A 288,358-nucleotide genomic window follows, 5' to 3' on the forward strand; every position below is an offset into this window, starting at 1 on the left:
CAGGGCACTAGCCTTGCTTGTGACCAACCAGGTTTGGTCCTTGCATCCCATTCATCAGCCAAGCACTGCCAGGTGTCCTGACAGATGAGCCAGGAGAGAAAAGTTGAGGAGTAAGCCCTTAGCACCACTGAGTGTTCCCTTCCCCCCAAAATGTCATAGATATTTTTATAATATTGTATTGAATCTTTACAGTTTTTTGGATAGGTTTCTATTAATTTGTCCAACCTATGAACAAGATATGTTTCCATTTCCTGTGTCTTTTTTGTTTTAGCGGAAACAACACATTTTTTATGTATTCTTTTGCCTCTTTTGTTAAGCTGAAGCCCAGGTACTTGATTTTTTGTTGGTTTGTTTGTTTTTGTTTTTCTGCCATACCTGGTGACGATCAGGGGTTATTCCTGGCTATGTACTCAGAAATTGCTCCTGGCTTGGACACCTGGGGATTGAACTGAGGTCCTTCCTAGGCAGACAGACACAATACCACTTGAGTCACTGCTCTAGCCCCTAGGTTTTTTGGAGAGGAAATTGTGAATGGGATTGTTCCTTTTTTTTCTTACCTATTAAATTTTTTGTATATAGGAATACTGTTGATTTTTTAGCCTGCTCTTATAGTGTACAAATTATTGGTTTTAAATATATTCCATTTGTACATGGAATCTATCATACTGAGTGAAATAAGTCAGAGGGAGAGAGAGAGATGCAGAATAGTCTCACTCATCTATGGGTTTTAGAAAAAAATAAAGGTCATTTTTGTAACAATCCTCAGAGACGTTGAGAGGAGGGCTGGAACATCAGCTCACTCCATGAAGCTCACCACAAAGAGTGAGAAACTACACAGAGAACTACCATAATCAAGTGAATGAATGAGGGAACTGGAAAGCCTGTCTGGAGTATAGGTGGGGGTGGGGTGGGATGGAGGGAGATTGGGGACATTGGTGGTGGGAATGCTGCACTGGTGAAGGGGGTGTTCTTTACATGACTTAAACCTAATCACAATCATTTATATAATCAAGATGTTCAAATAAAGAAGAAAAAAAATTCCATTAAGTTTTAAAGATTTGGGGCTCCAGAGAGATAGTAAATCAGGTATGGTGTTTTACTTATACATGGCCAATTCATTTTGATCCTCAGCACCTCATATGGTGCCCTGAATGAGCCAGGAGTAATTCCTGAGCAGAGTGAGGAGTAAACATTGAGCATCACCATTGTGATCCAAAGCATAATAAAAATAATCTTTAAAACTTTATAATGTAGTATTAGATATTCTGCTATAGTGATAGTTTAACTTTAGCTATCAGATAATAATCTTGACATCAAGCAATATCACAACCAGGAAGGGACCTTACTTCCATCCCTGGCACCCGTGTGGTTTTCTTAGCCTACCACGAGTAATTTATTTGTGCAAAGTCAAGAGCACCCTCAGTTCATTCAAATGTTGCCCAAAACCCAAATATATATATATATAATGTAATTTTTATTCAACATGGGTGGAATTAGAGGGCTCTTGTGCTCAATTAGCTAAGAAAGAAGAATGACAACTATGAGTGATCTCACTTGTATGTTGTATATAAAATATCTAAGTAAGGAAGCAGACAATGCCAAGTCAACAAACCATTAGGTTTTGAGGTTATATAGTAAAGATAATAGTGAAAACTATGGGTCTAATTACACTTTGGTGGTTAGTATGTCATATTTAGAATAAAATCTTAAAGGTTACAAGCATATATATATATATATATATATATATATCTTTTAAGCTAAACTTAACTCAATAAATTAATATCATAAACTATTACTTGCTTTTTATTCACAAATTTTCACTGAAAATTTAATTAATTAACTATAAAAATTAAAATGATCGTTATTTATTACATTTAAAATTATATTATAATTTGTTTTCTATATAGATATTATATTGCAATATAATCAATAGTACATTTTACTTAATAAAAATATCATACACAGTTATGATCAGCATAAGCATCCTATGCAGAGGTTTTTGCATTATTTTTTATTGATAAAGCTATATTTTAAGTACTGGTAATTTCAAATAGTAAGTACTTTAATTTTTAGTACTTTAGAATTATTTTCAATATTTACCTGTCAGGAGAGATACTGTGATCAAGAATTATTTTCAAATCAAGTCATAAAATTTATTTATATATGAATGGGTACCGAGGGTATTATGCTGAGTGAAATAAGTCACAGGGAGAAGGATAAACATAAAGTAACCTTACTCATTTGTGAGATATAAAAAGTAGTATGGTAATAATAGCCAGAGATAATAGAGATGAAGGCCAAGAGGACCAGTCCATTGTAGGAAGCTTGCCACAAATAGTGGAGTAATGCAGTTAGGGTAGAGAAAGAACTCCTATGACAATAACAGTTCGAAGTGATTATTCTATTCTGGACAAGAACTGGGAGCTAAAAGGAGATAAAGTGGTATGCATGATAAGTCTTTAATAACAATGGTTTAAGCCAAAGTGTCTAAAAGAGAGGGAGGGAGGAGAGAGAGAGAGAGAGAGAGAGAGAGAGAGAGAGAGAGAGAGAGAGAGAGAGAGAGAGAGAGAGAGAGAGAGAGAGAGAGAGAGAGAGAGTCAGAGAGAGAGAGAGAGAGAGAGAGAGAGAGAGAGAGAGAGAGAGAGAGAGAGAGTCAGAGAGAGTCAGAGATGGGGAGGGGAGTAAAATGTTTTCTCCAGAGCCAGACTGGGGGAGGATGGAAGAGAAACTGGGATAGTGTTGGTGAAAATGTTCATGGGTAAAGGGTAGTGTACATCTTAAAACTGAAACTCAATCATAAACAACTTTGAAACCATGGAGTTTAAAAAAAAAAAAAAGGGAAATCTGGCCTGAGTAGTGGTGCTGAGCAGTGGCACTGAGCAGTAAGGCTTCTGCCTTGCCTGCGCTAGCCCAGGACGGACCTTGGTTCTATCCCCCACTGTCCCATATGGTCCCCTAAGCCAAGAGAGACTAACCTCTGAGCATCACTATATGTGACCCCAAAAAACAACAACAAAAAAGGAATCATTTTATTTTTTAAAAAAAAATTAGTATATTTAAGCACCTTGATTACAAACATGATTGTTGTTGGGTTTCATCATGTAAAATCACCCCCCTTCACCAGTGCTACATTCCCATCACCAATGTCCCAAATCTACCTCCTCCCTACCCCACCTGTACTCTAGACAGGATTTCTACTTCCCTCATTCATTCGCATTGTTATGATAGTTCTCAATGTAGTTATTTCTCTAACAGCACTCATTACTCTTTGTGGTGAGCTTCATGTCGTGAGCTGAACCTTCCAGCTCTCCTCTCTTTTGTCTCTGTGAATTATTGCAAAAAATGTCTTGTATTGCAAAAAAATACATTTTCATTTTCAAGAATATATGTGTTTTTTATTGTCTGCATGTTTTATCATCTATCAACTTATGTTAAATAGCACACTATATTCTGATGAGAAGCACAAAACTTATTGATCTTAACCAGTGCCCATCTAAGCCTGATATTCAAACAATATGCAAAATAAATACATGAAATCCCCCATATAAATGTAAATTTCCAGATTATGAATCATAGATCTACCAATTTGAGTCTCTGGCAAAAAGTCTCTGGTCTGATAACTCATAGGTTATTTTGTTGTTGTTATTGTTGTTGTTGTTGTTTTTGGGTCACACCCTGCGCTCAGGGGTTACTCCTGGCTCTGCACTCAGAAGTTGCTACTGGCAGGCTCAAGGGTCTATATGAGATGTAGAATTTGAACCACATTCCATCCTGTGTTGGCCTTATGCAAGGTAAATGACTTACCACTATACAATTGCTCTGGCCCCTGATAACTCACAGTTTTTATAATATATTATCCAAATGGTTTTACAACAGCAGTTACCAAAAATCATAAAATAAATAATACTCAAATATTAGTAAATTAATTTGGAAAATTTAATTTCCCTCCAAAGATAAACTCTTTATTTTTTTGGCCACACCTGGTGACACTCAGGGGTTACTCCTGGTTATGCACCACTCAGAAATCACTCCTGGCTTAGGGGACCAGGACACTGGGGGATCTTACCACAGTCCATCTTAGGCTAAACAGGCAAGGCAGATGCCTTACTGCTTGTGCCACTGCTCTTCCCCCAAAGATGAACTCTTATACAAGAATACAGCAAAGAACCTTTGAAGAAAATATAAGAGTAATTAGAGTAAAAAAATAATGCTGAACAATTTATTTGCCAAGATTTAGAATTAACATGTATTAAGCCGTATAAATCAAGAAGAACAGAAATGGAAAGTGTTTTTATTTAGTATAAATAAATTACAAGACACATCAGAACAAATAAAAATATTCTTAGACTTGTGTGTGAGCAGGCTTAATTATATTCTTTCAACCACTCTTGGCATATGATGCCACAGTTTAATTTTAATAGATCAGTCTCAACGGTAAATTTATCTAACGAATAAAAAGCAAAAAAATAGATCTCATACTTCGTTTTAGGTTAAATGAATAATGGCATATTGAGGAACTAGAATTTCGTTAAAGGTCATTTAAAGCAAAGTACTACAATTATTCACTTTTAAAAAATACTAATTATATTTTCACATCTCAGTATTTGAAAATGAAAATGCTCTTAATGTTGATGCCAAAACATCTCTACAAAAGTTGTTACAGATTATTTCTAATACCTTTTGCTCAGCCATTTGGCATCATTATTATTCAGGCAACAATGTTCATATGGTAATAGTTAAATTTGTTTTTCACAAGGGCCTTCTCATCCAATTTTTTATTCCTAGTCTGTACACGCTAGTCTGGAAAGTGTTTTAATTATTTTATTTAATAAGTATTTCTAAATTAATTTATATGAGATAAATTGCCCTTTGTTTCACTGCTTAAAGAATGGATCTTCCTTTACAATTTTCAGATTCTGACTATTCATGAAGAATTGAGATGGAATTCCAACTCTGTCTTTTTATAGTTGCATGACATTAGAAAAGTACAAACTCTTTGAAACTTACTTCATCTTTATAAAATGAAACACTGAAGTGTTGACAAAATAGAAGTCGTACATTCCACAAGTACTAGATAATAGAGATAATGTAGTATTTGACACATACTTAAGCTGTTCTTACTGCCTAAAATTTATTCCTACTCTAAAGGACCAAATATTTTCCTTTACTCCTCATTATATGTTAGAAATTTGATCAAGAATTATTTGAGTAATTTTTATAAAGGTCTCTGATATGATTGCACTCAGTTGTTGGCCAGACTTGTGTTCTCTGAAAGTCTCAGTGGGATAGACTCAAAGATAGTTTAAAAGACTAATTATGACTATTGGTGTTGACTGAGTACAGTCAGGTTAACTAATCTGAGTTTTTACTTGTGTTTACTCCATCATAGATATATAGGATAATCAAATTTATTATATATTTCTCTGTAATCTCTAATAGCAAAGTTCCTAAGAAAACAAAGTTGAGGCTTCTGTTCTTTTCCAAGTTTAAAAGTTACTTAGTCTATTTTTACTATATTCTGTTCTTAGGAATTAATCACTAAAGCCAGTCAAGATTTAAAATGAATAAAAAGTTAGGTCCAAAACTCTGATAGGAAGTAATTCAGACAATGTTTTTTCAGAATTTATCACAAATTCTCCAAGTCTGAGATATGATGGTGCATGTAATTTACTTTTATTGTATCTCAAGTGTTCATGTTTTATAGCAAGAGTATATATTATGTGCTTGATATGATTTATAAATTTTCCAAAATCTATATTTATTTATGTATATGGAGAATAAATACCTACATATGTCAAGTATAAAAATACATTGTTAAAAGATTGGTGTTTTTCCAAATCACTTTTTAACCTAGGTGTTTAATTACAAAATACTTATAAGTTAAGCTCTATCTAGAAATATTTAAAATCAAACTAAAATTCTATGAATCTAAATTTAAAAAAGCAAAACAATAAACTTCAGATCACTCTTCAAATATTGAGAAAAAATAAAAATCTAATTCTTCTTGCTCTCTCTATCACTTGCTTCTTGCTTTTTAATTAATCAAAAATGAATTCCCTCCATAGAAGCATTGTCTTAGAATTAACCTTCAAAGAATATCTAAGACAAATTACTACTAAGGAACTTAAGAACATAAATAAAATAACTTCTGAAATATTAAGGTGTTAACATCAAGGCATTTTATTTCTTTATATGGACCAACAGAAAACCACCTTATTTGGTAAGAAGTTATCCAATTAAATTATATTTGAAATTGTCATAAAGCTGCTTTATAGAAGCATCTGTTTCTCATAATATCTGATTCTAAGCCTGACAATTATATCTACATGTACTTCTAAAAAATTCAGCAGATAATGTAGTCAAGTCTAGAAGAAATTTAACCTGAAGTCCTTGTACTTTATTGTGATGCATTCAAAGACAATGCTTGGCTGATTTGTAAACACATGGAAGTCCTCATGTATTGACAGGTAGACACAGATGCATATCTTTTCTAATAACAAAATCTTCTTCATTCACTGCTAAACATCTCTCAATAAAAATTGCGAATCTGATTTCTTAAAACATAGAAAACAGTATGAGTTGAGTTTCACAAATATTGCTTCCAATTTCCTCTGCTTGCTTGCTGCTTTTCATAAAGCATTCTTTGATATACATTTGTTTTCGTATTATCTAGAAAAAAGTAAACTTAAAATTCAACATTGTCATATTGGACTCATTGTTCAAACTATATAATGCAAATTTTATAATTAATAAAGCTTAATTCTGGGATTTAAGACATCATGAAATTAGCATGCCTGAAAATTAACCCAGATATCTTTAAAACTTGAAATATTTTCTTTTAAAATGATATAGATTTTATTCTCCTATCAAGCTAATTTTTATACATTTTCTAATTGGATAGTAGAGATAATTATATAATGTTAATAATTAGATAATTATATACAGGCAATAATAATTTATCTTTGTCTTCAAAGATAAAAATGTCTAATTATAGTAGTCATAACTATATTAGTTAATAATTTGTCTTCAAAGATATATCATTTGAAAATTAATCTATTCTTAAATAAGCTAAAGCTTAATGATTAATAATGGTTATATTGAAGATTGTTATAATAAGCATTTACTGAGGAATTTCTATTTTTTAGCATAGAAACACAGTATATATTGCTTCATTAAATTCTAAAAATACTATATCAGGTGGACTGTGTAGATATTATCTTGGCTTGTGGCTATAATTACACACACAGAAAGAGAAAGAGAGTGAGAGAGAGAGAGAGAGAGAGAGAGAGAGAGATTTTAAAGTTCCACAATAATTCCCAACATGTAAATCTCAAAGCAGCAATGAAATTTATTTAAAAAAAAGAGGGAAAATTGCTTTATGTTTTTTATGAATATAGAGTAGTATACAGTGTATTTTAATTAGGAATTAGAAGATTAAATGATAACAATTTTTGCTTTCAAATTAATTTCAGTTCATATTAAGTTTCTGCTGACATTTCTTTTTTTTGTTTTGTTTTGTTTTTTGTTTGTTTTTGTTTTTTGGGCCACACCCGGTGATGCTCGGGGGTTACTCCTGGCTATGCGTTCAGAAGTCGCTCCTGGCTTGGGGGACCATGTGGGAAGCCGGGGGATCGAACCGCGGTCAGTCCTAGCTAGCACTGGCAAGGCAGACACCGCGCCGGCCCCTTCTGCTGACATTTCTAAAGACATTTTGAAACTGAGAATGAAAAAAAATGTCTTAATGTGAGTCGTGGCATTGAACAATTGAAAAGACCTTTAAATACAGTTTTTTAATTATGAAAATACAGTAGGGCTTCATGTATTTGCTATGAGATTTCATGCCCAATTGTTGTATCAAGAGCATCTGTTCTTAAGCTTTACTAAACATGTCTGCCATCATATTACCAAATGCTAAAAATATACAAAACTTAGTCTTGTATATTACAAATGTCTATTGCTCTGCAATGTGGTCACATCTCTCAGCTTAGATATTGTTTCCCACTTCTCACACTGCCCTTATGTTAGATGAAAGTGCCCTCGGGTTCCTTAAATTTACTTAGTAAAGGGGATTTCTGAAGCCTCTACAGAATCCTTGGGACTTTTTACAATCAACCTTTCCAGCTGTTCCCTTTCCACCTGGCAGGGTTCCGAGGAGATGAAGCAAGCCTGTGAAATGGGACTGTGTTTGGGATTCAGCTGCCAAAAAGGTCACAGAAACTTCCACATAAACAAACAGTCACAACTCTACTGGCTCTGGGATAACGGAGTCAGAGATTGTTGTTCAGAAGGGAATGAACAAACAGAATTTAATATGTTCTGTTTCACATATGCTTTGAAGTCCTTTCCTTAACTTTGGGTGTGACTTTAATACTGACTCATTTTTGTTGATGGATATTCCATGTTTTGTTACAGACTGCTTCACCCAGTGATAGATTTTTATAGCATTGACTTGAGAACAAAAACTTTACACCCTGATTACTAAATTCAATCAATACCCTTTTGGTATCTTCAATCACCATTGCCTTTTCTTTCATTTGGTTGAAGTTTGGATATATTTAACGTTCATCTAATGCTAAAATTTCATATCTGAAATTAATTTGTCTTCTAAATCAGGGCACTTGCACTTATTCTATGACCTCATAAAGCTGATTTGTTTAGTTGGTAATATAGTTCTCAAATAGAAGTTATGGTATTCCATGGGTATAGTTTGGAAAGGCCTTCAAAGAGAATTTGGACACATTTGACACTGGAAAGGATTTAATTTATGGTTATGTAAAATTTCTCCTGTTCCTCAAACATTATTGCCATTTCCATTTTGTGATAATCAGTTATATGTTTTTTTTTCCACCAAAGAAAAGGCTGAATCCAGTTTTAACCAATTCTTAATATGTAATTTTTTTTATTTTATTTTTTTTTTGGTTTTTGGGTCACACCCGGCAGTGCTCAGGGGTTACTCCTGGCTCTATGCTCAGAAATCGCTCTTGGCAGGCTCGGGAGACCCTATGGGATGCCGGGATTCGAACCACCAACCTTCTGCATGCAAGGCAAATGCGTTACCTCCATGCTATCTCTCTGGCCCCTAAAATAATTTATTTAAGCACCATGGTTACAAGAATGCAAGAATGCAAGACTGTTCGTAGTTGGGTTTCAATCATGAAACATACACGCCCCCCTCCCCCCCTTCACCAGTGCAACTTTCCCACCACCTTATGGTGAACATTTTGGCTGGATAATATGGATGATGAGTTGTAAAGTTACATTGCCAAGGGAGTATTCTCAGACTACAGGAAATTATGGTCACACTACCACCCAAGAAATTGTGACATTCATGAAACAGTCCATCATCATCTTAGTCAAAGCAAAATTCAGAGTAAGGGTAGGTAAGAATAAAGAATTATTAAACAATAGAAGGCAATCTTAGTCCCTATATAATTGTTTGTGCAAGTAAAATACTGAAGTATAGTCTTAATTCATAACTTGATTTACTTTTAAGAAATATTCCACATTGACAAGAAACTATCAATTATTCATTATTAATTTTATCTGAGCTCAATATCTTAAGACCAGAAGAATAAGTATAAAACCTGAAACTAGAGAAAATGTTGCTCATTTCCCAGCTCTGCCACTTCGAGTTGTATGGACATGGTCAATTTAGTCGTTTTACACATTATTGGGAGATGTTTTGTAGTTGAATAGGTAAAATAAAATCTTCTTAACAATATTGCTACAAAATTTAATTCTGTGATATTATATAAGTAGGTTATTTAACACTATATACAATACCACACACACACACACACACACACAGTTTGAGGCCACACGTGGCAGTCAGTTCTCAAGGTTAACTCCTGATTCTATACTCTGGGATCATTCCTGGCAGGATTCAGGAACTATATAAGGCACTGGAGATTTAATTCAAGTTGGCCGCATGTAACATAAATGCCCTGTCTGCTGTATTATCTCTCTAGTACAAATGTTAAATATTTTAATTAAAAATAGAAATTGGTGTTTAAAAATAACTCAGAAGCAAATAAATATACAATCTTAAGTGCTCTGTAATAAACTCTGTGTTTCCTAGTATAATTTCCCACTCAGTAAATGTAGAACAAGCATCCAGAAAAAGCAATAGATTCTCTCAAGACCTAATGTGTTCCAGTCTCCAGTCTCTGCAGCCTCTTCTCTTAGGCATCAGTTTTTTCTAGAATGCATTAATCCAAACTGCCCTTATTTCTGGAATCGCACTGCCATAGCATATTTTGTTATTTTTGCATGAATAATTCCATGGACCTAGAAAATATTTTTGATCTTAATATTTTAAAGGATCTAAGACACCTATATATATACAGATATATGCATACATGAGTACATGTGTGTAATGCAAAAATCAAATTTTATTTGCTCTCATTTAATGGGTTTGGCCCTCCTATGTAATTTTATAGATAAGTTTCTGCAAATAACAATTTTAGGATTATGCGCAAAATATTATTAATATAGCTTAACTTTTTCCCATTTTCACTAAACATAGGATTTGTAACTTAGATCACATGCTCATAAAATGTGAAGATCTCGTCTATATAAAATTAATCTAAGAGCTTAGATTACCAGTCTAAGTTACCAGTCTAAGTGCAAATCCCATTGTAACATAATGTTGTCAATAGGACTTAGGTTTTCCTAATTTCTGTTTTTTCAGTCTCTAATGTGAACTTAATGTTCAAAAGGTAGTTAATAGATGACTAATTGTATAGTTATGATCAGAATATATTATTCTCAGACCAGGAAATTATGGTCGCATTACCACTAAAAAATGTGACATTCATTCATTCAAAGAAAAATTTTTTTAAAAAAGTAAATGAATAAATGTGACATTCATGAAACAGAAATTCATCTTTTATCAGCTGCCATAAAATAAAGCTTGCTGGGTGAAGTTTATTATTAGCTAATAATAAGTGCTTTTCTACATGTAAAATTAATTACAGCATAGTAAAATTCAATAGCATTTGTTCTTAATTCTTCTCTCATCTGCATTCTGTTGTTTATTCTCATTTGTTCTGATAAGGTCCATTGTCTCTAATGTTGCTTCATAAAGGGTAAGAAATAAATCAATAGTATTTAGCTTTTCTAACCATCTGGTCTGGCAAACATCCCAAAATTAATGTTTAAATCTGGGTGCAGTTCATGTATTTTGTCTTGTCTTATGGAACATCTCTAGAGAGAGGAAATGAGGGCTAGAAATTACTCTTTAATCTTAGTGAGAAATTTGATCTTTTTTCATATTACTCTATAAATATAGATTTTTATTATAAATTTTCATTACAGTATGAAGTTCAGTGATGAAGCAAAAATATAACCAGGTAGGTAAAAAACTTCCACTCAGGACACTTTTTGTTGTTGTTCTTTGAATGTAGATGTGGGCAAACTTTTTTCCAGGAGACAAAGAATTTAACTATTATACTGGCTTTTCAGACAATACAATTTCTGTTGCAACATATTCATCTGTTTTGTTGACATTTAGAACACCCCTAGACCAAATTAAAAAAATGAACCTAGCTGTATTCTAATAAAGAGTATTCACACAATTAGATTCTCTTTGACACAGATTCTTTCATTTACGTCAGAAAAGACCAGGTAGTTTTTTCTGGTTCTTAGAAGATACTCCCACTGAGGAATCCCAGGATAAAAACCCAGAAACTCCTGCTTAATTAAAAGTAATACTCTCTAAGGGCTGGAGTGATAGCGCAGTGGTAGGGCTTTTGCCTTGCATGTGGCTGACCCAGGACCAAACTTGGTTTAATCTCCAAGGTCCTATATGGTCTCCCAAGCCAGGAGCAATTTCTGAGAGCATAGCCAGGAGTAACCCCTGAGCTTCACAGGGTATGACTCCAAAATCAAAATAATAATTATTTTAATAATAACATTATCTAATTGAGTATTTAGAACCTCCATATTCTGAATGTGAACTGATTTTCCTATCTTGCCTTGCTCCATCCCCTCTTCTTGTGTTGTCAGCTCTTACATTAAGCAATTGTGACAATGACACCTGTGAGGATGGGAAGAGTGTGACAGCTGCTATTGGTGAGTGTGCTATTTGGGATATTTGCAATAATGAGTCAATATATTATACAGAAATTTTTCTAGAATTTCAAAGCTGTATGAGTAGATAGGAAACATTATAAAGAAGGAATTGCTTGAAAGAAAATATGTCTATTTAGGAGAAAATTATTAAACTTACAAAACTCCCCTGTAAAGACTCCCAGCTCCCTTTCTCATTATACTTTGACAAAACTATCATTTGATTCACTCCATTTCTCTAATTGCTCATCTGCTGAACATAACTAGACAAGCGCACAACTTTAAATGCATCTTCCCCCTAAATGAGACATTTCATTTTGTTCAGACATCATGTTTTTTACGCTGTTTGTTTGTTTGTTTGTTTTATGGGGGGTTGGTTTTGGGGCCACACCTGATGATGCTCAAGGGTTACTCCTGACTCTGTGCTCAGAAATCACTACTGGCTCAGGGAACCATATGGGACGTTGGGGGGGGAGTCGAATGGCAGGGTGTTGAACTGCTGTCTGTCCTGGGTCAGCCACATGCAAGGCAAACGTCCTACCGCTGTACCATTGCTCTAGCCCCCATCTTTATTACTCTTATCCACTCACTGTCTACCTTTTAAAGGATAATTTCCAACATCCTCCCTTCTAAAATATCCAACACTTCCTTTCTCATCAGCAGTTGATCTTGCTTCCTAATTAACAGAAAAATAGACAATGAAAAACAACCCTTACAAATGTATAGCACCACATTTAACTAACTGCCTCTCTTCTCTAGAGCCTTCGTGTTCTTTCAAGCTTGATTAGTGTTATCTTGTTATTTGATATCAATCGTGTTCCTACTTAAGGTTCTTAGTACATCGGATTACATAACCAATTGCCTACACAAGCCAAAGCTCCCGCATCTCTTTTCCTTCCTTTGCAGTAACAATTTCTCTATCAGTTTCTGAGACTTTTTAAGCTTTTAATAGACTATCATAATAAAAATATGTAATCCTTTTCTTAAGCTCACAGATTTCAAATTACAAATCTACTCTGGTGTTCTCTTTAGAAATACCTTATATTAGTTAATTTTAATGTTCTTCCTTATTTGTGTCATTGATTTACATGTCTTGAAATGACTTGTGAAGTGTCCCCAGTGACCTACACATTACTGTAAATTGTTAGTTTTTAATCCTCATTTCACATATCTCTTCTTGATGTTTGTAACTATAAAACTTGTTCAACAGAATGCCATGTTATTATAATGTCCTTTAATGGCCATTTCTTGTTCTGGCATTGTTATAAGTTTCTCCTTGGCTGCCCAATTTTTACACATTGTAGTGTTGTGAGTCAGAGTAAAGTTTTCTTTCCTCCTATTTTCTCATTGGACATACTACTTAAGTGAATCATCTTCTTTTGTGACTTTAAATGCCATTTGGATTATGACTTCTCCCTTTTTTAAGAGTGATTTAGTATGTGTTCCTAAATCACTGGACACATATACATAGCCTACTATATAATTTATATATCCATTTTGATATCAGATTGGAACACTGAGCTTATTGTATCCAAAAGTTGATATCCTCCACAAGCTTCCCAATTTACATTCTAATCTTCCCAAACTTAGTTTGGGAAAATGTGAAATTTCATAGTTTTCACTTTCACACTTTCCCAAACTCAGCATTTTATCAAAGCCTAATCTTCCATGTGTAGAGAATTCTATGATCTTATCACAGCATGGTACCATGATCTTTCTTCTTTATGCATTTTTATCCTTCTCCTCCACGAATATGATTTTCCTCATGACTATTTCAGCTTTGCTGCTCTCTATCTAAAGAGTCTGCTCTCTGTTTCCTATACACAGAAGATTTGTTTTGCTGGGAGATTTCTCACTTCCTCTGGCTTTCGTTACAATACCACAGGCATGCACTGTTTAACAGGGACATGTTCAGAGAAATGAGTCATTAGGTGAATCCTTAGTTTGGGGGACATCACAAAGTATATTGTTTTAGCCGACTAGTGCTACATTTTAGTGCCAAAAGAATCAGGACATATTTTAGAAGGCGACCTGAATCATATTACTGTTCTACAGTACACTTGGCTGTGTATGCTTATAATTATTCTTGAAGCTTTTGGAGTTCTCACTGCTTCAGATAACAAAGGCTTTATAATTTTTATCCATCAATATTGTCCCCAATATGTAGTCCTCGAATCATGGAATTTAAGATATCAAGATATCAAGGATATCTTACATTGATTTAGCCTCCTTATTAGAATAACTTTTCTCAGGATTTTTTTGCAGAACAGAGAGGTTTTAACTATAGTAAATACTTCAATTGACAAGTAACTTTCCACTGTAATCTTATCTGTCTTTTCAAACATTTAGCTACCTCTTCATTAGCACTCACCAGCTCACTTCCACATTTGTAATGAGTAACAATTCTTGAATTCAAACCTAGCCACTACCCAAAGCTAAAAGTAATCATCATACTTAGTTCCAGCCTTATCTTTTTAATTTTCAAATATATATATTTTTTGCTTTGACTGTGATCTTTGTAGTGTTCCAAAGCAATACTTGTGTGTGATCTTCAGTCCAGCACATATCTAATACAGGTCTTTCTGAAATTTCTGTTAGTACATTTTGATTTCAGGGATGCAGAATTTTTAAAGTTTCCAACATATTTTTATCTTTGGAATTGTAGCTATGGTGAAATGTGGCAAAACAGAGCCTTCATTGATTTTCCACTTTTTGAAATTACTGTAGTGGGGTTTGCATACATTGGTGTCATAGTAAAAAAAAAAAAACACCATAACATTAAAACAAACTAAAAGAAAAAATATGCTCTCAAGAGCTATAATAAAAAAGAGACATATGAGGTGTTGTTAACCAAAAATTACAACACGTCATTGGTAGACATAACATTTTAGAATCACTGTGATATATGCAGTTCATTGTTGATCAAAATATTTACATTAATACATTAGCATTGAAAGTATCTTTAAAATGTGTGACCTTTACTTTTCCACACCCTGTCACCAAGCTTTCATGTTTTAATTTTCTCTGGAAGGTGCAGCTTTAGTGACCTTCATTTTTGCCTCATTCTACTCCATATATGCCTATATAACTCAGTAGTTTTAAAAAGATTTTTTCATCAAGAATACCTCAAAAGACTCAATGGGGAAGTCTATATTTCCTTTATGTGTTTAATACCTCTATAATAATACCTCCTATTCTGTTTATTCCCAAAAGTAAGTCAGCCTCATAAACAGCAATTTTTCTTTAATGCCTTTTTAAAATGTATTTTTATTTATTTCATCTACTATATATCTATATTACTAGATATAGATATATTTTTCTCTCTTCTTTCTTTCTCTCTCCAACCTCACCTGTTTTGGTTCTGTTTGGTATGAAAACCTACATGGAAAGTATTGCTTGGATAAAAGCTCAGGTCAAAACTAGGGCACAGAGATTTTGCAAATTATCATTCTTACCTCCAAATCCACCAGCAACATAATATGTCGGTTTTCCATACCCTTTTGCATATACCTTTTGCATATGCACTCTAAATAAAGGGAAATATTATGCACAAAACAAGCTTTTATCTATTAGGAATAAGAATCCATATTTTTTAAATTAATATCTTTATATAAACACCTTGATTACAAACGTGATTGTGTTGGTTTCAGTCATGTAAAGAACAGCCCCCTTCACCAGTGCAACATTCCTATCACCAATGTCTCAAATCTCCCTCCTCCCCACCCCACCCCTGCCTGTACTCTAAAAATGGCTTTCTACTTCCCTAATTCATTCACATTGTTAGGATAGTTCTCAATGTAGTTATTTCTCTAACTGCACTCATCACTCATTGTGGTAAGCTTCATGTAGTGAGCTGGAACTTCCAGCCCTCCTTTCTTTTGTCTCTGAAAATGATTGCAAGTATGTCTTTCATTTTTCTTAAAACTCATAGATGAGTGAGTCTATTCTGCATCTATCTTTCTCCCTCTGACTTATTTAACTCAGCATAATAGATTCTTTGTATATCCATGTATAGAAAAATTTCATGACTTCATCTCTCCTGACAGCTGCATAATATTCCTTTGTGTATATGTACCATAGTTTCTTTAGCCATTCATCTGTTGAATGGCATCTTGGCTGTTTTCAGAATCTGGCTATGGTATATAGTGCTACAATGAATATAGGTGTAAGGAAGGAATTTTTGTATTGTATTTTTGTGTTCCTCGAGTATATCCATAAGAGTGCTATAGCTGGATTTTATGGGAGCTCAATTTCCAGAATCTCCATATTGCTTTCCGGAAAGGTTGGACTAGATGGCATTCCCACCAGCAGTGGATAAGAGTTCCTTTCTCTCCACATCCCCACCAACCTGCTTGTTCTCATTATTTGTGATGTGTGCCAATCTCTGTGGTGTGAGATGGTACCTCATAGTTGTTTTGATTTGCATCTCCCTGATGATTAGTGCTGTGGAGCATTTTTTCATGTACCTTTTGGACATTTGAATTTCTTTTTTTTCAAATTATCCATTTCTTCTCCCCATTTTCATGGGATTAAATGTTTTTTTTTCTTGTAAAGTTCTTTCAGTGCCTTGTATATTTTGGATATTAGCCCCTTATCTGATGGGTATTGGGTGAATAGTTTTTCCCACTCGGTGGCTCTTGTATCCTGGGTACTATGTCTTTTGAGGTGCAGAAGCTTCTCAGCTTAATATATTCTCATCTGTTAATCTCTGCTTTCACTTGTTTGGAGAGTACCATTTCCTTATTGAAGATACCTTTAACCTCAATGTCAAGGAGTGTTTTACCTACATGTTGTTTTATATACCTTTTTGGTATCAGGCCTGATATCAAGCTCTTCAATCCATTTGGATTTTACCTTCACACATGATGTTAACTAGGTGTTTAAGTTCAATTTTTTGCAAGTGGCTAACTAGTTTTGCCAACACCACTTGTTGAAGAGGCTTTCCTTGCTCCATTTAGGATTTATTGCTCCTTTATCAAAAATTAGGTGGTTGTATGTCTGGGGAACATTCTCTGAGTACTCAATCCTATTTCACTGATATGAGGGTCTGTCTTTATTCCAATACTATGACGTTTTGATAACTATTGCTTTGTAATACTGTTTAAAATTGTGGAAAGTAATTTCTCCCATATTCCTTTTTCCCAAGGATTGCTTTAGCTAATCATGGGTGTTTATTAGAAACAATATTTTTTTTTTGGTTTTTGGGTCACACCTGGCAGTGCTCAGGGGTTATTCCTGGCTCCAGGCTCAGAAATTGCTCCTGGCAGGCACAGGGGACCATATGGGGCGCCGGGATTCGAACCGATGACCTCCTGCATGAAAGGCAAACGCCTTACCTCCATGCTATCTCTCCGGCCCCAGAAACAATATTTTTTAAAAACTGCAGGGTCACCTCCCACCATAAGAATATGTCATGTAGACCCAACATAGACTCCACGTGATTGAACAATGACTGTCCTATCCAGAACCCCAGATCCCAGACGTGGAACCTATACATCCCAGATGTGGAACCTATACAGGTTGCAATGAACCATACTTCTCCGGGGGAAACTGAATGCCATCCTGGCTCCAACTTGCACCAGTTTTAACATGACATCCTGGCATGAGGAAATGGCAACAACTTGAACTAAGAGAGGGCTACCCCATCTCATCACCTAATGGTAAGATGCAACCAGGAGACATGACATCCTAAGCAAAACCAAAATCATATCTATAGAAAATTCACTTTGACAAACATGGTATGGACATAACCTATCAAGGGATTAATGAGAAAGTTCCTAGTCTAGGCCTCGGCCTAGGATCTGTACAAAACCAAGATCTCTAATTCCAGAGGTCCTAACTTTGACAACTGCAACTGAGCATAACTTTTGGAAATATGTTGTAAGACTATACCCTTGGCTCTGTCCTAGGCTCTGAACAAAACCAAGCCTACTAATTACAGAAGACTAATTTCAACAACAATGATAGAACAGAACTCCTAGAACCATAAAGAAAAACTCTCTCCTACTCTTCACCCTATGACCTATGCAAATAACAAGATCTCCAGCTACCAGCTACAGAGGCTGGATGTCATCATCCACATTTGAGTGGAAAGTTTCTGCACCATAAAAGGACCTTGGGGTGTGAGTGAGCATAAAATCTGTAGTTGTTCCCATGGCAGTATGCTTCAAGGGTGGAGAATTCCCGCTGTAATTTCCCCAATACTTACTGTGCCTATAAAAGAAGAGGAGGAGGAGGAGGAGGAGGAGGAGGAGGAGGAAGAGGAGGAGGAGGAGGAGGAGGAGGAGGGAGGAGGAGGAAGAGGAACAAAATCCTTTTTTTTTTTAAGTTGCTGGTCTGGTTTTTTTTTTTTCTTTTTTTTCTCTCTCTCTCTCTCTCTTTTTTTCTGTAGCTGATGGTTTTTAGTTTTTGGTTTATTCTTTGTTTATTCTTTTTGTAATTTTGTTGTTATTCCCTCATTTTTTTTGGTTTTGTTTTGTTTTGTTTTGCTACTTTTTCTTCTTTTTTGCCCTTCCTGCTTCTAAGTGGATATTTATAACACCTAGTAATACTCTTCCTAGTTTTTCTCTTTTTTGTTTGCCTTTTTGTTTTTGTCCTCCCTCCACCAAGCCCCACCCAATGGTACCAAGAATGTACGTTTGGTGGAAATAAAAACTGATCAGACATGAATACCAAAACCAAAGTCAATGACAACAGAATCGATACCCAATCTACAACAAGCTGTAAAAAGGGAAACAGTTGTACTAGCATTATGGGGGTAAAGGAGGGAGATGTGGAATGCATGCTGGAAACAGGGGTGGAGGGAGGACAACACTGGTGGTGTGAATGCCTCTCATTCATTGTCACTATGTGCCTCAAATATTAGTGTGAAAGAATTGTAATTCACTTCGATCACAATTAAAATAAATTAAAATAAAATCTTTTCACACTGCAACATACTACCAGTTTCTACAATCATGGTTATAATGAAAAGTGGCCTAAGAGATAATTATACTCCATTACATGCCAAATGGCATATTTTAGGCAAGTTTATCTATTTTTTGACCATTTAAAACTCTCTTGCCTTTTTAGAAATTAATATAAAAACAGAATTAAGACATATAACTATTTTTATTTGCTTAACATTTTCATGCAGCCCATTAACTTTCTGTTGATTGTTTACTTAGAGTGTTTTTAAATTTTATACCATTATACAGTTTTTTAGTAAACAATTGAGAATACATTTGACATTAGTTTTTTCTGTTCTAATGGGATACTTTGTTATGCTTCTGACAAAGTGATCTTTTTTATAATGAAATTAAACATTGTATTCCTAGTAGTATGGTTAATTAAAGTCTGTTAGAATGTCTTAAATTTTAACTCCTATGTTAACAACTTAGTATAACCAACAAATACAAAAATATTTCCTCAATATGCACATTTGTATATTTACATGTTTTCAGAAATCAAGTGAAATACATAATATTTGGGAATCAGTATAAAAACCATTTTACAAGTTACAGATGTCCTGATAACTCATAAGTGGTGGAACTATATAAGGTCATCTCTAATGAGTGAAAACATTTTTTTTCACACTTCCTACATCTTGTACTGTTTACAGGAATACTTAAGATGTTTTAAGATTTTTTAAAATGTTTAAATGGTTGCATTTTTTATTCCCAATAATATATATTTTCTTTTACAGTTTAATTTTGACAAATTTTCCTTTTAATAAAAAGGAACTTTGAAATATTTACAAGTTAATAATGCCAGAAAAATTTTCATAACTCAAAGCAATATCATAATTTTTTTTCTAATCACTGAAAATAAATTAATTTTATCTGTTTCCAATTGTCAGGTTTCTTTATAGGTTTAAAGATAAAAGTGAGGTCAGAAGGAAGAAATTTTGTTTATCTTTTAAGTCATGTTGAAAACAGTGTTCACTTTTCAAAAGCTTTTTCACAATTTGTAATGCAATCATTGAAAAATATAAATCTAACCTTATGACTCTTACATTATTTAGGTGCACATCTAATCATATAATCTTGCCTTCTTTATAATATTGACATTGAAAGCTGGATTCAAAGTAACTGATATTTTTAAATGGGTATAATATAGAACCAGTGACTGGGGTCTGACATATTATAATACCATATTAACAACCATAGTCACCACTTAAGGTTTATATATACAACCCCAGCATCCACCAGGATGCTTAATGTAGAGGCTTCCAGAAATTTTCTCATTTATGTAGGGCAGCATTTCCAAATGGGTAATACCACTACCTAAAGGTCTCTAGAACATTTATCAAGCTATGGTAAATTCAGATGCCTTTATATGGGTTTGGAGAATTATTTTTATTTCTTTGCTAAAAGAAGGAAATTTTACAGAGGGGCACTAACTTTTTCCTGAAAAGAGGTGGTAGGCCAAATAAATTTGGGAACTTCTGCTGTAGGAAAACTGAGTGGAAATGATATGAATGCAAGTCTACTTAAAACCATCTTATCTGCCACATAAGTAATGTCTATCTGGAGCATAAAATAATGTGTCCCAACAAAGATAAGTGTGTAATAATAGAAATGTACATATGTCATGTATGCATGTGTCTATATATAGTGTGCTTGTTTTTTGATACTGCAATATTCTTCACAAAGATCTCTAAAATACTAATAATTTCCCGAATCATACAAGGACCTAACACTGAACTTCTAAATTCCAAAAATTCTCTAATGATGAAACTATCTTTGTTTATATGAGTGATAATCTATGTGATCTCCTATAGTGATGAATGGTTCACAGAAAAGGAAGCCACAATTAGAAACATGAACCACACCAGTTGTCTGTCCACAACTCCAGTCAGGAAGAAAGACTAAAAATTTAGATAAAGTAGTAAAGAAAGGGGGCTGGTGCGGGTGGTGCAAGAGGTAGGGCATTAACCTTGCACACCCAAACCTAGGACCAGACCACAGTTCATCTCCCTGGCATCCCATAATGGTCCCTCAAGCCAGGAGCACTTTCTGAGCGCATAGTCAGGAGTAACCCCTGAGCGTCACCCGGGTGTGGCCCCCAGACCAAAAATCAAATACAGTAAGTAAGTAAATAAACAAATAAATAACATTTCATCATACCCACATGAGGGAACATCCATAAAATTCTTTAAGGCACAGAATCTGATTGGGCATACATCCACTGAGAAGGATGGTAGAGTCTGATTTTGATAGGTGAGAAGCTTCTGTAGTTGGGACACCAATGGGCTTTACATTACATCTGGCTGTTCATCCTGTAGCATTTAACACATACTTTATTCTACTTATAAGCCAGTCACTGTAAAAAAATGTTTCCCCTGAGCCCCATGAATAGTTCTAGCAAATTATCAAGCCCAAGGAGGCAGTTATAGAAATCCTGATTTGTAGTTAGTTGTAAATACAGGTGACAACCTGGGACTTGTGAATGGCATATGAAATGGAGGTAACCTTATGGGACTAAGCCCTGAACATTTGAGATCTGCTTCTAATTCCAGATAGAGAGCATAAGAACTAAATTGAACTGTAGTACATCCAGCTGGTGTTAGAAAATCATTCAGTGTGGGAATAAGCCCACACATCTGTTGTCAGAACTGTATATTCAGTAGAATGGCAATAAGGAAACACTGTGCAAGACAGCCAAGAGAGCAAAAAAAAGAAGCTTAGGTTTTGCTGTTTGGATCTTGGCACTATTGTACTGAAGTAAAAGAAGTCTTGAATGAATAGTTATAGGGCTATCACGTTTATTTCTTATAATAGATATATCTATCAAATTTCAACTAAAAGTAACCTGAAACACAAGAAAAATAGTGAATTTATGAGTTGATATTTGAATATAAAGTCCCATAACTATAATGGGAAGAAATGATTACCTCTTTATAACCAGGTATACTAAGAAAGGACATAATTGTACTCAACAGAAAAGATGAATAATGAGTTTCAAAAAAAATTATTTATGTCTGTTGAGAAGAGGCACTCAGTCCTTACAGAGTAACTTGCTCTTCTTTTAGTTCTTTACTCATTTGAATTTGTACATGAGTATAGCATTGTGATATAATTTTGTGATGTTTTCACATCTGTAAATGACATCTTTTCCTATATAAAGAGAATGAGGCCACTAATGAAAGGCAAATATATTTACAAAGTTATAATGTGGCTATGATTTTCTGAGGATGATGATGTTTCTCTCAGACAGTATTTGAGAATCAATTATAGGGAAAAACAAAAGGTAGATTGTGTAAGTTACAGGAAGATTCAATAAAAAGAATTATGTTGTAACATTCCTAATCATTAAACATGTTCAAATAAAGTTTTTCAGAAAAATTTAGTTTTGAATGACCTCTCTTATTTTAAATATCAACTTTTAATATTATGTCTTCTAAGATCTATACATAACATGCAAATTAATTAGAAGATAGAAATATGGATATTCAGCATTTTCCACTCTGAAATATTTTTTATAGAATATGGGGCAGGAGTGGTGGAGTGGAGTGTAAGGCGTCTGTCTTGCTGGCTCTAGCCTAGGATAGACCGCTGTTCTACCCCCCGCCGTCCCATAAGGTCCCTCAAGCCAGGAGTGATTTTTGACTGTATAGCCAGTAGTAACCCCTGAACGTCACTGGGTGTGTCCCCCCAAAAGAAAACTATATAGACCATTACTTAGCAATAGAAATAATTAACATAATTCAAGTCAATAGTTTATTGCTTTACTTGTGAAGACACCACATCTGATATTTAAGATGGGTGCTCCTATAAAAATAATAGATTTCCAAACAAAAAAAACTTACAATAGATTTTCTTTTGAAGGAAAGTTTTACTTGCCATAGAAAAGAATGTCAGCATGTTGTAAATAAATTATGTTTCAGAGAATCTATTTTCCCAAAAATCACTTTAAGTTTTATTATTTAACCTGTCATTTGACTCTTATTCAAGTCATTGATTTTAACTTTATTATGAAAGCAAAACTTATAGTCATTAAAATAGAAATGACTCATCTGTTTCCTGTTTAGCAAAAAACAGAGGGAAAATGGACACTGTCAACTGTCAATCTAAGCATACTGCATCAATGTGCCTTAGCACTGAACCCATAAGGCTCAAGTAAGCACTCCAAAAAGAAAAATAAAGAATCATATTATATGCTATTCTTAAATTTAAACACCACCACTTCCCTGTCAAAGACTGTTCTAAAACTAAAATTAGGGAGACATTTTCAACTTTTTCTCATAGAGCCTATTCCTCATAATGATCACCAATTTGTTCCTTGAATGAGTTTTTTGGGTTTTTTTTGTTTTGCTTTTTGGTTTTTGGTTTTGTAGTGGGGCCACACCAGGTGGTATTCAGGGCATACTCCTGTCTCTGAACTCAGGAATTACTAATGGTTGGCTTGGGTACTATATAGGATGCCTAGTGTTGAGCCTGGATCAGTCATGTACAAAGCAAACACCCTGTTCTCTGTACTATTACTTACAATTGCTTTGGCCCCTTGAATAATTTTTTTTAATTTCTAAAATATGGATTCTGTTAATTGTCAAAGAAAGTGCCTATTCCAGTGAAATATATTTTTTCAAGCACAGATAAAATCTTGGCTTTGAGATTAGTAGTGTTTAAAAGGAAGAGACTAGAGATTTTATACACAAGGGGAGAGGAGGGCATGCAGCTCTCCTACTGCCATCACTCTGCTCACAGTGAGAATTGAGCCATTCTAATCCCCTTGGATTTTTATCCACCAAAACAGATTGGGCCCATCAGCAAATTGCAGTGGCATATGGTCCAGGTTTACGAGTAATCTGCCACATGATTAAGGCAAGGGGGATGTCATCCTTCAGCAAATTCTGAAAATATTGTAGGAGATTTGGTAAGGTTTCAAAAAGTCAAACTCGCAAAATTTTAGCAATTGAAAATGTCCCCTCAATTTATTTATTAGATAGAATGAAATTTTATTTAAATATATCAAACTAACCTGGATGGGAAAAATCCAGAGCTCTAAGTGTTAAGAATAGTAGTTCTGTTTCCCTGCTATACAATCAGTAGCTAGTATTGCTGAGCAAGCATTGGTATCCAAGGAAGTTAAATACTAGACTTGGGTTTCTATGAGAACATTCTCACATCTCTAAAGTCAGTCTGCCATGGTTCAATCTGAAACTCTAATGGGGAAGTAAGCAAAAGAGGGGTGTGTAAATAGAATAATTAAACATTAAAAATTAATTTTTAATTAAACATTAAAAACTTATTAATGTTGGAAAAAGGTGTGATTATAAATACAGTCATAATGAAGTCTATTCAAGGAGAGGTATAATGGAAATACAGTTATAATCTCTCTCAATTCTCTTAAATAAGAGTAAATATCTAGCTGTAATAACAGTTTTTACCCTGGTTATACACTATATTCCTATGAAGAAAAATTTAAAATGTTATGGTTAACTATAGATTTTAAATATTAACATTTGTTTGGCCTTCATCAAAGGCAAGGCATTGCCATTTTATTTATTTATTTATTTATTGTTTGTCTTGTTTTGTTTTAGAGCCACCCCCGACTTTCTCAGGGGTTAATTCCTGGTTTTTCACTTAGGAATCACACCTGGTGGACTCTTGGGAACGTATGGATGCTGAGGATCAAGCCTGTATCAGCCTCTTAACATTGGCTCAACAAATTGAAGTCCCCTTTGCTCTATATTTCACATTTTCTCTTCTTGTACCCGAGTCAAACCCTTGACTCTCCTTGAGGTTTTCTGTCTCTTTCTCTATCAAATGGCACATACTGGGACATTGGCACAATTATCTTAACTACACTTATACTAGCCTGAATAAAATTCGTGAGGAGATCTTATGGAGCATAATTAGAAATTCCAAACAAATCATCTAAGTTACAGTGTAGGAGAGGGATCCCCAGGGTGACAGTTTGACCATAGTTTATCCACAGTCTGGGTTAAAATCCAAAAATAGTCCACAAACAAATGGAAGCAAATGGAGGTGTTCATTTCAGTTAGTCATCTCATGGTCACCATCATCAGCAGGAGCATCAGGACAATCTGCATTCTGTCCTGGTTGTTGGAGCTGAGTCAGTCAAATCAGCAGAGGGGTCCTCATTTGGGTTGCAACTCGCCACAGAGCTCCTGTGTCTTTTTTAATCCTGTAATTCAAACAGCTGTTGGAGTTGAGAGAATAATATAGGGTCCTAGAATCCAATTGCCTGGAGAGATGGGCTGGAGGTAGTTACCTTTTCTGCACTGGTTCAGAAAAATATGCCTTCCACATTGCTGCTAATTCTTTTACCCTTAACATTACCAGGGGAAGTCACAATCTTTGCTCCTTCTTTCCTTTCACCAGTCAGCCTCTTTAAATGTTAGTGTCCAGTTATTATTTCTACTTGCCCCAACTCTGGGGTAAATAGGCATAGTGTCATTAGCAAATGCTGTCAATAGCCTTAGCTAGTTGAGTTCCCAAGACCCCTCTTGTCCTTATTCCCTTGGAAGCTTTCATTCTGACATTCCTGTTTTACATTTTTTTTCTAGAGATTTTAACACCTTAGAAGTCATTGAAGAAGGTGTAGGAAAAGGTCAATCTTCTGTAACTTCTTCAAGCTAGCAAAGGACTGTATAATATACTTATAAGAAGGGGTGAACTATCATTCTACTTTAGCTCTTAATGAGGGTCTAGTAGGCTATTGACTGGTTAGGGTTTAAAGTTATCAACATCTGAAAAAGATCAGATCAAGTAGACAGAGGCATCAGGATCTTGAGCAGTAAATGGTACTCTCTTGGAAGGACAGAACAGTAGAAGATGCTCTCCGTCAGATGGTGACACAGAAGTTCAGCAACAGAAATCAAAGCATCATAGCACTATATCTGTTCCATGAGCATTTAGTCAAATTGCTAGTCTTTTTAGAAAAAGCTCTCTAATTTGATACAGGTGTTTTCTGGAAAGGAGGCCCTGGACTCCCACTAAGTTAACTAATATCACATAAGCATGGCTCTGAGTTACTTCTCCTACTGTCCTGTTCAGCCTACATTATCCCTGGTAAAGTTCTGACCTCCACTATCTTAGTCAGACTAACAATAGCATGCACAGCTTTTAGTTCCTTCATGACCAGTCTATTACAAGTATTGTATTAAGTATATTACATATATATAAAGTACACTTTAATATATGTTATCCAAGAAGAGTGGGCTTTAAAGTAAGTCTAGTCTACATTTAATTTAGTCAGCTATTTAGGTCAGAGCAGGTATTTTATTAAAAAGTCATAATTACTTTACAAGTCATATCAGGATTACTAGACTTGGCTGATTATTTATTTATTTAATTCTACTATAATTTTATTAATTTTATACAGTCTACTGGCTTTGGCTTTATTTGCTATTTATTTGTTACTTAAGTTATGATGTTAAAATATTTGAACAATTCTTTCCAGCCTATTTCTATGAGTGTTATTATTAATGCTACTTTTCTTGTTTCACAAAAGTTCTGATAACTCAGGTGTTTTTAAAAGTGTGTTTAGGAATGATTTTCTTCTTTGATTTCTTTATTGACCTAATATTCTTTCAATAGACTTGGTCAATATAAAGATGTGAAATTCAGGTCAGCATTAACTAGAGATGGCTCTGGGTCTCATCCTCTCAAGGACTGTCCTGGTAAGAGTGAAATCTATCCCAACCCTCTCCAGGGTTGGGGGAGATTCTGATAACTGATAAAAAAAAGACTCTATAACTTTTTTGATGCTGAAAGCAGGGTTCAGGCTGTAGCCAGTCAATACAGATCCAGACATTCCTAGTTGACTTCTGATTTCCCTAGGCAAGTTTGCTTCTAGCAGAGTGCTTGTAACAGTACCAATTATTACTGGACCTGTTCCTGTAATTTAATCTCAAACCCTTCAAGTTTGGTTCCTTGGAAGAGGGCTTTGGGGTTCTCTAGCTAACATAAGATTTCTTGTCTGCATGAGGAATAATCCACACTACAGAGAGGAAAACTTCCTGCTTGTACTTATGAAAACAAACATAATGCCATGAAGCATCCAAAAATACCAAAGGTGTCAAGAGAAGATAAAATAAATGTTTCCCAATTTACAGAACACACAGTACAACAGTTATACATATGATTTCAAATTCCTTTTGGAAAACCTTGATTTTCTGCAATTTGTAAAGGTCCAATTTTCTAAGAGCAGAGTAACATGAGTCTAGAGCATCCGAGTTTTTTCCCATAGAATTCTTTATACAAAATATTAGATCATTTCTAATTTAGAGACATACTAATAACAGTCCAGTGTGACCATATAGTTTATTTCCTTATTATATGTTCTCAAACTTTCTGCACATTTCTTTATATCAATTCTGTAACTTCCCTTCTTTCCAATTTGCAACCACTGGTTATAATTTCACAGAATTCTCTTCCTTTTCCACCATTCATAGCTCCATCCTATATCTTTCTTACATAAAACAAACAGCTATACTCTTTTATCTAACTTTCTTTTCTCTCTTCATCTTACACCCATCTTGGAGCACTGGATAGGGCCATTCTTGTCTCTGTGCTTTTGGCTTCTTTACATGTCATTTCTGTGTCCTTCTCCTAAACCAGCACTGCAGCTCTAGGAGGAAATCTTGAAATTGCCCTCTTTCAATTTGTAAACAAATTTCTAGATAGCTTACACATAACAGGACCAAATTGTTCTCTATGATACTAATTAAAGACCTTTAAATAAATTCTATAGATTTCTCATCTTTTGTATATTGACAATTAAGTACCATTATATTTAGATAGCATTTACTAAGATTATCATGAACCATAGATATTTTCACACTTTATATGTTTGGTACCTGGTGACAAAATTAGCATGAAATTGGGGGTACTTTAACAATATCATGAATTTCTATGGATTGGGCAGGCTAATCATCAGTACAGTCAGAAAAAGCCAATCATAGTAATTTGCAAAATTTTCTACCCAATTCTACATTCTTAGAAACCACTAAAGTTGGGCCATTCCTCTTCACTTGAAAGTTAAAACACCATGAAAGAGGGAAAACTACCAAAATTTAAAGCTGTTCTATGTAGCCTGTTTGACTTGAGTTTTAAAATAGCCTTTTTCTTTTTTCCTCTCTAATAGTCAGTTATTTACAGACTCCTTAACAAAGACTAAATAAATGTCCAAATTGAGGAATTCCTATGGGGCTGGTGATAAAAAAAAAAGAGAGCTAAACCTTGAGCACTCTCTTTTATTAAAGAAAAGCCTCCCAGGGGTCTCAAACTCAATTTACCTGGGGGCCGCAGGAGGCAAAGTCCGGGTGAACTTTGAATGTAAAGTCAGTAGTAAGCCTTGAACATTGGGGTGTGTGACCCAAACAACTAAAACAAAACAAAACAAAAAAGATTCCCCTAGGGCAGGACCACAAAATGTTGTACGGAGGGCCGCAGCCAGCGGGCCGCGAGTTTGAGACCCCTGATAGAGGACCTTAATTTCTTCAGGTCTGATTTCCAAAGTCTTCCAATGTCCTATGTCTTTATAGTTTCTCTTTACCAGCCAGAGCTCCTCTTGCTAGTCTCATCAGCATCTAAATTCTCTCTTCCTTTTCTCCAGCTAATTCTCACCATTGGAAGAAGGTAGTCTGGAGCCCCTACCCTCTGCCCTTGTGTGTCTGTCACCCACCCATCCAGCCTGGACTGTCTGGCTTCAACCATGGCCTCCAGCTGCTGGCGTTCCCAGGGACAGACACACAGACATGCAGCATGCATCCTTGGGGGCGGGGATCTTGCTGAGAGTCAGAATTTCTCCTGATCTTCTTCAGACAATTCCCACCATTGGAAGAGGAGCAGAGACTGGTGACTAGCACAGAAACAAACTCACAAAAGAAGAAGCAAGACAGACACATTTTCTAGTGCTAATGCATCTTGCAGAGGTTTAAGGAACTCTTTACACTTCATCCTGTACCTCTTTAAACTTCAAACTAAACCACACAGACTGACAGATGGATTGACAATGAATAAAGGGGATGGCCACATGCTGTAAGCAGCCTCTGTCTTACAGCGCCAGTGCGATTTCGGTGAATCCACTTCAGGGAGAGTGGGTTGCCCGAACGGGCCTATGGAGAAATATGAAATATGAAATAAATGAAACCACACAGAGTATGTGGGGTCAACACATCTTCTGGCAGAGTGCGACAAGTTTAATTTTTTGAGCAAGGGAATTTATAGGGGTAAGATTAGCCAGAGGTAAAGAATAATTATAATCACAAAGCATAGTACAACAGTAACAATACCTAAGCTATGGATGTGACTGTAAAAATTTTAGGTTACAAAAGAGAAGGTTATAACTCAAGGTAACTCTTTTGCAAGCTTACTTTAAATGCAAAATTAGGATTAGGAGGGAGTAGAAAATATCTAGGAACTTGATCTTTACTAGAGGTTAAGTAAAGGGAGGAGCCAAATCCCCCAAAATGAGTTTTCCTATTTCTAAAGGGGGATCAATAGTCGAGATCTTCATTCTGGTTACGCCCCTGATTACCAGAAACTGCAGCTGGAAGGACATATTTGAAGAAGAGAGAAAAATTGTCTTTGCTTTTAGGGCTGGCTATATCCAGAAAAAGGGGTTCTCAATTAAACTTTTGTGCTGGAATTTCTAAGCCAAATTATTTGATAGAGGCCATTATTTTGCCTGATATATACAAAGGAGAGATAGTCAAATACTGGCTAAAAATATAATGCCAAGCATCTCTTTGAAAATTCCTCAACCATCCACACAGGGGAAAAAGGCGTCCATAACGGGGCCTTTTGAGGAACCCCATGGGGCTTAAATTAGTTCTACCCACTAGGAAAATCTGAGGATACATCTGGTAGGCTGAGCCCCCCTAAAAGCTTAGGTATGCCCTGATAGCCACACATACCTATACATATGCAGATGATATTCCTCTGTCCCTGAGGCAGCTGAGGTTGAAAGAGGAATGACTCCATAGCAAATTGAACCTTTGTCAGCTGATTGAGACTATCATGTGTCTCCTGACTTTACTCAGCTCCTGTGCTGTTTGCTAACAAGGCTAAGTTTCCATTTAAGGGCAAAGGTTCTATCCCAACAATAATGATGCAGGCCCAAGGCCCTATAAATCACAATATATCGCCTTAGACATCTAACCATAAAAGGACATGATGAAACACTCTAGACAACAGCCTTAAAAGTCAAGTCTTCCTAATTCTAGTCCTATATAATCTAGCTTGTGACATGCCGCTGGGATCACCTTAAAAAAGTTTCTGTATGACCAAAGAAATACAGGCCAAAAGTATAAGACAGCTAAATGAATGGGAAAAAATTGCGCTCACATCAGATAAAGGTTTCATATCTAAGATATACAAAATACTCACAAATGCTGGGGGATCAAACAGAGGTTTATCCTAGGCTAGCACCAGCAAGGCAAATGTCTTACTGCTCTGTACCACTGCTCCAGACCCCCAGTATCCCACTTTTGGCTATTTATCCACAGGACAGAAAAACATTTATCCAAAAGAATGTATGCACACCACTATTCATTGCAACACTCAGTACAATAGCTAATAACATCTTGGAATCAACCTAGATGTGGAAAAATGAATGAGTGGATCATTAGATGTAGTACATATAGACAATGGAATACTGAAAAGAATGATGTAAAGCTGTAAAGAATGGTACAGTCATGCATTTTGCTATAACATGAGTGGAACTGGAAGATATTGTGTTAAATGGAGTAAGCCAGAAGAAAAAGGATAAATACAGAATAATATCACTTATCTGTGGTATATAAAATAACTGAAGACACGCAATGGTCCAAATGAGAGTTGTATCGAACACCCTTGGTCCCAGAGTAGAGAGAGGAAAAGGATAGAAACTGAATGAAGTAGGAGAAACAGAAATATAAAAGAATTGTGTTAAGGGCCCCTGATTCATTTTATATCTAAAATCCATTTTATGAAACACTTTGTAAATCACAATAATTTCAATAAAATAAAAAAATAAAAAAATATATGTAACATAAGAGTTGAGTCATTAGATGACAATGGGCTGATTACCAGTTTTAGATGGACACTCTTTTATTATTTTAGAGTAAGAGTCTGAAAGATACTTTCAAAAAGAGCCATTTTAAATATACTTTATACAAAAATAATAGTAAAGATGGCTATTTCCATTAGTCTTTAAAAAATCATAAAGTAAGAAAATCAAACCTCCTCTATTATGTTGGGTTATTGAAATTTCTTTTTAGATAGCAAACCTTTATATGCAAAATATCTTCCCAAACTGATTATGTTTTAGAACAATTTCTTGAGAACAAATTTCTATAGCTTTCAGTGGTCCTCAAACTTTTAAAACAGGAGGGTAGTTCACCATCTCTCAGACCGTTGGAGGGCTGGATAATGCCTATGCACACTGCATATATCTTATTTTGAAGTGAAGAAACAAAATACAATATGTATTTTATATCTAAAATCTAGTTATAAAACACTTTGTAAATCACAATGGTTTCAATAAAATAAAAAATATATGTAACATATACAAATAAAATTTGTGGCCCAAGGGCTGTAGTTTGAGGACCACTGAAATAATGGAGCACATGCGAAGCATGTATAAGAGATGATTCTTATCTCTTATATCATATGACTCCTGAGTAACACTAGATATAGCTCTGGAATTCCCAAGTCTCACTTCTGTGGTCCTCTTACCCCCATCCCACCCTCCCTCTAGGCATGAAGGGATGGGACTAGCATCACTCAGAGGGTCAGAGCACCAAACTGTCAGGCTTAATCTTATAGGGAAGCAATAACAAGGAGTTCCCCTTGGTGCCAGTACTGCTGGATGCATTTCCAGATAAAGGAGAAAAAAGATTCAAGGAATAGAAGATAAAGTAAATTCTGCTTCTTTATTATCTATCATCTATCTATCTATCTATCTATCTATCTATCTATCTATCTATCTATCTATCTATCTATCTATCTATCTATCTATCTATCTATCTATCTATCTATCTATCTATCTATCATCTTTCTCTCTCTATCTATCATATATCTATCATCTATCTATGGTTTGGAGGCCATTTCTGATGAAGATCAGGGGTTATTCCTGGCTCTACACTTAAGAATTCTTTCTGGCTGTGCTGTGTGTGTGTGTGTGTGTGTGTGTGTGTGTGTGTGTGTGTGTGTGTGTGTGTGTGTATAGAGATCAAATGAGATGCTGAGTACCAATCAGGCTGATTGTTGCCTCTTTAAATCTCACCACTGCCTCTAATGCATTAGCAATCATTAAAGATTAAAGAAAGAATTTAAGGAAGACTTAAGGAAGTATGTTTTCAAACTTACCTGCTCATTTTTAATTACAAGGTTGTGAGGTTTTTATAACAATTTATATTGATGCAGGCTTCATAAACCTGGTGCAATGGACTGAGTTCCAGAGTTGTATGCGTTGATGGTACCTTCTACTAACAACATTAATAACTCACACATGAGCAAGAAGCAGTTCAAGATTTTTCTGTCTCGTGCTCTTGTTAGAAAGGACACCTTTACAGAAAACCTTAATGTTTGCTTCACTTTATCCTCAGAGGCCTTTATTCTCTCCTTCTATAGGTTTTAAGCTCTAATCTATTATGTTTTTGTTAGGCTATATTGAAGTTTACAAAAAAAAAAAAGTATACAGGGAGCCGGAGCAGTGCACAAATGGTAGGCATTTGCCTTGCATGTGCTAACCTAGGATGGACTATGGTTCCATTCCCCAGTCTTCCATATGGTCTCCCAAGCCTAGAGTGATTTCTGAGCTCATAGCCAGGAAAGACCCCTGAGCTGTAGCTGGGTGTGGCCCAAAAAAGCAAAAAAAAATGTATACAGGGGTATATATTTTAATGTCATAATTTCTTTTTTAATGGCTTAAATCAGTATGCATTTATTTTTTTTAATTTTTTATTTTTAATTATGAGAACAAAGATGCAAAGAAAGAGGACAAGGTAGTTACAGTGGAAGGACAATCACCCATAAACAGAATTCTCAGAAATCCCCTTGCTGATATCTGAACTTTGAACTTTCAGCCAAAGAACGTTAAGAAAAATAAAACAGAACCCATATACAATTACTTTGTCCCACAAGTCCCCAGATGGTAATACATAATATTTCTTAGCAGCAATATAAAGCCATAAAACTTATGTAACTCCTTAAACATTGAAGACAAAGTACTTTTTTACATTTTCATGCAAATGCATATTAGTTTAAGTTAATCTCAAAAGTTTAAGTAGGTTGTTTTCCTTTTTTTTTTTTTTAATTTTTATTGTGACCAAAGTGCATTACAAGTCTTTCACTGCATCGTTTATGGTACATAGTGACAATGAATGAGGGGCATTCCCACCACCTGTGCTGTCCTCCCTCCACCCCTGTTCCCAGTATGCATCCCATATCCCTCTCCTCTACCTCCCAGAATGCTAGTGCAACTGGTCTCCACTTTACAGCTTGTTGTAGATTGAGCATCTATTCCACTGTCATTGGAGATAAAAAAAGGATAAGAAAAAAGGAAGAAAAAAATTGGTGACAACTACCAAATAAAGAAAGAAGAGAGAGGGAAAAAAAAAAGAAAAATGGAAGAAAAAAGAAAAAATTGGACCCGGCAAATAAAAATAAAAATAAATTTCTAAATAATAACCACAAGAGTGAGAAAGAAAGAAAAGTGGAAGAAAAAAGAGAAGGAAAATGAAGTAAAAAACTAACAAATCAAAACTAAACAAGAAAAAGTATGGGTACTAGAGTGGTAGGGTTTGGTGTTCCCCCCACTTTTTTTTTTTTTAGTATAGGCACAGTAAGCATTTGGAAAGAAAGGGAATTCCCGTGGCCTAAGTGATTCAGGGTTTCTCTATCCTTGAAGCATACCATCATGGGATCAACCCCTGGCTCCATATATACTCATAACGTGGGTTGTTTTTCTTAAGGATTAGAGTCAAAGGAGCACTGTAAAAACGGTGTTAGAGTGGCAATTATTGTTTGCATAGGTCCACCAAAATATGAGGAACATGGGAAGGAAAAGCCTTGGCCCAATACAAGGAGACCCTACCCCTGAAGATTCCTGGCATAAGACCAACTCTAGACTCCAGGCAAACTAGTTTGCCCAATCCAAGACATTGTTTGTAGTGCCATTAGAATGCCATGATTTCTAAATATGGATATAAAATTAAAAGGGCATTATAAAGGTATGTGTATATGGAAATAGATTTTCATGTCTAAATTCACTTAAGTTTAAGATAAATATTTATAGTGATTTTTAAATCTTTTTTCTTGTAATATATCTCTGTAATTGATTTTTAAATGAGTAAAATTTTCCTTAAGGAAATTCTAAATACAAAAATATAATCCCAGCCAACACATCTGTTTTTAAAATGTTCCAGGGCAAGATAGGTTATTCATCAGACCACCAACATTTTATGTGGAAACAAGGAGTACTATGACTAATATACAGGATATTATGTTATTTGACACTATATTACATTAGAGAACAAAAATAAGTTTAACATAAATGAATTGAAATAAGTCATACCTTGCTTTTTCTTTCTTGAATATAAAGCAAAGACATTGTTTAATGCTCATATTTAAAAATAACTAGGAATGGGCCAGGAGAGATAGAACAGCGCCATTTGCCTTGCAAGCAGCCGATCCAGGACCAAAGGTGGTTGGTTTGAATCCCGGTGTCCCATATGGTCCCCCGTGCCTGCCAGGAGCTATTTCTGAGCAGACAGCCAGGAGTAACCCCTGAGCACTGCCGGGTGTGGTCCAAAAACCAAAACCCAAAAAACAAAAAAACAAAAAACAAAATAAAACAAAACCTAGGAACTGGAGAGATAATACATCAGGAAAAGTTCTTCTCTTTCATATTAATCCACCAGAGTTTGATCCCCAGCACTGCATATAGTCTACCCCCACTACCACAAACATCGCACCCTCTGCTAGAATGATTCTCTGAGCAAGAGCCAGGAGTAACTCTGAGCACAGTTGGGCATGGCACCAAAATCAATACATAAATAAAATAAAGTAAAATACACAAGTAAAATATAAGCAAATGCATTACATGGCCCTCTGAAGTTTGGCTTTTGCTTGTCTTTCATTACTCATTTTTGATGTGGTGGTGGTTATTGTATGCTTCCTAAAACACTATTCTTTTATTCTCCTATATAAAATGAAAAAATATAGCACACAAAAATCACTTCATTTTCTTGAAATGAGTATGTTATTTTATTAGGAAGATGCAAAAGTATTCAGAATTTATTTTTACCAGTACAAAGCATTATTCTTCTGGAAATGTTGCTTTCATTCATGATTCTATGTATAATGATAATTGTAGAAAATCATTTATGCAGAAACCCCAAAATTCTAATTTCATTTCTGCCACTTACTGGCTGCATTTAAAACTCTATATCTCTGAGCTTCATCTGATTGATAAAGCTCATTTCTGTATTACAATTCTATGATGGATAGAGAGCCAGATTGCTGAAAGATTTGTTCACTGCTTATTGAGTCATATTTAAACCATCTGAACCTGGACTACATTTGGCTTGCTATAAAACTAAAATAAAACTGTGGATAATAATGACAAAGAAATGTCGAATGGTAAAGTTTAAAATACTCAAACTAATCCCAAAGCAAGGACCTACATTTGTTTTTTAAAAATGCAATGTATTATATAGAAAAACCATGGTATCAATGATACATTTAAAGCATAAATCGTTTACAAACCTCCAAACCAGAAAACATGTAGAGGAGGAAAACTTTCATGATATTAGAGATCTTTGATTTTTTAAAATGTTTTGTGCTACTTCTTCCTATTCATATACCTACTCATATAGTACTTTATATTTAGGAGTGTTGTCTTCGTGTTAAAATTAGACTCTGCAGAATCTTGTTTTCTATGTAAATAATAACACTTATCTTGTATACACAAAATATAAATTATTATGCTAAAGAACCCTCTAAAAGGTAGTTCAACACATAGTTGACATATTTTTCCTCACTCAGGTTATTCATAAAACTAAAATCAAACTACTTCAATGTTGAAATATCAGTATCTGTCTAGGAATATTCTAATATTAATTTTCAAAGCTAAAAGGGGGGGGCGGCAAGGTAGTACTAGAGGTAAGGTGTCTGCCTTGCAAGCGCCAGCCAAGGAATGACCATGGTTCGATCTCCTGGCGTCCCATATGGTCCCCCCAAGCCAGGGGCAATTTCTGAGTGCTTAGCCAGGAGTAACCCCTGATCACCAAATGGGTGTGGCCCCAAAAACCAAAAAAAAAAGCTAAAAGGAAGGTATGAAACTATGATGGGCATTTTGAGATTTTTATATTGAAGTTTGTTTTTTTTTCCCCAGAGAGGACTTAAAGGCAAAAAAGGCAACTGCTTAAAGCATTTATATATAAATTCCCACAATATCAAGAAAATTGAATTTTTCTGTCTTCAAAAGAAAATCCAATTAGAATATACAAACATGAATTAAAATATTGCCAGGAAGCCACTTTCTTTCTAATGCCTCTGACAGGGGTCCTCAAACTTTTTAAACAGGGGGCCAGTTCACTGTCCTTCAGACTGTTGGAGGGCCAGATTATAGTAAAAACAAAAATTATTAACAAATTTCTATGCACACTGCATATATATTATTTAGAAGTGAAGAAACAAAATGGGAATAAACACAATATGTGGCCCACGGGCCGTAGTTTGAGGACCATTAGAAAGTAAAGATTTTGCTTTCTGTTTTGCTTTAAGAACCACATCTGGCAGTCTTCAGGTCTTACTCCTGGCTTTATGCTGAGAAATTATTCCTGACATTTCTGGGAGGGTGGCATGAAACCATATGCAGTGCAGGGAATCAAACTGAAGTTGGATGAATGCAAGTCATGTGTCTTCTGTTCTGTACTATTTCACTGGCTCCAAATTTTAATTCACTGCTTCTTATGTGTAAGAGTTAGATGTAAAGATTCTCTTCTAACCTCAGACTTGAGTGTCTGACCACTCTTTATTAAGTGTTTGGATGTTTCGGAGTCATCGCTCCTGGCTTGGCAGACCATATGGGATTCTGGGGATCAAACCAAGGTTTGTCCTGGATCAGCAGCGTGCAAGGCAAATGCTCTACTGCTGTGCCACAGCTCAGGTCACAAGAATCTAGTGCATTTTTTTTTATCAATTCAGAAAACAAAAGGAGAAACCCTCTTTCCTCAAAATTCAAATTCAAACAACAATCTAATCGTGCCACTGTGCTATTTACACATCTCTTAACTGCTCACTTTTCTCTACCCAGTAATCTCTGTATTCATATTATGAAAATCTCAAAGGTAACACAATAGCTTTCTGGATGACCTTCGGGTGTATTTTCTCTCATATAAACAGTTACACTCTTTAAAGCTAAAGTTATCTTAGTTTAAAAAAAGCAAATTGGGGTTTAAAAAAAGGAGTATTAGAGTATCAAAATGAAAGCTCTTATTCATATATTACATGATTCTACTGAGTTCTTCATTTTTCTGCATCTCTCTCTCTGACACTTTTATAAAATTTTATTCACTATAATTGGTTTTGCTTATATTAGAACTCTATAGAAATACACTCATGTGGTCTGTACTCTTGTGATAATTCTTTCTGCTCAATATAACATATTTGTGATATATATGGTATTAATTTGACCTGTATCTTTAATCCTGTGTGTTTTTTCAAGAAATGAATATAATGCAAATTGTCTTTATTTTTGTTGATAAATAAGTGATTGTTCCAGCATCTGGTTGTTATGAATAAAGCTGCACCCACATGTATATGTTTATAAAGGACACATTTTCACATTTATTAGGTAGATATAAACCCATGGAATAACTGTCTAATTAGAAAGGTATATCTTTAACTTTATCAGGCACTAATAAATAATTATATACTTTTGTAGCTTCACCTGAACAATGAGGTCGGCTTTTTCTATATCACCACCCACATTTAGTATTGCCAGTCATTTTTTGTTTAATCATTTTTAGTAAGTGCTGTTAATCTTTCTTTGTTTTTCAGTTGCGTTTCTTGGTGACTAATGCCATAAACTTTTCCTATAATTATAAAGACTTATTTGTTCATTTACTTTTATCTTTATTAGTTTTTATGTATCCTTGAGTATTTTAATGGTTGCTTTACTATTTTTTTATTTTTTTATTTGGTTTTTGGGCCACACCTGGTGTCACTCAGGGATTACTCCTGGCTATGCACTCAGAAATCACTCCTGGCTTGGAGGACCATATGGGACCTTTACATTTATCTATGTTTCTGAAGTGATTTCCCTTCAAATACAATATCCACAAATTCTCATAACTAAGGTAGTAATAATGTTATGAGTTCACTTATTTAGTAAAACTGCTACATATTACTTAAACTACCCTGGATCTATTCCTTATTTACAGAAAAAATAAAGAGAAAGAGAAAGCAAGCAACTTGACTAGAAATACAGTCTAAAAAAAGTGAAAATTTTTAACTGACAACTTAATTAGAGATATGATATTAACTAGCTTGCTATGCTAGTTGTCATCTTCTACTTTACCCTTTTTTCTTTAGCTTTGTATTTTGTATGTAATATCTATTTTAATCCCTGTAATTCATTTTAAAATTTAAAGGCAGCATTTAAAATCTTATTTTGATTGTAGCTTATTTTGGGGGAGAGCCAGAACCAAATTCAGGGTCTTATACATAAAAAGTAGGTAGTTCCTTACAAAGCTACATTCCTAACATCTTTTACATATTAATAATTATATGAGGGGTTGCTTTTTTCTGTTTGTTTTGTTTTGGTTTGGTTTTTGGGCCACACTCCACGGTGACGCTCAGGGGTCACTCCTTGCTATGTACTCAGAAATCACTCTGGCCTTGGGGGACTGTATGGCACACCAGAGGATCAAACCACAGTTCATCCTAGGTTAGCTTGTAGCAAGGTAAACGCCCTAGGTTTGTGCCACCGCTCTGGCCTCTACTGATGATGTTTTTTAAGCACCCCAAATACTAATGATCAGAAAGTTGAATAACTTACACAAACTTGTACAACTAGAAAGTACTGATAGTGCTTTGAAACTTTTCTGTTTTCATATCCATGCATCTTTCTATCTAAAAGATAAACATCAAAAACAAAATTTATTGGAAGCCTATTTGAATTATAAGCTAGTTCTCCATAAATTGAAATTTGGGGCATCTGAGAAAATTATTTGGAAAGATAGTTTGGAATAACTACTCTTTAAAGCTAGTATATAGTAGCTCCTTGTTTCCCTTTCTAAAGGGTGGTATACACTCATGAAGTCTGAGAATAGTGTTTACAACTGCTTTATCCTGTAGACATCGGTCATTGTTATTCGAACTTAATATTTTACATTGAATTGTCTGGTAACCTTACAAAGTTACCACTCAGTCTATTTGAAATTTGTCTAATTTATTTATTTCCTGGCCAGATCTAATAAAGTGACTCATTGTCTTCAATGTAAACAGTCTTCAGAAAGTTACAGAGAATAGATGTTAATGTATTTTGGGAATCCATTTGTTTACTTAGCTAACTCTAAAATAACATTAATTATTAGACATAATAGAAGGAATCCAGAAGTGAGTTGGAGGCTAAAAGACAATCAGACAATGTGATAAAGTTAAACCTGTGACATTTACATATATTGTAAACATTGTTAAAACAAATCTTGAGACATTACTCTTGTAATCAATACGTTTCTGTCTACTTTAGCCTTAAAGTCGAGACAATGTTGATTTTTATGATGTTTTCCTATAATAAAACTTTATCTTTTTTTGTTATTGTTTGTTTGTTTTTTGGGTCACACATGGCAGCCATCAGGGGCTCCATGCTCAGAAATTGCCCCTTGCAGGCTCAGGGGACCATATGGGATACAGGGATTCCAACTACTGTCCTTCTGTATGCAAGGCAAACACCCTACTGCTGTGCTATCTCTCCGGCCCCATAAAACACAATCTTTATCACTCTATATAAGCACACGTTTTTGAACTTTAATAATATATACAAATGTAATTACTATAGACTTGTTCTCCATTTATTCACTTTTTAAAATTTTACATATTTTTCTGAGAATCAATGAAGAATCAGGCTTTATTTTTCCCTCAAGTACAGCCAAGATCACAGTCCAAGTCTTCAAAGAGATCTATTCCTACAACGGAAGAAAACTAGGCAGAAGCTTCAAATTGTCATCGGCAAATTTCCCAAAGATGGCTAATCATAACTGTTCTTTCTTTTCATTCCACAATGTATAAATGGACTTCAGAGGCCAACAATCACATGCTTCTCTACCTTTTGTGTAACATCCTCGGGAACAGGAAGTTTTCTCTTCATTGGAAACATAAGTGAATAATACAGGAGACAACCGGTAGCTAGTTTCTACTCCCTGCTGTCCTTCCAAAGCTTCATAGCCCAAAATAAAGGTGCTGCGGAGGTGGAGAACCCGCTTTCCATTCTAAGTTTCACACAGTGGGTTTCAGTCAATTAAAATTTCTGTTCCTAAGATACAGTTGCTTATGGAGAAAAGTAGCACCCACATTTTTTTTTGCAAACAATGATTTTGGTTTTGAGGAACTTTATCTCCAAAATCCTCTGAGACTTAAGTCAAGCAATGCTGTTTAGTTGTTGCAGGGTGTCATGAAGTTGATTCTATTTCCTCCTTTCCAGGCATCAACTTCTTCGATCACTTGAGTTTTGATTCCTTTAAGAGACATGACAAACATCTTGGGGGCAGGGGGACAACATGTTTGTCATTCTTTTTATCCTCACTAATGCATTGGAACTAGGCCATCTGGCTGTCTATTGGGTAAATCCATTTAATAACAAGATTGTGTGTGTATGTGATTCAGTAATTAAACCCTTTTGGATACAGTTCAAGATGGACCTGCCTTATGCTGAATTTTGCTTTATAGCAAACTGTTAGTCACAGGTGCCAGTGAATTTATAAATCAGCATGAGAAATTTCTTACAAAATTGGGAAAAATAATGTTCTCCCTATATTTCCTTTGACCTTATGTCCACTCTTCTTCACAGATGAGCAAGTGAGAATGTGCTTAGAATTTCTTCTGTCTACCCTTGCTCAGATTGCTATTAGTCATCTTTATTCTAAAATCTAACTCTCAGAATAAAAATGCAATTATGAAAAGCGAGTTTTAATGTTGTTACTTATTGGTGAATTAAGGGATGCCATAATTGACTTACCTATTCACACATTTAATAATATGTGCGAGATGCAACCTGGGGCTCCAGAAGTAATAAAACTTGTGAACTAAGCCTTACTATATGATATTTCATTAGAGATCCAACGCCGATTTCTTCTATCATTGTTGTATGAGGGTTGTAAAGATTAAAACGTGGTTTGTTATGATCTGACCTTTGTAATATTTTTTGAGAAACCATTTTTTTGAGCAAATTACCTCCCTAATCTCTTAAACTGAAAACAGAAGTTAAAAACAGAAGTTAAAAGTCAAATATCCAGTTTTATTTTTCTTGATACCTTGCAGGAAAAACTTAAGCATTGGCTACTGTGCTCCCATTTATTTTTGTCATGAGTCATGGAGGTTAATATTCAGTTTGAGAACTTTCTCCTGGACACTGAAAGTGATTCCTTGGAAAACATCAACAGTTTGATTAACCTCTAAATTTTGCCTTTTTTCTTGCTCACCTTTGTACCATTTTCTGATTAGCAGAAAGGAATCATCTCTCCACATACTTCTGCTCTTGCTTAGCTACGATCTAGTTATAATGCAATTCATCTCGGTAACATGAGGGAAAGTAACCCCCTATATTAATTGGATAACAATTCACTTTTAAATCCTACTAAAGGATCTTTTAAATAGATAAATGAGCTTGGTGCTTCTCTTCATGCATACGAATAGCTTGCTTTGGAAGAAGTACCCTATTTATTTGAGTTCTGGCATTTTCCCTGCTTAGGCATAGATTTTCTTTCTTTTTTTTGAACTCCTATAAATTATTGTTGTGATCTAGACTCTTCAAGTAGAGGCCAAATATTTCAGAATTCCTGGAAATTCACCAGATGTTGTTAGACTTAAATAGACAAGTGCCAACTTTAGTCTCCTTCAGGCTTTTGTTCGACTGACATAAACAATAGCTTCAGGAAGGACCAGCTAGTGTCTATACTAAAGAGCAGGCTGAGTTACATCTTGATTGTACAAAAATAAAGGAATAACTTAATGAATTTGGAGGCATAAGACCCATGACTAGAATTATATTTGGGAGAAATTTTCATTTTGATGTTACTGAGATTTAACAATCAAACAAGTAAAATTCACATTAAAATTTCCTGTAAATAAATTTCATTGTAAGATTTTTAAAGGTACTTTTAGTTGTGGTCGGTTATCACTTTAAGAAAAAATTAGCTAAATTGAAGACAAGACAAGCTGCCAAAGAGACAAATTACCACCAGTAGAAAAGCCTCTGGAGGGTTGCTGAATTGAAGGGAGTCAGGGCAAACACTCAAAAAGCTACTTTGTGTATAGGAAATCCAAGATTTGATTTCTGATACTGCATGGTTCTCTAAGTACCATTGTTGGCCATTATGAACACTATGTTGGAAGTAGATACTGAGCATTGCTGAGTATATCCCCAGAAAGGTAAAGTTTCTCTAGGTTTAGATAAAAATAAAGTTAGTCTTATAATATTATGAAAATATTTTGTATAAAAAAGAAAATAAAAATAGAAAAAGAAAATATTTTGGGGCCAGGAAGGTGGCGCTACAGGTTAGGTGTCTGCCTTACAAGCGGATGGACCGCGGTTTGATCCCCCGGTGTCCCATATGGTCCTCCCAAGCCAGGGGTGATTTCTGAGCACATAGCCAGGAGTAACCCCTGAGCGTCAAACGGGTGTGGCCCAAAAACCAAAAAAAAAAAAAAAAAAAAAAAGAAAATATTTTGTAATGTATTTTGAATACTATAAAGAGATTATTTTGAAGAATTACCAAACATTTGATATGTACAAGGTGCCTTTCTATTTTATTTTTTTTCTGATTATCACTTGACTACAGTATTAGAGAACTTTAGATTTACATCTGTTTGTGCACAATTTCACTGTTCTCACCACTGAATTTTCAATAACATCCTATCACCAAAAATGTCCCTCTGTACATTTCTTCTATGTCCTCCCTCCCTTCCCCTCTTATAACCACTATTTCAAGCACTGTTTTCGCAGTATTGTGGAGATTTATTTTTCCAAATGTTTTCCAGTTTTTTATCCAGTAACTTTGTTTTACTTTCTTTACTTTCATTTAAAATAATCACCTCCAGATCCATTCATTTTGTTCCCCCAAACCTGATTTTTTCTTTTTATTTTCAGTTTTGTGCCAAACCCGACAGTGCTCAAGAGTTACTTCTGCCTTTGTGCTAAATGGTCATTTCTAGAGGTTCTAGGGGACTATATTGGGATGTCAGGGATCAAATTCAGCTTGCAAAGCAAATGCTCTATGTTCTAGCCTCTCATATTATTTTTATGGCAAAGTAGCATTTTATTCAAACAATTGTTGGTGGATATTTAAGTCATTTCCATTTTTGTTTGTATTTGGACCATACTTGGCAGTATTCTGTGCTTATTCTTGGTTTACTTCCAGTTATATACCCAAATAACTAAAAAAAGCTAATTCAAAAATGTATATGTATACTGACCTATGTTCATTGCAGTGCTTTTTATAATAGTCAAAATTGGGAAACAACTTAAGTGCCCAACAAAAATTTGGTGCATTAAAAAGATGTGGTACATGACTGAAACATAATCACAATCATATTTGTAATCAAGATGTTTAAATAAAGAAAAAAAAGATGTGGTACGCACACATGCGCAAAGCAATATTATATAGTGATATGAAAAGGTGAAACCTTGGTTTTTGCTATAGCTATATGGAACTATGAGGTGGCATGTTAAGCAAAATAAGTCACAAGAAAAATGAAAATTTAACATCACAGGGAGTATGTAAATTAAGCAACAAAATTAGCATGGACCAGTGAAAATAAACACACAGACTCTTACAATAAAACTTACCACAAAATCTTGACACATAGGGCAAGGAGGGAAGAAATTTATGTATTCTGAGACACAGTGGTACTTTGGTGGTGATATAGTATGTTAGCATTTTAATCTTAAAACACATGAACATTTATATCCTTGTAAGCTACTTTTTTTTTTTGGGGGGGGGCACATCTGGTGACACTAGGGGTTACTTCTGGCTATGTGCTCAGAAATCTCTTCTGGCTTGGGAAACCATATGGATGCCATATGGATACCATGATCGAATCATGGTACTTCCTAGGTTAGCCGCATGCAAGGTAAACACCTTACTGCTTGTGCCACCGCTCCAGCCCCATTGTAAGCTACTTCTGCCTGAAATTAATTTGAAAAATATGAAGTCATGTTGTGTAGGAGGTAAGACACTTGCCTTGCATGAAGCTTGCCCAGGTTCAATTTCCTATACCATATATATATTTCCTAAACCACCACCAGGAATGATCCCTGAAGACAATGCCAGGAATAGGTCCTGTTCAAAGTTGGGTATGCACCCCTCAATAAAACTCTGAATTCAGCCATAATATATATATTCTTAAATTCTAAAAAATAAGAAACTTACATTGTCTTAAATATTTTCTTCAATTTGTTAAAAAAATTTTATTTTATTATTATTTTTTTTTAATTTTAAATGCCTGTAAATTGGAAGCTGGCCTACTGGATTGATCCTTTTTTCTGGTATTTCTCATAATTGTCTTTAATTGTACTTTTTCTAATCAATCCCTCACTTCTATTTATAGTCTCTATTGAATTTGCCTTCTAAAATTACTTTTTTTTTTTTGGTTTTTAGGTCACACCTGACAGCGCTCAGGGGTTACTCCTGGCTCTATGCTCTGAAATCGCTCCTGGGAGGCTCAAGGGACCATATGGGATGTTGGGATTCAACTTTCTGTAGGCAAAGCAAATGTCTTACCTCCATGCTATATCTCTGGCCCCCTAAGATTACTTTTAAACAAAATTTAAAATACTTTATAAAAGACTGAGAAATATAGAATTATCATTCTTCTGAGTATTAAAAAAACATTAGTTTTCTATAATATTGACAGCCTTTATAATAGTCCTAGTTTAAATGTGTTTTAGAAACACAAGTGTTAGAAAGAAAGAAGCATATGTCTCAGTGACTAGGTAGCTGTGCAAAAACAGAACTCAAAAATGCAGTTCTGCATTTCTGAAATACTGCAATACTGCACATGTTTAGCTTTATTTTTTAAAATGACTTCATTTAAGCACAGTGGTTACAGAAATGTTCCTGTCAGTAACTAGCCACAACTAATATAGGCAAATATCAAAATTTTAAGAATTATTTTAAAGGTAGTTCTGAGAAATAATACAGAGATTCAGACACTTGCCTTACAGATAGTTATTTGGCTAAATTATTTCTGTAGATATCTGTCTATGAAGGTGCTTTTAAGTAGATAAGCAGTTGAATACGTGTTGTAGGTGAAGTAGATTGTCTACCTCAATGGGCATTGAGGATCTGACTAGAATAACAATCAAAGAAAGCAAAGAGGTTTTTTGTTTTTTTATTCTGCTGATTTTTTTGGAGCTGGAACATTGATGTTCTGCTCATTGACTCATACTCATTGCTCTCATGATTCTTAGACTTGGTTCTCACTTTGAACTGGAACTACATCATCATATTTTCTAAATTTCCAGATTGTGGGTGCAATACTGTCACAGATTCTATAATCATGTAAATGAAATCTTGGTTAAAATTCACTCTGTTTCTATTCCTATATATGTTTTATTATTTCTATTTCTGCAACATATCTATTTATCTGTATCTATCTATCTATATCTATATATAAATCTATCATCTGTCTACCTTTTGTTTTTCTAGAGAAACCTTGGCCAATTATCAATATTTATATTAAATAGGCATTTTTAAAGAGTGTTTATGATATATGCTATATAAAGGAAATGGATTGGGTGCAGTGAGAATTTTGTACCATATCAGGAGATTCTCAGGGTTTATTGCTGGTTTTCTGGTTTTAGGCTCAGGGGGTCACTCTTAGTGGTGGCCAGGGAACAGATGCGATGCTGGAAATCAAATCCAAGCAGACTATATGCTCTCGTCAGCTCCATGTTTTTTTTTTCTATTATTAAAACTAACCTATATTTAAAGGAATAAGCAAGTGTGGAAGGTAGAGGTAGAGGAGGACTGATGGTTAAAGAAGAATGTCATGTTTGACTTAAATTTTATACACAAAAGAGAAAGAAAATGGAAAGAAAGAAGTCAGAGAATGTGTTATAAAAGAAAATAAATGACAACTTCTATATGGGCAATGTGAATAGGATAGGATTTGGTTTCAGGAGGAAAGAAAAAAATACCTCTTTTAAATAAATGTAAGGGCGAAATAAGCAGGAAATTGTGTAGGTGGTTTGAGCGTGAAGTTGAAGTTTATGCTTAATTGTCTATTTTCTCTAAAATATGAGGCCATGTATTAAGATTTTGGGGAGATGAACTCATTAACAGTAGATTGCAAAGATTATTCTGAGTGATGAGACACTGATTTTGAATACACTCGAAGATTTTCAGGCATTAAGGTCAACTGGACAGCACTAAGTTACAGTTTTATGATCTAATTTCATTTTAGGTATGATATTGTAGAATTGACATGATTGAAACTTCGGTAGACAGTTTGTAGAAAGCAAAGAAATGAGAAACAATAGAATGATTCAATTGCTATTTTAAGGGATGGAAGATATATAGCAGGCAGGGCATATTTGCCTTGCATACAGCAGACCAGGCTTTAATCCCTGAAACCCCACATGGTACCTTAAGCACTGCCCTGAAAACCACCAGGACTTTTTACACTCTTCACTACTGAGTACTAATAACTTCTAGTAACTACTACTAGTCACTACTAACTTCTAACTTCTCACGGTACACATCTTAGGCATAGTCATCAGAAAATCAATATGTATATTACTAAATGGTGATATCTGACTTAACACTGACAGTATTTTTTTAAATATGTTTCCTTGTTTTGTGTATGCAGTAGGTAAAACCGTTTGGAAGCACAAGTGTCGAAATACAATAAATACATAGACAGTTAATTATTCCAAGGCAAAACATCAAAATGTGTCTAATTCCATATTCCATTGTGAAGGCTCATTTCACTACATGATCTTTAAAAATTAAACTAAAACTCTGAATTAATTATCCTATCACTGCTTTCAACATTCTATTCAACTTATTCTATTTAATTTATTCACCTCTGAAATTCCATTAAAGGAATGGCCTCTAACATAAAATACTTTTGGCTTTGTAAACAATTTTCTACATAAACAGCCCTATTTCTTAGGAATTATGTCAACTTTCTTAACCTCATCATCTTTATGGTATTTTGTTTTGCATTGTTTTGTTTATCCCTAGGGAATATAAAATTTTTATGTGGCTCAACTCATCAGTGAGTAGACCAAAGTAATGTTTTGCAACAAATAGAATGATTTAAAAGTATTTTACTTTCACAGGAAGGCTGCTAATATACACAGAAAATTACATGGCAACAAAATGAGATACTCTCAGCAGTACATAATGTAGCTAGGCTTGCTCATATAAAATAGGCCTCATTTAGCATTAAATCTCATTTTATGTGCTCACAGCCTATTTTTAAATGGACTACTTGGGATTCATGGTCTAAGACTTTTAAAAAATTTGTCATCATGAGGTTATCATTTCCATACATACCCTTAGTAGACCAACCACAATATTAAGCTAAATTTGCTTAGATTTAGGTTACATTAGCCATCCATATAACTGTACAGACAATATAAAAATGGTACATATTTATTAGATTAAAAACATTAAATACCACATTTGAAAGAATGTGAGGAGATTAAAAAAATAAAATGTAGGGCTTGGGAGATAGTACAGCAGGTAAGGCTCTTGCCTTGGGCATAAACAACCCAGTCTTGATCGCTGACATTCACATCATCTCTGATGTGATGAATCAAGCCAGGAATAATCCCTGAACCAAGCCAGGAGTAATCCCTGAGTTCAGAGCCAGGAGTAAACCTGGAACACCACTATTGTGGACCTCAAAACCAAAAATATAATAAAGATAATATGAAAATATTATTAATGTGGTCATGTTTTCTAACATGGTTTTCTAAAGAATGTTAGTCATAAATTTTCTAAATGAAAAATAATGCTCCACAATCAGGAATATTTTTATGACTGTGAAGCATAAATGTTCATATTATGAGTCATTAATGGCCCTTTCTCCCATGGAAATTTTATAAAATGTGCACTTTTATAAAGAGAGAAAAAATTGATAATAACATTATTCCTACTGCAGGCATAGAATTTATTACTTCTTTCTTAAATTCAAAAACTAATCGAGTAGTAATATAAGCTTTTCCCCTCAATTGATAATAGTTTTTAAAATATTTCTTCTTTATTTAAATAAAATGCAACATATAGTTGACACATTTGTTTTCAAATAAGTGAGAACAAAGTTATTTAAAAATAAAAGAAAAAGAAAAACTAAAAAAGGAAAAAAAAAAGAAAATTTAAAAATATTACACTTCCTTTTGAATTGATAGTTATAGCCTTTAGACGGATTCCTTCCAGCTTTCTTTTTTCTTCCTTTTCTCTTTCTCTCTCTCTCTTTTTTTTGGGGGGGGTCACAGGGTTACTTCTGGATCTGTGCTCAGAAATCGCTCGTGGCAGGCAATGGGGACCATATGGGATGCCTGGATTTGAACCACCATCCGTCCTGGGTCATTGCATGCAAAGGCAAACGCCCTACCGCTGTGCTATCTTACCGGCCCCTTCATTCTTTTCTTTTTCCAAAGAATCACAGGACTTGAATCAGCTTTTTCTCCCTCATAAATTGAGGGGGAAAAAATGGATGGTACCAGGAGCAACCAGTCGTAGGAACATTGAGTGGAAATAAAAAATGATCACATTTAAACACCAAAACCAAAGTCAACAACACCAGAATAGATACCCAATCTACAACAAACTACACACAAAGAAAACCTGTTACACTACCAGTCCATGGAGTAAAGGGAAGAGGTATTGTAATCATGCTGAGAACAGGGATGGAGAGAGAACAACACTGGTGGTGGGAATGGCCCTAATTCATTGTCACTACGTACCTTAAATATTACTGTGAAAGACTTGTAATTCACTTAAAAACTTTATAAAAAAAAACACATGACAGTAATTTTTTAAATTTTTTAATGAGGTCATTAGGAAATACATTTGTTTTCATATAAATGAGAGCAAAATTATTAAAAATAGAAAAAAGAAAAATGTTAAAAGTATAAAAGTACAGGGCAATCAAATTTGTGAAATTATTATAGCTCCCTCCAAAGAAGTCATTAAGATAATGGCAGAGGTTTAGTAATCTCTTATTATTACTAGCTGTCCATTTTGTTATTTTGCTTCTGAACATTAAATAATCTCAGGTAATACATTGGCATCTAAATTGGTGTGTTCCTAAAGGGAGGACAGCATCAAGTAAATGAAGTTGTCCAGAAAATCAAAGCTCTATTGCTGATACTGTGACTTTTGGGGGGCATATACTCAGCTCTAAGGCCTTCAGAAGAAGGAAGATGCAGGGGCAGGGTTCCCATACTTACTGCAAAAAGTCTCTGGTGATATCAGCCCAACTATCGCATACCTGAAGTTTGATCTTATTGGTATCTCCAAAGAGACACTGTAGAGGAGCAGTGAGGCAGAGTTACAGGCAAGGTGGTGATTCTGGGTGATGGATGAAGCATGTGTATATTTGGCAGGATGGAGTTTGGCCAGCTCTATTCTCCCCAAGATTGCCAGCTTTCAGTGCCATAGCCATTGTCGCCATAATTTTTCACATCTCTTTTGAGAAAAGAGTAAGTCTATGGAGCTGGCCAGGTGATAACATGGCCTCTGCATTTGTGGGTTTGGTTACAGTGCTCAATTGATAAGTTTTAAAGGCAAGACTTTTAGGAGAAGCAATATCTACCACTGACTTGAAAATATTTAGGAATCCTCAACCTTCCTATATATTCTTACAAAAGATTTATGAATGATACAGATGGCATCCAAAATACATATGTATGTTTCAAAGTCAGTTTTTATAAACTATTATGTTGAATGGTGGGTTGTGTGTTCCATAATCCCCAGAGAGGGGGAGGGATTCCAATGTCTCCTGTCTGGGTAGGACAAGAGATGCAGGTCCAGTAGCAATTCTGATGCAGGAAATATTCCATACACAGTTGGGAAGGTACAGCAGGCCAGAAACTCACACCACAATCTGTTCATCCAGAAGCCAGTTGCTCCATCACCTGAAACCAGGAGTCTAGATGGCAGCCCCTCCTTCAGGCCTCCTGAGTAGCATTTATTAGGATAAACAAAGCCAACCCCAAGGAAGGAGAAAAAAGCCAGATGAAGAGGCAACAAGGAAACATCTTTTTAACAGAAAACCAAAAAAAAAAAAAAAAAAAAACCCCAACAAATATAGAGACATTTAATTAGAAGGCAATATGAGGACCAATCCAAAGGCCTCTGCTAATACTATTATAAGCATGTAATAATGGCAGTGGGTTAGTTTTATTGGGAAAATTTTGAAGAGTTATTGGGAACAAAGTAGTATTTTGCATTTTATTCATGACTAAATAATTTGGGAATACTATTTTTACTACTGTAATTCATCATAATTTTGAAATAAATTGATTATTTTGACTGATATTGATTTGAAGGAAAGAAACACATTTTCAATGATATAATCGGTGACAGTATTTCAGAGATTCTGAAAAGCCATCAATGTCTTCATAGTTTGTTGATTTGTTTTGAATGTTAAGCCATGCAACTTTGATCATGTAAGTATTTTTTAAAATGAGAAAAAATACGCTTGACTATTCCAGGTCACAGTGTAGTCTTTTTTTTTTTCATTAATTTTTATTTTTAATTATGAGAACAAGGGTGCAAAGAAAGAGGACAAGGTAAAGTTACAGTGGAAGCACAGTGTAGTCTTAATGTAATTTTTAAAATGATTTAAAATCCTTTCTAACTTTCTGTCATATTCAGCTTTTCTCTATAAAAACCTGAAGATGTTAATTACAGAAATCCTGGAACTTTCTCCCATTTTTGAAACATTAAGAATTTGTTGAAGAGTTTTTACACTTGAACATATTGTTTAAAGAACAATTTTTCTTCTCCTGTGACAGTTTCACACGAAGTATTTAAAGAAGATGAAGGTCTGTCATTGCTCTGTTTAATTAACAGAGACATTTAGAATTAGAGACTGTTAAAAAAAGAACTCAAAAGAAAACTTTAGAGTGATGATAATAGTCTCATTTTACATCAGAATTTCAACTAGCAAAAATTCTATTTACAGGTATCATCTACTAGCACTAATCAATCTTACTTTATATTGAATTTTTCTTTACCCAGTTACTTATGCAAATCAGGTGCTGAACTACTAGAGCATGCCTCCAGATTTTGATTTGCTTCTAATTTCAAAATGATGTAGTAATTTCTTTTGTTATATAGTCAATGACTCTGGAAACCCAGTTTCTTTATTAAAAAAATCTTACCTTTTAGTTCTTAAAGGCAATACATATCTTGATAGTTTATGTGCTTTATTAACTCAATGTTCCCAATTAAACTAAATCTTAAATGTACATTTTGATAACTTTCACAATATACCTTGAGTTATCTATTAATACTATTTTTACAGATATGTCATCTAAAATACATATAACTTTATAGCAGTTGTGATCTTTATAAATTGTTACTTTTATCATTTTGATAATTGCAAATTTGTGAAATATTAGTAATTCTAAAATACAACATATTATAAGCTGAAGTAAAATTATTCAGTAAAATGTTCTCTACAGAATACTTGCTTGAGAAACAATGGCAGAGTTGTTGATTAATTTTTTTCCAATTGTGACAAAGTTTAATAAATAAAATTTCTGTGGAGTATATATATTTTACCATTGAAATTGATGGTATAAGGACTAGAGAGATAGCACAGCTGGTAGAGTGCTTGCTTTGCATGTGGCCAAACTGAGTTCAATCTCTGATATACCATGTGATTTTCCCAAACACCTCCAGGAATGATTCCCAAGAGCAGAGCCAGGAATAACCCTTGAGCATCACCAAATACCAAAACAAATCAAACTAAAATAACAAAACAACTAATAATTGGTGGCATAAATACCCTAATAATTTCTGCACATATTTATATATGCCTTTGAAACACTTGCAAAACTATAAAATCAGAGTAAAACATTTTGATATATTTTCAATGTTTATCTTTCTGAGAGATTCCATCAGTTATAAACTTTACTATTAGCTCTACCTATTTGATAAATTATAGCTATCAGAAATTAACCCATAAGTTATTATATTATTAATACTATCAAATTATGAACCATGGTTAAATGTATTTTTGTAGCTAAGGGCAGCTACAGAGTTAATAGTGCCATGCTATAAAATTGTAATTACAAATATAATACTTGTAGTTACATTAAATTCCCAAGATGACTAGATTCAAAAATGTTCCTTCTTTCTAACAGAAATAGAAATATCTTGGGTAGCTCACTTTAATCTTCCCATTGTGATTGCTCAGTTTTTAATAGCAGCAAGTTATTGATGAAGACTATCAGCCAGAACCTCCTGACTTCTCATCAAAATAATTTGTAACACATAACATTGAGTCTCTATGTACATGCACACACATACACACATTAGCATAGTTTTTACAAAGCAATCTGAACAAGCTCATTTTAATATAAATATGTATGTTAAACTGTATACGTTCTTATCAGTGTTTTCTTTTGGCAGAGGGCCTTAAAGATAAGTACGTTTTTCATAAATAACACAGGGTTGCTACATTTTAAGTTTAAAACTTTTTTACTTCCTTTATCAAACTGAAGCACATCCTCTTAAATACAGAAAACAGTAATTAACTGTTCGTAGAAATTCACTGCCCAAAATATTTATCTATGTCCAGAGAGACAATGTAGGTCTACATCATTTCTACCTAGAAATAGACAATATTCTCCTGTTTTACCTGCTTGCTTCTTTCCTTAAATATAAAACAGATGTCCCAGAGTTTTTCTATAATTTTAGGATACATTTTTATTTTTATAAGGAATATATATATATATATTTCTCTACTGTGCACAAATATATATCCATGTTTTCCGGCAGCTATAACACACTAATAAAGGTAGTAGAGATATATAAAATTAGTACAAGGCTTTGCAATGGAGTAAGAACCTTAACAATACTTGTTTGATCAAATTATCTTCCTCTTTTTAAAAAATATGTAAGGTGGTCAATCAAGTCACATGCTAGACATCTTGTTGGTAATAATATAGATTGTGTTTTAATTTTATTAATAAAGTAGTAAATTGCCTCTGAGCAACAAACAATGGTTAGCGGTATTTAAATAATAAAGTTCATGGAGACACCCAGATTTTATATACAGTAAATATTTATTAGAAAACAAATATTAAATAACATTTTAATGATTAGAATAAAATTCAAATAAAATTGCTATCTCTAACAATTTGAAATATAGGAAGATTCAAATTCAATCATATATTTTTGTCAATAATAATCATCCACAGATGACAGATGCTGATTCCTTCTTAATGAAGGCCCTCAAATTTGACTCTGCATCTCATTGGGAAGGAAATATAAATTTTTTTAAAATAGAATTAACTTGGGGAAAGGCATCAGTGCTGCAACTCTTAGCACCAAATGTTTTTTCTTGGAGCACCAAATGCTTTAAGGAAAACATTCCAAGTATCAAAGTTTTCAGATAGATAAATATTTATGGATCAAATCCATAAAGAACAGACATTGTTATGAAATATATATATAGATGCCTTCAAAACTTTCTTTCTAAGCAGAGTAGACACATAAGTTAGGAGTCATTTCCACTTAATTGTTTTTGCAACCTTATGCAACACAAATGGATTGTGGATAAAGACTTACTCATTTACACAGAGAACGTAGATCTTGACTAACATGTCCTGACAATTAAATAAGAATTGCTTTTCTATATAATACAGAGTTTAAACAAATTTATTTTAAGCTTCTTTGGTTTTGTTTGAAAAGTAGGGGTTTTTAATTTAGTCTTTCAATAAGAAAGCTGTACACGTTAGAGAAAATTCTTATTTATTGGTTAGTAAAATTGAAGAAAATAAATATGATAGAAAACAAATGCAAAATAGATACTGAAGAAATAAACTCAACTGTTATAGTTTCTTGATGCTATTAAATACTGTTGATGAGGGTATTTGGTAAGAATGAATTGGTAATTTAAGAAATTAGCCACAGGAATAGTCTTACAAGCAAGTAGCAAGTAGGTCCCTAGAAGATTATAAAACACATGTATAATGACTGTTAATGGTGAAGCATAAGGGATATTTTGGAAGTGAATATCCGTGTGCTTTCAAAATTAAGTCAGGACAATTATATAATCAACAACCAAGGCTTGAATTTAAGAACCATAAAGAAAGGGGTAGCAGAGACACAGGTACATTTTTATTCATGAATATGTAGACACATGACATGTACTCAAATTCTATCTAAACTTTATACATGATACTTTTTTTAGCTTATGTATAAATCATTGCCTCTTCTGAGAACTCTCAAGTGGTATGAGAAGTAGAAACCATTTGATTATAAGAAACAGAAAGATCTGGTTTAAGGGCTGTGGTCTATTTATATTATTGGTGTGGCAAAATACAAGTGCTAAATACATGTGCTATGATAAAAAACAAATGCAAAATAGATACTGAAGAAATAAACTCAACTGTTGTAGTTTCTTGATGCTATTAAATACTGTTGATGAGTGTATTTGGTAAGAGTGAAGTGGTAATTTAAGAAATTAGCCACAGGAACAGTCTTACAAGCAAGTAGCAAATAAAAACGCATTGGGTCCCTAGAAGATTACAAAACACATGTATAATGACTGTTAATGGTGAAGCATGAGGGATATTTTGGAAATGAATATCCGTGTGCTTTCAAAATTAAGTCAGGACAATTATATAATCAACAACCAAGGCTTGAATTTAAGAACCATAAAGAAAGGGGTAGCAGAGACACAGGTACATTTTTATTCATGAATATGTAGACACATGACTTTGGATCCAGCCAGCCAGTGACATAAATAAACTTGAGTAAAGCATTCAAGGTAGAGTGTATGTTTATACATATGTATAACTATATACAGATATATTTATATTTGTGTGTAAGACTTCCTGGGGAGATATCACACATTTGGACACCAACCAACAGTATCACCCCAGTTCTCTGAACATTTCCATTAAGAGCACAATGGGAGTAATTCTACCAGGAGGCTCCAAATCGCTCTCTCCATCTTGTACTTTCACTGGCCCGTCAAACATGAAATGCTCTCCTTCTCCCTTCCCATGTGATGGTTGTTGAACTTATTTTCAGTGTCATTTGATAAGCCTTTGTGCTCGCGGAGAGACATGCCACTGACCCAGCCACTGGTCATTGTCTATACCAGTTCACATCAAAGCAGGCACGCTTTGTCAGGTCTCCAGTCGAATATCCATTTCGCATCTGAAGTACAGTATCGAAAGTGACTGGATCATTTGAGCCTTTTTCTTCAGCTGCTGCCTTGTTCCTCCCCCACCGTGTTTCTACTCAAGCTAACATAATTTGGCATCGTCGACGTGACACAATGGCGGTTTTGCTCAAAACTGTAATACATACATTTCATAGATGGTTCGTGGTGGCCAGCTCTCTTGAAAATTCAATTTACAAACTGATGAATGTACGTGTTTTTCCCCCGACTGAATCATAACCAAGGCGGCGTCCCCCTCAAAAGCCAAGTAACGTGCATACAGTAATAGGTCATTCAATGTCAAAAAGCATAAAAAAGATGAGCAAAATCTTCACAGGCTGCTGCTTGCTGTTGCCTTTAATTATATTAATTAAACTTTGAAATTTTCATGCAAAGAGAGTTGCTGGCTTGTGACGCTGAAGAGCCCGTGGAGACTTGAAGGAATAAAATACCCTGAGCGGAAGTTTTATGAATGCAGCTTCCTTTAAATTAAATGCAAAAAAAAATCCTTATTGTCATATTTATTAATGCTTAGAATGCTACTAAAACCTAAAGATAGAACACGGAGTAAATCTCCCAACCACAAGTAGATCCTAACCAATTGTTTCATCTACCCTCAAGAGTTCAAGTTAGTGGCTGTCTTCTTTAGACTAATGCTCTATTCATTTTCTTCTTGTCCCCAGCGCGTAATAAAAGAAAGGTGCCTTCCAAAACTAAACAATGAAAAATATAAATTGTTAATAATTTATTTGAGCACCTCAGTTACAAAAATGTTCGTAGTTGAGTTTCAGTCATTGAACTGCAACTTTCCCACCACCAATGTCCTCCAATCCCTCTCCCCAACTTCTCTCTCTACTATTCTCACGGTAGTTTTCAGGGCAGTAATTTCTCAAACTGCGCTCACCACTCTTTGTTCTAAACTTTATATCATGGCCTGGTCCTTCAGGTTCTCATTTCTGTTGTCTGGGTATTATAACCATGGGGTTTTTTGTTTTTTTTTAATCCCACAGATGAGACTGTTGTGTGTTTATCTCTCTCTCTCTCTCTCTGACTTATTTCACTTAGCATAATCGTTTCCATGTTCATACATGTATAGGCAAATTTCATAACTTCGTTTTTTTCTCAGAGATGCATTGTATTTCACTTGTAAATGTGCCTACCACAATTTCTTTAGCCTCTTATCTATTGTCAGGAACCAGGTTTCCAGGTTCTTGGTATTGTAAATAGCACTGCAATGAATATAGAAGTGCAGAGGGAATTTTTGCATTGTGCTTTTTCTTCCTAGGTTATATCCCTAGGGGTAGTATTGATGGATCATAGGGGAGCTCAATTTCCAGTTTTTTGAGGAATATCTATATTATTTTCAAAAAAGGTTGGACTAGATGGCATTCCCACCAACAGTGAACAAGAGTTCCTTTCTTCCCACATATACATTAACACTTGTTCTTATTCTTTGTGATATACGCCCGTCTCCTTGGCATGAGATACTTCATTGTTGTTTTGATTTGCATCTTCCTGATTAGAGATATGAAGCATTTTTTCATGTGCCTTTTGGCCATCTATGTTTCTTCTTTGAGGAAATGTCTATTCATTTCTTCTCCCATTTTTTGATGGGGTTAGCTGTTTTTTCTTAAGTTCTGCCAGTACCTTGTATGTCTTATTAGCCCTTTATCTGATGAGTAGTGGGTGAATAGTTTCTCTCATTCCATGGGTGACCTTTGTATTCTCTTCTCTGTTTCCTTTAAGTGCAGAGGCTTCTTAATTTAATGTAGTCCTATGTGTTTATATCTGCTTTCACTTCTTTGGACAGTGGTGCTTCCTCCTTAAAGATGCCTAAAGTCTCAATGTCATAGGTATTTTGACTATGTTTTATTCTATATACCTTATGGTTTGGGGTCTGATATCAATATTTAATCCATTTTGATTTAACTTTTGCACATGCTGTTAGAGGTCTGAGCTCACTTTTCTTTTTTTTTTTTTGCATATGGCTAACAAGTTTTCCCAACACCACTTGTGAAGAGGCTTTCCTTGTTCTATTTTGCATTACTTGCCTCTTTATCAAAGATTAACTGATAGCATGTCAGGGGTTCATTCTCTGAATACTCAACTCTAGTACATTGATCTGAAGGTCTGTCTTTATTCCAATACCATGTTTTTTTTTATGACTATTGCTTTGTAGTACAATTTAAAGTTGGGGAAAGTCATGCCTCCCATCTTCTTTATCCTAAGTGTAGTTTCAACAATTCATGGGCTAAACAATAAAAACTTTGAGGTACCCTGTCTATGTTTTGTCATGCATATGCACTTTTCAGTGTTGAAATGACAAGATTTTCCCATTAAATGCTTCCCAAATGGCACATTTGGAAGGATTTTATAAACTGACAAAACTATAGTATAAGGCAATGAAATTAAGTATGTGCTTAGCCTGGTGAGAAGACTCATACTCTCAAGGTAGCAATCTTGCTGATTTACATTGAAATAGGTACCACCTGTCCATTGAAAACATTCCTCCTCCCAATTGTCTGGTTCTGGTTTTTGTTTGTTTTGTTTTTTGGGCCATACTCATTGACACTCTGGGTTTACTCCTAGCTATGCACTCAGAAATCGCTCCTGGCTTGGGGGACCATATAGGACACCAGGGGATTGAACTTCAGTCTGTCCTAGAGCGCATGCAAGGCAGATGCCTTACCTTTAGCACCACCGCTCCAGCCTCATGTTTGTCGTGTTTTAATCTCGCCTTTGCACTGTTATTTTTACTCTTTTATTTACTTTCAAATGAACTTTCTCAGGTAAACCATTACATGTAGATTAATATTACCCTTCCTTTTGAATATCCTCAATGATATTATTTCAGGTTTCATTAACTACAGAGATCGTAAAACAAGTGTTTAAAAGTGCTCGGTGCAAGAAAGGCATAAAGCAAAGAAAACATGTTTTGACTGGAAGGAAGAAAGCTGCTTTTCTCCAATCTTCCGAAGTGCACTTTTTTGTTCATTTGGCTGGAAATCAGCAGTGTGAAGGAAGATATGTCATCTTCATACCTTCTTAGTCTTCCTGCTTTCCTTTCTTCTTACTGAGATGAAACTCGAGAAAAGGATATGCATCGGCCCTAGAAAAGAACAAAAAAAAAATACCCTTATTAATATATTAGATTTGGGGCTTGAGTAATAGCACAGTGAAATGTTTGCAGTGCATACAGCTGACTTGAGTTTGATTCCTGGTATCCCATATGGCCCTCAAGACTGCCAGGAGTAATTTCTGAGTGTAGAACCGAATATAACATCTGAGCACTACCAGGTGTGGCCCCAAAACAAAACAAAACATTATACTTACAGTCAAATACTAATAAATTGCGCATTTTGAAATGATGATAGTTCGGATATTGACTAATGTAATTTCTTTCTCAATAGATTAGTCATATAATTACAGTGTTATTAATCATGTTTATGAATTTAAATTTTTGTGGCATATTAGAATAAAACTCATTTATGTACTGGATGACAATATTTCATTTGCCCAGCACACACATTTCAAAGGAACAAAAAAGCCTCATTTTAAGCTATACTATCTTTATGCAACCATATTCTTAATATGTGAATTTAGTGAACTTCCACAATAAGAAAATAACTCGTATTCATATTTAAATTGGTGCATCTTTATGAAATTAATTTAATTTAATTCCAAATTATTAACTATATGTTGTCATTATTTGAACTTTTGAGCTAGTGACTTACAAAGCATGATACCAAATTCAAATTGATTGTATTGATTATATATATGGCCAGCATATTATTGAAAGTACCATAATACTATTGCTAATATAAGCATAAATTAGCAAAATATGCAAAATAAACATCATATATAATGATAGGCTTTAAATGCTTTTATTCCTTGAATTACTAATTGCATGCTAGCAAATTAAGCTCCATAAATGTACTGAGACAGATTATTTTATATATTTGCCAAAAGATATTTATTGAAGTATTATTTATATCCAACATTTAAAGAATAAAAATACACTAGTATAAATAATGTGTGCCATTAAATTGAACTATTTTAAAAATATAAATATGTGAAAAAATTGCCAAATTTAATATATAAAATTTTGTAATTGTACAATATAACTTTAAACGGTGAAAACAAAACACACAATAAGCCAACATTCTCTGAGGTGTTTCAATAAATTTCTTACATGCAATTTTATGCCTTTTGTATATTCTGTATATTTATTTGGAAGTTAGTTTCCAAAAAAGCAAAATAAGTAGCATAAATACCCTTTTTTTAAACATATATAAGTATATATTATTACTATTATACTATTTTTTGGTTTGGAGGTCCCACTCATTTGTGCTCAGGAGCTACCACTGGCCCTGTTCTCTCAAGAAACTGGCAATGATTGTGGGGGTAGGGAGCTATCTAAGGAGTTTGGGACTTTTACTGGGGTTGGCCACATGGCAGGCAAGAATATTACTTCATATACTATCTTCCAGCTCATGAAGTTATATCTTTTCAAAAGTTAGCTCGGGAACCTAACTACTTTCTTAGAAATAACAAACTTCCACATATACCAAAACTTTGTAGTGCCCAGTATTTGCAATGGGTCAATTTGTTCACTTAGTTTATTTTGTGGTTAATATATCCTTAAACCTATTTGACTACAATTTTATTCAGGAACACATGAGTATGGCCGGTATTGCAAATTTAAAAATTGTATTGACCATACTCAGCATTTAAATTTTTTACTACCATTTCTGAAAGTTTCCACATAATTCATATCCAAGTCAAACAAGCCATATTTAGACGAGATTTAGTTATTTGATTTTTAAAATGCATGTGTGTTTTAAAAAGAGATAGTACAATAGTTAAGGTGTTTGCTTTGCATGTGGAAAAAACAGCTTTAATCCTTGGCACCAAATGTGATCCCCCGAGCACTGCCAGGATTGATCTTTGAACGTAGAGCTAGGAGTAAGCCCTTAGCACAATTGGGTGTGGCTCAATACAACAACCAAAACAGTGAAATCCATCTTTCAGGGAAGAATTCTTTTATTTTTGTTTTGTTTATGGTTTCTCGGCCACACCCCGTGACGCTCAGGAGTTACTCCTGGCTATGCCCTCAGAAATCACTCAGGGCTCTGGTGTCCATATGGGACACTGGGGGATGGAACCATGGTCCATCTTAAGCTAGCACTTGCAAGGCAGATGCTTTACCGCTTGCGCCACAGCTCCAGACCCATTCAGGGAAGAGTTCTAGTAAAAAAATCTAATGCTACTCTAGTATTTAGTTTGCCTCAACATAAGAAAAACAGAATGCAGCAAGAATAAATGACAAACAAATTTTGGTCATAATTAATGTTAAATTCACAATTAAATTTGTCAGCATTAATCTTATTTAAGTCATTCTTAGGCAATAATAAACGTCTATTTTAAAAAGATGTTCACTGATATTTTTGTAAATAAGGTTTGTCGATAATGCCTCCTCAAGGGTCTCATTATATATAGGAATGAAAAGTTGATAATGAAAACAAAACCGATCATTGCTGTGCTACTTCTCTTCAATTAACTAAGAGATTAAATAAGATAATAATAGAACAAATGAATTTATGCTGATTAAGAATAAAAACCCAAACTCTGCTGCTGTGTTTGAAAAATAATTTCAGCCATTCTCTTTCACAGTAGCCAGAAAAAGTAATCATAATCAGAGCAAGAATTTTTTTTTTATCTCTTGAGCATTAAAATTCTGCTAGCATTTTAACATTTGTGAGCTCCTTTACTAGCTATCTGCACAGGATATATTTCACTGCTATAATGCTTATAGTATTATGCTCACCTCATAAATATCCATTGACAAGTTGAAGCATACAAATGCATTTTAGTTTAGACATTTCAAATACAGATAGGTGATTTATTTATATCTTCATTTTTAAACAGTGTACTAAAACCACCATGCTTTGTACAAGTGATTCACATTTCAAATTGTATTCAAAGCTCAGCAACACAGAGTGTAGAAAGAAGACAATTCAAGAGGTCCAAAAAAATATCAAAAAATAATGCTGACTTGAGGACACAGTAGGTTTCTTGAGTGTAACTTTAAAAAAATAGTAATAAGGGCTGGAAGAAAAGATGTTATAAATGATCCTACTCTCACCTTTTTTGCCAGAGGTTACTTTATAGATATGTAGGTATCAATCAATGTATCAAGAGATAAAAAGATAAGTCTATGCTACCCCCTGAACAAAATAAGTCTACAAGATTTTGAGTTGAGGGGCTGGAGAGATAGCATGGAGGTAAGGCGTTTGCCTTTCATGCAAAAATCCCAGCATCCCATATGGTCCCCCGTGCCTGCCAGGAGCAATTTCTGAGCATGGAGCCAGGAGTAACCCCTGAGCACTGCCGGGTGTGACCCAAAAACCACAAAAAAAAAAAGATTTTGAGTTGAAATATCACTTCCACTTATTCTTTTTGAATGGCATTTCAACTGATAAATGTCCCATTTTATAGTAGAGACCATCTGATTTGAATGCTCATGGGTGATAAGGATGGGGAAACTTGAAGACTATATAACAAATTTGCCAGCAGGTATTTTTTCCTCTTCATTCTGCTATGGCACCTACAAAAGTTTAGTGACTTTATACAGTTAATAATAACTTATTTTGCAAATATCCAGTTTTTCTTGGGATTACATATAATTGGTATAAGCCATATTTAACCCATATTTCATAATCATACCGGTAAAATGGATCCCCTAAGTGGCTACTTACAAGATATATACATATATATGACATGATATATTTGTATTTATATACATATAAACACATGGTTTTCCACAAATCACTTCTGGCAATGTCTTCTCTTTGACCTTAGGATAATTCATAATTGAAAGTAGCTAAGTTTGTAAAATGAAAATATAACAATTTGGTAGGTTTAAATTTATTGGACATAAAAAGGTACATTTATTGAGGGTTTTTAAATGCTAATCATAATTTGAGTGATTGTCTACTAAGTATTAATCTAGTAAAATAAAACTATTTAAAAGCTCAATTTAGAATCTGGTGAGATCCTAAGATTAGGTAATGTGACTCTCTTGTACAAGACCAAACTGGGTTCAATTAATGGCACCTACCCCAGATAGTATCTCAAGCATTGCCAACTCTGAGCAAGTCTTGGTGTGGCCCCAAAGAAAAGCACAAACAAAATAAATATACTACGTACAAAAAAATAAAACTTAAAACATTTTGAACATATACATTGTAGCATTAATAGTATTAAAAGGATGGAAAAGGCTGTTGGCTTTGCGTATTTCTCTTCTCTGATCTCCTGAAGTGCTCCTCAGAGGGCTCGGAAGGCCCAAAAAATCTCTCCTAGAGCCACTCAGGCCAAAAGGCCAAGAAAGACCAGGTGAGTGAAAACCGGCTATTAGGGATACCAGCCAGAGAATTGACTCCTTTGTCTGTGGAGGAGTCTGCCCTGCTGTGAGATTGGAGACTGGAAGAAGCTGAAGGGACCTATTGGCTTTGGGTGTTTCTCTTCTCTGACCTCCTGAGCTCTCCTCAGAGGGCTAAGCAGGGCCCCCAAAAAACTGTCTCCTGGAGGCCCCAGAAGAGCACAGCCACTCCGCTTCACTTCACAGCTGCATGATCTTTCTAACTAATGAAGCCCACTACAACACATAGAAAAAAATCACACAACAAGTGTGACAATGGGGAAAACCTTGCAGGCAAACACCATGCACAGAGAATGAAGATGATAGCTCTGATGACACAAAAAGTACCAACCATAAGGAGTTTAGAATAGAAATATGGAAGATCCTCATGGAAATCAAAGAAAACATAGTTCTAGCAGAAGAGAACACAAAGATAAAATCAGAAATTTCCAAACTGAAATTACAGATCTGAAAAACACAATAGCTCAACTGAAAAACTCAATTGACAGCCACTTCAACAGGGTAACAGCAGCTGAGGACAGAATAAGTGAACTGAAAGATCAAATGGATTAAACACTTCTGAAATTCATTCGGAACAATAAACACCCTTGAATATCCAAAGTAATCCTTGGGAAAAGGAATATGGGAGGCATTACTTTCCCCAGCTTTAAACTGTATTACAAAGCAATAGTTATCAAAACAGCATGATATTGAAATAAAGACAGACTCTCAGATCAGTGGAATAGGCTTGAGTACTCAGAGAATGTTCCCCAGACATACAATCACCTACTTTTTGATAAAGGAGCAAGAAATCCTAAATGGAACAAGGAAAGCCTCTTCAACAAGTGGTGTTGGCACAACTGGTTAGACACTTGCAAAAAAGCAAACTCAGACCCCCAGATAACATCATGTACGAAGGTAAAATCCAAATGGATTAAAGACTGTGATAGCAGACCTGATACCATAAGGTATTTTGAACAACATGTAGGTAAAACACTCCATGACATTGAGACTAAAGGTATCTTTAAGGAGGAAATTCCACTCTCCAAATAAGTGGAAGCAGAGATAAACAGATGGGAATATATTAAGCGGAGAAGCTTCTGCACCTCAAAGGAAACGGTGCCCAGGATACAAGAGTCATCCATGAGTGAGAGAAACTATTCACCCAATACCCATAATATCCAAAATAGACAAGGCACTGACAGAACTTTACAAGAAAAAAAAAAAAAACATTTAATCCCATTACAAAATGGGAAGAAGAAATGGAAAGAAACTTTGACAAAAAAGAAATACAAATGGCCAAAAGGCACATGAAAAAAATGTTCCACATCATTAATCATATGGGAGATGCAAATCAAAACAAATATGAGGTACTATCTCACACCACAGAAATTGGCACATATCACAAAGAATGAGAACAAGCAGTGCTGGCAGGGATGTGGAGAGGAAGGAACTCTTATCCACTGCTGGTGGGAATGCCTTCTAGTCCAAGCTTTATGGAAAGCAATATGGAGATTCCTCCGAAAAAAATAAAAATTGAATTCTCATACGATCCAGCTATACCACTCCTAGGCTATACCACTCCTAGGGATATACCTGAGGAACAAAAAATACAAAACAAAAATCTCTTCCTTACACCTATATTCATTGCACCACTATTTACCATAGCAAGATTATGGAAACAACCAAGATGCCCTTCAACAGATGAATGGCTAAAGAAACTGTGGTACATATACACAATGGAATATTATGCAGTCGTCAGGAGCAATGAAGTCATGAAATTTTCCTATACATGGATGTACACGGAATCTATTATGCTGAGTGAAATAAGTCAGAGGGAGAGAGGTAGATGCAGAATAATCTCACTCATGTATGGGTTTTAAGAAAAATAAAAGACATTCTTGCAATAATTTTCAGAGACAAAAGAGACGAGGGCTAGAAGTTCCAGTTCATCACATGAAGCTCACCATAATGAGTGATGAGTGCAGTTAGAGAAATAACTACTTTGAGAACTATCATAACAATGTGAATGAATGAGGGACATAGAAAGCCTGTCTGGAGTACAGGCGGGGGTGGGGTGGGGAAGAGGGGGATTTGGGATATTGAAGATGGGAGTGTTGTACTGGTGAAGGTGGGTGTTCTTTACATGACTGAAACCCAACCACAATCATTTTTGTAATCAAGATGTTTAAATAAATATATTTAAAAAAGATGGAAAAGAAGTTAAATAGTAGTCATAAGAAACACATAAGTTTCATAAGAAACACATACATCACATAAGAAACACAAAAATATAATAAATATACAATGCAGAAAGAATGAGGAAGACCTCTATTATTTTTGAATGATATTCTGGATTTGTTAAAGGAAAAGATGAGTTTTATTACATAACAATGCTTTATGAAATTAATAAGAAAATAAACTAAAATTAGTAATACTTAAAATTTTTTTTTTTGTTTTTGGGCCACACCTGTTTGATGCTCATGGTTTACTCCTGGCTATGAGCTTAGAAGTTGCTCCTGGCTTGGGAGGACCATATGGGACGCCGGGGGATCGAACCACGGTCCATCCTACGCTAGCACTTGCAAGGCAAACACCTTACCTCTAGTGCCACCTTCCTGGCTCCGTAAACTTTTAAAAAGGCAATGTTTGGCTTGAAGCATTATTTATTATTGATAGATCAAGGAATGGTGTAAATTGAGTGGATAAAAATTTAAATAAAACATTTTTGATAGATTTTGTTAAATGCTATTAGAAGTAAACTGTTAAAAGGTAACTGTTGTACAATTGAGAAAATAAGTTATATAATAAAAAGACTTCTCTACAAAAACAAAACAAACAGACAAAACAACCCGCTAACATTTAAGTACATGACCAGTAAGCTGAGTAAAATTCCTGTATGTAGTACATGATGTTTTCCTTGATGGCAACAAAATAGTAAACTGAAAACAAGAAGAAAATCAGGGGGATAGAAAAATAGATATTTCTCTAAGGGCATAAACATTTCTCAAAACAAAAGAAACAGCCCACTAAAAATGTATTAAGTGGCAGAAAATGATAAAATAATTCCTTAAAAATCCAGGGCCTACTTGAAATAAAGGAGCAGCCAGCTGAAATCAGAAATCAGTTATTTTCTCAGAGTGCAATACTCTGGCCCTTAACTATAGGCAGAGAACCAATATGTAAAGAGTCTTATTAATAAACAGAGACAGGGGATGGCATAATTGATGGTAGAGTATAGAGTGAACTCCTCGTATCTGGAGAGCAAAGATAATCACAAAACCCAATATTCATAGGTGAGCTATAAAGCAGAAAGCTGTGCTGAAGTAAAATCCATTATCTGGCTCAAGAATTCTAAACTGGGGCTAAAGTGATAGCACAGCAGGTAAATTGTTTGCCTTGCATGAGACCTGCTAATCCCTAAAGTCCCCTGAGCCTGAAAGATGTAACTTCTGAGAGCAGAGCAGGAGTAATTCCTGCACATCACTGGGTGTAGCCCATAAAAAAACAAATTTTTAATTGAAAAATTCCAATACTATAATAAAGTCAGACCCAGCTGATATAGAGTAGCATGAGAGGGTATTATATAGTACCCTAGAAACAAATATAGCCTAGGTTATTATGATTTATGTAAAAGCATAAAGTAAGATAACAGAAAGCTAAAATATAATCTATAGTCAATAAAAACCACTTCCAATAAAAGAAAATATACAGTTAATAGATTAAGACTTTAGAATAACTATAATTAAACTAATAAAGTGTCTAGTACAAAAAGAACATACATAAATATGATGGATATTAGAAGAGATATGAGCTAAGTAAAGAATATGAAGAAAAAATGAATATATAAAATAAACAATGTTTTCTTTATGCAAAAGTAGAATGGACTTAGGAGAAAAACAAATCTAAATCGCAAAAAGTACTAAAGAAAATCTGAAATCAATAGAACAAAATCTAAGATCTATCTAATGAATAATTGGTATCCTTAAACAAGACCAGACATACTAAAACAGAAAAATAATGGAAAAAATAATGGAAAGTTTTTAGAACTGTTTAAAGCATTAATTTATAAGTCAAAGAAATTTAGTACACTTCAAGCCAGTAAATTTAATTTCATAGAAATTTCATAGAAAGTATGGTAGAAATTGGGGCTGGAGTTAGAGCACAGTGGTAGGGCATTTACCTTGCATGCAGCTGACCAAGGATGGACCTCAGTTCAACCCCAGGCATTCCATATGGTCCCCCAAGGCAGGAGTGATTTCTGAGCACCTAGCCAGGAATAACCCCTGAACATCACCAGGTGTGGCCCCCAAACACAAAAAAAAGAAAGAAAGAATTTCTTGCAGAAATATAAAATAAAACTTACATAAATTAATTCATGATGAAAAATATTATTTTTGCCACTTTATCTTTGACCAAAGATACTTTTATACTGAGAAAGCGTGAATAAGCATGACAGCCAACTTTTTCTCTGAAACAGTGGGAGATGAAAGATAATGGAATCCACTAAAAATGTTAAATAGAGAGAGACTGCTAAATTTCCTGATACAGAAAAGAAACTTCAAAAATAGGAAGTGAGAGTGACTTTGAGAAGCCTGTTTTTAAAAAGAAAAGTTAGAATTTTAACTAAATTAAAATCTGGATCCCTTCTCAGCAATAGATTGACCTAAGGTGCTAAGTAATTTACTTTTGATTTATTTTAATTTACTCTTTTTCCTTTTAAATGTTTCTTAAAAATATTTCTTCATCATTTCTTATATAAGCAATCCACTTTTTCAATATGTTGCAAAAGTTATCAGTAAGGTGAAGGGTCTTTAAGAGGTCGTGTGTTATATTAAGTATCTATATATATTTACATATACATAGTAGCTTTAAAATTTTCTTCTGTTTGTTCTTTTTCTTTTATGTATGTGCTTGGTTATGTTTTTATTTCAGAACAGTGATTATTGAGTGGCTGCTGTCTATATTTAAATTCTAGAAAGTCAAATAAATATACCTATGCTATATACTTACTATGTATATATCCAATAAATGCTTGGTTATTCTTGAAAAATAAAAGTATCTGATCAAATTAGAAAAAAAAAAATAAGAGGGAGAGTATTGGGATCTCCTAACTACCTGGGAATAGATATCTAGGTAGGCAAACCCCTCCATATATAAACACATAAAAAAGTTATGTTTAATGAAAATGTAAAGAAGACTAATATTTAGCTAAATATATATAATGCATGCATACAATTTGAATTGCATATATATTTTAAATCAAATACAAAATACAGATATAGCTATAAAATGCACACATGTAGTCCATTTTGTTTCTTAGAGAAACAAATTATGATACACACACACACACACACACATATATATATATGCTCAGAAATCGCTCCTGGCATACTCAAGGGACCATATGAGATTCTGGGACTCGAACCACCATCCTTAAGCATGTAAGGCAAATGCCCTACCTCCATGCTATCTCTTTGGCCCAAATTCTGATATTTTAATCCAAAATAATTTTAAAACCAAAAGCAATGCTTAAAATATAATTATATTTATAGGAAACAGCAAATATATTCAACATTATAACAATTCTTTAATTTTTTTGTTTGTTTTGGGCCATACTTAGCAGTTCTCAGAGATTACTCCTGCTCTGTGCTCAGAAATCATTCCTGGTGGGCTTGGGGACCATACAGGATGCCGGGGATTGAATCCGGCTCAACTGTGTGAAAGGCAAACATCCAACCCACTGTACTATCACTCTAGCCCCTCTTTAATTCTTTTAAATAAGTAAATCTAAGTATTTGTTTGAAATTTTTCTTTTTTTTCGACTGAACTTTCTAAGCAAGACATTTTTTCACCATTATTTTGCAAATGCCTGATAAGGTGTTCACCCTGCAGTTTAAGTATTTAAAAATACTTGTTGACTCAATGATTCAAGCTATTATATTTAAAATATTAAACTTGGTTTACAGCTATTATCTCAGAAATGCATAATTGATTTTGATATTTATGTGAATATTGAGATAGTTCAATCTAACAAAGCAATTTAGCAAGCTATAAAATATAATTCAATTTATCTAAACATAACACAAACTATAAAATTGCATTACAGTTTTTCCTAACTGACTTTTTCTTAAATAATAGTGACAATTATTCCATAGGCAGAAGTGTTTGTGTTTTATTTGGTTAAATGAATATTCAAGCAATCCTGAAAGTTCTGTTTTCTATATGTTGGCCCAGTGGTGAGGCATAATAGAGAAATCACTCTAATTGCAGGCTAGAAGTGTTCTAAGCTGGGAAATGAGAAGACATCAGGGAGGAACTAAACTTGATGTCGATTTTAAATAGAGAGCAGATGGTAGGACTTGAAACCACTAACAGAGAAGTTGGAGATGAAAGTATATATCATAAGTCCATTATGATTCTTAGATCTAAAAACAGCACAAGCTTTGACAAGATGAGAGCAGCCACTATAAGTAATCTAGCTATATGTGTACATATCATGATATAATCAAATATTAAATAAATGCTCAGCTAATTTATTTCATAAGCATTCATTTTCTTTACATCTTATTATTTTCTGTCAAAGACAGCAAAATGATGCTTCTTCAAACAAAGTGGCACACTATACCACTGAATTAATGGCTTTATTTGTGTCAAACTCAGTGACCAAATTTTTATGCAGGAGGAATTATTCTACATTTACTAAATATTAACACCATCACATTAGTCATTTATATAACATAATTTATGGAGAATTCTCAAAACACATATGTTAAAATATTTTAAAAATTTGTGGTAATTTTTAAAAAATGTGAAAATTACAGGTTTACTAGATGCTGGATTTTTATCACAAGATATAGATTCTTATTTTTTAAGTGGGGAGAGGTCATACTTTGTGGTACTTAGAGGTCATGTAGTTCTGGGGAACAAACTTGGGATTCAAGTATCCCAGCAAGTACTTTGAAGATTTACACTTTTCAAAGAATGGAAGTCATTCTTTTAGAAAATGGAACATACCTTCATAAATCAACTTTAATGACTACACATTATTAAAAATTAACGAGAAGGCATTGTTGGAGTTATTCTTTGCCTAGAGGGAGATTATTTTTTAAAATTATGAATTCTATGGCAGAACTGGAGCACAGACTATGAAAGACAAAGTCAGGAAATTGCCTTTGACAATTGAAGAAACTGAATTTTAGTTTGATTTTCTTTAAATTTACTATCTGATACACTTTTAAAATGTGAGAATAAAAATTGAACTTTAAAAACCTATCTACTTAAAAATACCTCTATGACATAGACAAAACAGGTGCACCTAGGAATGCAAAGTACAAGGCTATCATGTGCACCTAGGAATGTATAGTACAAGGCTATCATAAAAGACATGCATTGATGTACTGCCCTAACTTAGACTAGCACCACAGATCAAAAGGCTGTAAGGAATAACAGAATACACTATTTGAATAGCATCCTTCTGCAAAATTAACTGTGGTAGTACTGTTCTTAGATATGCGAAAGCTTGATCATATACAAATATATATTGTTATTTACTTCATCAAATTCAACACCTGTCTTTGGAACACAGGAAAAACAGAATAAGTAAGTAATTCTATTGAAAAAAACCTAAATATGAACAATTATATTAGAATTTGTATTCAGTTTCTTCAGTCATCAATGTACCTTGTAAAAAAGAAATAAAAAAGCACCAGATGTTCATTCTATTTGATGCTATTAAAAAATCTGTTTTATAGACTGAACTTACATTTGCTATTTTTTTCCAATTGATGATGGCATTGAAACCTTTGATAATGAAGAAAACATATTTTATGTTTTTTTCATACTTCTAAGTTTAAATATACAACTTAACATATGTTTAAAACAGAGCATATGGAAATGAGAAAAAGTGAATCTGAACTCCAGTAACAAATATTGGTTCAAATGCTACTTCACAGTATTTTAAAATCAGACAGTTTACTGAGATTCAGGATTACTAGGAACATAATGTTTTTCTGTTGTTATATTGATCTTCAGGATTTAAACTTTCAACACTTCATATCTTATGTTCATTTCACAAAATTTAGTCCTTTATTTTAGAGTGATTCTATCAAAATATGATTAATATGATATCAAATATATGATATCAAATTAATTTGATGATATCAAAGATATGATTAATATGATGATATAAAATATATCAAAAGATATTATTAATATGATGATATCAAAAATATGATTCTATCATTTTTGCTATTTGATAATTTTCTTAATAAGCAATATTAAATAACATCTTTGCAAATCAATCAACAAATAGATTTTTAGCAGCCAGTGTTTATTATGCATATAATAGCATCTACCTATCCACTTAACTCTATTATCACAGAGGTCATGTCCATGAACAAGTAAATAATGAGCAAACAAAAATTCCACATCATTCACGTCTTTTCTAGACAAGCAGACTTCGTTAAAGCATATTTTCCTTTGTAGCTTTCACTTTTAGGAGACAAGTAACGCCTAATAAAATAACAGTAAAAAATATCTATCTTCAATCAATATGTTCTAAACTAACTCTAATACCTATATACCTTACCTTATAAGAACTATATAATAAAGATTTAACATGATAGATCTGGAAACATCAAGATTTCTAAGGGTCTGCAGAATTAATATTGATTAAATCTACATTGATTAGATAAACCAATATTTGTGAGAGCTCAAGCCTAATTTTTCTAACAAGTAATAATTGACATGAAATCCATATGGTCTTTTGCTTTTTTGGGGGGAGAACTTAGTTAACCAGAAATATTAACATTATAATGTAGCAATCCCAATCCTGATTTATAAGAAAGTTATCAATGATTAAGGAAGTGGGTCTTAATGCTAGAACGGTCTATTTCCAGCCTTATCATGTTATAAACCAAGTGTGAACTTTCCATGTAGAAAACTGTGCTAATTTAGGTAAGTGGAAAAAAGGAGAGAGATGGTTACAACACTGAAACAAATAAAAATTTTCAGTTTACAGAAAAAATTCATGAAAATCTGTAACATCTATGTATTAAAAATTAGTTTATTTTAAAAAATATATAAATTTAAAATATGAAGAAAACTGAATATAACATGTTTTTTGTAAATAAACTGAGGTCAGCTATGTTTCTTATAGTATAAAATTGTTTAGAGGTAACTGCCTTTATCATAATGCCTAACTAGAAATATATACGGTTTGAAAGTTAGGGGAGAAATGAGATAACTAAAAAACAAAAAATAATATTGACATTAAATTTAACATCTATTAAAATATTTCTTTTCCAAAAGGTAGATTTATTAACAGAAAATAGTAAAATACAAAAAATCAAAATAATGGCTATCAGAGATTAGGGGAAAGGGAAGGTGCAATTATTGTTTTACAAGTACAGAGTTTAATTCTCATTGAATAAAAATTTTTTAAAGATGAACAGTGGTAACTATTAAATAACAAATTCAGTGTATTAATGGTATGGCATTATATACTTAAAATAATTAAAACAGAAAACATTCTTACATATGTTTTACCACAATCAAAATCACTACTTATTAAAATTTTAAAACCAACTGAAATATTATAATAAATTTTGGAATTAAGTGACAAAGAAAGTGCACGATAGATAGAGATTGTAGAGGGTAAGGCGCTTCCTTTGCATGCAACTGACCCAGGTTTTTTCCCTGGTACCCTATATGATTTCTGGAGCTCTTGCCAGAAATGATCCAAAAGTGCAAAGGCAGAATTAACCCCTGAACACAGCTGGGTGAACTCCTCCCCTCAGACTCCCCTTAAAGCAAAAGTTCCATTATTATTATTATCAGTAAAATAATTGCCATATTAATAATTCAGCTATGATTGTTATAAAATCTATTTTAAATTAAAACATACATTTTTAATAATTAATAAATGTTATTTCCTCTCTACATATGAGTATTTTATGTAGAATACTAGTTTATTTACTTTGATGGCATATAAAGGAGAAATAATCATTGCCTATTAATGTCTTCAAGACATAATAGCCAAAAATACATAGCAAATATAAAGTCAAAATTCTAATTTAGATTCAAAATTATCTTGATTCAAAAGAACAGTCCCTGAGTCAAACAAAATCTTAACTATCTATAGTTAGACAAAAGGATTCTGAATTCTCACTAGAAAGATGTTGCTGCTGGTTTTCCCTCAGTCTTTCATTGGAGTTGAGCTGAGCAGGTATCTTCCCTCCCACTGCAGACCATCTGGAAAATGTAGGTCACCACTGCTAGGCTGTCTAACTTGGTCATCAAAGAGAAAACAGTGAAGATCCTAACTGTTGTCACTGAGACTCAAGTTTTTATACACTGTTCTTAATATTCCTGGCACCACTAGATTTTCCTGACAGTCCATCAGTGGGTAGGATAAGGGCAAATATGATGGCATTTCTTTGCAGGAATAAATGCAATGCTTCTGGCATCTGAAAACCACTTGCAAACTTAGCTAGAGCGAAACATACATAAAAGAGTAAAGAACAGAGCTTTTCCTGGGCAGCTTTTCTAATAGAAAATTTGCACCATAACCACTAGTATTCCACAGGCATGTAAGCAAGTTTCCTCATCATAATGTCAATAATAACAATGATAGACCATTTAAAAATTTTATTTTCAGACAGCTTTTTTTTTTTCCCTTTGAGTTTTGGGCCACACCCGGTGACACTCAGGGGTTATTCCTGGCTATGCACTCAGAAATCTTTCCTGGCTTGGGGGACCCTATGGAACGTTGGGGGGATTGAACCGAGGTCAGTCCTAGGTCAGCTGTGTGCAAGGCAAACACCCTTACCGATGCGCCACTGCTCCAGCCCCAGTTCAGACACCTTTCTAAGTACTGGAATTATTTACTCATCACTATGTCCTATGGGGCTTCTGTTACCTCAAAAATAGCTGTGTATTTATTACATGGAGCCCTAAATGTTTATCGATTGGACACTTTGCAACAATGCATTCAAATAGACAGCTTCCTAAATTGAGTTTCCACACATGTTGTCATACTGAGGACAAAGTTATATAATGAGGAATATTGACTTTTTAACAGGCAGAAGGGAGTCCAAAAACATTCTCAAGACAGTCTGAGGAAAAGACCTCCACTACAGTGTTTGCCAGACCTCGACTCAAATGATGTCAAACGCCCGCCCCCGTGGTTTGCCTAGGATCTGCTTATCAGTTCATTTATTCCATTCCTTGCAATATTTACATTGCTACTGTGTTGTAGCCATCTTTCAAAATTTAGTGCATTGCTTCTAATTTTCCTTATCTATGTATCCCCACTAAGTCAAGATAATTAAGCCCCTAAAAGTAGGTATAGCATGTAAAAGTATAAATTAAGTGGAATTTTTTGACATTTATTTTTACTAATCTGTTACCTATATTTCCATTTAAAACTCTAAATTAATAGGAGTTACTGCTTCTGCAATGCTATATAATTTAAAATAATATGATCACATAAAGAATCCTCAGATTACATTCACCCTGATAATATGTCATAGTCATATTTTCTACTACATATGACTGTAATTTATTTAAGACATTTCAACACATTTACTAAAATAGAGACCAACTCTAGCAGACTACAAATCTAATCAACAAAACCAAACCCATCTTATGTATATTCACTGTCATATAAGAAGTACACGCATACTTAAATTGTACATAATTTTTCACAGCTAGATAATTTTGCAAATGTGCTTTGTTGTATTTCCTTATTTTAATGCTTAATTTTAAGTTATTTGCATATTACAGGCTACATGTAAATAGCTATTATATATTCACTTGTTCATATACATATGTATAATAAATAAATCATATATTCAAAAAGCAAATGGACAAAGTTGGCTTTGCAAAGATTCAAGTCACCACCATCAAATATTTTATCCTTACAACCTACTAGTTAAGCAGTAAATTCCATTTACTAAATTCCACTTGAGCAGAGTAAAATAAATAAATGTTCTAGGATCTCTCTGTCCCCTTCATTCCATCCTTCTTCCTCCTCCTCCTCCTCCTTCTTCTTTCCCCTTCTCTCTCTCTCTCTCTCTCTCTCTCTCTCTCTCTCTCTCTCTCCAGATAAATGCCAGTCATTTGGCCAGGGCTAACTCACAGAAGGTACAGCAGGCACAGATGGTACTAATGCATAAATGTAATCTAGCAAAAGAATGCCAACGCCAACCCAGAAAAGGTTCCAAATAACTGCAGTGCACTTACAGGAAGTCTGTGATTGGCAAGGTTAAAGCTGCAACTGTGAAAGCTCACTGTTTGTTCCCAGATCAACAATAGAAATTCTTGATCAAATGAGCATATTTTATTTGCTTTATTTGCCACAGATGTATTAATTTAGATGATATTTAGATAAATGATATAGCCCTAGAAATAATATTAAATGAGAATCATTTCACTTGTGCAACTGTCGGTATATTTATGTGTCTAAGTATCTGCATACTTTTGTCCCACCCATTTTCTACTGCCTTACCTCACTGGTATCTCTTTATAGATTCACCTGTCTGAAAGTACTGTATTTACCTACTGATATACAAAACGTACCTCTTCAAATTACTATGATTCCTTTCATTCATCATAGGATCTCATTTTTAAAAGTTATTTAGAATATTTGCTTTCTGCCTCCTGGGTTATCAGTAAATTGCATAAGAAGAATGAACTAATTTCATTTACTGATGTCTCTTGGTACCAATAAAGAATCCATTAATTGAGTATTAAATAAAAGTGAATTAATATGTGGCATATGTTTACACAGGAAACATGTTGACATGTTAACAGAAATCTGATATATAAATTGACTATAAACTACTGATAGTAAATATCTATCTGTTTTACCATTAATTAGAAAACTCTAAATAAATTTGAAATGTCCACCAAATCTTCATTACATAAAAATTTGATATAGTCGGTATTAGTTATATTTACATAAACTAAAAATACAAGGAGAACATCAATATAATTAACATTGCTTAGTAATCCTACCTATTTATACTATCCACCTTTCATCATTAAATTTATTTTGTAAAGAAACAGACTTAAATAAACCTTTATAGTAGGAGGGGAAAAAAAAACCTTACCTAAATTCTAAATGAAAGACTGTATTTTCATCTGTCATGAAGGCACATACTATGTAGTATATAGCTCTTGGAGAGAGCTCATGCTTCAGGAGAATAGCCCAAGTCTTCCTATCAAGAAATATCTTCACAGTACTGATCAATACAAAGAATAGGTGTAATAACACATGCTGAAAATTACATGTGCCTTCCATTAAAGTGTAGCCTTCACAGTCAGATGAACTAATTTTTTTAGGGCTCTATGTCAGCCAGTTAGAACCAGTATTCTTCAAACCTAGCTGTCTCAAATTGGAAAGTACAAATTGGGAAGCACAACATTGAATTTCATTGTCCTGTAATCCCCATTTCTCTCTTTATTAGGCAGGAAATTATATACTTAATTTCAGAGAAATTGCTTGGAGTTTCTAGAGGGGTGGGTGGTAAAGTGGGGGCTTATGTTATAATACTCACTTTGAATATAGAAAGAAGTAATGTTTTGTAGGTAAAACTGGTAAGAATATGAATTTGGATGCATTTAGGGTTTCCTATTTGTTTAAACAATACATTATTTTTCTATATAAAAACAGAAATTGCTCCAGAAAAAAATAATATTTCTGTTTCTAGATGTAACATCATGAATTGTAACTCTGAAAATGAAGCAGTGAATGTTGGGTGTAGATTGTCTAATACTAATCAAAAGTAAAAATTATATTTCCTATTTGTTTATCTCAGTTCTCTTCCAATTTTAGTCAAAAAATTAGCAAGTGAATATTTTAGTTAGATAATGAATCATTTGAGAATGCTTTTTATTTTAGTCTATATGAAAAGGAAAAACAATATTGATACTTTTATTTGCTCTTTAGAAATTAATAAGTTAATGAGGTCTATTTTATGCAGTTTAAAAATACCCATAGACTTAATTAAACTTTTAATTCAGTTATAAAAAGTTAAAATCAATCACTAGAATCTCAACAGGAGCATTAAGAAAACAAGGTACCCCATTACTTTCTCTTAATGAGCCAATTGTCAGTAATGGGAAAGCCTCAGAAGCTCCAGATTTGGCCCAATTAAATTTATTGAAAACGAATTTCACATAACCATCTAATCAGCACAAAACAAGGCAGAAGAAGAAATTCTCTGAAATTGTTTGAAATTCCCATACAAGTTTAGACAATGGCAGCAAGTTTCTGATTATTTGCATTTTGGAATTTGAATGCACTTGCTGAAATTTTTACTGTACTAAGCTCAAAACTAGAAAATTACCTAAAAATGATTTTTTCAGCCACTTATATTAGCTACCTTTTCTTCAATCAAATTTGCTATATGTACATATATATGCTGACATTATATACATATATAGGTAAATTTTATGTAGATTGTGTCATCCCCAATAGATTTTTGTTTCATTATCTGAATGAGATGAATTATTCAATACTGTATGTTACAACAAGACACATCGATCAGTTATGTATCTATTAAGCTAAAATTTGCTTGATCATAAACATGTTCTTAGCACTGCATTAGACTTTTTTAAATCTATAAAATATAAAAACTCATTGCTTTTCAGTAAAATTAAGAAATAATATTTTAATATCTTATCACTAATTTATTCTAATTTCTAACTCATTAATATTTGCCTTTATCATTCCCCATTTTTAGAAATTTGCTGTTTCAACTGTTCTAAAAAGCTTTCACAAGATCAACTAAAACGTTACTCTTGGTCATTTAGGCAGAAATAATCAGAAGGGAAGAAGATTGAAGTGGTTCTATTGCTAAGTGTGAAGGCAAGTTTTGTTCACTTCTGAGTTTAAAACAAGCTAGTTAAAACCTGGCAGAGGGAATGTTGCACTGGTGAAGGCGGGTGTTCTTTACATGACTAAAACCTAATCACAATCATATTTGTAATCAAGATGTTTAAATAAAGATATTATAAATTTAAGAAAAAGAAAAAAAACCTGGCAGAGACTTTGCAAAGTCTAATCTGCTTCTTACACAAACAAAAATATATTACTCTACAAGTAATTTATTAGCCATAGAACTGATCTAGAAAAAACATCAAAGAAATAGGACATAGAAGACCTCTAGAATATAAGTACATTAAATACATATAAAATGTTTCTGCATTCCCTTGCCAAATACTTCATCAATAATTCAATCCTTACAAAAAATTAAATGAGCTGAAAATGTAGTACATTGTTTCAAGTAGTGCTTTTGTTATCTATATTGTTTAACATATTGTATTATATATAGAAATAATTACTGTGTTATACTCATTAAAAGCCACTAAATCTCTGGACCATTTTAAGCTGCTTCAATAGCAGGAAGAAAAAAAAAAAGCTTTTATTTTTACAATATCTTCACTAAAAATGATGTATGGGGGAGTGAACAGAAAAGATTTCTTAAACCTAAGTATATAGTTTTAATTTGTAAAAAATTAATGTTTTTTGTTTTGTTTATTTGTTGTTTTTTTTTTAAATCTTTTTGGGTCACGCTCGGCAGTGCTCAGGGGCCACTCCTGGCTCCACGATCAGAAATCGCCCCTGGCAGGCTCAGGGGACTCTGGGATGCGAACCACCGTCCTTCCGCATGAATGGCAAACGTCTTATCTTCATGCTATCTCTCCGGCCCCTTGCTCATTTATTTTCTGTTTTGGGGTCACACCGGTAATTCTCAGGGATTACTACTGGCTTTGTGCTCAGGTTTTACTCTGGCGGGCTCAGGGAACCATATAGAATGCCAAGGATCGAACCTGGGTTGGCTGCAAGCAAGCATCCTACTTGCTATGCTATCGCTGGAGCCCCCAAATGAAGGTATTCTTTTTAGTTACATAGAAAGAAAAAATAAAAGGAGAAGGGGATGGAGAAAATTTACTTTATATCATAATTTTGGGTAAACCTAGCCCATATAGTTGTTGGTTTTGAGTTTGGTATATGCTTTTTGTTGAAAATTTTAATTTCCATGGCTTATTAATCTTTAAATACATTATGCATGAACATCACTACTGGTAGATTCTCTTGTCCTTTGATTCTCCTCTTTTTTTTTTTTTTTGACCTCCCTTTTTTTCCCCTAGAGCTGGAGGTCTCAACACAGACTTTCATAGGAAAGTTCCAAGCCACACCAGCTCTGTACTTGAGAATAACAACTGGCAAAGCTTTGAGGAAGACCATTAGGATACAAGGGGTCAAATAGAGCTAATCACATAGAAAGCAAGCACTTTGCCTATTCCAATATATCTCTCAGACGCCTATGCTAAATATGGATAAACCTTAATAATTTCATTCTACAAAGTTCCATTACCATTTTCCAGACTATAGTGCCTGACTTCCAAGTGTTCTTCATGATTAACATGTTTGCTAATATGTAATAAGAATTTCATTCTGGCAATGCTCTGCTTCACATATAGCCATTATCAAAGATAATGAGCATTTGTTTATTATTTCTGTGTTAGGGTCACACTCTAGTTCAAAAATCACTCCTATTTCAGTGCTCAGGGGTCGTGTCTAGCAGTGCTGAGGGAACCAAACATGTGGTTCCATGAAAATCATACAAAGCATTGCTAAGCTATTTTTCTGGTCTGATGTATGACATTTAATGGCAAAAACCATAAAACAAAGCAGTTATTACCTTTTCTGACTTAAAATATCTACTGTGGACTATTTGAGAGTTGAAACTAAATATTTGTGGTTTTTTTAGATATCGCTGAAACAGCCATTCCAATTCACACTGTGATGTTAACTCGCCACTAACCCCCTCAGATTCAGCCTTCCCAACTCCAATATTATGAAACTATAGACAAATAAAAGACTTGCCCAATGCAGTCAAAAATGCCTGAAATGCACCAGTCATTAAACCTAAACTAAATGTATTTTGATCATTACAAATAGGCCCTTCATTAATATATTGATACTCATATATAAAATATATATTCTATTTACTCACCATATACTGAAAGTATATAAGTATTTTTAACATTATTTTAATTGATTGAGGTACTGTAATTTTACAATGTAATTAATGATGTTTTCCCAACACTACAACCTCACTAGTGTACCCACCTTTTAACTGATTGAGGTATACTCTGATTTTACCACCCAGTGTATTCACCTTTTAATTGGTTGTGGTCCTGTGATTTACTATATTAATGATAGTTTCCCTACATGATACACCTCAAGTGTACCCAACTTATTCCCCAACGTTCCAAATGTCCCTCCCCTTCCAAATCCCCCCATACTAAGTTTTATGTTATCAGGTTTCTTGTTTTAGTCGGGCCTTTGTTACTCTCTTGCTGCATATTTATAAGTGCCACTATAACAGATAATTCTGTACTAACCCGTTCCTTGTAACCGACTTCACTCAGCATTATATATACTCTATTTCCATCCAAAACCTGAAAGTAGAGAAAGTAAGTTCTTCCAAAATGTAAATTGATAAGCTGTAAAATTATGTGAAATTGAATTAAAAGAGGATTCTAATTTAGGGAATAGTATAATAAATAAAATAGATGCTAAATATGCATTAAGGATGTTCTGAGTTTATTTCATAGGACTAACTGCTTACAATCTCATTTAATCTTCAAACGGTCTGTAAGTACTATTATTAACCAATTTCTACTTAAATATCATAACAAAAAAGATTTTCTGTTGTGTTCTTCTTTGTGTGTTTATCTTTTACTTTTGAGACATACCCTGTGATGCTCATAGATTACTCCTGACTCTGCACTAAGAAATTACTCCTGGCAGTGCTTGGGGAAATACAATGGGACTATAGGGATCAAACCATGGTCAGCAACATGTAAGGCAAGCACTTTACCCAATGTACTATAGCTTCAAACCAAGAAAATAAGTGTTGGACAGCCTAGAAGCATTATTTAAGGGCAGACAGTAATAAGTGGTTCAGTTGGGAATGGAATCCATGATTGTGGAGACATCAATGAGTTAATGAGCTAGGTCTAGTCCTCCTATAAACTATTCAATGGTGAGGTATATATTGTGGGTATGAAGTTGATTTAGGTGTGCCTTCAAGAACACCACCTGTTTTCTCTGAAGGGAGTAGGATTGGGCAATATATGAACTGCATTGTGCTACAGTTTGATAAGAGGCCTCATCTACTACAAGGGAAATCTGAATTGGAAGGATTCTGAATTGAGATCAAAGACCAACCCATTGCAATTTCCAGCAGTCACGAAATGCGGCTTCCCTTCTCTGATGGTTATAGAACCATCGAGAGGAAACAATTTTAGTTCACATAACTGCCCAACTTAAAAAAATATGTTAGGTAATGAACCACAAACATTCTCTTCATTTTTTTAAACGAAACATTTAGAGTTTTAGGATGGTAATTGCTAATTGGTATTTATCCAGCTATATTTACCAGATTTTTATATTCTAGAAGTTAAAGTCTTATTGTCTTGCAGGCTGCTGACCTGGGACGAACCTGGGTTTGATCTTCTGGCATCCCATATAGTTCCCAAAGACTGCCAGGAGTGAATTCTGAGCCCAGAGCCAGGAGTAATCCCTGAGCTCCTCTGGGTGTGGCCCAAAAGAAAACAAAACAAAAATAAAATTTCTCAAGTAAAAGCGGGTTTCTTTTTCATGACTGAAACCCAACTACAAACATGTCTGTAATAATGGTACTTAAAGTTTTTATAAAAAATAAAGTCTTATTTTTAAAATCTCAAGGTATAGACACTATACCAAATGAAATGGACACAGTGATATATCTCTTTCCTTGCTAAGATAAAGGTTTATATGCCTACATTGCATTCCAAATTGCCATGGTGTGTTCTATGGGTAAAATTTGCTTATTTTCAAAAGCAAATAAGAACTCTGCCAGGACAATTGAATTCAAATCCCTATTTTGCAACCCACAATGGGGCTTTTTTAAGAGAACTGAGAACAGCTCTGCAGATCTACAGCTCTTACTACCAGAATTGTTTTCCTTTCTTCAAATTCCAGGCTATGTTGACCATTCCATTTTATCTTATTTTAAACTAGCTTCTGTGAACAGAAAAGAATGTTCTCAAAAGTAAAACACAAAATTGGATAAAAAAAATAATTATGCAGTTCTGCACTGCTAACTTCTCTATACAAAAATCTTTTACATATTGTTTCAATTAGGTAAATTTGATTGGGTAGCAAGGCCTTATTTACAATAAAAAATAGGGTTAGCAAAATTGCTATTTGCGTTTGAAGTGCTACTGAGTCTAAACAGCAAGACAAGCTTGCAGTACAAACATCATAAAATGCTTATTATTCTGCACCAACTGAACATTTTCTAATCTACAGCAACCATCACCCTATACTGTGGGTGATGTCAAAAACACTTATTGCATAAGCAGAGATCTGTGTTTCCTTTGCCACAGACAATAAATCTTCAGTGTCTTCTGATACGCATCATTCCACTTGTTCTCAAGAGGCACTGTATGTCTCTTTTATCCTCCCCTCACCTAACAAGGTCACTTTTGAGTGATGATACAAGTTACAGAAAAACATCTAGGCATACACAATAATTATAATCTATAATTGACTATATTGTCACCATATACTTAAAAGCAAAAAATAAGTTTTTCCACCACAAGGTTATAACGTTAATATCCCAAATGAAGATTAAAACAAGTGTCATAAAAAAGAATCAGAGATGTTTCTTCTATTCATAGCTGCTAATATATCATGCTTTTTTCAGAAGATACGTTTGGTCATATTCATTTCTAACTTAGAAAACACAGAATTTCTTATCTCTTAGTGGTAAGAATATGTAGTAAATTATTATTATTACTATTATTGTTGTTGTTATTTTATTATTATGTTTGGTGGGGAAATAATTGGCAGTATTCAGGACTTACTGCTACTTAGATCTCTGGTATGCTCAAGGTGAACCATATGGAATACAAGGGATCAAACTTTTGTGCAAGGTTACCTTGCCAGCCCTAATAAAGTAAATATTTTAAAATCCTCATTAGTCTTTATTAACTATTAACGAGGCTTCCATGAATATACCAATGTCTAACAGAAAGCTATATCTATTGCATGAGATAACTAACAACTTATCTAAGCTTTATGCTACTTAAATATGACATACTTGTACGGGGAATCCCTTAAAACTCTCTTCTCTATAATATGATTATTATATAGTTCAGAATAAGTTAAAAAAATTCCTTCAAAAAAGTTAAAAGGTTCAATAACTTACTGAAGGCCAGTCAACTGGTAAATTAAAGATCTTATATTTGAACTTGGACTTAAGACAAAAAGAGTTAGGACAAATCACATCATAAATACAAGGCAAGTGTTTCCAAATTTCAAACATGATTTACTTTGTTTTATTAAAGTGTCAAATTAAGAAACACAGAAATTCAGAAACACATTTTAGATTAACTCTTCTAAATAAAATAACCATAACAGATGCCTATGAGTAAAATTTTAAGTAATTTGTTTTTACAATTGTAATGCAAGAATAAAAAATTCACAATTTCCAAAGTCTGGGACAAAGAAATTCCAAAGCCTATTTAACAAATTGTAATCAACTATGATACTTAAAAATTGTGATAGCAATACTTCCTATTGAAATATTGAAAAGACTTCCCTTAGTTTCCTTCAAACTAAATGTGATGGAAGATAGAAAAGAAACAAGGAAGGGAGTAAGAAAAGGAAGAAGGAAAAAAGAAGGTAGGAAAAATGGAGGGAGGGAGGAAAGAAGGAAGAAGATTCTGGATGGGAGAAAGAGAGGAAGGGCAGTGAGGGAGGGAGAAAGGGAAGGAAAGAGAAAGATTGTTTGGGGAGTAATTCAGATCTTTAAAGCATAGAAGTGTTGTATAGAAGGAGAGAAGGTTAGCACTCTTCTTGACAAGGATGAAAGAGGCTTTGGTCTGCAACACACATATGGTTAAGGTACTGCCACCTACTTTGAGGCATCTAATCAATGCTTGTGCTTGCTTTAGGAGAACATATACTAAAGTTGGAAAACTACAGAGATTAGCATGGCCCCTGTGCAAGAATAAAATGCAAATTTGTGAAGCATTCCATTTTTTTCTATCACTTAGTTTTTATTTATCTGGAAACAAATGCATAATGGTCGGTCAGCTATGTGATACACTTTTTAAATAAATAAAAAATCAAAATTTTAAATATAGGTATATTAATTGATAGCTATTAATTGCTATTAATTGATAGCATTTGGGTTTAGTCATCATCTGTTCCCTAAGTCAGCACCATCTTTTTCTGATTTCTATTTTAGGTGTCAAGTTCTATTTCCTAACACAAACAGACTATAAATTCACTGGTCTTGTTTTATGTTCAGACAACATTATCTCTTCTTGAATGTCTGGTATTACTTAAAAGCTCTGAAGATAAATTCTTGCAAGATGAGTGACAGAATGAAACAGTTAAGTGTAAGTATAAATGAGAAAAAAAAAAAAGGAAAGACAGGACACAAACACCAAACACGAGTTGAAAATCTAGGAGTTAATACAGGTTAGGTATTTTATTGCATTAAACATGTTAGGATGACTAAGAGCTAAATGGAGAATGACAGGTACTAATCCATCTAATGTAATACACTGCACACTAAACAAGCATGGCTGAGATAAAGTATCAAATGCAGGTCATGCCAAGGGCTAGATACAGCTGCAGCAGCTGTCATTGGTCTCAGGTGGGTGACCAGATTTCTTTAAGCCTTCTCTAAGCCTTCTCTTTAAGGATATCTTCCTAAGAAAGTACAGATCAATGCAGCAGGGTAGAGAGGTGTTTGGAGTTTCTAAACTTTATACCATTGTGATTCTTCATGTAGTATTATGTGTATATATGGATTGAAGTGCCATGTTCTCTAGGAAATTCGTTACAGTTTGATTCCCACCGAGCTCCCAGACAGGAAAGGCAGTTCCCATTCCCCTGTCCGATTAGGTTAGGGGGAACAGTTCCAGTTGTAGAGATCCGCAGAAAATAATTAACACAGTGAAAAGGTACAAGAATGGGTCCAGGAAATCCAGTGCTCAAGCAAGGAATTCAAAGCACAAAAGCTTTTTGCTCCTAAGATGGAGTGCAGCTCAGTGGAAGAAGACCAAAGAATAAGCCCCAGCCTTCCTCAGATCCTTGCTTTTATTGACAAGAATCAGGTACCACCCTAAGGTGGGAGCAGAACACCAAGTAAGAAATAATCCAAAACAAAACCAAAACAAAACAAACAAAAACAAACAAAAACAAGGGGCCAGCGCTAGAGGTAAGGTCTGCCTTGCAAGTGCTAGCCAAGGAAGGACCAAGGTTCGATCTCCCTGAGTCCCATATGGTCCCCCCAAGCCGGGGGCAATTCCTGAGCGCTTAGCCAAGAGTAACTCCTGAGCATCAAACGGGTGTGGCCAAAACAAACAAACAAACAAACAAAAAAGAAATAATCCAATATACTATCACCAGGTCACGCTCTGGGTTGGAGTACAATTATTGATTAGGGTAGGATGAGTAACCCAACATGGTATATATTCTAAATACCTCAGATAAAGGCTATTATTCTGTATCTATCTTTCTTCTCTGACTTACTTCATTTAACTTAATATTTTCTACATCTATCCATGTTGTTTCAAAATCCATGATTATATCGTTTCTAATTGCTATGTAATATTCCATTGTGTATAAGTACCACATCTTCATGATCCCCTCATCTGTTGTTGGACAATGAGGTTGATTCCAAATTTTGGCTATTGTGCTGAGTGCTGCGATAAATAGTGAAGTGCATACATACTTTGGAATGAATGGCCTTTTGTCTTGGGGATAGGTACCCTGGAGTGCAATTGCTGGGTCATATAGCAGCTCAATTCTTAGTTTACTGAGCACCCTCCAGAATCAGGACCAGAATTATAGGCCAAGAGTAGGGATTTTACCCTACAGCCACACACTTGGCTTTTCTGGGTTCCATCCAGACCCCATATGGACTCCTAAGCCTACCAGGATTAATCCCTAAACATAATACCAGGAGTCAGCTCAGCACAACCAGGTGTTCCCCCCGCAAACAAAACAAAACAAATTATTCACTATGAGTTACAAAAATCATAGTTTCAGGTTTTCAGTGTTTCAGCTCCAAAACTGCCACCAGTGTTAATGGCCCTGCACCAATGGGATAAAAACCCATACATTTTATAATACAGGGGCACTTCCCACCCAGAACACGTGTTATAAGGACCCAACCTAGATTCTGTTATCGGTCAGCAACCATCCAACTCCGAACCCTAGATCCCAGACATAGAACCGACACAGTTCCCTGCAACAGCTCCAGGAACCAAACTCCCCCTTGGGAAATTCCTAATACTGCTCTGGCACCAACTTGCACCAGTTTTGATATGACAACCGGACAAGGAGGAAACGGCAACAACTTGATCTAAGAGAGGACTGCCCTATCTCAAAACCTAATGGTAAGATGAAATCAGAAGACACGTCGTCCTTTGCTCTGTGCAAACACCAATATCACTAACTACAGAAGACTGATTTTGACAGCCATGACTAGGCAGAACTTATCCTGGGACCAATAAGAAAGACCCTAGCCTAGGCATCGGCCTAGGATTTGTACAAAACCAAGATCTCTAATTCCAGAGGTCTGACTTTGACAACTGCAACTGAGTAAAACTTTTGGAAACATAATGAAAGACTCCATCCTAAGCTTTGGACTAGGATCTGAGCAAAAATCAAGATCACTAATTACTGAAAGTCTTCAGTAATTACAACAACAGTGATGGAACTGAACTTCCAGACCTTAAAAGAAAAAAGACTATATTAGACATCGTCCTATGACCAGTGCAAATACCAAGATCTCTAGCTACAGAGGCCTGATATTATCCATAACTGAGCGAAAAGTTTACTGGCACCATAAAAAGACCTTTGGGTGTGAAAATGAACGTGTACTGAGCCTGTAGTTGGTCCCATGGCAGCATGCCTCAAGGGCAGAGAAACCCTGTATCTCTTAGGTGAAGGAAATCCCCTTTCTAATTTCCCCAATACTTACTGTGCCTATGCAAAACAAAACAAAACAAAACAAAACAAAAACAAAAACAAAACAGCACAAAACCTTGCCACACCAGCCCTCCTTCGTTTTTTGTTTTTGTTTTTTCTTTTTCTTTTTTTTACTTATGTTTTTCTTTTTCTTTCCCTACATACAATTTAGAAGTTGCTTTAAAAAATACTTGAGCTGAGGTGAAGATAGAACTCAAGGGCTGTAACATACAGGGCTGCCTGTATGTGCAGAGCTTAAGGTTCATTCCCTGGCAGACCATACATTTCAGATCACCACAAAGTATATGATTTCTTTGTGTTTAAATGGCATTTTCATTATTTTTTGTTTGTTTATTTTGGGGGAATGAGGGACACACCCAGGAATGCTTGAGATAGTTTCCAGGCTGAATCAAACTAGGTGCTCTTCACGCAAAGTATGTGCCTAAGCTTTTTGAGATAACTTCCTGGCCCTTAATTTTACTGTCAACTTTATTCATCTTACTTCCTATTCCAAAGTGTCCTTTCTTGATCATTCAAATATCAATTAAAGTCTAGACCCTCCATTTGAAAGTTAACTAGGTAAAACATTCTACATCTCTTCTGTTACAGCCTTGAACTGGTATTTAAATATTTGGTTATTTTATTTTCTATATGTCTATGTCTATAAATATGTCTATATGTCTATTCTTTGTCTTTTAAGTAGGTTCTAAATTTATTGAGAAATATGTTATAAATGTTTTAAGGGTTTCAAGGATTACTTAAAATACTTTAAATATTAAGTACTTAAGTTTTCAAGAAGAAACAATTTAAAGATTTTTGTAGCTTTCATAGCCTAATTATTGCTCATTTCACTAAACACAATTGTCTGACACATAATTCTAAGGATTAGCTCATAGAAAAAAAATATTTTCATATACTTTTTATTGAATAACACATTTCATAGATAACCTGTAATAGTTCTTCACATACCTTATAAAATATCAATAAAAATAATTTATAGCTGCAAATGACAGTATTCATAAACAGCATGACTACCATAGATTTTAAACTCATAGAATGGTAGAAAATTGAAGATGGAATAAGAATTCATCTTGACAGGCAATCAGATTCTTTTGTTTTAATTTTAATTAAGTTTAATGGCTATGCTTAGAAATATCATTTTAGAATTTTTACTTTATTCCCTGCTTTAGTGAAATAATAAATTCATAGCAAGTAGAAACAGTTCAGTCATCATTATATGTTTAATTTATTATTCGTTAACTAAATCTATTAACAAAATTAGTTTACTTTCCTCTACTTTCACTTAAAAATTAAAAAAATAGAAAAAATAAAAGTCAAAAATTATTTGAAATGTTTATAAATGCTCGAGAAAATGACTGACTATACAAAGAGTAGCAAGCTTTTATAAAGAACTTATGTGAACATTGTTTTTATGCTTCAGAAAAATTCTTATAATTATTAGTAATGTAATTAGAATTTTGTATGAAAATACACAAGATGAAACCCTAGGATTATGAGAGAAACATATCTTCTAATTTGCTAAAGATATTTTCCAGCAAAACAGAAAAGAAAAATAATAGTATGCTGTGACATGAAAAGTTGTTATTAAGATTTCTCATTAAAATAAAGAGTCAAATTATTTCTTTTTTCTTAAACACTTTCCTGTCCCCAGGCCAGGAAATTTTATTGTCCTCCTTTAAGACTGTATATATTTTAATTGTTTAATCTGATTTCTTTTTTATATTTTTACAATTTGAAACCCAGTAAACTATTTCCTAGGGCTCAATAACTCGAAGCCTAATATTTCACTCTCTTACTTATAAAGGTTCACACACTTTGCAAGCAGAAGTAGCTATAGAAGCAAGAACTTCACTCCTGTACTTTAAGATTTAAGGTAGATAGGGACCTGAGCAACAACAGAGCGGTTAGGCATTTACATTGCACATGGCAGAATCACTTTCTAGTAGTCCCCTGAGCCTAGTTCTAGTAGACCCTGGTTGTCCCGAGCTGACCAGAAGTGATTTCTGAGCACAGAGCCAGAAGTGACCACTGAACACTGCTGGTTGTGGCCCACAAACAAACAAATAAAGATGTAAGGTGGTAAAATCTTTGAGTAGGAGTGCTGCAGACAGATAGGCAGGAAGGCTAATAAAATATGTTTTGAGAAATACTAAAACCAAGAAGAAATTATCTAACCCGGATTAGCTTAAAGGCATGAAGTACCATCCAGAGAAGGTTAGATAAATAATAAATTATTATTATTATTTAGAAAAGGAGACTCCTCTGTGATAAAAAAAAAAACAGGAAAGGATCCTTAAGAGTTCAACATCACAACATCCAGATTAATTTTCCTTTCCTCCCTCCCTCCTTTCCTTCTTTCCTTGCTTCCTCCCTCCCTTCCTCTTCCCTCCCTCCTTCCCTTCCTTCCCTCCCTCCCTCCCTTCCTTCCTTTCCTCCCTCCCCACCCCTCTGCTTCTCTCCTTCCTCTTCCTTCCTCCTTCCCTCCCTCCTTCCTTCCTTTCCTCCCTCCTCCCCATCCCTCCCTCCCTTCCATCCTTTCCTCTTCCTTCCTTCCTTTTTCCTTCCTTCCTTCCTCTCCTTCCTTCCTTCCTTCCTTCCTTCCTTCCTTCCTCCTCCCTTCCTTCTCCTCCCTCCCTCTCCTTCCTCCTCCTTCCTCCCTCTCTCTTCCTCCCTTCCTCCCTCCCTTCCTCTCCTCCTCCTCTCCCTCCCTCCTCTCCTCCCTCCTCCTCCTTCTTCCTTCCTTCCTTCCTTCCTTCCTTCCTTCCTTCCTTCCTTCCTTCCTTCCTTCTTTTTTTGCCACACCCGACCTCAAGCTTCCACCTGGCTCTGTACGCAGGAAGCACTTACCTTGAAGTAGCTAACCTGTGTTTATTCCTATGAACTATTTCTCCAGCCCAGATTACTTTTTCTATATGCAGAGAACTCCAGGTATCTTGGAATAAGCCCTACTGTGAAGCCAACATTGTGAAGGCCTTGTGGGGTTCATTATTCACCCTGGACATTGGCCTTTAAGGTTGTATTCCCTTTTTCCCTCTGAAGAAGCCTGTATTTTATTCTGAACACTTATCTTTGTCTTTCTTTCTCTCACATTTTCATAACCGTATTATTTTATCTTTCATTAAACTATTTGCTTCACTAAAATAAATAGAAGAAATTAAAGGACAAGGAGCCAGATACTTAGTATAGGGATTAAGGTGCTTTTTTGTATAGGACCAATGCTGATTTGATCCACAGCACCACATTTGGACAAGTTTCCCCTTCAGCACTCTACCAGCAGCACAACCAGGAGTGATACCTGAGCAAAGAGCCAGGAGTAAGCTCTGAGCACAGCCGGGTATAAACTCCAGCCCCACAGGTGGCTTAAATTCTAGGAAACTCTGAGCTCTTGCATGAAATGTAAGAGATGTAATGTAGCCTCATACAATATAGACCACAGTGTTGTGGTCTTTAATCTGTGGCAGATAAAAAAGATTCATATGTTTAATTCCCTCCTCAGAACATACTAAGGATTTGTCTTAAAAGTAATAGTTGGTAGTTCATTTGTCTCCATTTCACTCATACCTAAAATGACACAAAAAATTTTTTTTCAGCTTGTGTGTTTTTAGAATAATTTTGGGCATGCTATTTTTAACTAGATGAAGGGATGAATTTGACAAGTGGGATGAATTTTCCCATATATCAAAATGAGAGCTCAAGCATGAGAGAATGATTGGGGGAAATAAACAGTAAATTCAATATAAATTTAACTGAAGTCTAAAACGGTGATGAAATATTCTGAAGAGTATATTTAAGATTATGAACAATAAATTACATGACAGTGCCAAGAGTATCCTAAACTGAAAATTATGACTGTTCTGTATTGAAGAGGAGTTTTGATATGAAACACATTTTAAAATATATTTTGTGATTATATAATAATCTTACTACCCAAATAAAACTCTTTTGTTTTAGCTTAAATAGCAATGGATTCATTAATATTAGAAAAACAGTCTTATCCCAGTTCACTGGACACACCCTTATTTCAATGTCTCCACTCTTTCTTCTTCTGATTTAGAAAAATTTTAGTCCTGATTGGTTTTTGTTTTTGTTTTTGTTTTTGTTTTATTCTTGGCCACACCTGCTGACACTCAGAGGTTACTTCTGGCTATGCACTCAGAAATCGGTCCTGGCTTGAGAGACCATAAGAGATGCTGGGGATCAAACTATGGTCCATCCTAGATTGGTCGTGTGCAAGGCAAAAGCCCTACTGCTATACTATAGCTCTGGCCACCCGATTGTTTAGTTTTTATTGTATTTAACAATTTAATTTTGGGTTTTCTATGACATCTACCAAGAGAGAAGCCATGAAAACAAGAGAGATAAAACCGATGACTTTAAGAGTTTATTTTCTATGTATTATAGTTCTTTCTTATAGGAAAATATGTTTCATAATTGTTCTGAAATCTTGACCCATGCACAAAATCAAGGGAAAAATGTCATGATAATTTTTATATGGACACACTGAATCTATATAGTTTTTTGGTAGAATGGCCATTTTAATAATATATCCTTCTAATGCATGAATTGGGAGTTTACATTTTCTTGTATTTTCTTCTATTTCTTATAATAGTGACTTAGAGTACTTTTAGTATAAATCCTTGCCTTATTTTGTTAAATTGATTCCCAGGTACTAGATTTTGGGGCCACTACTATGAATTACATTGTTAAAAATTTCTCTCTTTTGGGGCCGGAGCCTTTAGTGTAGTGGTAGGGCATTTGTCTTTTATGCAGCTGACCCAGGATAGATGTCGGTTCGATCCTCAGCATCCCATATGGTCCCTGAAGCCAGGAACAATTTCTGAGAGCAAGGCCAGGAGTAACCACTGAGCATCACTGGATGTGGCCCAAAAACCAAGAAGACAGAGCACAAAAACAAATGAAATCACAACAAATTAATAAGCTTTTGTACTGCAAAAGAAACAAAGGAGTATGGTACAAAGATACTCTACTGACTGGAAGAAAATATTTGCTCACTATATTCTTGGCTAGTAGACTGAGTGGACTGAAGATACTGCCAAAGTCAATATTCTGTAGAGTTCTAACTAAATTTTGAAAAACACTCAACATATATAGGAAAGTGACATCTATGAGCAAACATAAAAATAGCCATAGATTTCTGTATATGGATTTTGTATGAAGTAGAATAGAGAATTATTTTATGGTTCCTCAAGCACTGCCAGGAGTGATTCATAAATATGGCCAGGTATGGCCCCAGAAACAAACACAAAACTTAAATACAATTAAAATAATGTGCTGACTCTATCTAAGACTTAGTGTATATTCAAGATTCTTTTCTAAATTTGAGTTCTAAATTTTTTTATGAAAGGAAACGTTTCCCCTTCCTGAAATTGAGTGCCTTCAATAAGTACAAAACCCTGTCAAGCAAATTATATGTGAATATATTTACAATATTTATGCATGAATATATTTACATGAAAACACATTGACCACCAACATCTGTATTTATCTAAATATTTTTTATAAATAGAAAATGACCCACAACAAATAATATCTGAGCCACAAATGCTTGATTTTAAAAAAATGAATTTTAGGGCCCGGAGAGATAGCACAGTGGCGTTTGCCTTGCAAGCAGCCGATTCAGGAACAAAGGTGGGTGGTTCGAATCCCGGTGTCCCATTTGGTCTCCCGTGCCTGCCAGGAGCTATTTCTGAGCAGACAGCCAGGAGTAACCCCTGAGCAATGCCAAGTATGGCCCCCCCCAAAAAAAAAAAACAAAACAAAAAAAGAATTTTACTAATAAACTTAAATTGTTGTCAAGATAATAAAATTTACAAAAGCATTTTAGCTGGTAAAGCTCTTGCCTTACATGTAAACTGAGCTCAGTTCAATTCCTGGCACTGCATATGGTCCTTGAGCAACACTGGAAGTGATTTCTAAGCACAGAGCTAGTATAAAGTATGCACTGTGCACTGTTAGTTGTGATCCAAACTACCTACATTTTCTCTGACAAAATAGGTATTTCCAAAAGAGCAGGAGTTGGGCACCTGCCTTACAGGTTTGAAGGCCAGAGTTCATTTTCTAGCAACATTTTCCCACTCTAATGCCAAGTGTAATCCTGATAGCAAGGCCCTTTGGAATGCCTGAAGCGGTTATGAAAGTGTACAATTTCAAGCAAGACACAGCCAAGCATAAACTTCCTACCATGAAAGAGTAACAAAAGAGAAATGAAATAAAATATAAAATTTAACAATAATTAATTTAATTTTGATAAATTGTATTTTCATTAAATTATAGATTATCAGGACTGCTATATCATTTTTTATGTTACTCTAAAGATGATTTGTAGGGAAAGATTGTATATAAAGGTTCAAATAGCAATAATAATTAAGTTATATATAGAGTCATACTCCTGCATGAAATTCATGTAATAGATTTCAAAGAATCTAATTCTAATTCTGTTTGGTATTTGTGGGGTGGAGTGGGCAGAAGGGTTAAGAGTTAAACCCTTACATATACATTAAACCCACTACCACTGAGTTATCTGCACAGCTCTTGGTACATTTGATCATGTTACTGTTTAGCCACAAATATTACTGGCTTTTCATTGGCTATAAGTTAAAATTTATATTCTTTTTTCTTTATTTATTTAGGCACACAAAACTCTATTTCTGTAGTCAGGAACCACTCTAGGCTGTGCTCTGCACGGGATAGAGGATCAAACCAGGGTTGGTCTTATGTGAGGCAAACAACCTACCCACTAATTTATCTCTCTGCCCCCTAAAGTTTATATCCTTGATAACATGTTGATTTTTGAAAAATGATTTAAATAGTTTTTATGAAAAAAAAATACTTTGATGGATAAATAAAAACCTAAAATAAAAATTTAGTTTTCCATTTTAATACTTAAAGCCAATCTTAAAAGGAAGAAAATACTACTGTAAATAAAAAGGAATCATAAACCAAATATGTAATTTTTAAACAATGTTCAAGCTAGTTACTATAGCTTACTACTGAAATGCAATTTAATCACCAGGTAAATATATATAAATATAAACTGTTTTAGTGTTTTGGATCTTTTCATTACAGGCATTCTCCTTTTACTTATTGAACTTGTTCAACTTGCTATAACTTGTCATGGAGTATATCAGCTATAATCCTGAAATTCTATTTCTGAAGTTTGAAGTTTTGAGTTTTATTTACTTTTCTAAAGGTTTTTCCTTGAGTAATTTAAAGCTATTTCTATAGCCAAAATACTCATAATTAAGACAGTTGGTTGAAATTTCACATTGGAAAGTATCATAGAGTATAATAGTGTTTTAATAATGAAGGGAGATTAACTAGGCAGATGTTGAGTGGAACAATCACAGGGAGAGAAAAAGGGAAGTTTTTGAAAAATATTTCTCAACCATGTGAAGACCCAACTTAATTCCAGAAGAGCAGAGATGTAACTTTGGAATACATGCAGAGGAAACATACCTCTGTAGCCTATTATTTTGTCTCACTACAAATGAATTCTCTGCAAGTTTTTTCAAGGAACAATTAATCTCTCTTTCACATTGTTCTCTTCTTTTCTCCTCTTGTTCACTTCTTTTCACATTTCTAATTTCTATTCCTTCATTCTTTATCACACCATAATTAGACAATTCCTTGTCAGTGAAGTGTTTTGTATTCTGGAAAAATGAAAGTAGTATCATTCAGATTTACAGCTATATATATACTATAAATTTTATTTGAATTTAATGTTACTTAACTATAATTTATAACTGCCCAGTGATAACTGTCAATGAGTAAAGGTTTAAATAGTAATCTGGGAAAATGCTTTTAAACTTAAGATGAAATATTTATGTAATACACACATATATAGGCACACAGAGAAACATACAAACACACAGTACACACTAACACACACATATGTCTCTCCCCTAAATCTTCATCTCATAAAAGAACATCTGATGTAAAAGCATGAGCAGAGCATTAAGAGCTTAACTTTGGCATTAATAATTCCAATTTAAGACTTTAGGCAAGTAATTAAGATTAATGACAGAAGTCATCCTCTTTTCCCAATATAGCACTTCTTCCCATCTCTTCAATTCCCACTCCACCTACCTTTCCATGCTCATTTCAGGCTATAAAAGCTGAGGTCTTGAACCCTTAATCCTGTTATCTGCTGCCTTTTGTATCTGAGATTAACCAAGTAGACATTACCAAATTTACAACCAACAGCTCTGGCAGCTGCCCTACTTTAAGCAGTAAATGGGAAAGGAACTAATCTGGTTACGAGCACAGAACTAGTTCATTAATCTGGATTCAGAGGGCAGATAAAGCCATCACCCCTCTTCTGGAGAGCAGAGGCTGAATTCAATTGTCAGTACTCTTCTCGCTGCCTGAAAAAGCGAACACCTCTGTAAACTGGATTAATGAGTCGCTTAGAGCATAGCACAAGCCTGCATAGAGATTGACATTTTAATGCATGATTTCATTGGGGGCAAATAGAGATCTCACTAAGATTCTAATCACTAAAAAGTATTCTTGGATCAGAAATAAAAAAGAGTAAACCTATTGTGATTTGTGAACAAAATGAGACACACCAAAAAAAATTCTTATAAAGGGATAAATAAAAATTATAAGCATTCATCTATTCAGAATTCAACCTAGAGAAAATTGATTGTGTCATGCTTTTATAATTTAGAAAATGCTTAATAGATTTAATTAAAAATTAAAAATTAATTATCATCTAAGAATGATAAATATTGGCTCCATATAAGTAATAGTATTATATATTAACATCCTTAGCTATATCTTTATGAGTAATAATTCAAATTTGTCAAATTTTAGAATTGTTCTGACGACTTAATCTTCTTAGTAACTCAGCTTCAGGAATGAGTCACAAAGTAAATCCATAAATCATGATAACACAAAACTTTCAAAGTGCACAAAATCAAAATGATGCATCTCCTAAGAATCACTAGTCTAATAATCTATTCATCAATAATTTCTTCTTTTTAATCAATTATAATAAGCTACAAGAGACATTAATACAAATAACCCCCATTCATTTAACAACTATGCAAATTATTGAGAATTATTTTTTGGCAAAGGGAATCATAACCAGACTTAGTCTTGATTCTGCTCACTCAGTTTGGGGAACCTTAAGGTCTACTGACTAGACCACAGCCTAGATACATCAGATAGCAAGTACAAAGAGAAGCTGTATAACTAAAACTTAAAAATAATCCATGGAGGGATTGGTATAAAGCCAATTAAGAGAGATGCTAGGTTTTTTAGCAAGCTATTTAAGAGGAAAAGTCATATAAGCTCTTAGAGACAGACATATTAACAAAATGTTGGTGGGACACCAGAACTGTCTAAAAGTGATGCACCTAATGAGGATAGTAACACAGAAAGTCTACACTCTGTCAAGAAAAAAAAATGTTAGAAGTAAGTAAAACATAATATTAAAGGATAAACCTTAGGAATGTACAATATGTAGGGTATTTGCCTTGTACAAAGATTACTTGGGTTTGATCCCTGGCACTATATATTGTCCTCTGAGCACTGCCAGGTGTGATCCATGGGGACAGCCAGGAGTAAGCCCTGAACATTACTGGAAGCCTAAACCTCCTTTACCCCCAACCAACAAAACCAAAATAAGGTAAACTTATAAAGTAACCAATATAATAAGCCAAAAGAAGGAAGAAAGTGTTAGAGAAAGATAATTTGAAAAGTAATTATCGGGCCCGGAGAGATAGCACAGCGGCATTTGCCTTGCAAGCAGCCGATCCAGGATCAAAGGTGGTTGGTTCGAATCCCGGTGTCTCATGTGGACCCCCGTGCCTGCCAGGAGCTATTTCTGAGCAGACAGCCAGGAGTAATCCCTGAGCATTGCTGGGTGTGGCCCAAAAACCAAAAAAAAAAAAAAAAGTAATTATCATTCTAATTTTTATCTGTACACTATGCATAAATGTATTATTTGTATTTTTACTGAAATACTTTTCACAAATTTACTTTCAGAAAAATAAGATATGACTGATATAATATATATGGCATGCAAATAACTGCAAATCCATATAATCTTTGTGTGTAGCAACTTTCTACTATGATATACTTTAGTGCTATTAGAATAAAATAAATATTCTAAACGCTGTAGCAGAAAAATGAATTGTGTGAAAAAATAGTGTTTGATTTTTACTAAGACTCTAGAGATCTCTAATTCTGATTTTAAATTAATATGTGCTTCGTACTAAAAAATTATGAAAAAACTATATAACATTTTCAGTACGTAGACATGTTTGTTAACCATTTTTGGAATTTAAGAAATCAAAAGTAACTTTTTTCACATTTTAAGTAATTTTTCTAAAGAGAACAATGAAGTATATGAGAGAATAAGATACTTTTAGAAAAATAATTCGTAAATCCTACTTCAATTTCATTAGTTAAAAAAGCATAAAGGCGGCGGGAGAATTTTCTTGTAATCCTCTCAAAGTGATGGATCTTTAATTGAAATCAAATAAATAAAATGACGAAAAAAACTATAGTGTTCTTACCCATAATCTATCACAAAGTTTTAAAAATAAATAATCTAGGGGCCAGAGAGAGAGAATGTTGAAGAAGGGAAGTGTTGGTAGGTAAAGTCCATGTGCTAGGTGCCTTTAAAGGGAGCAAGGGAGGAAAAAAAGAAGACAACTATACAAAGAACATAAGTTCTTAATGCAATTAACTTAGCTTCACTGAAATTCTTTAAGCACCAATGCAGTTTATTGAATGATGAAGTTTTCTAGTTGTAAGAAAGGCCTGTGTTGGCATTTGCTTTTACATGACAAAGGTACAGCTACTTCTATAGATGAGGAAGCCAAAAATTTTATCAATGAAGAAAACTTCAAAACCATAGAATCTTTATTTGACCAGCCTTTGAAATGTAGCCAACGCCACTTTCTCACCTATTATGTTATAGGCTCTTGAATGCACACAATAATTTTCTGGCATTATTTTCAATGAAAACTACACAAATGACTGTGTTACTGTGTTAGTTTTCAACTGATGGTAGAGAGGGAAGTCTTTTCAAAACAAACAAAAATTCCTTTCATGTGTAATACTTATTTTTGACTTATAATTTTATTTTAATATTAATTTATGAGTATAAGATGTTTATAAATGGAAGGGGGAATGTTGTTTTCTAAATTTTGTATTTTCTTTGACTAGAAAGTTTAATTCATCTCAAAAGAATAAAATCTGGTTGCATCCCATCACCAGGAAATAAGCGGCTTTATAATACACATTTCAAAACAGCCTCCCCCCAAATGTGACAAAAATACAAAGTGAATGTATTTTCAGGGGTATAACCACAACTATGCCAGTCTATGAATTGATATCTGCAACTGGGGACTGAGGTACAACGGTCTGAAGGTTAACATAACCTCAATTATAGCCAAGAAACTCCTTGGAGATTTAATTGGTTTATGGAACAACTCCAAAAGTAGTACTGAGCTTTCTTTTTTCTTTGCTTTTCTGCTTCCCTACCTCTCTCTATTTAGCTCAAAAAAAAAAAAAAAAGGCGAATGTATGGTAATGCATCATTTATAAATTACCTTGTTATTGCAAAAAAAAAAAACCCAAAACACTAGCTTTGAAAACCAAACAGACTCCTGCTGCGGTCTCCAGCATGTTTGATGGAGGTCCTTCAAAAGAGTTCAGGGGCTTCATGGTGGCTGTTTACGTGGAGATTTCGATCTGGACCTGCTGTCCCCTGTCACTCCCTGGAAACTTAGAGGCAGATGTTACAGCACCAAGTTGTCTCTGAAGTGGCTTTCTGTCCTGTCTCCCCACCGCAGTGGAGTCAAACTGCATTAGATCTCTTCATTTGTGCCTAAGGCAAGTTTAGGAGTGCAGCTGTGTCCAACCCCGCTCCTACCTTTGGTGTTTCAGGCCTCCAGGCTGCGAGTGTGAGACCAAAACCATTCTGCTGTTCTCAACTACCTACTCTGACAATTCTGCTGCTCGCTGTGAGCTTTCTCAGTCAAGGCCACTGCTGCAAACAGATGTCAGAGACTACCTGCTAGCAAACACCTGGATGCACGACCCTAACCTCATACTGGCGCTGAAACATTCATGACTCAGAGGAGTTGCAGCCACCATCAAAGGCCCAGCGAGGCCAGCATGCAACCCCGCAGATCCTGACATCTCTGCAGGAGCTGGCGGCTGGGTAAGGTAGAGGGGCTAGAGGGACAGAGCAAGAGAGACTTTCTCCAGCCTCTTTGATACTTTATGCCAGAACTTCAGCTACTTGATCAAGTACTTCAATTCAACAGTGAAGTCTTCTGCAAATGAGCCCTGTGCGGCCTCCTAATCATAAAAGGAGACCATTTGGCTTGAAATTCAGCGTGACGGAACTTGTTGAGTAAATGTGCGTGACTTGGGTTTATTTCCCCGTGCCTTGATTTGTTTATTAAACTAAACTCTCCTATGGCAGAATCCGAAATAAACTATTTATAAATTAATAGCAAGACTGTTTCCAAGGTAGAAAACATGCTGATGAGGAGGCAGAGATTCTATTATTTTGTAGTCATCAGTCATAGAACGAAAACAAATTGTGTTTTATTGTCTTCGAAGAAGTGTAACAAAGTTCTCCCAGCCTTTTATTTTTTGCTTCCCCCTCTTTTAGAGAGAAAAAAAGACCATTTAGAAATAAAAACAAATTCTCATTTATGTCTTAACAGTATAAACGCTACTGCATCTATTTTCAAGGACTAGAAAATTTTTCTGTCTTTCTAGACAATTATAAGCACATAGAAACAAAATATGCATTTGTTATGTCACTATACAAATAGTTTATACAAAACATATCCAATAATAAACACACAAAGCCTATCTGACTTGCAGGAAAATAAAATTGTTTGCAGAATATATTCACTAATTATGAAGGATGTTTCTTTGCAAAAGACTCACCTTAAAAAGCTAATCACATTTGCCTGAATAAATTATTTTAACCTTTTTGTTATGCTTGTGTGTGTGTGTGTGTGTGTGTGTGTGTGTTTTGGGTCACACCCGGCAGTGCTCAGGGGATACTCCTGGCTCCATGCTCAGAAATTGCTCCTGGCAGGCATGGGGGACCATATGGGACGCCGGGATTCGAACTGATGACCTTCTGCATGAAAGGCAAACGCCTTACCTCCATGCTATCTCTTTGGCCCCTTATTTAAACCTTTTTAGGGATCATCATTGTATCTATCGTAAACTGAGATGACTATTTGAAATTTTCCTAATCTTTAAGCAGTTTCAAAAGACGATGGCCATTTCTACTATATATATATTGTATGTATATTCTAATGGAGAGAATATGCATGTATAAAGTATAGCTGAATATAGGATTATATATACTATATATTAGTACCACTCCTAAGGATATACCCCAGGAACACAGAAACACAATACGTAATTGCCCTCTATACCCCTATGTTTATCACAGCACTGTTTAAAACAGCCAGAATATGAAAACAATCCAGTTGCCCAATAATAGATGAGTGGCTAAAGAAACCATGTTACATTTACACAATGGAATACTATGCAGCTATTAGGAAAAACGAAGTAATATAATTTGCCTACACATGGATGGACATAGATATTACTATGCTAAGTGTAATGAGACAGAAGGAGAGGGATAGATATAGAATAGTCTCACTCATCTACAGGACATAGAAGAATAAAAGACAGTATGGTAATAATATTCATAAACAATAGATGAAGCTTGCTACAAAGAGCAATGAGTGCAGTTGCAGGACTAACTACAATGAGAGCTACCATTAACAATGATAGTGTAGGAAAGAGGCAGAATGCCTCTCTGGGTGACAGGCAGGGGTTGGGGTTGGGAGAGAAGAGGGGGGACAATGGTGGTGGGAAGATCGCATTGATGAAGGGTCGTGTATATTCTATGACTGAAATCTCAGTATGAAAAATTTTGTAAACACAGTGATTTAATAAATTTTTAGAACATCAGTATAATTTAGAAAAATGTAATAATTGTCCTAAAAATGAGATGGCAGAAATTGTAAGATTTGATGGTTCCTAGCTTTATCATACTAATGTCAGTTAACTGTTGCATTTCATACCATGAGAGAAAGGTTTCGTGAATGCCACACTGAGGTTTTAACAGTGGCTTGAAATAAGTGGAAGAGTGCACAATGTATATAATAAAGTATATATACATATATATACTGTTGTTATATAATATATGCAATATACTATATATAGCTATATAGTCTATATAGATATATAGAGAATCATGTAGTGGAAGAGTGCACAATGTATATAATAAAGTATATATATATATATACTGTTGTTATATAATATATGCAATATACTATATATAGCTATATAGTCTATATAAATATATAAAGAATCATGTAGTGGAAACTTAAACTACTAGTAAACTTAAATTGATGCTTCTAATCTTAAATTCAAAGGAAAAAAACCACATACATAGATACAGATGAAATAAGCTAGAGCTTTAAGCTTATCAAGCACAATAAACGTCCATAATTATTTTATCTAGATATTTTAAATACAAAATACCTGAAGACTGAAAGCTTTGTACTAAGTTTATCACCAAAATTACTTTGGCAGCAAAACCTGGCCTGAAATAACTTTACACTATTTATAATTATTTATAATGTATATTTATTCACCCACTTATAATTAATATTTCTGCAGCAGAATGCCTCAATAATGTTATCAAGAGATGTTACTTTGAAGTCAGAAAAACCAATCAGGAGTTAAGGCACTTGCCTTAAAACTGACTCTGGTTTAATTTCCAGCATAGCATTTCATCCCTTGAACACTACCAGTGGTTAATATTGAGCAGAGAACTAGGAATAGCCTCTGAGCACTGGATGTAATTTAACGATTCACACACAAAAGAAAGGAAAATAAAATGGTGTTGCTTTACCTAATATCTGATTTAGTTACTATATTATACTCCTAGATTCTAAAACAATTCTGATTTTTGAAGAAATGTTATTCAAGTATTAAATTAAAAGTCAATGGTCAGTCAAAATGAAACAGACCAATATTAAATAATCTCTCTCATATGTGGTATGTAAAGAAAGATAGTAAAGGAGCAATAAATGATCAATGGCAATATAACTGAAGAGTTCGTTTACAGAACCGAGCTGATATGGCTAGATACTGTGTGTGTGGGGGGGTAAGATTATCTAATTAAATCAAAATTACTAGAAGGGGCTAATTCAGGATGGACCGGGTTCAATCCCCTGCATCCCATATGGTTCCCCAAGCCAGGAGCGATTCCTTAGCTCATAGCCAGGAGTAACCCAAACATCACTGGGTATAGCCCAAAAACCAAAATAATAATAATAATAATAATAAAAATAATAATAATAATAACAACAACAACAACAAAATATTACTAGGGACAATGAAAGACTAAAAGTTGAATTTAATCAAGAAGTCAAAAAAATCATAAAGCCTGGAAAAGAATTCTAGATCCATTATTTTTTTTTTTGACTATTACCCTTTTGGTACCAGAACAATCTAAGTGGAACCTTAAAACAATGAAAATATCTAACTAGGGAGGAAAGAAATCTAAAATGATAATCGAAAACCTTTTTTAAACACATAAAGTGAAAGTCAAAAGTGTTGAAAAATAACTAGAGACATTTTTAATATTATTTAGAAGCAGAACTATAGATACATGAATTTAAACAAAAGCACAGAAATTTCATTAAATATGATCCTTTTATTAATTGGCATTGCTGGTAATGAAAGGCCGCTTCATGAACCACCTGCTTCTCTCCATATTGTGTACTAACAAATGATCTGCTGGGAATATCAAGAATATTAATTTTAAATTGATTTGCTAAATGTTTGAACTCACATGCTTTTAAAATTATACCCATTTCATAAAAGTAAAACCTTAAGTTGGTTTTGTTTTTCTATTTTTGTATGTCAGTAAACTGGATTTGGGGTTTGTTGTTACTATGAACAGTAATGTCTCTCTGAAACAGAATTGCCCTTTGTTACATATAAAGAGTTTTTAATTATTTTTTCTTGTATCAATACAACAGCAAATAATGCTAAGGTGTTAAAGAAATTATAAAACTAGAGCAATTGTGTAAAATTGCTAAAAATAAAATTTTCAATCAAAGTTGGATTCCAATTTTGGAAAAATGTAAGGAAAACAGAAATACACACAAGCATAATTGTGTGCATTATTACTGTTGTTATTTTCCTTTAAAGTGAACACAATGCAGTGTTTAGGAGTTCCTTCTCATTATACATTCAGGAATATTCTTGCTTGCTCAGGGAGATCATATGGGATGTCTGGAATCAAACCCAGATCAGACACATGCAAGGTAAGCACCCTCAAATCTGTGCTATTTCTCTGGCCTTGTGTTTGTGTGTGTTTTATACAGAGAGAGGTATGTAAATTACAGTAGAAGATAACTATAAGGTTTATCATTTTTATTTTTGTTATGAAGAGAGAAAATTGCATATTCAAGAGAGAACATAGGTTATTTCGAGATGAGAGCCAATGTTTATAAATGTAAAGACATGTTAACTTATCCAAGAAGTAAAGATATCCACTTACCTAAAAATTATATTACATCAGCTGTTAGAAAAGAAAATATTTATTTCTACCAAATAAAAAGAAAGTTATGCATGGCATAAAAAAGTATTTTTTTTTTTTTGGGTTTTTGGGCCACACCCGTTTGACGCTCAGGGGTTACTCCTGGCTATGTGCTCAGAAATCGCCCCTGGCTTGGGGGGACCATATGGGACGCCGGGGGATCGAACCGCGGTCCGTTCCTTCGTAGCGCTTACAAGGCAGACACCTTATCTCCAGCGCCACCTTCCCGGCCCCCATAAAAAAGTATTAAGGTACCTCAAAATTAAAAATTGAAGTACGATATGATCCAACTATTCCATTTCCGGGTCAAATGGCTGAAGAATATGAAATCAATAATTTGCAGAAATATCTATACCCCAGGTTCACTGTAATTATTATCTACACTAGTAAAAACTGTAAATAATCAGTGTTCATCAATAGATGTGTGAATAAGATTTGGTATGTGCAAATTTATAAATAGGGTATACGTAATAGCAATAGAATACTAGTTGGCTCTGAGGAAAAATAAAATTCTGCTGTTAGTTACAATGTGGATGGAACTAAAGAATAATTAGGGCATTATGTCTAGTGAAATAAGTCAGATGGACAAAAACATCCAAATTACAATTTCCCACATATGTATAAGATAAATTAAATAAAAGCTAAATCAAACTCTTAGACTATTGGAACCAAACACTAGTTAGAAGATAAAAAGGGCAATGTGTGGATAAATTAAAGTGGGGTCCACTGCATAATAGTGCTAGATAAAAACTAGGTTTGGATGATGAAACATATATGTATATAATACAAATACATATGTATCTTCACATGCATATATCTCTATATATGATATACATGTATATATGTGTATATATGTATATAACACATATATAATACACATATAATATAGTATAAAATACAATTGTATATAAAAGTGTTTATAAGACTATCCCCTAAAACGTATACACTATTAGAAACCAATGTTACTTCAATAAATAATTCTTCAAAAAATAAAAGGTTTAGAGTATGTTTGAGGTATGTTAGGTCTTATTTATGCTGAATGCTAAAGAAAAGCTAGATGGATATTGATTCTACATTTTTCCTTCGGGTAAAACCTCTGATTATGATTCCTTTTAAAACAAACTAAAGCAATGAGGGATCTTATTAAAGAATGTACACAAAGTTATTTTGCGGGCCCGGAGAGATAGCACAGCGGCGTTTGCCTTGCAAGCAGCTGATCCAGGACCAAAGGTGGTTGGTTCGAATCCCGGTGTCCCATATGCCCCCCCCCCCCCCCGGTGCCTACCAGGAGCTATTTCTGAGCAGACAGCCAGGAGTAACCCCTGAGCACCGCAGGGTGTGGCCCCCAAAAAAAACAAAAAACAACAACAAAAGTTATTTTGCTTGTTTTGGGGCCACACTTGTCATGTTAAGGGGTATCTGTGCTCAGGGATCACTCTTGGTGGACTTGGAGGACCATATTGATGCAGAGAATTAGATCCCTGTAACTAACATGACAGAAAAGCACTTTACCCATTGTATTGTTGTTCCAGCTCCTGAAATACAACAATTTTTATGTATTTCCTGAAAAGAGATGTGTTAAATTGTAGCTTAAAAATACATATAACAACAGATTGTATATGCACCCCAAGTTATAAGGAATTTACATATTAATACATTTCACAGATCTTTACATTTTTCCTGTTATTATTATTTCACCACCTTCACTATGCTGATCTAAGCCATCAGCTCTTTGCCAACACATTTTTATATACAAACCTCATCTCCTTTCTGAGGTCTCATCAAGGAAACACGATCGTACTGTTGCCTCAATAAAGCCCAAAGTGCATCAAGACGTCCCTAAAAAAATACAATTTGTTAATTTTCAAAGCAAGACACTCAACTTTTATTTGTTAAATAAATATTTGCTCAAAGAATGGAGGCATAGACTTAACCCTTACTCTCATTTCTTTTATAAATTGTAAACTAATAGATAAATCACTAAATATGGTTATGGCTGCCAAGAAGCATCCTTCAGTCACTCAAACACAAATTCACTGTCCTTTGATACACCCCAGACCCCTTGAAGGGGGAGCAGGACACATACACACACAAACACACACACACACACACACACACACACATACACACACACACACACGTCAGTTTCTTTAGGAAAGTTCAAATAAATTACACAATATTTAAAACATTACCTTAATTGGTGTATACCACTTTGTCTGAGGAGGCTGGTGCATGGGTCTGGGTCGTGGGGGTCTGGGCCTGATTGGTTCCTCTGCTTCTTCAGGAATTGTCACAACAGCATTTTTGGCTTTCTCCAACCTTGCACCCTCCTCAGTTGATCCTTTATCACCCCAACGAACCTTTAAAATAACAGGAAAATATTTGTCTTAGATATATTGTTAAATAAGCTAGAGGTGCAAACTCTTGTTTAGGCAATGATCCTTTGGTTCACATCTTGAAAGAAAGTGAATACATGTACTAACACCAAAGTTCATTTCTTCTGATATTTCATAGGTTTCTCATCACTCCTTAAGTATTTACTACGTGTGTGTGTGTGTGTGTGTGTGTGTGTGTGTGTGTGTGTGAGTGAGTGAATGAGAGAGCATGCACGCACGCACTTGGGTATATTGAGCACAGCAGCAAACACAGACTATAAAACATGAGGAATCAATTACATTTGAAGCACTCATTTTTCTTCATAGATTCAAATAATGAGTAAGTATGTTATTTATCAAAAAAAAAATGTAGCTAAAGGGCCAGATTGATAGCATAGTGGTAGGGCGTTTGCCTTGCAAGCCGGCTGATCTAGGATGAACCTTAGTTAGATCCCTTGGCATCCCATATGGTTACCTGAGCCAGGAGCGATTTTTGAGAGCATAGCCAGGAGGAGTAACCCCTGAGCGTCACAGGGTGTAGCCCAAAAAGCAAAAACAAAGTATATACATATAATATATATTTTTTTATAATTCTGAGTATAATTCTATTTTTTAGTTGAGTCTCTTTGGGGCTGGAGAAATGGTACAATGGGTAGGGTGTCTGCTCTGCACTGCCAGGAGTAATTCTTCAGTTCAGAACAAGAAGAGAAATAAATCTCTGATCATTTCTGGGTATGATCCCCTAACCAGAATAAATTTTTAAATAGTTATATAGGGCAATGTTCTGTTCTAACTAAACTCATTCTCATATTACTATTGTGGTAATTACATTAGTGGTAGAGATTATAATGATCATAAAAACATTTAATGAATGATAACATTGTGCCAATCTAAATTTAACCCAAAGATATATTAAGATAGATGCTACTTTTTTCTTTCTAAATTAAAAAGATGAGCACAGATAGGTTAAATGAGGTGCCTATGCAACATAGCTACTAAGTCTCAGGATATGGCTTTCAAATAAATAGCCCAAAATGAATAAATTAATTTCAAGAAGCCTTAGATTTTATGCAATGGAGGTAAATGTCCTTTCCAAAGTTTTCATTGTTTCACTAGGGCATTAATTATGATTAAAACATTAATCCTTTGAAGTAAAACATAACATATATGATTTTTCTTTCATTTGTAAAGTAGCTCCCATATTTGTCTGAGAATGGTTATTTAGCATATCAATTTTTCATCAAGGAAGGCAAATCTGATACAGCTTTGCTTTGAAGAGAAAAAATTCTGGGACACCCAGGGTTTCCATTCTCTGTGAACTCTGGATACTGAAAACCACAGTGTTAAAGGACAGTTTTCATTATTTTTCAGGGAACAAAGAGCTAAATCTAAGTCAAACTTTTTCACATCAGAGTAGGATGAGATCGTTAAAGAAAGGGCTTATCAAACCACAGACAATGTGGCATTCACAAAAGCTAAAGACATTGCCAACAAGAGCAAAACTAAGGCAAGAGAAGCTTGAAAAGGTTGTCCAGGACTCAAATTTTCCAGAGCACACTGTGATTCACCAAAGCTGAATGATTAGTAAAAGAAAAAAAATTAAATATTCTTTTGTTGGAGTAAGCGGTTCTAATTTTATTTAAGATAATTTTATTTCTTGCATGTGCTTGTCCCACCTGGGCTGGAAGTACCTCTGAATTGACCCCCTACCCTACCTGTTTCTCACTCATGGGATGTTACTACTCTTCCTAAAGACCTTGGCTTAGAAAAACTTCGGCTTTCACTCCCATCGGTAGACTGCCTGCCTGCCTGCAGATAGCTTGTGGTGGAAGTTCCTAAACTTGTTTTATCTTCCTAACCTGTGCGGATTATTTTCTGTTTTGGCATTACATTCTGGCCGTGTTCCCCAACTCCCTTGGGACTGGGGTTAGAGGCTTCCACTAAAGCCTCTAAAGTTTTTAATGACATGAGTTATTGGGAAAGGATATAGATATGATTACCATTTATAGTAAGAGCTATTTATGGCTTTTTGAGAAGGCTTACTTAGATGTTTTCGCCTCTTTTTACTACAATTTTAGAACAGACTTTCAAATTAAAGTGTGCCCTGTTGAGTCATTAAAATGTATCTGAGTCTCTCAATGTGATCAGTGGTACTAGGATGTACTTTATGAGGTTATTAAAACTGTTTTAACACCATTAAACCTTTAGAGCTAGATAGTTGGCTTTCTTTCTGAGAAATGACCTTCTCTTTCAAATCCCTATCTCCATTCAGACCAATTAAAATTTATACAATCTTTAGATATAAATATTGAACTAAACCTCTAAAACCAGCATATATTTCCTTGAAGTTCTAAAGTCTCAATTTTAAGTAGAGAAAAAAATAAAAAAAAAATCAAATTAATCCTGCAGTTAAGGACATGAATGTCAAACTCAAAGACTTAATTCAGACAGAAGTATAAGTAGATTTAATTTAGGCACATTTGAAAATTATAAATCTTAACATAGATCTGCTTTTTGTCCCTGTTGTTATTGTTGTTGGGTTTTGGGTCACATCTGGCAACACTCAGGAGTTACACCTGGGTCTGAGCTCAGAAATCACTTTGGGCAGGCACAGGGGACCATATTCGATGTTGGGATTCAAACCACTGTCCCTCCTGGGTTGGCTGCATGCAAGGCAAAGCCCTACCACTGCTGGCTCTCTGGTCCATCATAGATATGCTTTATATGTATACAAACATTCTGATCTTTTCAGAATGTACCATAGATTCCATAGAGGTGAAGGTACTTGTATTCCTTCTCTAAGTATCACCAGTAATATTTTAAAATAAAAAGCATGAAGCTAGGTTCTGTGACATTTCTAGGAACTCCACTATTAAAGAATAATGCTTATAAAATATAACTGCTAAAGTCCTAAGAAAATGCATTAAATCAATTGCATTATTTTAAAGTTACTGTTTTATGATCATTATCATCACCACAAACACTACGATGTTTTTTAAATCAATCCCCAAACCTACAACCTGAAAACACTTGTGGAGTTTTCCTAAAATTTAAAAACCATTAAATACACTATACAAATTTTAGTGTTTAATTTGACTACGCGATATAAACAAAAGGTAAAAAAAAAAAAAAAGTACATAATCTGGTATAGATTCCTAAAGGAAGTGATGGCAAAATTAAGATTTAATATTTTTGACCTTTTAACTGGGAGGAGGGAAATCAATACCTACTTACCAGTTATATTCTTCCTACTGTATTTGTCTCTCATGGTAAACAATAAAATTACATAATTTTCAAAGCCTATTTGGATTACTAGGAGGGTGTGTATCATAAAGGAACAATTTCAGAAATGAAAAAAAGAAACAAAAACATTTTCATTCTGGATTGGCAAAAACACACATCTGAAGTCATTAGGTATTGTGGATCTGTTGTGCTAACAGCTGTTATTAACATCAGCTCCATTCCAGCTTTCTGCAAATTGCCATTATCATAATGTTTAAATATTTAATTTGAAGGAAGAGTAAGAAAAAAATCTAGGTAAAACCCTCATGCTGGCTTAAAAATAACATTAGTCATGAAGATTTGTTCTATAATTCAAATGTACTTAAGATTTCCATGATTTTTTCACTTTTTTTGTTAGTTAATTTTTAAAAGAAAATATTTTCTAAGTTTGAACAACCATGATTTTATAACAGTGTTTTCTATTTTCCTTCTCCAAGATTATATAAGTTTATGTCTGAGAAAATTTAATGAAATTTTATTTTGTTTCATTTTTATTATAAAATTTTATGTAGAATGATTTGACTCTGAAATACCTACATATTTACTTTCTTATTTTTTTCTTACTTTTTTCCCCCATTTTTATATCATTGATAAAATACTCCATACAACATAGCTAAAATTATCCAAGGCTAAAATAGATCATGATATATTCAAAGTGGTATGTTCTTTTTATAAACTGTATTCAATTAAAAGAATAGGAAAAGTGCTTTAAACTATATATTTATTTTATTTTAAATATATATTTTATAACTTTAGTTAATAATTCTTGAAAATTAAACCGTGAGATATTAAAAAATGCACTCAAGATTTTGGGTGTGGGGCCGGAGAGATAGCATGGAGGTAAGGCATTTACCTTTCATGCAGAAGGTCATCGGTTGGAATCCCGGCATCCCATATGGTCCCCCGTGCATGCCAGGAGCAATTTCTGAGCACGGAGCCAGGAAAAACCCCTGAGCACTGCTGGGTGTGACCCAAAAACCACAAAAAAAAAAAAAAAAAAAAAAAAAAAAAGATTTTGGGTGTATTTAATATGAACAAGTCGTATTCCTTTTAACTTAGAATTCATTTTGATACTTGTTCATGTTTTCTTATTCTTAGAATGAGAATTCAATCTTTAAAAAATTGGAATATTGAACTGACAACAAAACACATCATGCTGTCTAGTGTTTTTTAGCGAGAACATTTACTTATATAAAGTTAACATTCTAAAATATTCTTATCTTGTTGTCATATGATATTTTATATGTGTAGAATTCAAAAAGGAATTTGATTTGCTAGATATGAAGTACTACCTGTTTATTGTCAAGTTAGGAAAAGATAAGGAAATACATAAGATATTGAAAATCACTTCAGAGAAAGCTCCTAACACATTTCTGAAATACTGTGAAATCTTTATTTCTCCTTTCATACAACATTTTACATTACATACTTTGGAATGAGGCTAAATAAAGTAAAAAATGTCATATGTCATATTTAGATATCCATATGTAACAATTTAATTTACAATATTTTATATATATAAAAACATCTAACCTACTTTCCTATCTTTTCAAATTCAAAATGGCACAACACATGTAAGCCGAATTAACATGACCTTCCTTCCATTTTAGAGCTAACTTGTCATACTTTTGTGTGCTGTATGATATTCCCAACAACCTGTATGAAGATATATATATAACTGCTAAAGTCCTAAGAAAATTCATTAAATCAATTTCATTATTTTAAAGTTACTCTTTCATTATCATTATCATCACCACAAACACTACAATATTTTTTAATCAATCCCAAAACCTACAACCTGAAATCACTTGTGGAGTTTTCCTAAAATTTAAAAACCATTAAATACACTATACAAATTTTAGTGTTTAATTTGACTACACGATATAAACAAAAGGTAAAGAAAAAAAAAGTACATATCTGGTATAGATTACTAAAGGAAGTGTTGGCAGTATTAAGATTTAAGATTTTTGACCTTTTAACTGGGAGGAGGGAAATCAATACCTACTAGCAAGTTATATTCTTCCTACTCTATTTTTCTCTCATGGTAAACAATAAAATTACATAATTTTCAATGCCTATTTGGATGACTAGGAGGGTGTATCATAAAGGAACAATTTCAGAAATGAGAAAAAGAAACAAAAACATTTTCATTCTGGATTGGCAATGTAACAATTTAATTATATATATATATATATATATATATATATATATATATATATATATATATATATATATATATCTTTGGAAGCTTTGGAAGAGGCTGGTGCTAGAGCACACTTCCAAAGCTTGTAAGTAATTAGGTGCTTCCTTGTCTCAAAGGATATGTCAGCAATAAATAGCCAAGCTTCTAGGAAATATATGCATTATTTAAGGTCCAGAATAATCAGGAATGTGAGAATTAGTATCAGATGACTTAAATAACTATTTATGAGGTCACTGTGTGAAGTAGGTCTAGGCTAACTGTAAAGATCACTGAAATTAATTTGGAAAAGGGAAGACTTTCCTTGAGAATATGAATTTCGATGAACTATGTAAAAACCAGAAAAATCTAACAGTTGTGTGGTTTGCTAATTAGCTTATTGATTTTTGCTGGCACTAGTGGGACAAAGAAAATATGACAGTAGGAGGCATATGCAATGATTGCAAAACACATAAAAACTCCTTGTCAAGAAGAAAAATTAAAGGATCACTAATTAGAAAAGAAAAGTCAAGATCTGAATTTAATAATAAAATGAGTTTAGAGTGAGAAAATCCTCCCATTACTTCTTATGAGGAGGAATGTTGGCCTGTCTATGCCATTGTTGAGGGCAATAAATTAATACAGCAGTATGAAAAATGTTCTGTGGTGGAAAGGAGACCTAGTTTGATTCTAAATATAATACTAAATTTCAATTTTAATATATACTTGGAGGCAGTCTGAAACTAAAAATTCTATAAGGTATTTTTAATATTAATAATGATTACTCATAAGTGGCAACTAAAAGCCTTTTTTATGTTTCTGGAAGACCCGTTCAGTTGCGGTTGTCTCAGTCAGACCTCTGGAATTGGAGATCTTGTTTGTTGAACAGATTGTAGACTAAAAGCTAGGTTAGAGCCTTTTGTTATTGTTGTTGGTCCCGGGATGCGTACTGTCTAGTCCTGGTTGTAACAACCAGTCATCTGTATATAGCAATCTTGGTTTTTGCACAGATCAAAGGGTGACATGTCTTCTGATTTTGTCTTATCGTTGGCTGGTGAGGATAGATAATTTGCTCTTAGATCTAGTTGTTCCCATTTCCTCGTTATCAGGTTATCAAATTAGAACTGGCCATAATGTTGGCATCAGAGCAGCATTATGAATGCCCTGGAGGGGATTTGGTTCCTGGAGCTGTTGTGGAGAACTCTACCGTTTCTATGTCTGGGATCCAGGAGTCAAGGCTGGACGGAGATAACCGTAACTGAATGGGTTTCCAGAAACATAACGAAAGACTATCCCAGGCTCCATCCTAGGAGCAACATAATGACCAAGAACAACAACTACAGAAGATGAATTAAAACGACACTGAAGAAGCAGAACTGCTAGAACCACAAAGAAAGCCTTCATCATTAGCTCCATTCCTGAGCTGCACAGACACCAAGATCTCTAGATACAGAGGACTGATTTTACCATCCATGACGAAGCAGAAGTCTTCCATACACCACAAAAGCACCGAGGGGAGAGTAAATGATCATGCAAGGAGTCTATAGTTAATCCCATGACAGTACACTTCAGTGATGGAGAAACCCTGTATCTCCTAGGCCAAGGGAATTCCCTCTATACTATCCCCAATAGTTACTGTGCCTATGCAGGGGGGAAAAGAAAAAAAAGGGGAAAAAAAGCACAAAATAATCATTTTTCCACATATATATTTATTGCTTGATTGATTGTTTTTTTTTTTTTGACGTCCTTACTTTGGTGTAGATATTGAAGTTGATGTCTCCTTTTTTATTTTATATTATTTTATCTTATCTTTCTCTTTCTTTTTGCACTCTGGCATGATTAGAATTCAGAAGAGACTATTGTGTGGTGCTTCTCTTTATTGCTGTAGGGCTCACTGGATATTAATTTGACATTTATTTTTGCATTGTTATGGTGTTTCAATTACCTTTTTCAAGTCCTCTCTCAAACTATGTCTGATAGCCACCAGAAGGACTCCGCCCATTTTCAGCATATTTTTATTATTTTTTTAAAATTATTTTTGCTTAATCTTTACCCCATTCTATTGCTTTTCTTTCCCTCAAACAAAAACACATAACTCGACTTATCTAGCTTAGCCTTTCAAATAGAGGGAGAAACAAGGGAGGGCACCAGGACCAAACAGATGTATGATCACTGATAGTAAGCTAGAAAAAGAGGGGACCACCTACTCTAGCAGCCCTGGGGGGAGATGGTGGGGGATATGGATTGCAAAAAGGGAATGGGGACGGGGGGAGGACAAATTTGGTGGTGGGTATTCCCCTGATTCAATGTTCATATGTTCCTAAAATACTAATGTGAAAGATATGTAAGCCACAATGATCAAACTAAAAATTGAAAAAAAAAAGCCTTTTCAGATAGAATGAATGCCTTAAATGTGTTTTCTGGTGGGGGGTGGGGGGGGGAAAGGGAGACAATTGGTGATAATGATGGTAAGGGTGCATTGGTGAAGCATGGTTTACATTGCATGACTTCAACCCAGCAATTACAATTTTGTATCCATGGTGCTGAGGTAAAGCAATTAAAAATAAAAATAAATAAAGCAAATAAAAATAATAAATGTGTATTTACAATATTGAATATTTTACATTTTTTGTTTATAGTATAGCTTTATTTCCAAGAGACAAGTATTGTTGCAACTTGAAGTGGCTGATTTCTTCAAATATCATGTTTCCTGCCATCATTTTTTCCAATATATTACACAAAGATCTAATTTTGTTTTGCCTTTTAAAATTAGATGTTTTCTCCATACAGTTCGTTTACTGATAAAGTCTGTTCTTCAACAGTTTTATGATTGTTAGAAATAATCTACAGGGTAAGAATGAACAATGTTTGACTCTGAAAAGTAGTTTCTATGATTAAAAGTTCTAGAAGTAAATGCTTTAGAATAGTAGTTTCGATTTAAAAAAATATATATATACCAACCTCCATTCTTTTAATTCCTCCAACCCCTCGTCCACCATAATAGGAAGCATCTACAGTTGGCCATTTCTTGTTGGGCAGATGTTCTTCTTCCTCCTAATAGAGAAATTGATTTAAAATGAGTATAATTCAATTATTAAATATTTTTAGCCAAAATTAACTCAACTTCAAGTGTTTTTATTGCTAGTACATTTATACAGAAGAAATCCATTGAAAAATGCATAAGGAAATCTGAGTGCCTACATACAAATATTTTAGTGAAATTCTAAAAAATATGAGGAACTTCTTATTTCCAAAATTTTAGAAATCTCTCTGATGTCACTAGGTTAGCAGAAGTTTATCATAATGTAATCATTCTTTGTTTTTTTTTTTCCAAATCTTCATTTTGGTTTTCGGTTCTCATCCTGCTGTGCTCAGGGCTATTCCTGGCTCTGCACTCAGTGCTTACTCTTGGTGGTGATCAGAGCACCATAAGCAATATTGAGGAATATTGAGCAGCATATAAGACAAGCATGCTACCCATTGTATGGTCTCTCTATCCTCTCATTTTATAGTTAAAATAATAGGACATATTTCAATGATTACATAAAGCTTCAATGTGTGTATCTATGTATATATTTATGTATATGTATAAAAAATGTTTTTGGGTTCACAACTGGAGGCATTCAGGGGTTACTCCTGGCTCTGCACTCAGAAATTGCTCCTGAAAGGTTAGGGGGACCATATGGTATGCCCGGATTTGAAGCATTGTCCGTTCCGGATAGGCCACATGCAAGGCAAATGTCCTACCGCTGTGCTATCTCTCCAACCCCTTCACTGTGTATATTAATTTGAATTTATTTGAACTAATTCTGCAGAATATTTACTAAAAATAAATTAAGAGGAATTAAAATACACGCATCAGTATATTCCACATTTATGTTGCTAACATAATTTTGGATAACAATAAAATAGAAGTAATGACAATTTGGGAGAAAGATCTTTAAACTTTAACATCTTTAAACAGTTAATTTTATCTCCTAGATTTTGTACATAATATAGTGACATAAGAACAACAAAAATGTTGCTTAAAAGGCAAATTAAATCTGTAGTCTCTGTTTATTACTCTGCATGTGAATAATTTGTCTAGCACATTAAAGAGATAAAAAATAACCATATCTTCAAGAGATAATATATGGACAAATAGTTTTCTAGAAGAAATGTATTTGATCAAATTTAGTGATACAACATAAATACAGAACAAAGACCACATAAACTGTTAGGCATTCATTTACCTCTTTTGGTGCAGGTGGTGGCGGTGGCGGAGGATCCTTAATAACCTGTGCAAAGAAAAAAAATCAAATATAAAATAATATTGACATTGAGAGCAAAAAGTAAAAATGTGAACCCAGATGAAATGTGCAAGGCAAATACCCTACATGAGGTATCTCTCTAGCCTTAAGTTCTAACTTTAAAGCCATTTACTAATACTAATGTATCTGGAAATTCACCACCTTTTTAGAACATCTTTGTCAAAGTACAACTTGCTTATGGTAACTCAGGTACACTTTCAAATTTCTATACTAATAAGAGAAATGATTAAAAATAGAATGGCTTTACTTCACATCTAATGTCAAATATTGTTAAGTATTTTAATTACATTTTCAAAAGTTTAAGAACAAAGTCTAACACTTGGAAATTTGAAAAATATATAATTAAAGCATTATTGTTATTACTATTACTGATGATTTTTAAAAAATGCTATCTTTGGGGCTGGAGCAGTGACGCAAGCGTTAAGGCATCTGCCTTGCGCATGCTGGCCTAGGACAGACCACGGTTCAATCCCCAGGCGTCCCATATGATCCCCCAAGCCAGGAATGATTTCTGAGCGCATAGCCTGGAGTATTCGCTGAGCGTCACCAGGTGTGGCCCAAAAACAAACAAATAAACAAACAAAATGCTATCTTTGGAGTCGGAGTGGTGGTGCAAGCAGTAAGGTGCCTGCCTTGCACATGCTAGCTTAGAACAGACCCGGGTTTGATCCCCCATTGTCCCACATGGTTTCCCAAGCCAGGAGCCATTTCTGAGCATGTAGCCAGGAGTAACCCCTTAGCAGAGTCACCGGTTGTGGCCAAAATAACAAAATAAACAAATTAATTAAGAAATGCTATCTTTAAAAATGAATATTGAGATACTCCTGTTATATGATTTTTATATTTTCATCAATATATTTGGGAATTCAGAAGTAGACAGAATTGCAGAGGAACTAAGATTAATTATAATTGAGAAAAATAAAACTTGAAGTATTTAGATTTTATACTTTCTCTTTGTATTTATCTAAGTATACTATAATGTGTTCAATGTAAGGTCATTTATAATTTGTGAAGTACTAATTTATAATTAGTTTTATGTATAAGTTTTTCATCATTCAAAACTTTTATGTAGTTCTTGTAAAAATACGAACATAATTATAATCACATAGATATAATTAGGGAATTTAGTTAGAATGGCAACCTACCACATTCTTATAAATTTAAACTTTGGTAAACTATATAAAAAGCAGATTTTTATATTTAACCTTATTTTAAACTAAGTTTTTTAAATCAAACACTTAATATTTAAGATCCTTGTTTATAATTTGGACGAATAAAAAGATGAAATGTTATAGTTAACTCCAAAATTAAACAAATGAAAATCAGTATTATAAGATAGTACAGTAGTAGACTAAATAAACTAAAGATTACTAGGCTAGAGCTCCCTTTCCTGAAAAGAATTTAAGTACTTCATATGAATATTACCTGACAGTTCAAAATCAAGTGAAAAGAAAAACTATTGGAAGCAATATTACCACACTCAATGGTATTACCATACTCAAACAAATATTTAGAGTAAACTCCTTCTCCTATCTTACATTTTTCTCCATAGCAAAAATTATTCTAGTTACAACCTCAAAGTTTTTTACAATCTGTCATTTTTTCCTTATTTCTAAATGAAATTTTCCTCCCATCTCAATGATCTTTCCTTTTCTCTTCCTTTCTCTCCTCTCTATTCACCACTTTGTCCCTCTTCAATTCTCTCTCCATATTTCTTCCCTCCTTCATTCCCTCAAACAGCGCTTTCCTTAGGCAGATCAGAAAACTAAAGGATTTCTAGTTGCAAAGAAAGTTAAGCATTAAATGTTTATTTCAAACAATAATCCCAAAATCAAAGCATGACTGAGCTCACTGGCAAATTGCAAAGACAGAAGACCATCCAATTCTTCATTGAGAAATATAATTATAGGTTCTTTCCAAAAAGAAATATCTAATGGAATATAAAAAATATATATCATTGTATTTCTTGCTTTTGCATCTAACCTTTTCTATATTAAGTAGGATATGTCTATAGTGTTTGTTATCACTTTGCTCCAGAAGAGAAAATTGTTTTTTTTCCAACAATGTCTAATAAATATTATGATTGACTAAATGCATGACTTTTATAAATGTAAATAAATTTTGAAATCCTGAACAATATATTACTAGCATTGTAAACAATAGAAATAAAGTGCTTAAACTCTACTTAAACCGATTTCCCTTGTTTTTGTTTTTTTGGACCACACCTGGAGGTTTTCAGATCTTTCTTTTTAATATTTAATTTACTTTATTTTTTTCTTTTTTTTCTCTATAAAATTCATTTTTTAAATTTAAACAACTTTATTACATACATGATTGTGTTTGGGTTTCAGTCACATAAAGAACACCACCCATCACCAGTGCAACATTCCCATCACCAATGTCCCAAATCTCCCTCCTCCCCACCCAACCCTCGCCTGTACTCTAGACAGGCTTTCTATTTCCCTCGTACATTCTCATTATTAGGATAGTTCGAAACGTAATTATTTCTCTAACTAAACTCATCCCTGTTTGTGGTGAGCTTCATGAGGTGAGCTGTAACTTCCAGATCTTTTCTATTTTGTGTCTAAAAGTTATTAATACAAGAATGTTTTTCAATTCTCTTAAAACCCATAGATGAGTAAGACCATTCTGCATCTTTCTCTCTCTCTAACTTACTTCACTCAGCATAATAGATTCCATGTACATCCATGTATAGGAAAATTTCATGACTTCATCTCTCCTGACAGCTGCATAATATTCCATTGTGTATATGTACCACAGTTTCTTTAGCCATTCGTCTGTTGAAGGGCATCTTGGCTGTTTCCAGAGTCTTGCTATGGTAAATAGTGCTGCAATGAATATAGGTGTAAGGAAGAAATTTTTGTATTGTATTTTTGTGTTCCTAGGGAATATTCCTAGGAGTGGTATATAGCTGGGTTGTATATGAGCTCAATTTCCAGTTTTTGGAGGAATCTCCATATTGCTTTCCATAAAGGTTGAACTAGGCGGCATTCCCACCAACAGTGGATAAGAGTTCCTTTCTCTCCACATCCCCTCCAACACTGCTTGTTCTTATTCTTTGTGATGTGTGCCAATCTCTGTGGTGTGAGGTGGTACCTCATAGTTGTGTTGATTTGCATTTCCCTGATGATTGGTGATGTGGAGCATTTTTTCAGGTGTCTTTTGGCCATTTGTATTTCTTCTTTGTCAAAGTGTCTGTCCATTTCTTCTCCCCATTTTTTGATGGGATTAGATGTTTTTTTCTTGTAAATTTCTGTCAGTGCCTTGTATATTTCAGAGATTAGCCCCTTGTCTGATGGGTATTGGGTGAATAGTTTCTCCCACTCAGTGGGGGGCTCTTGTATCCTGAGCGCTATGCTATTTCTTTTGAGATGCAGAAGCTTCTCAATTTAGTTCAGATCTTCTTATTATGTGCTTGGAAGTTACTCCAGGCAGTAGTGCTCAGGGGATTAGATAGTTTTGGGAATCAAATCCTAGTCTCCCAAAGCAATGTGTTCACTAAACCCTTTCAGATCATCTCTCCAGCTTTATAAGTCAAATTTGTATTGACCAATTCAGAGACAAAATAATCGACACAACACATATTTTCTTCCGAATCTGAGCCAGAGCTAACACTCTTCCCTTATGTTGTTATTACTATAATTTATGGGTTCACTGGTGAGTTCTATCAAAACTTCAGAGCTTTACTAACTTTATTCCTAAAGCTCTTCTAAATCATTGTAAACACAGAAATTCTTCTTCCTAACATCTTCAATTACACAAATACTCAAAGTATTTAGAGACATTTCCAGAAAAGAAAATATCAGATCAATCATCCTGATGAGTATCAATGCCAAAACCCTTAAAAAAATGATAAGTAACTGATTCATTATAAATATTCAATTTATATATATATATATCTATAAATTCAACTTTCTATAAAATCTGCCGGTTTTATATTTGCCTTATATTTTGTAAAGCGCTGTGGATCCCACCTGGGTCAGTTCTTCAACTGCAACCTATGGATAGATCTTCAATATCTATGGGTGCGTGTGAGAGAGAGAGTGTATATGGTGGACACCTCTATATATGTCTAAACTGTATTGTACATAATGCCTATCTATGGTGTATATTGTCCCTGTTCTATAAAAGCTTTCCTTTTTTCCCCCCTTCTCTGTCTACCACCTTACAAATCCTCTGTCTTCTCATCCTCGCACCCCTGGTCTGTTATTTCTGCCTAATCTAATTAACCCTCTTTGCCCTCAGTTCTTAACTCCTTAGGAACCTGAATATTCACCCTGTTGCAGTCAGTTGCCAGCTGGCTCCCAAAGTGAAAGAACAGTTTCCCATCCCGCCTTATCTAGGCCTGGGAAGAAGCTGCTGCCATTGGCCACTGCTGCTGCTGATTCGCTCTCTGTTGCCCCTTTTCTGCCACCACCACCCCCGTTTCACTGGGGACTGTTAGTCGCTACTGGACTCAGCTCCAGAGAGACCCGCAGCTTAAGGACGTTATCTGATCTCTGACTGCTGGGAACCATTTTTTAGACTCTACAAGACCATGCCACAGGTTGAAACTGTGCTCTAAATTTTAACACCCCCCCCAAGACTATTTCAAAAGACTTAAAGGGAATATATATGTTTTCTTTGTATATTCCCTTAGATGTATTTGCTTAATAATTGTAATTCTTAATCTGTATTTTCTTATGTAGAGGTAGTTTTCCCATCCCTTTTTTGGAACTGCTTAAGGAGGAAATTTTAGTGGATAAATTTCTTTTGGGATCTGAATTCAGGTTAGAAACAGGTTATTGGGATTGTTGAGCTTGTTTTTTTTCTTTTTATAATATAATTTTTATTTTGATCATAGTGGTTTACATGTTGACAATAATATTTTAGTTAAATATTTACATAACATCAGGGGGGGATTCCCATCACCAAATTGTCTTCCCTTCACCTCCGTTTTTGTCATATCTCCCATATCCACTTCCCTCACCCCCAGGGCTGCTAGAATATGTGGTCCCCTATGTACCTATCTTACCACATAGTAGTCTTGCATCTGATTGGTCTAGGTGTCTCCCTAATTTCCCCCTCTAACTGGGAGGTAGGCCTAGCTAGTTAAGTTTGCGTGGTTTGGTCTGAAGAAGAGAAAAGTAGTAAACTGGGGTAAAAGTCTAATACTCCAAAAGTGGGCAGAGTCCTTCTAGAGGTTCTCATCATCGATTTGGGGGGATATGGAGAAAAAAGAAAATGAAACATTCCATCAGTACAAAAAAAAAAAAAGTGTCCATTATCCAGTGAGGACTCCAACAATAATGGTAAGCACCACACATGCACAAAAAAAAAAAAAAAAAAAAAAAAAAAAAAAAAAAAAAAAAAAAAAAACAAAACAAAACAAAAAAGCAAAAACGCCATGGTCTTGATATAAGAAACATGACTTAGCCCATAAAGAAAGAAAAGAAAAGAGGAGAAAAAACTAGGAATATCTGGGGACAACAGTTGTTTTTAACCCCACACACCAGTATTGTCATTTATCATTGTTCCTTTTTGCATAGGCACCTTAAAATGGGGGAAATCCTATGCACAGAATAAATTTCTTATCTAATAGGTAAAAAAACTCAAATTTTAAAGTATAGGGGCACCTTTCACCCTGGACCCTTGTCATAGAGACTTAACTTAGACTTCAGTTTATTGGGCATCAACTGTCCACCACCAAACTTAGATCCCATCTTTGGAACTGGCACAGTTTTCTGCACCAGCACCAGGAATCAAACATCCACTGGAGGAGACCCAAATGCCATCCTGGCACCAACTTGCAGGTGAGTTTACATAATACCCCGATAACTAGGAAATAGCAACAATTTTTCTCAGGGCTCTGAGACACTCAGGCATTGACATAGGATCTGTGCAAAAACCAAGATTTCTTATTATAGAAGTCTTACTGCATCAACAGTAATTGAGGAGAACTATTCCTGGAAACATGAAGGAAGACTTTGGGGTTGAGCTATTTAGTATGCCCAGAGCCTGTACTTGGGTTCTATGCCAGAATGCTTCATCAGGAAGGACACCTTGTTTTTTTAGGCCAAACAGTTTTTCTTTCTAATTTCTCCAATGTTTGCTCGTCAAAGGGGGGAGAAAAAACCATTGCCACCCTCTTTTTTTTTTCTTAAAAAATTCATTTTATTTGTATCTCCTAGATAAGGGCACCCACCTTTCTTATAGAATGTTGAAACTGAAGTACTTTGCTTTACCTTATATTTCTGTATGTATCTACAAACTTGAGAAGAAGAAAAACTAGAATGGGAACTGGGGACCAAGAGTTTTCAGGTGCATTAGTGGAGATATAAAAGTACAGAACTAAAAACACAAGCCAAAGCCAAGGACAACAGAATCAAGAGACCCAAACTATAATAATCTATACTTAAATGGGACTGTTACATTGGCAGCCCAGGAAGCTAAGGGTGGAGGTATAGAATGTATATGGGGAAATTCAGTGGAGGGAAGTCAACATTGGTACTGAGAATTGCCCTAATACACTGTTACTGTATGTCTGAAATCCAACTATGAAAGACTGTAATTTACAATGGTTTCAGTAAAAATTATTTAAAAAATAAGAAATATGAATTTAAACTAAAGACATCTAACTGAATGAAAAATTCATATTTAAAACTTCAGATATAAAATACTAACAAAGATCAGCAAAAACAAATTCAAAAACCTATAAAAATAAGGAGATCAAATAAATAGAATCTTTTCAGAGGAAGATACAAGATCACCAATAATAGGCACATAAAAAGTGCTCATCACCATTTATAATTAGGGAAACCCAAATCAAGACAACAGTGAGAAATCATCTCATACCATTATAAACACAACATATCTAAAATAGTAATATTAATCTGTGTTGGCAGGCATGTGATGAAAAAAAAATGCTCAGCTACTGCTGGTATGAATGTGGTCTGGTTCAACACATGTAGAAAATAGTATAGAGAGTCCTCAGTAAATTTAGAATTGAGTTTCCATATGACCCAAAAATTTCACTTTGGGGTATTTATTCTTTGGACTTAAAAACATTTATTCAAAAGGAAATATGCAAGCCATCACTGCCATGAGTACAACGGCTAAGATATACAGGTGTCCAAGACAAATGAATGGATAATGAAGATGTGACACATGAATAATGGAATACTCTGTAGCTGCAAGAAATGATGAAATCATTAAGTCTGTTGTGACCTGGTTAGAACTAGAAGATAGCCATGTTGAGTGAAGTAAGTCAGGAGAAGAGAGATGAACAAAGAATGATCGCACTTATGTTATCTTGGGAAATGTAATGTCATAAAAGTGGGATATATAAATCACTCTTGACCACAGAACTTAGGAAAGAGAACAGAGATATAAAGTTGTGAAGGGGAAATAATGGGGTAACTGGAGGAGTCTCTAGTCTTCAGTTATATTGGGAGGTGGAAGAGTATACCCAAAGCAGAAGCTCGAAACCACTAAAATATGAGATGTTAACAGCAACTACCAAACTTTCTTGTGATTGCTAAAGTGGCAGGCAGGAGGTATGGTAAATTGATTGTTGGGGTGAGGAATGATAAAGTATGGGAGTATGGTGATGGAAGTATGCTGATAGAAATTAATGCTATTCTGGTGGGATTGGTGATGAAATATTATAGCCTACAACTTAACTATCAATAACTTTGCAAATCATGGTTCTTAGTTAAGTAAAAATCAAAATATAATAATTATCCTTTATTTGTATATTATTTCTCTTATTTTTCATGTGAGCCCTGTGCAGTTATTATGCTCATCTACATTTTAGGTAAGGAGAAGTAAAGTCTAATTTCAATAACTTATCTAAGAACATGCAAAAAAAAAAAGACCATTAAAATCAGATATAAACCCAGGACTCTAACTACTTTCAGATTGAGTTCAATATTAAAGATAAGGCTCTTTAAACAAAAAGGGTCCATAGAAAACATAAGATTATTTTAATAGTATATAACTGCTATGATAGATGAATGGATGGATGGATGAAAAGAAAAAGAGATGAGAGTTTAATTAATCATTTTGAGAACTGTAAAAGATAGACATTATCATTCCCAACTACAGATATGTTTATCTATATGTACAGAATATAGATCTAGAAAAATGGAAAAAATACATTTTTTGTGATATTTCAAAGTCTTCCCTTTTTTCATTCCACTACATGTCCTCACAAGTAACAAAGAGAAGCAAAAATAATCTGAAGCCATTTGGTCCGCATGCCAAAAATCTGTACCCAACCAATAGCTATACATTTCAGTGAAAACAGTGGGAATAATCTTACTGTTAGTTCAAAAACATTAAAAGTCATGAGAATCCCATTCTTGTATTAAATAGTGCAATAATACATTCACTTCAGAAAGGATGTATTCATATACACCATATTTTATGAGAATTTACAGATTTTAAAAGGCATAATATTGCCTGGTTGCCAGGATTTTTTTTCCACTCTGCATCCTTCAGATCTGTATTAAAGATTCTGGAAAACACTTCTACCACTTTATGAACCATATGCAGAGTTTGATACTACTCCAAGTTTTTTCCATTTGTTATTATCATCATCGGGGAGGATTACATCTCATCTACTTAACTGCTAGAATGAAGATTTCAATTTGGAGGAAAGCCGATTTCTCAACAACAAAAGAAAAAGCTGCTTCAGGCAACAGTCCTTTTGATCTGCTCATTAACACTTTTCAAATGTTCGAGTGATGTGGGCATTCTTTGCGCTAGAAAATGTCAGCACTGGAGCTTGCAGCCAGCTTGATGCAATCATATGTTCCGATAGTCAGAAAAAAAAAAGTGAAAAGAACTGTCAACAGTGAGCTGCTTTAGAATTTTTTAAATAAAGATACTGTTCAGAGATTATAGAGCAAGTAGCTTTTCAGATCTGATTCTCAGGAATGACAAAAAGAAATGCCCAGTTTATTGCTATGTTATCTAAGTATCTAGGCACTCACAGACAAAAGAGAAGTAATCTTTAGTGTTTATAAAAACTTTTTTAGGATGTATATGGCTCTTCCTTTCATTCTTCCTTTACCTTTTTTGATAAGATCAGAGAGCAATTCCTTTCCTCTAAAGTATATAAAGATAAAGTTCTCTTACAATAATATTTGGGAAGACATTGATTCCTAAAATGGTAGATGCTTTCAACATCCAAACCAAAATATGGGCTATCTGATTGATTCTCCCTTTCTTTTTCCTTTTTGACAGAAACCATAAAATAAAATCCCTACTTTGAACAGAAAACGGATGAGAAGTCCGAACAGTTTAGGTGTCAAATGACAAATATGTACTAAGAAGAGCTGTGTTCAAGTCTCTTTCGCCAAGAGTTAGAAAAGGTGCTGGAGTTACAGCAAATAAACTAAGACCATGAAAAGTGTGATACCCTGCTTAAATGATGGAAACATCACTATAACAGCCATAAGAATATCCCACTGTATTTCAAGGAGATAACCAAACATAATTCATTTAATTAATGGTGCAAAGAAAACATATTAAGATTTAAATTACTTCTGTTTTATTGTCCTTTCAAAAACTCAGAGTGCATTCAAAGTAATTCAATAAAGCCACCATAGCCCTCCTCAACAATATAAAAGTGCTATGTATAAGCATTATCGCCATTTAGAAAGAACAGCACAGATGTTTTTGGCTACAAAAATTATTTTAGAGAGCCTTAGTCAGACACATCCTCATCGTGTAAATTCAACTTAATAATAAGCAAATAGAGTTCTACCCAATGGAATACTATGCAGCTGTTAGCAAAAAATGTAGTCATGAAATTTGCCTGTATATGCATGGACATGGAGTCTATTATGCTGAGTGAAATAAGACAAAGGAGGGAGATAAATACAGAATAGTCTCACTCACCTGTGGGATTTAAGAAAAATAAAAGACAGTATGGTGATAATACCCAGGCACAATAGAGATGAGGGCCTGTAGGACCGGCACACAATATTAAGCTTACTACAAAGAGTGATGAGTACAGTTAGAGAACTAACTACACTATCAGCTACCATGACAATGCTCGAGAAGGAAATATAATGCCTATCTTGAAAATAGGCAGGGGTTGGAGGAGGAGGGGCATGGGGGAAATTGGTGGTGGGAAAGTTGCACTGGTGAATGGGGTGTGTGCATTTTATAGCTGAAACCCAACTATGAACATATTTTAACCATGGTGCCTAAATAAATTATTTTAAAAATACTTTTAAATTAAGATTTATGTCTTAAATTCACTAAGAAAAAAATGAACTTGTAATTTTCCCTTGAGAATGAATGACATTTTGCCAAGGACTCAGAGCAAAATGAACATTTATCATTTTCAATATTGTTGCATATTTATTTGCAGCTATATACCCCACTTTATTTACAACATTCCAGAAACCCTTTATTTGCCACCTCATTAGCCTTACGTCTGTAAGTAGGCAGTGACTTGTAATTTTTAAAAAAGCAACAACAGGACTTGCCATTTCTTGCATCTTGCTCGTCAAATAGATCTGCCTTTACACTCAGCATACATTCTAAACTAAGCAAAGATAAAAAAATCTCCATATTTTCTTTCTCGCTTATTAATCAATCCATGCTAAGTTTTCATTTCACCTTTTTTTCTTTCACTCCCTCTTAATTTAAGGAAAACAGAAAAGTTGCTATTGATGCCTTAAAGTTATGAAAAATGGAGGTGAATAGCTCAATGAAAGGGACATAGAAGCTTAACCAGCTGGTGAGAAATAGCACAAAACTGAGGACTTCTCTTCCAAAATAGTTTTTGGGATTCAATAAACTGTCACTTAACAGTAATCTTTTCAAATTTTCACCTTTATGTGAGGTCTGTTTATAACTAATACTGAATATATGTTTCCCAAGTTCATTAGTTTTGATTTCCATGTTTCAGGTAAAGGTTAAGTGTACTGCACTCTCTATTCCCCAGCAAACAGTGAGTAAAATGGACTGGAGATTAAAAGTTTCAAGCTTCTCAAAAGAACTCAAAATGGCCATACATTCTATGAAGAGAGTTTCTTCCTTAACTTTTTAAAAATGTTATGTCACTCTTTGGCAATCAGTTGAGCCTATGGAATCTTTTGCAATTAACCAATTACAGTATTTAGTTAAATGATCAATTTTTAGGAAATTCAATAAATGAGATAATAAAATTGTACTGGCATCTCTGTGCAAATAACAAGACTTTTGCAAAACAATCTTCACAGAAATTCACTGTTTTCTTTCTTTCTTTCTTTCTTTCTTTCTTTCTTTCTTTCTTTCTTTCTTTCTTTCTTTCTTTCTTTCTTTCTTTCTTTCTTTCTTTCTTTCTCTCTTTCTTTCTTTCTTTCTTCTTTCTTCTTTCTTCTCTTTCTTTCTTTCCTTTCTTTCTTTTTCTTTCTCTTTCTTTCTTTCTTTCCTTCTTTCTTTCTTTCTTCTTTTTCTTTCTTTCTTCTTTCTCTTTCTTTTTCTTTCTTCTTTCTTTCTTTCTTTCTTCTTTCTTTCTTCTTTTTCTTTCTTTCTTCTTTCTCTCTTTCTTCTTTCTTTCTTTCTTTCTTTCTTTCTTCTTTCTTTCTCTTCTTCTTTCTTTCTCTTCTTTCTTTCTTCTTTCTTTCTTTCTTTCTTTCTTTCTTTCTTTCTTTCTTTCTTTCTTTCTTTCTTTCTTTCTTCTTTCTTTCTTTCTTCTTTCTTTCTTCTTTCTTCTTCTTTCTTTCTTCTTCTTCTTCTTCTTCCTTCCTTCCTTGCTTCCTTCCCTCCGTCCTTCCCTCCATCCTTCCTTCCTTCCTTCCTTCCTTCCTTCCTTCCTCCCTCCCTCCCTTCCTTCCTCCCTCCCTCCCTCCCTTCCTTCCTTCCTTCCTTCCTTCCTTCCTTCCTTCCTTCCTTCCTTCCTTCCTTCCTTCCTTCCTTCCTTCCTTCCTTCCTTCCATCCTTCCTTCCTTCCTCCCTCCCTCCCTTCCTCCCTCCCTCCCTCCCTCCCTCCTAGCCTCCCTCCCTCTCTTCCTTCCTTCCTTCCTTCCTTCCTTCCTTCCTTCCTTCCTTCCTTCCTTCCCTCCCTCCTTCCTTCCTTCCTTCCTTCCTTCCTTCCTTCCTTCTTTCCTTCCTTCCTTCCTTCCTTCCTTCCTTCTTTCCTTCCTTCCTTCCTTCCTTCCTTCCTTCCTTCCTCCCTTCCATCCATCCTTTCTTTTTGCATTTTGGGCCAAACCCAGTGACACTCAGAGGTTACTTCTGGCTATGGGCTCAGAAATCGCTCCTGCCTTGGGGGACCATATGGGATGCCAGGGATCAAACTGTTGTCCATTCTAGGATAGTACATACAAGGCAGACTCCTTATTACTTGCTCCACCACTCTTGCCCCAGACATTCACTATTTTCAAAGATTCTAATAAATAAATACTTGTGTGTGTATATATCTTAGAAACTTCTGAATACTAGGAATCCATTTTTAAAAAAAATCCTTTTCTGAAACTATAAATTTTACTCAGTATATAGAGCTTTGTGATGAACACATATCATTTATAAAATAAAAAAGAATAATTTCAATGCATAGTTTTATGTCTTCGAAATTACTGCAAACATTTGAGAGAATACTCCTTGTTTCTCATATTACCTTTCCTTGTATTCCACGAAGATTTTGTAATGAATTGATTAGAAACATATTACAGAAGAATTACTAAAATTTGTAATCCTCGACAGTAGTTTCAAGTCCTAGAGAACTTTGAATCATTTATGGAATGTATTAGTTTCAGGAGACTATAACCAATTACCAGACTTAGTTGCTTACTCAATCAAGTCTTGTTTTCTTACAGGATGGGAGGCCAAGACCACTATTTTACAAAGCTTAAATCATGTTTCGACACATGTTTTTAACTACAGATGCCAGAGATGTCTTTTCCTGGTCGCTTCAGTTCTGGCTTCCCTCAGCATTTCCTGGCTGTACTACATCACTCTAATCTTTACCTCCATGGTCACACTGTTTTTTCCCTCTTCTAATTTACATCTCTCTTCCTGTACATGAATATTTGTGATTACTTTAAGGCACTGAGGTCATGCTAGATTACCTTTTACTTCAAGATACTTGAATTAAGTGTAAAATTCTCTTTTCGTCAGATGAGATAATTTTCAGAGTTTCTAGAAAACACTCAATAATTAAATCTTTTGTCCCTGAAGAAAAATAATTATTTTGGCTAAAAGTGTTGTTTACATTTAGGCAGATCTTTACAGAATTCTCCCAAACTTTCATAATGATAAGTTATTTACATGTTATATTGCCAAGACTTGATAACTATCAAAATCACCAGAAAACTGACTAAGCCAACAAGTGTTTTTGCAAGTAAATGGTTCCATGCACAGTACAAGATGGTAATCTCTTGTCTTTATATAGGGGATCTTTATTGAATCTCAAGGCCTTCACCTTAAACTACCAAATGTGTGGCTCTGTTACAATTACAACAGAAAATTAACTCACAGCCATATTTTTAAGAGATTTTTACTCTAAGCTTAAAATAATAATAACACAAACTTAAATAGTCTTAATTTTAAAAATGACCATTTAACTGATACCCTGATCCCCCATAACTGACTTATTTCTAAAGTTTCTTTCTAGGAGATGAAGGCCCTGCAAGGGTGCGTCAATCAAATAACTAGTGAAAGAGTCAATGAACACTGAGGAAAATATCTTCTCCTATTAAATCAAGTATAAAATATCAGTTGACTTGAAATTCTTGTGAAGTTAAGTGGTAAATTTTACTTCCTTACTATTTTCTCTATTTTTCCTCTCCCTTTTTCATAATTCTAATTTTGAAATATTAATTATTTTGAGGGAGTTTGTGGCCCACACCTGGTGACACTCAGGGGTTACTCTTGGCTATGTGCTCAGAAATTGCTCCTGGCTAGGGGGACCATATGGGACACCGGGGATTGAACCTAGGTCTGTCCTGGGTCAGCCATGTGCAGGGCAAATGCCCTACTGCTGTGCTATCACTCCAGTCCTTGAAATATTTTAGATGAAGTTTTATAATATCTTTTAACTGTGCTTTACAGCATTGATTATGTGCTTTACAGTATTTATTATGGATATTAAAAGTACTAAATTTCAATTTGCTCATTGAAATTCTGCTGCTGTTAAACATGATGTTGATTCACATTTCAAAACTTGTTTTAGAGATCTCTGATTTAAAAAAAATGAAGAATATTATTACAAATTCTTCTTACTCACCACTTTGCAGCAAAGAGGCCAAAACCACCACATCAAACCAAGACCCAAAAGTAGCAGTAGCAGAAGAATAACAATGATGGCTCCAATCCCGTTAGACTAGGCAGAAGAGAAAAGCAAGATTGTCAGAAAATCTTAAGGTCAAATCCCAAACATTTTAAGGTAATACTAGAAAATAATCTAAATGTCTACAGACATATTATGCATTAAAACATAGGGGAAAACCCTCAATATTAAAATCTCTTGTCTCTGGAGAAAAGTAATTATTTTGGCTTAAATATTGTTTACCTTTAGGCTGAATATTTACAGAATTCTCCCAAACTTTCATAATGATGAGACACTATTTATCAACTGTATTTACAAGATTAGATAACTATCAAAATCACCGGGAAACTGACTAAACCAATAACAAGGGCTTTTGTAAGTAAATGGTTCAATGCACAGTAAAAGATTATAATCTCTTGTTTTTATCTTGTGGAACTATCTTGAACCTCAAGCACTTTACCTTCACACTAGTCTTCTTTCACTTCCTAACTGCAGGTCTCACGCTATGCTGTATTCCAATTCTACTTCATTTAAATAACGTTCCAAGGAAACCTTCCTTAGACCCTCCAGCTAAAAATTTATCATTGTTATACAGCTCATTGTTCTTTATACTTTTATCTTCAGCATTTTCTCTGTTTGTTCACTTATTTGTCTATGATGAACTGCAATAACATTTAATTTCTCTGCCACTATTCATTTTAAGCTGGGTGGGGATTAATAACCAGCCTACTCAATATATAATTCATACTTGGAATTTAAAACTATTTACTAAAGGAATCAGAATGCCAAGTTCACAAAAACAAACAGGAGGGCTTACTGAATAGTTAGCAGAGAGTAGCTTCCCAGAGAAATGTGCATCTTTCCTAAAACTTACTTTCTTGAATTATCAATAAAATTTTGGGATGTGTTTATGTATGTGTGTGTATATTTTTTTTTTTTGGTTTTGGGCCACAGCTGGTGATGCTTAGGGGTTACTCCTGGCTATGTGCTCAGAAATCACTCCTGCTTGGGGGACCAAATGGGATGCCACTGATTGAACCACAGTCCATCCTAGGTTAGTACTTGCAAGGCAAATGCCCTACCACTTGCCCCACTGCTTTGGCCCCACGTGTGTGTATTTGAACATGGTTTTAGAGGGAAAAAATGATGGGAGAACTACAAGAAGATAAATCAACATATAGGATGAAGAGTTGAGACTTCAGATGCCAACTTTTCGGAAACAGATATCCTATCATTCAAAACAAGGAACAAGTATAATCTCAGAGGTCAGCGCAACAGCAGAAAGAGAGATAAGTCTTAACATCTTAACATTAGAATGGCAGCATATTAAAATTATTCATCTAAAGCTGTAATGTTATACAAGTAGTTTAATTTCTCTGAACTTTTGATTTCTTATCCACAGAGGGAGAAAAGTTCTTCACAAAGCAAGAAACTAATTGTGGAAATTCTATTGCTATGAGCTCTTATATAGAATCACTGCACAGATGACATACAAAACTCTGAATGGCTTTGCAATAAAAAAATAATACTGATAATGATCATAATTCAGGGATCAGAGAGTCCAGGGCTTAAGGAACATGCCTTGCACACAACAGTTCCCAGTTCAATCCTTTGAAGCACATATTATCTCCTGAGTGCAGAGCCAGGAGTTGGTTTAAGTAGCTCTAATAGTGGTCCAAACACCAACAGGAAAAAAACAGCCGAGGGAACAAAGGCTTCTCCTGTACAATGATACAAAACCAGAGTAGCACAGCAGCCACTTTGCTCACTCCACTCCTGTGCTTATCCCCTCATTAATGTATGCCAGCACAACAAGTTGAAAAAATCAACACTGAAAGGACACTTTGGGAAAGCATCACACAACACCGCCATGCATAGAGAATGAAAATGATGGATCTGAAGACCCAACAAGTAAGTACCAGCCACCTACACAGTCTCTCTGAGAAAGACTTAAAAGAAGAAATTTGGAGAATGTTCAAGGAACTCAAAAAATCCATGGAACAAAGTGAATGAATCTACAAGTAAGAATCAAGAAGACATGAATGTAGAAATAAGAAAACTTAAAACTGAAATATCAGGATTAAATAGCTTGGTAGCTGAAATGAAAACTCACTGAAAAGCCTCAACAACATGGTAATAGCTGCTGAAGGCAGAATCAGTGAGTAGGAAGATGAGATGAATAATAATTCCATACAACAGAAGAGACTGTAAAAGAGCTGGAAAACAAATCAGCCTATGGAAAAAAATTATCAAAGAATGTGAACAGATAAAAATAGAGGGCTGCAATAAACTCAATAAAAACAACATAATACTCATTGGAGTCCCAGAGACCCAAGAAAAAAATGTCCATGAAAAAAATCAACAGTCAAGGACATCATTTCAGAAAAACTTCTAGAGCTATTAAGTGCATGCAACCAAATACTACATACCTAAAATGTCTGGGCTGAAAGATTCAAAGAAAAACACCTCAAGGCACATCCTAGTCACAATTATAGATCCCACAGATATGGATGGAATACCGAAGGCAGCAAGATCAAAAGGAAGATTACATATAAAGGAGCATTCTTAAGGTTTATTGTAGATTTATAAAGAATAGTCCTGAAAGTCCAAAGGCAGTGATGGGATATAGTGAAAAAACTCAATGAAATAAATGCTTCACCAAGAATACTTCATATAGCCAATAGCATAGAGAAATGAAATAGATACAAAATAATAATTATCAGTGCAAGAGAAATGGGACAGGAATTAAGACACTTGTGTTGCATGTCTCTAGCACCAGTTTAATTCTTTGGTTCTTTGTACAACACCAGAATTTGCTCTTGAGCACAGAACCAGGACTAGTCCTTGAGCAAAACTCACATACTGAGAGAGAAGAGATAGAAAACAAAATATTAATTGCCAGAAGTAAAGGGGGACATATTTAAATATAATATAAAGGGCCCGCTGTAAGGTAAAGGATAGAAAATAGAAGTCTACTGCAAACATGGCAGAGCATATACAAATGATAAGCTTTAATCTGTGCTCAGAGAATTTTTGTTTTGTTTATTTGGGGGTCATACTCAATGGCATTTAGGACCTAATCCTGACTCTTTATTCAGGGATCACTTCTGACAGGGCTTGGTGAATATGGGATGGTGGGAAAATCAACCCCAAGTTTGTAGCATAAAGGGCAAGCGCCCCAACAGTTGTACTATGGCTCTGACCTCTTATTTTGTACATGTTGATATCTTCATAATGAAATAAAGCAAAGTTACTAAAACAACAACGTTTTCTTAATTGATAAAGACATGCTAATGAAATGCTTGGCTTAACTAATCAGAAAAATCTTGAAATGTGTGTCATTTCCTTATACATTTGTTATGAGAATGGAAAATATTATCATATAAGACCTTAGAAATTATATCAAAACAAACCAATTTTCAAAGATAATGTGCTTCTAGCACTCTTTCAACTTAATAAAAGTATCTAAAATATAAATTATAAAACATTAATTTGACATTTTCAGCAAATTATTAAGACTCAACCACACATAACCAATTAAAATCCCTCATTTGTGTTCTAATTTTTCTTGCATATGTAAGAAGGAATAAACATATAAGCTATTAATGTAGCAGATAGATAATGCTCTGATACAAATTAACCAGAATGGACACCACCAAAGTACTGTTTAGATTTCTTAATTATTTTCTTTACTTTATCTCTCAGACAGTAACAAAAATAATGACAGGAACTTCATATATTTTATCTTCACAGAGCTCAACCATTCATATACACCATTCCAAGGGTACTAGAAGAATCTACTAAATAATATTTTTCATTTGGTACAATGAAAATATAAGTACAACATTTGGTTATTATTTCAACCTAAACATCTAAATCCTATCTTGCAAAATGAGAGAAAAAGATTCAGAGTATTAGGGAAAATACTTCAAGTGCACATTTATCTATGCCTACTGAATTTCAAACAATCATGAAAAAAAACATACATCTCTCTATACCTGAACATGCCAAACTCTAAAATACAGTCAAAAGAGTATGACAGGAAAAAAAATTACACAGAAATTCATAGAAAATGTTAATATCTGAGGGGAGAAATATCAAGTTCAAAGAATTACACAAAATACCCTTAAACTGTAACTTATCATGTATGAATCAGCTCTTGTGCAGACCTAGTCACAGCACTTAAAGAGAAGACACATCTTCACTATGTGTTCTCTGACTTCCAGAGAGTTCTGTGAACAGTTAACTTGGCTTCTTAGAATTAAAACTCTCTCTAGAAATAAGGTCATGCAAATCAAAGGTATGAATAAAATAACAGTTTGGAGATGAGTTTTCTTTTTTTTATTTGAACGTGATGAACCAAGAATTCAGAAATTTGTGCTTTCAAAATATAGCATAAATGGTTTTAATAAACAGTTTAAAGTCTTGATTTTTTTCCTTTAAAAACTCCTTGGTTCATTACACTGACAAAAGTTTATGCACATCCTGATGCAAAAACACATTGTCTATACACAATATTATCATTTCAACTGATTCCAAATGCACATCTCCCCAATAAAATGAACATGTACACTTCTTAAAGACTACAAACCTAATATTTATCACACTTAAACTAAGTCAGATAAAAAATAGCTCAGATGAAAAAAAATGTAATGCAACTTGCCCCTGCCATAATAGTATAAAGCACAGTCCCAGAGGCCCTATTCCAGACTTTGGCTCAGCACACAAAGTCAGCTCTCCCTTTTCCTTTGTTTTGATTTCCAAGTTATCAAAGCATGAATGACTTCAGTCATGATAGGGAAATAGTTTCATTGTTCACATCACTTTACAAACAAATTCAGGAAAGGTCAAACACTTAATTTCAGTACAGCAAGTAGATATTATACTGCAAACTTCAGACTGAAATCAGATAAAATGAAGCATAATTGTTCACAGTTCTGAATCATAGGCAGAAACTATAAATCTCTCACTTTAAGGTTAGGCATGCCTTTTTAAGTACTAGGCTGATTAGAGAGCACCCAAGTTGCATTGTTGAACAAGTCTTCATAAAGATCAAAGGTTGTTAGTTGGAGAGCCAAACCTTGGACCAATAATTACAAATAGGACAGTTGTAGACAGATAGTACAGAAGAAACATATAAGGTAGACACATGTAAGGTCTTTAGTAGACCTCTTTGTAAAAGTGTAAGAAAGTCCAAGGAAAAGGGAAAGCAGCGTTATTAGTTTCTTTTTTTTTTTTTTTAGGTTTTTGGGCCACACCCTGTGACGCTCAGGGGTTACTCCTGGCTATGCACTCAGAAGTTGCTCCTGGCTTCTTGGGGGACCATATGGGACGCCGGGGGATCGAACCGCGGTCCGTCCTAGGCTAGCGCAGGCAAGGCAGGCACCTTACCTCCAGCGCCACCGCCCGGCCCCATTATTAGTTTCTTACAAGAACAAGGAAAAGACAAGACTGGCCGGAACACAGAATTTAAGAGGCCTTGGTAGCACCAGAAGAAGCTAAACAAGAGAGTAAAGAAAATTTTTGGAAAAGCAGTTTATTCTCCTTCTTATTGGGTAAATTGGTCTTTTGTTTAATTAGCTTTCATTTGAAAAATTGGAAACCTTTCATTTCTTGGATCAATTCTTATTAAACATGGCTCTAAACAAGTAGCTTTTGTTCAGGTCATTTGTAGTTATTTAAGAAGACTATAGTGTAGCATTTAGTAGAGGCCTGCAGATATAGTTCTAGATGTTGGTTAAGGCTATATATGGGCCAAGGGTAGGGAAATACTACAGCAGCCATATTGGGAATTTGTTTTGTACACACCAGGGTTAGATTTCTGAGATCACATACAGACACCCACATCTTTGCCAGTAGTGACTCCCTGAGTGCCAAGACAGGAGTAAGCAATGAGCACTGTTGGATGTGACCCCATAATAAGAAAAGGCCATTAAGCCAAGAATCTTTAAAGTGCTTACTAGGAATCTATATTAGGTAGAAATAATTTATTCTCTAGTCACCCTAAACATATTAAGTATTTTTGTTTTGTTTTTGTTTTGTCCGAGGACGTTTTTTTTGGCCCAACACATCTGACAGAGCTCAAAAGCTATTCCTGATCCCTATGTATTGATAATGGAAGTGGGGTGATACACTTTGTGATGCTCAAGAAACATTGTATTTGGAGTGGAAGAGTGAAACCAAAATCTCCAATTTACAAAGTAAGTTTACTTGCTCTTGAGCTATCTCAAGGCTCCACAATAGGTTTTGACCTTCATCTGTATCTAATTTCCTTTTCTTCATTAAAAATGAGTTTTGTTAAGAAATGAAGGTGAGGAAGACTATTCCATAGTAGAAAGGTAGGAAGATTGCCTCAAAGAGTGGAGGAGTGCAGTTAGGGCTGAAAGGGGACCTCTATGAAAATGATAGTTGGAAATGATCACTTTAGACAAGAATGAGGTGCTGAAAGGATGTAAAGTGTTATACATGTTACCCCTTCAGTAACAATATTAAAAAATACAGGGTCTAAAAAAGAGAGAGAGAAGATAGAAAAAAAGAAAAAGAGAGAGAGAAGAAAAATATCTGTCACAGCAGGCAGGGTAGAGGGCAGTGGGGGGAGATTGGGAAAAAAATGGGGATTTGGTAGTTGGAAATTTATACAGGTGAAGATATAGGTGTTGGATATTGTATGACTGAAATTCAATCACAAACAACTTTGTAGCTGTATTTCATGGTGATTAAATTAAAGAATTAATTTACTGAAAAATTGACATACAAGCCAAAACTTTGCTAATTTTAACTGAAATGTTCTTGAGAAAATCATAAAAGTATTAAATAAACAGAAATCAGGCACACTATTACAATTGTTAAATAACTATGAGAAAGAGAAGTCACTCAGAAAAAAAATGCACACCAGTATAAATAGCATGTCCAATCTCTCTAAAAAGTGAGTAATCACAGCAACCACATTAGAATAAAACAAAGAAAAGTTTAAATAGGTCTCTAAAATTTTTTTGTTCCTATGAATTTAGAGTTAAGAAAAATAACACTGTCACAGGATAGATGGGTTTCATTATTATCCAATAATGATTTGGAAATTATTTTAAATGAGGAATTGAAAATCTATGGCCCAAAGACCAAATTCATATAACCTAATTGATAAAATATTCAGCAAGCTAAGACTTTTTAAACAATTATTTTAGTTGAAAAAACTTTACATAATGCCTTACAGCTGTCTTTGTGCTGCAATGGCAAATTTCAGCACTTGTGACAGAAACTGGGTAGTTCCTAAAACTTAAAATATTTGCTATTTGTCCTTTTACTGAAAAATAATTTCCAACTTTTGTCTTTCTTTTTTAATTTTTTTATTTAAATCATTGTGATCTACAAAGTCCTCCATAGTTGAATTTCAGGTCACCATTCCCATCAACAGTGTCAACTACCTTCCACCAATGATCCCAAAGTGAATCCTATACCACCACTGGCCTGCCAGTATAATAGGGCAATTTTATGTTTAGATTGCTATAGTTTGAGTCTCTTGATTCTAGTGTTGATTTTGGCTTCGATATTTAGTTCTGTCCTTTTTCTCCACCAATGCAATGAGACCACTTGGCCCTGGCCCCATCTTTTACTTTCTTCTTAATTTTATAGAAAAATGCAAGAATATGAGGTCAAACCAAGTAACTATTTCCCAAGGTCCTATGAAAAAGACCAAAGACCCTATCTGAAAGATAAAAGAGAAAACAAAAAACAAAAAATGGGTGCGGTAAAAGTTGGGGAAAGTAAAAAGAAAAACCTTTGGCCTAAAAAACAGGGAGGACTCTACCCATGTAGCGTACCTGCCATAAAAGCAACTAGAGGCTACTGACATATTAAGTTATCTAACCCCAAAAAGTCTTTCTTCATGGTCAAAGGAAAAGTTCTCAATCATGGTTGTCACAGTCAGGTTTCTGAAATTAGAAAACTTGTTTTTTATACAGATCCTATATTAAAGTCAGGGTGTCATGGAGCATCTTCTAGTTTCATCTCACTATTAGGTGATGATGCAGGGAACCCTACCCTGAAAGCAAGTTGGTGCTATTTTCAAGTCATCAATTTCTGGTATTGGTGCAAAAAACCAAGCCAGTTTCATATATGGGATCCAAGGTTCAGGGGTGAATGTCTAATGTCCAAGCCACTGAAGCGTAAGTCAAGTTCATTGTGACAAATGTTCAGGGTGAAAGGCCAACTTGCAATATAAAATTTAGGAATTCTTATCATATTAGATAAGAACTTCTTTCTATGCAGAAGATTACCCATTTGAATGTGCCTATGCAAAAAGGAACATGCCACAGGATACTATTAGTTCATATGGCAGTAAAAATAACAAACCAAACAATCCCTCTAACATAGTTCTAACATGAACTCAGAAATCCAGTGAAGCTTATATAATATAATTTTCTAAAACAAATCCCAAAAAGGAATGGGGAAAACTATATCCACATAAGGAAATACACAATAAGAATATGCCTATTAAGGAAATACATCTAAAGAAATTGACAATACTTTATGATGTAGACTCCTTTTACAGTGCTCATTAAACTTTTACTTAGTATTCTAGACTTGAAATTTATGATTGTTTTAAAATGCTCTATTCACAATCTAACTCAGGAAGCCTTTTTTCTGTAAAATTTACCCTTGCTAATGATGCTTTTCCTAGAAAAAGAAAGTCTTTACATCTGACTTGCCAGCTTTATATTTTTAAGCATTCTGACCCATTCTACTTGGGTAATTTTTTTAACTGCAACCTATGGATCTATCTTCATTATATGTCTATGTGTGTGCATGACTGTATGAATTGGCCACCTCTTTGTCTGTCTAATGTCCATCTATAGTGTACATAATATCTATGTTATATATAGTCTATTTCTCCTTTATATCACCCTTCTTATTCCCCCCTTCTTTGTTTACCACTTTACAAATCCTTTTCTATCCATTCACTCTCTCACCCCTGATTTATTTTTTCTCCTTTTTTAACCCTTTTTACCCTCAGTTCTTAACTCCTCAGGAATGATCTGTCTCCTCCCCACCCACCCAACTAGCTCTCAAATCAAAAAGACAGCTTCACAGCCCACCTTCCCTGGGCCTGGGAAGAAGCTGCTGTCAATTTGCTCTCAGAGGCCCCTTTTCTCCCACCTTCCTTTGCTGTGGACTGTTGCTCGCTACCAGATTCAGCTTTTGAGAGGCCCTCGGCTTGAGAACATTTCCTGATTTGTGACTGGTGGGAGCTCTTTCTCAGACTCCACAAGACCATGCTGCAGGCTGAAGCTGTGCTCCGAATTATATCACTACCTACCCCCAGACTATTTCAAAAGACTCAAAGGGGATATGTATATTTTCTTCGTATATTTCTTTAGATATACAGTATTTCCTTAATAGGTACCATCCTTATTGTTTATTCACAACTCGTGTCTTATATAAGACAAACTAGAAACTGGTTAAAAAGAACAGCTATGTTAGGCATTCTAGTGGTGGGTGGAGCTAAGGAATGGGGAAGAAGACAGTGCTTAAATTCAGTTCTCAGTTCTAGTTTTCAGGAAACTGTAAAGCTGAAGATAATTGACCTCTAGAGTACACTGGCTCTCTAGGGACAGTGAAGCCTAAATTCATCTTTTGTCCTCTCACCGGGTCATGGTTTCACCATATTAGGATCAACTACCAGAAGAAGCAACTTTTTAAGCATCAATGTATGCTAGGATTGGAAATAGCTTTCAATTCTTCAGTTTGCTCACTGTAAACATAAATTATAGCAGTACGTGTATAGTGCTCAGACACCCTCATTATCCAAAAGTCACAAGACTGACAGTGGTCCTCAGAGATGTGGAGTGTGAGGCAAAGAAAGACACGGTCATAGCTTTGTGTAAAGCAGAGACACACTTAGAAAACCTTATGAGAAAGATGAATAAAAATAAGGATCAACATACAACTTCCCTACCTCAACTCAATTTTTAAATCTCTTCCAATAATCAATGCAATTTTGTTTTATTATTGTTGTTGTTTGTTTGCTTTAGGTTTGGGACCACACTGGTGGTGCTCAGGGGTTACTCTATCTATGCTCTTAAAAATCGATCCTGGCAGGCTCAGGGGACCATATGGGATGCCTAGATTGAACCCAGGTTGCTCCAGCCCAATTAAGGAAATGTTGTTTTTGTTTATCCTGCCCTTTGAATAATCTTGAGGGCTCTTTTATTCTTTTTTATTATTATTTTAATTGCTTTATTTAAGCACTGTGGTTACAAATTTGTTCATTGTGGGGTTTAACTCATACAATATACACCATCCTTCACCAGTTCACCCTTCCAATCACCATCACTGATGTTTCCCATTTTCTTCCCTTACCCTATCCCCACACCCCTGCCTTGCTCTGGGGCCTGAAATTTCTTTCTCTTCCTTCCTCTCTCTCTTTCTCTCTATCTCCTAGCTCTATCTTTATTTCTCTCTCTCTCTCTTGCTCTTTCTCTTTCTTATCTCCCTTTCCTTTTTGATTCTATGGTTTGAGCTATTGTTAATAAAGTGGTGTCTTTCCTGTTATTTTCTCCCCTTTTAGCATCAAGTTCTTGTCCACAGAAAACAGTTCCATCTTTCATTGACCTAGCAGAAACTTCTTTATTCAACCTACACTACCACTCTTTGTGGCAAGCTTTCTGCCCTGGGCTGGACCTAAGTAATGCAATGATGTACTATACACTAGAATGTAGTTTGAGGGTATAAATGTGACTGTACTTGTTGAGTCACATGTCCGAGGTTTGAGGTCCTAATCCACTGTACAATGTATTAGACAAATAAAACGTCCAATGCATCTCTCCCATTTTGTTCTTAGAGGTGCTCATTGAGTGTGGAGTGAACTTGGGTGAAAAAAAAAATTAGAAGAAAGGATGAATAGTGGATGATCATATCCATTTATGGTATACAGAGAAATATAAAAAGGGAATGGATATAAAACCTGTGTTTTGCGTTGGAGGAAATTGAAACAATAATTAAGAAAACCCCAAGAACAAAAGTCCAGGCCCAGATGGTTTTACGGGTGAATTCCACCAAACATTTCGAGAAGACCTACTACCACTGATCCACAGGCTCTTCCAAACCATTGAAAAGACAGGAATCCTCCCCAATTCCTTTTATGAGGCCAATATCACTCTGATTCCCAAAGAGGGCAAAGATACCACCAAGAAAGAAAACTACAGACCAATCTCACTAATGAATATAGACGCAAAAATACTCAACAAAATCTTAGTGAACCGAATCCAGCATTACATCAAAAAGATTATACACCATGACCAAGTGGGTTTCATCCCAGGGATGCAAGGCTGGTTCAACATACGCAAATCAATCAACATTATACATCACATCAATAATAAAAAAGACAAAAACCACATGATCATATCAATCAATGTAGAGAAGGCATTTGACAAAATCCAACACCCATTCATGTTGAAAGCACTAAGCAAAATAGGTCTGGAAGGAACCTTTCTCAAGATAGTTACAGCTATCTATGAAAAGCCCACAGCTAACATTATCCTTAAAGGTGAAAAACTGAAAGCATTCCCATGAAGGTAAGGAACTGGGCAAGGATGTCCACTCTCTCCACTCTTATTCAACATAGTCTTAGAAGTCCTAGCAATAGCAATCAGACAAGAGAAGGGAATCAAAGGAATTCAAATAGGGAAAGAGGAATTAAAACTATCTCTATTTGCAGATGATATGATGATATACATGGAAAACCCTAAAGAGTCCACAGTAAAACTCCTAGAAACATTAAACCAATACAGCAAAGTGGCTGGTTACAATGTCAATACACAAAAGACAGTAGCATTTCTTTATACAAATAATGAAGTAGAAGAGAGAAAGATTAAAAATGCAACTCCATTTAAAATAGTATCAAAAAACATCAAGTACTTAGGAATCAACCTTACAAGGGAAGTGAAGGACTTATACCAGGCAAACTTCAAAACACTTCAGAAAAAAATTGAAGTGGATCTAGAGAAATGGAAAGACATCCCATGCTCATGGGTAGATAAAATCAACATAGTCAAAATGTATCCTACCCAAACTCCTATATAGATTTAATGCAATCCCCATCCAAATTAAAACATCATTCTTTAAAGACTTAGAACAATCATTCATAAAATTCATCTGGAACCACAAAAGACCTAGGATAGACAAACACATACTAAAAAACAGGAAACTGTTTGGCATCTTTTTACCTAACCTGAAGCTATACTATAAAGCCATAGTGATCAAAACAGCATGGTACTGGTACAAGGACAGAGCCTCAGACCATGGATTAGAACAGAATTTCCAGACATAAGCCCCCAGATATATTGTCAACTAATATTTGACAAAAGAGCCAAGAACTTGAAATGGGACAAAGAAAGAGTTTTCAACAAATGGGGTTGGTACAACTGGAAAACCATTTGTAAGAAATTGAAAATTAAAAAAAAAAGAAATTGAAAATTGACCCATACCTCACTCATGTACAAAAGTCAACTCAAAATGGACTAAAGACCTTAAAATCAGACCCGAATCTATAAAGTTTATGGAGGAAAAAATAGGCAGAACACTTGAAGATCTATATATCAAAAAAGTCTTTGATGATAGAATGCCAATGGCAAGAACTTTAGCATCAAACATAAACAAATGGGACTACACTAAACTAAAAAGCTTACGCATGGCGAAAGAAACCCTACTTAACACAAGAAGACAGTTAACTGAATGGGAAAAAATTTTCGCACTCAACATGTCAGATAAAGGGCTGATATCCAGAATATACAAAGCACTCACAAAGCTGAGCCCCCTCCCAAACCAAATAAAGCTATAGAAAAATGGGGAGATGAAATGAATAGACACTTCTCTGAGGAAGACCAAAAGATGGCCAACAAAAATATGAAAACATGCTCACCTTCACTCATCATTAGGGAAATCCAAATCAAGACAACAATGAGGTACCACCTTACACCAGTGAGGATGGCTCACCTCAAAAATAATGGGAACAATATGTGTTGGCAGGATGCGGTATGAAAGACACTCTCATCCACTGCTGGTGGGAATGCTCCCTAGTCCAACATCTATGGAGAACAGTCTGGAGAGTGCTCAAAGATCTCAGAATTGAGCTGCCATTTGACCCAGCAATTGCTCTCCTAGGTATCTATCCCCAAGTAAAAGAATATTCATTCCGAAGTATGTGGGCACCACACTATTTATCACAGCACTCAGTATAATAGCCAAGTCTTGGAACCAACCTCGATGTCCAACAATAGATGAATGGATCTTTAAGATGTGGTATCTATACACAATGGAATACTACATGGCAGTCAGAAATGATACAATCACAGACTTTGCGGCAACGTGAATGGACCTAGAACATATTATGTTAAATGAAGTAAGCCAGAAGATGAAAGACAAACACAGGATGATAGCACTATTCTGAAGCACCTAGGACATACACCTTATATATAACTAATACTCAACAACCAAATAACAGGGTTTAACAGAGTAGAAACCCCAAACACTGTAACAGTCAACATATACTGGAGAGCAGTGCCCAAAACACATAAAAGAGGAACAACACAAACTCTTGACTACACATTATACCACAAAGAAACCAGCAACAACAGGAACAGCAGCATAAGAGAACAGGTATGTAATCAGCCTTCTACTACAAAGGCCCATAATAATCTTTTAGGGATCTAATACAGGATTACAAATAAAGAATACCATGGGAAATCACTGACCCCAATGGAAGTATTTTATAACAATTTGTTTTAATGCCTTAATCTTACTATATTTAAAATAACTTCAAAGCTTTTCTGTCCACAGGCGTTCTTGGATACAAAGGGTGGACAAACTAAGATGGCATCTCGGGGCTCAGTCACACGCAATACCATGCCCAGCTTGCACTATGAGAATGTTCTGATAAAACTCTTAAACATACCTTTTATCTCTAGATTATACCTTCTTTTAGGACCTGAAACACGTGACCATCCAGACCACTGAAGCAGCAACAGTGACCTACAGACTTATACTACAAGCCCTACCATCGAACACAGTCAAGCAAACTAGCAATCCCATGCTCTTTTCTCCTCTCTTCTCACTACTTTATTTTTTGTTAATTTCTCTTAATTTCTCTAATTTTTCTTTTAAATTGATATTCTCTTTCCTTCTCTCCTGCCCCTTCCATTTACTTTCACCTCCCCCCCCCTTGGAAATCTGACTATCCCTTCACCCCTCAATCCCACCCAGATTTCCCAGCTCATTAAAACTTCACCCTCAGTTCTTAACCCATTAGGCATCAAGACTGACCTCCTACCCCAATGAACCAGTACCCAGCACCCAAGCTAAGAGACAATCAGTCAAACCCACACCTAGTCACCTGCAAGAAAAGACAACCTGCTGACTCATGCTGCGCGGTACTCCTTACCAACCCTTCCTAAAGTGGACTGTTACTTGAACCAGACTTAGCCATAAAAGTATTCCCAATGAAAGAACACTTCCAAGGACCTCCCTGCAGCAAATCTTTTGCCATTCTCAAGAGGGTCAGGTTGTGTGATGAAAAGGTGCCCGGGAACCCACACACTACAAGAAAATCACAAAAGACAATGGGGAAACCTATACTTCCATCATAAGTATAAGACCTGTATTGCACCTGCTTACCTGCTTTTCCCCAAATGTAAGGTAGTCTCTTGCATCACTCTGTCCCTTTAATCAATTTTTTATTTCATTTTTTAAATATTTTTTCTTTATATATATATATACATACACATATGAGCACATATATTCTTATTTCTATTTTTATCTTTTTTGGGTGTGTGACCTATTTCTGTTTTCTTCTCTTTCCACCCTCAAATGCACCTGCAATATAATGTAGCACCATTTCTCCCTGCAAAAGCACACTAAAAAAAGGGGGAAATCTTACATATAAAAACGAGCTCTTACCTGCTAGATATAAGAACTCATACTTCTTTACAATACAGGGGCGTCTGCCACCTTGAAAATATATCACGTGGACCCAAAATAGACCCCAGGTGATTAGACACCAACCGTTCAGCCTTGAACACTGGATCCCAGACATAGAAATGACATAGCTCTTCACAAAAGCCACAGGAAACAAATCCCATCCGGGACATCCTTAATACTACTCGGACATCAACAAGTGCCAGCTCTAATATGATATCCTGACAATGAGGAAACTGGGAACAACTTGACCTAAGAGCAGATTATCCTACCTCACCAGCTAACGATAAGACAAAACCAAAAGACTTGTCACCCTTCAGTCTGTCCAAATGCCAAGATTGCGATTTACAGATGACTGGCTGATAGAACCATGACTGGACTGTATGTATCCTGGGATTAATAAAAAAGCCCTAGTCTAGGGTTTGAGCTACAACCTTCACAAAAACCATGATCTCTAGTTTCAGAGGTCTGTCTGAGACAATTACAACGTATGAGGGGCTTCTGGAAACAACGAAAGATGCTATCCCAGGCCCAGTCCTAGGATCAGCACAAAGACCAAGAGCACAAACCACAGAAAATGGATTAAAATGACACCAAGGGAACAGAACTTCTAGACCCACAAAGAAAGACTTCATCATAAGTTCCACTCCCTGACCTGTGCAGATACCGAGATCTCTAGATACAGAGGTCTGATTTTATCACCCAGGATGGAGCAGAAGTCTTCCATACACCACAAAAACACCAAGGGGAGAGTAAATGAACCTGAAAGGAGTCTATAGTTAATCCCATGACAATATACTTCAAGAGTGGAGAAACCCTGTTTTTCTTAGGCCAAGGGAATTCCTTTTCGAATGACCCCAATATTTACTGTGCCTGTGCAGAAGGGAAGAAAAAAGAAAAAAAGGCAAAAAACCCACAATTTTTTAATCTAGTTTTTGCCAATTTATTTGTTTCGGTGTGGTTATTGCAGTTGTTGTCTCCATTCATATTTACTTATTTTTTCTTCTTTTCTTTTCTTTTCTCCCTTTCTGTGCTCTGCCAGGTTTTTTATCTCAAGACCATGGCCTTTATGTGGTGCTTATCTTTATTGTTGGAGTGTTCACTGGATGTTTTATTTAACACTTCTTTTTGTACTGTTATGGTGTTCCACCTCCTTTTTTCCCCTTCATCTCTCAAAACTAGGGTAAGAGCTTCCAGAAGGACTTTGCCCATTTTCGGCGTATTTGATTTTTTTCCCCCAGTTTATTACTATTCTCTTCTTCAAACAAAACCACATAAGTTGTACTATCTAGTACCACCTCCCAACTAGAGTGGGAAATAAGGGAGGTACCAAGACCAAACTGGTGTAAAACCACTAAGTAGTCAGCTAGACACAGAGGGAACCACTTATTCTGGCAGCCTCGGGGGTGAGGGAGCAGGATATGGGAGGTAGGATGGGAACGGAGGTGGAGGGAGAACAATTCGGTGATGGGAATTCCCCTGATCTTATGTTAATATGTACCTAAAATATTATTGTCAATGATATGTAGGCCACTATGATTAAAATAAAAATTATATTAAAAAAACCTGCGTTTTGGAATACAGGACTGAGATTACAAAGCAGAAAATTATGGGAGGAGAGAATGAAGAGGTAGAATCAAAGTAAAATAAAGGCTTTGGTGGAGGGTATCGGGCACTTTGGTAATGATAAAATATAGTGACTGTATATCAAAACTATAAATCTTTGTGTTTGTTTGATTTTGAGGGGCTACTCCTGGCTATGTGCTCAGAAATCTCTCCTGGCTTGGGGGACCACATGGGATGCCAGGGGATCGAATCGCAGTCTTACTTAGGCTAGTGTGTGCAAGGCAGATGCCCTATTGCTTGTGCTACCGCTCCAGCCCTGAAACTATAAATCTTAAATACTATTAAAAACATGTAAACTGAATTATAATAATTAAAAAAATAAGTTAAGAAAAAACAATAAATTTAAAACATAGTCTTTCTTCTCAATATCTGAAAGAACAGTAGGTTTATACCCTTTTCTTTTAAACACTGGTAGTGGCATTACACCTCAGATTGATCCCTAGATGTTTGCCTTGTATAAAACAATATTTCCTATTCAGGGATCCCTTTCTTACCTTCCCCAAAACTTGTATAAGATCGACCTTCTCACTGAACAGGACTTAGTTCCTTTATTCAATATTATAGTTTACCTCTTTACTCTCTCTGCCTATGACTAACAAAGTCTCTGTTTCTTAAAGTATTTTTATTCTTTTTAAAAATATTTTGTTTGTGTTTTGGCTTCCCCAGCAGAGCTCATGGGCTACCCCTGGCTCTGCACTCAGAAATCACTCCTGGAAGGCTCTGGGGACCATATGGGATAATTGGATTGAAACCATGTTGGCCTCATGCCAGGGCAAACACCCTACCTTCTTTTTTTTTTTTTTATCAATCAGGCCCCCAAAAGTATCTTATTCTTAAACAGTCTTTAGTTAAATACCACTATCCTGAGAACTATGAAAATAAGACTATTAGCATAGGAAGACTCTATATTTATTTGTATTGTTTTGGGGCTATACCCAGCAGTGTTCAGGGATTATTCCTGGCTCTGTACTCAGAAATATCTCCCGTCAGGTTCAGGGGGCCATATTGGATGTTGGGAATAAAACCCAGGTTCATTCACAGTTGGCAGCATGCAAGACAAACACCCTGCCACTGTGATATCCTCCGGCCCCTGGAAGATTTCTTTTAAAGTACATTAGAAAAAAATAAGTTCAGTACAAGGGACCACAGCGATAGACAAAAGGCTCTTGCCTTGCAAGTGGCCAACATGGGACACACCCGAGTTTGATTCCTGGCATCCCACATGATCTTCAAAGCCTTCCAGGAGCAATTTCTGAGCACAGAGCCAGGAGTATCCCCTGAACACTACTGGGTGTGGCCCAAAAACAAAGGAAAATACATTACAGTACAACCTGACCATTCCAGACTTTTTGACTCAGCATTCCTCACAGCAAAATTATAGTTTCAGGTTACTAAGTTCTTTTTTGTGCAAAGGATGCTTGCAGGTGCAAAATAGGAAGGATAGAGACACCCTTCCAGTGAGCTAAACACTGAAGCTCTAAACCACAAATGCCTGTAATCTCAACCACATCCTGAGATTAGCTAACTCCAAACTGCAGTATACACAAAAACTACAAATGCAACATAAATTACAGATGATATGGGGAGTGAAAAATTAGTAATTTTCAAGATAAAAGCAAAGACTTGAAAAATTATCTAGGTAATTCAGTGGGAACTCAAAGGTGGGTGTTTATTTTAATTCAAGTGTTTGATTTCTTTGTAATATTCTTTAATGTTCTTTCTTTCTTTCTCTCTTTTTTTCTTTCTTTCTTGGGCATTTATTTTAATTCAAGTGTTTGATTTCTTTGTAATGTTCTTTCTTCTTCCTTCCTTCCTTCCTTCCTTCCTTCCTTCCTTCCTTCCTTCCTTCCTTCCTTCCTTCCTTCCTTCCTTCCTTCCTTCCTTCCTTCCTTCCTTCCATCCTTCCTTCCTTCCTTTCTTTCTCTCTCCCTTTCTCTCTCTCTTTCTTTCTCTCTTTCTTTCTTTCTTTCTTTCTTTCTTTCTTTCTTTCTTTCTTTCTTTCTTTCTTTCTTTCTTTCTTTCTTTCTTTCTTTCTTTCTTTCTTTCTTTCTTTCTTTCTTTCTTTCTTTCTTCTTTCTTTCTTTCTTTCTTTCTTTCTTTCTTTCTTTCTTTCTTTCTTTCGTTTTTGGTTCACACCCGGAGGCATTCAGGGGTTACTCCTGTCTCTGTGCTCAGAAATTGCTTCTGACAGGTTCAGGGTATCATATGGAGTGCCAGGATTCCAATCACCATCCATCGTGGATTGGCATCGTGCAAGACAAATGCCCTACTGCTGTGCTGTCTCTCTGGCCTTGTAATATTCTTTCGATGGAAAGCATAACTATCCTTATTAAAATAATATTGAGTTGTTTAATTTTCTGAAGGCTAACTCTAATAAAGTGTTAAAAAATAAAAACCAAAGGGTTGGTTAGTATGGTTATTAAGGTGTGTGCACTATATGCAGCCAAGCCATTTCAGTCCCTGGAACCCATGATTTCCCAAGTAATACCAGAAGAGAGCTTGAGCATAGAGAAACAGTGTGAGAGTAAAACGCAAACACTTTTGGGTATAGCCTACCACCCCTAAATAAAAAGATAGAAGAACCATAGATCATTAAATGTGAGAAAAATACTTCAGCAGCTTTAAAGGGGCATACAAAATTCTTTGGGTTTTATAAACAGGTTTTTGTTTATAAAAAAAACATTTAAAATTTAATCACATGTAGAAAAATTTAAATTGCATGATCAAAAAAGTATATTTATAAAATTAAATTATCTGTCTAGCCTTGTTTTTTGATATTTCATGCTCAAAAACCTAATGCCCCTATCTAATGCAATCTACTGTAATCTAATAAATTTCATTTTAATATAGCTTACCTCATATAAATGCATCATCTCTAATAAAATATAATTTCAAAATAAGATTCTAACAAGTTATCATCAATTCCTTACATCAGAAAATATAATACTAAAGATAAGCAAATTAAAACACATGTTTAAAAAATAGGGATTTCCCAAATCAAAACAACAGTGAGGTTCCACCATACACCAGTGAGAATGGCTCACATCAAAAATAATGGGAACAGCCTCTGTTGGTGGGGATGTGGTATGAAAGGCACTCTCATCCACTGCTGGTGGGAATGCCCCCTAGTCCAACCCCTATGGAGAACAGTCTGGAGAGTGCTCAAGGAACTAAGAGTTGAGCTGCCATTTGACCCAGCAATTATTCTCCTAGGTATCTACCCCCAAGTCGGAAGGAAACTCATCCCAAAGTATATGAGCATCCCACTATTTATCACAGCACTCAGTATAATAGCCAAGTATTGGAACAAACCGCAATGTCCAACAACAGAGGAGTGGATCATTAAGATGTGGTATCTATACACAATAGAATACTACATGGCAGTCAGAAATGATACAATCATGGACTTTGCAGCAACATGGATGGACCTAGAACATATTATGTTAAACAAAGTAAGTCAGAAGATGAAAGATAAACACAGAACGATAGCACTATTCTGAAGCACCTAGAACATACACCCTATATACAACTAATATGCAACAATCAAATAACAGGGTTTAATAAGGTAGAAACCTCAAACACTGTAACAGACAACATACACCAGGGAGCAGTGCCCAAAACACATGAAAGAACACAAACTCTTGACTACACATTATACCACAAAGAAAATAGCAACAGCAGAAGCAGCAGCACAGAGAGAACAGATATGTAATCAGCCTTCTACAAAAGAGGCCCATAATAATCCCTTAGGGATCTTATACAGGATTACAGGTAAAGAATACCATGGGAAATCACTGACTGACTCCAATGGGAACATCTCATAACAATATGTTTTAATGCCTTAATCTTACTATATTTAAAAATAACCTCTCAGCTTTTTTGTCCACAGGCGTTCTTGGATACAAAGGGTGGACAAACTAAGATGGCATCTCGGGGCCCAGTCACACGAGATACCATACCCAGCTTGCACTACGAGAATGTCCCGAGAAAACTCCTTAACATACACTTAATCTCTAGGTAATATCTTCTTTTAGGATTTGAAACACTGGACCAGCCAGAACAACGAAGCAGCAACTGGACCTACAGACTTATTCTATGGGCCCTACTCCTCATTGAACATATTCAAGTAAACTAGCATTCCCTTGTCCTTTTCTCCTTTCTTCTCACTACTTTAATTTTTCTCTTGTTTTTCTTCTTTCTCTCTTCTTCTCTTTTTCTTTTTAATGTATTTTCTCTTCTCTTCTTTCCTGCCCCTTATATGTACTTTCCCTTTCCCCCTTTGGAAATTCGACTATCCCTTCACCCCTCAATCCCATCCAGATTTCTCACTTTATTAAAACTCTTCACCCTCAGTTCTTAATCTATTAGGCATCAAGACTGACCTCCTACCCCAACAAACCAGTACCCAGCACCCAAGCGAAGGGGCACCAAGTTAAACCCACACCTCATCCCTGGCAAGAAAAGGCAACCAACTCTCCTGCTGACACATGCTGCGTGGCCCTCCTTACCAACTCTTCCTAACGTGGACTGTTACTTGAATCCGGACTTAGCTCTAAAAGTATACTCAAAGCAAGAACTCTTCCCAATAGCTCCCTGCTGCAAAGCTTTTGCCAATCTCAAGAAGGTCAGGGTGTGTGATGAAAAGGTGCCCGGGAACCCACACACCACAAGAAAATCTCAAACGACAATGGGGAAACCTATAGTTCTGTCATAAGTATAAGACCTGTATTGTACTACCTCTTTACCTGCTATTCCCCAAATGTAAGATAGTCTCTTGCACCTTTTTTGTTCCTTTCATTACTTTGTTATTTCATTTTTTTAAATCTTTGTTCCATATATACATATGCACATATATTTTTATTTCTATTTTTATCTTTTTTGGGTGTGTGACCTGTTACCGTTTTCTTCTTTTTCCACCCCCAAATGCACCGGCAATATAATGTAGCACCATTTCCCCCTGCAAAGACACACGAAAAAAAGGCGAAATTTTACATATAAAAATGAGCTCTTATTTACTAGGGATAAGAACTCATGCTTGTTTAAAATACAGGGACATCTCCCACCTTGAAAATATGTCACATGGACCCAACTTAGACCCCAGGTGATTAGACACCAACCGTCCAGACTTGAATCTTGAATCCCAGACACAGAAACGACACAGTTCTTCATGACAGCTACAGGAAACAAATCCCAACCTGGACATCCTCAGTAATGCTCGGACACCAACAAGTGCCAGCTCTAATGTGATATCCTGACAACTAGGACAATGGGAACAACTTGACCTAAGAGCAGGTTATCCTACCCCTCCAGCTGACGATAAAATAAAATCAGAAGACTTGTCACCCTTTGGTCAGTCCAAAAGCCAAGAGCGCTATTCACAGATGACTGGCTGATAGAACCATGACCAGACTGTATGTATCCTGTGACCAATAAAAAAGCCCTCTTCTAGGGTTTGAGTTACGACCTACACAACAACCGTGATCTCCAGTTCCAAAGGTCCGTCTGAGACAATTGCAATGGAATGGGTCTTCTGGAAACACAAAGAAAGACGCTATCACAGGTTCCATTCTAAGATCACCGCAAAGACCAAGACCACCAACCACAGAAAATGGATTAAAATGACACCGAGGGAACAGAACTTCTAGAACTTCATCATAAGTTCCACTCCCTGACCTGTGCAGATACCGAGATCTCTAGATACAGAGATCTGATCTTATCACCCAGGATGGAGCAGAAGTCTTCCATACACCACAAAAACACCAAGAGGAGAGTAAATGAACCTGAACAGAGTCTATAGTTAATACCATGATAAAATACTCCAAGGGTGGAGAAACACTGTATCTCTTAGGCCAATAGAATTCCTTTTAGAATGACCCCAATATTTACTGTGCCTGTGCAGGAGGGGAAAAAAAAAAGCACAAAACAAATCTATCTAGGTTTTGTCGATTTCTTCGTTTTGTATGGGTACTCAAGTTGTTGTCTCCATTTATATTTATTTATTTATTTATTTATTTATTTATTTATTTTCTTCTTTTCTTTTTCTTTAGGTACTATGCCATGTTTTTTATGTCAAGACCATGATGGCCTTTATGTGGTGCTTATCTTTATTTTTGGAGTGCTCACTGGATATTTTATTTGACACTTCTTTTTGTACTGTTGAGGTGTTTCACCTTCTTTTTCCCCCTTCATCTCTCAAACCGATGATGAAAGCCTCTAGAAGGATTCCACCCATTTTCTATGTATTTGATTTTTACCCCAGTTTATCACTTTTCTCTTCTTCAAACAAAAACCACATAACTGGAACTATCTAGTACCGCCTCCCAGTTAGAGGAGGAAACAAGGGAGGTACCAAGACCAAAACAGGTGTAGGACCACTGTGTAGTAAGCTAGGCTCAGAGGGGACCAATTTCTGGCAGCTCTGGGGGTGAGAAAAGAGGATATGCGAAGTAGGATGGGAACAGAGGTGTAGGAAAGATAATTCGGTGATGGGAATCCCACTGATATTATGTTAATATGTACCTAAATATTATTGTCAACAATATGTAAGCCACTATGATAAAATATAAATTATATTAAAAATAGGGATTTCAAAAAATGTAACTTTAATATCCAAATACTCTAACAGAAAATATTATTTGATACATATTTATTTTATTGGTGGTGTGTGGAAAGTCAAACCCAGGCATAACAGATGTGAGACACAAGCTCTACCAATGAGCTATATACCTGGCTCATATATTGAATATAAAGAAAAATGCTTTTGTTTTGGGATCCTACTCCTACTGTAAATCATTATTTTTTATCTGGAGACTATTTGGTGCCAGGGATCAAACCACGGAGACATTCCCAAGACTTTAACCACATTCTTTGCCTCCTTACTTTAATTTTTAAATTTGACTTTTGAATATTATAAATATCAAAGTAAAATTGTATAAGAAATCAAAATCTCACTTAAGCTGTGAAGGAAAAAATCCAAACCACCTAAAATAAGGTCTAGACAAATGTTTCCTTAAAATTGTCGTAACTTTCCTTCTTTTGTTCAAGGGGCTTTATGCAGTGGCAGAGATCAAACAGGTTGATCTTACAAGGTATGTACTTTAAACACCTCCAATTGATCTATCTCTCCAGCCCCATAATGTTCTTCTTTGTGTAGAAAGAATACTGCCTATGTTTGTGGTTATAATGACAACTTATAAAATTTATAAAAACATCCAAATTTATAAAAAAAAAAGAGTACTTTCAAAATATAACTTACGAAAATCTTTTACTTACACATTCTGTGGCAGTCACTGTTAGTGAGTTAGAGATATGAGATTTTCCTCTAATAAAGCTTACAGAAACATCAAGAGTTCTGAAAGAAAATAAAGCAACAATAAATTAAAATTAAAATCTATATTCTCGGGCCAGAGAGATAGCATGGAGGTAGGGCATTTGCTTTGAATGCAAAAGGATGGTGGTTCAAATCCCGTCATCCCATATAGTCCCCTGAGCCTGTCAGAAGCGATTTCTGAGAGGCAAGCCAGGAGTAACACTTGAGCACTACAGGGTGTGACCCAAAAACAAAAAACAAAACAAAACAAAACAAAATCTATATTCTCAGAAATGTTTGTTTCCAAGCAAATTAGAAAGTCTACTTAAAAAAAATCTGGTTTTGATTGGCAGTGTCAGTATTTTTCTTTCTAATCTGCAGTTCTCACTCATAGAGACAAATTCCTTAAGTAATCTATAATTCCTAAAAGAAGTTCCAACAAACAGAAACAGTAATGCAATGAAGTGCCTTAATGCTGAGATTATGTCAGAATCAAACCTCTAAGAAGTAGGTGGGTGAAAATTTTAGTTACCATTTAGTTTATTTTTCCCTGTCTCTAACATTTCTATCATAGAATTGTTTAAGAATATAAAAATGGAAATAACAATATTCAAAGATTAAATATTAAACTGACCTGAAAGACCAAGATAACTGGAGAAAAAACACCCATAATTTGTACATATTTAGTATAGATGGCACCAAGATATTAAACTATCCTGCCAAATGCCTCAAGGCAACAGAACCTGAGATTTAGTCAATAGAACTGAGTTTGTGAGAAGGGAGAGGAAAGGAAGGTGGGAGACTAATAGGATGGAAATACTGACAATAGAGTAGGGAACGGAATGGACACTAAAGGATGATGCAGTATTGCAACATTTTCTCTATAAAATTCTACCAGTAATAGTACTATAAATGACAAATCACAGTGCTTAAAGTTAAAAAATAAAATTAAATTTCTGCTAAAGGTGGAAGAAGGAGGTAATTTAGATTTAAAGTTAAATATCATACTTAAAATACACTTGTCAGGGGCCAGAGAGAGTCTGGTCTAGTGTGCATACGTTGCATGTGGGAGCCTCGATGTGAGTCCTTGCCTGGCATGATCTCCCTCCCCAACACTACCAGAAGTAGTATAGCAGTCTCAGGTATAGGACCCACAAACTAGAAATAAAATAAAATACAGCTGTAATTTTGAAAATATAACTTCCAAATATTAAACAATAGTAATTATTTCATTAATTCATGTTCTACTTATCTGGCACTATTCATTCAGAGGTTGGAATTTTTTCTTTTTTCTTTTTTAATTTTTATTGTGACCAAAGTGCATTACAAATCTTTCACTGCATCATTTCACTTATGGTACATAGTGACAATAAACGAGGGGCATTCCCAACACCAGTGCTGTCTTCCCTCCACCCCTGTTCCCAGCATGAATCCCATGTCTCCCTCTGTTACCCCCAGAATGCTAGTGCAACTGGTCTCCACTTTACAGCTTGTTGTAGATTGAGCATCCATTCCACTGTCATTGGAGATAAAAAGGATAAGAAAAAAAAGGGAGAAAAAAAATTGGTAACAACTACCAATAAAAGAAAGAGAGAAAAAAAATGGAAGAGAAAAAAAATGCACCTGGCAAATAAAAATAAAAATAAATCACCAAATAATAACCCAAAGAGTGAAAAAGAAAGAGAAAAGTGGTAGAAAAAAGAGAAGAAAAATAAAGTCAAAAACTAACTAATCAAAGCAAAACAAGAAAAAGTAGAGGTGCTGGAGTGACAGGGTTTGGCTTTCCCACCTTTTTTTTTTTTTTTTTTTTTTTTTTTTTTTTTGCATAGGCACAGTAAGCATTGGAGAAGAAAGGGAATTCCTGTGGCCTAAGAGATCCAGGGTTTCTCCATCCTTGAAGCATACCATCATGGGATCAACCCCTGGCTCCATATATACTCGTTACCCCATCCCAAAGGCTTTTTTGTGGTGCCAGGAAACTTTCCTCTCACTTGTGTGCGAGAAAATCAAGCCACTGTAGCTAGCGATCTTGGTATTTGCGCAGGTTATAGGTCAGGGTCTAGGATAGAGTCTTTATGGTTCTAGAGGTTCTTATCCATCATTATTGTTGTGTTCAGTCTTCTGTAACACTTGCTCCCTGCTTTTGTTCAGTCCCTCAGCCGAAGCCTAGGATATTATGGATCCAAAGGCTCTGCTCAGTCTCTGTTGTCCAAGTTGGGCCTCTGCAATAAGATATCTTGTTGATGTTGTTGTTGGAGTCCTGGGCTACAGCCTAGGGTAGAGTTTTCCTTATTGGTCCCAAGGTAGGTTCTTGTCAGTCACGGTTGTCAAAGTCAGTTTTCTGTTGTCGGTTCTCTTATTTTTCACAGTTCAAAGGACGAAACCTCTTCTGATTTCTATTTAGTGTTAGGTGATGTGATAGGACAACCTTGTCTTAGGTCAAGTTGTCCTTTCCTCGTTGTTATATCAAAACTGGCACAAGTTGGTGCCAGAGCAGTGTTATAAATCTCCCAATGAAGCTTAGTTCCTGGTGATGTTGCCTGGAGCTGTATCAGTTCTAAGTCTGGGTTCTGGGGTTTGGGATTGGACTAACACTGTCCAATCTCCTGGAGACTGCGTTGTATCCACATGACACATGTTCAGGATGGGAGGCACCCTTCTGCTATAAAAGGTGTGAGTTCTTATCCCTAGAAGATAAGATCTTGTTTCCCCTTTTTTATTGTGTCCATACAAAAATGTATGGTGTCATACTGTGTTGCTGGTGCTATTCTGGGTAAGGATGACAGGCTGCACACACAGTCTCTGTGGTCTGGTTTTGATCTGAGCTTTTATCCCAGTCAAGGCTTTTTGTACCAAGCAGCACCAAAAATGGTAAGGATAGAGAAAAAAATGTATATATTAGAATAGAACAAATAAATAAAACTGAGTTAAAAAGAAAAGGTATTCGAATAAAACAAGTGGTGGAGGAGGCTACTTGTATATTTAGGAATACACTTCTTATACATTGAGCTCTTTAAAAAAAAACAAACAAACACCATAACAATATATGAAGGAATGATGTTGGAACACTGTACCACCAAAACTCAACTAACACCTTTTTAACTATGTATCCCAGAATTAAGTTAAAAGTAACAAAGAAAGCTTTGAGGTACTTAGAAAACAACTCTTTTCCAAAAACAATTTACAAAGTGTATGGGAGACATAGGTGGACGGAAAGTTGTACTGGTAAAGGGGGAGTGCATTTTCTGACAAATCAAATTACTAACATGTTTGTAACTATGGTGCTTAAATAAAGAAATTAATTTTAGAAAAAAGCATATCATCACATAATATAATCAGTATGACAAAAGAATCAAAGCTATCCATTTATTAAAGTAAAAGAGCAGGTAGCATTTTGCTAATCCATCTGCCTATATGACGTCACACTTTATTCTCATAAAATATTTAAAATTCTAGAAACTAGAAGCCAGATATATCTTTATATTTAAATTTAAATAACTTTAAATTTCTAGAATGTTACTGTTACTATATTTTATTATATTAGTAATATTTTGATTTCTTCTTCATCCCTTGCCCAAAACTACTTATAATAGAGACTTAATATAAAACAAGTAATCTCCAGCTTCTAGTAAAAAGAAAATCAATAAATTCCAGTGATGATGCCAGAGAAGAAAAAAAAAGAAACATTATTTGATAGCTTCTTTATCACAGTTACTACCCTTGTGTCTGATGTTCAGTATACTGACGTATTACAGTGAATTGCACAAGTTTTTTTTTTGGAGGGGGGGGATTTGGGAGCTACTCCTTGCAAAGCTCTAGAGTTAGTTACTCCCAGCTCTTCACTAAAGAATGTCTCCTAGAAGAGTTTCAGGGAACATTTGGTATACTACGGATAAAACCCAGTTAATCTTTGTGCAAGGCTAACATTTTACTCATTGTACTATCTGTCCAGTTCCATCAAAATAACTCAAAATAAATCCTACTTTCAAAATTCTACAGATAAGATATTTAAATCACAGAATTGTTAATGACATAAAAATAATGATTTTAACTAATTTTGAACTCTTTCCATCAAACCATAGGGGATTGATAAAATAAAATCCTTAAAGAATTTTTTTTCAATTTAACATTGAGTTTAACTTCACATGGGAGCAGATCCACCAGGTAAAACACTACTATCAAGCTTCTAGCTACTCTTCTTCAAAAATTAGAATAACACTATGTAAAAACTTTTTTTTGTTTGCCATAACTGCAGTACTGACTCACTCAGGGTTTTACTCCTGTCTCTGTGCTCAAAAATCACTCCTGGCAGGCTTGGGAGTTGGGGTGGGGGACATATAGAATGTCAGGGATCAAACGCAGGTCAACCATGTGCAAGGCAAATGCTCTAGCTGTTGTGATATGGCTCAGGTCCCATAGAATAATATTATCTAGGGGCCGGAGTGGTGGCACAAGGGGTAAGGCATCTGCCTTGCCCACGCTAGCCTAGGACAGACCATGGTTTGATCCCCTAGCATCCCATATGGTCACCCAAGCCAGGAGCAATTTCTGAGTGCATAGCCAGGAGTAAACTCTGGTCACCGGGTGTGGCCAAAAAACAAAAATAAATAAATAAAAATATTTTCTTAGCAAACACTCCCTTCAAAACATATTGCTTTAAAAAATGTTTTGTTAAATCCAGACCAGATATACCAGTAAGTAAAGAAAAATAACTTCAGTGTTTTTTATCAACTGAGCATCGAAACCAATTTAATATAGACTCTTAGACAATTTATTTAGTGTGGGAATTTTAAACCTATTTGATTATGATATGGAACTACATTCCTTGTTTTGTCCTGCCTTTGTTACTGTTATAGTGGTTTATCTTTCATATTTTTAAGGCTAAGTATTGTTGAATCCTATCATTCCTTTCCTGTATTCTAATTTCTTTATGTAAAGTATGGACCTGCAAACATATGATATTATAGGCATAGTTTTAGTATGAAGGAAGATTATTTATTTCTTTGTTTGTTTTGTTTTTGGGTCACACCCGGCAGTGCTCATGGGTTACTCCTGGCTGTCTGCTCAGAAATAGCTCCTGGCAGGCACGGGGGACCATGTGGGACACCGGGATTCGAACCAATCACCTTTGGTCCTGGATCGGCTGCTTGCAAGGCAAACGTCTCTGTGCTATCTCTCTGGGCCCGATTATTTATTTCGTAATAATGATATTGAAAGTGTCTGCATGAAGTTGCTTATAAAAATGGCACTTAAAAATCAACAGAAACATCTGGTTAAAAAAATCAACAGAAATTAAGCAATTCTCTGTTAAGTGAAGGAAGCATTTAAAACTTTTCATGATTATTCAGTGAAGAAGATATAATTTTATAACAAATTTTATCTAGTGAACAAAGTTTATTTTGCCATAGCTGTTATTTTTTTTTGCTAGAGAAGACATTGATAGAGACAAACTATCCACTTATCCAAATCCTTGTCTAGAGCCATGCTGTTCCACTGAATTCTATAGCCACTTGAAAGGGAAGGAAGAGTTCATCATCGTTACCAAATCTATAAAATCTTTAAATGAAAATCTATTTAGAAGTCCTGTGCTTTTTATTAGTTTTTAGACCTCTAAGTGTTATTTTTACTTTGTAAAATGAGAGAATGGAAACTATCTTAAATTTGTGTAGGGAAGAAGATCTTGATAAAATAATGTGCATAAAATATCAAACGCAGGGGTCAGAGCAATAGTACAGCAGATAGGGTGCTTACCTTGCAAGAAACTAACCTTGGTTCAAACCCCAGCACCACATATAATCCTTAGAACCCACCAGAAGTATTCCATGAGAGAAGGACTAGAAATAAGCCCTGAGTACTATTGGATGTGCTTCCCTTCCAAAAAATATTAAACACAAAGCCTAAAACCTAAAAAGCAGTTTATAAATTTTGGAAACACTTATTTGTCTAATGGATCATTCAGAATATCTGGTTATTTTATATGCACTTTAAAACAAATTATGAAGAATGAATATTAGATATGAAAGAATTATCTAAAACATTTTTTTTTGGTTTTTGGGTCACACCCGGCAGTGCTCAGGGGTTACTCCTGGCTGTCTGCTCAGAAATAGCTCTTGGCAGGCATATGGGGACCATATGGGACACCATGGTTTGAACCAACCACCTTAGGTTCTGGATCGGCTGCTTACAAGGCAAACACTGCTGTGCTAACTCTCTGGGCCCTATCTAAAACATTTTTAAAGTGAAAAATTCTATTTTACATGCTGCCTTATAAGAATATAGAGAGTTCCACCTTTTTTCTTATACCACCATAGAACATGAATCATCACCTCATATTATTGTGTCCTCTTACAAATTGAGAAAAGAAAAAAAAATTGAATGGGACCCAGTAAGCAAGAGGTCTCAGGAACATTGAGTGGGAAAAAAAATGGTCAGATCTAAATTCTCAAATCAAAGTTAATGACAATTGAATCAAGAGACCCAAACTATAACATGCTATACAGAAAATGGTCCTGTTACATTAGCAATCCAGGGGAATAAGAGTGGAGGTATGTATGGGATGCATGCTGGGAACTATAGTGGTGAGAGGTGATGGGAATGACCCTAACTCCTTGTTACTATGTACCTAAAATAAACTATGAAAGACTTGTAATTTACATCGATTTCAAAAAAATTAAATAAAAATAATACAAAGAGTGATATACTGCAGCTTTGGGATCCAGAAGCTAATCAGGGGTGTCCAGGTGAGGGAAGAATTTGAGTAAAAGACCTCTTTACTCTGTTTGAGGGCAACAAGCTACTTCTTGTCAAAACATGGCAGCATGGGACAAAGAAAACATCACACTACAAAAGCAATAATGGGGAAAAAATGTAGGCCCCCACTATGATTAGAGAATGAAGAACATAGCTTGATATCCTGAAAAGTACCTTGATACCAGGTCTGAAACTATAAGGTATATAGAAGAAATCTTAGGCAAAACACTCCATGATATTGATGCTAAAAGCTTCTTCAAGGAGGAAATGCCACTGTCCAAACAAATAGAAGTAGAGGTAATTGAATGAGATTACATCAAACTGAGAAGCTTCCGCATTTCAAAAGAAACAGTGACTGGGAGAGAAAGGTCACCCATTGAATGGTAGAAAGTATTCACCCAATACCCATCTGATAAGGTGCTAACTTTTTTAATATAATTTTTATTTTGATAATAGTGGCTTACATATTGTTAACAATAATATTTTAGGTACATATTTACATAAAATCAGGGGGGATTCCCATCACCGATCTGTCCTCCCTACACCTCCGTTTTCGTGCTACCTCCCATATCCTCCTCCCTCACCCCCGGGGCTGCTAGAATATGTGGTTCCCTCCGTACCTAGCTTACTACTTAGTAGTCTTAAGATGCTAACTTTTAAGATATACAAAGTACTGACAGAACTTAACAAGGAAAATACATCTAACTCCATCAGTGAATAGGGAGAAGAAATGAACAGACATTCCCTCAAAGAAGAAATACAGATGACTCAAATGTACATGAAAAAATACTCCATGTCACTAAATATCAGGGAGTTGCAAATCAAAACAACAATTAGGTATCATCTCATGACACAGAGACTGGCACATAGTACAAAGAACAAGAACAACTTGTGCTGGCATCGATGTGGAGGAATGAATGAAGTCCCATACATTTTTTGGTGGAAATCTCCTATAGTCCAGCTTTTTTTGGAAAATAATATGGATATTTCTTAAAAATCTAGACATTAAGCTCCTATGTGATCCAGCAATACTGCTTCTATGGATATACCCTAGGACCACAAAAACACAATACAATAATGCCCTTTTCACTCCTATGTTCATAGCAGTACTATTTACAATAGTCAAAATCTAAAAACAACCCACATGCCCAAAAAGAGATGAGTGGCTAAAAAATTGTGGTACATGTACACAATAGAATACCATGAACCTGTTAAAAAAACCACATAACTTTATCTTGTCCCACCTCCTATTAGAGGGTGATATAATGGAGGTACCATGACCAATCAGTTGTAAGATCACTAAGTAGTTAGCTAGGCAAAGAGGGGACTACTATTCTAGCAGCCCCAGGGGTGAGGGTGGAGGCTATGGGAGGCAGGATGCAGAACGGGAACAGGGGTGGAGGGAGGACAATTCGGTGGTGGAAATTCCCCTGACTCAATGTTAATATGTACCTAAAATATTACTGAGAACGATATGTAAGCCACTATGATTAAAATAAAAATTATAATAAAAACAAGTCATGAAATGTTCCTATACATGGATGGATATAAAGACTATTTTATTGAGTTAAATAAATCAGAGGGAGAGAGATAAACACAGAATAGTCTCATTCATCTGTGGTATTTAAGACAAATAAAAGACAATATAGTAAAAATATCAGTGACAATAGAGATAAGGGCCAAAAGGACCAGCCCATAACATGAAACTTAGCAAAAGAGTGGTAAGTGTAATTAGAAAAATAACTTCACTGATTATGCAAGGAGTCTACAGTTAATCCTATAACAGTATACTTAAGGGGTGGAGAAACCCTATAACTCCTAGGCCAAGGGAATTCCCTCTATAATATCCCCAATACTTAATGTGCCTATGCAGGGGGAAAACAAACAAACAAACAAAAAACACAAAATAATCATCTTTCCACACATTTATTGATTGACTGATTTTTTGACATCTTTATTTTGGTATAGATATTGAAGTTGATATCTCCAATTTTAATTTATTTTATTTTATCTTATCTTATCTTATCTTTCTCTTTCTTTTTGCACTTTGGCATGATTTGATTTTAGAATCGAGACTATTGTGTAGTGCTTGTCTTTATTGCTGTAGTGCTCACTGGATATTTAATTTGATATTTCTTTCTGTATTGTTGTGGTGTTTCAATTACCTTTTCCATGTCCTCTCTCAAACTGAGGTTGAAAGCCTCTAGAAGGTCTCCGCCCATTTTCAAAGTATTTGACTTCTTTTTTTATTTATTTTTTTATTTTTTCTTATTTTGTACCCCATTCTATTGCTTTTCTTTCCTTCAAACAAAATCACATAACTCGATTTACCTAGCTCCGCCTCTTAAATAGAGGGGGAATAAATAAAGGGAGGGTCCCAGGACCAAACAGATATATGACCACTAATAGTAAGCTAGACAAACAGGGGGTCCACCTACTCTAGCACCCGGTGGGGTGATGGTGGGATATATGGGTTGCAGAAAGGGAACTGGGATGGGGGAGGACAAATATGGTGATGGGCTTTCCCCTGATTCAATGTTAATATGTACCTAAAATACTACTGTGAAAGATATGTAAGCCAGTATGATCACAATAAAAATTTAAAAAAAAAAAAGAAAAATAACTTTACTAAAAACTACCATTGCTATGATAGAGAAATAAAATGCCTGTTTCAAGACAGGCAGGAGATGGGGAAGGAGGGAAATGGAGGAAATTGGTGACGGGAAAGTTGTACTGGTGATGGGGATTGTGCATTTTATGGCTGAAACCCAATTATGAACATGTTTGCAATCATGGTGTTTAAATAAAGAAAGTTAAAAATATAAAGAGCAACTTGTTCAAAATGCCTGATATTATTATGCAGGCTTGTGTAAGGAAATTTATAATTCTAGTTACCTTGTATTACAAAATAACATCTTATTTAAACCCGACATTAAAGCTTTGTTGAGCTATATGCTTAAATCTCAAAATTAAGATACTTTCTGATTTAGTTTATGAATGTTTAACAATGTTGGAACAATCCCACAAACATTTTACTACTGAATTATTAAACAAATATTTACTAAACAAATAGTTCAAGAAAGGCTTTCTTGGTAATAAGACTGCCATATCTAATAAAATAAAGCATTTCGATAAACACTAAAAGAAAGCCTCAGAAATAAACAATTTCATTATAGTGTGATATTAATTCGTGTTCAACCACTTGAAAGGCACAAAAATATCTGACTTGCCATGGGAACAGTAGAAAGTTTTCTTGAAGTAAGCTACCTTTAAAATGATTCCTAAAGAATGATCAGAATGAATTCTGGGAAAGAGATTAAAAAGAGATCCCTAGATTTATAGTGTCCTCTCTGTTCATCAGGATGGAAGGTAAGAAAGCTACAGAATAGTAAAGGAAAGAAAAGTATTGAATACAGCAGCAATACAGAGTATTATTAAAAAAATAAATATATGGTATGAGATTGAAAAGGGGAGTAGGAGAATAATCAGGAAGAACCTAGAAATGTCATTTTAAACATATGAAATTAGTTTAAAATTTTTAAAACTATGCAGAAATATGGATATAATTTTCATTATGTTAATGAAAATAAACACAGTAAACTGTATACTGTAAACAGGTATAGCAAGACTGAAAGATAGTGTTACAATAAAAAGATAAGTTAAGAATGTCTTAGTGTGGGGCAGGAGAGATAGCACAGCAGCATTTGCCTTGCAAGCAGCCGATCCAAGACCTAAGGTGGCTGGTTCGAATCCCGGCATCCCATATGGTTCCCCGTGCCTGCCAGGAGTTATTTCTGCACAGATAGCCAGGAGTAACCCCTGAGCTGGGTGTGACCCAAAAACCAAAAAAAAAAAAAAAAAAAAAAAAAAAAAAAAGTCTTAGTGAAGTTCAATTTCAAATAAAAACCAAGTCATATTTTTACTAAATGGTAGCAATATAGGTAGTGCAAAAACGAAAGCATAAAGACATTTTGGACTTGAATATATATTGAATGGCATAGGTGAGTCATTTAAGATGACTTCAAAATGTCTTGCACAAGAAAGCATATAGTCATTCACAGGAAACAGAAGTGTGAGTTTAAAGAGAAGTACATTTAAGAACTTCAAGTTTAAAGTCCCTGTGGGGAATTCATGTGCATTAGTAGATACTTTCATACTAGATATTTATTAATGAATCTAAAACTAAATTTAAAAGTCTGGCCTGGAATTTTAGGAAATAAACTCTGTTCATATATGATTATATGTGTAACCAAAGTAAAACAAAAAAGGGTATGAGAGATCTCCCCATATGTGGGATTTAAAAACAAAGAAACAGTAAGGAAACAACAAATGGTCAAGGTTGTTGGAACTGAAAAGTTTTTCTATAGAACAGCTTGCATGGGAGGAGATGAGGTTTTGAGGAGTCCATGAACACTGGTGGAGGGGAGTAAGCTCTCTGGAGATGGGTGTGGTGTTGAAATGATGTATGCATGAAAAGTATGAGTAGCAAAGAGTATTGTACATTATAAATCCCAGAACTTCAATAAAATATTTTTAAAAAAGCTTGTCTGAATTTGACAAAAAAGATATACAAATGTCCAAAAGACACATGAAAAATTGCTCCATATCACTAATCATCAGGGAGATGCAAATCAAAACAATTATGAGGTACCATCTCACACCACAGATATTGGCACACATCACAATGAATGAGAACAAACAGTGCTGGAGGGGATGTGGAGAGAAAGGAACTCTTATCCACTGCTGGTGAGAATGCCGTCTAGTCCAACATTTATGGAAAGCAATATGGAGATTCCTCCAAAAACTGGAAATAGAGCTTTCATATGATCCAGCTATACCACTCCTAGGGATATACCCTAGGAACACAAAAATCCCTTCCTTACACCTATATTCATTGCAGCACTATTTACCATAGGAAGACTCTGGAAACAACCAAGATGCCCTTCAAAAGATGAATGGCTAAAGAAACTGTGGTCAGATATACAATGGAATATTATGCAGCCGTCAGGAGATGAAGTCATAAAATTTTCATATACACGAATGTACATAGAATCTATTATGCTGAGTGAAATAAGTCAGAGGGAGAGAGACAGACACAGAATAGTCTCACTCATCTATGGGTTTTAAGAAAAATGAAAGACATTCTTGCAATAATTTTCAGAGACAAAAGGGAGGAGGACTGGAAGTTCCAGCTCACTACAAGAAGCTCACCACAAAGAGTGATGAGTGCAATTAGAGAAATAACAACATTGAAAACTATCATAACAATGTGAATGAATGAGGGAAGTAGAAAGCCTGTCTAGATTATAGGCGAGGGTAGGGTGGGGAGGAGGGAGATGTGGGACATTGGTGGTGGAAATGTTACTCTGGTGAAGGGGGGTGTTCTTTACATGACTGAAACCCAACCACAATCATGCTTGTAATCAAGGTGTTTAAATAAAGTTATTAATTTAAAAAAAAAGCTTGTCTGGAGATTGGGAACTCAAGAAACCTTGGAGAAGATGAATTTATGTCAGAAATACAACTACAGTGAAAATTTATAGTTAATGTATTCTTATGTTTTTGTAGTTAATAAAATCATATGCATTCTTAAATGTGTAAACAAAATCTGTTCTATTAAATTAATAAATATTCGATGTAAGAGAATAGTTCAATATCATATGTCAAAGCTATTCTGATATGAGAATTGTCTTACTCTATAAAAGACAATTGGCATATCAATCCATAATCAACTCTTGTAAAGTACTCCTTTGCTACCGGTGTCATGAATATCCAATAGAAGACTTCCATTTTGTAATATATTTTAAAGGTTTAAAATTAAGTGAAACTGTAAAAAACATTTGCTGAAAGTAATAAATAATTTACTTCAATTTTGCTTGTACTGAAAAATAAATTGGCAGCTACTCAGAACATTATCAAAGTTATCGTGATTGAAGGTATTTAGAAATCAAGTGTTACTATTTAACTCTGCATAATATTTAAAAGTTATAAATTGCACTGGCGAAAGGGAGTGTTCTTTTGATGATTAAAATCCAACTACAAAAATACTTGTAATAATGGTGTTTAAATAAAGATATTATTATTTACAAAACTATTTACAACACTACAAAAATACTTGTAATGATGGTGTTTAAATAAAGATATTATTATTTACTTTATCATATATATATATATATGTCCCTCATAATACTTTTAGCACAGTAAAAGTTCTCATAGAGAAAACTTCCACAGGGGCTGGGGAAATAGTACAGTGGGTAAAGAACTTGCCTTGCATGCATATGACCCAGTTTCAATCCTCGGCACCCTATACAGTCCCCAATTCTCTGCCAAGAGTGACCCCTAAACACAGAACTAGGGGTAAGCCCTGAACATCACTAGTATGATCCAAAAACAAAATTACAAAAATACACACATAATTAGAAAACTTCCTTACTATAGGCTAAAATGTGATTGGATTTACATTGAACTTTTTTTGTCTCTTTTTATGGAATGATTAAAAAATAAATAGGATCTATTTTTCATCTGTCATATCTATGCCTGAAGTGAGAGTTAATGTGTCAAACTTGAATTCTATATCATGAACACTGCTATATTAAAAATTGGGAGAAAGGGACATAGAATTTCAAGGATAGAACCCAGCGCCACCAGGTGCAAAGTATGTGCTTCAGCCCTTTGAGACATCTCTTTAGTTCTTTCTGTTTTGATGCTTTATACTAGGAAACATCTTGTTGACCACATAGTTGAGTTAAAAACAATTGCTCTTGTAAAAGACAATTTTCAGAACTGAACTTAAAAGTTAACATGCAGATGCAATGCAGAGACCAGGTTAACTTAACATATTATTAATATAATCAGAATATTGCATGCCATGTTTATGAAAATATAAATGTTCCACCATTTAGGAAAGGTTGGATAAAAACTATTATCAGTTCTATTTCCTCTAACTTGAATGTGTATGTTCAAAATAAAGACTCAACAAAATCTTTGTATATGTGATTTAAAAATAAGTTATACACCAGAAACTTAATAGATGATCAAGTTGTGGTTTTGTCATCTTCTCCTAAGATAGTGGAATCAGGGATATACATATGTATCCATAATTTTTAAAAGACATGTTGTGAGAAGCTATGCTAAAGGCAGAATTTGCCTAAGCAAAAATTGAAATAATTTAGGAAAATGAATTATATTTGAAAATTACCATGTTGAAGAAAAATAAGAATATTACTAATCAAACTCTAACTCTAGATTGCCACACCATTCATCTTAATGATCTTTAGTATCAGATGCTTAATTTTTTCTGATATCCCATCACTTCTTACTCAAAACACTCTGTCAAGTGTCTTCCCACACTGCCTTTTAAGAGAACTAATACTATCAGTTTCATCTGATTTAGATATTTATTTCATATTTGCCAGAAGATTCTGGCCAATGTTTTTGAAAGCACATTTAACTATACCATATGCCTCCTTAAATCATCTCTATCAAACAAACTGTAGAATAAGGCTCTGGTTCATTCTGTTCTGTTTTTCTTTCTTCACAATGTGTTTATGTATATTTACCCAATTTGTTCTGTTCCTCTTGCCAAATTACAGGTTTGAGATCTCAATTATGGCAAAGCAGATGTGCTATTGTGGCTGTACCAGTAAATGAGGGTCAGAGAAGCCCACACGAAGAGCAGAGGAGACCTGCATGCCAACTAACCCTGAAGAAGACTGGAAATGGAAAGGATTCAAAGAATTCACAGTCCTTCTCCTCAAACTAAGAGAAGCCCTTTTAGTACAAATAAACGACGGCAGAAATAAACTTCTGAGATTTCGTCAGATCTGTTTTTTTTTCTTAGTAAAACTGCTTACCCACAGGACATTTCAAAATGAAATTATGTCCAATGTAAGAACAGAAAATGATGACCTCACTACTAGTAACCACCTTTACTTTATTTACGTTGCAAATCTAATTAGTTCCAGTTAGCTTTAAAATCTTATTGAACATAAACATGGAACAAGGAAATATTTTCAAAGAGAGTTACTTCACAGATCCATTCCAACAAAGTACCTGGGTAGGTTCCTCAGATACTTTTAAGTTCTGTTTACTCAGTGACACCAAGTGCCAAACAAAAACTTCTGTGCTGTTTACTTAGTTACAGTTATCTCTAAATAAGCATCTTCATGCCAACCCTCTCTTAAACCAAAATCGAAATTTTAATTTGAAAAAGGGTTGACATGAAGATGCTTTTGAAACAATAATCTCTATGCATTTAAAAACAATAATCCTCCAAAAAATGTATTTGAGGAAGTAACACAAATAGGAAAGAGGAACTGATAGAGCAGGCTAATGAGATGAGACACATGTCCATATCTGCAGCTCTGAGACTATGCATCTGGCTTCAGGGCTGCCTGTCTAGGGCTACTTCACCGGAGTGTTGTTAATTATTTAAGTGAGAGAACAAGGGGAACAATCATCACATCTGTCACCCTCACACAGGAAAAACCTTCTCTCACTGTTGGCCAGATGTGTTTATTTGAAACATAGACTAACTAGCTTCTTAATGGGTTCCATTCTTTTGCCAAAAGCTAATTAGGTAAAGATATTAACCATCAGTCACCTTACAATGCTAAACTATTCCAGATACTTAATCCAGTCTCATAAAAGAGCTACAAGAATTTATGATCAATAATCAAGACAAAAAATGATCTGTATTACTTGAAATGTATTTAAGAGAACTAATAGTGATGCTCCCAGATACATTAAGAAATAAGTTAGTAAGTTCTGCCTCAGTAGTACATTGCATTAAGCAAGCAAAGAAAAAGCAAAGGAAATTACTTAAGACACCTCCTTCCAAAACTACTCTCAGTTTGATGACTTTTTCCATGTTCTATATTCTGGTATTTATTATGCTCTATATAATTTTTATTTCTTTCTTTAGTTTTTGGTCTACACCTGGCTGTGCTCAGGCATGTATACAGGGATCACACCTAGTAGGGCTTGAAGCACCATATTGCTGGAAAGGGGATCAGGATTGGCCATGTACAAAGCATGCACCCTATAGGTTGTACTATTACTTAAACACTGCGTATTTTTGAACTCATATCATCGTATTAATGCCATCTACAAATTAACAGAGAATAAAGAATTCTCTTTGGAACTCCCTTGAAAATGAGACTGTACTCATAAGCAAATTCTAAAGAAATAAATTCAGTCTCTAGGATTAAACTGTAGTACTAACATTTATAACTACTTTTGAGAAGTAAGTTGTATACCTTAACTAAGCACTAAGGTAAAGGCCACCGTAGTATCCTGCTTCCATAAATAGCTTGTCTCCCAAAACAGAATTCTGAGCACTTTTCTTCTACTTGATTCAGATCCCAGTATATTGCGAAGCAATCAATGACACTTTTTTAGCTCTTTATATAACTAACAGATTAAAATTTTGGAGAAAAAAATATATTTATACTCTTGTTTTGCTTTGCTTGATTGGAATTTGGGTGGGAATGAGGAGTTTAAGACCATAATCAGGGCTTAGACATCATTAGGCCACTCGCAACAGTTCCAGGACACAATAAAAAATAACTTTAAAAAGCAAGCAAAGATAAATCATTAAATTGGAATGGAGTACCATAAAGAAAAAAATATTGTACTAATAAATTTGATGACCATGAAGAGTTTAACAATGCGATGACATTTAAACAAGATTTGAAGATTAAGAAGTGAGTCACAAAGGGAAGAGCATTTCAAAGAGAAAGTACAGCAAGAACAAAATGTGAGCATAAACTGATTCAGGTAAGAAACATCAAAGAGACCCATGTGATCATAACAAAAGGAACAAAAATAGAGCAATTCTGGAGAAGATGCAGAAACCTAGATGTGAAACCTAGAAAATGACTAGACTGGAAACAATAGCACAAATGGTAGGGCATTTGCCTTGCATGCAGTCCAGGTTTGATACCCCCACCCAAATTCCCCAGGCTCTTTACTCCCACTTACTCTTACCCCTATCCCCCTGAGACTGCTAGGAGTTTTTTCTGAGCACTGAGCCAGAAGTAACCCCTGAGTGCCACCAAGTGTGCCCTCAAGAACAAACAAAATAAAAAAAGGAAAAAGATTAGATTTGTTCTCTTAAGAGGAATAGAGAACTCTCTACCAAGGTCAGTGGAAGACGATAAACTAATCTGTTGTGACAGGATCATTTCTGCCAAAGATGCAGAAGATGAGCTGAGAAACCAGGACCAAACAAGAAAAGACAGTAACTTTGTCTAGTTTCAGATCAGAGGAGGTAGAGGGAAATTTTGAAATCTGAACATATTTTGAGAATAAGTTTGAAAAGGGAAGCAGTAGTGAATAGAAATGAATAATAACTCAAAGATTATAAAATCAGTGCTTCAATAAGGTTAGAGCTAAGAATAAGTATAGTGGGGAAAACTGATTAGGCTGCCTTATTAGTTGGAATATATTTTGAATCTATAATATAGGATTATAAATAAAATAGGATCAATAAAACAAGATAAAACTTGTAAACTGAGCCATAAAAGCTTATGGATACACAGGCCCACACAACAAAAAACTGCCCATCTTTGGAGGAGAAGAGGCCTAGCACCTAAGTACATGCCCCTAAAAGTCATTGTATCATTGTAATAGTAATAAAATAATAAATACTAATTTATAATAATAAAAATAATAATAAAAATCATTGTAATAGTGCTTTAAATTTCTGGGCAACTTCGTTTGTTTGCTGCTATCATAACTAAAGGAACACCCCAATTATACAACATTAATAAAATATGGACAGCTAAAAACAAGAGCTTAATAAACTTGCTGCCATTGAAATAATGACTTCATTGAAGATGCAATAGTTTTCACAATGTGCTTGCAACTGTACTTTTTCTTTTTCTTTCTCTTTTTTCTCTTTCATTTAATTTTTTTCTCTTTTCTCAATAACTTTGTTTTCACTTATCTGTAAACAAATGTATTATAATTGACTATATCAACTATGTGATGCATTTTCTTTAAATAAATAAACAACAAAATGGGATCAAACTTCAAGTAAATATATATGACACAGTTAACCCAAGTTATGGTTATTCAGAGAGGCCTACTATACACTTGGGAATAACATGGCTAAATTAAAAAGAAACACACTAAAATTTTTGATAAGTCTAACTTATCAACAAACATGGTATTAAATAAGACTAGCTAAAAACATAAGATAGAAAATAGATTTTTGTATCAGAATAAATTGCATAATTCATATTTTTATTATTCAACTTTTTTCAATATATTTAAAATAGAAATCAGATATTGATTTAATTGACTTTGATTTTTTTAATCTTATTTTATTGAAACCATTGTGATTTATAATGTCCTTTTTAGGTGGGTTTCAGGTATATAAGAGAAAGGACTAATTCCAACACCAATGTCAACTTCCCTCCACCATTGTTCCCCAAGTGCGTCCCCTACTACCGCTGCTGTCCCAAAGCTTGCCAGTATAACAGGCCCATTTTAAATTTAGATTTTGTGTCTTGATTCCATTGTTGTTGCTTTGGCTTAAATATTTAGTTCTGTCCTTTTTTTTTTTTTTTTAACAATATCAATGCACCTGAGACTGTTTTGCCCCGTCCCTTATCGTTTAATATTTGTCTTTCTCCTCTTTCACTCAGTTTCCTTCTCCTTGCTATACTCTGAGGTCAAAAGTTCAAGACAACTCCCATTTATACTATTGCATTTCTTCATGCAGTTATTCTAAATACCATATATAAGAGATATCAGTTTGAAGTGAGGTTTCAGGAGTGATAACTAATAGATATCTTGGATATTTAAATGTTCATAAAAGTTAAGTATTTAAGTCAACAAAATGACCTCCTTCCACTCTGTGGAAGAAAATACAATCTTTACTCTCAAAACACTGATTCAGATTTTGGATGGAGTACTTGTATGATCTATTTTTCCCTGCGTTTGGTACATTATTAATAAAAAGTGAGTCAAGAAAATCCCATATTATTTGGTATCCTAAATAATAGCATCTACTACTGTTAAGAAAGGAGGGCAGAAGCGGTGGCGCAAGAGGTAGGGCATTTGCCTTGCTAACATCGGATGAACCGCGGTTCGATCCTCTGGCATCCCTATGGTCCCCCATGCCAGGAGCGATATCTGAGGGCATAGCCAAGAGTAACCCCTGAGCATCACTGGGTGTGGTTCAAAAACAAGCAAACAGAAAGTGACAGGAAATATTTTGGGCCTGAGCAACAGCACAGTGGTAAGGCATTTGTCTTGCACAGAGATGACCTGGGACAAAACTGGTTTCTATTCCTAGAATCCTATATAGTCCCTGAGCCTGCCAGGAGTGAATTCTGAGTGCAGAGCCAGGAGTAACCCCTGTGCATTGCCGGGTGTGACCCAAAACCGAAATAAAAAAGAAAGAAAATACTTGAGCTGTTGGAAATAATTTCCTTCAAATATAAAGTATAGAAAAAAAATACTATTAAAAATGCTAAATTACTAGAGAAATTGTTTGTGTATAGGTGGTTCAAATAAAATTCCTTCATCCAGACGAAAGTTCATTTCTTTTAACCAGCTCTCAATATGGTATATTACCACAGTAAAGAATTTAACAATATAGGCTTTGAGAAAAACAGATAGCACAGTAATTGTGGCACTTGCTTTACATGGAGCTAATCTCTGTTCGCTTCCTTTCATCACATATAATCTGATGATCACCCAAGTACTGCCAAGAATGACCCTTAAACTCAGAGTCTGAGTAAATCTAAACATCACTATATATGGACCCAAAACATTATATAAACACTTCAATATACAAACTTTATAATTAAACAAATGAAAGCGCAAGTATCTCTTAGTACAAGATGTGTCTTAAAGAATTATGTTCCTTTTTAGTAATTTCAATGTTTACATATTATAATATATTATAATATGTAAACTCTGGAAATTGTTTATGTGTACATGTGCATGTGTGTATTCAAATTCTAAAGTTCAAAATTATGGCAGTAGTTTTGTTTATTTAAAGTCTAACAAATTAAACTCATAGATCCGTTTATTCAAATAAAACAGACATCAATATATTTAATCTGCTAAAAGTATACCAAAGTGGTCTGCTTAAGCTTAATATTTCATAATCAACCAATACATCTAGAAAAGATACAATAAAATTGCTAAAGTCTATCTGTCACCATTTCCTAACATATTATGAAATACTTACTGTCCAACTTTGTTTAAGGCAGGTGCAGGACAGAGCATAGAATTAAGATCCACACTTTCTGGATGAACACCTAGATAATAAAATAGCAATGAATTAATATAGGACCCTATATTTAAATTATGAAGAGTACACAAAATCAAAGATAAGTATGAGAAATTTTATATATTAATCATAAAACACTATGGGGCTGGAGTGATAGTACAGCGGTAGGGCATTTGCTTTGCATGCAGTTGACACAGGATGGACCTGGGTTCAATCCGGCATTCCATAAGGTCCCCCCAAACCAGGAGTGATTTCTGAGTGCAGACCAGGAATGCCCCTGTGTGTCACTGGGTGTAGCCCAATACCCCCCCAAAAAATGAAAAACAACAAAAAGATATTCATATATAGAAAGAGGGAAAATATAATAAAAGTTAAGTACATGCTTCATTGGCATAGAATTAGTAAATTATAAATAAAAATGTTTGACTTAGACAAAGACTATATGAAGAAGCTACAAATTTAAAGATGCTATAAACTCTGAAGTTATTTAAGTATTGTTTAAACTATTATTTAAACTATTGTTCCCCCTTCAATTTTACAAATAACTCAAAATTTGGGGGGGAGGTTGGGGACACACCAGTGATGCTCAGGGGTTAACCCTGGCTATGCACTCAGAAATTGTTCCTGGCTTGGGGAATCATATGGAACAGCGGGGGATAGAACCTTGGTCTGTCCTAGGCTGGTGTGGGCAAGGCAGATGCCTTATCGCTTGCACCACTGCTCCAGCCCCTCAGATTTTTAAAGTTAAAAAGTAACTACTTGAAAGCAGATATTTAAAATTATGGAGAGACCAACAAATGTTTGAAGAAGAAATATTTTTAAAGTTTGATTAAATAATCATGTTTACAATAAATAAATATACGTTATAAAGTTGAATGCTTAAGTAGCCCTTGTAATACTCTATAAATAAAAGGGTCAGACCTTGCTTCCCATCCCATTTTGTTGATCCCAACTTATGCAGTATTCGGCTGTGGTCCCCTCTTGGAATGTCCTGGTGGTCCACAGGTGGCACTAAGATTCCTAACTAAAAAACATTATTACATATACTATAAATAATACTTACATAATCAAATTAATAATCCTACAATGTGAAAGATAATATTGAATCTGACTCCATTCATTTGAGAATTTATCTTTGTGTAGTTATCTTCTGAGCATAAATAATGTAGGGGAGCATAAAAACATTTATAGGAACCAGAGAGACAGTTAAGTGGTTTAGGCTCTTGTCTTGCATACACCAAACTGGAACCCTAGCACAATGAAAGGTTTCTCAACCCCCATTAAGAGTGTTCCTTATCAAATTTTTAATCTAGGGAATTAAATAAAACTAATGCTTATAAAACAATGACTATCAAATAAAATTAAAATTATTTTATTTTATTTCATCGTGGAAAATACAAATAAAATGAGTCTATTGCAAGTTTTACTTGCCCTACTTATATGATAAACTAAGTAAAAAAAAAAAAAAGAGTCAAAAAATGGGGAGAAGAAATGGACAGACACTTTGACAAAGAAGAAATACAAATGGCCAAAAGACACATGAAAAAATGCTCCACATCACTAATCTCAGGGAGATGCAAATCAAAATAACTATGAGGTACCACCTCACACCACAGAGATTGGCACACATCACAAAGAATGAGAACAAACAGTGTTGGTGGGGTTGTGGAGAGAAAGGAACTCTTATCCACTGCTGGTGGGAATGCTGCCTAGTTCAACCTTTATGGAAAGCGATATGGAGATTCCTCCAAAAACTGGAAACCGAGCTTTCATACGATCCAGCTATACCACTCCTAGAAATATACCCTAGGAACACAAAAATACAATACAAAAATCCCTTCCTTACACCTATATTCATCGCAGCACTATTTACCATAGCAAGACTCTGGAAACAACCAAGATGCCCTTCAACAGACGAATGGCTAAAGAAACTGTGGTACATATACACAATGGAATATCTTGCAGCTGTCAGGAGAGATGAAGCCATAAAATTTTCCTATACATGTATGTACATGGAATCTATTATGCTGAGTGAAATAAGTCAGAGAGAGAGAGAAAAACGCAGAATGGTCTCACTCATCTATGGATTTTAAGAAAAATGAAAGACATTCATTTTTCAGACACAAAAGAATAAAAGAGCTGGAAGTTCCAGCTCACTACAAAGAGTGATGAGTTTAGTTAGAGAAATAACTACTTTCTGAACTGTCCTAACAATGAGAACGTATGAGGGAAATGGAAAGCCTGTCTAGAGTACAGGTGGGGGTTGGGAGGGGAGGAGGGAGATTTGGGACATTGGTGATGGGAATGTTGCACTGGTGATGGGTGGTGTTCTTTACATGACTGAAACCCAAACACAATCATGTAATGTAATCAAGGTGTTTATATAAAATAAATTATATAAAATATTAATTATAATATTTACCATGAGAAATCCTTAGCATCTTATCCCATTAAACACATTAAATAGTTACTATGTATGGCCTACAGTTTTAGCTAGCAGATAAACAGCGAAACTCAGAAACAATTTTACCAGAGTTCACAGTGTCATTACATTTACCTTAACATAAATTTTTAAAAGATAATGTAACTGTCAGTGAGAAATGTGTTTTAATATAGATCCAAAATGCTCAGAATATTAAAATCCATGAAGGAGCTTTTCATGAAATAAAGATGAAAACAAACTGTTATCTACATTTTTTGTTTCTTTTTATTTTGTGTGTGTGGGGGGACACACCTGACTGTGCTCAGAATCTACTCCTGGCTCTGTCAGAATTTACTCCTGTCAGCTCTAAGTGGTCCATATGTGGTGTTGGAGATTGAACCCAGGTTGTGCATGGCAAGCACTCTATTCACTCTGGCCCTACAAACCCATAAATTTAAAAACAGAATTAATGCTACCGGGGATAGGCATGGTGGAAAGGGTCTTATGGATTGTGATGGGAAATTACTAGCATTCTGGTGTTGGCAATAGTACAATATTATTATTAATAATAACATTATTATTAAGAATTTATTAATTTATATACAACAATGTAAATAGTTTTACATGCTATAAACTTAATTTGACCATAATAAACTAATTATTTAAAAATATAGACTAGAGAGCTACATTCCACAGCTGCCACCAAGTCATCTCATTGTCTAGCTCCATATATACTCATTTTATTCCAGAAAAAGATGCAAGCCAAGACGTAAAAATTTGTAGGTATACCAGTCTTGCAGCTGATAATACTGTGGCACCCTCATAAGGTAGGCAGACCAAGTCCCTGCCCTGCCAAAGTCTCAGCAGCTGTAACCATACATCACAATCACAGACATACCAATGGCCCAACTTCATCATTTTATCACTAACCTCTGCAGAGACACCATAACAGACAAAATCACCAAGTATACTGGTTTGAGGAGTAAAATTCTGTGCTTTTCTCAGAATGGGGGGGGGGGCGGGGAGTGGGCTACTCATCCCCTACCTCCATACTACCAGAAGTCCTGGCAGCTACAGCCCAGTCCCATAGTCACCATCATGTCAATTCATCATCCCACCTTCACAGAACCTAAAATTCCTTGAGTGTGAACCAAATTAGATGTGAAAATAGCACAGACACCACCTAAGCTAAACAAACAAAATCAATAACACTGAATGCTCAATTAGCAACAAGCAACCAAGTAAATTCAGACAATAGCTCAATGACCCCATTGTGAGATATAATAATCTTCACAAACTATCTTCTAATGAAGTCTTTTTTCAACAATTCCATTACCATCTAGTTCTAACAAGCAATACGAAGTAAAATATTTGTGACTGCTAAGAGGGCATACCTGATGGTGAGTGGTAAACTGGGGATAATGTATGTGAAGGAAAGGTTACACTGGTGGTGGGATTGGGGTTGGAACGTTGAATGCCATAAACATGTGTATTATAAGCAATTTTATAAACCATGTTATTTAAATAGATAAAATAATTAAAATATAGAAAGTAGGTTTTAGTTGGAGAAGACATTTGATATTGACTTGAGACAGATATTAAAGCAAAATTTAAATTAAGGAGGACCTACTCTTTGTGTATGTTTCATTTATAGTATAAGTACAGAGAACACTGCCATTCTGACTCCCCAAGAAGAATCCTCTTCCATTTAAAACGACTTGAAATTCCTCTAGAAATAAAAAAAGATAGACATTTTCATCACTGATTTACAAAGAAAAAGTGTCAAAGACATAACCTGAAAGCTTATGAGCATTCCTTGTATTATTCAAAGAGCATTCTTAATATCCAGCCAACTAATAATCATGAAGACATGACTCTGTTTCCAACTTTATTTGCTTTCTTATACTCTAGGAAAATAAAATTATTCAAATAAAATGTTTGCTAATAGTGACAAAAAATAAAAAAAGAAGCATAACAGTCATTTCTAGTCAGCACTTACTTCAATGTGTCCTGAGCTGACAAAAAATAAATGTTGACCATATCATCAAAGTATGGAACATCCACTCTCTAGGTACACTCACTTTATATAATTAAATCAAGGGAAAAAATTCATATTTTTTGTCATGGGAATGGTCTGAAACATGAACTAAATATATAGATAATTCTAAAAGCCTGTCACACAATATGTTCATTATTTAAAATAACACTCCAATCTTAAAAAAATTGAATTTAAAGTAGAAATATTTCAAGGAATTATTTAAAAATTCTTACAGAAACTATGCCAAAAAAGTTAATTTTACTATTCTCATTCCAGCATGCATATAAAATCATATATATATTTTTTTTTGGGCCACACCCGTTTGACGCTCAGGGGTTACTCCTGGCTATGCGCTCAGAAATCGCCCCTGGCTTGGGGGGACCATATGGGACACCGGGGGATCGAACCGAGGTCCTTCCTTGGCTAGCGCTTGCAAGGCAGACACCTTACCTCCAGCGCCACCTACCCGGCTCCTAAAATCATATATTTTAACTAAAAATATATATACACAAAGTTTGTGTGTAGAATTTTAAAAATTCAATCACTTACCTCCCACACAAACACTTGAGGGCCACAATTCCAGGGTTTCAGGGCATGAGCGATCTAATATCTGTAAAGAAAAGTAAAGAAGATGAAAATATACAGAAAATTATAGATAAAGTAAATTATAAGATCACCATTAATCTTTAAGTTTCTTTAATTTCAGTAGATAGTAGAGAAAAATATATTAATATAACAGACACCTTTTGTATTTAAATCAGCATATTATCTAAACTTGCTTCCTATAACAATCCACGTTTGATTAGAATAAATATAGATTAAGTCTTCTAGCTTTAGTTATGAGAGGATAATGAAATTTCTGATAACCATAAAATCAAAGCTGGCCTTCTTCATTAGGTGAAAATAAGACAGCAAATCAGATCTTCTGTTTATGCGATGCTAAACGCTACGCTTCTGTGCTAATTTAATGTTTTCTATTACCAAGTTCAACATAATAGATATGAACATTTTATTTGACCATGGCATTTCTTTCTGTTCAATTTCTCAACCTCAATTTTCCTAGATACTAAATGTCTTTTCTATGCACCAAACATTGCAATTGCAGAACACATGCCCCTTGTATGAGTTGAACTCCACACTAAGAAGCAGAGCCTCTGTCCCAGCATTCCAAGAGCACAGACACAGAAAGAGTCTGCTTAGCTTGTTCTGAGAAACAGAAACCTCATGCAAGGCACAGGCTACAAGTGAAAAACAACAATGATGAAATACGCTGCTCTTAATAGACACAACAATTCTGTCTTTATTTTCTGAACTGTTTTGCACTACATTTTTAGGGCATAAAAATTCCACATGATCGTTTTATGAATTTTTCTCCTGATGGAAGTTAAATACAAATAGATGATATATGGAGATTTCTATCATCTACTGATATCAAGTAGGACAAGTAAAAGAACTGTAGCAAGAAATCAAAAGGCTTCTTGTGCTTTCTTTCATACAGTGAAAATGAATTTTCAGGCCCTAAAAAAAGCTGTGCCAAATTATAGGTTTTTGTTGCCAAATATGCATCTTTGGAAGAGGTATCATCTGTAATATTTTTAAATAATTTTCTCATGAATCAGCTTTTTATATACTGATTATAGCCGTAGTGATTAGGAAATAAATCTGGTAAGGTTTTTAACTTGAGAAATTCCTGATAGTGTCTTCTTAAACTCAGAAATGACCCCAGAAATTCCAGATGTAGCCAAAGGTCTTTAAACACTCAATTACTTCTTTGTGGTACAAGATTTTATCTCCTAAAATCAACACTAACTCCTCTGAGGAGTGAAAACCATTGAGAATTGTGGAACAATTGAGAATTAAGGAGTCTTGGCAGAGAAAAATGCAGTTTCAAAAGGCAGTATCTAAAATCACTAACATCTGTATTTCAGATATCAAAAGTCTGAAGGGAACAAAATAGAAAAGTTTTACTAAAGCAACATGGATGGAACTAAAAAACTTTCAGCAACAACAACAAAAACAACAAAAAGGGCCATTAATACTGTCATTTTGGCCTATCTAAAATAAATGTGATACAATGAGTTAGGAAAATGGAAAAACCAGGAAAATGGAAATTCAAAGAGAAGCACAAAATCCCCAAATCTGTGTGGTCTGCCAATAATTCTAAAAGGAATTTATTTTAAAACAGATTTAATTAAGTAAATTAACTACTTATTTATTTATTTGAACACCATGATTACAAACATACTTGGAGTTGGGTTTCAGTCATGACAAGAACACAGCCCTTCACCATGCAACCTTCCCATCATCAATGCCCCCTTCTTTAACCTCCCCCAACCCTCACCTGTATTTGAGACAGGCTTTTTACATTCCTTACTCACTGACATTGTTATCATAGTTCTCAGCATAGTTATTTCTCTAACTGCACCCACCACTCTTTGTGGTGAGCTTCATATCTTGAGCCGGTCCTTCCGGCCCTCATCTTTGAGAATTATTTCAATGTCTTTAGTTTTTCTTAAAACCCATAGATGAAAGAGACTATTTTGTGTCTCTATCTCTCCCTTTGACTAGTTTCACTCAGCATAATAGATTCCATGTACATTCATGTATAGGAAAATTTCATGACTTCATCTCTCCTGACGGCTGCATAATATTCTATTGTGTACATGTACATCAGTTTCTTTAGCCTTTCGTCTGTTGAAGGGCACCTTGGCTGTTTCCAGACTCTGGCTATTGTAAAAAGTTCTGTGAGATGAATATAGGTGTGATGAAGGGATTTTTGTATTGCATTTTTGTGCTCCTAGGATATACCCCTAACTGGATCATATGAGCCCAATTTCCAGTTTTTTGAGGAATCTCCATATTGTTTTCCATAAAGGTTGTTTACCATGAAAGCTTTATGCTACTAATGTAACTGTTCACTCAAAAAGTTCCATGGTACTAAGGAATATTTACAAATTAAAATATTACCTAATACTTAACTTTTATTTCCTCAACTTCTACTATAGATAACAATATCAAACTTTTTCTTTATAGGACAAATGGCAACCAATTTCTTTGGATTTCTAACAATGTAAATAATAATTGCCATTTACTAAACGATTATTTTGCAGAGACCATTATTTATGCTACATAAACTGTGCTATAAATGCTATCTGAATCTCTTTAACAAATTCTCCTATCTTGTGAATATATGCTATTTGATATGCATTTTATAGGGGAGGAAACTGGGGCTTACACTGATTGTTTTTAAATATCCCAGAACCATGAGCTTTAAATAGCAGAGTCAGACTTTCCCAATTTTAGTGAATCCAGAGTCAGTTCCTCTAAGAAATGTACTCTCCAAAATTTGGGTTATTTTCCAGTCTAAAAAATACGCCACTAAATCTTTGCTATTATTCATTGAAGTTTTTGTAAGTTTGTTATAAATTCCCAGTATCTTTTAATTAGATAAAAGTTTAGGTTATTCCATGAATTAGTAAGCTATTGATACCCAAATTCAAGCCTGCCTTTTATAATTTTTATTCTATTTTCTTAATTTATGACTGCTTTTTGTCTCATTGTTTTGATTAGATAAAATACTTGTACTTTTAACTTTTTTGCATAATACAGAGCCTAAAAGAACGGAGAAGTTCTACTACAAAATCCAACTACTGGAGATTCTAACTCTATTTGGAAATATTGTGAACACTTGGGGAAAAATAATCAGGCTGTTTATAGGAAAAATAATTGGATGGTTGATCTTCAGATATATTTTTTTAAATCAAAGCAATGATATCAATGGTCACCAGGTTTCATATTTTGAAAATGCAAGAACTTGCTTGAGAACTTATATGGACATTCAAAAATAGACAGCAATTGGGATGGGACAAAGGTGTGGTTTATTTCATTTTGTTTTTACTCTGTTATTCTAGATATAGAATGCTTCTTTTCTGTAAACTTTTGCTATGGATTAAGTTTGTTTTTGTGCTTGCTTCCTTTATAGATTTCTTAACTTTCTTTATAGATTTCTTAATTAGATTGCTAAATGCAAACAAATAACCCTAAATACTTCCTTTTTTTTTATTTAAACACCTTGATTACATACATGATTGTGTTTGGGTTTCAGTCATGTAAAGAACACCACCCATCACCAATGCAACATTCCCATCACCAATGTCCCAAGTCTCCCTCCTCCCCACCCGACCCCGGCTTTCTTTATAGATTTCTTAACTAGATTGCTAAATGCAAACAAATAACCCTAAATACTTTCAATAACCAGGCTGCCTACTTCCCCAATTTTTGACTTCAAGATAGCTATTGACATTCAAAACTCATTCATACTCAAAATGTTATTGTGAATATAATTCATATGTATGTTTAGAAGATGGAGTTGGGGCATGAAAATGCTTATATAGGGGCCTGAGTGAGATCACAGTGTTAGGGCGTTTGCCTTGCACGCAGCTGCCCAGGACAGACTTGGATTCTATCTCTGGTGTCCCATAAGGACCCCAAGCCAGAAGCGATTTCTGAAGGCTTAGCCAGGAGTAACCCCTGAGGGCCACCAGGTGTGCCCCCCCAAAAAAGTAAATGCTTATATGGACATGCATGCAAAAACATTAGTCAATGTGCAAGAAGCATGAAGGGAGCTGTTTTGTAATATAAAATTAAAATGGGAAAATGAAGACTGCCTACACACCTGCTGAGATGAACACACCTGTTCCTCTCACTCAAGCCTCTTTTCAACCTATATATTTTATCGCAAAGTCTTTTAGACAAGTTAAACATTCATGTACATCTACTGGGAATAGGTTGGGTAGGAGATAAAGGTGTGGACTTTAAGAAAAAAAAAAGCTAGGCAGAGTATTTGCTCATATACATGATATCATTTGCAAAATTTTTTATTTATAAAACATAAGAAAATCTACAGAGAGGCTAAAATACAAAAAAAATATCTGAATGTTTACACTTTTTTCAAAAATTCTATATATATAAAATATATATATATATTGAGTAGATAGCCTTGCATTTGGGAACCTCATCAACTTTAATCTGTACCACATATTTACCTCTCCATTATATCCTCCCTCCATTTAAACTCCATAATAAGTCACTGTGATTTAAAATGATCACTTTTGGGGGACAACAAAAGGTCTTACAATGAGACACACAGGGGTTCTAATAGTCACCTGAAGCAACACTTGGCCAATAGGGCAGTGCACTGCTGTGAACTACGGATGTGTTGCAACTCAAGCCCTGCAGTGCCAGGGACAACCAGGGCTACCTACAGTAATGTTTTGAAGCTACGGAGGCCAAACCTGAGGTTATGTGCTACCAATGATCAAACTGGATTGAGTAATACCTAGGATGCTCCCTAATCACTGTACTATCTCCCAACTTCGGTGACACCTCTCTTTTGTGGAAACAAACAGACAAGACAATAACAAACTCTTAGACACAAAGAAAAAGGTTATTGTTTACCAGAAAGGGTGTGTGCAAAATGAAAAAAGTAAGTTAATTATATGGTAGTGAGTTTCTACATATTGATCATGACAAGGTTAGTGTACAATAGATAGTAAAGTTGAACTTAAAGCCTAATGATATTAACCAATATTACTTCAATAAATTTCTTATAAAAATTAAATATATTCAATGCTTAAGATACCTCTTGTAAAATCTTTAAAGTTTGCCATGTATAACAGAAGAAAATAAAATTCCAAGTACTTTTAATCATATGAATTGCAGGGATAAAATCTTGGAATATCTTCCTGTTACTACTATCAATTATTTTCTATTTCTTTTAACTGGCTAGTTTTTGATATACTATTCATAAAGTTCTTATAATCAGAAAACTCTCAATAATATAATGAACACTGCAAAACGAATGTTTTCAAATTTATCTACTTGGTAAGAGACATATATAGAATTAAGAAAAATGTTGTTTACACATCCAACTAAGTTTTAAGTTGGCAGCAGAAAGACCAGATGTGTTCTTAGAAGTCATTCTCCTATTTGCTGGTCTGAGTTTACAGATGTTTCTAGGCCAATCATGATTGGTGAGGGTAAACTTTACTGAAGAAAAGCTTCCTGGGCTAGCTTGTGTCTAGAGCACTCTCAAAAAAAAAAACCCAAATCATAATGTTCAAGACTGGAAAATTAAGTGATATGATAATGAGCACTGTAAGAGGAGTCTATACCATGAAATATTGTCTAGCAGGTCTTGAGCATCCTGTTGCCTTTCCTAAAAAATATCTAAAATTATGAGCATTATGGTATAAAGGTAAACTACCTACAATTAAAAACAGATTACAAATACTTTTTAGCCTTTCATTCTCTCACCCTCACATGTATTATTTCCCCCAATTTAATATTTTTTACCCTCAGTTTTTAATTTCTCACGAAGCAGAACATTCCTTTCATCCCAGCCAGCTGCAAAACCAACTCCAAACATGATAAAATAGATTTTCAGCCAGAGAAGAGCTGATAGTTTGCTGCTACTGATTTGTTCTTGGTGGGCCCCTTCCCCCCATCTCCCTTCACTGTGGACTTTTGCTTGCTACCATATTTAGTTTCTGAGAAGCCCCTGGCTCGAACATTTCCTGAGATATGACTGCTGACAGCCATTTTTTAGACTCCACAAGACCAAATCACAGGCTGAAGCTATGCTCCGGATTTTAACTGCCCCTCCCAGCCCCGACAATTTCAAAAGACTTAAAGGGGACACCTATATCTCCTTTAACTATTTCTTTAAATGTATTTCGTTAATAGATATAACTCTTATTGATTATCTTCTTATGTAGCAGCAATTTCCCCATGGTTTGAGATGTTTAGTAGGGAATTCTAGTAGATAAATTTCTCTAGAGTTCATGTTAGAACCCAGGTTATGGGGACTGTTGGGCTTGTTACCTCTGCTCCCAGATGCAGCAGTAATACCTTATGGCATTGTTCCTTTTTTATAGACACATTAAAATGGGGGAAATCTTACATATGGAAACAAGTTCTCATCTAATATGGATAGGAACTTATAAATTTTATATTGCAGTGGGGCCTTTCACCCTGCTCATTTGTCAGTTACTTGGCTTAGGCTTCAGAAGATCAGACAATGGTCATTTATCCCTGAAACATGGATACCATCTATGGAGCCGGCATGGTTTTCTGCACCAACACCAGGAATCTAACTTTTACCAGGGAAGGCCCTATTTAGCCCTTGCACCAACTTGCTCTAGATTGGGTGCATATGACATGCTAAAGACTTGGAAACAGCAAGAACTTGCTTTCAGGGCAGGTTTCCTTGCATCGTCACCTAACAATGAAATAAAAACAGAAGAGGCTCCATAACACCTGACTTTGACATAAGATTTATGCAAAAACAGGATCTCTATAGAAACCTGACTGCAGCAACCATGAGTGAGGAGAATTTTTATTGGGACCACAAAGAAAGACTTTGGGGTTAGACTACTTAGTATGCCCGTGTAGTTGGGTCTTATGGCAGGATGCATCATGGGTAGAATCTCCCCATTTTGGGCCAAAATATTTCCCTTCCCCCCCCCATCTTTTGCTGTGCCTATGCAAGAAAATAAGAAGTAAAAACTGTTCTCTCTCTCTCTCTCTCTCTCTCTCTCTCTCTCTCTCTCTCTCTCTCCTTCTCTCTCTCCTCTCTCTCTCTCTCTCTCGCTCTCTCTCTCGCGCGCTCTCTCTCTCTCTCACACACACACACACACACATATACACACACCCTTTAATTAATTTTATTTTGTTTTCTCTCTCTTATTATTTTTTTATCCTTTAAAAAGGGTCTCCCGCCTTTTTCATAGAACTTTGGGACATGGATTACTTTGTTTTACCACATATTTCTGCATTTTTCTATAAAATTCAGAAGGAAAAAAAAGGGATGGGTGCCAGGGGCCAAGTGGTCTCAGATGGTGGAGATCAGGAGGACATAACTAAATATCCAAGCCAAAGTCAATGACAGTAGAATAGAAGGATCTAAACTTTAACAATCTAAACTTAAATGGGCCTGTTGTACTGGCAGGACAGGAGGCAAAGGATGGTGGTATAGGATACACTCTGGGTCACTGGTGAAAGGTGGTTGACATTAGTTTTAGGAATAGCCCTGATTCATTCTATATCTTAAATTTAACTATGAAGGACTCTATAGATCACAATAGTTTCAATAAAATAAAATTGAAAAATTTCCAGAATGAATAGAAGTCTAAATTTATCTGATTTATCATGAGCCTTATATTCTAAACTGTCCTCTTTAAAAAGAACACCAGATCCTGATTTCCAATTTTGAGTTTGTTCTAACAGTATGCTGATTTTTTCAATAAATACATCTTAATAGTTATCTCATATTTATATTTTCCATCAGAACATAATTTTATAGTTTTTCACATCAAAGCAGTCAACACGCATAGCAGAGACTGCTAAAATGCTTAAGCTAAAATCTTATCAGAATGTTTATTAGGTACTTTCTGCAGGAAATGATTTCCGTATAGAAAAAATGATTTTGCTGTCTTATTCCAGTGAGAATTTTAGACAGTTTTCGTAGATACTTTTAAAACAAAAAACCATGACTACTAAAATAGTCCTCTCCAAAAGTGTAATGAAGCTTTTATTTTCGTATTAAACAAGTAGTTACTTTTTGAAATATAGATTTAATGTTTTCTTTTATAAACAATTTATTATAAGTAATCTATTATTTAAATTTTCTACACGTATTGGTGATCATTCCTTTCCCATTTACTTAGACACTCTGACATTAGCTGCCATCACATAGAATATACTGTTCTTAATTCTTTTGAAACAAGGTTATTTATAAAACCATCTTCATAGCTGATTCATCTCTTCTGCTAAATATTTTGAAGCACTCTATGTCAAATGAAAGAATAAAGTGGAATTAATTCCAAAGAGTAAACATCTCATGATTATGATTTTATAAAAACAGAAGAGGTGGATTTTCCACTGAGCATTTTTATTTTTATTTCCACATAATTCATGAGTCTGTTGTTTGTTTTGTTTCTAATTTAATATTTTCTTCCACAGCACATTATAAAATATTGAACTAAAAGCCACGAGTATGCACATGATAGTCTGACCTATATACTATTTTGGGTAAAATCTCATTTTCAAATTAAGGGTATTTCAATAACCTTTCCTAGAAAAAAAATTAACATTTCAATATCTCAAGATAATGTAAGTAAGGAAAATAAAAGAATTATATCCATGTCTTTATGAGCAATGGGAAAGCAGAATGAATAATAGGAAGAACATTGACTCAATTCAGAAGTTACCTACTATTTCATAAATTGGACCTCCACTTCCCTTAAGAACAATCCCCCACCAGTATTTTTTTCCCCCCGTCTCAATTCATTTTCTCTCTCTGGCCTTTTGGCCTTTTGTTAACATTCAGATTCCTACTAAAAAACATCTCTTATTATCTCTTCTAACTACTCTTATTAAGGGGTATAATGACATGCAAGGTTGTATTTGATTCCCCTCTCTGTTCTTTAATCTTATTTCCAGAGAGTTCTCAAGATCTTTTTTTTTCTTTCCTTTTGCCTACATATTTTCTGTTAAATATGTCATATTGTTAACTCTACTATTTTCTATCCATCATAAAATCTCACTGCATCACAATAGGATAAACTATTAATAATTACTTGTCAAAACCCAACTAAGTAAAAGAAAACAGCCTTAGATATAGAGGTTTCACTTCACTTTGTCCTTACCTAATTATGACCACTTCCCTCATAATTCTCAATTAAGTTTATTATGAAAAATAATTTGTTTTGATTTACTTATCCTGTTGCATACCACTGCTAGACCCTTTTAAATCTAAATCACTAATCTTTTAGATTTATGGTACTATAATAATGAATAACCCCATCCTACATGGGTTTCGTTTCCTGTCTTCTTTCCCAAATTGTTTTAAATCCAAATACTTCTAAATCATTGGATCAATTTATCAATATAAAACCCAATGCATAAATCAACCCAATAAAAGAAAAACCATTTCCCCCATTTGAATAAAAAGATGTCTAATTTGGATCTCAGGAGAGATGTACATAAAGTTACATGGCTAGAGAGTGAAAACATTGGAACTCACCTTCAAGTCTTCCTAGTACTAATATTATACTCTTCCATACTCTATTAGGTTTTCTTTTACTATTTCTTTTGTTTTCTTTTCTTTGTTTTTGTTTTATTTTTGTTTTTGTTTTTGTTTTGGGTTCACACTCGGCAGTGCTCAGGAATTACTCCTGGCTCTATGCTCAGAAATCGCTCCTGGCAGGCTCTGGGGACCACATAGGATGCCAGGATTTGAACCACAGTCCTTCTGCATGCAAGGCAAACACCCTTGTTATAGCAAACATCCATGCTATCTCTTCGCGGCCCGCCCCCATTTTACTATTTCTTAAAAGCATCATTTCAAGAGATTGTTCTTTTCCATCTTTCAAATCCTCACATACATTGACATACATCTCATACCTCGCCTAAATGTTCAATGTGATCATATAATTCCCAATCCTTAATCTTACAGGGTTCCCTAATTATATAAAATAAGTGCCAATTCCCTATACACATATTTAAGAGTCTCCATCACCGTATTTGTGCATTTATTCCCACATCCAAACAAACACTTATTCTCACAAACAAACTCATTTTCTCCTATGCCTCATGTCTTGGCCTAATTATTCTTTAAATTTGTGTTCCTGATATCCAGCTAAAACTATTCCAATTATCAGAGAAAACTTCAAATTCCACCACAAGTAAAATTTCATAACTTTAAACAATGAAACATCTATCTTTCTGCCAACTTTAACTCAAGACAAGTTGGTATTTTAATTTAGATGCATTTTGGATTTCTTTAATCACAATAGTGACTCATTAAAAATTCCCTCCTCCAAATTCCAACATTTTGTCCTGCTTATAGGGACCACTATATTCCAAGTCTCAAATTGTTTCAATGCCATTGAAAGCACAGCATTGGTTCTATTTAGGAGTCACTCTTTTCATTATAACACAATTCCTTAAGTGCAATTAATCAAAAAATAAGAAGGAATGAACAGACAATTCCTGTTCTTTATATGACTGAAACCCAACTACTATCTTATTTGTGATCAAGGTGTTTAAATAAAGAAAAAAATAGATTAAAAAAAAAAGAAATACAAATGGCCAAAAGACACATTAAAAAAATGCTCCACATCACACTAATCACCAGGGAGATGCAGATTAAAACAACAATGAGGTATCATCTTATGCCACAGAGACTGGTACAAATGACAAAGAACAAGATCAGTGCTGGCAGAAATATGGGGAGAAAGACACTCTAATCTATTGCTGGTGGGAATGCCATCTAGTCCAGTCATTATTAAAAACAATATGGAGATTCTCAAGGAACTGAACAAAGATGTCTCATATGATTCAGCTATACCACTCCTAGGGATATACTCTAGGAACACAAAAATACAAAAATGTCTTTTGCATACCTATATTCATTGCAGTACTATTTACAATAGCCAGAATTGAGAAACAACCCAGATGCCCAACAATAGATGAGTGGCTAAAGAAACTTTGGTACATTTATACAATGAATTACTATGCAGCCTTCAGGAAAAAAAAAGAAGTCATGAAATTTTCCTATACATGGATGACCATGGAAACTATTACGCTGGGTGAAATAAGTCAGAGGGAGAGATATAGACACAGAATAGTCTCACTCACCTATGGGTTTTAAGAAAAATAAAAGACATTATTGTAATAATGTCAGACAACAGAGATGAAGGTTGGAAGGACGGTCCCACGTACTGAAGCTTACCACAAAGAGTAGTGAGTTCAGTTAGAGAAATAACTATAACAACAACTATCATGACATTGGTAATGAGTGAGAGAAGAAGAATGTCTGCCTCGAATACAGGCAAGAGAGGGAGTTGGGGGGCATTGGTGGTAGGAATGTTGCATTGGTGAAAGGAGGGTTTTCTGTTTTATAACTAAAACCCAACTACAAACATGTATGTAATCATAGTGCTTAAATAAAGATACATAAAACTATAAATAAATAAAAGTGAAATAATAAATGGGAAATGTTATCACTAATACCAACTTCAAACAACAATTAATTCTAGATTTTTATGTTTTCATTAAAATTGGAGATGAAGTCAAAAAGGATTACATTTTGCCTGTATAGAAATCTAAATACTTTTAAAAGATACATTTCCCTCCAAATTAAATAGAACATTAAAAATTTTCTGAATCAAATACATTTTAGAAAATACAATAAATTGTTAACATACAAAATGTTCATAGCACAAGAACCTTCTTCAGACCATGAATTCTGAAACTATGAGAAAAAGGAATTATGAGTGTTTCTTCTTCAGTTCAATTACAAAATGACATTTCTAGCTATGCTGATTAATAAACTGATTCTAGACAAAACATGTTTTAAGAAAATGTGTCATCTTCGAGTAAGGGGAAATACACCACAGATCACGGGGTTTAAGGCAAAGGGTGATAAAAAATAAAAAACTAAAAAAAATAAATAAAGAAAAGCATGCTATCATTTTTCTCAATTATAGTTTACTTTCAAAGAAATTAATATATAAACAATTGATAAGTCAGATATTTTAATAACTTTTGGTAATAAATATAAATCGACAGGGCCGGCGAGGTGGCACTAGAGGTAAGGTGTCTGCCTTGCAAGCCCTAGCCAAGGAAGGACCATGGTTCGACATCCCACATGGTCCCCCCAAGCCAGGGGCAATTTCTGAGCACTTAGCCAGAAATAACCCATGAGCATCAAAAGGATGTGGCCCGAAAAACCAAAAATATATACATAAATCGAATCACAAGTTACCAAATATAGTACCAAATAGCTAAAAGTTTAAATTTTCTTATATCTTCATTTTATATCATCTTGTGGCAAAATAACTAACTTTTCCACAATATTAAAGTAAAAGTTATGACAATAGACTCATCAAATAAAATTTAAGTGTTACTGTATCTGAAATAATATAAATCTTTCTAACTGCATATTAAGAAATTGTTTAAGGGGAAGGGGGTGGGCCATACATAGGAAGTGTTCAGGATTTACTCCTGGCCCTGAGCTGAGGGGATTTTGACCCTGGTGATATTCAGGGTAGCAAATGTAGTACTCAGGATCAAACTCAGGTCAACTACATGCAAGGCAATCACCTTAACTTTTGTACCAGCCCTCTGCCCTAACTTCAGATATAAAGTCCAACTTTCTTCAGTCTATAAAAAAAATTCAGGTAAGAAAGAGAAGCTAGAAATGACTGCTAAAGATGTCCTCATAGGTACATGTGTTGCCCGAATAGTTTCTGAATACATGTCACCTTTATCTCCCCCTCTTGAGATAAGGACTTTCCTACTTCCATCCTGGATTGTATACAAGGGATCTCTTTGCTTTTGAAGAATCCCATGTTCTCCCTTGAGCATATTATTCATATCTCTCTCTCCCTCCATCCCCCCCCCCCATTCTCCTTTCTCAATACCATCAAATAAAACCTGTTCGTTATTTTTCTTTCTTTGGTTGGTTTGTAGGACACACCCAGCGGTGTTCAGGTCAGAACCACTCTGGCTCTGCTCTCTGTTCGGAAACTATTCCTGACATGCTCTGGGGACCATATGAGACTCTGGAGATTGCACCTAGGTTGGTCACATGTGGTCGCATGCAAGGCAAACACCCTACCAACTTTGCTATCAGTCCAGCTTCCATAAAACCTGCATTTTACTTCAAGAAAAAAGTCCTCATATAAATAGAAAATAATTTGAATCAATATAATAAAAAACCTTTTTCTCCACTGCAATCAATCACTAATTTGCTGAATGGAAAAATCCATAATTACTAACCACAAAAAGTTAAAAAAAAACACACAAAACAAAACAATTGTCCTTCTCTCTCTTTCTCTTTCTCTCTCTCTCCCAATCTTTTTTTTTTTTTTTGACACTGTGATTTGCACTATTGTTAATCACTATTGTTAATGACGGGGTACCATACATATCATTTTATTCCCCTTCAGCACCCAGTTCTTGTCCAGGGTGATCTGGACAGCTATTATGGTCAGAGTAGATCCTCTTCTACCCTAACTGCACTGGCCGCGGTTTGTGAAAGAGGCATGGAGAGGCAGGTAGAAGATGGAGTGCGTGGGAGGGAAACTGGGGACATTGGTGTCCGGAAAAGTGCACTGGTGAAGGGTGATTTACACATTCTATGACAGAAACTCAATCATGAATAATTTTGTAACCACGGAGCTTAAATAAATTAATTATTAAAAAAATGGAGGAAATAAAGTGATAGTATAGTGGGTAGGGTGTTTGCCATGCACATGCCCACTGGGGTATGATCATAAGTATTCCATGATTCCTGAGCCTGCCAGGAATAATTCCTGAGTGCAGAACCAGCAGTAATCCCTGAGCCCCCAAGCATGGCCAGGTGTGATATCCCCCAAAAGAAAAGCCGAGTTGTTACCTGGGAAATACTGAAGTAAAACTTTTATTTTATAAAAGGACTAACCCAGAGGGTTTTATTCCCTACCTTACCAGTATAATTATAGTAAGAACTGACAATTTACAAAAACAACAATATTATATTTATAATTCAATTCACTGATTTGTTTATTTACGGTACCTAATTTTCCTCCCTTTTGTTTTGTATATCTATTTTCCTATATTTTAAAAAGTAAATCTCATAGTTGCAGAACACCATAGATTTAGCTAAAAATCTATATTTTACTTTGTAATATTTTAATACAAACTGAACACAATTATGTATAATTCCCCCAAAAGTACAAATCTCTTATATTCTGCATTTATTTATCTTTGATTTCTCCTAGAATGGACTAAAATGACAGAAATCAAATGTCATGTATTTTTTTTTGAAAAGTATGAGGAGAAAGCTTACGTGCTACTAAAAAATAATTTTCATAAACCTCATTGTATGTTTTTAAAAATCATCTTTAAACAGATATTTTAAATACCAAAACCAAATGTTAAAAGAAATTTGTGTAGGGGGGTGATTTCCTCCCTTTCCAATAAGTACCTAAAGATTACAGGAAAGCTTTGGTGTAGAAAATATATATTACTCACTTCCTTTTTAGAACGGTGTTTACCCAAATATCATAAATACTTAATAGCAACTGTTCCTAGTGCTTCTAGCAAAAAGCAGTAAAATGAAACATAAACCTCAGCTGTGAAAACCCACAAGGAGTTTTGCTTTGCATTTCATCACTCCACTTCCAAATACCCTATTTGGATAGCCCAGATTCTAACGATCATTGGAGACAGTAACACTGAATTCCAAACAGAAATATTATGAACTCCAGCAATACTATGAATCATTAGAATTGAAAGAACAACAACAATCAAATATATACAGGGGCAACTTAAAATCACCTAATAGCTAAGAAATATCATAATTGGTAGTGGATGCAATCACACATTCCAATCCAAGTTTGTATTTGTTATTTCACTGACAAAGGCTCTAAAGCTTTCAAAATGGTGAGATGCTAAGGCATGCCACTCACAAAGGGTGGGTACATTTAAGACTCTGAAAATCTTAAATTGGAAATTATGCACCCAGCTCAATTTGCAAGAATTAAGACCTAATGTCATTTGCAAACAAAATCCAGTTCTCAAAATAAACGTTTGGGCTACTATGTTCTTATAGGTAATGATCAGGTAGTATATCAAAATTGACCTTATAAGGATTTAATGTATATCTAAAATACTCACAGAATTGATTATTCCTTTAAGAGCTTGAAATCCCCCTTTGACGGGGAATACTTGTTCCTTGGAATCAGCAATTTTTTCCAGCTTTAGAAAAAGAAGAAAATTTTAAAGGGTAATTCAAACATATACCAATGGAGGATTTATTTTCCAGTGTATTTTGTCAGTAAAAGAGGGCTAGTAGTGTCAAGTTTCAAATTCAAAATAGTTCAGCTCTCTAGAAGATATATTGCTCTATTAAATAGTAATGTAAAATCACTGTGTAAGTGTGTGGGGGGGGGGATTAAGTACAATGTAAAAACTCCATAAACTTCATGGAAAAAATGTGTTTTATCAGAGTTAAGACTAAATAATCTGGTTAAATAGACTTTCCAAATCCCCTCATGCCTAAAAATTGCATAATAAATCAAACTAAAACATCTAAATAAAACTGCTGCAATAATTTTGTTAAAGACTATACCAATTTTTGGACCACACCCAGTGATGCTCAGGGATTACTCCTGGCTATGCGCTCAGAAATCGCTCCTAGCTTGGGGAACCATAAAGGACCTCTGGAATCAATCCATGGTTCATCCTGGATAAGCCACATGCAAGGTAAACGCCCTACCGCTGTGCTATAGCTCTGGCCCTTATACAGTTTTAACAAAAATGTTTACACTATTTTTACCTCTTTCAAAGAAGCATATGTCAAGAAATTTAGAGTTCTGTTTTCAGTAAAGAAGCCTATCAAAATCAAACATTAAATAATGTAGGGTTTATTACATGGTATTTTTTGGTTATTTGTTTGTATTGTAACACACACACACACACACACACACACACACACACCACACTGAGGTCAGCACTTACTCCTGGCTTTGGGGTCTCAAACTCAATTTACCTGCAGGCCGATGGAGGCAAAGTCGGGTGATCCTTGCATGCAAAGTGAGTAATAAGCCTTTAACATTGGGGGGTGTGACCCAAATAACTAAAACAAAACAAAACAAAAAAGATTCCTCTAGGGCAGGGCCACAAAATGTTGTACGGAGAGCCGTTTGCGGCCCGTGGGCCGCAGGTTTGAGGCTCCTGTCAGGAGCTCAGGGGACCATAGAAGGTACAGGGGATGAAACCCTGGTTGGCTATCTATAAGGCAAATATGGTCTGGCCTCATATAGTCATTTTTATAGAACATCTTTAACTAGTCCTTAGTGTCCTAATGTCATCATAAAAGTACTTAATATATTCTTTAAGATAATGAAAGATAAATATATATTACAACTAGAATCTGAAGATTTCTTATACTTACCTGATCTTGTTCAAAATCAAGAACACCAACACAATACACTCTAGCTCCAAGTGACCTAGATAATTTTGCCTGCAGAAAGAGATGGGAAGTGGGAGGGAAAAAGAGGATGTGAATTATTCAGATAACAAGATCTACATTCAGAGACACACAGTAAAGAACAATTGCAGATCCATACTCACCTCTTTCTCTGCATATTGTGGCACAAGACCTTCTAATTTACCATCTGTCAGGGCAATAATGATACTGGATTTTTTTGAGTCTCCTGCTTTCTTAATTTGTTCATTTGCCTAAATATGAAAATAATTATGTCATTCAAAAATTTCACCTTCATGTTTAAAAACTATTCTATCAACTTGGATTTGTTAAGTATGACAAGACCAAAATATTAGGGATTGACTTTTAAAAGAGATTATTCTGCATTAACTGCAATTGAAGTATGAATGTGTTTGCATTATATTATTTTATTATATTTTGATTACATTTAAAGGGCAAGAGATTTTTGCTTTGATTTACTAATTAGACTTCACAACCAAAGAAAAAAATCCCTCAAAAGGCAAAATACCACAAAAACTTGTTTTACTTAATTTTCTACCATTTTCATTTCCAAAACAACTAAAATACTTTTTGGAGAAGGGACAATTTTGGTGGCAGAATTAACTGGCAGTGCTCAGGTTTTATACCTGGCTCTGTGCTCTGAGGCCACTTTTGGGATAAAATCGGGATTTGGCATACATAAGGGAAACACCATAACAACTAAAATTATTCTTTTAAATTAGTTTAATGATTTATTTATTCAAGCACCATGGTCACAAAAAATATTTGTAGTTGGGTTTCAGTCATCAAATGTACAACACCTTCACCTGTGTTTAAATAAGCAAGTAATAAAATTTATTTTTACTAGAAAAAAACTATTTCAAAAAATAAAATGTAAAACTTTTCTCTTGTATTTATATGTAGAGAGAACTTACTAGCTTTAGTCCTTCGTGGATATATGTCTCTCCTGCTGGTATAACAATTTTTAAATCCTCCAAGCCTTTACTGATCTCGTATCTAGAAATAATGCATTGCAACATTAAATGAAATGAAAGGAGCAAAATTTACAGTTCAGTACTTCCTGAGAAGCCTGGCAATATTGCACGTAAGGTTACTTCCTAATAAGGAAAGGCAAGAACCGACTTTTGATGGGAGATCCTCATGTTGTGTCATTTTAAGAATTATTTACATCGGTATTTGTATTTACAACATGTAAAAGTATCTAGCAAGGTCAAATTTTTTGAAAAATAGAGTAGTCTAGATATTTTCAATTAAGATAAGATAGATTTGGTCTGATTTGTTTTATTAAAGGCTAAGAATCAAAATTATTCTTTTCATTCAATGAAAATAGTTAAATACTATAGTTGAAGCCCAACAACCTACAAATCAAACATTTTCTCTGTTACCTAAAATTTTCTTTTTTTTTTAAAGACTAAGAATTTCTTTTATTGAATTACAATGTGAATTACAAGTCTTTCACAGTTTAGTTCAGTTAGTTAGATAGTGACAGTGAATTAGGGCCATTCCCACCACCAGTGTTGACCTCCCTCCACCATATACCCATCATGCATCCAAAACCTCCATCCCTATCCGCCTGGACTACTAGTATAACAGCTCGATTTTGTGTTTAGATTGTGGTAGTTTGGTCTCTTGATTCTGCTGTCTTTGACTTTGGCTTGGGTATTTAGATCTGACCACTTTTTTTAAATTTCTTTTTTAAAACACGGTGATTACAAACATGATAGTAGTTTGGTTTCAGTCATACTAAGAACACCCCCTTCACCAGTGCAACATTCCCACCACCAATGAATGCCCCCTATTCTCCTCCTTCCCACCCCCTACCTGTATTTGAGACAGGCTTTCTACTTCTCCTACTCAATAACATTGTCATGGTGGTTGTTATTGTATTTTTCTAACTGCACTCACCACTCTTTGTGCTAAGCTTCATACCTTGAGCTGGTCCTTCCAGCCTTTATCTCTGGGGATTATAACAACGAGAAATCTTCTAAAGCACATTATTTAACCTTTATTTATGAAAGCTTAATTTTTTGGGGGGGGGCACACCTGGTGGCGCTGAAGGGGGTTACTCCTGACTATGCTCTCAGAAATTGCTCCTAGCTTGGGAGATCATATGGGATGCATGAGATCGAACCCAGGTCCGTCCTGGATCAGACTGGTGCAAGGCAAGTGCACTACCACTGCAGTATCGCTACGTCCCCTGGAAGTTAATTTTTACCTCTGGAAGTTAATTTTTAACTTTGTCTCTCTTAGTTACAAATTATATAAAAATCATTTTTTGCACGATTTTTCATTCACCCAGATTCCTATTAATTCTCCTATATTTTGTTGTCAATATAAAAAAATAGTGTTTTAAAATTTAATTTTTCAGTTCTAAACTAGCTTGAAAATTTATACTTAATTATCATCATGACCAGTGTTTATAATGTTTTCCCTACTCTTCACTTATTATTGTGCCTTTATCAAAGTATTCAGTAGTTATTAATAGAAAAAACTCATAATTCCACAGATGGAATAAGTGACATAATTTATAAGCTTGCTTTATCTAAATATTTATGCTTAGTATCTATAGAAGCAACTTGAAATTAATTCTGTCTAAATGCAGATAAAAACCAATATTTGATTCTTCCAAATAATGAGTGGAAGTGAATAAAATGACACCTGATTCAAGCTTAAACAGATCATGGCTGATATATAAAAATCCTTTCCATTCAGTTCAGATTTACTTTCTCATTATTTCTAGGATCACACAGTACCATATTCTAAGCTAAGAAAAGTTGCCAGATTATATATGCAGTCTTTTGGAAAGGTAGAACTCTACTAGCATATTCTGGAAGATACACAGAAACTTATTTTTTAATCTATATCCACACCTGCTCTCATATATTCAATAAGTAATGAACCCTGTCATTGTTTTTGCATAATGCTGGAAAGAAAAATGCATTATTACATAACCATAGATAATAAAATCAATGAATATGATTATTGGTTTTACATTCCTTTATCATCAATACAGCCTATTAGGTTCTCCTTAATTGACAAATATAGTTTAGAAAAATGAGAACTAACAAGACAAAAAAAGGTCGCTATCAGGCTTCAAAAAGCATAAGCAAGTGAAAATAAACCCTAGTTTTTCTATTACAAAACAATATGGTAGAGTGGGTTAAAAACAGAACTCACTCACAGTGTTACTTACAGAGAACATAAAGGAAACAAAGAAGAAGATGATAAAAATCTAAAAATTTTAATTATGTATTTGTCAAAGTGGTTCAAATTTAACATCACATTTGAAGATCTGGATGACTACATTTGTCTTTAATAGTTATGGTATCAAAGTCATAATAAAAATGCTACCTCAAAATACTAAGACTGAAACTAATTTGGTATTTGTTGTGAAACGGTAGCCAAAGATGCTGTTACCATGAAAGACAAAACTTCCCTTAGAAGGTCTCTAGAGATAAAGTTTCTTTGCCATGCCTATATAGTGTATACTCTATATAAACTATATATACTATATACATATATAGTATGTAGCTCTATACTAATATGTATTTTTATATACTGTATGAATACCTATATACTATATACTTCTTTTTGCTAACTACAACTGTAATTTTTTTCTTGCTGACTCAAAAATAAAGTCCACACTAAATTTCTTGTCAGTTTCTGCTCATTTTCTCTGTTCATCCTAGTGTTGATTCTCCAAGATCTTACACAAATAAAATGAGCTATCAATCCTATTCTCTTTTTGAAAATTGGGAAACTAAATTCTATAGTCAATTATTTCTATAAGGTAGAACCTTATAATGACATTGATAAAAAACAATGCAACAAAGAAGTAGAGAGGAAAGCTGGTGATGATGATAGTCATCTGTAAATTCCAATTTAGTTTAGAAGTGAAAATATAAACTTTTGTATGAAGTTTAATATGAATTACAAGTCTTTCACACTTACATTTCAGTTATATATCACCTAAGAGCCAATCCTCAATATTTTCATTAAATTAATCTCCATCAACAATGAAGGCAACCTATGGGTTAAGTATGGAATTCTGGCTTCAATTTCTAGGTCTTAAGTTATATAGTCTCTCTGATTCACCATTTCTTCCACCTGAATAAAATGGAGTCAATGACTATACCTATGAAGTGGAAGTATTATAAAATTTAAAGTGACTACTACATGTAAAACAGTATATTGTGAAGCATATGTGTGTTCAGTAATCAATACCAACTTTTCCTATTGGTTTATTCTATACCATTATCTTGATCCATAGAAGAGAAATATAATGTTGTTAGTCACAGGTTGTAAACTTCACTTAAGAACTATCCTTTTCTTACTTCCTCATAAAACTCACAGAACTTTAAAGATTTGCATTATAAAAACTACAAATCATACACATGTCCTATATTTATTTATTTCTCTTTACAGCATTTAATATATTATAATACATGTGACATAAGGTTAAATTGAAATAAAGTCATTGCAATGATTTATTAGAGATATTAACCTCTATATGTTATCACTTTAATGTACTTTGCCTGTCTCCTAGGCACCAATAACAATGTATTTAATCTTCTAGAAAATACACCAAAAAAAATGTGGGACTTTATTGAGAATAACTACTATCTGAGCTACTGCCTTATCCAGATCTTTCAATATTAGTAAAATGTGCAACCAAAAGGGATTTTCCTAAATGGGAGTGATCACTTCCCTAACAACAACTTTATTTAACCAAATAAAAAACTCAATTTTAGTCATTTATTCCTATCACATCATTGGTTTGTCAAAGAATGAAATAAACTTACAAGATGGTTATGTATTTGAATATACTGTAATAATAAAACTATTCTTTAAAATTAATCCTGATTCAAAGTTTCTTAGGTTAAGGAGCTAAAGAGTTCTACATCTGGGCCCGGAAAGATAGCACAGCGGTGTTTGCCTTGCAAGCAGCTGATTCAGGACCAAAGGTGGTTGGTTCGAATCCTGATGTCCAATATGGTCCCCTGTGCCTGCCAGGAGCTATTTCTGAGCAGACAGCCAGGAATCACCCCTGAGCAACACCGGGTGTGACCCCAAAACAAAAACAAAAAAAAAGAGTTTTACATCTAATTTGTACTTCATAATTTCCTCTTACAAATACTATATTACTTTTCTGAGGTATGTATGGGTACACCTATTCTCAAAAAAAAAAAAAAAAAACACTCTAGATTATTCATCTTCGTGTTACCTTCAAAGACCAGAATCTTCAAAACAAAGCATATAAGGTAGCATGTACTTTGGTGGATAAATAAAAATACAAATATATCAAGCATCAAATCACTAAGAAGAGAAAAAATGGAATGTTTCAAACTGAAATATTTAAAAGAACACTTTATATATATATATAGTTATATAATGGGATCATTTTTGCCATGTTTATCATTCTATAATTTAACTGTACATTTGCACAATAATGAACATCTTACAAAAGAGAGATCTCTACCACCAAGACTTCAATCTTACTTCATTGTTAGTAAAAATATTATGCAACATTCTGAGAAACACAAAAGAGGCACTTCTCATACTTACCAAGGAACTTAAGAATTGTGTGTAATAGTACTAAAATTGAGAAAGCCACTATACTTGACGTTTCCCAGACACTCAGATCTATTTGTGAGTGTGATAAAACACATAAAAAAATTTTTAATTCCTAAGTGACTCAACCAAGAACAGAAAACCCTGTTGGAAAGACTCATGCACACTGCATTCATTGCAGTGCTATTTATAAAAACCAAAAATCAAACCAAGTTTCCAAAGATAAATTAGTTATATGGAAGTAGGATATATATGTATATATATATATATGTGTGTGTGTGTGTATGTGTATTCACACATAAATGGAATACTGTCCTGCTACCAAAAAAAAAAAAAAATAGAGGAAGTATCATCTTTTGCTAAAGCATGGGAAAAGTGGGAGGTGTTATACTAAGCACAATACATCAGAAAAAAAGACTACAGACATTCGATTCTTTCACGCATATGTGGTATAGAAAGAAACAAAGCAAAGGAATAGTAATATCCAGTGAAAATCATTGTACTCTGATTGAAAGGTTACCTAATGTTGCAGAGAGGGGAACCAAAGGGTTCCCTGGCAGTGGTAAGTAGATACCTGTACTTTGGTGGTGGTCATGATAATACTGTACCTCTATAAAACAAATATCTATGCATATTTGACAATGGCACCACAATGAATTTTTTTTAAAATATAAAGTTTATAAGTAACATTTTAGGCTTTAAAACAAAGATTCACTATAGCTGTGGAAAGATTTGTTCAGTGTTCTTGCATCTACATATGCAAACTACTTCTCCACACATAAAAGGGTGAAATGAATAAAACAAAACAAATGACCCTATATTCCAATATAAAAATACAAAGCTATTTCAGACTTATCCAATTAATTAAATAAAATAGTAAAAGTATACATGGATTAACATGGGAACTATTAGGCTGTGTGAAATAAATCAGAGGGAGAGAGGTAGACACAGAACAGTCTCACTCATGTATGGGATTTAAGAAAAATAAAAGACAGTATTGTAATAATACTCAGAGACAATAGACACAAGGGCTGGAAGGACTGGCCATGGTATGAAGCTTACCTTAAAGAGTAGTGAGTGCAATCACAGAAATAGCTACACTCAAAACTATCCATGACAATGGCAGTGAGTGAGAGAAATAGAATACCTGCCTCAAATATTGGCAGTGGGTGGTAGAGGAGGGAGATGGGGGCATTGGTGGTAGGAAGGTTGCACTGGTGAAGGGCAGTGTTCTTTCTTTTGGTGGGGGGGGGGGTGTTGGGTCACACCTGGCAGTGCTCAGAGGTTACTCCTGGCTCTATGCTCAGAAATTGCTCCTGGCATTTTCAGGGGACCATATGAGATGCCGGGATTTGAACCACTGACCTTCTGCATGAAAGGCAAAAGCCCTACCTCCATGCTATCTCTCTGGCCCCACATTCATATCTTATTACTGATATCCAACTACAAATGTTTGTAATCATAGTGCTTCAATAAAAAATGTTATTAAAAATAATAATATAAGGGAAATAAATAATATTACTTAATGGAGTGTTTTTAGAATATAGAAAACGATTTTCTATTAATTATTTATTCTGGTCTATAGAAAATGACGTATTTCATGTCTGAATAAAAGCTGTGTAGATTATTTGCCCCAAGTTTCCAAATCAGTAGGCAAAATGTAACTCTAATACATGTCTTCTTAGAATATTTTCTGCCACACCTAACTAATTGAACATTAAAAGAATACTATGAATTAAAACAAAATGAACTTCTACTTAAAATTAGAAAAATAATATATATATATATATGTATACGTGTGTGTGTGTGTAACTTAAGATGCAACAACATTAAAATTCTTCCTGGTACATATATAAGCTCTATCTTAAATAATTCTCTTTAGTTAAGCATAATTCTCCCCTTATCATTAAGGTATTTTATATCTCCAGTTCCAGAAAACAACTACAATGACAAGAGCAGTAACAAAAAAATAATAACAAACTGTGTAGTTTTAGATTCTTGAACCCATGTATGCTATACTCTTTCCTATATTCTCCACTGCACTATCTCCAATTTTTATTGAAATCCTGTGAGAGATATTATTATCATCATTAACAGAATCATTTACAGATGGAAAATGTTGAGTTGAGACATAACTAGGTTAAGTATATTATTTGTGACCACATACATACATATTAAATCAGCACAGGAACTTTTAGCGCAACATTACATGTCCTCTTGAAGTTTCTTTATTCCATTCCAACCTTTCCCCACTACATCTACCAATTACCGAAAAGAATCTCTTCTTCTCTTTGAAATAATATCTTTATTTAAACACCGTGATTACAAACATAATTGTAGTTGGATTTCAGTCATAAAAAGAACAGCTCCCTTCACCAGTGCAACTTTTCCATCACCAATGCCCCATCTTCTTTAGCACTTTTAATAATTCTTTAGATTTCTCAGCAAAACCAATCTGATATATCAGTGGCTACACATCCTCTTTTTCTTTCGGGGATGGGGAGGTTAACACCTGGCTCTGTGCTCAGAAATCCCTCCTGGCAGGCATGGGGACCATAGGAGATGCCGGGATTCAAACCATCATGCCTCTGAATCTGCTGCATGCAAGGCTAACACCCTCTTGCTGTGCTATCTCTCTGGCCCCTATCCATCTTCCGTAAAGTTGTAGAGGATCCCATATGCAGAGAATGTGGAATAACATTTGCAGATTAATATAGTGTATTGTATCTGGTCTTATGCTAGATTGTTCCATATATGTATATTCAATAAAGATTAATATTGCTCTTTTGGATCCTAACAGATCTAAAGCAGTTTCTTTTCATAAAAATAATGTAGTTCTAAAAATTGGCCTAGAAAGCTATTAAATGGGGGCCGGAGAGAGATAGCATGGAGGTAGTTCATTTGCTTTGCATGCAGAAGGATGGGGGTTCAAATCCCGGCATCCCGTATGGTTCCCAGAGCCTGCCAGTAGTGATTTCTGTGCGTAGAGTAAGGAGTAACACCTGAGCACTGCCAGGTGTGACCAAAATACAAAAAAAAAAAAAAAAAAAAAAAAAAAAGCTATTAAATGGCTTTTTAATATGGACTACATTGAACTGATATTGCTCTAGCATTTGATGTAACTCAAATAAATGCACACAGGAAAGTTTGGAAAGGAAACACCAATGAGAAAACTGAGATGAAAGTTTAATACAACTCCCCTCTTAAGAGATATTTCAATTTCAATAAAATATAACTTAACGTACCACACATTAGAGAGATAGAGAAATAGATAGATAAATAGATAGATAATAATTTTATTACTGATACATAGTAAGTATAAGTAAGTAGGTAGGTAGTAGATAGGTAGGTAGGTATATAATTACACAAACCTAAAAAGTCCCATCAATAAATGGGAAGAGAGGGGCACAGAGCCATGGAGCAAGAAGTAAGGCATCTGCCTTGCCCACACTAGCCTAGGCTGGACTGCAGTTCAATTCCCCCCACTGTTCCATATGGTCCCCAAAGACAGGAGTGATTTCTGAGCACATAGCCAGGAGTAACCCCTGAGCATCACTGAATATGGCCCAAAAACAAGAACAAAAACAAAAATGGGGAGGGAGATGAATAGACATTTTCTGATAAAGACCAACAAGTGACAAAGATGATAACAGATGACAAAGAAGCACATGAAAAATGCTTATCATCACTTACCATCAGGGAATCATTAGAGAAATCAAAACTAAAACAACAATAAGACATCATCTTACACCAGAGAATAACACATATCAAAAATAATGGAAACAATCTGTTGGTGGGTATGTGGTGAGAAAGGAAGTCTCCTCCACTGATGATGGAAATGCTACCTGGTCCAACCCTTATCTATGGCAAACAGTATGGAGGGTTCTCACTAAACCCAAAATTGAGCTGCCATATAACCCAGAAATCCCTTTTTTGGGTATCTATCCCCAGTACAGAAATACTTTCTTCTAAAGGAATGTATGTATACCGCTAGTCATTGCAGTACTCAGTTCAATAGCTAAGATTTGAAATCAATCTAGATATCCAACAGACAAGTGGAGCATGAAGATGTGGTACATATAGATAATGGAATACTACATAGCTGTAAGGAATGATACAGTCATGCAATTTCAGTAACATGGATGGAACTAGAAGATATGTTAAAGGAAGTAAGCCAAAGAAGAAGGATAAATACAGAATTATATCACTTTATATGTCATATTTAGAATAACTGCACAAAGCAACACAATGGTCTAAATGGTGTTTCTTGAATATCATTGGATACCATTGGAATAGGCAACTGCATTCTATAGACTTGCTATAGTGCTTGTTCATTGAGTGTTTGTTTGTTTACAATTTTTTTAATTTAAGATAGTTTACTATTGTATCACAATGCCCATGTTTTCAGTTTGCTTTCAAGAAAGGAACCAGGATGCTCAAGAACCAGTATATGATATCATATAGCTTAATTTTTAAGACTTTCAAATTATGATTGTTTTAAGAATGCTCTATGTACATTCGAACTCTGGAAGCTTTTCTTCAGCAATGTTTACCTCACCATTGATCATGTATTTGCCTAGGAATTGGAAAACCTTTCTTCCTGATGGTCTGGCTTCCAATTTTTTAAGCACTCTGACCCATTCCACATGGGCCAGTTCTTCAACTGTAACCTATGGATCAATCTTCAATGTCTGCCGTGCATGAGTGTGTGTGTGTGTGTGTGTGTGTGTGTGTGTGTGTGTGTGTGTGTGTGTGTGAATGTATATGTAGTGGATACAACTGTTTGTCTAATCTGTATTGTACATAATACCTGTGTATGATGGGTATAGTACCTATTATATATAATCCTTCCTTTTCCCCATCCACTGCTCACCACATTAAAATTCCTTTTCTATCCTAACACTCTCTGACACTTCATTTGTTATTTCTCTTATTTAAGCGTTTTTACCCTCAGTTCTTAACTCTTCAGAAACCAGAACATTTCCCAGCTCCAACGCGAAAGTACAGGCACCCAACCTCCTTGCCTCAGCCCACGAAGAAGCTGCTGACACCCCGCTACTGATTAGCTCTCTACAGTCTCTTTTCTCCCATCTCCCTACACTGTGCACTGTTGCTAGTAAACGAATTTGACTCTTGAGAAACCCTCAACTCAAGGACATTATCTGATCCCTGAGTTCTGCGAACCATTTTTCAAACTCCAAAAGACCAAGTCACAGGTGGAATCTGTGCTCCGGATTTTAACTATCACCCCCCACCCCCAGACTATTTCAAAAAACTTAAAGGGGACATGACTATCTCCTTTGAATATTTCTTAAGGTGCATTTCCTTAGTATAATTCTTAGTGTGTATTTCCTTATGTAGAGGCAGCTTATCTCATCCTTTTAAGTATTTGCTTAGAAGAAAATTCTAGTCGATAAGTTTCTCTTGGGATCTGATCAGGTCAGGACAAGGTTAGTGAGATTGTTTAGCTTATTATTTTTATCCCCATATGCACTGGTAGTATCATGTGTTGAATTAAATTAATAAGAGTCCTACTGGAGCGATAGCATGAAGGTAAGTCATTTGCCTTGCATGCAGAAGGATGGTGGTTCCAATCCTGGCATCCCATATGGTCCCCTGAGCAACTTCTAAGTATAGAGCCAGGAGTAACCCCTGAATGCTGCTGGGTGTGACCCAAAAAAAAAAACAAAAAATAAAATAAAATAAAATAAGAGTCCTAGATGGTGGTGGACAATGGTGGACAAATGGTGAGGCCTTTCTCAGCCTGCCTGGGTAGCTGCACCTTCTTTTGCCTGGTGGGTCTGAGGATTCAGGATAACGGGGAGCAAAAGACTCACAAGCAATCGGCGGAAGTTGCCATTGTTCCTTTTTGCATAGGCACATTAAAATGGAAAGATCTTATGTATCGAAAGACTTTCTTATGTAATAGGGATAAGAACTCAAATTTTATAATGTAGGGGGCACCTTTAACCCTGAATATTTGCCATACAGACTTGACTTGGGCCTCAGTTGGTCTGACATCAACTATTCTCCCCAAACTTGGACCTCATCTTTGGAACTGGCATGTTATTTTGCACTAGTAGCAGAAATCAAACTTTCACCAGGGGAAGCCCTAATGCCATCTTGGCACCAAATTTAAACAATACCCAATTTATAGCCTGACGACTAGGAAACAGCAACAACTTGCTTTCAGGGCAGATTCTCTGCCTCACCATTTAATGGAAAGATAAAACCAGAAGAGGCTCCTTGACAGGGTGGCCTCAACTAGGACCTGTGCAAAAACCAAAATCTAATTACAGAAGCCTGAGTATAATAATCATGATTGAGGAAAACTTGGTCTGCAACCTAAAAAAAATACCTTGGGGTTAGAAAATTAGTATGTCCAGGGCCTATAGTGGTTTTATAGCAGGATGTTTCACTGGTAGGGACATGCTGGTATTTTTAGGCCAACGGTTTTTCCTTTCTAATTTCTTCAATGTTCGCTGTGCCTGTGCAAAAAAAAAATTAAAAAAACAAAAACAAAAAACAAAACAAACAAAAAATCCTGCCACCTTCCCCCTTTTTAAAATTTTATTTGTATCTTCTATATAAAGGCTTTTGCCTTTCTCATAGAACCTTGGGACATTAACTACTTTGTTTTACCTCATACTTCTGTATTTTTCTGGTAGAGATAAAAAGGACAGAACTAAATACCCAATCCAAAGTCAAAATCAAAAGACCCAAGAGATCCAAACTATAACAATCTAAACTTTAAAATGGGCCTGTTACACTGGCAGGCCAGTGGGCTAATGGTGGAGTTATGGGATGCATACTGGGAACTTTGGTGGAAGGAGGTCAACACTGGTAGTGGGAATAGCCTTAATTCACTGTCACTGTATGCCTGAAATCCAATTATGAAAGACTTTGTAAATTACAATGGTTTCAACAAAATTTAAAATAAAATAAAAAAAAAAACTGGGGCTGGAGTGGTGGCACAAGCGGTAGGGCATTTGTCTTGTACGCACTCATCTAGGAAGGGCTGTGTGCACAATTCAATACCCCGGAGTTCCATATGGACCCCAAGCCAGGAGTGATTTCTAAGCACATAGCCAGGAGTAAGTCCTGAACATCACCAGGTGTGGCAAAAAAAAAAAAAAAAACCAGAAAAAAATTTGCTTTCAATATTGTTATTGAAGGATATCATGCATATCACTTTATCTCCTTACAATACCCAATTTCCAGAGTGATCATCACTAACTATCAATGTCATAATGATCCCTTCTCTGATCTATCTTCCCCAGCTATTTGTGGCAAGTTTCCTACTATGGGCTGGTGCTCCTCGTCCTTGTCTCTATTTTTTTTATATTATTACCATACTATTCTTATTTTTATATATCTCACCAAAAACGTGATCATTCTATGTCTATCCCCTTTCCTCTAACTCATTTCAATCAGTATATAATACTATACGTATCCATTCCCATTATAAGCAAATTTCATGACTTCATTTTTCCTAAGAGCTGCATAGTATTCCATAGTATTAATATACCATAGTTTCTTTATCCATTCATCTGTTCTCAGGTACTTGGTTTGTTTCCAGATTCTGGCTATTGTGAAAAGTACAGCAATAAACATAGGAGGACTTTCCTACTCTGTGATTTTTGGGCCCCTAGGGCATATTCCTAAAAATTTCAATTTCTATTTTTTTGAGAAACATATGTAATATTACAAATCACTGTGTCTAAAAGGAAAAAATAATAGGAGAGAGGGAGAGAGAAAAAGAGAGAAAAAAGAATGTCTGCCATAGAGGCAGGAAAGGAAAAGGAAAGCAGGAAGTAGGATGGAAACTGGATCATTGATGGCAGGAAATATGCACTGATGAAGTGCTGAACATTGTATGACTCAAACTCAATCACATTACTACATATTTCACAGTGAATCGATTAAATAATTTATTTATATAAAATATCAAAGGGAAAAATGTTTTGCTTTCTTGGCATGTTTTATAATGTTTAATTTATTTATTTTTAAAAACATTCACACATAACTTTTCAGAAAACTGTGTATTAGGTAAAACAAAGTACACCAGCCTCCTTTGCTAAAAGTACAGTGTGGAGAAATTTAATTTCAAAATCATAGTGAACTATTGATTCATTCTACATAAATTAAACATGAAAAAATGTCATACTTTCTGCTAAAAAAGGTGGATTTTGTTTGTTTGTTTGTTTGTTTGGTTGGGTTTTTTTTTGTTTTTGGTCTCAGGGCCACACTCAGTGATGCTCAGGGGTTACTCCTGACTAGGTGCTCAGAAATCGCTCCAGGCTTGGAGGACCATATGGGATGCCGGGGGGTTGAACCACAGTCCGTCCTAGGTCAGACATGTGCAAGGCAAACGCCCTACCTCTGTGTCACCGCTCTGGCTTCAAAAGGTGTTTTTTTTTTATTGTAGAAAATTTTCTTCTGGCTATGGAACGTTGATCACATACAAAAATTTAGTTCCTGAAGCAGTTATCTCTTAATATATGTAAAAAACAAGTAACTTATTACAGTGTGTGAAAATAATAAGTAAATTGCCAAATAACATACTGTGCTTGGAAAAAGCTACAAAGAAAGGAAAGAAATAGATAGATAAATAAAGCAATTTTCTTTATAAATACTCAGTTCAGTGAACTTCAGTGTAATCCAGGATGCCTGTGAAATTTACTAAATTTCCAAATAGAGTCACATCTTATGCCTCCTAATGCTCTGAAATTCCTAGCTGATTAATATATTACCTCTAAATAAGAAAATTGTGCAAAAACTTATTGTAAGAGAGAAGGTCTAAGTGGAAGTAATGAATATACAACTAAAGCCAAGTGGGGCTTCATTGTAAATTGTACATTCTACAGATAGTATAAGTGATATTGATTTTCAGATTACCTGCTCTTTTACATTGCTCATTTACTGCCTTTCCCCTCTATTAGTGTAGAGAACAGAATTGTCTGTGCATTTGCTTGATTCCATGAAGAGGCCTGAAACACCACTTGGAGATATCAATCATTCCTTTAAGATTAGTCTCTACTAAGAGCCTGTAGTGAAATGATAATGCACCAACCTGTCTCCAGTTAATGGCAAAATAATGGTTGCTTGAGAAGAAAACACAATAAATGATAATCTCATTTGAGGGCTGCAAAATAAGAAAAGAGACAGTTAAGACATTTTTGGAAGAAATATCGGCATGATATAGATGTATTGCTAGGGAGTTGCATTTAAAAATCTGTCTCACTGAATGGTCCAGGCATCTTTTAAATGAAACTCTCTAAGTAGATAAACTAATTCTATTCAATATTACAGATGCATAAGTCATTTTGGGTTTAGTCTGAGTTTCTCTGCACTCAAGCACTCTCCATAAACCACAAATAATGCATTTAGGAAGAGACTAAGAAAAGCAATTGGAAACCATGTAAAATTATTTTGTAGAAATGCCTTTTTTCCCCTCTCCAATATTATTATCATTGACATTATTTAGAGATGGAGAGCAGCCAATTAGGTTAAATCACCATAACTATGATATGAGTCCAATTAGAAAGCTATTCTGAAGTCAGAAAACTAAAAGTATACTATGGACAAAGAGAAACAAAATAATAAATCAAGTCTGGATTAAGCATTTTCTAAGTCTCAAACATCAGATTTCCAATTAGCAATAATTACCTCATGTAGGTACATCTTTGAGGCTTTAGGCCTTTATCTCACAGGACAAAGATCTAAACTAAGGTTTATAAACTGGCAATCAGAATCCTCTCAAAAGTTTACACATTTTAAAAGGTATTCTTTTCAGTCATGGACCTTTATTCACTTCCTGCTATATATGATTAGTCACTGAACAACTAAGCTTGAATCAGGGAACTACACATTAAAAAATTCCAACTTTAAGTTCAATCAAATAAATAAAACCCTACTTCCTTAAAATGTTTGCACCTGACCCATTACTCTTCATCAAAATCTATGTGAAACTGCGGACTCTTGGGAATAAGTCAGACAAATATTTATAAACAACTGATTCTTTTGCATTCTAAGGATATAGATGTCGAATTTATTCTTCTTTTCTAGGTGGTTTTACCTCAGACTCTGTCCAGAAATGAATGTTATACTTGGCTGCTTCAGCAGGAGTCCGATGATTGAACATGGACAGGCATACATTTTTATAGGGATAAATTTACTGCTGCCAATAACTGAAAGCAAGGAATGCCTAGGCCTCTACAGATTGTTTGAAGTTACTTGCAACATGACTTTCAAAATGTTTTGATCATCTAAGCCTGTTTTACAGAAAACATTTGGGCTAACAAGACTGAAAGAAGCAATATTTAATGATACAGCTCCTTTGTCTGTCTTTTCCATTATCTTGATAAATTTGCATTAGATCACTGCATTTTTTTTTCCTTAAAAAGAACAAAGGAGAGGAAAAAAAGCCTCTAAAGTCTTGGGGTTATTTTTCTAGAAAAGAGGCTACTCATCCTAACTACCTCAAAAATCAAAGAGTAAGCTTTCTTCCATAGCAGTTAGGCTTTTTATAGGAAAGGAAACTCAGTCTTTGCTAAGAAGACTTTTGCATATATAGAACAGTTAAATTTTAAACCGCCCACACACCCACACAGTGTGTAAACACAAGTCCTCTCTTTAAACACACACAAGTGCCTTTTCTGGTAGTGGGTTATTAACACATGTTCATTTGAAGTTTACCAACACTTTTAAAAAAAAAAATAAGGACCTCTACAATAGTAAGAACTGTGTGGAAAAAAAACTATATTGTGGATACTATTAGCATAAATTTCTAATGTGATAAATTATGAGAAAGCATAACTGAAACTCAAAACAGATGAAAATTCAGAAACAAAAAGACATTTGGAGTAGTATTTGAAGATGCTTCCCCAGAACCTGGGCCAAATTTCTGGGATCCAGATGAAATAAGCCCTCAGCAACTGAAGGAGTGTACAAATAACAGCCTGTGGAAGAACCGCCTTGAGGCACTTAAAAAGCAGCATATTGGTCAAGGCTTTCCCAGCTGGAGGCATAATTGTGTCTCCTTCCTCCCACTACCAAGTCCCCAAATTCAAAAGTAAAGTGGAAGTACCTCACAAATCTCTCCGTCAGCTGCTGGACAAAATTGTAAATTTCGATCCAGTTATTGGCCACACTGCCAGACCTAAAACCAAAAAAAAAATGCAATTGAGCTCATTAATAAAGAAAACATAGATCTGGGAGTTACAAAGCACTTTCTTCCAGCTAAGGTGTCTCTACTTGCAACTTCAGTGATAAAGACATTCAGATCAGTCCACCTTGGGGAAAACACCTAACAGGTCAGAGTTCCTCAAAATAAACACAGCTTTCCTAGGCAGGAAATGAAATCACATTGAGTATGTTAAGCCAGGGCTTTTCTTGGAGATAGTAATCAAGATTAGGAGAAAACCAGGCCCACTTTGACAGTCGAAAGGGGGCGGAGGGGTCGAGGACAGAGGGCTCTAGCTTGCTTGGGTTCCATGGACGCAGGGGGTAACCTAGCCCCATTTCCCCAGAGGCCCTGTGAGTGTCCAGCTGTGATAAACCACATCCACAGACACTCATGCAGGTAGCTCCTGCATCCTAGTCCTCAGAGATCCCTCGCCCTAGAGAGACACAAGGCTTGCAGTGTGGGTTTTCCAATACCCCCAGTCCCGCGTGTGCACACACGTCCAACCTCCCCAGCCGCTGCTCCTGCAGCAACGCCCTCGCCTTAGAGACTTCAGCCCTGCCCCAGGCACTCACTTGTCCAGGACGTAGTAGAGATCGAAAGCTCCTTTGCAGGAGGGTTGCTCCTCGGCACTCAGCAGGCCCCCAAAACCGTACAGCATCATCAGCCACAGCCCGAGGACCAGCCAGCTCCCGGGACTGCGGGCCAGGGGCAGCCCGGCCACCATCCTCTGGCCCGGGGACGGTGACTTTCTGCTGTCAACCCTTCTGATCTCGGCTTGGCGGGGAAAACTTGCTAGGAGGCACCAGGAATGCGTCCTGGGGTTGTGGCAGCAAGCAGCTGGGGCGCTGGCGCCTGGGGCAGCGGGACCCGGTGATTGACAGAGGGAGGGAAGAAGGGAGGAAAGGAGGTCCTAGGAGGACAAAGGGAAACTCGGAGACAGGCTGACCGTGCCGGAACTCTGGAGGAATCCCCCAAGAAGGCTGGATCCGATCCTTTCCACTCCCGATCGCCCAGCTCCGACGCACAGAGGGCCCCTCCAGGGCCTGGGGCCGAGCGCCTAGGGCCTCGGGGTTGGCGCTCCAGGGCCCATGCGATGGCGGCACAAACTTGCAAGTGGAGAGTTTGTCGTCCAGCTCCTCTGCGCGGCCGTCTGCCCAGTCCTCTCGGTGCAGCAAACTTTTCTTTGGGCAGCGCTGCTCTGGCTCGGTTCAGGCCCTTTGCCCCCTTTGGAGAGGAAAGGGGGGTGGTTGGACGCGCTCCGGGGGCTAAGATTTGCTCCCAAATCTTAGGTAGGGCGGCCGCTCGGGGGGTGGCCCAGGCCCAGAGCTTGATCTGGCCCAGTGACATCAGAGTCAATGTTAATGAGCGCCTAAGGGCGAGGGCGGGGTCTCCTCTGCGGTTGGCCCAGCCTCACGCACACTTGTGGGTTCGTGCTAAGTTGGCTGTGACTAAAAGCTAGTCGACTTAGGAAGGGGACAGAATTGCTTCGAAAAAACAAAAGTGTTTTTGCAACTCTGGGGAAATAGAAAACCTATCCGGTCTAGTGATTTCAACCGCTGTGCTTGGGAAATCCAAAAGTGGACTTCTCCCAGAGAAGTGTTGCCCACTCTTTGCACCACACCTCCTCCTCTGGCCCCCAGAAGCAAGCTGGCTTTGCTCAAGCTGCACAGCGGCTACTTAAGGAAGGCAATTTACCCCCCCACCCCCCTTTTTTTGTTTAATCATCACCGTTTTATTTCACCAGGGATAGAAATGAGAGGGAAAAGAGTCCCCGGGACAGTGGAAAGTTCTGTGTGCCTCAAAATGTTTCATCCTACTGCCTTGTATCCCAAGCTCTAGATACAAAGTCTTTCAACCTGAGCAGTTGAAGTTTGCGTTCAAATATTTTGCTTGCCCATTGTACATCTACTTTCTTCTCTTCTATAACTCTCTTCTTGTCCAAATTGGTTTTTAAAAACTAAGAGTCTCGCCAGGTTTCAGGATGCAGGGGCTACAAAGCCACATGGCATCAAAATGATTGACAGTAACAGGAATACAGGAAACCTAATGATTGACAGTAGCAGGAGCAGACAATGGCCTCTTTTTCATTCTAACTAAATTGTTGTTTGGGGGCAAACATTTCTAAGGGTCTTAATAGCATTTTGCTAAAATAACATTTTCTTAATTTTCTTTTAAAAACTATGATTTACAAAGTTTTTCCTAGCTGAATTTTAGACAGAATATTCAACCATTAATCCTATTATCAGTGTCAACTTCCCTTCACCAGTGTTCTTAAATTTTCTCTCACCCTTCAGTTCATCACCTTGATAGACATAGATAGTAACATTTTACCAATTCTTCTGTGGGTTGTTTTAATGTGTATTTAACTTTTTGTTTCCATTGTCTTTGCTATGAAACCAGATTTGTAAACTCTTGGGGTGACATTTGGTTTTGAGATCTGTGGTGGTGTACATGAGTGTATTTGGTGCAGGACATGCATTCAGTCCTTTGAGAGATCCCCCCACCCATTTGTAAGCTATTTAAGGAGCTCTTTAATAAAGATGCCTTTGTTTCACAACCTTCTAGGACTTACAGGCTAATGGGTGATTTTTTTCCTGTTGTACATATCCCTTGATTATTATAAAATGTCCATCTTTGTCACTTGTAACTTTTCTAAGTCTAAAGTTTGTGTCATCTGATATTAATACGACCACTCCATCCTTTTTAAGGGAGCTGTTTGCTTGGATGATTGTCCTCCAATCTTTGATTTTTGAGTCTATGTTTGTTCTGACTATTCAGATGTGTTTCTTGTAGGCAGCAGAATGCTGGATTCAGCTTATTGATCCATTTTGCGACTCTGTGGTCTCTTAACAGGTGTTTTATTTTTGTTTTCTGATCACATCCAGAAGTGCACAGGTCTTATTTCTGGCTCTATACTCAAGGGACCACATATAGTGACATGGATTGAAACCAGGCCATCTATGTGGAAGGTTAGTCTTACTCTCTTTACTTCTGTCCCTACTATCAACACCTACCTTCTTAACTCATTGCCTGCTCCTCTTCTGGATCTCTACAAAATTATCTAAGAATTCACCTTGTCATAAATCCATGTGGCAAAATTTATTGAATTTGATATTGGCTCTTCAAAATCTCTATGTCCTGCATTTACTCTTCACCTAAACTTTTTCCTAACTACAGGCAAGAAAAAGAAGGTTGAATCGAATACTAATCATGTTGCCATTCTTTTGTTCATTTGTTTGGATAATTATTCAACCAAGGAATTTTTCATTTCATATTTTATTTATGTATTGACCCATATAAGAATAGCAATGTTATATGTACATATAGTATAGCATAGTATAGTGTAGTGTAGTGTAGTGTAGTATAGCAATAGTATAGCAATTCAGGGAAACAATTTCTAGTACTGACCAATAATTGATCAAATCACTTTCACCTAATGGCAGTTGGAAGAACTTTAATTATTAGAGCAACCATTGCATTTTCCCCCAATCTGGAAGGTGTCCATAGACATTGGACATTCAGTGCAAAAACTAGGCAGTCCCTGGGATACTTCCTGGCAAAGGAAATTTAGTCATCTTATTTCTGAGCAATAATGAGGATATGCGAAAACAAGGATAGACTCAACTATCTCTCAGTACTGTGGAGAAAGGCAAACAACATTTTCCCCTCTAACAGTTAAGAGACATTAGCCAGAAAATATTTCAAATAAAATTTGCTCTGGGACAGACTATTAACACCCTATACAGCTTCAAATTCAAAATCAAGAACTCTCCACTGCTGGTGAGAATGCTGTCTGGTCCAAACCTTATGGAAAACAGTATGAAGGGTTCTCATTAAACTCAGAATTGAGCTGCCATCTGACCCAGCAACTGCACTCCTGGGTACCTATCCCCAAGATAGAAAGACATTCATCCAAAATTATGTATGCATACCACTATTCATTTCAGCACTCAGCACAATAGCCAAGATTTGGAATCAACCTAGATGTACAAAAACAGATGAGTGGATCGTGAATATGTGGTACTTATACACAATAGAATAATACTACATAGCAGTTAGAAATGATACAATTATGCAATTTGCAGCAACATGGACAGAACTAGAAAATGTTATGTTAAATGAAGTAATTCAGAAGAAGAAGAAAAAAATACAGAATGATATCACTTATTTGAGGTAAACAATGGAAACACCTGTTTAGAGTGAATTGGTATTCATTCAACCTCTCACTACAAAGGCCTATAATAATGTTCTAATGAACTAATAATGTTTCACAGAACTAGGTGCGGAATAAGACTGGTAGCCAGGGACTTCTCTTGCAGTGCTTATAATCAATATGTTCTAATACCTTAATTTTATTAGGTATAAAATAACTCTTTAGCTTCTTTGTCCACATGGCTCTTGGAGACATAGTGTAGACACACTAATTTTGCAATTTGGCACTCAATCTCACCCATTTCCTTTTAATTATGTCTTCTATTAGGACCTAAAGCATATAACCACTGAGACCACTGAAACAGAAAACTGAGCACCACAGACTTAAGTTACAGTTCCCACTCATCAAGTATATTTTTGCAAATTACAATTATCCCTTTTTCTTATTTTTCTTTTTTCTCTTTTAACTTTCTTCTTTTTTCTCTTCTTTCTTCTTCTTCAATTCAACCTGTTACTATTAAATCATAAAGCCCATACTGTCAGTTTGATTTTAGGAAAGGAACCTAGATGCAAAAGACACAGCAGATGATACTACATAAAATAGACATTTCTTATAGTGCTCACTACCATATTGTTTAGTACTTTAGATGTGAAAATCATGCTTATCCTAAAATGCTCTAGCCACAATCTCCTGAGAGCTTCATTAAGCAAAGTTTACCCCTGCCATTGATGAAGTGCCAAAGTGCCTAGAAATTGGAAAAACCTCCCCACTCCGAGGCACCAGCCTAAATTTTTTACTTCTTTTTTCTTTATTTTTTCCCTTCACTTTTTTTCTTTATTTTTCTCCTTTCTCTTTTAATCTATATTTTAGCTAATTATCTTATCTTAATTCAATTATTTCCTAAATGCTCAGACCCATCCTATGAGGGTCAGGACTCCAACAACAACTTATGAATAGATCTCTAAAGTCTATCTATAAGTGGGCATGGGTTTATAAGTGGACTCCCCTATCTGTTCAATTTATATTGTAAACAATGCATGCCTATATTGTATATAGCCCCTTATATATTATCCCTCACCCCTTTCAGAACATCTGTTCTCTTGTCCTCCCAATTTTGATACAATCTCCCTCCTCATTTAACCCTCTTTACCTTCAGTTCTTAACTCATTATGTACCGAGACTGACCTCCCATCCCAAAAGCCACTACCCATCTCCCAAAATGAAAGGACACACCCTCAGTCCCACATCTCATACTCCAGCAAGAAGCTGCAACCACCACTCCTGCTGACTCATTCTATGTGGCCCATCTCATACACACCCCTAGTAAGAACTGGTACATGCTAACTGGATTCAGCTCCAGAAGGACTCTCACTCAGCTCAAGGACACTACCTGATCCCTTAACTGCTGCAAACCAGCTCTCAAACTCAATAAGACATCCAAATGAATGTGTGGGATAAAAAAGTGCCCTGATCTCACTCCCCTGAAGAATATCAAAAGAGTCAATGATGATATCTATATTTCCCTTCTATTTTTAATACCTCAATAGTTATACATCTGAGTGTGTTTATTTTCAAAAGTAAAGGTAGCCTCCTCCATCCTTATTTATTTTTTTTTATTTTTATTTGGTTTTTGGGTCACATCCGGCAGCACTCAGGGGTTCCTCCTGGCTCTAGACTCAGAAATCACTCCTGGCAGGCACAGGTGACCATATGGGATGCAGGAATTTGCACCACTGTCCTTCTGCATATAAGGCAAATGCCTTACCTCCATACTATCTCTCTGGCCCCTTATTTATTTATTATATATATAATTATTATTTTAAGTTCGTTTTTTATTATGCTTAGTACAAAATTCTGAAGAAAACGTCTTGCTTAGGAGAAACCCTGCATCTCTTAGGCCAATGAAATTCCTGTTCTAATTTTCCCAATATTTAATGTGCCTATGAAAAATGAAGAAGAAGAAGGAGGAGGAGGAGGAGGAAGAAGAAGAAGAAGAAGAAGAAGAAGAGGAGGAGGAGGAGGAGGAGGAGAAGAAGAAGAAGAAGAAGAGGAGGAGGAGGAGGAGGAGGAGGAGGAGAAGAAGAAGAAGAAGAAGAAGAAGAAGAGGAGGAGGAGGAGGAGGAGGAGGAGGAGAAGAAGAAGAAGAGGAGGAGGAGGAGGAGGAGGAGGAGGAGAAGAAGAAGAAGAAGAAGAAGAAGAAGAAGAAGAAGAAGAAGAAGAAGAAGAAGAAGAAGAAGTGTGACCCCCCAGGACCCTGCCCGCAGGGTGGACTGAGGATCACGAAGTAATTCGTGGGTCATGAGTGGGATCTGACCTAAAAAGGAGGAAAGGGACTTGGAAAGAAATGAGCTCAAGTCAAGCTTGCTGATCAAGAGCTGAACTTATTAAAGCAAGACAAGCTTATATAGTTCTACAGCATAAGGAAGTAGCTTTCAGTACTTTTCAATGGTATCTGTAGAAAAGTAGGGGGGTTGTGCAAGATGGAATTTCCAGTTTTACATTATCTTTATGGGGCACAAACATTCTTTCACAATGGTAGCGTAACAGGATGTGTGATTATTTTTGTGTGTTTTTTTTTTGGGGGGGGGCACACCCGGCGATTCTCAGGGGTTACTCCTGGCTGTCTGCTCAGAAATAGCTCCTGGCAGGCACAGGGGACCATATGGGACACCGGGATTCGAACCAACCACCTTTGGTCCTGGATCGCCTGCTTGCAAGGCAAACACTGCTGTGCTATCTCTCCGGGCCCAGGATGTATGATCTTATCTTAGCAACTCCAGCGGTTTACTGGGACATCTGACTTGTTTGTTTAACATTTCTTTTAGGTCCAGGGGGTAAATGCCACAGTGCCCACCTGTCACGTACACAGGTCTTATGTTTCAGGCATCAGAGACTCCATTTTGCTCTTTAGCTGTAACAGCCTCCAACGAAGAAGAAGAAGAAGAAGAAGAAGAAGAAGAAGAAGAAGAAGAAGAAGAAGAAGAAGAAGAAGAAGAAGAAGAAGAAGAAGAAGAAGAAGAAGAAGAAGAAGAAGAAGAAGAAGAAGAAGAAGAAGGAGAAGGAGAAGGAGAAGGAGAAGGAGAAGGAGAAGGAGAAGGAGAAGGAGAAGGAGAAGGAGAAGGAGAAGGAGAAGGAGAAGAAGAAGAAGAAGAAGAAGAAGAAGAAGAAGAAGAAGAAGAAGAAGAAGAAAACAAGAAAGAATAAGGAAGAAGGAAGAAGGAAGAAGAAGAAGAAGAAGAAGAAGAAGAAGAAGAAGAAGAACCCTTTTTTAAGAAGTTGCTCCTCTGCATTTTTCATTTTATTATTATATTTTTATTTTAGTTTTTGTTGTTGTTGCTGTTTTTTTGTCTTTGTTTTTGTTTTTTACCATAGCTGATGGGTTCTGGTTTTGGTTTATTCTTTTTTTTTTTTAATTCTTTTTGTACTTATGTTGTTACTCCCTTATTACTTTTTGTTTTTGAGATGCTTGTTACTTTTTTCTTCTATATGCCCTTCCTTCTTCTAAATAGATACATATAACATCTAGACCAGGGGTCTCAAACCCAATTTGCCTGGGGGCTGCAGGAGGCAAAGTTGGGGTGAGGCAGGGCCGCATAAGGGGTTTCACAAAAAAAGTCCTCAAACGTCATTATTAACAGTTTTAATTATTTCTTCTGAACATGAATAGAACATTGATTGAAGATCATGAACAGTTCTTCTGAACAAGGCATCTTTTGCCTATTCATTGCTGCCAGAGACTTGACAGTGCTTCTTCTCACAAATTTGAACCACATTTGGCTTGAGAGAGGAAGAAGTTGAGACCCTCGGTATGACTTGAAGATGATCATCATTAAGTGTAGACCTGTACTGTGACTTGTTGAAGTTCAATGTGGAGAATAACTTTTCACACAAATATGTGCTCCCAAAAAGGCACATGGTGCGTTTGAACATTTGGAAAAGTTCAGGGAAGCTGGAGGGCAATTCTCTCAAAAATTGCCAATGCATGTCTGCTTTTCCACTAATCTCCCTGAACTTGGCTTTGCATTGCAGGTCAATGAGCTCCATTTGAATCACAGGAGGGGCATCTTGCACATCAAAGGAAAAGGGGCCCACAAAAATTTGGAAAGTGGCTCTGTGCTTTTTGAAGTCTGCAAATCTGTAATCAAATTCTTTCTCTAGCTTAAAAATAGCATCAACATGGGGCCCGGAGAGATAGCACAGCAGCATTTGCCTTGCAAGCAGCTGATCCAGGACCAAAGGTGGTTGGTTCGAATCCTGGTGTTCAATATGGTCCCCCGTGCCTGCTAGGAGCTATTTCTGAGCAGACAGCCAGGAGTAACCCCTGAGCACCTCTGGGTATGGCCTAAAAACCAAAAAAAAAAAAAAAAAATAGCATCAACATATTTCTCACCACTGAATGGTATGCCTGCTTCCACAAGTTCCTTGCATGCTGGGAAATGGAAAAGGTTTGTCTAAGAGAGCTTGGATTTCCATAACGTAAATTTTGTGGAGAATGCTCTCACATTGTCATAGGCAGCACTGATAAGCTGCCCCGGGCCTTGTAACATCTTGTTTAGTACATTCAGCTTATGTGTAATGTAAACAAGAAAAGCTAAGTCCATGAGCCATTTGTGATCACTCAACTCAGAAACAGCATTCCCATTCTTCTCCATGAAGGCTTTCACTTCTCTCAACTCAAAAAATCTTTTCAGGACATTTCCCTTGCTGAGCCTACGTACCTTGGTGAAATAGAGCACATCTCCATATTTTGACTCTATTTCCTCTAAAAAAGGATGAACCTCCTGTGCTTTAAGCCTCTGGATCTAATTTGGTTGATCCATTTCACAACAACAGACATCACATTGTCACACAGAGGCATTTACTGCAAAGGGCCTGATGATGTTTAATGCAGTGAAGAACAATGGCCTTCTCTACACCTTCCTCTTCAAGTTTTTTTTGAACAAGTGCCACCAGTCCATTTTTCCTCCCTGTCATCAATGGTGCTCCATCGGTTATTATTCCAACAAACATCTTCCATGGCAAACCTGCAATCTCAATGGCATCACACAGATGTCAAAATATCTTATTAGCGGTGGTCTGGCCATGCATTGGAATTATTGTGAGCAGCTCCTCTGTCAATTCAAAATTGCAATCAACACCATGGACATAAATTGTGAGCTACACAGTATCTGTTATATCTGTGCCCTGGTCAAGAGCAACTGAGTATGCATCAAAATATTTGGCTTTCTCACACAGTTGATGATAAATGTCACTTGACATGTCAGAAATGCGCTCTGCCACAGTGTTGGCAGAAAGGCTGATTTTGCTAAACTGACCTTTCTTTTCCGGATAGATAATACTTGTAGCCTGTAACATGCATTTTTTTTAACAAACTCTCCTTCTGTGAATTGTTTCCCTGCCTTAGCAATCATCTCACTAACCATGTAACTAGCTTCGACTGATGCAACATTCTCTTTGGTTGCTTTATTGAAGAAATCTTGTTGCCTCATTAGACATGCTTTAAGACTGGCAATCTGCTTGGCTCTCTCATTTCTTTGATACTTTGCACATTCCTCAGCATGTTTAGTTGAATAATGGCATTTCAAGTTGTATTCCTTGTGCACTGCAACTTTCTCTGAGCAAATAAAACATGTGGGGTGCCCCTGTGCTCAACAAAGAAATCTGCATCTCCCACTTTTCCTGAAATTGTCTGTGCTCATCATCGTTCTTTCTCTTCACTGCAGGCTTTGATGAAGTCATGATGAAGGTATAACAAAATCTAATTCTGTAACAAACTTCTCTCCCTTTTCTCCCTTAGGCCTCCGGTAATGCAAGGGACAGCAGGCAGGAACAGTGGAAATGACATCTGCACTAGGCGCAAAGTATTCACGATTACTGCTTACTAAATATTCTCAATAAAAAATCGCATTCGTAAGAAAAAAAATCACAAAAAGTCGCATTAAACATTTACATACTCCAAACGGAACTGCTCGGGGTATGCTAATGTTTAATGTGATTTTTTTCTTACTAATGCGATTTTAATGGCAATTATTCGGTAAGTGAATAATCATGAATACTGCGATATTTGAAGGTCAGCTGTGGGTCACAGTTGTACGGAGGGCCAGGGCCGAAAGTTTGAGACCCCTGATCTAGACGGTCTTCGCCTAGTTTTTCTCTTTCTTTTGTTTGCCTTTCCCCACCATGGTATCAGAACAAGACAGTCATATGGTCATTATACCAAATCTACAACAAGCTGTACAAGTGGGAAACAGTTCCTCTAGTATTAAAGGGGTAAAGGATAAAGATGGGGGATGCATGCTTGGAACAGGGACGGAGGCAGGACAACACCGGTTGTGGGAATGCCTCTCATTCATTGTCAGTATTGCCTTAAATATTACTGCGAAAGATTTGCAATTCATTTTTACCACAATAAAAATTCTTTTATTTTTTTCTTTTCTATTCTTCTCTTTCCTTTTTTCCTTTTTCTTCTCCCTTTTTATCTAATGTATTTTCTCTTTTCTCCCTTCCTACCCCTTCCATATACCTCCCCTTTTCCCCCCTCTGGAAACCCAACTATCCCTTCACCCCTCAATCCCAATCAGACCTCCCACCCTATTAAAACTCTTCACCCTCAGTCCTTAATCTGTTAGGCATCAAGATTGACGAACCAGTACCCAGCACCCAAGCCGAAGGGACACCCATTCAAACCCACACCTCGTCTCCTGCAAGAAAAGGCAGCCAACTCCCCTGCGGACTCATGCTGTGCGGCCTTCCCTATCAACTCCCCCTAACGTGGACTGTTACTTGAAACCGGACTTAGTCCCAAAAGTAGCCCCAAAGCAAGAACTTTTCCAGGACCTCCCTGCCGCAAACCTTTGCCAATCTGAAGAAGGTCAGGGAGTGTGATGGAAAAGTGCCTGGGAACCCACACCCCACAAGAAAAACCCAAAAGACAATGGGAAAACCTGTACTTCCAACATAAGCATAAGACCTGTATTACACCCTCTCTTTACCTGCTTTTCCCCAAATGTAAGGTAGTCTTTTGCATCACTTTGGTCCTATAAATACTTTGCTAACTCATTTTTTTAAAAAAAATGTCTGTCCTACATATACATATGTAAGAACATACATTTTTGTTACCGATTTTTTTCCTTTTTCCTTTTTTTTATATCTTTTTTGGGTATGTAACCTGTTTCTGTTTTCCTCTTTGACCATCCCCAAATGCACTGACAATATAATGTAGCACCATTTCCCCTGCAAAGGCACACTAAAAAAGGGGAAATCTTACATATAAAAAAGAGCTCTTATCTACTAGGGATAGGAACTCATAGTTGTTTACAATACAGGGATATCTCCTACCTTGAAAATATGTCATGTGGAATTAACTTAGACCTCAGATGATTAGATACCATCCGTCCAGCCTTGAACCCTGGATCCCAGACATAGAAATGACACAGTTCTTCACAACTGCTACAGGAAACAATTCCCATCCGGGACAGCCTTAATACTGCGGGGTCACCAACAAGTGCCAGCTCTAATATGATACCCTGACAACTAGGAAAATGGGAACAACTTGATCTAAGTGCAGGTTATCCTGCCTTACCAGCTAACGACAAGACAAAATCAGAAGACTTGTCACCCTTTGGTAGGTCCAAAAGCCAAGATTGCGAGTTACAGATGACTGGCTGCTAGAACCATGACCAGACTGTATACAGACTGGGACCAATAAAAAAAGCCCTAGTCTAGGGTTTGAACTACGACCTGCACAATAAACATGATCCCCAGCTCCAAAGGTGTGGCAGAGACCATTGTAACAGAATGGGGCTTCTGGAAGCACAAAAAAAGATGCTATCCTAGGTGCCATCCTAGGTTCAGTGCAAAGACCAAGATCACCAACCACAGAAGATGGATTAAAATGACACTGAGGGAACAGAACTTCTAGAACCACAAAGACTGACTTCATCATAAGTCGCACCCCTGGATCTGTGCAGATACTGAGATCTCTAGACACAAAGGCCTGATTGTATGACCCAGGACAGAGCAGAAGTCTTCCAAATACCACAAAAGCACCACCGGGAGAGTAAATGATCCTGAACAGAGTCTATAGTTAATCCCATGACAATATACTCCAAGGAGGGAGAAATCCCATATCTCTTAGGCCAAGTGAATTCCTTTTTGAATGACCCCAATATTTACTGTGCCAGGGCAGGAGGGAAAAAACAAAAACAAAAAGCACAAAACATTGTTTATTTTTTATATATTATTTTATCTTCATTTATTATTATTATTATTTTTATTTACCTATCTATTTTTGGTCAATTTCTCTGTTTGGATGTGATTATTGAAGTTGTTGTCCCCAGTTATATACTTATTTTTTCTCTTTCTTTCTGTTCTTTCTTTATGTGCTATGCCATGTTTCTTATATCAAGACCATGGCGTTTTTTCTTTTTTTCTTTTCTTTTCTTTTCTTTTCTTTTCTTTCTTTCTTTCTTTTTTTTTTTTTTTGTGGTGCTTATCGTTATTGTTGGAGTCCTCACTGGATATTTGACACTACTTTTTGTACTGGTGGAGTGTTTCACCTACTTTTTCTCCTTCGTCTCTCAAACCGATGATGAGAGCCTCTAGAAGAATCCCGCTTATTTTCGGCATATTAGACTTTTACCCCAGTTTATTACTTTTCTCTTCTTCAAACAAAACCCGTAACTTGAACTAGCTAGTCCTGCCCCCCAGTTAGAGGGGGAAATAAGGGAGGCACCAGGGCCAAACAGGTGTAAGACTACTAAGTAGTAGGCTAGATACAGAGGGGACCACATATTCTAGCAACCCTGGGGGTGAGGGAAGAGGATATGAGAAGTAGGACAAAAACGGAGGTGTAGGGAGGACAATTTGGTGATGGGAATCCCCCTGATTTTATGTAAATATGTACCTAAAATATTATTGTCAACAATATGTAAGCCACTATGATCAAAATAAAAATTATATTAAAAAACAGAAAAAAAAATCTATAAAAAAATAAAAGCTCAGGTCAAAACCAGGGTACAGAGATTATATAACATGTCATCCTCACCCTCAAATGCACCAGCAATATAATATGGCACCGTTTCCTTTTGCATAGCAATACTAAAAAGGGGGAAATAGTATGTATAGAAACAAGCTCTTATATACTAGGGATAATGCTGCAGGCTTCCTGTGTCTGAGCAATTCTAGTGGGATGGAGTTCTTTTACAAGAGAAAAATGGGTACATGAACAGAAAAATATAAAATATGAAATAATTGAGACCACACAAAATGCATTGTATGGGGACCCGTGTCTGCATCAAAAGTGCTACAGATTAGAGACAAACTTTACATTTTCAGCTGATCTTTTTAAGCACAACTCTGGTATGCAAGGTATTTCTGGGGAAACAAAGGGCAGAGAATCTTAGGAGAAAGAAGACAATAATACCAAGCCCTAGAATATACATATCAAAAGTACTAGCAATACAGATGAAAAGAAATCCTTTGCTGAAAGGGAGGAAGTTCTAGTTTAGAAAGGAGGTGTTCTGGTTTTACAAGAAACTTCTTATAACAAAGAGAAAACTGGTTTTGCTACAAAATTTAGCAGCCTGCAGGACTTAGTGAAATGCAAGAAAGATAGGAGTTATTTGTTTACTACCTAAAAGCTGAAAACAGAAAGACAGGTAGCTGGCAACTGACTGGACTCAATCTTTGAGTTGCAAGTATACTTAGCCAGTGGGGAACTTTGGTACTGAAATTTCTTTTGACAGCACAATGACTGAGGCTGAATTTCTGTCGTTTTGCAAGGGAGACAAAGCCAAATAAAAGAGATATATAATGTCACCGCATGTCATGAACATAATAGAAACATAACCAGTAATTCACGCAGGGGTTATGATTGACTTCTCCAACAGGCCTTCTGGCTGATATATTTCTTGGGGGAAAATCAGCCACTGCACCAGAGAAGCCAATAGACACATCTGGTGTGTGCTTCCCTTAATAATGGAGGCATCCATGTTGCATGCGCGACAGAATAAGAACCCATTTTATAATACAGAAGCAACTCCCACCCTGAACATTTGCCATGGGGACTCAAATCAGACACCAGGTGATTGGACAGAGACTATCCAACCAGGAACCCCAGATCCAAACCATAGAACTGATACAGTTTCCTGCAACAGCACCAGAAATCACACTTCTCCCCGGGGAGTTCCTAATACCACTCTGGCACCAACTTGGACCAGGTTGATTTGACACCCTGAAGATAAGGAAACACCAACAACTTGATCTAAGAGTAGGTTGCCCTACCTCACCATCTAACAGTAAGATGAAATCATAAGACAGTCCATTCTTAGATCTATGCAAAACCCAAGATCACTAATTACAGAAGACTGACTTTAACAACAGTGACTAGGCAGAACTCTTCCTGGGACTAATAAGAAAGACCCAAGCCTAGCCTTTGAGCTAGGATCTGTACAAAAACCAAGATCTCTAATTCCAGAGGTTTGACTTTGACAACCACGACTGAGCAGAACTTCTGGAATCATAAGAAAAGATTCTATTCTAGGCTTCATCCTAGGATTTGTGCAAAAACCAAGATTACTAATTACAGAAGAATGACTACAACACCGAGACGGATCAGACTTCTGGAACCATAAAGAAAAACTCTATCCTTGACTTTGTCTTAGGATCTGTGCAAATATCAAGATCTCTAATGACAGAGGACTGATTTTGACAAGCAAATCTGAGCAGAATATTTCCTGACACCATAAAAAGACCTTGGAGTTAGACAATGTGCATACCTGGAGCCTGTAGTTGTTCCCATGGCATTATGTTCCAATCCTGTATCTCTTAGACCAAAGAAATTCCCTTTCTAATTTCTCCAATACTTACTGTGCCAATGCAAAAAATAAAAAATAAAAAACAAAACCTTGCCAAACTGCCCTGCTTCCTTTTTTTTCTTTCTTGTTGTTGTTTAGTTCTTGTTTATTGTTGCTGTTGTGTTTTTGTCATTACTAGTTTACTTGTTTTTTCTTTGTTTTCATTTCCCTTTCTTCTTTTATATAGATATTGATATCTCTTAGATGAACTCCTCCCAGCTTTTTTTCTTTTCTTTCTTTCTTTTTTTCCCCCAACAGAACCACAGAACTTGAATCATTTGTTCTTCCTTATAAATACCAAATCCAAAGTCAACAAAAACAGAATCAAGAGACCCAATCTACAACAAGCTATACACAAAAGGGACCTGTTACACTAGCAGTCCTCAGGGTTAAGAGGGGGTTGTATGGGATGCCTGCTGGAAACAGGGGCAGAGAGAGGACAACACTGGTAGTGGGAATGGCCCTAATTAACTGTCATTTTATACCTTAAATATAACTAACTGTGAAAGATGCAATTCACATTGGCCACAATAAAATTTTCAAAAATAAAATCAAGAACTCAATATAGATAGATAGATAGATAGATAGATAGATAGATAGATAGATAGATAGATAGATAGATAGATGATAAGTAGACAGACAGAAAGACCTATGTTTAAGGCAGATTGTGAATTAAAAGAATTATTTAGATAATTCTCTTCTCAAATTATATGGATTTCTCCTGAGGCAATTTGATCACTTCAAGCCCCTTTGTTTCAAAAAGCATTCTTCATCTCAAACCAAACTTCTAATTTAATACTGGAATGTAGCCTTTTATTACATAAAACCTGCTAACAAATATAGAAGAACATATTAAACTCAGCCTAAGATAGATATACCTGATGTTCAACAAGCTCTCTATCTTTTATCTGTATGTCTCTTCTGATTGCAAAACTCCTATAAACTTCATGCTAATGTTTGTTTATTTTCTGGTTTTTATTTAGAAAATATTTATTGATTAATGTTATTTGAAATATTCTAAGCACAATTTTATACATCCTGTTTTCTGGGAGTTAATATTTCCAATATTTTTGTTGCCCCAACTCCAACAAATGATGTAAAGAAATGGCAAGCAAGTCATAGTAAGCATAGAAAGCTGAAGCAAAATAAATGTATTCTCTATGTGTAAAAACAACATATGCCTATATGTCATGTACAAACACATCTCTTTATGTGGCATCTACAGTGACAAACTTGACTCTCCTGGAAGTTAAGTGCTAAACTGGAAGTGATTCATAGTCACATTACATGTAAAGTGATTCATTATGTGATATCTTCAGTGATTTAAAGGAGAAAATAAATCTCTAGTACCTATAGATGACAAAGTATATTTAAACAAATACAGTCATTAGAGAAATGGGTTTCCTTAATGTCTGAACCAGTTCCTGAGACTGAACAAAATGCTCTGAGAAGGTGCAATTACTGCTAAATGAAGATTTCTGTGTATGACAACAGGGACTGAAGGACAATGACAGAGAACGATGATCAACATCTGCATTTGGAACTGGGTGTATTTTAATTCCACTTTCCCATAAATAAAGCTGAAACTAAGATTTTCATGTGGAAAAAATATCGGGATATGTTTTCAGGAATAATGCATATATATATATATATATATATATATATATATATATATATATATATATATATATATATATATATATATATATATATATATATATAAAGAAGGAATGGTAGCAGGGCTGATTAGAAGGAATGTTGAACTAGAAAATGGAGGCCTCATGGGCAAGGAAGGCTTTTCAAGTTTATCTAGAATTAATTAGCAGGTCTAGGTTTGTTTTCTTTATAGGGAGCATAGCCATGACCAAGACAGCTTCCTCTATCTTAGAGAGGAGGAAGTCAGCAGTTAGTTCCCAGTGGCTAACAAACTTGATAACAGCAGTAACTTGCTTTCAGTGTAGGGTTCCCTGCACTGCTACCTAACAATGTGATGAAACCAGAAGACTCTCCATGTCACCCTGACTTCAACACAGGATTTTTACAAAAACCAAGATCCCTAACTACAGAAACCTGACTGCGACAGTCATGATTAAGAAGAACTTTTACTGGGACCACAAAAAAGACTTTGAGGTTAGAAAACTTCGTAATTCTGGAGCCTATAATTGGTCTTATGGCAGAATGTTTTATGGGTAGGGTCTCATTGTTTTTAGGCCAAAGGTTTTTCCTTTCGATTTTCTCCATCTTTTTCTGTGCCTATGCAAAAAGAAAAAATCCTACAAGACACATTCCCCTTTTTTAAAATTTTCTGACACATTTATTTTTATTGTGGGCAAAGTGAATTACAAATATTTCATGGTAATATTTAAGGCACATAGTAGTAATGAATGAGGGACATTTCCACCACAAGTGTTGTCCTTCCTCCACTCCTAGTCCCAGCATGCATCCCTCTTCCCCCACTTTACCCCCCATAATGCTAGTGCAACAGTTCCCCTACATATAGCTTGATATAGATTGGGTATCATTTCTGTTGTCTTTGACTGGATTTTGTGTTCAAGTCTGATCATCTTTTATTTCCACCAAATGGACATACGACTGTCTGGTCTTGGTACCATCCAAATATGATGCTGATCAAGGTGATTCCAATAATTTGGCTCTATTTCAGATATAGGAAGTGATATGGGAGGAGTCTGTCTAGGTGGTGTGAGTATCCCTTTGGAAGAAAAAAGGGGAAAGAAGAAATAAGAAGAAAAAAAGTAACAAAACAAAATAAAAAGAGACAAGACAAAAACAAACCAAACCAAAACAAAAAAGTACAAAAAGTTTAAAAATAAAAAGAGAAAACCAAAAATCAAAACCATCTGCTACAAAGAAACAAACCAGAAAACAAACAAACGAACAAAAACAGACCAGCAACTTCTTAAGAAAAGCTTGTGTTTCTTTTTCTTTTTGCATAGGCACAGTAAACAGTAAACATTGTGGAAATTAGAACGGAATTCCATTGGTCTAAGAGATACGTGGGGGCCGGAGAGGTGGCAGTAGAGGTAAGGTGTCTGCCTTGCAAGTGCCAGCCAAGGAAGGACCACAATTCGATCCCCTTGCATCCCATATGGTCCCCCCCAAGCCAGGGGCAATTTCTGAGTGCTTAGCCAGGAGTAACCCCTGAGCATCAAATGGGTGTACCCCCCTAAAAAAAAAGATACGTGGTTTCTCCACCCTTGAAGCATAATGCCATGGGAACAACTACAGGCTCCTGTACTCACTCTTTTACACACTTCAAGGTTTTTTTTATGGTGCCAGAAGACTTTCTGCTCAGGTGTGGGTGATGACATCCGCCTCTGTAGCTGAAAATCTTGCTATTTTCATAGGTCATAGGGCAAAAGTTAGGAGAGAGGGTTTTTTTGTTTGTTTGTTTCTTTGTTTCCTTGTTTGGGTTTTGATTTTTTGTTTTTGTTGTTGTTTTTTACGGTTCGAGGATTTCTGTTTCATCACTGTTGTTGTAATCAGTCTTCTGTGGTTAGTGGACTTGGTTTTTACTCAGATCCCAGGTCAGGGCCTAGGCTACAGTCTTTCAGCATGGTTCCAGATGTTCTGCTCAGTTGCAATCATCAAAGTCAGACCTCTGGGATTAGAGATCATGGTTTTTGTGCTAATCCCAAACTGAAGCCTAGTCAAGGAACTTTCTCATTGGTCCCATGCTAGGTTCTGTCCAGTCCGTGTTGTCAAGGTCAGTCTTCTGTAAATAGCAATTTGGTTTTTCCTTAAGGGAAAAGATTGACATGTCACCCAATTGTATCATACTGCTAGATGGTGAGATAGGGCAGCCCTCTCCTAGCTCAAGTTGTTGCCGTTTCCTCATGTCAGGATGTCATGGTATAACTGGTGCAAGTTGGTGCCTGGAAGGCGTTCAGAATTTTTTTTGGATGCTGTCTGGTTCCTGATGCTCTTGCTGGGACCTGTACACACATCTTTTTTATAATTTTTTATTTCTTAATTTTTAAATAGGGGCTCCCACCTTTTTTCATAGAACCTTTGGGGACATGGATTACTTTGTTTTACCAAATATGTCTGCATTTTTTTATAAAACGAAGAATAAATGAATAAAGAAATGTTGGGGGCTAGGGCCCAATTGGTCTCAGTTGTATTGATAGGGAAAAAAATAAGAACAGAACTAAATATTCAAGCCAAATATAATGACAATAGAATTAAGACACTTCTGAGATAAATTCAACAGAAACAACATAAGCATCATTGGGGTCCAAGAAAGTAAGGAAGAAAACATTTATGAAGAAGAAATAATCAAAAACATCATTGCTGAGAAGTTCCTAGAGCTGAAGAGTGCTTTCATACACATCCTGGACACTTCAAGAGTACTAGTTAATAGAGACTCAAATAAAAATACTTCAAGGCACATCCGAGTCACAATTATGTAAACTATAGAAATAAAGTACATAAAGCAGCAAGATCAAAAGAAGAAATTACAAACAAAGGAACAATGGTAGGTTATAGTAAAAAAACAAACAAACAAACAAAAAATGACCTCCTCACCAGTAGCACTTCACCTGGACAGACTCTCATCAGACTCTCATTCAGGTTTGAAGAAAGAATAAATATCTTCACAGATAAAAAAAAAAAAAAATCAGGTCAGGACCAAAACTAGCAACTACAAAAAAGCACCACAGCAACAAATACAATAGCCAAACAATAACCATGAGAACAAAAGAAGAAAAAAAAATGACAAGAAAAAGGAAGGAGGGCTGGTATGCTAAGGTTTTATTATTTTGTTTGTACGTTTGGTTTGGTTTTTGCATAGGAACAGTAAATTGGAGAAATTAGAAAGGGAATTCCCTTGGCCTAAAACATACAGGGTTACTTAGCCCTTAAAACGTACTTTCATGGGAATAACTACAGACTCCAAACACGCTCCTTTTCACACCTCAAGGACTTTTTATGTTGTCAGGAAACTTTCTGATCAGTTGTGGTTGATAGATTGATTCGGTCCTCTATCTTGAGATCTTGGTATTTGCCCAAGTCTTAGAATGAAGCCTAGATTAGCATCTTTCTTTAAGGTTCTAGCAGTTCTGTTCCATCACTATTGTTGTAATCAGTCTTCTGTGACTTGTGGTTTTGGTTTTTGCACTTCATCCTAGGATGAAGTCTAGGATCGTATTTCATTATGTTTCCAGAAGATTTTTTTCTGTGTGATTTTTGTTTCTTTTTTTGTTTTGTTTTGTTTTGTCTGTTTTGTTTGTAGGCTTTTGTTTTTTTATATTTTTGTTTTGTTTGTTTTTGTTTATTTTTGTTATATTTTTCTTCCTTTTTTCCCTTTATTTTTTTAAATTTATATATATATATATATATATATATATATATATATATATATATATATATATAACCTCTAGAAGGACTCATCCTGGATTCTTGGGTTGTATGTGGTTTTCTTTTTTCTTTCAATTAGAACAAAATAACTTGAATCATCTTGTTCTGCCTAATAAATTGAGGAAAAAGAAAAATGGATGGTACCAGAACCAAACAGATGTAAGAACAATGAGTAGAAATATAAAAGGATCAGACTAAAACATCAAACCCAAAATCAATGACAACAGAATTGATAGTCAATCTTCAACAAGCTATACACAGAGGGGACCAGTTACCCTAGCAGTCCGAGGGGCAAAGAAGGAGATGCTAGGAACTGGGGTGGAGAGAGGACAACACTGGAGGTGGGATACCCCTGATTTAATGCCACTATGTACCGCAAATATTACTGTGAAAGATTTATAATTCACGTTGGTCACAACAAAATTATAAAACAAACAAAACAACACCCCAAAAAAGGTCAGGAACTTTAAGGATTCAAAACCAAATTTAAAAGAAGAACTTGAAGGGGCCACTTTAGAAGTAACAAATCCACAAACAAAATTTGTACAAAAAGATGACACAAAATTCTACAATAATAATCTCTCTCAATGTCAATGGACTAAATGCACCAATTAAATGACCCAAAACCTAAAAATAAGTAAATAAATAAAATAAAAACGATGGAGTGTCCATAAATATAAGATGACAGAGGCTTCAAGCTTTAAAAGGTTATAAAAGACAGAGAGGGTCATTTCTTAATAATCAAAGGATATATGTACATCATGAAGAAATCATACTCCTAAACATATGCAATGAGTGGCCAGAAAAATACTTAAAACAACTGCTAAAAGACTTGAAGAAAAACATCAATAGCAACATAATTTTAGTTTGAGAAACAGAAATGTAGAAATAACTTTTAAATTAAATAGCTATTACTAACCAGTCTGTAAAAAGAGGAAATCTAAAGGAAATCAAAAGATTTCTGCAAACAAGAATGAAAACCAGAAAAAAATATCATAGTGACATAAGTAGAAGTTTTGAAAAGGTAGAATACTATTAGAATAATATCATGAAGAAATGAGAAGCTGATGTGGATAAGATCTAAGAATGATATATGGAATTAAAGGAAGGAAAGTATTTACATGACTTTATTTACCAGAATGCTTATCTGGGTCTGAGGATATTTCATGAAACAAAGTTCCAGGTGTCTTGTCTTTTTGTGGACATATTAGATGCTGTTTGTGTCATTTAAATTTTTCTTTTATTCTCTACAGCCCAGAGCTTGTTAGCCACTGGATACTATCTACTGACCTCTTCCTCTCTAATGTAGAGGAAGTTGTCTCATTACCAAGTAGTCAGGTGGCATGAAGCATCCTGCCATAAGAACAACTATAGGCTCCAGGTATACTAAGTTGTCTAACCTCAAAATCTTTTTTCTGTAGTCCCAGTAAAAGTTCTTCTTAATCATGGTTGTCACAGTCAGATTTCTGTAGTTAGAGATCCTGGTTTTTGTACAGATCCTGTGTTGAAGAGTTAGCTTGACAGGAGCATCTTCTAGTTAGATAAGAACTTGTTTCCACATGTAAAATTTTCCTATCCTATAAAGAATTTCTATGCATTCCTATCCTTTAGATAATAACTTGTTTCCACATGTAAAATTTCCCCATTTTAATGTGCCTATGCAAAAAGGAACAATGCCACAAGATACTACTGGTGCATATGGGGACAAAAGCAACAAGCTAAACAATCCAGATAACCTGGTTCTAAAATGAACTTGAAACCCAAGAGAAACTTATCTTCTAGAATTTTCTACTAAGCAGATCCAAAAAAGGGAATGAGGAAAACTGCCTCTACATAAGGAAATAGACAAAAAAAATTATCCCTATTAAGAAAATACACCTAGAGGATTATAAAAAGAAGATACACATGTCCCATTTAAAATGTTTAAAATAGTCTGGGGGTGGGATAAAATACAGAGCACAGCTTCAGCCTTGTTGAAGTCTGAAAAATGACTCCCAGTAGTCACATTATCAGTAAATGTCCTGGAGCAGGGGATTTCTCAAAAACAGAATGTGATAGCAAGCAACAGTCCACATCAAAGGGAGGTGGGAGAAAGGGGGTTTCTGAGAGCAAGTCAGCAGCAGCAGTGGTGGCAGCTTCATAAGCCAATTTTAATATTCTTATCACAATGACAGGAAAAGTACAGTGGATATTATCTGAGAGGGTAGCTCTACCATTCACCAGGCTTGGTTCAAAGCACCATATAGATTTCAAGCATGGTTAGGTGGCAGCTTTGTTGGCCACAGGGTACTATGTGTGAGGGTTTGGAGCCCCATCTTTTCAGAATGGCCCAAGTAATCATCAACATTGCAGCATCTGAGCACTGCACTGTCACTGCTTAGTTGATTATCACCCATGGGTCCTCTCTAGGCTTCTGTGTACAACCTGTGAGGTCAGCAGGCATAAATAAATGAGTCAATTAACTTTTTAAAGTCTAATAATTTTGCTGCTAGGAAGAATTTCAAAATTTTCAAATAGAAACCAAGTATATGAAATGCAGACTTGCCTATGTGCTACTTTTAGGAAAGGAAACTATGACTGAGAACTGATTTCTATCATTTCCATATGATATCTAACTTACAGTAAACCATCCAAACTTAAACCTTTATCTATCATCCTCAACCAAGTCTCTTTGCATCCTCAAACTAATAAATTTATTGCTCTGACTTTTTGATCTTCCTTCTTAGTATTCCTTACCTGTAAATATAGCCAGTTCCAAAAGGTATGCAAACATATGTAGTTAGTACAGCTTGTGCTGCCAACTTGTAATTTCTCTGCTAACCCCAAGAAAGTAAAATATGAAATAAATTTTGCTTGTCTCTGTTTAGTTCTTTAATGAGCTTAATACTGCTTATCAACATCCCAACTGGGGAAAAGTAGAAATTTTAAAAATGCATCGAAGATGAAAGTTCACTTCATTCATTGGGAAAAATGTCAAAAGAAAAAATGGAAGATTCTCTTGATTGCAGAAAACCTGAAAAGGCAGAATGCTTATCAGTCTTCTAAGCCATCTTCACAAGGCAGTCACATGGGGAAAAAGAGGATAGGAAAGGGAAAATGCTCAGTTTCAAGTCATCAGAATGGTTCTTCCATGATTCCTGGTGGCAAAAATTGACCAAATGTGATACCCATTTAACTTCATGGTTTGAAAGTGTCAGGTTCCTCTGTATTTTTTTTTTGTCTACACCCAAAATTTTAGTGGATATATTTACTAGTACTAAAGACTATTGTGAAATTTTACTTGATAAAGATTTACATGCCCGAAGAGATGAATCAGAAATAAGGTGCTCCCTATATTCATTACAGCACTATTTACCATAGCAAGACTCTGGAAACAATCAAGATGCCCTTCAACAGACGAATGGCTAAAGAAACTGTGGTACATATACACAATGGAATATTATGCAGCTGTCAGGAGAGATGAAGTCATGAAATTTTCCTATACATGGATGTACACAGAATCTATTATGCTGAGTGAAATAAGTTAGAGAGAGAGAGAAAAAATGCAGAATGGTCTCACTCATCTATGGGTTTTAAGAAAAATGAAAGACAGGGGCCGGGTAGGTGGCGCTGGAGGTAAGGTGTCTGCCTTGCAAGCGCTAGCCAAGGAAGGACCGCGGTTCGATCCCCCGGCATCCCATATGGTCCCCCCCAAGCCAGGGGCGATTTCTGAGCACATAGCCAGGAGTAACCCCTGAGCGTCAAACGGGTGTGGCCCAAAAACCAAAAAAAAAAAAAAAAAAAAGAAAAATGAAAGACATTCTACAATAACAATTTTCAGACACAAAAGAGAAAAGAGCTGGAAGTTCCAGCTCACCTCAGGAAGCTCACCACAAAGAGTGATGAGTTTAGTTAGGGAAATAACTACATTTTGAACTGTCCTAATAATGAGAATGTATGAAGGAAATGGAAAGCCTGTTTAGAGTACAGGTGGGGGTCGGGTGGGGAGGAGGGAGATTTGGGACATTGGTGATGGGAATGTTGCACTGCTGATGGGTGGTGTTCTTTACATGACTGAAGCCCAAACACAATCATGTATGTAATAAAGTTGTTTAAATAAAAAAAAAAGAAAGAAGGTGCTCATCTTGCATGTAGACATTGTGGGTTCAACCCTGAATATTGCAATAATTTCCCAAAGCACTACCAGGAATGACTCCTGAGCACAGAATGATTCTAAGAGCTGAATGATATGAAGATTATGAAACATTGATAAGTCACTGTGAAAAGAGAAACTAGCCCTCTGAAATGCAAGATAGTGACTGAGAAGCACCTAGGGAAATTTGGTGTGATTTGCTTGAAAGATTTCATTTATGAAATGATCTTCCCAGAGAAGTATTTTCAGACAAACTTAAAGTTTGTACACCCTATCCACCTCTAACTTATCACGATACTTTGGTCTATGTCCAGAGAAGAGTACATTTCCCACAAAGAGGTAGACTTCCCATATCCCAGGCAAGGTGAAATATTGTTCATCCAGATTTTTAGGCAGTTGGACAAAACAAGAATATCTAAAAGCTCAGTGCATTTAAAGCAAATGTTTGATTTCTGAAACTGTTATCAAGGACCTTCAAATGCATTTATGTTGCATCTTCATAAGAAAGAGGAGACATACCAGGGAGTTTATATTGAGATTCTACAAGCAATCTTCCTCACAGCCTAAGTACCAAGTAAATGTGGCTATGTGTATTTTTCACATTGGCTGCATCTGCCACCTCTGAACTGATAAAAGGACTTGTGCCAGGAAGAATTTTGCTTTGTCATACATTTTCTCCTATGATTTCATGTTCATGAATGAATATTCAAGCATGACAAGAAAGCATGGGTTTAATCTAAAGACATAATTGAGTCCGTTTCTGGAGCTTTCTTTTGAAGATAAGTTTTAAAAATTAAAAAAAAAATAACAGTAAATACAAATAAAAAACAAAATCAGTTAATTGAAACAGTGACTATCATAATGAATTCAGATTACTCCCCACTTCCACACTTATTTTTCTGCAAGATAATAAAGGCTTTGGGCTGGAGCCTGATCGATAGGGCAGCAGTATGGCATTTGCCTTAAACACAGCAGATCCAGGACGGACCTGGTTCGATTCTTGGTGTCCCAGATGGTCCCCCTAACCAGGAGCGATTTTGAGCACATACCAGGAGTAATCCCTGAGTGTCACTGGGTTTCCCCTTTCCCCCAAAAAACAAAATGAACCAACAAAAAACAAACAAACAAACAAAAAGGCTTGGGGCTAGAGCTATAGTACAACAGATAGAATATTTGCCTTAAAAATGCCTGACCCGGGTTTGATCCCAGGCATCCCATATGGTACCCTAACAGAAATGACCCATACTACTAAAAATATCACTTGTAGTTAATGTAGCTACAGTTTATTATGTTTTCAAAGACATAGATACATTCTAGAGTTCTATATAATATCCACAAAGCTTAATTCATTCTTTTGCTGGTCTTTGCAATCATTATAAAATATTATAAATGAAGAAAGAAAATAAATTCTCAAATTTAAGTTATGTGTCGCACTTACATTATTTATTTACAAAGTTAGACACCCTGTAGAAAAAAAGTTATATTAAAAAATTAAAAGATGAACCTAAAATGTTACTGTGAAAGATATGTAATCCATTTTGGTCAAAATAAAAACTATTATTATAATTAAAAAGAGAGAAAAAAGAAAAGAATGTCTGACCTCTTTTGAGAATATTATAAGACAAGTGCAAATATTTTTCATTGCTACAGAATTGGGAATTATTAAATTATAAAATTCAAAGAATAGTTGTTATAGATAGAAGAAAACAATGGAAGACAAGTTATGGTTAAGAATTATTAAAATTATGAAGGGCACAAATTACCTTTCAATCTGCAAATCCCAGATTACTAGAAACAAAAAAAACTGCACATATATATGTACTTCCAAAAGTTACCATAAAAATAGATTTGAATAACTTCATTTCTCAATCCTAACATATATTTCATTCTATATAACAATCATATTAAAACTAGAAAAATAATAAAATAGAGGGTGGAGGCTGATAGCCACTGAATTCCATTGCAAGTGGCTGCTGCCTAACCACCTGCTGCAGATTTTGAGACCAACTCTGCCCAGAAGAGTCTGCAGAAGATATGTGATCGGAAGTGAGCTAAACCACCCAAGGAAGTGGAGCCTGATTGCCACTGAATGTCATGGCAAGTGGCTGTTGCCTGTCTATCAACTGTAGCTTTTGAGACCAACCCCACTCAGAAGCATCTGCCAGAGCTACAGTGAAGAAGTGAGCTGGCACCATCAAGGAGGGTGGAACTAGAGGAGCCTCAGTACTCCATTTTGCTCTATGGCCATGCACATCTCATAGTCAATGAACCCTAGCACAACAAGCAGCAAGCATCACAGTACAGACATAACAACAGGGAAACAACACAGGCCAACACCATGTACAGAGAATGAAATGGCAGCTCTGATGACCTGAAAAGTACCAATACTTATTTAGCCTCTCAGATAAGAAGTTTAGAGAAGACATATGAAGAATGTTCATAGCAATCAAAGAAAACATAGAGCTAAATGGAACACAAACAAGAATCAAGAAGATATGACAATAGAAATTAGAAACCTTCAAACTGAAATATCAGGACTGATAAACGTGGTAGGATAAATGAAAAACTCACTGGCAAGCCTCTCCAACAGAGGAATGGCAGCTGAGGACAGAATCAGTGATCTGGAAGATGAAATGCATAATGACTCCATACAACAAAAGAGAATGAAAAAGAGCCTGAAAACAAATGATCAGACAATGGAAAATAATCCTCAAAGAATGTGAACAAATGAAAATAGAAGTCTTGACACCGGCCCAGTGGGGCTCAGCTGTGAAAGACTGTGAGTGTGACCTGTCTATGTCTGTCTACTGTCCTCTTGCGTGAAACTCTTGCAAGTGGGGCAAAAAGAGCCTCCAGAAACCTCGCTCGCCCAGACGCCATTTTCAGGGAGGGACTTCAGAGCATAAAAACCGGCTATCCTTTGCAAAAGCTGGCTCCCTGTGTGTGACACCAGGCGGGGAAAATCCGCGAAAGTACACCGGCCCAGTGGGGCTCAGCTGTGAAAGACTGTGAGTGTGACCTGTCTATGTCTGTCTACTGTCCTCTTGCGTGAAACTCTTGCGAGTGGGGCAAAAAGAGGCTCCAGCGGAGCACGGCCGCTCCGCTTCGCTACGCGGCCGTGCACTCTTTCTAAGGAAAGAACTCCATTGCAACAAGAAGGAAAAAATCACACTAAGAACGGCGCTATATCACAGAAGCAAACATTTCTCTCTGGACTGTCTTCTCTGTTACATGCTCGGGCCTAAGATTTGACCCAGTGTGAGGCTTCATCCACGGAGGACTCCCCTTCCTTAGAGGCAAGTCAGCCCATCCAGAAAGGGAGGAGCCAGAGGAGTGTGCTGCCTACATCATATAGACAATGAATACCACTACAACACGTAGAAAAACCCACAATACAAATGTGACAATGGGGAAACAGCGCAGGCCAGCATCAGACATAGAGAATGAAGATGACAATTCTGAGGACCAGATAATGACTGAACAACTAATCAACCTCTCAGATAAGGACTTTAGACTAGCAATATGGAAGGTGCTCAACAGACTCCAAGAAACCATGGATCGAGTTGAACAGAACACTAATAAGAACCAAGAAAATATGAAGGCAGAAATGACAAAACTCCAAACTGAAATAACATGTCAACTAACAGGCCTGAAAAACTCAGTAAACGAAGTGAATGACAAAATGGATAAGCTCTGGGACAGGGTATCAGAAGCTGAGAATAGACTTGGTGCTGTGGAAGATGAGATACATAACAATTCCATACAGCAGGAGAGATTGGACAAAAAACTTAAAGCAAATGAGCAGACAATGGAAAAATTAGTCAAAGAATGGGAACAGACGAAAATAGAAGTCTATGATAAGATCAACAGAAACAACTTAAGAATCATTGGAGTCCCAGAGACCCAGGAAGAAAATTTCCAGGAAGAATCAATGGTCAAGAACATCATTAAAGAGAAACTTCCAGAGCTAAAGAATATATGTGATCAAATCCTGCATGCCCGAAGAGTACCAACCAAAAGAGACCCCAGAAAAACCACCCCAAGACACATCCTAGTCACAATGACAAATCCCACAGATAGAGACAGAATTCTGAAAACAGCAAGATCAAAAGGGGAAATCATGTTCAAGCAAGCTTCCCTGAGATTTACAGCAGACCTGTCACCAGAAACGCTCAATGCCAGAAAGCAGTGGTGGGATATTGTGACAAGACTGAATGAAATGAATGCTTCACCCAGAATACTATACCCAGCAAAACTCACTTTCCGGTTTGATGGAAGAATACATGGTTTCACAGACAAAAAACAGCTCAGAAACTTCACAGACACAAAACCAGTCTTAAGAGAAAAACTGAAAGACCTAATCTAAGACAAGACTACCCAAAAGACACACCAAATTTTGAAATAAAGATGGCGTTAAATCCCAGGACAATTCTTTCTCTCAACGTCAATGGACTAAATGCACCAGTTAAGAGACACAGAGTGGCTAAATGGATCAAAAAACTCAATCCAACCTTCTGCTGCCTACAAGAAACGCACCTGAATAGTCAGAACAAACATAGACTCAAAATAAAAGGCTGGAGAAAAGTTATCCAAGCAAACAACACCCATAAAAAAGCTGGAGTGGCCATACTAATATCAGATAATGCAAACTTTATACTCAGGAAGGTTGTAAGGGACAAAGACGGACATTTTATATTAATCAAGGGGTACGTAGAGCAGGAAGAATTCACTCTCCTAAACATATATGCACCGAATGAGGGGCCAGCAAAATATTTAATACAACTGCTGACAAATCTGAAAAATAATATCAACAACAACACAATAATTGTGGGGGACCTAAACACGGCTTTGTCAACACTGGACAGGTCAACCAGACTGAAACCCAACAAGAATATACTAGACCTGAGGAGAGAAATGGAAGAAAGAGGCCTAGTGGATATATATAGGACACTCCATCCCCAGAAACCTGGATACACATTCTTCTCCAATGTACATGGGACATTCTCCAGGATAGACTACATGCTGGCACATAAAACATACCTCCATAAGATCAAGAGGATAGAAATTTTGCAGACTACCTTCGCTGACCACAAGGCTCTGAAATTATTTGTGAACTCCAAAGGGACTCAGAAGAAACACTTTAACACCTGGAAGTTAAACAGCCTCATGCTCAATAACCAGTGGGTCCGAGATGAAATCAAGGAGGAAATAAAAAGGTTCCTGGAAACAAATGACAATAAAGACACAAACTCTCAGAACTTATGGGACACAGCAAAAGCAGTACTGAGAGGAAAATTTATAGCTTTGCAAGCACACATCAGGAAGGAAGAAGGAGCTTACCTGAGTAGCTTAATGACACAGCTAATAGAACTAGAAAATGCTCAACAAAAGGACCCAAGAATAGGAAGACAGAAGGAAATAACAAAGCTGAGAGCAGAAATCAACGAAGTGGAAACTCAAAAAACAATCCGAAAGATCAACGAAAGCAGAAGTTGGTTCTTTGAAAAAATAAACAAGATTGATAGACCACTGGCAAACCTAACAAAGAAAGAGAGAGAGAGAAACTTGATAACTCGTATCAGGAATGAAAAAGGAGAGATCACTACTGATATGACAGAGATTCAAAGGGTAATCAGAAACTACTTTGAAAAACTCTACGCCACTAAAAATGAGAACCTGGAAGAAATGGATAAATTCTTGGACTCTTATAATCTTCCACGGTTGAAGGAAGAGGATGTAGCATATCTAAACACCCCCATCACCATTGATGAAATTAAAACAGTAATCAAATGTCTGCCGAAAAACAAAAGCCCAGGTCCAGATGGATTCACTAATGAATTCTATCAAACTTTCCAAGAGGAACTACTGCCAATCTTGGCAAGACTCTTTCATGAAATTGAAGAAACAGAAACACTTCCAAATAGCTTTTATGAAGCCAACATCACCTTGATACCTAAACCAGACAGAGACGCTACCAAAAAAGAAAATTACAGACCAATATCACTGATGAATGCAGATGCAAAGATCCTCAACAAAATCCTGGCAAATAGGATTCAATGCCTCATTAAGAAGATCATCCACTACGATCAAGTAGGTTTCATCCCAGGAATGCAAGGCTGGTTTAACATCCGTAAATCTATCAACATAATACACAACATCAATAACAAGAAAAATAAAAACCACATGATCATATCAATAGATGCAGAGAAAGCATTTGATAAGGTCCAACACCCATTCTTGATCAAAACTCTCAGCAAGATGGGAATGGAGGGAACCTTTCTCAATATAGTGAAGGCCATCTACCACAAGCCAGTGGCAAATATTATCCTCAATGGAGAAAAACTGAAAGCCTTCCCTCTAAATTCTGGCACAAGACAAGGCTGTCCTCTCTCACCACTCCTATTCAACATAGCACTGGAAGTACTTGCTATAGCGATTAGGCAAGAAAAGGATATCAAGGGAATCCAGATAGGAAAGGAAGAAGTCAAGCTCTCACTGTTTGCAGATGACATGATACTCTACTTAGAAAACCCTAAAGACTCTATCAAAAAGCTTCTAGAAACAATAGACTCATATAGCAAGGTGGCAGGCTACAAAATTAACACACAAAAATCAATGGCCTTTCTATACACCAACAGTAATAAAGAAGAAATGGACATTAAGAAAACAACCCCATTCACAATAGTACCACACAAACTCAAATATCTTGGAATCAACTTGACTAAATATGTGAATGACCTATACAAAGAAAACTATAAAACTCTGCTCCAAGAAATAAGAGAGGACACACGAAAATGGAAACACATACCCTGCTCATGGATTGGCAGGATTAACATCATCAAAATGTCAATACTCCCCAAGGCATTATACAGATTTAATGCCATCCCTCTAAAGATACCCATGACATTCTTCAAAGAAGTGGATCAGACACTTTTGAAATTCATTTGGAACAATAAACACCCTCGAATAGCTAAAGCAATCATTGGGAAAAAGAATATGGGAGGAATTACTTTTCCCAACTTTAAACTGTACTACAAAGCAACAGTTATCAAAACAGCATGGTATTGGAATAAGGATAGGTCCTCAGATCAGTGGAATAGGCTTGAATACTCAGAAAATGTTCCCCAGACGTACAACCATCTAATTTTTGATAAAGGAGCAGGAAATCCTAAATGGAGCAGGGAAAGCCTCTTCAACAAGTGGTGTTGGCACAATTGGATAGCCACTTGCAAAAAATTAAACTTAGACCCCCAGCTAACATCATGTACAAAGGTAAAATCCAAATGGATTAAAGACCTCGATATCAGCCCCAAAACCATAAGATATATAGAACAGCACATAGGCAAAACACTACAGGACATTACAGGCATCTTCAAGGAGGAAACTGCACTCTCCAAGCAAGTGAAAGCAGAGATTAACAGATGGGAATATATTAAGCTGAGAAGCTTCTGCACCTCAAAGGAAATAGTGCCCAGGATACAAGAGCCACCCACTGAGTGGGAGAAACTATTCACCCAATACCCATCAGATAAGGGGCTAATCTCCAAAATATACAAGGCACTGACAGAACTTTACAAGAAAAAAACATCTAACCCCATCAAAAAATGGGGAGAAGAAATGAACAGACACTTTGACAAAGAAGAAATACGCATGGCCAAAAGACACATGAAAAAATGTTCCACATCACTAATCATCAGGGAGATGCAAATCAAAACAACGATGAGATACCACCTCACACCCCAGAGAATGGCACACATCACAAAGAATGAGAATAAACAGTGTTGGCGGGGATGTGGAGAGAAAGGAACTCTTATCCACTGCTGGTGGGAATGCTGTCTAGTTCAACCTTTATGGAAAGCGATATGGAGATTCCTCCAAAAACTGGAAATCGAGCTCCCATACGATCCAGCTATACCACTCCTAGGAATATACCCTAGGAACACAAAAATACAATACAAAAACCCCTTCCTTACACCTATATTCATTGCAGCTCTATTTACCATAGCAAGACTCTGGAAACAACCAAGATGCCCTTCAACAGATGAATGGCTAAAGAAACTGTGGTACATATACACAATGGAATATTATGCAGCTGTCAGGAGAGATGAAGTCATGAAATTTTCCTATACATGGATGTACATGGAATCTATTATGCTGAGTGAAATAAGTCAGAGAGAGAGAGAAAAACGCAGAATGGTCTCACTCATCTATGGGCTTTAAGAAAAATGAAAGACACCCTTGTAATAATAATTTTCAGACACAAAAGAGAAAAGAGCTGGAAGTTCCAGCTCACCTCAGGAAGCTCACCACAAAGAGTGATGAGTTTAGTTAGAGAAATAACTACATTTTGAACTGTCCTAATATTGAGAATGTATGAGGGAAATGTAGAGCCTGTTTAGGGTACAGGCGGGGGTTGGGTGGGGAGGAGGGTGATTTGGGACTTGGGTGATGGGAATGTTGCACTGGTGATGGGTGGTGTTCCTTTTATGACTGAAACCCAAACACAATCATGTATGTAATCAAGGTGTTTAAATAAAAAAAAAATTAAAAAAAAAAATAAATGTACTGCAAAAAAAAAAAAAAAAAAAAAAAAAAAAGAAAATAGAAGTCTTTAATAAACTAAACAGAAACAACTTAAGAATATTGTACTCCCAGAGACTCAGGAAGGAAATTCCCAAGAAGAATCAACAATCAAAGATATAATTACAGAGAAACTTCCAGAACTAAAGAGCACATGCAACTAAATCAAACAAAAGCAAAGAGTACCAGTTAAATGAGATCTGAAAAAATAAAAGAACTCCAAGACACACATATACTAGACACAATGACAAATTCCACAGATAGAATACTAAAAGCAGCAAGATCAATAAGGGAAAATACATTCAGGAGAGCATCTGTATTATTTACAGCAGACCTGTCACAAGAAACCCTCTAGGCCAGAAGGCAGTGGTGGGATATAGTGACAAACTCAATGAAATTAATGTTTCACCTAGAATACTGCACCCAACCAGACTCACTTTTAGATTTAAAGAAAGTATACTTAACAGTTCAGAAACTTTACGGACTCAAAACTAGACCTAAAAACAAACTGAAATATCTTCTTTAAGACAAGACAGACCAACAGACACACCAAACGTCTACACAAATATGAAGTATATCTCATGATAATTATCTTTCTCAACCAAGGGACTAAATGCACCAGAAGATACACAGGGTAGCAAAATGGACAAAAAAGCTGAATTCAATATTCTACTGCCTACAAGGAACACATCTAAATAGAACAAATATATACTCAAATTCAATTATTGGAAGATAATCATCCAAGCTAAGAGCTCCCTTAAAAAAGCTGAGTGACCTTATAACATCTGATGACACAAAATTTGGACTTAGAAAAGTTGTAAGGGACAAATGTGGACATTTTATAATAATTAAGGAATATGTACAGCAGGAAGAAATCTCACTCCTAAACATATAAGCACCCAATGAGGGACTAGCAAAATATTTTAAAAATTATTGACAAATCTAAAAGAAGACATTGATAGTAACAAAATAGTAAATCTTGCATATCTACACAGACACATTACTACTGAGGAAATTAAAATGGTCACAAAGAGTCTTCCCAAAAACAAAAGCCCAGGCCCAGATGGATTCACTAACAAATTCTTTTAAACATTACAAGAAAAATTTTTACCAGTCCTTTAGGATCTTTCATGAAATTGAAGAATCAGAAAACTCCCAAGCAGTTTTTATGAAGCTAACATCACCCTGATACCAAAACCAGACAGAGATGATACAATTAAAAGAAACTACAGGCCAATATCCCTGATGAACGCAGATGCAAAGATCAAGAAAATTCCCGCAAACAGGATCCAATGCCTCATCAAAAAGGTCATTCACCACGACCAAGTAGGTTTCATCCCAGGAATGCAAAGATGGTTTAACATCTGTAAATCAATCAATATAATACTCCATATCAACAAAAAGAAAAATAAAAACCAAATTATCATATCAATAGATGAATAAAAAGTATTTGATAAGGTCCAACATCCACTCTTGATTAAAAAATACTCTCATCAAGATGGAAAAAGAAGGAACTTTTCTCAATATAGTAGAGGCAATCTACCACAAGCCAATGGCAAATATTATTCTCACTGAAGATCAACTAAAGCTTTTCTTCTAAAATTCAGTACAAGATAAGGCTGCCCTCTCCCACCATTACTATTCAACATAGTGCTGGAAATTTTTGCCATAGCTGTTAGACAAGAAAAACATATCAAGGGTATCCAAATAGGAAAGGAAGAAATCAAGCTCTTGCTGTTTACAGAAGTCATAATACTATATTTAGAAAACCCTAAAGACTTTACCAAAAAACTTCTAGAAACAACATATTCCTATAGCAAAGTGGCAGGCTACAAAATTAACATGCAAAAAAACAAGGGCCTTCTTACACACTAATAATGCTAGAGAAAAAAATGGATATCAAAAAAATAATCCCATTTGCATTAGTGCCACACAAATTCAAGTATTTGAGAGTCAACTTAACTAAAGATGTGAAGGAATTATACAAAAAAAACTACAAAATCCTTCTTCAAGAAGTAAAAGAAGATATGCAGAAATGGAGGCATATACTCTGGTCATGAATTGGGAGAATTAACATCATTAAAATGGCTAAACTCCTCAAGGCATTGTATAAATTTAATGCAATCCCTCTAAGGATACCCCTAATATTCTTCAAAGAAGTGGACAAACATTCCTGAAATTCATCTGGAACAATAAACACCGAAGAATAGCTAGAGCAACCCTTGGGAAAAGGAATATAGGTGTCATCACCTTTCACATCTTTAAATTGTATAGCAAAGCAATGTCATTAAAACAGCATGATATTGGAATAAAGACAGACCCTCTGATTAGCGAAATAGACTGGACTATTCAGATAATGCTCCCCAGATATACAATCAATTAATCTTTGATAAAGGGGCAAGAGAAAAAATGGAGCAAGGACAGCTTGCTTCTTCAACATGTGGTATTTGCACAACTGATCAGCCACTTGCAAAAAAAGAGACTAGACCTCCAGCTAACACCATGCACCAAGGTCAAATTCAAATGATTAAATATCTTAATATTAGACCTGAAACCAAAAGGTATACAGAACAACATGTAGATACAATACTTCAGGACATTGAAACTAAAGACATCTTCAAGGCAGAAATAGCGCTCTCTAAACAAGTCGAAGCAGAGATACACAAATGGAACTATATTAAGTTGGGAAGCTTCTACATCTCAAAAGAAACAATACCTAGGTTAAAAAAAGTCACCCATATAATTTGAGAAGCTTTTCACCCAATACCCATCAAATAATGGGCAAATATCTAAGATATACAAGGTACTGATAAAAATTAACAAGAAAAAAATCTAACCCCATAAAAAATTGGAAGATAAAATGAACAGACAATTCTCAAAGAAGAAATACAAATGACGAAAAGCACATGAAAAATGCTCCACATCATTAATCATCCGGGAGATGCAAATCAAAACAATGAGCTACCATCTCACACCTCAGAGAATGGCACATATCACAAACAACAAGAACAATCAGTGCTGGCGGGGATGTGGAGAGAAAGGAATTCTCATTCACTACTGGTGGGAATGCTGTCTGGTCCAGCCTTTATGAAAAGCAATAATGAGATTTCTCAAAAAACTGGAAATTGAGCTCCCATTTAATACAGCCATACTACTCCTAGGGATATACACTAAGAACACAAAAACACAATGCAAAAATACCTTCTGCACATCTATATTCATTGCTGCACTATTTACAATTGCCAGAATGGGGAAAAATCCCAGAACCTGACAACAGACAAGTGTCTAAAGAAACTGTGGTACATATACACAATGGAATGATTTGCATCCTCAGGCAAAATGAAATCATAAAATTTTCCTATACATGGGTGGACATAGAAACTATTATGCTGAGTAAAATAAGTTAGAAGGAGAAAGATACAGAATAGTCTCACTCATTTATGTGATTGAAGATAAATAAGGAACATTATTGCAATAATATACAGAGACAATAGAGAAGAGGGCTGGAAGGAAAGGCCCATGCTGTGAAGCTTACCACAAAGAGTGTTGAATTCAGTTAAAGAAATAAATATACTCACAACTATCATGACAATGGTAGCGAGTGAGAGAAATAGAATGCCTGTATTGAATACAGATATGGGGTGAGGGGGGGAAGGAAATGGGGAGCAGTAGTGGTGGGACTATTGCACTGGTGAAGAGGTTGTACATTTTTATAACTGAAACTCAATTATAAGCATGCTTGTAATCATGGTTTAAATAAAGATATTAATTAAAAATAAAAAATAAAAGTAGAAAATAATTCCCAGCAATTATATAATTATAATTTAATATCTACATTAAAATATTAGGTTAAAATTTGTCAATAAATATTTCCAGTTTTCCAGTGCTGTTTCCTGATTCTGAATATATTAACAAATAAAATTAGGGGCCAGAATGATAGTAAAAATGGTAGGACACTTGTTTTGCAGGTGACTGACCTGGGTTATATCCCCCTCTCCCTCCATGGTCCCCCAAATGCCGCCAGGAGTAATTCGAAAAATTCTTGAATGCAGAACCCAAAATAAGCCCCGAGCACCACTGGGTGTGACCCAAAAACCAAAACCAAACCAAACCAAAATAATTAAAAGTAGTTTATTTTAATTCCATATTTATCAACTCCTCTAGTTAAAAACACTAAGATTGGATTATACTGGGTAGGTATTTAGTGATGTGAAATGAGAATATTTTTAGCTAATCTATACAGCTGAGTAAATTCAAGTCCAACTATCCTTGTTCTCTTGTAGAGATGATACCCTCTCCTAACACTATCAGTAAAAAAGTAAATTAAGGACAATCTAGACAATAATTTAAATTTTTAGTTTGCTTCCTTCAAACTTTTTTATATGACATTTTTAACAATTACAAAGTTTCTTCTCTGATATACTTAAGCACTTTTTGTTGTTCACACCCAGCTGTGCTCAGAGTTACTCCTGTCTCTGCACACAGAAATTACTCCTGGCAGGCTCGGGGTGGGGATGGACCTCAGAGAATTCAGGGATTGAATCCAGGTCGGCTGCATGAAAGGCATGTGATATCGCTCTGGCCTTGATATATTTAAACTATAATAGAAACTACGTTTTATAAGAAAATGATTGGAGATGTAATTTTTCTATTTGCAGTTCTTACTATAGCTTACAACTGAAAGGGATTTTTGTTTGTTTTGTTTTGTTTCCATGTATATTGGAGGCTTTGGGTTTCTTACAAAAAATTGCTTAGTTAGTGCATAGCCATCTTTTTTTTAACAGCACATATGGCACATAGATTATCTATCCTGGTTTTCATGGAAAGTTCTAAGAAAGGAGCAGTAGGAACATTGTCTATCCCCAAATGGCCAATGAGTTACATATGTAGTGAATTTGGCTAGGAAAAAATATGAAAATTAGTTCAACAAGACCATCCCAGACCATAGAGCCTGCAGGCATTTATTAAAGACTAGTAAACCAGAGGTTTTGCTTTTGACACTAATCTTTACTGTGTCTTCACACTTCTTCATCTAATAAAGGAATCTAAATTTTAATAAATGTGTTTTACAACATTTTTTAAATATTTAATAAAATATCTATTTAATTCCCAAGCTCTACAAAGCACTGGTTTGTGTTATTTCGATAGAATATCTATTAAGACATATAATGACTGAACTGAGATATTTCATTAACAACCGAAAATCCTATAATTCCAAAACTAAGATGTTATGGTGAAAACTAATAACAATTTCAAAAAGAGAAAAATTAATCCTAATGTTTTTAACAGAACATTTAATTTGCAACATAAAAATGAGCTGTTTTTTTTTTAGATTAGGAAAAATGAATGAAAGATAATTCTTCAGAAAGAGGTAAATTTAGTTTTTATCTAGTGGTATTAGATGATAGCAAAAGATAACATCATTAACTGATATGGGGAGAACAAATATGTTTTTAAAAGGCAAAATCCTTGACAAACTCTTTTGCTGCTATCAGTAATATCTGCATTATATTACTACTAACCTGTTTTAGTTGTATATTTTAGTATACTTTGTCAGCATATTGCCATTGTACTCTTCCTATTGAGGCCACGTTGATTATAAATACTGTATTAGGAGTATAATTTCATTCCTCTTCTGAATATATGTTACTATATCACACCTTGTATCCAAGTGCACATATCCTTCCATATGGTTTATCAGCCTCTCTTCTCTTGTCAGGAAACTCTTAAATGGCAAGACCATAAAGTACCCTTAAAGTTAGGGTAAAGTAAAATGTAAATATATAGGGTAAATATAAAATGTAGAGAAAAATATTGTCCCTACTTTCTACCCAAATCCCATCCAAGAGAGGAAGTCTAAAACAGTCTATGTAGAGTACTTAAATAAAAATTATTTTAGTTTTAGTGGTTACCTAAATGTGAAGGAAAATAATATAAACTAAACTGAAAGAGCTAAATGTAAGAGTAAATTTATTGAAAACTTTAAGTCTCCCCTTCACAACGTTGCCTTTTGTTCATTGATTTTTGCTTTAATGTGGTGCAGGAGATGAAACTCGGGGCTACAAATGTTAAAAATGTGCTTAACCATCAAAATAAATCCCTGGCTCACCGTCTGTTTTTGCAAATAAAGTGATATTGGACATAGCCATGTTTTTTTTTCTTTTTTTTTCTGCCCTGCATTCTTTATTTTATTTAAACAACTTTATTACATACATGATTGTGTTTGGGTTTCAGTCACATAAAGAACACCACCCATCACCAGTGCAACATTCCCATCACCAATGTCCCAAATCTCCCTTCTCTCCCAACCCCGCCTGTACTCTAGACAGGCTTTCTATTTCCCTCGTACATTCTCATAATTAGGATAGTTCAAAACGTAGTTATTTCTCTAACTAAACTCATCCTTGTTTGTGGTGAGCTTCATGAGGTGAGCTGTAACTTCCAGCTCTTTTCTCTTTTGTGTCTGAAAATTATTATTGCAAGAATCTTTCATTTTTCTTAAAACTCATAGATGAGTGAGACCATTCTGCGTCTTTCTCTCTTTCTCTGACTTATTTCACTCAGCGTGATAGATTCTATGTACATTCATGTATAGAATAATTTCATGACTTCTTATCTCCTGACAGCTTATTAATATTTCATTGCGTATATGTACCTCAGTTTCTTTAGCCATTCATCTGTTGAACGGTGTCTTGGCTGTTTCCAGAGACTTGCTATGGTAAATAGTGCTGCAATGAATATAGGTGTAATGAAGGGATTTTTGTATTGTATTTTTGTGTTCCTAGGGTATATTCCTAGGAGTGGCATAGCTGGGTCATATGGGAGCTCGATTTCCAGTTTTTGGAGGAATTTCCATATCGCTTTCCATAAAGGTTGAACTAGATGACATTCCCACCAGCAGTGGATAAGAGTTCCTTTCTCTCCACATCTCCGCCAACACTGCTTGTGCTCATTCTTTGTGATGTGTGCCAATCTCTGTGGTGTGACGTGGTACCTCATAGTTGTTTTGATTTCCATCTCCCTGATGATTAGTGTTCTGGAGCATTTCTTCATGTGTCTTTGGGCCATTTGTGTTTCTTCTTTGTCAAACTGTCTGTCCATTTCTTCTCCCCATATTTTGATGGGATTAGATGTTTTTTTCTTGTAAAGTTGTCAGTGCCTTGTATATTTTGGAGATTAGCCCCTTATCTGATGGGTATTGGGTGAATAGTTTCTCCCACTCAGTGGGGGGCTCTTGTATCCTGGGCACTATTTCTTTTGAGGTGCAGAAGCTTCTCAGTTTAATATATTCCCATTTGTTAATCTCTGCTTTCACTTGCTTAGAGAGTGCAGTTTCATCTTTGAAGATGCCTTTAGTTTTAATGTCCTGGAGAATTTTACATCCGTGTTGTTCTATATAGCTTATGGTTTCAGGTCTGATAACGAGGTTTTTAATTCATTTGGATTTAACCTTCATACATGATGTTAGCTGGGAGTCTAAATTCAATTTTTTGCAAGTGGCTAGCCAGTTGTGCCAACACCACTTGTTGAATAGGCTTACTTTGCTCCATTTAGGATTTCTTGCTCCTTTATCAAAAATTAGGTGATTATATGTCTGGGGAACATTCTCTGAGTATTCAAGCCTATTCCACTGATCTGAGGGCCTGTCTTTATTCCAATACCATGCTGTTTTGATAACTATTGTTTTGTAGTACAGTTTAAAGTTGGGGAAAGTAATTCCTCCCATATTCTTTTTCCCAAAGATTGCTTTAGCTATTCTAGGGTGTTTATTGTTCCAAATGAATTTCAAGTGTCTGATCCACTTCTTTGAAGAATGTCATGGGTATCTTTAGAGGGATCGCATTAAATCTATACAATGCTTCGGGGACTATTGCCATTTTAATTATGTTAATCCTCCCAATCCATGAGCAGGGTATGTGCTTCCATTTTCGCTTGTCCTCTCTTATTTCTTGGAGCAGAGTTTTTATAGTTTTCTTTGTATAGGTCCTTCACATTGTTAGTCAAGTTGATTCCAAGATATTTGAGTTTGTGTGTCACTATTGTGTATGGGGTTGTTTTCTTAATGTCCATTTCTCCCTTATTACTATCGGTGAATAGAAGGCCATTGATTTTTTGTGTTAATTTTGTAGCCTGCCACCTTGCTATATGAGTCTATTGTTTCTAGAAGCTTTTTCATAGAGACTTTAGTGTTTTCTAGGTAGAGTATTATGTCATCTGCAAACAGCGAGAGCTTGACTTCTTCTTTTCCTATCTGGATTCCCTTGATAATTTTTCTTGCCTAATTGCTATAGCAAGTACTTCCAGTGCTATGTTGAATAGGAGTGGTGAGAGAGGACAGCCTTGTCTTGTGCCACAATTTAGAGGAAAGACTTTCAGTTTTTCTCCATTGAGGACAATATTTCCCTCTGGCTTGTGGTAGATGGCCTTAACTATATTGAGAAAGATTCCTTCCATTCCCACCTTGCTGAGAGTTTTGATCAAGAATGGGTGTTGGACCTTATCAAATGCTTTCTCTGCATCTATTGATATGATCATGTGATTTTTATTTTTCTTGTTGTTGATGTTGTGTATTATGTTGATAGATTTATGGATGTTACACCATCCTTGCATTCCTGGGATGAAACCTACTTGATCGTAGTGGATGATCTTCTTAATGAGGCATTGAATCCTATTTGCCAGGATTTAGTTGAGGATCTTTGCATCTGTATTCATCAGCGATATTGGTCTGTAATTTTCTTTTTTGGTAGCATCTCTGTCTGGTTTAGGTATCAAGGTGATGTTGGCTTCATACAAGCTATTTGGAAGTGTTCCTGTTTTTCAATTTTAGGATAGAGTCTTTCCAGGATTGGTAGAAGTTCCTCTTGAAAGGTTTGAAAGAATTCATTAGTAAATCCATCTGGGCCTGGACTTTTGTTTTTGGGCAGATATTTGATTACTGTCTTAATTTTCTCAATAGTGATGGGGGTGTTTAGATATGCTACATCCTCTTCATTCAACTGTGGAAGATTAGCAGTCCAAAAATTTATCCATTTCTACCAGGTTTTCACTCTTAGTGGCATAGAGTTTCTCAAAGTTGTTTCTGATTACCATTTGGATCTCTACCATATCAATAGTGATCTCTCCATTTTTATTCCTAATACGAGTTATCAAGTTTCTCTCTCTCTTTCTCTCTCTCTCTCTCTCTCTCTCTCTCTCTCTCTCTTTGTTAGTTTTGCCAGTGGTATATTAATCTTGTTTATTTTTTCAAAGAACCAACTTCTGCTTTTGTTGATCTTTTGGATTGTTTTTTGGGTTCCCACTTCATTGGTTTCTGCTCTCAGCTTTGTTATTTCCTTCTGTCTCCCTATTTTTGGGTCCTTTAGTTGAATACTTTCAAATTCTATGAGCTGCATCATTAAGCTATTCAGGTATGCCCCTTCTTCTTTCCTGATATGTGCTTACAAAGCTATAAATTTTACTCTCAGTACCACTTTTGCTGTGTCCCATAGGTTCTGATAGTTTGTATCTCCATTGTCATTTGTTTCTAGGAAGATTTTGATTTCCTTTTTAATTTTATCTTGGACCCACTAGTTATTCAGTATTAGGTTGTTTAACTTCCAGGTATTAAAGTTTTTCTTCTGTGTCCCTTTGTAGTTCACATATAAGTTCAGGGCTTTGTGGTAAGCAAAGGTATTCTGCAAAATTTCTATCCTCTTGATATTATGTAGGTATGTTTTATGTGCTAGCATGTATTCTATCCTGAAGAATGTCCCATGTACATTAGAGAAGAATGTGTATACAGGCTTCTGGGGGTGGAGTGTCCTGTATATATCTACTAGGCCTATTTCTCTTTTCAAGTCTAGTATATTCTTGTTGGGTTTCAGTCTGGTTGACCTGTCAAGTGTTGACAATACCGTGTTGAGGCCTCCCACAATTATTGTGTTGTTATTGATATTATTTTTCAATTTATCAACAATTTTATTATATATTCTCCTGGCCCCTCATTTCGTGCATATATGTTTAGGAGAGTGATTTCTTCCTGCTGTACTTATTCCTTGATTAATACAAAATGTCCATCTTTGTCCCTTACAACTTTCCTAAGTATAAAGTTTGCATCATCTGATATTAGTATGGCCTCTCCAGCTTTTTTATGGTTGTTGTTTGTTTGGATGATTTTCCTTCAGCCTTTTACTTTGAGTCTATGTTTGTTCTGACTATTCAGGTGTGTTTCTGGTAGGCAGCAGAAAGTTGGATTGAGTTTTTTGATCCATTTAACCACTCTGTGTCTCTTAACTGGTGCATTTAGTCTATTGACATTGAGAGAAAGAATTGTGCCATCTTTATATCGAAGTTTGGTGTGTCTGTTGATCAGTCTTGTCTTAAAGTAGGCCTTCAGTTTTTCTTTTAAGAATGGTTTTAAGTCTGAAAATTTTCTGAGCTTTTTTTTTTGTCTGTGAAACCATGTATTGTTCCTTCAAACCTGAAAGTGAGTTTTGCTGGGTGCAGTTTTCTAGGCAAAGCATTTATTTCATTGACTTTAGTCACTAAGTCCCACCACTGCCTTCTGGCCTTGAGTGTTTTCAGTGACAGGTCTGAAGTAAATCTCAAAGATGTTTCCTTTAATGTATCTTCTCTTTTCGATCTTGCTGCTTTCAGAATTCTTTCTCTATCTGTGGGATTCGTCATTGTGACTAGGATGTGTCTTGGGGTGTTTTTTTGGGGTCTCTTTTATTTGGTACTCTTTTCGCATGCAGGATTTGATCACATATATTTTTTAGCTCTGATAGTTTCTCTTTAATGATGTTCTTGACCATTGATTCTTCCTGGAGATTTTCTTACTTGGTCTCTGGGACTCCAATGATTCTTAGTTGTTTCTGTTGAGTTTATCATAGACTTCTATTTTCATCTGTTCCCATTCTTTGAGTAATTTTTCCATTGTTTGATCATTTGCTTTAAGGCTTTTTCCCAATTCCTTCTGCTGTATGGAATTGTTTTTCATCTCATCTTCCAGTGTACTAATTCTATCCTCAGCTGTTAACCCTTTGGAAAGCTCAACCATGTTTTTCTTCAATTCATCTACTGAGTTTTTCAGACCTGTTATTTGACCTGAATTTTCAAATTGGAGTTTTCTGATTTCTATCTTTATATTCCCTTGATTCTTATTAGTGTTCTCTTCTATAATTTCTTTGAGTTCTTTGAACATCTTCCATATTGCGACTCTAAACTACTTATCTGAGAGACTGACTAGTTGGTTGGTCATGTTCAAATTATCAGAGTTGCCATCGTCATTCTCTATGTCTGGCACTGGATTGCGTTGTTTTCCCATTGTCACATTTGTATTGTGGGTTTTTCTACATGTTGTGGTTGTATTTATTGGCTAAATGATGTGCACAGCTGTGAAGCGAAGTAGAGTGCTCCTCTGGCTCCACCCTTTCTGGGCATGTAAACTCAATTCCAGGGAAGGCTCCAGGGAAGCCGAGCCATCCACAGATGAGCCACACACAGGATGAAATTAGGCTGAAAATGGAGTACAGCACAAAAGACAGGCAGGTAGGGGTGCTGGCATCTGAGTTCCAGCAGAGTTTAGCGGCTTCCCTTTCTGGGCATGTAAGCTCACCTCCAGGGAAGCTCCAGGGAAGGCGAGATGTGATGAGCCACACACAGGATAAAATCAGGCCGAAAATGGAGCACAGCACAGAAGACAGGCAGATAGGGGTGCTGGCATCTGAGTTCCAGTAGAGTTCAGCGGCTTGTTTATTTTTATTTATTGTTTATGTTTATTTTTGTGTGTTGTTTGTGACTACTTCTATGCTATAATAGTGGAGTTATTAAAATAAAACAACCCAAAGTGACCCACAATTTATCAAATCTCATTTTTGAACTATTTACTACCTGGAATTTAACACAGATATTGTCAACTTCTGCTCAAGATAAAAAAAAAAACCCCTTGTAGTGTGCATATATATTTAAATAAAAAGAAAGACTATAGCCATTCTTTTTTTAAACTATTTTTATTGTGACCAATATGAATTACAAGTTTTTTTATCATTATATTTAAGGTACTTAGTGACAGTGGATTAGTGCCATTTTCACCACCAGTGTTGTCCTCCCTCCACCGCTGTTCCCAGCATGCATCACATGCATCATAGCACCACCACCCCCAGGGCTCCTGGACTGCTAGTGTAACAGGTCCCCTTTGTGTGTAGCTTGTTGTAAATTGAGTTATCTTAATTTTGTTTTCATTGACTTTGGGTTCGGTGTTTAGGTCTGATCAATTTTTTTTCCACTCAATGTTCATGCCCTTGTTTGCTCCTGATACCATCCCTTTTTCCACCTCAGTTTTTGAGGCAGAGTACAATGATTCAAGTTCTATAGAGTTCTGTTGAAAAAAATAAAAATGGTTGGGAGGAGCCTGACTAGAAGCTATAAATATAAATATAAAAAAGAAAGATAAAGAAAAAAACAAACAAAAACAAGAAATGACAAAAGACACAATGACTAAAAAACAAAACAACACCAAGAGAAAGGAAAAAAAACAAGAAGGGAACTGGGGCTGATATGCTGGTGTGGCAATGCTGGTATGGCAAGTTGTTTTGTTTTGTTTTGTTTTGTTTTTGTTTTTTTGCATAGACACAGTAAGTGTTGGGGAAATTAGAAAGCGGATTCCCTTGGCTTAGGAGATACAAGTTTTCTCCACCCTTGAAGCATAATGTCATGGGAATAACCACAGGCTCCGGACATGCTCATTGTCAAACTCCAAGGTCTTATTATGGTGCCAGGAAACGTTTTGCTCAGTGTGGCTGTCAAAATCAGTCCTCTGTAATTAGAAATTCTGGTATTTGCACAGGTTATAGGACAAAGTCTACAATAGAATATTTCTTTATGATTCCAGAAGTTCTGCTCAGTCAGGGTTGTTGCAGTCATTCTTCTGTAATTAGTTATCTTTGTTTTTGCACAGCTCCTAGGATGGAGCATAAGATGGAGTCTTTCCTTATGGTTCCAGAAATTCTGCTCAAACTCACAGTTGTCAAACTTAGACCTCTGGAATTGGAGGTCTTGGTTTTTGCACAAATCTTAGGTCAAAGCCTAGGTTTGGGTCTTTCTTTTTGGTTCCAAGAAAAGTTCTTCTCAGTTGCAGTTATCAAAGTCAGTCTTCTGTAATTAGCGATCTTGTTTTTTTTCCCCACAGATCTAAGGATGAAATTTCTTCTGATTTCATCTTACCATTAGGTGATGCGGTAGGGCAACCTACTCTTAGATCAAGTTGTTGGTGTTTGCTCTTCTTCAGTGAGTCATATCAACCTGGTGTAAGTTGGTGCCAGAGCAGTATTAGGCACTACTTGGAGGGTGTTTGGTTCCTGGGATTGTTGCAGGGAATGGTGTTTGTTCTATGGTTGGGATCTGGGGTTTTAAGTTGGAAGGTTGCTGTACGATATCATGGAGTCTAAGTTGAGTCCCCATGACACATGTTCAGGGTGAGAGGCACCCTTGTATTATAAATTTTATGGATTATTACCCCTAATAGAGAAGAGCTTGTTTCTATACAGAATATTTTCCTCTTTCTAACATGTCTAAGTGAAAGGGAATGGTGCCATATTATATTTTTGGTGCATTTGGGAGTAAGAATGACAGGCTATACAGTTTCTGTGCCCTATTTTTGACCTGAGCTTTTATCTCAAGCAGGATATTTTTTTCTAGAATTTAGTACCAAGCAGAACCAAAATAAGTAAAATTAAGAAATATATATATATATATATGAAAAAAGATAAAAAGTAAAAATAATAATAAATAAAAAAGAATGGAGGAGGCTACTTAAACCTTTAGAAATAAACACACTAAGAAGTAAAGCTATTAAGGTATTAAGCATACAAAAAAGTATAAGTATCCCCATTAATTCTCTTGAGATATTCTTTGGTGGCGGTGTGTGATCCAGGGCACATTTTCATTCCTCACCATGGTCTTATTGAGTTTGAGAAACGGTTTGCAGCAGTAAGGAATCAGGTAGTATCCTTGAGCTGAGGGTCCTCTGGACCTGAATCCGGTAGCATGCAACAGTCCACATTTTATTTTGGATGTGTATGTGAGTGTGTGTGTGTGTGTGTGTGTGAGAAGAATGGCTACATAGAATGAGCTATTGGGAATTATTGTTGCAGCTTCTTGCCAAGACCTAAGATGATTGAGAGGGTGTCTTTTTGATTTGGGAACTGGGTGGTGGCTTGTTGGGGAAAGTGGTCGGTCTCTGTACTTAATGAGTTAAGAACTGAGGGTGAAGAGGGTTTAATGGGGGGAGTAACAGATCAGGAATGGGAAGAAAAGATAATTGAAGAAGTACTGAAGGGGTAGAGGAGGGACAATACATAAGAGGTGCTATACAATATAGGCATAGATTGTTTGCAGATAGGTTGGGCAGACAAAGAGGAGTCCATTTTATGCAAACTCATGCCCGCTATAGACAGACATTAGAGCTCTATTTATAAGTTGTTGGAGGCCTGGCCCTCACAGAATGGGTCTGAGTACTTAAGAAATAATTGGATTAAGAAAATACAAATAAGTGGCTAAGATATAGATTTGGAGAGAAAGAAAACAAAAGATAAGAGAAAAATAAAGAAGAAATTAAAAAATTGGGCTGGTGCCTGAGGTGGGAAGTTTTTTCAATTTCTAGGTGCTTCTTCAATGACAAGTGTGAACTTTGCTAAATGAAGCTTTCAGGGTTAGAATGTGGCTGAAGCATTTTGGGATAAGCATAGTTTTCACATTTAGAGTACTAAGCAATATAGTAGTGAGCATTATAATACTTCCATCCACCTTGTCTTGTGCCATGAGTTTCCTTTCCTAAAAAGAAACTGTCAGCATGGGCTTTATGATATAATAGTAACATATGTTGAATTGAAGAAGAAGAAGAAGAAGAAGAAGAAGAAGAAGAAGAAGAAGAAGAAGAAGAAGAAGAAGAAGAAGAAGAAGAAGAAGAAGAAGAAGAAGAAGAAGGAGGAGGAGGAGGAGGAGGAGGAGGAGGAGGAGAAAGAGGAAGAGGAGAAAGAGGAAGAGGAGAAAGTGCAAGAGGAGGAGGAGGAAAAGAAGAAGAGGAAAGATGGAAAAGAAAAAGAAAAGGAAAGAAGGAAAAAAGAAAGAAAAACAAGATGAAAAGGAATAACAGTAACTTGCATAAATGTACTTGATGATTGTGACCTGTAACATAAGTCTGTGGTGCACAGTTGTCTGTTACAGTGTCTCAATGGTTATATGCTTTCAGGTTCTAATAGAAAACATAATCAAAAGGAAATTTTATCAAGACATTGTCATAATGCGCTCTATATATGGTGTCTTGTGTGATTGACCATTGGGTTGCAAAATCAGAGTGTTCATTCTATATATCTGAGAACTCCTGTGGATAAAGAAACTGAAGTATTATTTTATACCTAATAAAATTAAGGCATTAGAACATATTGATAGCACTGTAGTGAGAGTGCCTGGCTTCCAGGCCTATTCTGCATTGGTTCTATGCTGCGGCACAAGACCTCCTCTGCCCTCCTGGCATCTGAGCTGGGTTATACACAATAGCCATTCTTAACCAACAACAACAAAAAAAAAGGTTTGTACAGAGCTATGTTTTTAGTCCAATTGCTATGGATTAATCTGAATAATCAAATTGATAGGTAAAGACAAATAAAAAATGAAGAACTGTGAGAAGCTGAGAGCACTTAAAATTATTTTCAGGAGTCTGAGAAAAAGTATAGCATTTAGGATTCCTGCCTAGCACATCTGTCTGGGGTTCAGTTTCCAGTGCTTCATGGTCCTGCAAGTGTTGTCAGATGCATTCTGAAAGTGCTGGAATACTGCTAGAGAGGAGACGCTAGGGACTTCTGAGTACTGCTTGGGAGGTCCTCCAAAATTATTTTTTAAGCAGATACAATTTAGTGTTCTTTTGTGGGGGTTGGTCAAATATTTTGTTTAGTTATTTCTGTAGTTGCTTAAAACACACTTAAAAAGTGTCTTATTGGTGGGTAAAGAGAAAATGGAAGATTCTTGAAGATTTCCAAGGAAATGTAAGAAAAGCAAATTATGGGCAGCATATCCTTGTGCCTTGGGTGCAGAGTTTACTGGGCATATATCGCACTTTCGTTATTTATAAGCATTTGGATCTCAGATTCTTCTCCAGACGAGAACATGGCTGATTTCAGCTTGAAGACAACCAAAATCCTAAATCAAATACCTTAATTACCCTTCTATAATAGACAGCTTGTTTGAATTAGGAAGTAATAATTATCTCTGTATTTTGTATGGTTAGATATGTGTGGAAGATCTGAGATTTGTTTGACTCTTTTGTGTGGGGGGGGTGGTAATCAGATAATAAGTGGTGATGTAGGGACATTTTTAGTTGAGGAATCACAACACTACAAAGAACACAGGTCAAGTCTTAACACATAAAACATTCTCTTGCTTAAAGCAATGTTATAAAAAGGATCAAATAAGATTAAATAGGTTCATACTTTCTTTTCTACTCATAAGAACAGAAAAATATGATGGAAAGGGAACTTAACAGGTAATTTGTTTTAAAAAAAGGTCACACAATTTTTTCCTTTGGTATAGTAATGGTAATAGTTATAATAGATTCCACTCTGTGTGTGTGTATGTGTGTGTTTTATTTTTTTGAACTGGCATTGTAGTTCAAAGTTTGGTTCTGTGTGTTAGTTTGGTTTGGTTGGTTGATTTTTAATATCTGCTTCTGCCATCCCCTCTATTAGACAAGCTTCGTTCACAGGCATCACATCTAAGGGCTCCACAGCTTAAACTGCTTTAGAAATCGCTCAGAGGAAGTTACTCCTTTTCATCAAAGGGGCAACCCTTGGTCTTGTCTGCCAACTCGATGGTGCTCCCTTGAGTAGAGATCACTTCGGCTGCTTGAGTAACTGTCTCGGCTTCCACCACATGCATCTAGTGAGCTACTGTACACACCATAGCGACTGTTTCCATCATGTAATGGTGAGTGAAACACTAAGAGAGTTGTAATAACTCTCATAGGAGTCTTGATACTAGCTGCCTCTCAGGTAGTCCGAATAGTCTCGTTCTCGACGATACTCAATTGCTTTAACTTCTGTACAGAGAGTCGTTGCAGGAATTCGAGTCCCCATAATCCTAGTAGGTGTCAACCCGAGTGGTGGTGGCACATAATCTCTTGTGTACCGAGAGCTCGAGTAATCTCGGCTGGCATATCTGTCTTTCATTGAATAGCCATCATCCTGTGGGGTTAAATAAACATCCCTGCCAGGAAGGATGGGTTCTCCTTTTAACTATGGGGGCCCCCATAGATGCCTCTTCCTCGGGACAGGAGTACCTCCTCTCATTCCACTGCTATTGCAAATTGGTCCTAAGGGAGGAGACCTTTTGGGAGGTGGACCTCCTTTTTATCATGGTAGTCCTCGCTTCACTGGAAGTGGCCCTCTAGAAGAACTCATATTAAAATTCATACAAGAGCCACCACCATTCATGTGCCCTAAGTGTGAGGAAGGCTGCCTATTCCTTCACTGCTACCTCTTTCCCACCAAAAGCCTGGAGGGTAAGGATGCTTCTTGAAAGTGGCCCACCTCCCCCACTTTCAAACAATGGCTTGGTTGCTTGTTCTGCCTTGATGACTTTCCCATCTAAGGACTTCCCATTCATGTCTCTGGCTGCATCCTTGGTATCTGCAGGGCTTTCAAAGGTGACAAAAGCAAAACCTCTTTGATTTGTTAGTTTCATGGCCTTTCATCATCAGAACTTGCACTATTCGTTCTTATTTGCCAAATACAGCTTCTGGGCTTTCTCACTTGTTTCTGTGTTCAGCCCACCGATACAAAGTTTTGCAGGGCTATCGGTTTCAATCATTTTACCCCTTGGACAAATAAATCGGGAAAGTGTGATGCTGATTTGAGCTGGTCTCAAGAGACCTATGGGGCTGTTGAACCACCCTGCATGAGGGCAAGCTGCCTGCTCCAGAACCCAGAAAAGGGAAGCCACAGCCAGCATTATTATCCAAAAAAGAAACAAGTGGGAAAAAAGAAAAAAACAAAACAACAAAAAAAGAAACAAGTTGAAGAAGATAAACAGATGAAAATGTATTAATCTGAGAAGCTTCTGCACCTCAAAGGAAATAGTGCCCAGGGAACAAGAGCCACTCACTGAGTGGGAGAAACTATTCACCTAATACCCATCAGATAAGGGGCTAATATCCAAAATATACAAGGTACTGACATAACTTTACAAGAAAAAAAAATCTAATCCCATCAAAAAATGGGGAGAAGAAATGAACACTTTGACAAAAAAAAAGAAAGAAATGGCCAAAAGGCACATGAAAAAATGCTCCACAACACTAATCATCAGGGAAATGCAAATCAAAACAACCATGAAGTTCCATCTCAACCACAGAGATAGGCACACATCACAAAGAATGAGAACAAGCAGTGCTGGGGGAATGTGGAGAGAAAGGAACTCTTATCCACTGCTGGTGGGAATGCCGTCTAGTCCACCCTTTATGGAAAGTGATATGGAGATTTCCTCAGCAAACTGGAAATTGAGCTCCCATATGATCCAGCACTTAGGGACATACCCTAGGAACACAAACATTCAAAACAAAAATCCCTTCCTCACACCTATATTCATTGCAGCTTTATTTACAATAGCCAGACTCTGGAAACAACCAAGATGCCCTTCAACAGATGAATGACTAAAGAAACTGGTACATATACACAATGGAATATTATGCAGCCTTCAGGAGATAAAGTCATGAAACTTTCCTATACATAGATGTACATGAAATTTATTATGATGGGTAAAATAAATCAGAGGGGGAGAAATAGACGCAGAATAGTCTCACTCACTTATGGGTTTTAAGAAAAATAAAAAACATTCTTGCAATAATTTTCAGAGACAAAGAGAGGAGGGCTGGAAGGTCCAGTTCACTAAATGAAGCTCAAGACAAAGAGTGATGAGTGCATTTAGAGAAATAACTACATTGAGAACTATCATAACAATGTGAATGAATGAGGGAAGTAGAAAGCCTGTTCAGAGTACAGGTGGGGATGGAGTGGGAAGGAGGGAGATTTGGGACACTGGTGGTGGGAATGTTGTACTGTTGAAGGGAGGTGTTTTTTACATGACTGAATCCCAACCACAATCATGTTTATAATCCAAGTGTTTAAATAAAAATATTAATTAAAAAACAAGTTTAGTGTTTATAATTGTATTTTATTTTGTTTATTTAACAGCAACATCTTGAAAATGACCTGTTAAAAGGGTAAGAACATTTCTTTTTTTTTTTTTTTCTTTTGGTTTTTGGTCACACCCAACAGCTCTCAGGGGCCACTCTGGCTCTGTGCTCAGTAGTCGCTCCTGGCAGGCTCAGGGGACCATATGGGATGTTGGAATTCGAACCACCATTCTTCTGCATCTAAGGCAAATGCCCTACCGCTGTGCTATCTCTTGGGCCCATAAGGGTAAGGAAATTTCTGTACCTCAGAAGCAAACTACCCTAGGACAAAAGTTGGAGACTGAGAAAATGTGCATGATTTCATGGATGGGAAGACTCAAAGTAAACAGCACATGGGAATCTTATTTTTGGAAGAGGAACTCAGAATTTTTCCCAGTAAACATTATTTGTTATTTTTAAACCAAAGGATTCAATTCATAACCATATTTATTCCAAGGAAGAAATAAATCTCTTTTCAGTAATATATAGCAGTTTCATTTGGTAAAGACAAAAAGGGAAGCTTTATTAAATAGGAATCTTGTGGAAATTAAGGAGAAGATAATTCTCAAAGGAAATTAATATGCCACTTATGGATGTCTTGTCTGGAAAATATAGTTCTAATTTGAAAGCCCAAGGAAGAAGATTTGGTTTTGACAGTTTTGGATGAGTTGTCCACTCTAGTTTGTAACTGAAAGTAAGAACATAAAAAGATGGTGAGCAGGGCTCCACACCTGGTCGTTATAGACAATTAATAGAGATAAGATACTAGAAAAAAAACCCTAGAAAGTACTGTACAAGAATTAGCCTTTTATTATAAAACAATTCATTGAGAAAACATGATTTTCTTTAAAAAAATACCCCTACTTAACAAATTCTTTTAGGTAGAACTTCAATTCAATAGAGAACAATAATTTACATTGTTTATACTGATTATATTCTCAACCCTTGCTTGTATAAAGTATTTTATCTCAAATCATGCTCAATAAGACAAAAAAAGAGGAAAAAATTGGCTTTTATAAATGAATTTTAGACTATCATCAACATTTTGATTGATAACTTAGCAAAATATTAAAGAAAAATAAAATGCTGTGCACAATTCAACAAACTAGCTTCTACTTTTGAAATTCTGACCTTGATAAATTTGCATTCTAAAAGCATTAATTAATAAATTCCTGAAGAGATACTGAATATAAACCAAAGAAAGAAGCCAAGTAAGCTTAAACATCAGCATATAAAGGATATTACATTAAATTCAAGGTACCTTGAAGTCTTTGAATTAATGCCTTTTTGTATAGACATGATATCATACAAGAATAATCATATGGCAGTCAAAAAAATAAGCTAACCAAGTTGATATCTTCACTTTTCATCATATATTTGACACTTTTAACAAGATTACTTTCCTCTCTGAATTGACAGTCTAAACTGAAAAAGGACTTCACATAGAATTTTAAATATGATGTCATGTTGATGGTTGCATAACACAGTACCAAATTCATGTGATCAAGCAAATCATTTCTCTTTTCTCTGATACAGACTAAAGTATACATTTTCTTTTAACTTTGAATTTTTTTATGAGAGTTTCTTTTTTTTACCTCCCAGTCTAAAAGAGTTTCTTATAAGAGATAAATCCCATGACATTCTTCATATGTAGCTGTATTTAGCATTTAAACTAAAAGCTAATTCTATAGAGAAATAAAGGAAAATAAAAGAGACTTTTTAAGTTCTACTCTAGTTTTGTAAGAAAAATTAACAGTAAGAACTATATATACATTATATAAAATTAATTCTGAATAAATATGACAAAAATATCTGAAATCATGAAGTGCAAAAATCTATTTCATTTCCTGTCAAAGTAGATGCCAAGCAATGGACTTTGTGATTGTGCCTCTCTAGAGATCATTGACTCCCTTTAAACAGATATTCACTGGAAAAATAGACCTTTCATATTAATGATGCTAATTATTTAGGCTATTTTGGAGTTTTAGTTTTTGGTAATTTTCCTCTTCCTCTAAGTCTCCTAATACCTTCTCTAAGTTTGAAGATTTGTTGATAGCATTTACATATGTCTCTTAATCATTGTGAGTACATACAGGTGTTTCAAAACTGTAGGCACTGACTCAGTAAATCAAGTAATCTTTGTGTTTACATTCAAATTTAATTTTGCATCTTTAAGACTTGAATGTCCTTTTTTCTGTCTTTTCCTCTCTGTATGCTTAAAAACTTAAAGAACAAATCATACACAAATATAAAAAAGGTATTATCTGAGATATTCAGGATGATGTAGCCAGTATATGGTGGAATAAAATTTTAATTAATTTCAAATGTTTATAGATTCAATGTGTAGCTTTCTGTCCAATTAGATGTTCCCTTGTCCTCATTCTGCTGGTTTTTTTTTTTTTTTTTTTTTTGTGAAAGGATTTAGCTTCTATCAGACATCCCTTTAAATATAACTCTCTGCTTCTCTAATCTTTCCCAGTCTACTCCTATTCTATACTTATAAATTTATTATTCATTATAATGAAAGTCTGTATGCTTCCTGTTTTTGCTCAAAACTGATTGCGATGGCCCACTTCTATACTGCATCCTCCAACTCCAACTTTCTACTAATTTTCATAGCACTTTCTGTTTTGGACTATTTTTTCACCATCCATCCAAAAAAAAAATCCATGCTATTTTTCTTTTTTCCTTGGGCATTCCTCCAAAAAAGAAAGCTGTCATTTTTTAAAGTTAATCTTATTGACACCATTGTGATTAATAAAGTCCTTTATACTTGGATTTACAATGAATTGGGGCTAATCCCACAATCAGTGGCAACCTCTCTCCACCAACATTCCCAGAGTGCATCCTATACCACCACTCTTCGCCCACTGGTCTGCCAAGATAATAGGACCATTTAAAGCTTAAATTACTAGAATTTAGGTCTCTTGACTCCATTGTTGTTGACTTTGGCTTAAATATTTACTTCATTTACATTTACATCTTACATTTACAATGTACCTGAGACTACTTGGCCCTTTGCCTCAAACCTTTCTTCCCCCTTCATTTTATAAAAAAAATGCAGAAATATAAGGTAGAACAGATAATTTGTGAACCAAGTTTCTATAAAAAGACTGGAACCTCTATCTAAAAGATAAAAATGGTGGCATTTTTTTAATTTTTTTTTTTTGCATAGGCACAGCCAAAGTTGGGGAAAATAGAATAAATCTTTGGCCTAAAAACTGGGTGTCCATACCAATGAAGTAACCTACCAGAAAACCAATTTTAGGCTTTAAGCATAATAAATGGTCAGATCCCAAAGCCTTTTTTCATAGTCTCAGAAAGTGGTCTCAATCATGTCACAGTCAGGCTTTAGTAATTAGAGATCTTGGTTTTATACAGATTCTATGGGAAGTCAAGGTGTCATGAAGTGTCTTCTGATTTAATCTCATTAGTAAGTGATAATGCAAAGAAACACACCCTGAAAGCAAGTTGTTTCTATTGCTATTTCCAAGTCATAAGGTGGTCATATGAACCCACCCTGAATCAAGTTGGTACCAAAGGAGAAAAAAGGGCCTTCCCCAGCAGAAGTTCGACTTCTTTTGCTGGTGCAGAAAACCATGCCAGTTCCAAAGTTGGGGTTCAAGATTCAGGGGTGAAAAGTCAATGTCTGATTGACTGAAGCTTAAGTCAAGTCACTATGAAAGGCCCCCTGCAATATGAAATTTATGTGTTCCTATCTATATTATTAAGAACTTCTTTGTATATATAAGCAAAAAAGGAACAATGCTACATGATACTACTGGGACATAATAACAAGCTAAATATTCTTTAGAACATGGTTCTAATGTTCAAGTTAGAACATGAACTCAGAACCCAAGAAAAAATTATATACTAGAATTTTCTACTAAACAAAGCCAAAAAAGGGGTGGATAAAGTTACATCTACATAGAAAATACACAATAAGAATTATATCATAAGGAAATACACCTAAAAAATAAAGGAAACATACATATCACCTTTAAGTCTTTTGAAATAGTCTGAGTTGGGGGAGGGGGAGTGGGATAAAATCCAGAGCACAGCTTCAGACTAAGACATGGTTTTGTGGAATCTGAAAAATGTCATCCAGCAGTCCTAGATCTGGAAATGTCTTAGGATGAGGGTCTCTCAAAAGCTGAATCCAGTAGCAAGCAACAGTCCACAGAGAAGGAAGGTGGAAGAAAAGGGGCCTCTGGGAACAAGTCAGCAGGAATGGCAGCAGAAGGAGGCAAGGTGGGCTTAAGGGCTCTCCTTTCACTTTGGGAGCCTACTGGGAGCTGGCTGGGAGCTGGTTGGGGCTGGGGGAATTTTCCTGTTCCAGAGGAGTTAAGAATGGAGGGTAAAAGGGAGAAATAGGGAGAAATAAGAAATCAGAGATGAGAGAGAAAGGATTGAAAATAATTTGTAAAGACATAAGCAAGGGAGTGGGCAAAGGAAGGGTTATATATGAGGGGACAATATACAACACAAGGAAGCATCATATACAATACAGATGGATATTAGACAGACATAGAGATGGTTGGCCATCATACACACATACACAGACAATAAAAATCAGTTCAAAAATTGATCCAGGTGGCATGAGTCAGAGCAGAAAGTCACCTTTCGTGTATGTGTGTGTGTGTTTGTGTGTGTGTGTCTGTATTTTTCTAACATATAACACATCACCAAGGCATTCTAATCTTTACAATTTTTCTATCCAATCCCCAAGTTGATTGATGGGTTTGTATATTTACTTATTATAATGAACAGATAACCAGTGGCATAATGCCAAGTGACTTAGGGTCAGATTTTGGACAATATAGACTCAAAGATCTGTAGTTAAAGAAATAAAATATTAGCTAGAGTTGAATTTTAATGCTATTTTTATGTCTAGATCAAACTATCTTCCTACTTTGGATATGGCTGACAATACAAGCATCTCATAGAGAAAATTACTTTTACAAAAGAGTGAAAGAATGTGCATTGGGGGGAAGTTTTAGGATGAACTTTTGAAATGCATAAGAAATTCTTATAGTATACATAAGAATGCTTGTGTCTGATTTTCAGCTTTGATAACAGAGTATGCCTAGCTTAAAAACCAGGATAATCAATTATTTCAATTACATTTATTGTTTTGTTTGTAATTATTTTCATCCAAATTAATATAGATGCAAACAGTTGCACTTATATTTTAACAAATAAAATGAAACTTTAAAAATATGACCGTTAGGACCAAAGCAATAGTACATTAGGTAAACTTCTTGTCTTGAAATTTCTCTGCAGACCCAGGTTCAATTCCTTGTACCCCATATGGTTTCCCAATCAAATCAGGAGAGATTTCTGAGTACAGAGTCAGGAATCATGCCTGAGCAACAACAGATGTGACTCAAAAGCAAAAAATAAATAAAAATTAAAAAAAAGCCTTTCAAAGTTTATGGGGCCACACACAGCTGTGCTCAAGGGTTACTCCTGGCTCTGCACTCAGAAATCACTCTTGGCTGTGTCAGGTAACCATATAGGATGCCAATGATCAAAATCAAGCCAACTGTATGCAAGGCAATTGCTCTACCACTCCAGCCCCATAAAAGTCTTCCTAAAAAGCCACATTAAAAGAATTGAAGATTGGATTGTCTGTACATTATTAAATAATAGCCCAAATAAAAATATGCTTCCAGACATGTACAGATGGCTGTTTCATAATCACTGAAACTTAAAAAATGATGAAATATGGCTGGCCTTTAGGTTTCCTGGATAAAGTCTATTACAGGATGATTTAGCATCTGAGAATAGAGAGGATGTATAACAAGTGTTATCACCAAAATAATGTTGGATAAAGTCTTTAGCTAAGCAGAAGTAAGAAAGCAGCCTGGGGCCTTGGGAACCTTCTGTCTGGCCTGTGGCACCGTTATCTGCCTCAGTATCTAGTCTGTACAGAAACCTTATTTTAATTTCACTTGGGATCCATATGTTTCTGTCGACCTTTTTTTGCAAAGATGACTTTTTTCCCACATTTTGCTATTTTCTGCTTCCTAAGCATGTGGATATTTTTAAAAATTCTTTTGGTTCTGTTGAAGTGACATTTCAATAGCTAAGACAAACAAATCTTCTACCATAAGGATAGTAATTCAAATAATTTGAGACTATCCTAAACGTAAATACAACATACATAAAGACTACCGCAAATTGTACTGTCCATACACTGAAGCTATTGTCTATATTTCTAATATTTGCTTTACTCATTAATTATCTACATTAATTTATATCAAAATGAGCTCATGAATTAATGTTAAATTTAAATGTTAAATTTAGTTAATAATGTTTCTCTTTGAAGCATGTATAAGACTAGAAAACTATAAAGATAATTAACTCATTTTTAATACTTAGAGAAATGAGTTTTTATTGTCATTTAAAATATGTAATATTCTTCGAATAATCCTGAGGTAATATGTTATATAAGATCTGGTGTTAAACTTATCAATTGTACTGAAATCCAACTGGAAAAGTCTCAGCAGATGGTCTGCATAAAGTCAAAGAAAACAACTCTATTTATGCAGTTTTAGCTATACCCCAGGAAGAAGGTCTCATGGTCAGCTGGAATGGACATTTTGACTTCTTTTAAAAATGCAATTTAAATATGTGGTGAGAGATAGTATGTATCAGAGTTTGATTATATCAGTCAAAAATATCATTCTGAAAGTGTTCTGTGATTGCATTTCTTTTCTTTTTCTAATACTGAATCAATTTTATTGCTCTCTACTTAACATTGCATTTTTCCATTGAGGTAGTTTTGGTTTATAGTAATACATATATGTATAATATTGGGACTATAATTTGACACCTCTTTATATTATTACCACACTACAAGCATCATCAATGTACCAATATCTCAGACCTACTCTTCACTTTGATCTATTTGATTCTTTTAGATACAATTGTTATGTAGGATTGCTTTATTAATTTCTTCTCATCACTTCTTACTTTCACGTGGGGTACAACACATTTTGCATACTCCTTTATATATAGATACTTTATTGTCTCATTTATGATAGCTTTTTATTATAGATTAATTTTATAAGAGTATGATTTAAATAATTGCTCATAAACTGGTCAGCCACTTGCAAGAAAGCAAACTCAGAACTCCATTTAACACCATGCACAAAGGTCAAATTCAAATGGATTAAAAACCTGGATATCAGACCTGAAAACATAAGGTAAATTGAACAACACATAGGTAAAACACTCCATGACATTGAAACTAAAGGCATCTTCAAAGTGGAAACAGCACTCTCCATACAAGAGTAAACAGAGACAAACAGATGGGACTATATTTTTTGTTTGTTTTGTTTTTGTTTTTGGGTCATACCCGGCAGCGCTCTGGGGCTACTCCTGGCTCTATGCTCAGAAATCGCCTCCAGCAGGCTCTGGGGACCATATGGGATGCCAGGATTCAAACCACTGTTCTTCTGCATACAAGGCAAATACTCTACCTCCATGCTATCTCTCCAGTTCCCCAGATGGGATTATATTAAGCTGAGAATCCTAGTTCCTAGGATACAAAAACCACCCACAGAATGGGAGAAACTATTCACCAATACCCCTCAGACAAGGGTCTAATATCAAAAATATACAAAACTCAACAAAAAAAATACATCTAACCCCATCAAAAAATGGGGAGAAGAAATAAACAATTTCTCAAAGAAGAAATACAAATGTCCAAAAGGCACATGAAAAATTATCTCTAATTATCAGGGAGATACAAATCAAAACAATGAGGTACCATCTCATGCCACAGAGACTGGCACAAATCACAAAGATCAAGAACAATAAGTGCTGGCGGGGATGTGGAGAGAAAGGAACTCTCATTCACTGCTGGTGGGAATGTCATGGAAAAAAATATGGAGATTCCTCAAAACACTGGAAATTGAACTCTCACATGATCCAACTATACCACTCCTAGAGATATACCCTAGGAACACAAAAATGCAATACAAAAATCCCTTCATCACGCCTATATTCATTGCAGCTTTACTTACAATAGCCAGAGTCTGGAAACAACCAAGATACCCTTCAACGAATGAATGGCTAAAGAAACTGCGATACATATACACAATGTATATGCAGCTGTCAGGAGAGACAAAGTCATGAAATTTTCCTATACATGGATAGACATAGAAACTATTATGCTGCTGAGTGAAATAATTCAGAGGAAAAGAGAAAGACACAAAATAGTCTCACTTATTAATGGGTTTTAAGAAAAACAAAAGACATTATTCTAATAATGCCCAGAGACAAGGGATGGAAGGACTAGCTCTCAATATGAAGCTCACCACAGAGTGTTGAGTGCAGTGAGAGAAATAACTACACTAAAACTACCATGGCAATGTTAATGAGTGAGAGAAGTACAATGTTGTCTTGGATACAGGCAGGGGAGGTGGGTGGAGGGAGATGGGGTGCATTGGTGGTGAGAATGTTGCGTTGGTGAAGGGAGTGTTCCTTTGGTCACTGAAACCAAACTACAGTCATATTTGTAATCACAGTGTTTAAATAAAATAAAATAAATAGTTGCTCATGATACATTTGTTTCTGACATTCCAACTCCAATCACACCAACAATATAAAATTTCCTAAACTATTTCCCTGAATTCCTGCCCATTCCCACTCTTGGCAGGCATAAAATAACATATAATATATTGCCTTTATGGCAGGGGCACACCCTGAATTGATCAGGAATTATTCCTGGATATGCACTAAGAAATTACTCCTGGCAGCCTTAGGGAACCATGTGGAATGGTGGAGAGAAAATCTAGGTTAACTGCCTGGAAGGCAAATGCCCAACCCTCTACACTATTGCTCTGGCCCCTATTATGCCTTTTTAAAATTTAGTGGTAATTAAATTACTTTTTATTATGTACAGCAAAAAAATTTGAAAATTATTCCATCTCACAATAAGTTTAATAAGTAATTGTCAGGTTTTCTAAGCAATTTGTTGCTAGTTAATATTTTTGTTATTTGTTTTATTTCTGAACATTACAAGGCTTCAATTCATTGAAGTCTAAATTGGTGTGTTCCTACTGGGATTACAGTTTTGAACATTTTGAGAGAATTTTACAGGTCAAAGATGAGAACACACAGTCCAAGTATTTAAGGCTCTTTGGCTGATATTGTAGCATTTATGGGACATAGGTTTGGCTGCCAGGCCTTCCAGGAGTACAAGAAAGCAGGAAGGAAGGTTTCTTCAAAAGAGTCCTAGTGTATCAGTCTAAATACTGGCATACCTGGGATTTTGGACAGGCATAAGTGGTTATTTGGTAAAACTGGGTAAAGAAGTGGTTATGGGTGGTGGCTACAACTGATGAGGCTTCAACAGAGAGGTTCTTGCCTATCTCTTTCCAGAGATTGCCCATTTTTAGCTGCAAGGCTGGATTTTCAAGGCTGATTTTTCATGTATTTTTTTTATAGCTTGGTGTATTTATCTGTTTAGAACAGCATGAGTCTAAAGAATGTTCATGCAGACATGGCCATGATGGTATCTTTTTAATAAAGTTTTAAAGAGTTTTTTATAGGTATTGTCATATCATCAGCAAATAGTGATAGTCTCACTTGTACCTTGATCTTTTTTATTAATATATTGCATATTTATAAGCCATATATCACATAGCTATCATAGTTGGTACATTAGTTTTCAGATAACTGGAGGCAAATTTATTTTAAGAAAAAAAAGAAAAGAAAAAATAGGAAAAAGAAGAAAAACTAGTAGAGAAAGAACAAAATTTGTGAAAACTATTGTTTCTTGCAAAGATTTAATAAGCTCTTATTGCTAATTGATCATTCTGTTATTTCTTTTGTTTTTGAACATTAGGTGGCTTCAGATACACATTGGCATCCAGATTGTGTGTTCCTACAGTGATGACAGTATTAAATAAAAATGGAGTTGTCACATGGCAGCAAATATAGTCCAAGAATTCCAACTACAATTGCTGATACTGTTGCTTTTATGGGCAGCATTTTGGAGACCAGGACTTCCAGAAAGATAAAAAAGGGGAGTAGTGTGAGAGCCTGCACTCACTCCAGAAAAATGTCCTGTGATGTCAGCCCAAATAGAGTCATACCTGGATTTTTGGTCAGATTGGTGTATCTGCAGAGAATCATAGAGGAGAGGTGAAATACTTTTTTTTTTTTTTTGCAGGAGAGAGAATGTAAAAACTACACCAGGTGACGTAAGTATTTTCGTTAACTTGGCAGTTATACTTCACACCAAAAATTTATAAACAACTTGTCACACTGAGATATAAAAATATAGATAACTAGAGCAAAATTAATACCTCTATTTTGATTCTATAACTATACTAATGTTTAGACTATATTTTAACGATATTTTTATCTTAGCAACATGATTAGAGAAATGCTCATAGTTGGGTTTCAGTCATAGAATGCATATCGCCCTTCACCAGTGCAACTTTTCAGTCACCAGTGTCACCATTTTGCCTTTCCCCAACCTTTCCTGGCTCTGGCATTCTTTTTATCTCTCTCACCATCATTATCATATGAGTGGTCAGTAAAGTTAGAGCTCTAACTGCACTCACCTCACTTTATGGCAAGCTTCATATCATGGGCTGGTCCCAGCCTTCATCTCTATTATCTCTCGATATTACTAAAATATTATCCTTTATTTTGTTATATTCCAAAGATAACTGATGTTATTTTATGTCTATCACTCTCACTCTGACTAGTTTCTCACATCACAATAATCTACATATCTGTCCATATATAGGCAAATTTTATGGCTTCATTTTCTTAACATATGCATGTTACTATAGTTTCTTTAGCCACTCATCTGTTGTTGGGAATCTGCATTGTTTCCAGAGTTTGGCTAATGTAAATAGTACTGCAATAAATATAAAACTGCAGAGGGCATTTTTATATTGGGTTTTTATGTTCCTAGGATATATCCCTAGGACTGGTATTTCTGGATTATATGGGAGATTAATATCTAGTTTTTTTCAGGAATATCAATATTGTTTTCCAAAAGTCTGGAGTAGATGGCATTCCCAACAGTGAATGAGAGTTCTTTTTTCCTTGCATCCATACCAGCTCTATTTCTTCTTGTTCTTTGTGATATGTGCCATTCTCTTGTGGTGTGAAATGATATCTATTATTGTTTTGATTTGCATCTCCCTGATGGTTGGTGATGTAGAGCATTTTTATGTGTCTTTTGGCCATCAGTATTTCTTGTTTGAGAAAATATCTGTTCAATTTTTCTCCCCATCTTTTGATTTTTTTTTGTGGTTTTTGGGTCACACCCAGCAGTGCTCAGGTGTTATTCCTGGCTCCAGGCTCAGAAATTGCTCCTTGCAGGCACGGGGGACCATATGGGACGCCGGGATTCGAACCGATGACCTCCTGCATGAAAGGCAAACACCTTACCTCCATGCTATCTCTCCGGCCCCACATCTTTTGATTTGGTTAAGTTTTTTTTTTTTTTATAAAGTTCTGTTAGTACCTTGTAGATACTAGCCTCTTTCAGATGGATGTTGGGTGAATAGTTTCTCCCATTCCATGGGTAGCTATTGTGTCCTAGTCACTATTTCCTTTGATGTGCAGAAGCTTGTCAGATTAACGTAGACTCATTTGTTTATATCTGCTTCCACTTGCTTGGGCAGTAGTGTTTTCTCTTTGAATATGCCTTTAGTTTTAATGCCATAGAGTATTTTCCCTGTGTTTTTTTTCTATATACCTTATAGCTTCAGGTATTATATTAAGGTCATTAACCTATTTTAATTTGACTTTTATATATGGTCATAATGAGAATTTTGAATTAACTTTTTTTCATATGGCTCACCAGTTGTTCCAACACCACTTGTTGAAGAGGCTTCCCCCTTCCTCCACTTTGTATATTTTCCCCTTTATTAGAGATTAAATGTTGTATACCTGAGGGTCAGTCTCAGAACACTCAAAGTTTATTCCATTGTTCTGAGAGTCTGTCTTTGTTCCAATACTATGCTGTTGATGACTATTGCTTTATAGTACAACTTAAATTTGGGGAAAGTGATGTCTTTGATTCTGTTTCCTACAAATTGCTTCAGTTATTCATGGGCATTCATTGTTCCAAATGAAGTTCCAAACTGTATAGTTTACTTCTTTGAAAAATGCCATGGGTGTTCATCTCACATCTTACACAAAAGTCAATTCAAAATGGATTAAAGACCTTGAGATAAGACTCAAGGCAATAAAGTTCATTGAGGAAAACATAGGCATAACACTCCAAGATATAGATATCAAAGAAGGTCTTAACAACTTGTCACACTGAGATATAAAAATATAGATAACTAGAGCAAAAATAGGATGCCAATGACAAAAGCTATAGCATCAAACCTAAATAAATGAAACTACACAGAACTAAAAAGTTTCCGTATGGCAAACAAAACATGGGCTAAAACTAGTAAACAGCTGATTGGAAGAAAATTTTTGCACTCAACACATTAAGTAAAGTTTTGATATCTAGGATATACAAAGTACAAAGTTTAGTTCCACAAAAATCACATAAAAAAACGGGGAGAGGAAATGAATAGATACTTTTCTGAATAAGATCAACAGATAATCAATAGACCCATTAAAAATGTTCATCATCACTTATATTAAATAAATTTAAATCAATACAACAACGAGATATCATATTGCCTCATTGAGGATGGCACATATCAAAAATAATGGGAACAATCTCTATTGGTGAGGATGTGATGAGAAAATCATCTACTGCTGTGGAAATGCTGACTGGTCAAACCACTATAGAAAATATATGAAGGACTCTCAGTGAAGTTAAAATTGAGCTATCATATTTCCTAGCAACCCCTCTCTTGGCTATCTATACCCAGGACAGAAAAGCATTCAACCAAATGAATGCATGCACACCACTATTTCTTGCAGCACTCAGTACAATAGTTATGACTTGGAATCAAACCAGATGTCCAACAACAGACAAAGAGATGGTACATATATACAATGGAATTCTACGTAGTAGTAAGAAATAATAGAATCATGCAGTTTGCAGCAACATTGATGGAATAGAAGATATTATGTTAAATGAAGTAAGCCAGAAGAAGAATACATACAGAATGATACCAATTATATGTGACATTTAGAATAACTGTAAGAAGAAATAAAATGGTCTGAATGGTAGATATCTTGACCATCATAGGTGCCAGGATATACTGTGGAGAGGGAAACAATTTGAATAGAAGAGGAGAAACACAAAAGCCTTTATTCTCTTTTTTTAATATGATTTTTATTTTGATCATAGTGGCTTACATATTGTTGACAATAATATTTTAGGTACATATTTACATAAAATCAGGAGGATTCTGATCACCAATTTGTCCTCCCTACACTTCTGTTCTCGTCCTACCTCCCATATCCTCCTCCCTCACCACTGGGGCTGCTAGAATATGTGGTCCCCTCTGTACCTAGCTTACTACTTAGTAGTCTTACACCTGTTTGGTCTTGATAACGCCCTTATTTCCTCTTCTAACTGGGAGGCAGAACTAGATAGTTCAAGTTATGTGGTTTTGTTTGAAGAAGAGAAAAGTAATAAACTGGGGTAAAAATCAAATACACTGAAAATGGACGGGATCCTTCTAGAGGCTCTCATCATCGGTTTGAGAGACGAAGAAAAAAAAGAAGGTGAAACACCCCAACAGTACACAAAGAAGTGTCAAATAAAATATCCAGTGAGCACTCCAACAATAAAGATAAGAACCACAAAAAAGCCATGGACTTGAGATAAAAAAAAAACATGGCAGAGCACATAAAGAAAGAAAAAAAAAGAAGAAAAAAATAAATATATATGGAGACAACAACTTCAATAACCACAACAAAACAAAGAAATTGACAAAAAGTATATGGGTAAATAAGATAAATAAAAAAAGATAAATAAATAAAAATGTTTTTTGCTTTTTCCCTTTTTTTCCCTTCCTGCACAGGCACAGTAAATATTGGGGTCATTCGAAAAGGAATTCTCTTGGCCTAAGAGGCACGGGGTTTCTCCACCCTTAAAGAATATTGTCATGGGATTAACAATAAACTCTTCTCTTGGTGCTTTCGTGGTATTTGGAAGACTTCTGCTCCATCCTGGGTGATAAAATCAGACCTCTGCATCTAGAGATCTCAGTATCTGCACAGGTCCAAGAGTGGGACTTACGATGAAGTGTTTCTTTGTGGTTCTAGAAGTTGTGTTTCCTCAGTGTCATTTTAATCCGTCTTCTGTGGTTGGTGGTCTTGGTCTTTACGCTGATCCTAGGATGGAACCTAGGATAGTGTCTTTCATTGTGTTTCCAGAAGACCAATTCCGTTGTAATTTTCTCAGCCAGACGTTTGGAACTGGAAATCATGGTTGTTGTGCAGGTTGTAGCTCAAACCCTAGATGAGGGCTTTTTTATTGGTCCCAGGATACATACAATCCAGCCATGGTTCTAGCAGCCAGTCATCTGCAAATTGCGATCTCAGCTTTTGGACAGACCAAAGGGTGACAAGTCTTCTGATTTTGTCTTATCGTTAGCTGGTGAGGTAGGATAACCTGCTCTTAGATCAAGTTGTTCCCATTTTTCTCATTATCAGGATATCATATTAGAGCTGGCACTTGCTGGTGTCCCAGCAGTATTAAGGATGTCTAAGATGGGATTTGTTTTCTGTAGCTGTTGTGAAGAACTGTGTCATTTCTATGTCTGGGATCCAGGGTTCAAGGCAGGACGGATGGTGTCTAATCACCTGGGATTAAAGTTGGGTCCACATGACATATTTTCAAGGTGAAATATATTTCTGTATTGTAAACAAGTATGAGTTCTTATTCCTAGTAGATAAGAGCTTGTTTTTATACATAAGATTCCACCCCTCTTTTTTTAGTGTGTCTTTGCAGGGAGAAATGGTGCTACATTATATTGCCGGTGCATTTGGGGGTCGAAAGAGAAGAAAACAGAAACAGATCACACACCCAAAAAAGATAAAAAAAAAAATAGGAATAAAAATATATGTGCTCACATATATATATGAAGAACAAACATTTAAAAAATGAAATAACAAAGTAATTAAAGGAACAAAGTGATGCAAAAGACTACCTTATTTTGGGGAAAAGCAGGTAAAGAGGTGGTGCAATACAGGTCTTATACTTACGATGGAAGTATAGGTTTTCCCATTGACTTTTGAGATTTTCTTGTGGTGTGTGGATTCCCAGGCACCTTTTCATCACACACCCTGAGCTTCTTGAGATTGGCAAAAGATTTGCAGCAGGGAGGTCTTGGAAGGTATCTTGCATTGGGGGTACTTTTAGAGCTAAGTTCGGTTACAAGTAACAGTCCACATTAGGGGGAGTTGGGAGGGATGGCCATGCAGCATGAGTCAGAAGGGGAGTTGGTTGCCTTTTCTTTCAGGGGACGAGTTGTGGGTTTGACTGGGTGTCCCTTCGCTTAGGTGCTGGTACTGTTTTGTTGGGGTAGGCGGTCAGTTTTGATGCCTAATGGATTAAGAACTGAGGGTGAAGAGTTTTAATAAGGTGGGAGGTCTAGGTGGGATTGAGGGGTGAAGGGATAGTCGAATTTCCAAAGGGGGGAAAGGGGAAAGTATATGGAAGGAGCAGGAAAGAAGAAAAGAGAAAATACATTAAAAAGAGAAGGAGAAGAAAAAAGAAAAAAAGAGTAGTGAGAAGAGAGGAGAAAATAGCAAGGGAATGCTAGTTTTCTTGAATGTGTTTGATGAGTAGGGTCTGTAGTATAAGTCTGTAGGTTATTGTAGTTATTGCTTCAGTGGTCTGACTGGTCACGTGCTTCAAATCCTAAAAGAAGTTATAACCTAGAGATAAAGTGTATGTTAAAAGAGTTTTCTCAGGACATTCTCATAGTGCAAGCTGGGTATGGTATCTCGTGTGACTGAGCCCCAAGATGCCATCTTAGTTTGTCCACCTTTTGTATCCAAGAACGCCTGGAGACAGAAAAGCTGAAAGGTTATTGTAAATATAGTAAGATTAAGGCATTAAAACATATTGTTATGGAATACTTCCATTAGAGTCAGCTAAATCGCAGCTAAATTCTGAGTTCCATGAGCACTCTCCAGACTGTTCTTCATAGGTGTTGGACTAGGGGGCATTCCCACCAGCAGTGGATGAGAGTTCCTTTCATACCTTATCCCCACCAACAGAGATTGTTCTCATTATTTTTAATGTGAGCCATCCTCACTGGTGTAAGTATCTCACTGTTGTGTTGATTTGGATCTCCCTGATGATGAGTGAAGGTGAGCATGTTTCTATGTTGTTGGCCATCCTTCTGTCTTCCTCAGAGAAGTGTCTATTCATTTTATCTCCCCATTTTTATGGCTTTATTTGGTTTTGGGGGGCTCAGCTTTCTGAGTGCTTTGTATGTTCTAGATATCAGCCCTTTATCTGATGTGTTGTTTGTAAAGATTTTTCTCATTCTGTTAGCTGTCTTCTTCTGCTAAGTAGGGTTTCTTTTGCCATGTAGAAGCTTTTTAGTTTAATGTAGTCCCATTTGTTTATGTTTGATGCTAAAGTTCTTGCCATTGGTGCTCCATCCTCAAAGACCTTTTTGATATATACGTCTTAGAGTGTTCTGCCTATTTTATTCTCAATACACATTATATATTCTGGTCTGATTTCAAGGTCTTTGATACATTTTGAGTTGACTTTTTTATAAGGAGTGAGGTATGGGTCAATTTTCACTTTTGTACATGTGGTTTTCCAGTTGTACCAACACCATTTATTGAATAGAATTTCTTTGTTCCATTTCAAGTTCTTGCCTCTTTTGTCAAATATTATTTGGCTGTATATCCAGGAGTTTATATCTTGGAATTCTGTTCTGACCCTCTGGTCTGAGGTGTTGTCTTTGTTCCAGTACCATGCTGTTTTGATCACTATGGCTTTATAGTATAGTTTCAGGTTATGTAAGGAGATGCCACCCAGCTTCTTGTCTTTTATTATGTGTTTGGCTATACTGGGTCTTTTGTGCTAAGATTTTGTTGAATATCTTTGCATCTATGTTTATTAGTGAAATTGGTTTTCTCTCTTGGTGGTGTCTTTGCCATTTTTGGAATGAGTGTGATATTACCCTCATAAAGAGTTGGGGAGGATTTCTGTTTTTTCAATGATTTGGAAGAACCTATGGAAAAGTGGTAGTAATGTTTGATAGAATTCACCTGTAAATCCATCTGTGCCTAAACTTTTATTCTTAGGGAGTTTCTTAATTACATCTTCAATTTTCTCTGAGGTGATTGGTCTGTTTAGGCTTTCTAGATCTTACATTTCCAGTCTTGGAAGATTGTATTTTTCCAGGAATCTGTCGATTTCTACTGGGTTCTCTAGCCTCTCTGAGTATAGTTGTTCATAATATGATCTCATGATATGTTGTATTTCTTGGGGTTCTGTTGTAATCTCTCCCCTTTCATTTGTGATCCTATTGATTTGGGTGTTTTCCCTCTTTTTTGGTGAGTTTTGCCAGTGGTTTGTCTATCTTGTTTATTTTTTCAAAAAACCAACTCCTGGTCTCATTGTCTTATTGTTTTCTTAGTTTCTATGTTGTTTAATTATGCTCTGGTTTTTATTATTTCTTACCTTCTGGTTGTGTTTGGATTTCTCTGCTGCTGTAGTTCCAATTACTTGAGGTGATCGTTTAAACTGTTGATTTTGTAATTTTCCTGTTTCTTAACATAGGCCTGTATTGCTATGAGTTTTCTCCTAACTACTGCTTTTCCTGTGTTCCACAAATTTTGACAAGTTGTCTCTTCATTATCATTTGTCTCAAGGAATCTTTTTATTTCTTCCTTGAGTTGTTCTTTGATCCAGCTGTTGTTGAGTAGCATGTTGTTTAATCTCCAAGTATTAGTTATTCTCCATTGCTTCTTCTTGAAGTCAAATTTGACCTCTGTTGCATAGTGATCTGATAGGGTGCTTCTAATGATCCTTATATTTGTGGTCTTCTATAGGTTGGCTTTGTATCCTAAGACATGGTCTATTCTGGAGAAGGTTCCATGTGGGCTTGAGAAGAATGTGTATTCTGCTTTCTGGGGGTGGAGGGTCCTATATAAGTCTATTAGCCCTAGATCAAAATTTTCATTTAAAGCTCTTATTTCTTTGCTATTTTCAGTTCGTTGAGTCTGTCTAGTGGTGATAGTGGAGTATTGAGGTCTCCTAATATTATCACATTTCCCTTCATGTGTTCCTCCAGGTTTGTGAGCAGTTGCCTCACATATTTGCTGGCTCTATATTAGGTGCATAGATATTGACCAGGTTTTGTACATCTTGATCTAATGTTCCCCTGATCAGTAAGTAGTGATCCTCTTTGTCTCTGATCACTTTCTTGAGGTTGAATGTAATTTGGTCTGATATAAGAATGGCTGTCCCTGCTCTTTTTTGTTTTCCATTGGCCTGAATAATTACTTTTCATCCCTTTATTCTAAGCCTGTGGTTATCCTGTAGTTGTAGGTATGTTTCTTGCAGACAGTAGAAGTCCGGTTTATTTTTTCTAATCCTGTTATCTACTATGTGTCTTTTAAGGAGAGAGTTTATTCCGTTAACATTTAGGGATATTATTGACAGAGATGACTGTTGTGCGTTTGTGTTGTGTAGGGTGGTGGTTGTTGAGTACTCAGAGAATGTTACCTAGACATGCAATCACCTAATTTTTGATAAAGGAGCAAGAAATACAAAATGGATAAAGGAAAGCCTCTTCAACATGTGCTGTTGGCATAACTGGTTAGCCACTTGCAAAAAAGCAAACTCAGACCCCCAACTGACACCATGTTTGAAGGTAAAATCCAAATGGAGTAAAGACTTTGATAACAGATCTGAAACCATAAGGTATATAGAATAATACGTAAGTAAAATAATCCATGACATTGAGACTAAACGCATCTTTAAGAAGGAAAGAGTACTCTCCAAATAAGTGAAAGCGGAGATAAACAAATGATAATATATTAAGCAGATAAGATTCTGCACCTCAAAGGAAATAGTGCCCAGGGTACTATCACCTCCCACTGAGTGGGAGAAACTATTCATCTAATACCTATTAGATAAGAAGTTAATATCCAAAATATACAAGGCATGATGGAACTTTAAAAGAAAAAAACATCTAATCCCATCAAAAAAGGGGGAAAAGAAATGAACAGGCACTTTGATAAAGAAGAAATACAAATGGCCAAAAGGCACAAAAAAAAATGTGCCGCATCACTAGTCATCAGGGAGATGCAAATTCAAACAACCATTAGGTACCATCTTACACCACAGAGATTGGCACACATCACTAGGAATGAGCACAAGCAGTGTTGGCTGGGTGGTAGAGAGAAAGGAACTCTTTTTTAAATAAATATAATTTTTATTTTAATCATAGTGGTTTACATATCATTGACAATATTTTAGGTACATATTAACATAAAATCAGGGAAATTCCCATCACCAAATTGCCCTCCTTCCATCTCCATTCCCATCCTACTTCCCATATCCTCCTCCCTCATCCCCGGGGCTGCCAGAATAAGTGGTCCCTTCTGTGCCTAGCTTACTACTTAGTGGTCCTACCCCTGTTTGGTTTTGTACCTGCCTTATTTCCCGCTCTAATTGGGAGGCGGGACTATATAGTTCCAGTTATGTGGTTTTGTTTGAAGAAGAAAAAAGTAGTAAACTGGGGAAAAAAATCAAATACGCCAAAAATGGGCGGACTCCTTCTGGAGGCTCTCATCGTAGGTTGGAGAGATGAAGGAGAATAAGAAGGTGAAACACCACAACAGTACAAAAAGAGGTGTCAAATAAAATGTCCAATGAGCACTACAACAATAAAGATAAGCACCACAAAAAAGTATTGAGATAAAAAATACATGGCAGAGCACATAAAGGAAGAATAGAAAAGAAAAAAATAGATATAAATGGAGACAGCAGCTTCAATATCCACACCAAAACAAAGAAATAGACAAAGACTAGATAAATAAGAAAAATTGTTTTGTGCGTTTTGCCTTTTTTCCCTCTTTTTTTCTTCCTTCCTGCACAGGCACAGTAAATATTGGGTTCATTCCAAAAGGAATTCCTTTGGCGGAAGAAATACAGGGTTACTCCACCCTAGAAGTATATTGTCATGTGACTAAATATAGACTCCTTTCAGGTTCATTTACTCTCCCCTTTGTGCTTTTGCGGCGTATGGAACACTTCAGCTCCGTCCTGGGTGAAAAAATCACCTCTGTATCTAGAGATCTCGATATCTGCACAGGTCAGGTAGTAGAACTTATGATGAAGTCTTTCTTTGTGATTCTAGAAGTTCTGTTTCCTCAGTGTCATTTTAATCCGTCTTCTGTGGTTGGTGGTCTTGGTCTTTGCGCTGATCCTAGGATGGGGCCTGGGATAGTGTCTTTTGTTATGTTTCCAGAAGACCCATTCAGTTGCAATTGTCTCAAACTGACCTCTGGAACTAGAGATCATGGTTGTTGTGCAAGTCATAGTTCAAACCCTAGAATAGGGTTTTTTATTGGTCCCAGGAGAAATAAAGTCTGGTCATGTCTATCAGCCAGTCATCTGTAAATCGCAATCTTGCAATTTGGACAAACCAAAGGGTGACAAGTCTTCTGATTTTGTCTTATAGTTAACTTGTGAGGTAGGATAACCTGCTTTTAGGTCAAGTTGTTTCCAGTTTCTTCGTTGTCAGGATATTGTATTAGAGCTGGCATTTGTTGGTGTTCAGGAAGTATTAAGAATGTCCCAGATGGGATCTGTTTCCTGTGGCTGTTGTGAAGAACTGTGTCATTTCTATGTCTGGGATCCAGGGTTCAAGTCTGAACGATTAGTGTCTAATCACCTGGGGTCTAAGTTGGGACCACATGACATATCTTCAAGGTGGGAGATGCCCCTGTATTGTAATCAAGTATGATTACATACTAGTAGATAAGAGCTCGTTTTTATATGTAAGATTTCCCCCTTTTTTTAGTGTGCCTTTGAAGGGAGAAATGGTGCTACATTATATTGTCAGTGCATTTGAGGGTCGAAAGAGAAGAAAACAGAAATAGGTTAAACCCTAAAAAAATAAAAATAGAAATAAAAATATATGTGCTCACATATATAAAAAGAAAAAAGATTTAAAAATGAAATAAAAAAGTAATTAAAGGAACAAAGAGACTAACTGACATTTGAGGAAAAGCAGGTAAAGAGGTAGTGTAATACAGGTCTTATACTTATGATGGAAGTATAGGTTTCCCCCATTGTCTTTTGAGATTTTTTTTGTGGTGTGTGAGTTCCCAGGGGCCTTTTCATCACACAACCTGACCCTCTTGAAAATGGAAAAAGATTTGCAGCAGGAAGATCTTGGGAAGTGTTCTTGTATTGAGGTACTTTTAGAGCTAAGTCCAGTTTCAAGTAACAGTCCATTTTTGGAAGGGTGGGTAAGGAAGACCACACAGCATGAGTCAGCAATAGAGTTGGTTGCCTTTTCTTGCAGGGGACAAATTGTGGGTTTCACTGGTTGTCCCTTTGCTTGGTTGCTGGATGCTGATTCGATGGGGTACGAGGTCAGTCTTGATGCCTAATGGATTAAGAACTGAGGGTGAAGAGTTTTAATAAGGCGGGAAATCTGGATGTGATTGAGGGGTGAAGGAATAGTCGGATTTCCAAAGGGGGAAGGGGGAAAGTATTTGGAAGGGGCAGGAGAGGAGAAAAGAGAAAATACATTAAAAAGAAAAGGAGAAAAAAGAAGAGAAAAAGGTAGTGAGAAGAGAAGAGTAAAGAGCAAGGGAATGCTAGTTTGCATGAATGTGTTCAATGAGTAGGGCCGGTAGTATAAGTCTGTAGGTCACAGTTGCTGCTTCGGTGGTCTGGCTGGTCATGTGTTTCAGGTTTTAAAAGATGGTATAACCTAGAGATAAAGGATATGTTAAAGAGTTTTCTCAGGACATTCTCATAGTGCAAGCTGGGTATGGTATCTTGTGTGACGAGCCCGGAGATGCCATCTTAGTTTGTCCACCCTTTGTGTCCAAGAATGCCTGTGGACAGAAAAGCTGAAAGGTTATTTTAAATATAGTAAGATTAAGGCATTAAAACAAATTGTTATGGAATACTTCCATCAGAGTCAGTGATTTCCCATAATATTCTTTACCTGTTGTCCTGTATAAGATTCCTAAGGGATTTCTATGGGCCTTTGTAGTAGAAGGCTGATTACATACCTGTTCTCTCTATGCTGCTGTTTCTGCTGTTGCTGGTTTCTTTGTGGTATAATGTGTAGTCAAGAGTTTGTGTTGTTCATCTTTCATGTGTTTTGGGCACTGCTCTTGAGTATATGTTAACTGTTACAGTGTTTGGAGTTTCTACCCTGTTAAACCCTTTCCTTTGATTGTTGAATATTAGTTGTATATAAGTTGTATGTTCCTGGTGCTTCAGAATAGTGCTATCATTCTGTGTTTGTCTTTCATGTTCTGACTTACTTCATTTAACATAATATGTACTAGGTCCATCCATGTTGCTGCAAAATCTGATTGTATCATTTCTGACTGCCATGTAGTATTCCACTGTGTATAGATACCACATCTTAATGATCCATTCATCTGTTGTTGGACATCGATGTTGGTTCCATGACTTGGCTGTTATACTGAGTGCATGATAAATAGTGTGGTGCACACATACTTTGGAATGAATGTCCTTTCAACTTGGGAGTAGATACCTAGGAGAGCAATTGCTGGGTCAAATGGCAGCTCAATTCTGAGTTCTTTCAGCACTCTCCAGACTGTTCTCCATAGGTGTTGGACCAGGGGACATTTCCACCAGCAGTGGATGAAAGTGCCTTTCATACTGCATCCCACCAACAGAAATTGTTCCCATTATTTTTGATGTGAGCCATCCTCACTGGTGTAATTGGTAACTTATTGTTGTCTTGATTTGCATTTCCTTAATGATGATTGCAGGTGAGCATCTTTTCATGTGTTTTTTGGCCATCTTTCAGTCTTCCTCAGAGAACTGTCTATATATTTCATCTCTCCATATTTATTTTTTTGGTTTTTGGGTCATACCTGACGGTGCTCAGGGGTTACTCCTGGCTGTCTGCTCAAAAATAGCTCTTGGCAGGCACGGGGGACCATATGGGACACTGGGATTCGAACCAAACACCTTTGGTCCTGGATCGACTGCTTGTCAGGCAAACACCACTGTGTTATCTCTCCAGGCCCTCATCTCTCCATTTTTATGGCTTTATTTGGTTGGGGGGGGGGGCTTAGCTCTCTGAGTGCTTTGTATATTCTGGATATTATCCCTTTATTTGACATGTTGAATGCAAAGATTTTTTCCCATTCAGTTAACTGTCTTCTTGTGTTAAGTAGGGTTTCTTTTGCCATGCAGAAGCTTTTTAGTATGGTGTAGTCCCATTTGTATATGTTTGATGCTAAAATTCTTGCCATTGGCAATCTATCATCAAAGACTTTTTTAATATATAGGTCTTCGAGTGTTTGTCTATTTTTCCTCAATAAACTTTATAGATTTGGGTCTGATTTCAAGGCCTTTTATCCATTTTCAGTTGACTTTTGTATATGGGGTGAGGTATGGTCAATTTTCAATTTCTTACAAATGGTTTTCCAGTTGTATCAGCACCAGTTGTTAAAAAGACTTTCTTTGTCTCATTTCAAGTTCTTGGCTCTTTTGTCAAATATTACTTGACTGTATATCTG

General features: G+C 35.5%; 1 protein-coding gene, 1 non-coding gene and 1 pseudogene across 2 annotated transcripts; 1 reads left to right on the forward strand and 2 right to left on the reverse strand.

Annotated features, from left to right (window-relative positions):
• Positions 1-58,377: 58,377 nt before the first annotated feature.
• Positions 58,378-213,279, reverse strand: ANTXR2 (ANTXR cell adhesion molecule 2). Its single transcript, XM_049790309.1, has 17 exons — positions 212,954-213,279; positions 212,283-212,354; positions 210,267-210,338; positions 196,537-196,618; positions 195,748-195,855; positions 195,569-195,637; positions 194,290-194,370; positions 179,113-179,173; positions 178,156-178,254; positions 174,062-174,131; positions 154,068-154,146; positions 130,161-130,256; positions 115,856-115,900; positions 114,585-114,677; positions 105,980-106,147; positions 105,546-105,626; positions 58,378-58,761 (listed from the first exon to the last, which is right to left on the reverse strand). The coding sequence occupies exons 1-17, from the start codon at positions 213,103-213,105 to the stop codon at positions 58,723-58,725; spliced, it is 1,467 nt and encodes a 488-aa protein (XP_049646266.1). The 5' UTR covers positions 213,106-213,279; the 3' UTR covers positions 58,378-58,722.
• Positions 83,964-84,086, forward strand: LOC126032791 (U6atac minor spliceosomal RNA). The gene has a single exon (XR_007503989.1). It is a non-coding gene; the product is annotated as a U6atac minor spliceosomal RNA (small nuclear RNA).
• A 49,006-nt stretch (positions 213,280-262,285) lies between the features above and the next one.
• LOC126032198 (RNA-binding motif protein, X chromosome-like) lies at positions 262,286-263,319 on the reverse strand (annotated as a pseudogene).
• Positions 263,320-288,358: the final 25,039 nt, after the last annotated feature.

Source organism: Suncus etruscus, chromosome 16, assembly GCF_024139225.1.
Source record: "Suncus etruscus isolate mSunEtr1 chromosome 16, mSunEtr1.pri.cur, whole genome shotgun sequence".
NCBI classification, from domain to species: Eukaryota; Metazoa; Chordata; class Mammalia; order Eulipotyphla; family Soricidae; genus Suncus; species Suncus etruscus.

What these genes read in the sequence shown, in the direction of transcription:
- ANTXR2 (XM_049790309.1), bottom strand. Translation starts at nt 213,105, where the DNA reads ATGGTGGCCGGGCTGCCCCTGGCCCGCAGTCCCGGGAGCTGGCTGGTC. An exon ending in TTAAAGGAATAATCAATTCT is followed by an intron (nt 179,174 to 194,289) that starts GTGAGTATTTTA and finishes TTTTCTTTACAG; the next exon opens with ATATTAGATCGCTCATGCCC. An exon ending in CACCACCTGCACCAAAAGAG is followed by an intron (nt 114,678 to 115,855) that starts GTAAATGAATGC and finishes TTTCTCTATTAG; the next exon opens with GAGGAAGAAGAACATCTGCC.